The sequence below is a fragment of the Hemiscyllium ocellatum genome, chromosome 21 (genome assembly GCF_020745735.1).
Source record: "Hemiscyllium ocellatum isolate sHemOce1 chromosome 21, sHemOce1.pat.X.cur, whole genome shotgun sequence".
In the NCBI taxonomy this organism is placed as follows: domain Eukaryota; kingdom Metazoa; phylum Chordata; class Chondrichthyes; order Orectolobiformes; family Hemiscylliidae; genus Hemiscyllium; species Hemiscyllium ocellatum.
The window spans coordinates 52086635-52374992 of record NC_083421.1 but is presented as its reverse complement, the minus strand read 5'-3'; the positions used below and the strand labels follow the sequence as shown (position 1 = coordinate 52374992).

Below are 288358 nucleotides of genomic sequence, written 5' to 3'. Positions count from 1 at the left end.
ACCTGTATAAGGATTAACAGCTTCAGTTTATAGCAGACAGATTGTTCTTGGGCAATGAATAGCCTTCTGGTTTTAAGCATCATCATCGAAATCAATGGCGTTCACACCATTAATTGTAAAAAACGCAATCGAGAAACAACAGCAAAGTTTATTTCCATCCTGTTCCCACACAAATACATTACAAACGGCATTTCGAACAGAATACTGCAGTTTACCTTCCCGAAAATACACTGGAATACCAATGCAGTTGTGACTTGTGGCTCAGTTATTTTTCTTGGTTTTGTTTTTCTAGGTAAGGAATGTTTGTTGTGAGGAAATAAACACTAATCACTGATGATCTGGACAGATACAAAATAAAATTCCATCTATTCCTGGATTTAATCTTAGCCATTGTAAAATGCCCCCACTGCACTAGTATGAACGGAGTGCTTGTGGTTCCTGAACAAATGCCAATCACGTGCCAACTTGTGCCAAAATGTGGACAGCTTTTCCGATGTGGAGCCATGCCCAATAAGAACAATATTTCAGAGAACTGAGAGGAAAAAATAATTTTGATAATGCATGTCCAAACTGAACCTGAACCTAAACCTAAATAACCCAGAGGTAGAAGAATAATATGCCAACCACTTTTACCTGGTTCTTGACACTGATAAATTTAATTATTTATTTTGGAAAATTAAGGCAATTACTGCATATTTAGTTCAGTGTTCACTGTTAGAACTCAGGCAGCAAGTGGTGAAAGAATTAACTCGAGTCTAGTCTTTGCACATTCACCAGTTTATATTATTATTATTATTTAGTGAATGCCAGTCCCTTAAGTCAAGTTTCATTTGCAAAATTTTAGGTGACTAGTCTAAAACTCAGTCTGTAGTGGGACATTCCTTGGTAGATGTACAGTAGTCTTTTTCAGCCACACACTGGTGTTCTGAGAACTGTCCGAATGTATCACGAAATTTGGTAATGAAAACCAATGTAAACAAAATTTGCAACATCAACACATTTGATATTCTTTAAGCTTGATGTATGCATGCTGTTGTAAGCCTCTCTATGAACACTGCAATCACAGTAAAAGCAAATAAACATAATGTGTATGAGCAATCATTTCAGCTGAAAAAAAGCAGGTGTGCAACAGAATTGTCTGTCTCATTGAAGTGTGCCGTGTTACTGAAAAGATTGGGGACCACTGGTGTACAGCATTGTCTGTGTCTCTCCCCAGGAGCATGAAAGGTTTATAAAGAGTCCCACAGATGGTGGGTGCCCACACGCAGGCCTTGATTTAAAATTGTTTAGCAAGGACCACTGTAGCTATGGTCATTCAAAGTCTGCCATTCAACAGATATGGTTTGTCACAAGGAGCCTGTTAGTGACTTTTGTTTTATTTTACTTAGAGCCACATGCTGCCTTATGTGTAGTTCCAATCATGAACTCTTTCAGCTTCTTTCTACTTCTCCAATTTCTAAATTAATCTTAATCAAACTTTTCAGACATATTGTGACATGATTCTGTGGCAGATAGGACTTGAAACAGACCTTAAGACCAAAGGTAGGTAAACTATACTTTGCCACAATATCCTTTTGCTTCTATTTATCAGCTTGTTTAAGATTCTAATAAATACTCACCAGCTGAATACAATTAACACCCAAATAATATACATTTTATGTTTTTTAAAAAGTAGAAGCAACTTATTCGAAAATGAGTGCATAATGGACCTGTAGGGTATACTCTGGAAATTCCAATGCATGCAGAGTGCAATATTAGTACAACAGTGTAGCTAGTAGATCCATAATTGTCTGGCATAATCTTGTGCATAAACGAAGTATTTTAGCCTAAACATACCCATTTGGCTTAAGATTATTCAACAAAATAAGGTTCCTCATGGTAGACTGGTTAGCAAGGTTTGATCACATGAAATACAGGGAGAACAAGCCAGTTGGATACAGAACTGACTCAAAGGTAGAAGACAGAGGGTGGAAGGTTACCTTAGAGTACAAGGAGATCTTGATCAGGTGAGTCAATGGGCTGAGGAGTGGCAGATGGAGTTTAGTCCATCTTGTCCATGCCAACCAGATAACCAGCCCCATTTGCCAGCAGTTGGTCTATATCCCTCTGACCCCTTCCTATTCAATGCCTTTTAATTATAGTAATTGCACCAGCCTCCACCACTTCCTCTGCTAGCTCTCTAGTTTTGGACTTCCCTACCCTTGTCTATTTACCCTATCCATGCCCCTCATCATTTTATAAATCTCTATATAGTCACCCCACAGCCTCCAAAAGTCCAGGGAAAATAACTCCAGCCTATTCAGCCTCTCCCTCTAGCTCAAACTCTCCAACCTTGGCAACATCCTTGTCTGAACCCCTTCAAGTTTCACAACATCATTCCTATAGGAGGGAGACCAGAATTACACACAATATTCCAAAAGTGGCCTAAGCAATGTTCTGTACAGCCACAACACGACCTCCCAACTCCTATACTCAGTGCTCTGACCAATAAAGGAAAGCATACCAAATGCCTTCTTCACTATCCTATCTACCTGCAACTCCACTTTCAAGGAACTATGAACCTGCACTCCAAAGTCTCTTTGCTCAACAACACTCCACAGGACCTTTATTAAGTGTCTACGTCCTGCCTTGATTTGCCTTTCCAAAATGCAGCACCTCTAATGTATTTAAATTAAACTCCATCTGCCTCTCCTCAGCCCATTGGCTCACCTGATCAAGATCTCCTTGTACTAGAAGGTAACCTCCTTCGCTGTCCTCTACATCTCCAATGTTGGTGTCATCCACAAACTTACTAACTATACCTCTTAAGTTAGTTTCCAAAGCATTTATATAATGCACAAAAAGCAGCAGACCCAGCACCGATCCTTGTGGCATACCGCTGGTCACAGGCCTCTGGTCTGAAAAGTAACCTTCTACATCTCTACCTCTCTATAAGATCATGCTTGCAAGTATCAAAACACAATCCTAGAGCAGGAATTGCTTGATTATAACATGGAAAATGGTGACCAAACACCAAGTTAGCAATAGCAACTCCTGATAAATGTACGCCTAGATAAAGTCAAGTTCTTACCTCTTTACTCCTGGTCTAAAAATCTTTTTGGACTGATAGGCCATTATTGTGCTACTGAGGTTCTGTGGAGCATCTCGAAGCCCAAAACTCTTGGCAGTGTGTCCAAGGTGAAGAGTCTTCACATGGAAGAAACACTTTAGGTTTGCTGGATACGTGGCATAAGCTCGAATGAATGACTGCAATGCTAGAAAATGTTGAAAAAATGTGATTAGTATTCCATATTGCTACCATATTGTGGTAGCAATTATACATCAAAACATGGAAATGTATCACTACGTGTTTTAAATAGAGCCTGGAAGGGTTCACTACTATTATTCAACACCTCAATTTATAATAGAAAAGTGGTATGTGAATTTGGTAATGATTTAAATTCCTGCACAGTTGCACACAGTAATCCCAAGGGATCTGAAATTATATTCCAAATTGCAATGTATGAAAAATATGAAGTAAAATTATGACTGAAGAATTTTTGAAGCACTCCTTTGAGTGAGTTTCAGGTAACATGGTCTGCTACTGACGTGTCATGAATGTCGAACATAATACCTTATTAAAAACTTAGTGTTCTCAAACTGAATGAATGATATCAAGCCAAGTTAATAATTAGTAATGATATTTGATATAATCACATCACTCAATATACCAATGATATTAGATTATTCAGGGAGCAGGTCATAAACTTATTCACACTGATTTCCTACAGAGTGTAACATCAAAAATTTCTCGCAAAACACCAAGTTCCAGCTCCAAAGAAAGTCAGTGAACAACTGTGAATGCAATGAATGGTTAGTTGATTTAGTATACTACTGATCGCAAAATCTGACCATTATAATTAAAATCTGAAGATCATTGCTGGCAGGGGACTGCAATTACTTAGAGCATCAGAATTAAAAATGTGGGCACAGAAAACAAAATAGCAACATGAAGGTAGATTTTATTACTTTAAAACAAAAGGTTGAATTCTATTGGCATTCCCTGCTCTTCATGCCTGCTTTACCCAAAGTTTTTACTTGGCCTAGACTGTCAGCAACACCAAAAGAGATAAGCTATATACTGGTTAGATTGGTGAATAGTTCTACAAGATAACTTACAAAACAGAGAAATAAATATTTAAAAGCCAAAAAGAAAAACACAAACAAAATGCAGATAGGATATTTCCCTTTAACAGAAAGTAAAAAACGTTACTTCCAAATTCCACTGTCCCCTTTTGGAATCACACGCAGTAAAACATCAATAGAAAGGATTCACAAGCTACTCACATTGCACCCAACAATGCAAGTACTTTAACAGTTATCAGTGCTGAACTCCTCCCTTAGTTTTTGGCACATGGCTTTCACAAGGTAGAAATTTCTTAGATTTTAGATTAATAGATATCAGAAACAATAAGGAATAGGTTTGTGATGCAGTGGTCACATCTCAGAAGCTCCAGTTTCAAGTCTTGTACCAAATTCCCTAGGACAGGCAAATAAGTTGAATATCAACTTACAAATCTTTCCATCAATGATAGGCAGCAAGTGCAGAAAAGAATTCCTGGTCAGCCGTGGGACTGGAAAAAGCCTTTAGCTTGTATCAGTTCGGGATCACAACATGCATGTTGCTACAATAACTGGAATTTGTTACGGGGCTGTTAGCTCAGTGCTGAGTCACAAATGTGGACTGGATTGGGATGAACAGCACAGATTTTGATCCCTGTTCCAGTATGAGTAGATTCAGGGTCTGCCCTCTTGAACTGCCCCAGTGGAGGTCATAGTGCTGTGGGCTAGACTTGCCTTCAATCAGAGAACTGGTTCACAAAATAAAAACTACCTGGGCCTGGTTTAGTCACAAAGTACTCTCCCTTTAAGGGCAGGTTTAGTTTAAAGCAATTTAAGTAATACAACCAATTAAGTGCTGCAAGCTCTTGTTTCACACAGAAATCACATAAATGGCAAGGCAGCATGAAGACTGTGTGCACTTACATTACATCAAATGATAAATGTTAAATGTCAAATCACTTTCCCATGCCCATTTTCAGAATTATCTAATTCATTCCCAAATTTTTCAATTTTGGGACCTGGGATTGAACTGCAATATAGTGATTGGATCAGTCTTCTTTCCTGGATTCTGTAAAATGTTTAAAGAGATAGTCAATAACTACAGGGGATGGAAGTATAAGCCTATCCAGAATTTAATATTCTTATTCAAGTCATATGGATGCTTAATATGAACCTATACTAACACAACAAGAATGATGTCCTGATATTGGAGTATACACAACAAATGTTGTTTTCACCAGCACAGTTGATAAACAGGCAAAAATTATACATCTGAAATACCAGAAGTTTACTGTAGTATTGTGGTCTCCATCATGTCCGAGTGGTCAGTTGAGGGTGCAAGTGAGAAAAGCCTCTGCCAACAAGTTTTATTTAAGACAAAGTGGTATTATTATTTAAGTGATTTATGCCATAAATAAAGTATAACAGTGATGGGTATACTCCCTGCATTAGTTAGTGTGTTTTTTTTACATTGTTTATGTGGACCTCTTGATCAATAGGCACACTCCTAGTCCCATATGTTAATAAAATATTTGCTGTACCAATATTGGGCCAGAGTAGAAAGATGTTCTTTCTCGGCCTCTAACTTCTCCAGTACTGGATGCACAAATTATTACCTGAGATAGTGATTAGAGAGTGGTCAATTGCACAGAAAATGGCATCACTTACATTAGAAGCATAATACTATCTGTTATACAATATATTTGGGACTTAATGGCATAACTATTAAAGGGGTGGGGCTTTAAATGGTTGACAATGGGCTCCTTCTAACTGGAAGAATTCTAACAACTTCATATTACAGTTACAGAATAGCATCCCCTACAGTGTGAAAACAGGCCATTTGGCCCCACACGTCCACACCGACCCTCTGAACCCATCCAAAACCATTTCCCTACCCTAGTACTCTTCATTTCCCTTAACTAACGCACTTAACCTACACGTCCATGAACACAATGGGCAATTTAACATGGCCAATTCACCTGATTTACACATCTTTGCACTGTGGGAGGAAACCGGAGCACCCGGAGGAAACTCACACAGACACAGGGAGAATGTGCAAACTCCACAGTCACCCAAGGCTGGATTCAATCCTGGGTCCCTTGCGCTGTGAGGCAGCAGTGCTAACCATTGAGCCACTGTGCCAACCCACAGTTAAGCTGTGAATATGCTGAATAGATGCATATAAAATGGGAAATCAATTCTAATACAACAGAAGTATTAAGGCACAGGAAACAGATAATCTTCTGAAAGGAAATGAGTTGATGATAAAGCAAAAATACAGTAAGATAGAATACAAATTAATCCTGAAACAGCTAGTTTAAAATCAAGCTTATAAATATTAGATTTAGAAAAATACATTTGAAAAACTATAGTGACAATGGACTGCTGTCAAAACATTTTCTGCTGTGAAGAACTTCAAATGAAAACCTGTTTACACAAAGTTTAACTAGAATTGAGTGAGAGCTGGGGCACATCAGTGTTTATGAACAGTAATAAATTGTGTCATCTTATGGATTTGTGGCTGACAGGACCGAGGGAATATTTTAAAGCTCTGTTTACAAGGAAAAGTGCGCTTATTTCAGATCAATACCATCCGAGTTAAAGCTGCAATGCCTTCTAAGCACTTAAATAATTCATTCACTTTTTTTTATATTGCGCACATGAACTCTTTTAGATCAGGGATGGTTAGAGTGGGAAATGAAACACTTTCCCAGTCAGAATTTACACACAAGCAGAGGGCACATCAAATTTATTTTGATTTCAATACCTCCTCGCTTTGCAGCGAGGCTGCCTTTATTTCATCTTAAAATAAAGACTCCCACAATGGCAAAGTCAGTGTAAGTATTGCTTAGTGCAGAACTGAACCATTCAGACCAGGCAGGTCTTAGATCTCAGTCCTGCTCTGTGCAATTGAGGATAGCCATGGCAGAAGGAATTCTGGACAAAGTATGAAAGAAAACTGAGAAGGGAAAAATTCAACTAGCAAGGGTTACTACCAGCAAGATAATTGCTTTCTGAGAATGTTAGATGACACGAATTGTGTCTACAATATTTAAAAATAAAACAACCAGAACACTTTCTGGCCTTAACGTTTAAAGTATCGTTTAAAGTAACAAGCCCTAATTAAAGGAATACTAAACTGTTCACGACACGCTACACACATTATATAAAACTCAAATACAAATGTAACATTCCATGCTTGTATATAATTTGTAAATGTCAATTTAGCTGAACATGTATTGCATCAAATGGTACAATGTTTCTGTTCATGTGATTTCAGGATAATCGATCAGTAAACTTTCTGTGCCATCTTATTTTCTCCTCTTCTCCATTTCAGATTACCTGAAATTTATCCAGAGTTACGAGGTAACCGCAGGAAGTTATGTAAACAAGGCTTTCAAAAATTGAAGAATAAATATGTTATTTCAAAAATATTTGCCTGCTTCAATTCAGGAGATACTGCTTTGAAACTATGCTGGAGAGAGTCATATATTGTTCTGGTAGGGACAGTAAAGTAAAATAAATCTTGGCCAAAAACTTGACACTGTAGATTTTCAGTACATTTAGAAAGAGAGATAAAATTGTTTGCCTTACCAATAAATGTAGATGGGATAAATATTAACAACATGATTGCCTAATTTTGATCAGATTATAACCAACAGGATGATTGTAAATATGAGATAATTTGGCTGCATCGATGAATGCTGCCAGTTGAGTAATTGGTTCTGAACTACTTGCAATTGCAACAAATCAAACAGTTTGCTCAGTACTAATAAAACATGTCTTGCAAATATTTTGGCAAGGCATGTGCAAACAATGACTGTTATGGAATAACTTAGTTCTGTTTCAGAAACTTGACTCATTCACTTTAAATAATCAATGAATTCCTTGGGACTTGTGAACTTGTTACTGTAACCATCATTCTTTTTTCAGTTTTCTACTTTGTAAGAAGTTTGGATATTAAATTGTTCTATTCCATGTCTTTACTGCATACTGAAAATGTTAAGCACAAGCTTTTTCATTAGTTATGAACTGAAGAAATATCTCCAGCTACAACCAGCTCTAATTCACACTTGCTAATGAATAAACACCAATGGTTTCAGTGTTAGAAATTAAAGAATTGATGACAACTAACCTTTCTTGGCTTGCAGAAGGGTTTCTTCAGTTGAATGGACATAGTTCTCATACTCTTTTTGCAAGGTTGTTGCTGATTCTTTTAGTTCTTGCAAGATAGTGGCTTCCAACTGTATATATATGAAAATAAAACTGTCGTTTAACTATTCAAGTTCAATTATTTTTGAAGCTTACAGAATGCATCTGGGTTATCCTACATGCAAGGCAAAATTTGCTACAATTACAAATTCTTATTCCTAAAGTAAATGCAGATAGAGATACACCAAATTAAACAATGTTTCTTTATTCAGTGTCCTCGAGCACTTTAAAAATTAAATTAGTAATCATAGAATTCAAGTCTGACACCACCTAATTGACAAACAGCACTGTTGTTCTTGAAGGGTTAACTAAACAAGGAGTGTTTCAGGGAGAAATAATGGACGGGTTTATAGCAGATTCAATAACAAGAAAATGACAGTATAATCACAAAGGGGCACGGAGGTTAATCCTTTCAATATTACTGAAAAAGAAATAATATAATGTAGCTAAAGATCACACTGAATAAGACAGCTTGGTGTTATTTGTGGACTGCAACAACTCCTACCTAGTGTCTCTTGCAATTTCTCAGCTTTTAATATGAATGTCAAATTACTTTTTAAAGGATGATTGACCTTTCCCTGAGGACTTAGCATCATGTTATTAAAGGAATAAAAAATTTTAATAATGGAAGGTATGTGTTTTCTTCCCTTTTTACTGTTTAAAATTAATGAGAAAGTGTAACAGTTGCTGGCAAGAGATTGAACTCAGCAGCCAGTACCAAATAAGAGTGGAAATCCTTCTGAGCACTGAGCAAACACAGATTCGGCTGCTGATCCCAGAGCTGGATATTGTATACAACATGTTACACGCCTTTGAATAGATCAAGGGGGTTGACTGGCGGAAAAGTCTTAGATTTCTAATAACCACTTTTATATTGAAGGTGGCCTCCATCAAGAGCTAAGAGCTTACTGGGGATTGCAGCAGAAATTGGGTCTAATCAGAGACTTGCAAGTGATATTTGTCTGGGATATAGAATTGGATTTAAGCCCTTCACACACAGTTGAAGATTGGTTGGGAACAAAAACTGTTCTAATTTTAATGACTCTGAAGGAAACAAATCACCTTTAGCATGAGGTGCTACACAGCACTTTGATAATCGCATATACACTACGACTTACAAAACATCTATTATTGTTGAAAATGTGTTGCTGGTCAAAGCACAGCAGGTTAGGCAGCATCTCAGGAATAGAGAATTCGACGTTTCGAGCATAAGCCCTTCATCAGGAATAAAAGAGAGAGAGCCAAGCCGGCTGAGATAAAAGGTAGGGAGGAGGGACTAGGGGGAGGGGCGATGGAGGTGGGATAGGTGGAAGGAGGACAAGGTGAGGGTGATAGGCCGGAGTGGGGTGGGGGCGGAGAGGTCAGGACGAGGATTGCAGGTTAGGCGGGCGGTGCTGAGTTGAGGGAACCGACTGAGACAAGGTGGGGGGAGGGGAAATGAGGAAGCTGGAGAAATCTGAATTCATACCTTGTGGTTGGAGGGTTCCCAGGCGGAAGATGAGGCGCTCCTCCTCCAGCCGTCGTGTAGTTGTGTTCTGCCGGTGGAGGAGTCCAAGGACCTGCATGTCCTCGGTGGAGTGGGAGGGGGAGTTAAAGTGTTGAGCCACGGGGTGAGTGGGTTGGTTGGTTCGGGCGGCCCAGAGGTGTTCTCTGAAGCGTTCCGCAAGTAAGCGGCCTGTCTCACCAATATAGAGGAGGCCACATCGGGTGCAGCGGATGCAATAGATGATGTGTGTGGAGGTACAGGTGAACTTGTGGCGGATATGGAAGGATCCCTTGGGGCCTTGGAGGGAAGTGAGTGTGGAGGTGTGGGCGCAAGTTTTACATTTCCTGCGGTTGCAGGGGAAGGTGCCGGGGGTGGAGGTTGGGTTGGTGGGGGGTGTGGATCTGACAAGGGAGTCACGAAGGGAGTGGTCCTTGCGGAACGCTGATAGGGGAGGGGAGGGAAATATATCCTTTTTATATATATATCCAAAAACATCTATTATTGCCTAGTTATAACATTTTTCCCCACTTCAAAACAATCAATCAGCCAATGACATTTCACATGATCCTATTAATACTGTAATTAGAGAGAATAAATATCAGATGCATATGCTTTGCACTTTCTCTACAATCCTTCACTTAAGGAATGCCCATGGAAAGTTAATCCGTTTGCATTTTTGACATAAAACCTTAAAAAAATCAAAATGATAGGGTAACTGACCATACCAGACCACATATCAGTATAAGTTAGAAAAGATATACAACAGCTTTGATAGCTCTGTGGTTATAGGCGCCGCCTAGTGTAGTTTTAAACAAACAGTATTCAGTCCAGCAGAACAGAAAGTTGAAGGTCTGATCTTGCATCTGTGCTGTTAGCTGATTTCACTAAAGGCAATAGCAAGACTGGCACTCAATTCTATTGTAGTAGAGGAGGAGAAGAAACACTTGCTTGCTACTCGCTTGATCGAGTGAGACCTCCTGGATTGTGATTATGTATGGAAGTTAGTTAAGGTGAAAATACAACCGGCAGCCACGCACTCTACAATTGCTAATTTTGCCAAACCAAGACAAAAACCCAAAAATAATTCAAGGCTACCGAGCACCTTTCAAACTTTAAACCCTGATAAAGGAGACAAAACAGCAAGAAAAACAGTACCTGCACCATAAGCAAAATGAGGTTACATTAATGTATTATATCTGCTCCTTCATATTTCTCACCGCTTTTGTTTTTGACAAAGAAATGGGTCGCAAAGAGATTTACAGGTGATGTGAAAATTCCATTGATAATACGCTCTCTGTTATTTCGCATACCACGGGGAACAGCCTTGTCTTTTTCCAACATTGCAATAGCAATTGGAGCCAAATGCACAAGGAAGATCATAGCCACAATCCAGGACTCAATGTCATAGCAACGTTAGCAAAACAACACAACCATATTGTCCTCTATTTCAACAACTTCAGCTGTTGAAATGGAAGCATGCCTTTTAAATTAACTTTCATTGTTTAGTTCAAGCATTCAACAACAGTACGAATAGAAGTATTGCTCACTCCATTTATTGGAGCACAAACAGGAAAAAAATAGCACATACAGCGCTGTTATACTGTACAAATTGCACTCTTAAGTGTCATACACTGTAAAGAAGAAACACACAAACTTTTGAACTGCACAGTGTTAATATGGCAATTTGTATTTTCCACATGAGGAAAAATAATGTTGGACCATTTCAACCTCAGGGTGATGTAGATATAGTGCAATCAGTACAAAGCTGAATTTTGACATTGAGTTTCCAAAGGGCGAAAAAGGTAACCTTTATTTTAATTTCCAGCCAAATGAACAACATACACCAGGGACCCAGTGAATAAAGCTTTGTGTATGTGTTTAAATGTGTGCACAGAATCTTTAAGTGCCCAATTAATTATAATTCATTAAAACAAATTATTAATTACATAAATGCAATTAATTTGAACATTGGTGAGTGTTCTTTCCAGATAAAATTTCAGTAACTTGAGTATTGAAATGTTTTACTTTCAGTAGTAGGATGCTGTTTTATCATGAAGCACTTAACCAGGAAGTACAGCAGTCCACTTTTGATGGCTTAATGTATCTAAATACTCAATTTGTCATTTCATCAATCAATACAACATTCAATTACAAAGAGAATCAGTTGATACTTGCTTAATGTAGCAGGCCCAGCCCAGCTGCTCTAGCTACTGAACTCCAGCAGTGCACATTAAATTCTGGGGAGGCAAGTGACAGCAGCCCACAAATTAAAGTCTGAAGCTTAATTTCTCAGAAAAACTTGAGTAATTAAAATAGTACTGGTCTTAACTTTACAATAAAGAGGGTGTGAGCTATAATTCAACACATTTTAAGGATATGATATAAAGCACAATTTTTTGACTTCCTAAGTAAAGATGAAGTCTTACTTTTTTAAGAGACCAGAACATTACATCGGATTATCAGAATTACATCAGGTCAATAGAATGGAATAAACTAAACTACTCAACATTAACTCAGCTGATCTTCATCATGATACAAAAATTACCTTCTAATTTGGATTGTTTTTCTTGAAATAAACCAAGAATCTTCCTTTGCAATGAATAGAATATTTAATCCCAAGAGCAATACAGCACGCTGTCAGTAGAAAAAAAACCTACAAAGTGCAACTCAATATTATCTTAAAGCTATTGAGCTAGTCAGCCATAAGTGTTCCAATGAATATATATTGCTGAATATTAATTCCACTTATGCATTAAGCAGCCTGCATCCCCAACTGAGTAAACACATTGAAGACCCCAAAAAAATGGAGTTCAGAAAGACCATTAGGCCAAATTGATGCTTCTTTTATAATGCAGGGATAGACTGCCTCATTCTGGACTTGACAGACTTGAGGACAAATTCATTACTTAAGCAAAAATAGGACTGCAAAAACATTTGATAAATAGATAATAGTATTTTGATCAAATATGTGATCTGTTTCTCCTCAAAGTCTACCTGCTGGGAGTGCAACTTTGGTGAAATTTGAAATTAAATCTCAAGAACATGATGTTAAATTCACAAGCTTTATGATTTAACTGTGGGCTGTTGCTTTTCAGAACCAGTCCAGCCAAGCAGGAACAATCACTGGACAAGAAATGCTGGATCATTACTTTTTTGTAATCCTTAAAATTTTCAATCCCACATTTAACTACAACCCCATTTATTCTATTTGTCAGTTTTCTCTCTAAAATGCGAACTAAATTACAATGCAACTAATTGCTTTTGTTTGGAGTTTTCCACAAATACACCACTCTGTAGCACTGAGGGAGAGAATCCCCTAGCCTCCAACTGAAGCTTCCTAAATATCAAATGCAAGTTTTCCAGCTCCTTACTGACCATCCAAACTAATGTGACTCGTTAGATTTATATTATGAATTCTGTTCAGCATTTTGAAAATATGATTCATGTTTGTTGAAACAATCTTCTTTTATTCAACAAAAATAAATTAAGGCCGAACAGCATTTCTTCCAGAATTTAAGTCCCTAGTTCTAGAATCATCCCTTTTGCTTTTTTTCAATGCATCAATATATTTTAAAAGCAGGGAGTCCAAGACAAAATGAATATCAGAACATAAAAGGTATTCAGTAAAATGAAAATAGATAATTAGAATCAGTGAAGGAAACAAACTTGGACTCATCAACATTCCTCCCAAATGGGAAAATCTGATAACACTATTTTGCACTGACGTCAATTGTTAGGATAACAGTTTTGCTAAATCTACTTTTTAAACATTGCAAATTCTCAATACCAAATAAACTTGGAAAATTTAGGTTAAGTACCTGTGGAAACTGGTGGTTATCCTACATAAACTTAATCAGAAAGAAATTTAGATAATTAAGAAACAAACATTCCCGTGTGCTTGCAAGGTTGAGTCAATTAAACTGTCTCCATGAAAGACACATCCCAGATGACAAGGAAAGAATGATAGCAGTAACAAACAGATAGCATGTGACTGGAATAGGATTTTCTTATTGGAAAATGCAACTGCATGGGCAAGTACTTATCCCTAGATGGGTTCCTGGTACTACTATGATTTCCCTACAAATTGGTTTTTAAAATAATCGCCTTTTAATTGCACCTCTGTAGAGTCCTGAAGGTAAGCCATTTGCTGTGGGAAACAATGAAGCGGACGTAATCGAGTGATGTCAGCCAAAGGGATTCCCGCCGAGCACGCCTGTGTGTTCAGTCTGTTTCTTTCTCAATCCTGGCGATAGAGAGCATTTGCTTTTAAAAAGGAAAGAAAAATGCCAAGCAATAGGAAAAAGAGGATTTGTTCTCTCAACTTCTTGTATATGGAGATTCTTGTCACATGTGCTCCATGTGGGTGTGCTCAAGCCACAGGATAGTTACTTCCAAATAGACAAGATCAGAAACAGAGCAGTAATCAGCCCAAGCAGTGCTAACGTAGTGCAGAAGTACCAGCCTGCCTGCCCACCCATCATTTGTAGGCTAGTGGAGTACCTCTTTTCCCCATTTGTTTGTCTTTGACACACCACAGCTTATTCTCACAGAGGGTTCACTTATTTTTCTGGATGCATTGCCATGTTTAGCACAACCTTATTAACCCACAGGTGTTTATTTTAGCCATTAGATTAGGCAAAAACATTTGACGAAGACACAGGTTATTCTGAAACAAGTTCAAAATGTAACCCGCCGGGAGCTTTTCCGTTATTAGCCGCTGGACAACTAGATATAGGGAAGATGTATCCACTTGTGAGGGGACCAAAACTAGGGGTCACAATTATAAGATAGTTACCAATGAAACTGAATAGGGAATTCAGTGGGAAACTTCTTTCCCTAAAGAGGACCCTGGAGAATGTTTTTAATCAGACCTAGGGGTGCAGATACACAGTCCCTTGGAAACGGCATCAGAGGTAGACAGGATGGTGAATGCAGCATTTGACACGCTTGCCTTCATTGGTCACAGCATTGGGGTATGGGAGCTGGGACATGTTATGGTTGTAAAAGACATTTGTAAGACCACACTTAGAGTAGTGTGTACAACTTTGGTTGCCCGGCTATAGGAAGGAAGCTATTAAACTGGAAAGGTTGCAAGAAGTTTTACAAGGATGTTACCAAGACTGGAAGGTCTGAAATACAAGTAGAGGTTGGGACATTTTGTCTCAGGAGCGTAGGAGGCTGAAGGATGATGTTGTAGAGGTTTATAAGGTCATGAGAGGCTTAAGTAAGATGAATAGCCAAGGTCTTTTCCCTTGAGGGTAGAGGAGTCAAAAACTAGAGGTGAAAGGGGAAAGAATCAAAAAAGGACCTGAGGGACAGCTTTTTCCCCCACACAGAGAGTGATGTGTACAGGGAACAAAGTGAGGTGCTGGAAGACTGAAGATTGGTTAACATGGTGCCATTATTTAAGACAGGCTATAAGGAAAGCCATTGATCTCTAGACTGGTGAACCTTGTATCAGTGGTGGGTAAGTTCTTGGAGTGGATTCTGATGGACAGGATTTACATGCATTTTGAAAGGCAAGGACTGATTAGGGATAATCAACATGACTTTGGGTAACCATGTCTCACTAACTTGATTGGGTTCAGTTTTGAAGAGGCGACAAAGAAGATTAATGAAGGCAGAGCAGTAAATGTTGTCTATATGGACCAGCAAAGCGATTGACAAGGCTCTGCATGATAGACTGGTGAGTAAGGTTAGATCACACGGGATCTAGGGGGAGCTAGCCAACTGGATACAAAATTGACTTAAAAGGTAGGTGACAGAAAAAGGCTTTTCTGCCTGTGTTCAGCAGTGTCCCACAAGCATTGGTGCTGGACCCACTGCTTTCCATCATTTATTAAAATAATTTGGATGTGAATATAGGAGATCTGGTTAGTAAATTTGCATAGTGGATAATGAAGATGATTACCTCAGATGGGCCAACAAGCCGAGGAATTGCAGATGACGTTCAACTTAGATAAATGTGAGGTGTTGCATTTTGGTAAGGCACAGCAGGGCAGGACTTATATACTTGATAGTAGGGTCCTGGGTGTGTTGCCAAACCTTGGGGTGCAGGGCGTAGTTCCTTGAAAGTGGAGTTGTAAGTAGGGTAGTGAAGATGGCACTTGTAATGCTTGCCTTCATTGGTCAGACCATTCAGTACAGCACTTAGGATGTAATGTTGCAGCTAGACAGGACATTGGTGAACACTGCGAACAATACTGGTCGCCATTCTACAGGAAAACAATGTTGAGAGGGTGCAGAAAAAAAATTACCAGAATGTTGCCAGGACTGGAAGGTCTGAGCTATAGGGAGAGGCTGGGGTTATTGTCCCTGGAGCAGGAGCTGAGGGGTGACCTTATAGAGGTTTCTAAAATCAAGACGGAGATGAAAAGGGTGAATAGCCAAGGTCTTTTCCCTCAAGTCAGGGAATACAAATCTAGAAGGCACAGGTTTAAGAGAGGGAAAAGATTTAAAATGGACTGGAGGGGCAACTGGCTCATGCAGAGCATCTTGCATGTATGGAACGAGCTGCTTGAGGACGTGGTGGAGTCAGATAGAATTACATTTAAAAGGAATCTGGATGGGTACACGAATAGGAAGGGTTTAGAGGGAAAAAGGCCAGATATCTAGTCGGCATGGACAAGTTGAACCAAAATGTCCGTTTCCATGCTGTGTGCTTCAGTGGTAAAATGTGCAACTAACTATTAGTTTAGGTGAATTGCACTGATGCATTTAAAGGAAGACTAAATAAGCCATGAACTAGAGAGGTTTGCTGATGATTGTTCAGTTCCATTTGCAATTCCCATGATAATAAAGCAGTCTGTGTTTGTATGCAGCAGGATCTGCACAACATTTGTATTTGTGCTTGAAAATGTTATATTAGTCAAGGGTAAAAGCTTTGGCCTATAGTCAGTAACAAGCAAAGCGAGTAGAGAAATAAATAACAGACAAGACATTCAGAATGTTGAGGCTGGTAGTGTCGAAGCCACACAATCGGAGGCCTTGGATGAGGTACTGACAATGCCTATGAAAGGCTGTAAGTAAACAACAATAAAACGAGACAAATGGATATTGAAGTCAGAAGTGTAATAGGTATGTTGTAATCTTTTGCAAAAAGTATGAAGGTGTTCTGTAACCCAAAGCAAGCTTTAAAAGTCAATATTAAGGCTTCCTCTCCATATGTGCATATGAAATAAACTATTGTTCTATTATCTGAAATCCTCTCATTAATTTGTCAAATTGATCCTTACTACACTATTGTTATATAGCAAGCAACGCGTGTGTTATACAAGTAATGGCCATCACCAATAAGAGAGTCTAACAACCATCGTTAAAATTCAATGGTTGTGAAATCTTCCAACATCAACAGCCTGGCATCAACTTCCACCAGAAACTTTACTGGACCAGTGTTCACATGAATCCTGTGATAACAAGAATAGATCAGAGACTAGGTATTTTGCAGTAAGTGACACAGCTCCTGATTTCTCAACGCTTTCCTACTAAATCCAAGACACAAGTCAGGAATATGACAGAATACTTTCTAATTGTCTGGATTACATCATCTCTGACAAAACAAAAAAAAAATCAACATTACTGAAGACAAAGCAGCCAGCACTTTAAAAAAAATTACTCCCTTTGTTCCAAACGAGAGTCATAGAGGCCTCAAAATATTAAATTTGTTTCTCTCTCAACAGCTGCTGCTAGACTGGAATTTCTCCAGCAGCTTCTGTTTTTATTTCACTCCCTTCAGCACTGGTGTAATTATGGTTATAGAGTGCACCATGTACATTATCCATTCTAGTAACTCCCTAAGACTACTTCACAGAACCTCCAAGATTCATGATTTCCAACACAAAGACAAAATACTGTGGATGCTGGAAAGCTGAAGAAAGAACTAAAAGGGTGGAAAACCACAGGAGGCCAGGGAGCATCTGTGGAGAGAAATAGTGTTGATGTTTCAAACTGATGAACTTTCATCAGAACTGAAGAGAACAGAAATGTAGGAAGCACAAAATGAAAGTCTGTGGTAAGCTGGAAATCAGGGGAAATTAAATAATCCAAAGGTTTCATGAGGCAACAGTCATAAAGAATGATAATGAAGAAACAAAGGTTGTGTCTAAATAAGGTATGAATGCTTTGTAAAAAATATTTGAATGTAACATGAAGGGATTAAATAAAACGAAACAAAGAAAAGCAAAACAAAAGAAAAAAAACTACTCAGGACAAGATGGAGGGGTTCCGGTTGAAAGCTGTTGAAGTAAACAGGGTCCAGAAGACTGCTGAGTGACAAGTTGAAAGATTCTTAAATTTTCCTGTCACTGGTAATGACATGAGCAATGGAGAGAAAGTGGCATTGGAGTTAGATGCAGATCTCTTGTTTTCCTCTCACCTTGGCATTGATGCTCAACACTTCTAGAGTGTAGGTCCATTTGCACATCAGCAGATAATGTTTGCTGGACCTGGCTCTCCACGGCAGTTGCTAACCTGACGATGAAGACAGCCAAATGCGCAAATCTGCCTCGGGCTGAGTAAATCCCTAGACTCAGTGATCCTCTGATGCCACAGATCTGAGATGTTTCTGCTTCAACCAGCTACAGGATTGTGTCAGTGATGGGCTCACCAGATTGTGATCCCAATTCTAATCCAGATTCTCATTTCAGGTGAAAGTTTCTATGCTTGGTAGAGGGTGCAAGTGAAAGCTTTGCTAATGTGTGTCCTCTAAGGTTCCGAGGTTTCCTCTTCTCGAACAATACACAGACTAGGGCAATTAGAAATGGGCAATATAGAGTATAAAGCATCAATCACATTCAGATGCATTTTTTTTGAAATGGAGGAGAAACAAATAGATTATGCTGATAGGATTAGATGGAGAGGGTTAAATGAAGTTTCATGAGGTAAAGACAAGTCGGGTCAAGTGCCTTTTGCTGTGTTGTAAATTCTATGCAATTTTACAGACCTACAGTGTAGTCTCAGGTTCTTTATGATGACTTTGGTTTTGATACCACAGCAGAATGCAATTCAGTTTTAACATCTTTATCCTTGAAAATATTTTTATTCCGTTTGATACTTTGATACAGAATAACCTTATTAGGTAACAATGCACTGGTGGGGGCTGGAACAGGAGTTGAAACTTAACATTCTAAAAAAAATGCAGTAGAATCAATAATTCTTCTCATTCATTAAGAACCATTTCAGTCAGAAACTTCAACTTCTGAATTTATTCACACATACTGCAGGTTTACTGTTTGTAAAGATGAATGGCTAAACCAGAGTCAAGAGAACCAGGTTTCCAAAATCATTTGTAAATTAAAGAAATCACACTTACAGTTATATGAAAAGAGAAAGGCATTCAGCATTACTTACACATGTTGGTGCACATTTGCTCATTGAGAATATGAGTCACATCTATTCCATCACCTTGGGATTATACCCAAAGCAGTGAGAGATTACCAGAATGGCAAGGATGTGGAGGAGAATAGCTTCTGGAAAGGTGACTGGTTTCCCTTAACACCAAGTCACAACTTTACCAGGGGTAACTGTCAAAACTTTTCATTTTCTTATGCATGATGACTCTATGACTGTGCTGATGTAGATTTCTAGAAGTTCATGTACAGAACTTCTAAGACACACAGTCTTCAATAATTAAAAATGGGCAAATAATTTTTCCTTTTAAAGGGACCTTCTTCACAGTTCTATATAATCCAGAATGGAGCCCTTTCACAGACTACAAAATAATGAACGGCAAGCTCATTCATCTCCTGGTCACAAGACACATTTTTTACAGTTAAGATACGGTGGAATTCGGTGGAAATTTCACGTTTTTGTATAAAGCAATTATATTATGTGGTGATGCATGGCCATAATTGGGCCAGAGGTGATCCAGCGGTGAGAAAATAAGTTTAAACATGTTCTTGCCTCCACATTGTGGCAATTGGAATACTCCTCCTCTAACTTGGCAGTCAGGTCATCATGGTCTCTCAGTCAGGAAACCAGCCGCCTTCTCACATCTTTTTAAAACAAATTGTTTATGGGTACTTGGGCGTCGTTGGCTAAGCCAGCATTTATTGCCCATCCCTAATTGTTCAGCGGGCAGTTAAGCGTCAACTACATTGGGATCACATGTAGGTCAAACTAGTTAAGGGCACCAATTTCCTTCCCTAAAAGATATTAGTGAACCAGATGGGTTTTTCAAACAATGTTTTGCCTAAGTCTCTGGATTAGTAGTCTAGCAATGATACCATTAGGCCACTAGCTCCCAGGTTGGCAAGTGACAAGTTAAGGTAATTAAATAGACATTAATCACCCAGTTAAGTGCCTCAATGGCTGGCAAGTCAAGAAAGCCTCCCTTGGTCTTTGTCATCCAACACTTAATTGCAAAAAGTGGCAAGGAGGGTATGGATTTTACTCTTTTAAAAAAAAAGCTTGCCCAATTTTTTTACTTACTGGCTGCCTCCCAGGGATTAGGAAATTGCACCTACAATGTCAACACCTGAAATAACTTAGCTCCAGCCAGACCATGTAAATCATCTTTGATCCCACAGGGACAAAAGAAAGGCGTGCATTTACATACCACTGTTCCCAGCCTCAGGTCATCTAGTGAAACACTTCTGAAGTGTTGACATTGTTGTAATGTGATACCTTGCTGTCATGTTTCCGCCAAAACAACGTGATAATGATCAGACTATTTGCTTTTTTTGAACTGATGCTGGTTAGGGATACATAATGGATAAATTCCTTGAAAAAACTCATCTGCTGTTCGTTCAAGTAGATTCTAGACTAGAGTGGTGCTGGAAAAGCACAGCAGTTCAGGCAGCATCAGAGGAGCAGGAAAATCGACGTTCGGGCAAAAGCCCTTCATCAGGAATACAGGCAGAGTGCCTGCAGGGTGGAGAGATAAATGGGGGGGGGGGGGGGGGGGGGGGATCTGGGGAGAAAGTAGCATAGAGTACAATAGGTGAATGGGGGTGGGGATGGAGGTGATAGGTCAGAGAGGAGAGTGGAGTGGATAGGTGGAAAGGAAGATAGGCAGGTAGGGCAAGTCATAGGGACAGTGCTGAGCTGGAAGTTTGGAGCTGGGGTGAGGTGGGGGAAGGGGAAATGAGGAAAGTCCCCATGACTTGTCTGACCTGCCTATTTTCCTTTCCACCTATCCACTCCACCCTCCTCTCTGACCTATCACCTCCATCCCCACCCCCATTCACCTATTGTACTCTATGCTACTTTCTCCCCACCCCCATCCTCCTCTCATTTTCGGCTTTTGCCCGAAACGTCGATTTTCCTGCTCCTTGGATGCTGCCTGAACTGCTGAGCTTTTCCAGCACCACTCTAGACTAGAATCTGGTTTCCAGCATCTGCAGCCCTTGTTTTTAACCTTCTTTGAAGTAGTGCCAATGGGATATTTACTTCCATCTAAAAAGGTGACTCATCGAAAAATGCAGTCCTCAGTACAGAATTGAAACTTCAGCTAAGGTTTTATGCTCAAGTCTCAGAACATGAAACTGAACTCATACCTTTGACTTGGATGAGAGAAGACTTTGGTTGGAGCTAAGGTTAATAGCTACAAAAGAAACATGAACTATGTTCAGGTTGCATTTCTTCATTCTGTTCCAGCTCAAAAATTAGTCAAAGAATCATACCATTAAACCTTTTCTTTAAAAAGATATGCCTGATGACACTGGGACTCCCCTACTCAGTACAACTGCACCCTGTATGCAAAATTAACCATACTAGACTAGTTAGTGCCTTTCGAGACACAAGTCTTAGAATTTCCCTCCTATTTCCTACTTTTCCTCGCTGAGCGCTCCTAGACTAAACTAATAGCACTTTTTAAGGAGTTGTCTGTGATAACTAAATCAAGCAGTTTGGTTGTGTTTGATGCAATGATTGAAATTTGTGGATTTGGAAAATTACCTACTATCATTGTTGCCCAGGATAATCATCTTGATTTAATAAGATGGTAAATGCCTTTACCCGACCAGGAAAATTTCAACATGATTAATTCAAGACTTTTAAATGTTGATATTCAATTACAATATTGCAGTGTAGTAGGAAACGATAAAAAGACAAACCTTGTGTCCAGATTGTTTCCTTCTAAAGCGGTCCATTAAAAACGTTGATAGAATGTCCTCCATTTTCATTTCAGAGACACTGAAGAAACAGAAAATAAATATCATACATTTTTTCCATCAACAGCTAGCAATGATGTAGTTCTGTTAAAGAAAGATTTAATTAACCAAAAGGTATGTGTGTATGGGGATTTAAGAAGAGAGAGAAGGGATTCACTGACCATTAGGCCAGGTTGGTTTTGCACCATTATTACTGTGTATCATCATCAAAAGCAACATTGTGCTTCCAGGTTTGTTTCATAGTGGCATCAATCTTTTATTTTACATTTATTTTGCAGTAACACTGCCAAGCATCACCCTACTAGTAGATTCAAAGATCATTTTTGTGAATGTATCCCACATTTCAATAGAAATCATGCACCTTTGTATTTTGCTCCCCATTTCTTATTCATTTTGTTTCTTCACTAGGTTACCCTACACCACTCTCTGCAACAGTCATCTCCTAAACTTGACTGGATCCCAGAATACACTGGATGACCCAAAGTTCATAATTCTTGCCTTGCCTCCTTGCTGAAATACAGTTTAAATCAGTTTTCTGATCTTCCATGCAACTGCCACAGTTCTCTACTGTGGCATGACAGGAACTTGTGCGTATGCATAGAAAATCTTATCATTCTACTCTCTAAAACTCAAAATGTGAATGCCTGTGTAACAGAATAGTCAAACAACTAAACTCACTTTTGATTTGCACAAAAATTCAACATTTTAAGCCACAAATTTATATGAAAAGAACTCATCTTCCATAGCTCATTTTGCTGCTTGTCTGGACTGAATCAGTTACTTTTGCAGAGTGATCTATTATAGGTTAAGCTGTAATTAGAACTGCAGATTTGTTTTTCTCTGAAAGAGTGTTATGGGGAATTCAGGGCCCAGCCAGTTTTTAATTCTAAACTTAGATATGGGAGACCAGCAGTAGCACACTACTGTACAAATCTCACCAAAATAAGTTGAATTGGTGAGACAGCAATAGCAAAGTGCTGGATAAGTTCATTACTTCCCTTCAGGGAAGGAAATCTACCAATCTTTTCCAGACTAGAGAAACCCAGCAGGTCTGGCACCTTCTGTGGAGAGAGAGCAGAGTTAATGCTTTGCTTCTGAAATGACATGTCTTGAAAACTGTCTTCATGTGAATCTAATTTTCACATGATTTATGATTAATGTCTAAGGATAGTGTTATAAACCTGACAGAAGGGGTATGCTGGAATATAGGCTCACTACCTCAGAAGTTGTATCAAAAATATAAATGTCTTATTGAAAGTGAATCAGTATTCTGGCATGATGAACACAGCTTGAAGGAAGCAGCGAGGGTGACAAGGGTGCAAAATGTACCCCGAGTGGGGAACTTCAGTATCAATCATCAAACATGGCTCAGTAGCACTCCCTGACTTATCAAAAAGTTCAAAACTTGAGCTCCAACACATCAACTTGGAGGTGAAGTTTTTTGAACTACAGACACCTGTTGTCAATGTGGCTATTATGGATTACACAGATATTCTCCAGGTCCTGCATGTTACAGCTGTTACACATCACTTGCCCTGCCATCTTGATTTTGTTGTTTAACTAAGTAAAAAGTGAGGTCTGCAGATGCTGGAGATCAGAGCTGAAAATGTGTTGCTGGTTAAAGCACAGCAGGTTAGGCAGCATCCAAGGAACAGGAAATTCGACGTTTCGGGCCAGAGCCCTTCATCAGGAATCAGCCCTTCCTGATGAAGGGCTCTGGCCCGAAACGTCGAATTTCCTGTTCCTTGGATGCTGCCTAACCTGCTGTGCTTTAACCAGCAACACATTTTCAGCTTTGTTGTTTAACTACCAGGATTTTAAGTTTAGAATATCACTCAATGATTATTTGTAAATATCTTATGAAGTTTCCTTATGAAGTGCAATCAATTTAGTACGATACTTAAATAAAAGCAAATTACTGCGGATGTTGAAAATATGACATAAAAAAAAGGATGGTGAAACTCAGCAGGTTTGGATCGAAGGGGAGAGAAAAATAGTTAATGTGTCGAGTCTGATATGCGACTTTATTACTGAAGAAACGTGGTAAGGAAAAGCTAGAGAACTATAGACCGGTGAGCCTGACGTCAATGGTGGGTAAGTTGGAGGGGATTCGGAGGAACAGGATTTAAATGTATTTGAAAAGACAAGGACTGATTATGGATACTCAACACGGCTTTGTGCACGGGAAATTCCGTCTCACTAAACTGATTGTGTTTTTTGAAGAAGTGACGAAGAAGACCGATGCAGGCAGAGCGTTGGGCGTTATCTATACAGACTTCAGCAATGCAGTCGACAAAGTTCTGCACGATAGACTGGTTAGCAAGGTTAGATCACATGGAATACAGAGAGATCATATGGATACAAAATTGGTTTGAAGATAGGAGACAGAGGGTGGTGGTGGAGGGATGCTTTTTGGATTGGAGCCCTGTAATCAGCAGTTTGCTGCAAAGATTGTGTTGGGTCCATTGCTTTTTGTCATTTATATAAATGATTTGGATTTGAATATAGGAGGTATGGTTAGCCAGTTTGCAGATGACACCAAATTTGGTAGTGTAGTGGACAGTGAAGAAGATTATCTCAGAGTATAACGGGACTTTGATCAGATGAAGCTCAATTTAGATAAATGAGAGGTGCTGCATTTTGGTAAGGCAAATCAGATTCTTATACACTTAATGCTAGGACCCTGGGGTGTGTTGCCGAACAAAGTGACCTTGGGATGCAGGCGCATAGTTCTTTGAAAATGGAGTTGTAGGTAGATAGGATAGTGAAGGCAGCGTTTGATATGTTTGCCTTTATTGGTCAATGCATTTTGAGTATAGGAGTTGGGAGGACATGCTGTGGCTGTACAGGACGTTGGTTTGGACACTTTATATGCAATACTGGTTTGCCTGCTAATAGGAAGGATGTTGTGAAACTTGAAAGGGTTCAGACAAGATTTGCAAGGATGTTGCCCAAGTTGGATGGTTTGAGCTTGAGGGAGAGACTGAATAGGCTGGGGCTATTTTTCTAGGGAGTGTTGGAGGCTGAGGGGTGACATTATAGAGGTCTCTAAAATCATGAGGGGCATTGAGAGGGTGAATAGCCAAGGCCTTTTGCCCAGGGTGGGGGAGTCCAAAACGAGAGGGCATAGATTTAAGCCGAGATGGGAAAGATTTAAAAGGGACCTAAGGGGCAACTTTTTCCTGCAGAGGGTGGTGATTGTATGGGACAAGCTGCCAGAGGTGGTGGTAGAGGCTGGCACAATAACAACATTAAAAGGCACCTGGATGGGTACATGTATAGGTAGGGTTTAGAGGAATTGGGTGAAATGCTGGCTAATGGACGAGTTGGACTGAAGCATCTACTTGTGTGCTGTACATCTCTATGACTACGATTCTGCGTAATGGATATTCCATTTCCATGTAATGAATTATTCCATACATAATACTGCTGTCTCCCCATGTTGATTTAAATAACTGTTCCAGGTTAGAGGGAGAGATTAAAGACTTACAATGAACTACCTATACAATCATGTAACACTTCCACTCTTCCATTCTCAGGTCCTGCTGCATTGGCTCGCTCTCAGGCAACTATTTGTAGAAGGACACTAAACTTTGACTACACCAAATTCCCTCACTTAGCAAATTCCCAGATTTAAGCACTCCACTGCATAGTATTCATTCCCAGCTGCATTTTATCTGAATAAATGTATGCTCTGTTGCTTTTCTGTCATCCGTTCATATTCTTTTTTTGACCCTCATATCCTTGTTTCCCACTTGATCAGTAATTTTATTTCTTTCCCTTTGTCATTGTTTTTCTTAGTTGCAGATTGCCATTTTCTGTCCTTCACTCTAACTATCAATTACTCTGAATCCACATTTCCTCTTCAACAAAGTACGTGTCAGAGTACACTTTAGTGAAATGTACTGCATGACAATTTTTTTGTGAAAGGTTAATGAAAACATCATGGATTAAAATGGTGGGGAGGAGGGGGTAATAGTGATAGCACTGATCATTCCATTGCCATTCTCTCCTGGCAACCTGCCAGGCACCAATCTCCAAGATATTTGAACTGAATCACAGCAGGAAGCCATCATCCAAGTGCCTGTGCCAGGCTGAAGCCACACTTGTCTTATTGAATCAGTGAATGAGCAATCACAGAGCTGAGAAATTGCAAGGCTGGCTGTGGAGCTTCTGTGAGCAGTACACTAACAAACCATGATGTACGCAATACAGCAAAAAAGGTAGGGGGAGGTAGAGAAGACAGTGCAAAACAAACCTACACTACAACAATTTTCAAATTTATATTGAATATATTGAAAATTCAAATCTATCACAATTATACATTAGAATTCTTCCCAAAAAGGAACAAACAATAGTAAAAAAAGTGCACAATTTCTCAAATGCCACGCAAAAATGATTTTAGTGTAATTTTGATTAAATTGTTAATTAAAAATGTTCATAAGCTATCCTGACCAGCAATAAGTGCAGCCTGAGGCAAAAAGCCAATGGCACTGACAGAAGCAGGACAGCAGGTGGTCTATTCTATTGACCTGCTCATCCTTCTTCCTGATTGGAGGAAATATGAATGCAAGGCAGGAGTCCAGATTATTCAGTAACCGACTCTGATTTATGTGTTCCACTGCAATAAAACTCTCACCTGAGCAGGAAATGCACATATACATTTAAATCCGTGTAAAAAGTAAATTTCCACATAAAACAAATCAACTCCAGGTTATTTAATAAATCAATTCAAGGGTCTGCAAAGCCTGCAGATCCAGACTACCCCAAGAACTGCATCCCTACAACGGATGCTTGAAGTGCCCATCCGCTAATCAGCATTTCTTGATTTCTGTTGTATTTTATTCAGTATTTGTGGTGGTGCGCTTTATTGACTTTACTCTTAACCTAGTTTTTTTTTAAAATACTGAAGGAAGACACTTTACCAGTTTTCTAACATTCCCCCACATTATTTACTTATTGAAGCACACACTGGTGCACTTTTACACAAATCCATGTACAACTTTCCACATACATTGCTTCTCCAAGCTGGAGTTGTGATCTATATATGTGTATTCCTTAAGTGAACAGAACAGCAGGCAACCTTTCCGCAAGAGTGAAAGGTTTTATAACATATTATTTACAAAGTTTGGTCAGTAATTCAACGTTGTTGCTATATTAATCATTCAAATCACTAAAATTGTGCTCTTTATTCCCTCCATCTCAGTGAATCAACTTAAACAGTTCTACGTTTATGAATTCAGAGCAAGTTAACTCGAGACAACTAAACACACCATTCCCTATAAATACCAAGTTATCGTGCCCACGAGTCCGTTTTATACAATGGACTTAGTCCACAGAAATTCTATTTCAACCTTTCAACAGATTTTGGCACTTCTCATTAAAAATTTGAAAGAATAAAATGGAATTTTGCACCTAAATTGCAGATACCCAAAAATTAAAGAGGGAACAACATTTCAAAGCATAGTTTCATGTAATTTTAGATCAGCCATTTAAGCTTTACTGATAGTAGCAAAGTAATTAATGATAAACTTATAAAATAAGTTACAGAATAGTGGTTTGGATATTTTTATTCAGTTTTCAGCAGGTATTATTCACACTAAACTGAAGAAAAGGAAAAAACTGGAAGCTGCAAATAAAAGGACTTGCTGCTATATCAGAGATTTCATAGTCAGGAGATACACAGTACTAGGTCATAGTCTAACAGGCTTATTTGAAATCACAAGCTATCGGTACGCTGCTCCTTCACCTGACAAAGCTTGTGATTTCAAATAAACCTGTAGGACTATAACCTGATGTTGTGTGACTTCTGACTTTGTCCATTCCAGTCCAACACCAACACCTTCAAATCAGAGTTTTCATGACAAGAGGGTACCCCAAATTACTTGATAGCAAAAGTTAATACTTTTGAACTGTATTCATGGTGGCAATGTGGGAAATTAGCAGCCATTTTGCACATAGCAAGCTCTCCCAAATGACCATATTATCTGATTTTATGTTATTTGGTTTGGGGGGATAGATAATGACCAGAACACCAAGGATAATGCCCCAGCTCTTAGAAATCATGCCATGGGGTCTTTTGCACCCACCTGAGTGCAGTTTAGTATCATCTAAAATAGTATTTCTGGCTCCCTGGAGTGCCAGCCTTGATTCTAGTGTTCAAATCCTGGTGAGACAAGAACTCAACAATTTCTTGACTGAATCAAAAGCACTATTTAACTGAATCATAGCAGACTCTGTAAAGTGTGTAAAATGATAAAGATATAATTATAAATTAAGTGTTATTTTTAATATTTATTCTATATATGCTATGTAATTCTATGTTGTTCTTTATGAATAAAATACAATTGAAAAAATGCATGGTTATCAGTATCAAAGATATCACAAAATTTTTGTCATGTGACTCTTCACCTGGGGAAAGTAAAAGTCTATGTTCAAAACATTAGTCACCAGTTCAGACACATAACAGAAAGCACGGTGAATTACAACAGTGTGGAACAAAAGTAATTGGCCATATCTATACCCAGAGTAAGTAGCTTGTCCCAGAGTATTACTATAAGAAGTCATTGAACAGAAACCAGGAACTTTCCCTAAAGTATACAGCCAGAGGCACCTTGGGTGTTCATAAATGTCATTTCAAAATGTGAAATGTGAAAGCAGGATATCTGGCTGTTATTGGTGAAACCAAGAGGACTAATGGGGAAAAATACTTTAAAAGTAAAGAGTCTTTACTTTCAAAACACAATGATGCCTAATTAGATCAAGATATTAGACAAGTCCACAACATTTATAAGTAATGTGTACAAGATGGAATAGGAATTTTCAACAAAAAGGAAAATCTTAAGAAATCCTTCTTCCCAAGGTAAAACAGATCACTTAACTTTTCCCATTGCAAGAAGATAGATTATCCTCAGATTTGATCTTCACTTTAATAAAAGTTACAAAATGGAGCTTAAGCACTTTAGAGTACATTGTAAACATGGACAAGTTAGGCAGCAAGCCCATGACAGCTGAGCTTATGATCAGAGCTGGGAACCATACAGTACTGACTCAGTAAATGAATGAACGGACAGTGGAAGCTGATGAATTGCACCAATGATCCATAAAGGCAGTTTACAGCATGGTGCAACACACGCCGTCAAAATAAATTGCTGTCCAGTATTATAAACAGAGCATTATGGAGACAGCTCTGACAATTTAATTTAAGATTTGGGCCAAAAACCCAGTATGCAGTTTTTTTTGCCTAGCACGGAGGATGATAAGAATGTATTTAAAGGATTTGCAGTTTGCAATACAAATGCTTCAGGTTAGAGGCTGACCAATATTAATATAAGGTGCCTCAATAAGAAGGGGTTTATCAAGCCATGTAACAAAACAATTTAGGAGGATTGGTGCAATTGCCTTCCTATAAATACGTTTGTTTTGTAGCATGATTTTATTGATCTCCAAAGTACACGTTTGATACAAATTTACTGAAGCTGTGCTATTGTTGATCTAAATTTGGCAAAACTAGTAGTTTTGTTATTTATCAATCCCATTCCACAGATAAATCTTTTTAATTCTAATTTTGTCTTTCAAAATAAGACAAGCTTTGGCAAACAGTGCAAAAGTATGCAACTCAATGGAGTTCAAGGGCACAAAGCAACATACACTATTTAAGGAACAATGGACAACTAAGTCAGAATAGTCATGTGAAATAGAACTAAACCTAACCTTGACTACCCTCCTTTACTTTGGTCCCATGTCTAATCTGGTTTCCACATCCACCTCAATTCTAAAGAAGAGTTACATCAGACATGAACCACTTGTTTCTTAATCTACAGGTAATGCAAGACTTTAATATCTCCATCACTTTCTGTTTGTATTTCAGATTTCCAGCTTCCACTGTATTTTGCTTTTACTCTCACATTCTACTTTTTTTTAAGATTTGCATCAGACTCAGATACTGAATACAGGATGTATTTAAATAATTGCAATATAATTGCAGACATACTTAGCAATTCTAAGATGGTCTATTATTTAAGGCTGTTGCTGTCATTATCAAATTGGAGAAGTTTCAATTCTTTCCTAGCTTTAATTTTTTGAGTAAATAACTAAATGCTGGGTGTTATGTTATAAACTTTACCGATAACATTGGCATTCCTACACTAGAGAAACCGCACTCAAAGCTTAGGTGTCCCTAAAGTCAGTATTTGACATGGACAATAATCTCAAAGTGAAAATAAAACTATTTTCTGTCACATTTACATTAAAAATTAACCAAAACACAAAAACAATCTGTCTTGAAACTTCTTCCATTGTTGCAAATTAATATTTAAAAATAGTACATTGTTTTTACATATAAAGATTCAGAGAATAACACTGCTGCCTCTTAGCACCAGCAACCCAGGTTTGATTTCACTCTCAGGTCAGTGTCTGTGAGGAGTTTGAACATTCTTCTCATGTCTGAGCGGGTTTCCTCCAGGTTCTCCAGTTTTCTCCTACAGTCCAAAGATGTCCAAGTTAGGTTGATTGGCCATGCTAAATTGCTCAGAGTGTCCACTGATGTGCATGCTAAGTGGATTAGCCATGGGAAATGCAGGGCTACACGATTAAGGGTTGTGTTGTGGGGAGGTTGGATGCTCTTCAGAGTTTCGGTGTGGACTTGATGGGCCAAATGGCCTGCTTCCACACTGCAGGGATTCTGAAACTAACTTCATTTCAACTGCTAAATTTAATCGACAGAGTGTACTATGCTATCCCTTTAGATTGGCTTCAGTAGGCAAAGATAGCTGATTTGAATACTGATTTAATTATTCCAAGCTTCCAACTAAATCTCACTCTGCTTTAAGCTGTGATACAGCAGAATCAATCAATCAATCAATCAATCTCTTCAATACTAACCACAAGACTGCCAAAACGTCAACAATTAAACTTTGCAAAGTAACTACAACAGAAATAAAACAGCAGTACGACTTCAGAAAACAGTATTCATTTCTTATTCTTTAACATGGCTGACCTGATTTGGTGAGATGCAAGCACATTTGCATATTCTGCTTCGGATGGAGTGAGGAAAAGAAGACTGTTTCCACAGCACCCAATTCGGGCTGTCCGTCCCACTCTGTGAACGTATTCAGCAGGCAAGCTCGGAGCACTATACTGAAATGTGGAAAAAAAGGAGAAAATAGTTTCTAATATACTTGTTCTGTTCATCCCAACAAGATTACTAAATGAGGTTAAAGTTTTCTCTTTTTTTGAATAATGCAAGAAAGTTCTAACGGCCTTCTCACTCTTTCTAGGTAGAAAATTGGGTACTGCCATTATAATGACAGGGTGAGTGAAACTGGTGTGGTCACATTTCACCGTGGAAAGGAATCCAACTGAAACCAGCAGGTTCCTACAGACAGTGACAACCCCCTAAACGTGGACTCTCCATAGAATTAAGGAACTAATTCGAAGGAAAAAAACTAAAGTCAATTGTAACGATGCACCTCAAATTTTTAATTAGTCTAACAACACCACAAGCCTTCCTGAACAATGAAAAGGTTAATCTATACATCTGCAGAGCAGCATTTGTGTTTGCATGCGTGTGTGTATTGGCTCAAGAATAGAGAGGCATTATGCTGTTCTGGAGCAATAAGAGAAGATAATAGCAAGTTTTGAGAAGATTTGTAGCTCAGGTTGAGGTTCTGGATGTAGGTTTGCTCGCTGAGCTGGAAGGTTCATGAAAACGAATCTTCCAGCTCAGCGAGCAATCCTACATGTACAGAAGATGATTGTTAAAAAGGCAAGAGATAATGAGTAGGCCATTTAGCATCTCAACCCTGTTACTTTGTTCAATCAGATTATAGTTGATTTACACTTCTTCCAAGTTCATTTACTCACCTTTGCTGCACATCTCTCTAACAAGCTGATCTAACAAAGATCCTTTCTGCTCGGTCTTGAAAATATCAATTGATGCAGTGAATCCCCAAATAAGAGCAGGTTACAAACGTTTTTTACCCCAGTAAAAGGAAAAGCTGAATCCTATTAAACAGCAAAAGCCAAACCAGTAGAGAAAGAATCTAGAGTGTGCTGGGACTTGAACTATCAATTTATTAATTTTTCATCTGTTCTATGATCTGACCTTAAATATTGGACAAGTCCACAGTACTTATAAGTGACGGGTACCAAAGGAAGAAGTCATTTGGCGCGCTTGACTTTTGCCATGTCTCTGAAAGAACAATTAGTCTTACAACTCCATCTTTCCCATAATCCTGCAGTTTTCTTTTTCAAGTATATATCCAATTCAAACCCACATGCACAACTTTTCCATGCCACTAAATATGCAAGTAGTTACAATATTGCACTCAAATAGGTAATTATGCCTAAGCACCCTGTATGTCCACTGTAGTCCTATAGTTAAGGGGGAATCTGGTGGTTAACCAGATAAGCTGAAAAATCAACATCCATCTGAGCTGAAACAATTTCTGTGCCTAAAGGAAGCAAGTACTGGCCTTCATTATGAAATTGCAGAGTTTGGAGATATTACAGACGAATGGGTAACAAGGTGAAGTGATTAAGGGATCAATTGGAAAGAGGTGTAACAGGCGAACTTGTCCTCTTTATGACACTAATCCATGGTGTGCAGGATTGAATTCGTGGGCGGAAGCATGGATTGGCGGGGGGGGGGGGTTCTAATAACCTTGTGCTTGTCATCTCTTTGTGAGTAATGCTTCTTCACTTAAATCTGACACTAACAAGTTATTTAACTGAGTTTCCCAAGAACCTTAGTAACTCAAAAAGAAAAGGTCAGATTAGTCTGTATTAAAAACAAATTAAATTAGTTTGGTTTTAAGAAACTGTAAGAAACAAATTTCAATCGTGATCTGGATCAATTGTTTTAAGTATGAAGCTTACAGGACAGAACTCTTCAGGTGATTGAATGTAGTGGTCATCACAGCATATGTGCAGTAACCAACTAAATGGGAGCCATTGCCACTTTGGTGAATATATTAAGATAACCTCACATATTCTAGTATAACAAGTCTTGGTCACCTCATCAGCTGTGTCGAAAGTACTGGAATTAAACAACTAAAACACTACTTACTTCAAAGCACAATATACACTAAAACACAATACAGATATGCTGAACTAAACAAACTAAGTAGTAGCTATACTGTAGATGATGACTAGGTCCTATGTCGTATTGTTTCTAAGCAATAAACGGCTAACAATGCAACAGTCTGGAACGTACCATGTAGTTTAATAAACAGACCATGCAAAATCATTTTCTTTAAGATGTTCTTAAAGTTCTTTGAGATGGTGACCAAACAGATGAATGAGGGTAGAGCAGTTGATGTGGCCTATATGGATTTCAGTAAGGTGTTTGATAAGCTTCCCCACGTTAGGCTATTGCACAAAATACAGAGACATGGGATTAAGGGTGACTTAGTAGTTTGGATCAGATGTTGGCAAGCTGAAAGAAGACCGTGGGTGATAGGGTTGTTAAGAAGGCATAGCGTGTGCTAGCTTTTATGGGGAGAGGGATTGAGTTTTGGAGCCAAAAGATCATGCTGCAGCTGTGCAAATCTCTGGTGCGACGGCACTTGGAGAATTGTGTTCAGTTCTGGTCACCACATTATAGGAAGAATTATAGGAAGCTCTGGAGAGGGTTCAGAGGAAATTTACTAGGATGTTGTCTTGTATGGAGGGGAAGGTCTTATGAGAAAAGGGTGAGGGACTTGAGGCTGTTTTTGTTCAAGAGAAGGATGAGAGGTGACTTAATTGAGATATACAAAATAATCAGAGGGTTAGATAGGGTGGACAGTGAAAGCCTTTTTCCTCAGATGGCAATGGTTAACACGAGAGGACATAGCTTTAAATTGAGGGGTGATAGATATAGGACAGACGTCAGAGGTAGTTTCTTTACTCAGAGTAGTAGGAGCATGGAACGCACTGCCTGCAATAGTCGTAGACTCACCAACTTTAAGCCTGATTTTAACACTACTGCGAATCCTCTTGCAAGGATGCCTGCCTTGAAGAAGTTTTCCTCCTCTCTCTACAAGAATTTCAGGGAGTCCCTTTCCCACTGCAACTCTATGCTGCTTTCTCCCCACCCCCACCCTCCTCTAGCTTATCTCTCCACGCTTCAGGCTCACTGCCTTTATTCCTGAAGGGCTTTTGCCCAAAACGTCGATTTCGCTGCACTTTGGATGCTGCCTGAACTGCTGTGCTCTTCCAGCACCACAAATCCAGAATCACCAACTTTAAGGGCATTTAAATGGTCATTGGATAAACATATGGATGAAAATGGAATAGTGTAGGATAGAGGGGTGTCAGGTTGGTTCTACAGGTCGGCACAACATTGAGGGCTAAAGGGCCTGTACTACGCTATAATGTTCTATGTTAAGATGTACATGTGTAATTATGCTGCAATCTTGCAGCATAATTCTGCAGAGTCAATTATAAACTGTTTACAATGCAGAAAAGAAGTTAGAGAGAACATTGGTCCAGATTAAATCTATAACTACATTCTACTTTTGTAGTGCAGGTACAGTACTGATGAGAAGTCCACACTAAGAAAAACATAAGATTTATTATGAAATTACAAATTTGAACATCAAAGTTTGCAAGGCTGCTTATGCGACCATTAAATAAAAACATGTTTGTCACTGATGGAAAAAAATGCAGACACATGCCAAGGTTGTAGGATTGCCATTCATCTCCATGGAAACAGGAGACAGCAATGTCACAGTTACAACTGTGGCTGAAGCCAGTGAAACAGACCCAAAATAGCCCACGCATCTTACACCTCGGACAGGTTTCGACATCCTGGCCAAGTTGTCAAGCTGTTGTAGTTATAAGTGCTTATTTGTGAAAGCAAATAATTACTCCCTAAAGGTCACCTTCAGGAGATAGAAATCCTGAGCATGTAATGTTCCTGTTCCTCCACCCACGGGGGTACCCTGTAAGGAGTATTCTACTCAGTCGCCTGGATTGCAATTACAGCACAATTCCACTGTTTAATTCTTGGAAAATATTTAAACCAGCATGTACATTATGATACAATCTCACTTGGATGACAGGGAGGTGAAAGTTCTAACTTTCTTGGGAAATACAGTTCTGGAGTTCATTACCGCTCCCACTATGACACTTAATGTTGGAATCCTCACCATTCAACTCATTGGGAAGGCACAAGCTCAGTTTAACACCCAATTTGAAAAGTTAATACCTCAAGGGATGCAGTCAAATAGTACTATCGATTTGTTTAAAGAGGCAGTAAACAAATTAAATTCAAAATCTTGTTGCTTAGATTCAGTTAATCCATACAAATCTGAACTCCCTTTAGAAGGCACCATAATGGTTCTTCACTCTTAATGTGTTCAAAAGCACAGAGGTTTACAGCACAGGCTATTCAAACCTGTGTGTAACTAGCAGGTTTTTGCTGGAGCAAACCAAAACCAATCCCACGGTCCTAAACTCTCCACTGCCCTCTTATAGAGCACATAGTTTTTGTTACTTAGAATACTACTGGTAGTACACCATTCTGTATTCCAACATACATTCAAAGATTTTTTTCCTAATATCTACCTTTACACTCAATTTCTAAATATCCTCTTGTCTTTGCCAGCGGAGACTGAAAAGTTGTCTCACTATCTCAATCCTTTCCTCGAGATCTTTTGACATTCTTCATCTTGGTGAACCCACATTCTACTTCTACCTACAACTTCATTTTCTGTTCTAAAACCGGGCATCCAAAACTGCGCACAACACTCTCAAACTTTGGCCTAGAACAGCAATTTTGCAAATTTATCACAGCCTTTCGAATCATATGCCTATGCTTAACTGTAAAACGATACCTCATTACAGTTTTATCTGCAGATGCATGTATAGTCATATGCATTGGAGGTGCCCCTGCTCATGCATGTCCTTCAGTATGTTTCCATTTAACTTATAGATCTGGTAACCTCTTTAAAAGGCTTTTCCTTCCAAGATGAAAGCTGACATTTCTCCAAATTAAGCAGCATCTGTGACCTTACCGCACTTTCCACTCATCCTTACTAGTCCTTTATAACTCTCCTTGGTATTTGCCCAACCCCTAACTTCTATGTTATCAAATTTTGAATTGGTGTTAAAGTGATTCCTGGTTTATATAACTTTACACTCCTCTCCACTCCAGAAAGTCATTAATCTCTTGGTTTCTTGCCATGAACAAATTTCTCATTCACTGGAATACCCTCTTGCAGCCATTAGCTGGGGCCTCAGTGTAACATCCAAAAGACACCGCCAATGGCAATGCAGCACTCCTTCAATGTTACTCTAGATTGTCAGCACAGGTTAAAATCTGACATCTTTGACTGAGAGCTTGTATTCACCACTGAATACTATTATGCAGCTTCATTGTTCCTTATAAGTGGTGTCACAGGTAGATAGGTTAGTGAAGAAGGCGTTTGGGATGCTTGTCTTTATTGGTCAGTGCTTGAGCATAGGAGTTGGTAGGTCATGTTGCGGCTGCACAGGAGGACATAGAATACTCCAAAGTGGCCCAATCAATGTAATTCTGATCTCGCTCCTATAGAAAGGATGATGTGAAACTTGAAAGGGTTCAGAAAAGATTTAAAGCATATTGCCAGGGTTGGAGGATTTGAGCTATAGAGAGAAGCTGAAGAGGCTGAGATTATTTTCTTTGGAATGTCTGAGACTGAGAGGTGATCTTATAGATTTATAAAATCATGAGGGGCATGGATAGAGTAAGTAAGCAAGGTCTTTTCCTAGTGTGAAGGAGTCAAAAACTAGAGAGCACAGGTTTAAGGTGAGAGGGAAAAGATATAAAATGGATGAAGGTACAACTTCTTCATGCAGAGGGTGGTATGTGTATGGAATAACTGCCAGAGGAAGCAGAGGAGGGTGGTACAATTACAACAGTTAAAAGGCATCTAGATGGGTATATGGATAGGAAAGGTTTACAAGGATATGGGCCAAATGCTGGCAAATGGGACTAGATTAATTTAGGATATCTGGTCAGCATAGAGGAATTGGACCAAAGTGTCGGTTTCCGAGCTGTATATCTTTATGACTCTATAAGTGAGCCAAGCTGACACCAGCTGAAGCTATGACCAAAGTGCCACTGACATAGGCCTTTGAATGAACAGTGAAATGGTAAAGTATAAAAAGCTAGTATTCACCTCCTAGGTTTTATGTGAATGTTGAAATCATTTAACTGGAATGAAAAAAAAGAAACTTGGCAGACTGGGAAACCTCTTTACATTCAAAACACAAAGTTTTAATTGTGCTACTTAAAAAATTAAAATACAACATGTTTGTTATCGGAGAAACAAATAAATGACCATTACTGTAACTGACAGAGTAAATCAAGGATTATTTAAAAAACATTCATAGAACTTATGAATCATTTCTGGTACGTTAAGGAAGCCTGCTTGCTATTTAAGATTCTTACCTGAACAATCCACGTGACTTCTGGCAAATCCAGCCCACGTGCTGCTACGTCCTTTCAGAGAAAAAAAAGACAGACAGAATAGAAGATTACATGGTGCTGAGACAAGACCCCAGCATGCCACTTGGTGGGCTACATGATGCCTGAAAGTACAGATGGACCGCAGGGCAATCGGTGCCAGCTTGTCAGTTGGATTCAAATGACTCATTTATTTGGTGCAGAAGCTTGCAAAGTGAGCAAGCTAACAGAGATAGGGAACCTAACGATTCACTAGGTGGGGCCACCATTTTGCCACTGTCATCCCAACATCCTGCCAAAAGTCATTATTGCCTTTTGCAGAAAGTCAGCAGCAGGGTAGTGGCCCCCGTTGTCCAGGCGACAGATTGTACTATGCTATCAGTGAAGGAATAAGAGGGAGTTAAAGCTGTCAGAAGCGCCTACAACTGCTTGAAACCAGAGGAAATTGGCATCTTAAGTTAGCTCTTCAGTGCAAGGTGCACACAATTCATATGAATGACCTTTTCTAAAACTGTACCATTACCAAAAGAACAAGGTCCAAATGAACAATTAGAGAGACAATATTATATGTAATTAAAAATATGTGCAACATTTTAATGTGAGCAGGCTTGACTGAAGCAAATCAACACTGCAATTCTAGGAATAAATCCAAAATGAACTGAGCTTTTTAACCTCAAGCTGGGAAAATTTACATCAAAAGAAATTACAAAAATGGAGAATCTGCATAGAGGCTTACACAACAATTAAGGCATCATTAAATCTTATTGTAAATGTGAAGTAGATTGAAACTTAACTGCTGCAAGCTCCATTAAATTTGCGTTTTACAAAAACGATATAGCAAAGGCTGCTTAAACACAAACCAGTCACATGGGGCTGAAAATTCAAATCTTTCCAAGAGAAAGGTCCTATCCCCCCCTACAAACAACTTGGTTAATTTTATTCCTATTCTTTGTAGACTCAGGCCCATATTACAACTCTTGCTTTAAAAAATGTTTTTTTTGGCATTATTCAAACTTTTCTTGGTGACGAGAATATAGTGCAAAGGGTGAAAGAAATGCATACAGTTCAAGAAGGGACAGTACCTTCGGGTTCAAGCTCACTGACAAGGTAATGGGGCGTGGGGAAGAAAATGGAAGGGATAGGACATTTATTCCTTCATCTATATCTCACCGTAACACTAAGATGATGCTTACAAAACTAAGATTGGTCAGTGTTTTCTTTGCCACTAATTTCTGACATGGCTACCATTTAATAGGTCAAAATAACTGTTTGGTTCCAAAATAATTAACCTTCATGGTCTCTCTTTAAACAAAAGAGAAGAAAACTGAAGCATGGCTTAACATGCAACATGTTTGCACTACACTGGCAGTATTAGTCATGGTCCACCTGTAGGCTGCCAAATAAAAGCACAGGCGAGGGTTTGTAGTGCTGGTGTGATGGTGATGATAGTAGGGTCAAAGTGGTGTGGGCCGGGGGGGGGAATCAATGTGTTTAAATTGTCAGAAAATGCTCAGAACGGGTGTGAGTTCAACTGTTTTAGACAAAGATCTGCGTTGAAAGTATTCTCAGTGTGGACAAAAAAAAAGAAGTTTTGAAGACACCGACATGGACAATGAACTGCATGGCTATTCACAAGAAAATTTTCAGCATTTCAAAGTTTAGTATTTGAAACTGATTGCTGTTTTGGAAAGAAAGGGACAGTCTGGCACGAACTAGCATTGAGTGCTGTCAGGGGTTAATCGAGGTGACATGCACCAAGCTGGGTTAAGCTCATGCTGAAAGTTTACTTGGGTCATCTGTTCTGGTCACAATGTTATTCGATGGTTATAATTTAATGGTCCTTGCTGGTACAGCCCAGCTCAGAACTCACCACATGGCGAACTGTGGGCATGCACCCACATTCTAACATGCAATGGCACACCACCACAACAACTGGTTCCACGCGTAATTCAATAGCTCATTTCAAGGGCACGAAATAATACAAAAATTAATTTACAAAGAAAAGCAAAGATTGTAAAACTTCAGGTTGTGAAAGTGACCAAACATACAACTCTCAGGATTTCTGTTTTAGGTATTTCAACATTCTTCAGTATTTTTGTAGCTCAATGACAAAAGTTAACACTTTTGTAATACTCTTAAGTGTGAAGAGTCACAGAGGACCATAGGGCTGCTCTCTCATCAGAGAGGCAACCGGTGGTAGTTTAACCTGGGCGGCACGGTGGCACAGTGGTTAGCACTGCTGCCTCACAGCGCCAGAGACCTGGGTTCAATTCCCACCTCAGGTGACTGACTGTGTGGAGTTTGCACATTCTCCCAGTGTCTGCGTGGGTTTCCTCCGGGTGCTCCGGTTTCCTCCCACAGTCCAAAGATGTGCGAGTCAGGTGAATTGGCCATGCTAAATTGCCCGTAGTGTTAGGTTAGGGGTATGGGTGGGTTGCGCTTCGGCGGGTTGGTGTGGACTTGTTGGGCCGAAGGGCCTGTTTCCACACTGTAAGTAATCTAATCTAATATCATGCATCAGGCGAGGGACAAGATTGAGAAGGTGGGACCTTGATGGCGACCTCAGTTGGTACAGGAATTGAACTCCAATTGTTGGCATTATTGGATTGCAAACCAATCATCCAGCCAACTATGTACATGTGTCTGCATATACACTTATTTTAACATGATGTTGTTTTAGCTTTTATTTTTCATCTGGTGAAGGTAAACTATACGTAGCTATATACAATTAAAAACTGATGGGTTTTGTTGTATAATTTTTTGTTGTCAATTAAACAAAATTATAACTGTGACTGTATATGCAAAAGCACAGGTCAATAACGATGTAAAAGGAAAGTAATTCAAAATTGTGTATGTTTATGCAGTCTTTAAAAAACCTTAAGTTCCCTCCACATTTTATGGCTTTTTATGGAGTCTTAACAGTGCAGGGGTGATATTATATTACAGAATGCTGTGAATTCTTTTTTAAGCAATAGATTTTCGTAGTAAAGAGATTCTACATCAATAAATATGCACCTGAAAAATTATACAAACAGAAAAAGCCTTGGAGTGAAACTTGAAATACACTAATCAGATTAAGCATGAAAAAACAAAATCAAAGCCTACACACGAAAACCTGGTGCTTTTTGCTCAGTCTTGCTTCTTTAGTGACAGCTTGCCTTGAAAGAGCAATTCAGGAGTGCGTCATCACAAACAGAATGAGCTCGGAAGGGTTTATCAGCGCTAATTACTCCCGATAGCTGTAATTTACACATTTTCGGTGGGTGGAAATAGTCAAGATTCACACGTTTAGAAATCAGCATCTGCCACCTTTGGAGTGCAGAATGCCACCTTCTGCAGTCTGAGCAGCAGTAAGGAGAGCCAAAACAATCCAACACAAGGTTCCGATTAATACCTGACAGCATTAGCTGGGTCATTTTTAGCTCTAAGTGGACAAGACACACCTGCCTTTTTATTAAACAAATAGTTAGTTCAAAACGACCAGAAAGGAAGAACAGAAACAAATAAAGATACTGCTCATACAGCCTTAAATTTAGAGTGCATGACAATGCAATACTAAGTAGAAAAGACTTACAAACAAAACCCCACTAATCTACTGAGCTTCTAACATGGTTATACTGTGTCGGGACATGCCAAGCAAAGGCTTGCAATCTTCCCATAAGGGGAAGTCACCAGGTTGCCATCAGGTGTCTTTGAGTAAGCAGATGAAGAGCACAGTTCATGTAGGCTTGGGAACATATCTGGAACACTTGGCTGCAGGTGGCAATGCCCTGGTGATGCCAGTGTGAGAGTGGGGATGAAGAATGGTGTGGAAGAGAGATTGTGCGTCCATATGTTTAAAAAAAACTTTTCAATTAAATATATGTTAGCTTTTTCTCTACATTCTGGCAGCTTAGCTTTAATGAATTTTAATTATTTTGCCAGTTATGGTCTCCTAACGTTTAGAAAGAATTGCTGCACTATTATGATGTTATAGTGTGTTTTAGAGGATTCGAATTGTAAAACCTGGTAATCAGGATACTTGCTTTGTTCAAAATCAACAAAATTAATACCCATGAGAGAACCTGCACCAATTTCTAACAACTAGCATCAAATTGGTAACAATGAAATCATGACAGAAAAGCATCAATTCTAATTAGTATTTTTACTATTTAGTTAGTAAACTAGAAGTAAACTAGTTTAGATAGTAAACTACCATGTGAAACCATTCTGCCAATTCACTGTCCAAGAGACGAAAGTGACAATTCTATGCTGGCATTGCCTGTTGATGCCAGTGTGGTCAAATCACATGGCATACTACTATAGAATAAATAGCTTACCAGATTATGAAAATACTGACACTAATTTTCCAGTATATTCAACCATTGTGTTACTTATAAAATGCACTATGTTTTCTCACGTCAATTGTAATAAATATTGTTTTGGATCCATCATAACCCTTAAATTATGGAAATGAGTGAATTCCCAATTATGAATATACACTAAAACATCCTTTAAACCTTTAAGTGGTCTTTTACTACTAACAGTTCCAAACTGCAATCAACATTTATACTGTTAAAACCATTAGCTGAACTTGCATGAAAGCTAAATTCAGAAAGTTTCCAGAGAAACAAACTTAATGTTACTTTCATCATTGTTCTTGAAAATGAATCTGGTTTCTGAAGCTGTACAATTTTCAAATGATCAATTTCAGATATTGAAAAAAAAAGTTAAGGCGGCTTTCCATTTGGGAAAAAAAAATCTGCTTTTTCTCTTTTTAAATGCCGATGGATGTACGGTGTACTTTTTATTACATGTTTGCAACTTTTACTTTTTCCAATCTTTGTTAAACTGGTCAGCACAATGGCTCAGTTGTTAGCACTGCTGTCTCTCAGCACCAGGAACCCAGGTTCAATCCCAACCTCGGGTGACTGTCTGTGTGGAGCTTGCACATTTTCCCCCCCGTGTCTGTTTGGGTTTCCTCCGGGTGGTCCAGCTTCATCTAACTCCAAAGATGTGCAGGCTAGGTGGATTATCCATGGGAAATACAGGGTGAAGGGGATAAGGCGAGTTTGGGTGGGATGTTCTTCAAAGGGTCACTGTGCCCTTGATGGGCCGAATAGCCTGCTTCCACACTGTAGGGATTCTATGATAAACTGTCCCAGCCAACATATTCACCTGTGCTTGTGCAAATTTCCCTCATTTGAACAGCCTTATGGCCTCAGATAGTCAATCTTAGGGCAAGATTACAAATAATGCTTTTTAATGTATTCATACTCATTGAAATATTCAAGTTGTCTTGAGTTGCATCCTTAGTAATGTAATCAAAAGATAATTTGAATGTAATCAAAGGTCATCAAATGTCATTTTGAAAGTTGTAATGAACACTTTGGAGCTCAAAGAGTTAATTACATTTTTCAGCAAATGTGTCAGAGAAACAGAATATGTCTGGAAAGACTGCAAAAAAGAGACAGAAAAAAGGAGAATCAAGACCCATCTGGCTAAGAGAAGCACAAGGAATAGAAAAACAAACAAGAGAAAAACTGGAAGACAGAGATGAGTGATAATTGGAAATTATTATTCAGAGAACAACATGCAAATTAATTGAAAGATAAAGAAATTATTCTGTATAAGACAGCAGAAAAATGATTTTCACTTCCCTAGACAAAAAATAAAACAAGAATTTCACCATTCTTTAAGGATTATTGGAAAGGGAGGATGCCAATCAACCGACTCCTGGCCAACATTCCCTCTATCCGCGCACGCACACAGCTGCTCTGACACTCCATGTACAACAATCATCGTGCCGACACGGTTTGCAGCATTGACTTCTAGTTCCAAAAACTACTGCCTCGCGTGGACCTTAGAGGTCCATGCAGAAGACAACAACTTGTAAGGAATGCTGTTCCAATCTTGTTCTGGCATTCAGTTAGATCATGACTGATCTGTAAGTGAACTCCTTTTACCCATCTCAGTTTAATATCCCTTGGCTAGCAAACATCTATCATTCTGAGATTTAAAATTTATTAATAATCTAGCATCCATTTATTTTCGTGGGAGAGAATTCCACACTTTGTAAATTATTACCCTTTGCATGAAGATGTTTCTCAGCATCCCTGCTGAATGGCTTGGCTCTCGTTTTATTGCAACGCTCTCTTGTTTTGGACTAGCCTTTAAGATTTGTACTTACTGTGCAGAGAAGGACACCCATTTTTGACTGTGAAAATTCCAGAAAAACCTGCTTCCGTGCCTGCAAAATAAAAGTAAAGAAAGACAGTACCATCACCGGAGAGTGCAAAATCATACAGTGCATTCCTATACTTAACACTTATATTCAGATCGAACACAAATGGAAGCTTAAAGCTCAAACTTGTTTTCCAATAGAATAATACACTTTGAAATAAATCACTTTGAAAGAAGATGCATTTATTGTGAACACTAGCACCAATAGAGCAACCTGCATGTATTTGCAAGAATACAGCGTGGCAGCCAGCTAACGTCATTAATTCCGTCTGTGATTTTAGCCTCTGGACAACCAGTTGGTTTTTGGGACGGGGGAAACAGAAGGCTGGAGTAGGGGAAATAGATGCAGCAGTAGCCCCTGATGAGGGCACTATTTCCGTGAAGAACCCCTGCCCAGCTAGCACCCTGGCTGGAGAGGACTAAGTGGTAGGGTGAACATGACAAAAGAGTGGGGCTGAAGGAGAGTTGCTTCACAGATGCTGCCATAGAGGGAAAACTCTGCTTCATATGCCCCGGCCTCGACCTCGCCCCCAGTCTCAGTGGCCTCCTCTTACCCAACCTACTGACATCAGTGGTACATGCAGACATTTCCTGCAGTCTATCAGGCCAGCGCCTGCACAGGCATGGCCATTCTGGTGTTATAATCACTCCACTGGGTTCAAGCTCACTAGAATTACTAGTACAAATTATAAACAAGTTATGAGAGCATGAATTATATCTCAATTTCAATTAAGTAATGAACATTTCTATATGATTAATGGCATAAGAACATTATAAACAAGTATAAAGTGATCTAGAAAAAGAACAAGGCAAATATTTGGAAATAACATGCGCCACTTTTCTGGTAGTAGGGACAGAGTTAGAAGATTGGGCAACTTAAGTATCAGTAAGCAGCAAGTGACAACAATAACGACAGTAAGAAGAATCTTATTGTATCTGAAATGCAGCAGTGCATCCGCTCAGCAGTACCATATGGGGTATGCTATTTAGCTCCATTGACGCTCTAATTTGAAGACATAATGCACTAATTATACTCAGGGTAATAAACATTAAAATTCCTCCCCTGACGCCCATCCACTTAATCTTTGTTTTGCTAGATAACAGCTGGTCAGGGTGTGTGCGTCCTACATATCCAGCCTGCTCTGGCTCACAAAGTGTAATGGCTACAATGGGTATCAAAACTGTCAGTCTTGGTGTGTTTTCCTTAAACTAAATCTATTTTCTCCAAGTCCATACTGTATTCTCAATTAGAGGTAGAGTAAACGTATTCCAGTAATGCAGGTGTGGAACATAACCCAGCCAGTTTTTCCTTCCACCTTTACATTGATTATTTAGCAAAACTCACAGTCGATGGCTAGGATTTTAATTTGCATTTGCATTTTCTGGGTGGAAACATCAAGATTTTAAATGCAGGTTACTCAGAACATTATATTTTAAAATACAATTTCCCCAGGGCAGCCACAGTCATAATCAACCACTGGAGTTTCCCCAAATAATAATTCTTTTATGGCAGCATTTACTTCAGTCCTTAGAGCACAATTGAAACAGAAATGTCTAGGTCACACCTACAAAGTGTTGAATATCACACAGTTTAGAGCCATATTATTAACGTCCTCACGTACACTACAGCAATTATGAAAACTTAAAAATAAAACTACTTTGTCTGGTGGGAGTGGATGGTTCCAGATCCTTTTCCTCCCACAAAGACTTTCTTCACCTGCTAGAGATAGAGCTCTACAATATACTAAGATATTCTCTCTAACAGCCAAGCCAAGAATCAGTGCATTTCATTGACTAGGGAGTTTCTGCAACCATTTAAGTGAGATCCAATGACTGTCTGGCGGCCTGCTAATGCACATCACATGCTGCACCATGGTGTTTCTTCCCTGCAGTTCCCCACACAGAGAATTTCTGATCTCACCCACGCAGTCTGGGTGATAAATAGTAGAATCAACCACGGTACTCCTGCACACCTCTTAGCAGCTGTTTCAAAAGTAGCACAGGTAGATGGTGTGGAAACTGACAGGGTTACAGAGCGGTGTTGATAGTGAAAAATCAAAGGCAGCAAAAAGGAAAATCCTTTCTTAATGTCAAGTGTCAGTTCCTTCATGCTTCAATACACAAATAAAAGTAAACTCACCTCCTGCTCCATGTTCCCATGCAAGTGCAGAAACAGCATTTTACAAGCTGAGAAAGATAAATGTTTTAGCTCCTTGCTGTCAGAATATGGAGTAAGGACATTTGTGAAAAGGGTGTAGTGAAATTCCACAGACTCGCAACTAGAGAAAAATATGATCATTTTCTGAATCTTTTCCATCTGTGAAAAATAGAAAAAAAAAATCAGATGTGACTGGATCGGAAGTAAAAATAGTTCCAATTAATCAATTATTGCGTGGAAAATTGCACACGACTATGTGTCAATTGATGATTTTGGTTCTGAGAAGAAACAACAATGGAACTAAACCTTAGTTAAACAGAATAAAGTGAAGAAAAGATTTTTCTTTTCAGTGTACATCCTCCAGCTGATTCTAAATTTTCAAACTGTCCTGACGGAATATGAACTCTACATATTAGTTTTAACCTCTGACATACTACCCCAATAATAGAATTTCCCATCGCACATCAATAGGATGTAGGCTGTGTTGTTAAGGCTATTATTTGTTGACCCTGAAATGACTTCAGGGGGCAGTTAAGGGTCAATCATATTGCTGTGGTCTAATGTCACATGTAGACCAGCAGTTTAGAAAGATGGTCATCCTTCATCTGCTGGAGTGAACCGGATAGTTTTTAAACAATGATAGTTTCATCATTCATCATTACCAAGACTTGGCTTTTATTCCAGATTTAGCAACTGAGTTGAAGTTGTACTGGTGAGATTTGAACCCATGTCTCCAGGATGTTAGTTGCTCCTCTGGATTCCTGGTCCAGTGACATTACCACTATATACCACTGTATTCCCCCAACCACATCCTACATCACCATATTCAGGGCCATTTCTTACTTTGCATTTTTGGAGTATGAATGCTGAAAGTGTAACTAGTCGCAGTTTGCTGGGAACAATCACTATAAACTGTTGAAGTTGTTCAGGAATTGAAAAGCATTTCAAGTCTTCCTCTATATTCTCCTGCTTGGCCGTCGTTTGTTTTGTCGTAAATACAGGTTTGGACTGCTGTGGTTCAGTTATATATATATTGGCTGGTTCTTTCAAACTGATCCCAGCTAAATGATTCACTCCTGAAATAAAAAAATATGTTGCATTTAGCAATTATATTTCAAAGAAAAATGGGCACTTACAGTCAGAGAGTCATAGACTATTCTGATTTTAGATTACTTCAGTTACCCTGATATGCACAATTTCATTTATGCTGTTTAATATTATTTTGCAGTTGAGTTCCAAGGGGAAAGAATGACTTGGATGTTTGGCTGTACCTGAAAAAAAAAAGACCTTAAAAACCAAAGCTGGCAAAGGAGAACTTTGCTCCAATAAAATTGATTGTACTTGGGCTACAATTTCTTCTTTAAAAACATAAAACTTTTCAAACCAATGGCATAGTGCAGAGCCATATGACATTTTATTATGCTTCACATTGCTCTATTATTGGTGTGCTCCACAACAGTAATATGGGGAAAAGTATACGAGTGGAAAAGATTTTGAAGCAATCTGCCCAAACACATACTGAAATCCAGTTTTATTCATTCTGGTGATACAGGGGTCATTAACAAGGCTAGAATTTTCCTTTGAGAAAGTGGTGGCAATGGAACTTCTTCTTGATGACTGTGTGGTGAACGTATTATGTAATGCCGTTAGATCAGGATTCTCGGGATTTGATCCAATACCACAGTGGAAGCAAAACGACTACCATGCCAGATTCAGATTTCAAGCACTCCAAACAGTAAAACTAAATTGAATGATGGAATCTTAATGGCTGTATTTATGGTCTTTTCTTATTTAAAGTATTTACATTTATTCATCAGGAACCAACGTCTCACCATCTGTTAAGGTGGCAGAGAGGAGAACATTTTGTCTTTTCTCATGTGCTGCATTTAGAGCGTTCAATATCACAGTGATATCTTTCTCAAAACCCAGATCCAGCAACCTGTTCACAGACAGAAAAATAGGTCACAAAAACTGTTCTTCATAAGAATTTCAATGCTCTCTCACCAAGATATTAAATAACTTGATGTTAGATAGAGCTTAACTATACTCCTTTACACCAGAGAATAGCAAAGAGCAGAAGTAAGACCTAGAAAATCAAAGCAACATGAATAAAGTTTTCAAAGCAATGGGACTCAGTTCATCTAAGTTACTCCACACCCCACCACAAAAATGTTTTCCTGAAGTTTGTTGTGATGGACTGCAAAGTACAATAGAGACATCTGTTGGTTGGAAACCGTTACCGCAAAAGTAACAAACAAAAACTTTAATTAAAGTTTCAGTTCTACTGTACAAACACCGCTTAACATTACAATTTTCAGAAAAGGATTAAGATGCTGTTTGTGAATCCAAAACAACAGGTTGATAAATAGTCCTATAACTGGGGAAATTCATTAAAGGGGTGATATCAGGTCTCTTAACCAGCATTTTCAGAGAAAAGAAGAATAATGATGATGAGAGGGAATCTGAAACCCCAATTTTAGTGGAATGTTGGATCTGAAACTGTAGTTATAAACTAGAAAATTCTTGCCTAACTAAAAAAATAAATTTACACACTGCCTTTTATGATGTCTTTACCTCTTTATAAATAAAATACTATTGACAAAATTTACTGTCGCAACACCAGAAATGCAGCAAACTTCTATAAACAAAGCTGTACATAATGACTAGGTAATCAGCATCATTAAATATTGTCAAATATTCCACAATTGTGTCTTGGTATCTTATTCACCCACCTGAGAGAGTAAGTGGGGCATTAGGAACTTCTCAGCTGAAAGGAGGTAACACTAGCAATATTGTATTGGAATGTCAGTCAAGGTTTTGTGCTCAAAAGGTTTAAAATGGAATTTCAGCTTACTCAAAAGATGAGAGCACGCTATCCATTGAGCCACACGTATTATACAGGTAATTCCCTTTATTGCTGTAGTTGTGCTTCAGCAAAACCTCACTTAATGGAAATAATGGGGCCTATGTGAAAAGTGGGTTTGGGGGCAGGCTACTCACAAACACTCAAAAATCATCCAAAGTAAAGCACAACTTGAAAGAAGGTTGAAATTATATTCATTAACAAAAGTAAATTTAACACAGCACATTTAAAAAAAATGTAAGAAAGTTGTTCTCTGTACAGTACCTCTCAGAAAGCTGCACTGTTGGCAGCTGACATCAGCGCTTGTGCAGTATAGCAGGAAAACCGGCAGTGTCATCGCACATAAGGGTACAGAGACTGTGGCGCTGACATCACACATGCTCAGAAGGGTGCAGAGACTATGGCACAGACACTGGTGCACACGCAAAACACCAAGAACATTTGCTCATGCGAAGAATGGCATGGAGATTTCAGCACGCACATCGGCACGTGCAAAGTGAATTGTACAAACTGATCCCCGCTGGATCGTGCTATTGCCAACAGAGGTAAGCATTCTTCAAAATACTGTTCCCCAATTCTTCAGCGATGTTATAGCCAAATTGCGCTACCAAAATGAACTTTATCCCAGAACCACCTGAACTCATTTACCTGTCAGCTTCATCAATAACAAGCCACTGTACACGAGAAAAACAAGTATTTTTTGTGTTCTTTATATGATCCACTAGTCGCCCTGGAGTTGATAGAAGTATATTTATACCTTTACGTAACCTAGAACAAGAAAGTACTAATTATAGAACTTTTAATTCATATAGCCGCAAACTTCTTGAAACACTGCACACAGTGAATTAAGGTAAAAATCACAATCGTCCCAGAGGACCTTAGGGAAGCTCTCTCATTAGAGAGCGAGAGATGGCTGGTGGGGATTTCACTTTTAGGGTCACCATATCTCAGGCAAGATTGCAAAGACAGGGCCCTCATAATAACATTAGCCAGTGTAGGAATTAAACCTTGCAAGCAGTACAGTTTTGACTTCCAGCTGAAGACTTGGGTCTGCCTCTGAGGCCTGCCTCCAGGAGTGGCTTGCTGTTACCTTCCACTACTGACAAAGACTGCCAAGAAAACAGCTCAGAATGAAGCACAAACAGACAATAATGCAAGGACCTGCCTTTGGGCACAGCACTCTTGGAACAAAATTAAATATTTTAATTGCAAATCAAAGCCATGAGTAAAATGTGAAAATAGTTAACTATCAAGTTGAAACACACCAGTGCATGCTAGAATTATACTGTAATGGAGGAGGCTGTCCAACAATCCTATTAGTCATACTTTTTAAATCAATACCAATTCAATACGATAAAAACACTGGGCTTTACTCAGCAAGCTCATGTTTGTTTTGTTTTCTCTATTTTCTTCACTGAAGAGGTCAGACATACCTAGCTTTCTCAGATTTTCGTTTCTCTCCTCCCATCAGTACTCCTGGCACGATCCAGGTAAATGGCTATTAAGTTTAAAACAAGAAGCAACTGATCATTTAGAAAGCCAGATAAGAGCATGAAACATTCAATCTGCTTTTGTCTATTTCAGTGACACTGGCTTTATAAATAGTGGTGTAGGATTCAATAATAAAGAACTATTGATAAATCTGTTGTGGTTCGGTTCGCCGAGCTGGAAGTTTTTGCTGCAAACGTTTCGTTCCCTAGCTAGGGAACATCAGTGCTATTGATAAATCTGCACATACATTGGTCAAACCATGGTTTTCTTAAATAGGTGCTGGATTAAGGAAACGTAATTGACATCAGAGGGTGTACAATGTAGGATAGGACAGTTATGAAAAACCATCTCCGTTGGTCTTAGTGAGTTTCAAGAAGATTTGTAGCTCAGGTCGAAGTTCTGAATGTAGGTTGGCTCACTGAGCTGGAATGTTCATTTCCAGACATTTTGTCACCCTACTAGCTAACATCTTCAGTGGGCCTCAGGCAAAGCACTGCTGATAATTCCTGCTTTCTATTTATATGTTTGGGTTTCTTTGGGTTGGTGATGTCATTTCCTATGAAGTAAATTCCTGTTCTTTTTCTCAGGGGGTAACAGATGAAAGTCTAACCCGATGTGTTTGTTGATAGAGATCTGGTTGGAATGCCATGCTTCTAGGAAGTCTCGTGCGTGTCTTTGTTTGGCTTGTCCTAGGATGGATATGTTGTCTCAGTCGAAGTGGTCTCCTTCCACATCTGTACGTAAGGATACGAGAGAGAAAGGGTCATGTCTTTTTGTGGCTAGTTGGCGTTCATGTATCCTGGTGGCTAATTTTCTGCCTGTTTGTCCAATGTAGTGTTTGTTACGGTCCTTGTATTTTGTAAATGACATTAGTTTTGCTTGTTGTCTGTAAAGCATCTTTCAAGTTCATTAGCTGCTGCTTTAGTGTGTTGCTGGGCTTGTGGGCTACCACGATGCCAAGGGGTCCAAGTAGTCTGGCAGTCATTTCGGAAAAGAACAGGAAGTGACTTCACCACAGGAAATGACATCATCAACCCAAAGAAACTCAAAATAGGAAGCAGAAATTATCAGCAGTGCTTCACTTGAGGCTCACTGAAAATGCTACCCAGTAGGGTGATGAAATGCCTGAAAATGAACCTTCCAGCTCAGGGAGCAAACCTACATCCACCTCCATTGGTGCAAAGACTAAAGTAGGCAATTTATAGAAGCTTTTAAAATTTAAGGGTCTTGATGGAGTGATTTTAGAAAGACCATACCTCTGCTTAAGAGATGGTAGCAAAGGATTAAAATTGTCACTGAAAATATGAAGAGAAGTTCAGAGAAATTTCTTCAGTGAATGTTGTTGAGCACAGAATATTTTGTTTCAGTGAACTATTGACCATTACATTGTGTATAGGAAGACTTGATCAATATTTGAAGCAAAGAAAATTTTACAAAGAAAATGAAAACATGGAGCAGTGAGATTGGTTGTGTCTTTCTTTAGAAATGAGCTTGCAGAGAGGCATAATGAGCTGGATGGTTTCCTGTCCTCTAATTACCTATGGTGCAAAGTTTCTAATTCTGTTGCCTCTCTACGCCCCAATAATTATCTCTTCTTAAGGACACTGAGTCTTGTTGCAGAGGCTACTTGCTTGAGCCCATTCTTCACAAATGAACATAGATAGTGAGTACAACAGGTGTCACTGAGACTACAGTGAATGTCAACACCTAGAAGATTTCCATTTCAGGGTGCTGGAAGTTCTCCTGCTTAACTCAAAATGGACAGAACCAAAATGTAATGGAATTAATAAATTAAATGGTATGGGAGAGGGTGGGGACAGCAGCTTTGCAAATTCTGGAAGAGAGTTCAGAATTAGCAACTCCATAAAAAGAGAAAAGCGACCAGCATGAGAAAGGCGGCAGCAGCAAGTGGAGATAAAAATCAGAGGCAGAGAAACCAATCTGTTCCTAGCTGTCAGAGTCAAATTGCAACATCACAGGAAAACAGGTTGCTTGGTGATATTTCATCTATGTCTCTTTTAATAGGCCAAGAATTTATCTAAATCAGGAGGAGAAGTTATTACAGCTGAAGAGTACAATTAGAACATTTATTTTTAGAATAGTCCACATCTGAATTAAATAGAATAGAGATGGTGGGGCAGTCAATGTGCTGGAGCTGTAATGAATGGGAGCTGATCCAATCCACAATCACCAAATCTGCAGCAAGTGCTCACTGCTCAAGGAATTGTGGTTCAAAGTTGATGGGCTGAAGTCTGAGCTGCAAATAATACCACACATCAAGGAGAGGGTGGAGTACTTTGACACTGTTTTAGGGGACAGTCATATCTCTTAGATTAATTACAACAAATTTTGTCCACAGTCAATGACAAGAGAGTATGATTGTGAGTGAGACAAGTATGAAGATCCAGAATTTAGCTTTGGAAGAGCATCAGACTCTTGCCCAATAACAAGTTACTGCTCCGGGTGTGGATGAAGACATAGATTACAAGGAAGAGGAGTTACTGACCAAAGCACCATGGTCCAGAGTGCCTTTCAAATATGGGGAGAAAAGAGAACTGTGGATAGCATAGTTAAGCTCTCTGCAATAAAGACAGTGGGGCCCAAAGACCTAGCTGGTGCCAAAGCTCAGGGTACATTTTATGGGTTGGAGAGGAATCTGGGAGTGGGAGGGAAAGGGAAGGATCCAGTTGTGACCCATGTAGATACCAAATGATATTGGTAGGATTAGGAAAGAGGTTCTACTGAGAGTTTGCAAGCAGGTCCAGTTGAACTGAAATGCAGAACCACCAATCTCATCTCACTGAGTTATGTGCAAATTGGCATAGGGTAAATCAAGCTTGAGAGGTTAGTGCACGGCTCAAAGATTGAATGGGAAAAATGAGTTCTGATTCACAGAACACTAGCACCAGGTCTGAGGGAATGACAGTGCGGTCCTATTGGAATGGGCTTCCTTTGAACTATGATGGGACCAGTGCCCTGGTGAATGATATAACTGGGATTGTAGATAGACTTTTAAACTAAACTAAGTAGTAGACTCAGTGTTTAATTGAAGGGGAGTTTAACAAGTCAGAAAGAAACAAGACAGCAAAGTTGAACAATAATAAATACGTGACAGGAAGGGGTAGAAAATATATGCAGAAAAGTGCTGCAGAAATTAGAATCATTCTAAGTACTAATTGTAAAAAGTCAATGTTAAGGCTATTTGTCTGAATGCATGCAGCATTTGTAACATAATAGCATGATTAAGCTCTCAAGCTTGATTTACCCTATGCCAATTTGCATAATTGGACAGCACAAGTACAAATAAATGAATACAATTTGATAGCTTATAGATATGTAGTTACACAGCTGTTGAGCCTGGAACTAATTATTCATGACATTTGATGTTCAAAAAGAATAGGCAAAAAGGAAAAGGAGGTGGGGTAGCATTGTTAGTAAGGACATTATGAGTGTGGTTGTGAATAACAATACAAGTAGAGTAGATTGTGATGTGGAAATAAGTAATAACAAGGGCGAGGTAATGGGTGGACTTCTGAAGAGATGCCTTACTGTAGGACAAAACAGAAATAGGGAAATGAAAATGTGTAAAAAAGCAACAACTGTCATGGGTGATTTTAATATGCATACTAACTGGACAAAATCAAATGTGCAAGAGTAAGATAGAAGAGCAATTTATAGACTACATTAGGGATTGCTTCTTCGAGCAGTAAGAACAGGCAAATTTAGATTCAGTAATGTGTCTTGAAGTACGATTAATAAGAGATTTCACAATCAAGAAGTTAAATGCATGGCTGAATGTTTGGTGTGGAAGGAAGTGGTTTCAGTGTATGAGACACTGGCACCAGTACTGGTGAAATGAATAACTAAGACTCTAGTGAGGACTTCAAAGTTATTTGGATTTTGTTTTTGTTGGAGGTTGGAGCAGGGGTGGGGATGAGGGTTTGGGTGGCAGCTCTGGAAAGGTACTACGTAGGCTTTCAAAGCATATGGATGTGACAGCATTTCAGGATAGCTACTTAGGGGAGTGGGGGGGGCGCGGGTAGGAATGGTAAAATGGTTGAATGTGCATCGTTTTTGCAACAAAATTTGAGTTAGAATGGATGTGAAATATAGTTACAAACCTGCAAAACAAATATTCACAGTACATGACTTTTCGAAAGGAAGGGCAGGGTAGCTTTGTTAGTACAGGATAGAATAACTACAATAGCAAGAAATTATTTTGGATTAAAAGTCATAGAATCCAGGTGAGTGGAGGAACAAGGGGAAGATGACTCTAGTGGGAGTAGTTTAAGGCTCCTAACAGTAGTTACATGCAGGACAGAAAATAAATCAGAAGAGAATGAGGGTATGTCAAAAGGCAGCACATTAATCATGGGTTATTTTAATCTTTGTGGATTGGGAAAATCAAATTGGCAAGTAGTCACGAGGAAGAATTCACAGAGTGAATTCCGAACAATTTCTTAGAAATACATTGTGGGTCCAACCAGGGTTGAGCTATTTTGGACCTAGCAATGTGTAATGGGGCAGATTTAATAAATGTTTTCATGGACACTGAGAAGAGCTCATTAATCATGATATTATGCAAATAAAAGATATGATTTGGAGATGCCGGTTTTGGACTGGAGTGTATAGTTGTAGAAAAAAGTAACACTGCACAAGGACATCTTTTCTCTGACAATGATGCACAGTTGTAAAATGACTCACCTCTATCACCAACCAATGAGAAATCAGGGAGGGGACAGAATTCAACAACAGTCAGCTCACAGTATTTAATAAAAATGTAAATACAAGTAAGTATAGAGGTGGTCTTAGTATGGAGTTAGGTGGAGAAAAATGACCTACAACATGCACCTGAAAGACAAGGATCTCCCTTTTCTTAGCTCTTCCTCATCGTGTTACTTCTTAAAAGTCTTCATTGCCTCATAACCAGGTCACGGTATGTCAACTTTTTGAAGAATACATGTGAAAGGAGTAGACATGTTTAATTCTCAGTCCTGATGAGATTTGCTTACCTTGATCAGTTTCTGAATGATAGCAAAGCTTTGCAGGGCCAGCTAATAAGGAGAGTAAACAAAATATTAATGTAAAATTCTCTGAATATCCTAAATGCATCTTACTTTTTATTCACATGAATATATGCTCTTCATAAGCATTGAATTTTAAAGAATATTCCAGTTTTTGCTGAATTATAGCATCAGTCACTTTTGAATTAGCACATCATCCTTCTGGGATGAGAATGGCACAGCAGGACATGAACAACTCCTCTTCCTGCTGGTTGTGAAGTAAGTTCATGGTGGGTGCATTCTCACAGCTCAAAACTGCCCAGTATTTGACATTAATTGGCAATCTCACTCAGACAGATGCAAAAGGTGAAACAGTCAACACTAATGCATTAAGATGCTGTTTTGAGGTTAGAGTTCAAGCTTACTGCTGACTAGTGTAAAGTGAACTTTTTGATACAGTTGGTGTATTTTACCCCCTGCCTGGTAATACTCGATGTAGAGTGGAAATAACAAATTCACAAGTAAATTTAAATACAAACTATTTTTAACTTCCACACTTTCTTTTGATGCAGATAGCATACCTCTCTGGTTGGAATGATGACTACAGCATATGGTCCATCACTGCGCTATGAAACAAAAACAAAAGATTATTTAAGGGTTAAGTATTTATTTCATGGATTCGCCCACTCCCTGCACTGATAAGTCAGTTCATTCAATGTACATGTGGTGCTCAAAGTCTCACTGGCTCCACCAAGAGTAAAACAGTTCCTGAATGAATGTTCGCCTTGTCACGTTGCTACACTTTTCATCTCTACTCCACATATGCTCTGGAAACCTCGATGGCAGGAAGTTTGACGCAACATTATACAAGGGCTTTGTGTCGTTTGCATACCTAAGAAGAACCACAACATGAAAGGTTTTTCTGTGGCTACCCTTGAGCAGATGAAGTTACTTCTTAGAAAGACAGCTTGCTTTGTGGCACCTCTTACATCATCTGCCTGACCTCAAGACAGAGCAGCAAAAGCCAAGGCAACAGACAAGTTTAAATCCCATCAAGACAGCTGGGAAATTTTATATTAAATCAATAAATAATATGAAAGTTTCATAATCATTGATCCCGAAACTATCAAATTGTAAAACATCACAGCACCTCATTCAGAAACTTATTTCAAGAGAGGAAATCATCAGTCTTTAACAGTTCTGAGCTACACAAAACCCATATTCACAGCAATAAAGTTGACTTTTAATTGCCCTCTGAAATTCATAGCAATCAACTCAGTTGTACCAAACTGTTAATAGAAAAATACACTATGGGTGTACCCACACCATATAAACTACAGCAGTTCAGTAAGGTTCCACCAATAAGACTCTCCAGCACCCTCCAGCAATTGAGGATGGGTAATAAATGCTAACATTGATAGTTTTGCTCACATTTCAAAAACTAATTAAAAAAGAAAATCAGACTTTGAATGTACAGTTAATTGCCTTCTGTTTGTGGTGCACAATCAGCTCAGAAATACTCAGTACAGATTGACTGATCCATTTGCTGAACAATCTTTGTTTGCAATCACTACCCTGAACTTTTAGTCACTTGCATCCTTAATTCTCCACACTATTCCCACTACGGCCTTGACCTTCAAAGTTGCCTGAGGGACAGCACCTCATCTTCTGTCTAGTCACTGTAAAGCCTTCAAGACTCAAGGGTTGAACAATTTCAAATCATCATCACTACTTTAATTTTTCTGGTGCGAGCAATAGTTCTGTTTTTACAGCACATCTTGGTTCAGTTCTTTGTTTCTTTACTTACCCCTTCAGGCCTTTGTTCACTTAATCACTGCTGACTTCCATTGAGGAACAGGCCTTCCTTTTTGTTCTTTCCTCACCAATCTCTTTCCATGTGAAAATATTCATTTGAAATCTGAATCAGTTCCGATAGTCTTAAAGCTGAAATATTGCCTGTTTCATTCTCCATGGCTGTTGCTTATTTTACGAGTATTTCTAGCATCCATAATATTTTTCCTGTTCTTCAGTTTTAATTTGCAAAGTTTTCTATTGATTCTAATAGCTACTTTCTATCACCAATTAGAGCTGCAGCACACCTCTTACATAAAACTGAAAATGCTGCGCAACAGTTAGCAATTAAATATTTACTGATCAAGCAGGTACAACCTACCTGGATTTTTGGTTGAACAGACTGCAAAGACTGGACCAGAGGGACACCATATGCTAATGTTTTGCCTGAATATAAATAACAAAATGAGATTGGACAAGTAACAATCTGTTTTCCCTTTTGCAATAATCAGCAGCCGTTACACACTAATTAACCAAACACATACTATTGATTTAGATTTTATTTTAAGAGTAAATCATAAAGCTCAATCATTTGAGACATAAAATTTAACAAATAGTTCTTTTTAACTAGAGTTGCTCAATTGACACCTTGTTTGTAAATGTACAATTTTATAGTACCCCTCAACACCAAGCACTTAGGTTGTGGTAATCAGTTTTAAGAAGACATTGTAAAGACTCTATGACAATATCAGTTGTAATATGCGAGGGCCTTGGTTGCAATAAAATAGAATCCAATCAGCTCAGATAGAAGCCATTTAGTCCACCCAGTCGGCACTAAACCACCAAAGAAAATCCAATCCTGACCCACCCCCAATCCACATTAACCATGGCTATTAGCCCACACACCCCTAGACACTATCAGGCATGATCAACCTACCTAAACTACACATCTTTGAACTGTGGGAGGAAACTCACGCAGACACAGGAAGAACATGCAAACTCCAGACAGACAGTCACTGAAGGCTTGAAGCAAACCCAGGTCCCTGGTGTTATAAGGCACCAGTGCTAACCACTGTGCCATCGTGCTGCCCCTTATGTATGGTTCCCTTAATCAAGTGTAACATTATTCAAGGTTCTCGAATCATTGCTTCCTTAGAAGCATGCATCCACATTTTAAAGTTCCCAAGATCAACTATGAATAAGTACAAATGAGCAAATGAATAGTCTATGATGTTACACCACTTTTGACTTTCAAGAGTCCTTCAGTATTTAAACAGACACCGCAATTGACTTTTCACATGCTTTCTACTCACAATAGTCATTATTTTTGTTCTAAAAACAAAATATCCTGGTATTCAATGAAATAAATGCATACTAAAATAAGTGTAATTGCATAGAAAATATTATTTGAATTCAATGGTAGATTTGATAGACATATGAAACATTAATAACTTTACCAGAGAAACAAAACCTTGAAATCTTAATAAGTAGTAACAGCCACTGAAGGTGTAGTTCTCAGCTTTATACAGCATTTCCATAGTCTCTGTGAAGAATGAAAAATCTCCCTTCCGATTTAGTCATAGAATTTCACAGTGCAGAAGGAGGTCCTTTGTGCACACCAGTTCCTGAAACAGCTACCCAGTTACATCCTCCAGCCCTATCTTTGTAAATTCACTTTCATTGAAATCTTCTATGGAATCCACCTCCACCACAATCCTAAGCAGCACATTCCAAATCCCAACAATTTCTGAGTAAAGAAGTTTCTCCTTGCCTCACTTCTAGCTCTCTTGCTGACAAGTCTGAAATTGTGACACCTAATTACAGACTTACCAGTCAGTGGAAACAGAATATCCTTTTTAACTCTGTCAAAATTGTTTATAATTTTCAACACCATAATAAGGTCACTTCTTAATCTTCTCTGCTTCAGGAAGAATAAGCCCAAATTCTTTAATCTTTCCTCATATGTAAAATTCCTCATTCCTGGTATCATTTTAGTAAATCTCCTTTACACTCCCTCCAGGGTGTTAACATGCTTTCCTAAATAAAAAAGGTACGCAAAAATGGAACACAATATTCCAAATGGGGTCTCACCATTGATTTGTAGAAGTGTAGCATCACTATAGAGTAGCATGGCAACTAGCGCCAGGGACCCGGATTTGATTCCGGTCTCTGGCGACTGTCTGTGTGGAGTTTGCACATTCTCCCAGTGTCAGTGCTGGATTTGCCTGGGTGCTTCGGTTTCCTCCCATGGTCCAAAGATATGCAGGTTTAGTGGATTGGTCATGTTAAATTGCCCACACAGTCCAGGGACGTGAAGCTAGGTGGATTAGCCCTGGGAAATGCAGGATTACGGGGATTGGGTGGGGATTTGAGTCTAGTTGGGATGCTCTGTGGAGGATCAGTGTGGAGCTGATGGGCCAAAGGCCTTGCTTCCATGGGTGTTCTGTGATTCCTTGCTTTTATACTGTATGACTCTGTTTATAAGCCCAAGGATCCTACAAGCCTTCTTAACAAATGTTTCAGTTGCCTGACAATCTTCACACAATTATGCATCTGAACCCCAAGATCTCTCAGCTCCTGTACTCTTTTTAAAGTTGTAACATTGAAGCTGCATTATCTCTTACCCATGTTTCGTCTACTGAAATGCATTACCTGATAGGTTTCTGCGTTGAGATTCATCTATCAGGTGTCTGCCTATTTGAACAAATTGTCAAAGTCCCTCTAAAGCTGCTCAGTGTCATCCTCGCAATTCACCATTCTCCCTAAGTGTCACCTGCAAATTGAGAGAGATTTTGCCCTCAACACTACAACTTATTGACTGATTTTCTTAATTCAACTGTTTCTAAAATTCATTTTATATACGTAAAATAGTTAAACAAAAAGAAATAGGCCAAGTACCTGATCCAGTTTGTGATTGTACCAGAGCATCCTTTCCATCTAGTAAAACTGGAATTGATTGTTTCTGAACACTTTGGGAAAAGAAAACAAGCTTATTATGAAGGATTATTACTTTTAGTATCAAACCAGCAGAATGAGTACTCGCTTAGTAATTAAGGTACAACTACAGTCATAACTTCAGTTCATATCCCTAGATCACCTATGGATGTACTGACCTTTCAATTGCAATGTATGTATTTTTTTTAAAAAAGGGAAATAAAGCCAGAAGATGACTCCAAATGTAAATTCAGGAGTTGCCTGTAGAGGGATTATGGAATGTCACACCAGAACAGAGTCTGGGAAATGTCAAATGAAAAGACCTCAAAAAAAAAAGAGACAATAAGATGCTGACCAGGGAAGACCTAATGGAGGTTTCTAAAATCATGAGGAACAAAGATAAGGTGAATAGCAACGGTATTTTCCCTACGGCATGTGAATTCAAAACTAGGAGGTATATTTTTGAGTGGAGTGGAGAAATATTTAAAAGGACTGGAGAGGCAACTTTCTCACACAGAGGATGGCTCATGCGTAAAATGAACTGCCAAATAAATGCAGGTACAGTTACAGTTACAACATTTGAAAGACATTTGGACAGGTACGTGAATAGGAAAGGTTTAGAGAAATATGGGACAAATGCAGACAAGTGGGACTAGTTTAGTTTGGGAAACTTGGTCGGCATGGACAAGTTGGATTGATGGTCTGTTTCTGTGCTGCTTAAGTCTATGACTCTATCCAATCCCCTTTCAGCAGGATGTCATCACCTGTATACATGCTTGTGTTTTACCCTACTAGGGATATACAAACAAAATTGGGCTAAAAATGACTTTCAACCCTATTCTGTGTGGACTCACACTGAGAATAGCCTTTAAACAACCCTGCACAGCTGAAAAAAAAATAAAGACATTCCCTCAGAGTGCTGCCAACCAGCCATAGACGGAAGGAACCAGGACAAAAGAATCTCAATCAACCTGTAAAGTCAGGAATCGACTGTTCAACTATCACCAATGCTTCCGGTAATATCCATGATAATAGCTGCAATGATCTCCTAACCAGTCTTCCAAATGTGTTTCAATACAATTTCTTCTTGCGGTTAGCAATCTACAAGGGAAGGGATCCTTTTCAAATTAATCATGTTGCAACAAACTGAGGATTGGTGAATAAAGAAGTGGTGCCAGTTCATTCCTCATCACTTGAGAGCTCCATGAATTGAGATATCCCCATTTATTTAGTAGCATTAAAAAATTGGGGAATGTTACCTAGGTCACAACATAATGTTTGGCAAAAGATCTCAGTTTAATTTTTAAAGTAAGTAAATTTGTTTTCATGTTTCCATATAACCAAGTTTATCCAATACCAATCTCTCATTCACAAAGAAAAGATTGGACTCTTTAGAACGAGCTTCCAGAAACAAACAACAAGCTAATTCTGTTGAATTGACATAGATAATGAAATAAGTTATATCAGTTGAACACTGGTAAAGATCTCCATTGCTATAAAATCTTTAAATAATAACCATGGTTAAAAAGGAATGTTACAAACAAAACCTAAACATTCTGAGTCTTACCTGGTCATGGTGGACAGCTTGAGGACATTGTTGAGTGTAGAGACCTGAATGATAAGACAGAAAAGGACCCTTTAACCAAACATCATGATGAATTTTGCAGTTAATCTAAATTGAAATAATCCTCAATCCCTCATTCCTCAAAATGCCAAGCAAACTAATTATGGTTCATCACGAAATGCAAGGCCTCTAAGTACAGATCCAACTCTTGTAATTTGGGATCCCAACACTACTTGTTAATAATACAGAAAAATGCATGCATCAGTTTGAAAACAGTTCAGAGGCCAGAGATTATTAACATACCAGTTATTTAGCTTCCACACCAAATATACTAAAACTGATCTGGGATAAAACTGATATTGAGTTAACTTGTCCATTTTAATTCATGTTTTGCACCCTACTATTTTCTGCTATAAAAAGGTAGAAATTAAACCTAAAAATCAGAATTATAGCTGCCAGCAAAATTATTAAGTACATGTACAGAAAACAAATGTGCAACTGTAGCCCATTACGTCTCTAAATCCCAATGTTACATAGCCAAAGACAGATAAACCCTCTACTGACCAGGTGTGGATGAAGATGGAGTTCATTGAAAGAGTTTGTTGTAAAAACATTTTCTTTCACCATTTTTACCGTCTGTCTGAAAATAAAAATCAGAACAATTAAAAATTAGAAAACTATAAAAGGTACAAATATTTGCATAGTAATTGCAGAAGGCAATTAATTCCCTAGTAGCTGATTTTAAATGAGGGATAAAATTTATATATTTATAAAATATGCCTTCAGAATGCCTAACTAAACAATCAAGAATCACTTACTGAAACTAGTATTTGGAAGTAAATGAATAATTTCTTTTGAATTTCAGATTATCTTTTAAACAATATTAAAATTTATTTTGCTATGTATGTGTTTCCATTATCTTTCTGTTACCAATTTGCTCTCCCACTATCACATTTTTATTCCATTCACTGCATCACCTTCTTGGCTATGGAGAATTAACAGGGTTAGGCAGAAAATGAGAAAATGTAACAAAAACAAGTTTGCCCCTTCTCTTCTGACTGTGCTAACTCATTTTGCAGCATTTCCCCTGGGTGCCTGTTGACCTCCAGTACTGTCCAATGGCTTTTCGTTATGAGGGCTATATAAGCATCTGCTAATTCAATGATAAGCAGTTGATAAGGCAATCATATCAGGAATCAGAAGATCTTGTTTTGACAAAGTTGCCTCCCATTCCCATCATCTAATACTTTCCAAATAAAGTAATTTTGCTGATCAGAACTTGCCCAATTACCAGATCTTTGAAAAGAAATCAAGATGAATGGCTATGCCTTTTGCAAGGAAAAAATTGCATAGAAATCACTTCATTGTATGGAGAAGTCCTACCTGGGTATCTCTGGTATCTCAGGGTTGTTCTTAAACAAAGAGGAGGTTTTCACAGGAGTTTTCACCTTCATCTTTACTTTATCCACTGGATCTTCCTTAATCTTCCTCTTCTTTGGAGCCAAATTAGGTAATCGCTCACACTGAGGTAGTTTCTCAATGCTCTTGTATTTTCTCTTCATAATTTGAACTTTTTGGTTTGGACTGTTAAGAGAAGAGTGGTCATTTCTAGAGTTCTGCTGTTTCTGATATTTCCCTTCAGTGGGATGTGTCTGTCTCTGAAAATAATAATGAAGACAAGAGCAAGGGTAAAGCTTTGCATTTTCACATGATCAGCATATTTCAATACTTTCCAGCAATCCCTTGGGTTGAAAGGAAGTTAAAAAGCCAAAGTTTATGACAGCAACAACTCCTCAATGCTTCAGGTGATATTATGTGTTACAAATCCAAAGTTTATAAACCAGTACCAAAATAGACCAATCTTAATTGATGGTACAATGAAAGCTTGAATGGGGTTATGAAATCTCTTCTGAACACTACCTGATAACAAGTTTGGGTGTTTGGCTTGGCTATTAAAGATTGAAGCCAGGTTTTGGCTGTTTTACTGCAAAGAAATTGCAAGATGTTCACACCTGTAGACAATGTTAAGTCCATCCACAAGACTGTGAGCAGCATGTTAATTTCCAAGACACTGAAGGGGATGTTAGGTTGCAAAACCAATTATGCTTTAACCCATTTAGTTATTTCCAAATTTAAATGGAATTGGTACGTCAAATAGAAATGTGCGCAAATGAGTATATGGAGGGGGGGAGCAGTAGGTGGGAACATACAGTCAGATTCAAAAAACCCAAGTTCATGAGGATTTAAACAGGACTATAAACTTCAGCTAACTTTGGCTAAAAGAAAGAAAGAATTTCCAAGGTAATCTTCGTGGTGAAAGAGAATTCGTGGGTTAGAAATCATCCATCTGGAAAAGGAAGCAAGCCACTGAAGCTTTGAATCCCACACCAGGTTGGTCTCAGGGCTCTTTGCTTCTTCCTGAAACAAAGGCCTAAGCCGTCCCCATCCACCACTAGCCTCCTCCTCCTCCTCCTGGCCAAGCTCGTCCTCGCCCTGAACAACTTTTCTTTCAATTCCTCTCATTTTCTGGAGGTCAGACAGGTGGCCTTGGGTACCTGCTCGGGCCCCAGTTATGCCGGTCACTTTGTAGGGAATGGGAACATTCCTTGTTCCAGTCCTATTCCGGCCCCCACCTACACTCTTTCTCCAGTACATCGATGATCTCATCGGTGCTGCTTCCCTCCGTTGTCTGGAATTGGAAAAGTTTATTGATTTCACTTCCAATTCCTATCCCACTCTCACTTACATCTGATCCATCTTTGACTCCTCTCCTCCCTTCCTCAACATCTACTTCCATTTCTGGGAAGAGGCTGGCCACCAATATCAGACAAGGAGAAAGTGAGGACTGCAGATGCTGGAGTATCAGAGTTGAGACTGTGGTGCTATTCCATTCTCCCACTTCCTCAGTCTCATTTGTATCAATGATGCCAACTTCGACAAAGGAGCCTTCGAAACGTCCACCTTCTTCCTCAAGAAGGACTCCCCAACACTGTTGTTGACAGGGCCCTCAGTCAGGTCCGAAATATCTCCCGTATTTCGGCCCTCACCCCTCTTGATTATTATTCTTACACACCTTATGAACTGTCAATATATTTGCTCCTCTATTTCCTGCTGACTCTGAGTGCCTATATAATAGATTCTCAGTAAATTGGATGCCCCTTTCACATTCCTAAGTTCTACCAACAAAACCTTGTTTGAGGATCCTTCTAAGATATCATCTCTCCTTATTGCAGTAATTGACTCCTTAATTAATAGTGCTACACCACCACCTTTTTCGACACCCTAAAAGATCAAAAAACCAGAATATTGAGGTAATTGAACGTTTACATGCCTTAAATAATAACTACAAAACGACACCAAACTTCTCAAACAGAAATGAAGCGATTGTTCTCCACTCTCCTCTTCCAAAACAACATAACTAATAAACGAGTGATCCTTTTGCATTTTTACACAAAGCAGTACAGAATATACTCTACAGAATTGAATCAAAGGCATCCCAATGAGTGACAATATTGCAATTATTGTCTCACATAATCTAATCATAAATTTAAGCTTGGTGTTCATTGTTATATAAACGAAAACCGGCCAAAGGAGCAATCAGCTTTTTCTAATTTTTGGACAATCATTAACTTGTGCTAATGAAAAGCAAATTGTAACAGCAATAAGTTTGAAAGACAGCTGAATTAAAATAAGTAGCTGGCTGATTACTTGTGTAGAAATAAGGAAATTAACTATACGTAATGCTTATTCCCATTCAGTCAGAAAGACTGTAATAACTTAAATTCAGAAATCTATAAATGCTTTTGTAGATACCCAACTGGTTCATGCTAATTAAATAATCTTAGACTAAATGTCAAGTATTAATTCCTGAAACATAAGCAAAATTGATTATTTGGCAATTTGTCCCTTGCTGAGCGCAAATTAGTTGTCATTTCCCCTACATTATGACTGTAACTACACTTTAGGGTGACACAGTGGCTCAGTTGTTAGCACTGTAGCCTCACAGCACCAGGGGTCCCAGGTATGATACCAGCCTTGGGTGACTGTCTGTATGGAGTTTGCACATTCTCCCCATGTCTGCATGGGTTTCCTCCCACAATCCAAAGAGGTACAGGTCAGGTGAATTGGCCATGCTAAATTGACCATAGTGTTAGGTGCATTAGTCAGGGGGCGATGGGTCTGGGTGGGTTACTCTTCGGAGGGTCGGTGTGGTCTGGTTGGCCGAAGGGCCTGTTTCCACATTGTAGGGAATCTAATAAAAAGAAATTTAATTGGTCATATTGCATTTGCAATGTTCTTTGATTATGAAAAGTCGTATTTAATGCAAGTTCTTTCATTACAGCTTCTATCTTACTTCAGTGACTTGGATACTGAAACCGAATTACAGGTAAATTGAAAGTGAGGAGCCTCAGTCAACACAGCATGTTCGTACAAAGTAGAGCTACAACCGACAATCCTAAAATTTAGCCACTGAGACAAAACAATGGAATGAATACATGTGAGAGGAAGTACAGCAACACCCCAGACAAAATGCTCCAATCTGAGAGATACTTGAAAAACATAAAACAGTGCCGAATAAGCTCTACATAGTTGATTCAAATTCAAACCAATGAGTGGCAATGTTGTAATTAACATTTCGGATCAGACGATGGAACTAGCGTCGAGGACAGCCACCAGACTACTCTATTATGTTCGGCGTCTGAAAGGCCGAATTATGAGGAAAATCTGGAAAGATGTGGGCTATTCACCTAGAAAGGAGGTGCAGTCACGCAGAAAGATTTCTTAAGTAGTGTTATGGATACAGATCGGCCCATTCACTAAGTACGTCCCAAAATATAGCAGCAAATGAGACAGGAACTCAAACTAATAAATGGGCAAAGTTTAAGAACAATAATATCAGTAACATTCTTCTTCACAAAGTAGGCGTTTAACCGTCGGAAGAGACTTCCAATCCAAATAAATTAGAAGCAAAGTCAACTTAGAAACAAAAAAGTATATAGCAGCAACAGTAGTTTTGAGATGTACTTGGTGAATGGGCTGATCGTCACCCATAATAAATATGGTAAAAAGTATAAAATGCTAACATAGAGTTGTCTGTTACTAAAACAAACATCGACCGCTAACAGATCGGCTCGTTACATAAAACACCCTTCAGTCCAACTTTCCAACGTGTCTTTCACAACGGCCAACCTCACCATCACTTACAGAAACTGCTGGAAGACAATCTCTGAACAGCCGAAGAAGGGTCACTGGACCCGAAACGTTAACTCCTGTTTTTTTTCCCCCCTCTCTCCACCGATTTATTTTTGTTTTCTGATTTCCAGCGTCTGTAGTTCTTTCCTCCCCCCCCCCCCCCAAAAAAACTTACTTAGATCGATGTCGGTCCTGAACACCGACAAAATCCACGTGGAAAAGCACATTACCTGACTTTCCACATCTCTCGAACCCTGGCGCGGACGAACCTTCTTCCTTCGACTGGAAGCCGGGCCCCCGCGATTATTGGCACGATTTAACATTAAGCCATCGTCTCCGGCCATGTCCGCGATTAAATTAAGTTTAACACAACCCAAATTGAAGCTGGAATGACGACTGCTGACCAACTCCAGCAGCTCCACCTTCCACAGAGACTGCACCTGAGTTTGCCGAGCTTTACCATCAAACCACCATATGGCCGCCTAAAAACAGGCTGAAAAATGACTGGAAACCGAGAATCTTCTTAATCTTAATAATTACAGGAACGCTTTATTCTTCGAACGAGAATGACTAAAAAGCAATAAACTCCTATCTAACAAAAATGGGCAAAACAGACTCTGTCCTTGCGATTATTTTTAATAAATTCTCTAAGTGTGGTTTGCTCACACTTATACCGGCCTTTCCAGCCGAATTATTTAAAAATTCTACTTGGTTAGTGATATCAGGCAATATTCTGAGGCAACCCGGTTACTAACTGATGCGGTGTAGGGTCTTTCCATCGTCAATGGTCGCAATGTTGGAGCGCCACTTCCGGAAGCCGCGGGGTTGGGGGGGGGTGGGGCTTGGGCAAGATGGCGGCGGTGTCTGCGGCCTCCGCGAAGAGGAAGAGTGGCGGCAGCCCGGCCAGCGCGAGGGCGGTGTTGACAAGCAAGCGGGAGCCCAGTATCAAGCTGCAGTATCCGGTGAGCGGGCCCGAGCCGCTCAGTTGGTCCGAGGACAACCGGCTCTCCATCACCACCGGCAAAAACATCTACGTCCTGGAGCAGATTTGCGACATCCATAACAACGGGCTGGACATGGTGATCCACAGGACCTCGGTGCCAGCACCCAGCCAGAGCTGCTCCCTCAAGGTAAGTCCCTCCCTGGCAGACAGACAAACCAGCAACGCCCGACAAGCTCTCCGGATTCCTGTGCAGATAAGTTACTGTATCCCCTGTCAGATGCACCACTTGATTATCCTGTTCCTTTTTTTTAAAAGAAAAAGCTCCTGAAAAACATTTCTAAAAATGACTATTTTCCAAACTCACGCTGATCTGAAACGTGATAGCCCCCAGATTTTAGATCGCTAGTTGAATTCCTACGGGACAGTGAGAAGATTGAATGGTGTATGGTTGTGAATAGTCAAAATTTGCCTCAGCTTTGTTTTTCATTTGAATTTTGTTATGAAGAACTGTGGGGTTACAGTGTTGTCACAAGTTTGAATACTTTAATGACACAGTTAGCAGTGCACTGACAAAACTCGTTGTTTTCTCCCCCAGAGTTAGTGGCTAGTCCAAGCATACCTTACAGCTGCAAATGTGTTGCTGGTCAAAGCACAGCAGGCCAGGCAGCATCTCAGGAATAGAGAATTCGACGTTTCGAGCATAAGCCCTTCATCAGGAATACCTTACTTCCACTATACCTGATTTGCTGCACTAGATGCAGGAAAGGTTTTTTTTTGTTTATGTGTCTCTTTGGCTACCTGTGTGCTATAATCAGATGCCAAGGCAACATAAACTAATCTTATTAGTTTTATTTTTCATTGTTATTAGTTAGAGGAAAGGGGTCCTGATTTTGAAAGACTGCAAACAGATGTTTACCTTAAGATTTCAGATCACACTAAAGTGGGCACCACACCTCTCTAAAGGAGACATTGGACTTGAAAGGAGTGAAGTGCAGGTTCATCAGAATGTTACTAGTTCTACAAGGATTGAATTATAACATGAAGTTACATGACCAGGCTCCTGTTCTCTATAAAAGGGTAAGGGATGATTGAAGTTTTAGGATTTTGAAAAGGATTGATCACTAACAGGAGAGTCTTAATACAAAAGGGAATCATCTTAAAAATCAGAACCAGGTCATTCAAACAGCAGGTTAACATTCCTGGCAATGGGTGGTAGAAGCATGAGACTCTCCCACAAATATCAAATGCCCATTCAATTAATCACTTTAAATCTGAACTTGATTTTTGTTAACTGAGCTAAACACATGGATGGGATTAGAATGCCAATCAATGATCTCCTTGAAATGTGCTCAAGGGCTGAATGGTCAATTCCTATAATAATGTGATTGTGATATATGTTGGAGATGCCGATGTAAGATTTTACTTAGGGCTTCTCTCTTGTTGTTTGGAGTCATTCAGTAGGACTGCATTCATCTAGATAGACACTAGACTGGATTTCCTGACCAGTAAAACCTAAAACCAACACGTGTAGCATTTCCATCCCAGTCAAGTCTCACTAGATTTCAGTCTCCTATCATTTAAGGTTCACCTTAATTCTTCTAGCTTTCTGTTCCAGCCCCAAGTCTCCAAAACCGATTCAGTGCTTGCTATCTGCTCCACTATAAAAAGTTATCTTGTTTCAGACACTATCTCAATACAGTCATAGAGTCATAGGGATCTACTACATGGAAACAGACACTTCGGTCCAACTCGTTCATGCTAGAAATCCTAATATTTACCAGCACATGGTGCATATCTCTCTAAACTTTTCCTATTCATTGGTCCTGTACTTTTTGCAATTTATATAAATGATTTGGATGCAAGCTTAAGAAGTACAGTTAGTAAGTTTGCAGATGACACTGAAATTGATTGTGTAGTGGATAGTGACGAGGGTTACCTCAGATGGGCTAGTGGGCTAAGAAGTGGCAGATGGAGTTTAATTCAGATAAATGTGAGGTGCTGCATTTTGGGAAAGCAAATCTTAGCAGGACATATACACTTAATGGTAAGGTCCTAGGGAGTGTTGCTGAGCAAAGAGACCTTGGAGTGTAGGTTCATTGCTCCTTGAAAGTGGAGTCGCAGGTAGATAGGATCGTGAAGAAGGCGTTTGGTATGTTTTCCTTTATTGGTCAGAGTATTGAGTACAGGAGTTGGGAGGTCATGTTGCGGCTGTACAGGACATTTAATATTGTGTGCAGTACTGGTCTCCTTCCTATCGGAAAGATGTTGTGAAACTGGAAAGGGTTCAGAAAAAAATTACAAGAATGTTGCCAGGGTTGGAGGATTTGAGCTATAAAGAGAGGCTGGACAGACTGGGGCTGTTTTCTCTGGAGCACCGGAGACTGAGGAGGTTTACAAAATTATGAGGGGCATCGATAGGATAAATAGACAAAGTCTTTTTCCTGGGTTGTGGAGTCCAGAACTAGAGGGCTTAGGTTTAGGGTGAGAAGGGAAAGATATAAAAGAGACCTAAGGGGCAACTTTTTCACACAGGGTGGTACATGTATGGAATGAGCTGCCAGAGGAAGTGGTGGAGGCTGGTACAATTGCAACATTTAAAAGGCATTTGGATGGGTATATGAATAGGAAGGGTTTGAAGGGATTTGGGCTGGGTGCTGGCAGGTGGGATGAGATTTGGTTGGGATATCTGGTTGGCATGGAAGGATTGGACTGAAGGGTCTGTTTCCATGCTGTACATCTCTATGACTCTATGATTTACCCATCCAGACACCTTTTAAGTATTGTAATTGTACGAGCCTCCACCACTTCTCTACTTTCTTTCGAAATGTCCGAAGAACCTAACTCTTCAACAGTTTTCCAGACCCTTTCCTCACACCTTTAATTTGTCCAGCCTTCTGTTTAGTATTATTCTCTTCTCTTTGAGGGATGTAAGTTATTATACTCAATATGATAATTTCCAAACTGCAGTTTACGTAGGTTTTGCTTTAATAGGGGAAAGCATTTCCGTTTTGACATTTCAGTGAGCAAGTGCTAAAAGAAACTTGAATCTCTGATATTTTTCAACTCTTAACTATTTAATGTTAAGGTATGGCAGAAACAATAGTCTTATCAGTTATGCTTGTTTTCATGTAAATTCTATTTTAACAACAATAATAATTTTCAAGCTGAAAGCAAATGCTAATTTTTATGTTTTGTGTATTTTAAGGTTGGCTCTCAGGCAGAAGTAAGTGGCTGCAAGGACAAGTTCCTGAGCAAAAAAGATCCAACTCTAAGTCATTCATTAATGATGGACAGGGTCTTTAATCCTGAAGGGGGTGCTTTGTCGCCATTGCGAGGTTTTAAATTTACCAGCTGGTCTCCTTTGGGTTGTGACTTCAATGGAAGGTGTCTGTTAGCATCTTTGACACTGGACAATAGACTGTCCATCCAGGTGAATGTGAACAGGTTGCAGTGGACACCAGCTTTAGATATTACGGAGGTATATGGTGAGATGCTGTATGAGAACAAATATGGGAATTTGGATGCGGATCTGGGTGGGGAGTTGAAGGATTTCTCTGAATTCCAAAGGAGACATTATATGCAGGCTCCTGTTAGAATGGAATGGTCCAGTATCTGCAACACTCAACGTGTAAAAGCTAACAATGAGTGTGAAGACGTGGGCACTGTACTTTTGGCTGTCCTGCTTGAAAATGGTGATGTTGTTATATGGCAATTCCAAATCCCGTTTCATGGCAAAGATTCTATCATTGCATGCAGTACCATTGAATCAGGTATTAATGACCCAAGTGTCCTGGCTTGGTGGGAATACGAACATGGTAGTCGCAAAATGAGTGGGTTGATTGTTGGCAGTTCTAAAGGACCTGTTAAGATTCTGCCAGTGAACTTGAAAGCAGTGAAAGGTTACTTCACTCTCCGACAACCTGTGGTTCTTTGGCAAGAGATGGATCAATTACCTGTGCACAATATTAGATGTATCTCTCTCTACCATCCCTACCAGAAGTGCAGCTGCAGCTTGGTTGTGGCAGCCAGAGGAACATATGTTTTCTGGTGCTTACTATTGATATCCAAAGCTGGACTGAATGTTCACAATTCTCATGTGACAGGCCTCCACACTCTTCCCATTGTGTCTCTGACAGCCAATAAACAAACTGCGAGTTTCTACACCTGCTCTGTTGATGGAACCATTCGAAAGCTGACTCCTCTTTTCACGGATGTAGCAGTAAAGTTTGATCATACCTTAATCAAATTGCCGGAGTCAATTGGCACAGTGAGACTTCATGGAATATGTCTCAGCCCAAACAATGCATACCTCGCTCTTGTGACAGCAGAAGGTATAAACAATGGCCTCCATCCAGCCAGCCGTATGTACCAGGTGCAGTTTATCACATTAAAAACACCAGAAGAAGCAGCTTCTAAAATTTTAGAATCTTCCATTCACAATTTGTTCAAACAAGTGGACTTACTTGACCTTGTACGTTGGCGAGTGTTGACTGAAAAACGTATTCCTCCAGAGCTAGATGAAGCTCTAGACCATAAACTTCAGACCAATCCATCAAATTACTTGTGGCGTTTAAGACTTTTTCTCTTAAAGATTTTGTTTCAGACCCTACAAAAGGCACCCAATGAAGCACTTTGGAGACCAAATCATTGTGAGTCAAAGATTTTGCTTTGTGACAACTCTGCATTGTTAAGCGAGAATAAGAGACAGCCAGATGAGGCAAAGACCAGTTCAGAGAGTACTCAAACAAGCAGAGGAGTTGCAAGTCAAGCCGAGGACTCTTCAGTGGAACCTAAAGATGGCAATACTGAAGAACAGATTCATGAAATGATTGCAAAGAAATTGAATGCAATTCAGACTAACATTGAAGTAGTGGAACTCCATCTGACACGTGAACATATGAAACGAGTTCTGGGTGAAGTGTACCTTCACACCTGGATTACAGAGAACACCAGTGTTCCAACCAGAGGCATTTGTGACTTCTTGACCTCTGATCCCAGCTACGATGATCGGACAGCAAAGGTAGGTCTTTTTTAAAAGTTAATCCTCTGCTCCTCCACCTTCCCTTGTACATGAAAAGCAATGTTTTCAGTGATCACTTAGTCCATTGAAACTCTGCCACCTATGATTCCCAACCAACTGGGAAGAATGGAGATCGTAGCTTCATCCTCCAACTAGGCGGAATCACTAGGGCTAGTGAATGCCACTGGAATATATCTGTGCAAATGGACATTAATCTTCATGTCTCTGTCATGTAGCCTAAATGTATCACTTTCTATTTTTTACTGTACTTTTCATTGGAAAGATCCAAGAGTGTACGTTTATGTTTTTCTGCAAGTATTTTGAGATAAGACTAACAATAATTTTGACAGAAATCCTATGTTGTCAGGAACTCCAAAATGTTGCCTGTCATCGTATTTTGTAATTTTTATCCATCACTATGAAGTAAGACTAATTTTGAAAGGAAAAGAAAATAAAATTCTTTGCTGCTTTCCAAATATCTCAAAACATGAATACAGTTTCTGACAATAGAGTAAACAATGGCAACATATTAGTGATCACAGTGCTGGCAACCCAGGGCTTGAGAGCTCAGATCTCACTATGGTTCATTGTGATCTGTCATTGTGCTTCTACTGAGTTCCAACAAATAAGGTTCACCACCATCTCATCGCATGAAGTGATGGATAATAAGTGTAGCCTCACCAGCATCGCTGACATCCTGAGAATACAGGTGAAAACAACAAGTAAGAGTTGTGTAAAACCCATTCAGCCTACTGAAGTCTTCCTGGTAGTATCCCAATTTGCTAACAAATGTAGTGACAGACTTAATTGACCAAACAATTCAATTGAAAATGGCTCCAAATAAGCTCTGGGCCTTAACACGTATGCATGTTCATGTGCTCAATACAGCTACTATATTGAATTACATTTTTCTAATCTTGATTCAGTTGCATATGAATAATCCCTTACAGAAACAATGCTTTCCAGTTAGGAGGGCAAACAGATGGCAAATGAAATTTAAAAGTGACAAATAAGAAGTACTTTACAGTGGATGAATTAGAGTCATAAAGTCATACAGCATGGAAACAGACCCTTTGGTCCAACCAGTAAATGCCAAATATAATCCCAAACTAAACAAGACACCTGCCTGCACCTATCCCTCCAAACCTTTCCTTTTCAAGTATCTATTCAAATGCCACATCCACTACTTTCTTAGGAAGTTCATTCAACACATGAGCCATCCTCTGTTTAAAAAAAATTGCTTCTTACGTCTTTTTTAAACCTCTCTCCCCTCACCTTAAAAATGTGTCCCCTAGTCTTGAAATCCTCCATCCGAGGGAAAAGACACCTACCATTAACTCTATCTATACCTCCTAATTACATAAACGTCTATCAGATTGCCTGTCAACCTCCTAAGCTCCAGTGAAAGAAGTCCAGCCTTTCTTTATAAATAAAACTTTTCATACCCGGCATCATCCTGGTATATCTCTTCTGAACCCTGTCCAGCTTAATAATCTTTTTACAATTGGGTGACCAGAACTGGACACAGTATTCTAGAAGAAGTCTCACCAATGTCGTGTACAACGTCAACATGACTTCCCAACTCCTCTACTCAGAACTGAGCAATGAAGGCAAGCATGCCAAATGTCTTTATAGTCATTCTGTCTATTTGTGATGCAAGCTTCAAAGAATTATGTACCTGCACCCCTAGGTCTGTCTATTCTACAACATTACCCAAAGCCCTGCCATTACTTGTATAAGCCCTACTCTTGTTTGTTATATCAAAATGCAATACCATACATTATTCCCCAATTGAACTCCATCTGCCATTTTTCAGCCCATTGACCTATTTAATCAAGATCCTTTAGTAATCCTAGAGGACCGCATTCGCTGTCTCCAATGCCACCAATTTTACTGCTTTCCGTAAACTTACTAACCATGCCTTCTATATTCTCATCCAAATCATTTATGTAAATGGCAAACAAGAGGACCCGGAACTGATTCGTGTGGAACACTGCTGGTCATAGGCCTCCGGTCAGAAAAGCGAGCCTCCACTGTTACTCCATGTTTCCTGCTGTTAAGCCAATTATGTATCTAATTGGCAAGCTCACCCTGAATTCCATGTGACCTAACTTTACTCATTAGTGTACATGTGAAACCTTGTCAAAGGTTTTACCAAAATCTAAATAAACAATATCTCCTGCTCTGCCCTTATCGATGTTCTTGGTAACTTTCCCAAAAAACTCAATCAAGTTTGTGAGACTCTATTTTTCTTGCACAAAACCATGCTGACTATCTCTAATCAATTTTTGCCTCTCTAAATGTCTATAAATCCTATCTTATGTCATCACCTCCAACAATTTACCCGCAACTAAAGTCAGACTCTCCGATCTATAGTTCCCCAGTTTCTCCGTGCTTCCTTTCTTAAGCATAGGTACAACATGAGCCACCCTCCAATCATCAGATACTTCATCCGTAGTTATAGATGCAAATATTTCTGCAAGAGGTCTCATAATTTTCTCTCTCGCTTCCCACAACATTCTGGGATACATTAAATTCAGTCCTGGAGATGTATTCATTTTTATAATTGCTAAGACCTCCCGAAATTCCTCTTCTATAATGTGAACTGTTTTTAAAACATCAAAGTTTATTTCTCTGCATTCTTTAGACTTAATTTCTTTCTCCACAGTAAAAAACTTGTTCTTAATGTGTTTGTAGCATCTCTTTGGTTTATCCTTAACCTTATCTGCTAAGGCAATCTCATATTCCCTCTTGCCTTCCTGATTTCTGTCTTAAGAATGTCCCGACAATCTTCATATTGATTGAGATTCAATTGAACCAAGTTGTCTATATTTAAAGTATGGTTCTCTAATATTCTTGACCTGAACCTCAATATCTTTATTTGTCCATTATTCCTTAATCTCACCATCCTTACCCTTCACTCTAACAGGAACTCTGATCATCACATTCTTGATCGCCTCCCACTTGTCAGACTTCTTTTACCTGCAAACATCTACTCCAATCAACTTTTGTAAGTTCTTGTTTCATAGCATTAAAATTTTCCTTATTCCAGTGGAAAAGCTTTCACTTTCATGGAAGGCATATCCTTTTTAAATCATCTTGAAATGAATAGAGTTATGATCGCTAGACCCAAAGTGCTCCCCCCTCTTTTACTTCAGTCACCTGCCTGCCTTATTGCCCAAAAGGTCTAATTTTGCTCCTTTTGTAGTAGGAACATCCATATTGATAAATAAAATATTCTTGAACACATTTGACAAATTCTTCACTGTCTCAACTTTAACACTATGGTAGCCCCAATCAATGTTTGGAAAATTAAAAGTCCCCATTATCGCTAGCTTATTATGCTAACATATGTCTGAGATCTCCCTACATACTTGTTTCTCAATTTCCCTCTTACTATTGGGGACTTATAGTACAATCCCATCAAAGTGATATTTCCTTTCTTATTTGTGTTTTCTACCTATAAATTTTCACTGGATGATTTTTCAGAAATAACTGGTCTATCCTAGTTACAGCAGAATATTCCTTAATTCAAAATGCCATCCCCACCCTCCTTTCTTGCCTCTTTTTATTTCTTTCCAACTGCAATTAAAATCTGGAATATCAAGCTGCCAGTTTTGTCCGTCTCTCAGCCAAGTTTCTGTAATAGTGATGGTGTCCCAATCCCATGTTCTTAAACATGCCCTCAGTTCATCAGCCTTATCTGTAAGACCCCTTGCATTAAAATAAATGCAATTTAGTTCTTTAGAGTTCCTACATACTCTAACTCTCTTTTATCTTTTTTTTTGAATTGACCTGCCTCTCTTCACGTTCTGAACCTTCCCATTAATCTTTCTGTTCACACTGCTATTTAGAAAAGGGGAATGGAGGAATTCTATCAGTATAAAATCTCCTTTAATGGAATGAACAAATCTCTTTACTAAGATATTGGTTCCTTCCAGTTTAGATAGACCCATCCTCTTTGAACAGGTCTTTTCTATCCCAAAAGACATTCGAGTTGTCCAAAAACCTGAATCCTTGATCAATACATCAGCTCTTAACCATCGATTTATCTCCTTCCACCTTTTGTTCCTTTTCTCATTTGAGTTTAGCATTGGGAGTAAACTGGAAATTACTACTTTTAATGTTTTTTTTTTAATCTTCTACCTATCCTCTTTAATTGATTCTGCACTGCTTTTAATGTTTTCCCTGAAAATGTCATTCCCACTGTTATGAAGTTGAAGGTGTGTACTGTACTTTTAAGAGAGTGAATGTTGTTCTGCACTGACAGCTCACAACCACCAATGTATATGACTGGATAGCAGTCTGAGTATACGAGAAAATTGAAAATATGTAACATTTGGTTGTGAAATGGATGTTCGAGTTTTGGTTTCTGTTTAGACAACAATTTGGATATAACCAGTCAGTTTAAATTATGCTAGGAGAAAGTGAGGACTGCAGATGCTAGAGATCAGAGCTGAAAATGTGTTGCTGGAAAAGTGCAGCAGGTCAGGCAGCATCCTGCTCCTTGGATGCTGCTTGACCTGCTGCGCTTTTCAAGCAACACATTTTCAGTTTAAATTATACCCCAGGATACTAAAACCCAATTGAGTTTGAATTTATTGTTTTGCCAACACCAAACAAATGAGACAATCCGATGTTGGGGAAGAATAAAATGTGGGCATTTTGAAAATTGGTCAGAGAGCAGCTGCATCAAGACAGAAATACATGGAGAGCTACCATCTTGCTCTCCGAGAAGTTAGGAAACTCTATATCAAAGGTATCTTTTCATATGAAATATATTCGCAGGAAATCCTCAGCCGGAAGAAGACAGACGTCAAAACCGACAGTGGCTGTATAGTTTTGAAATTAAGTTGATGTAATTTTAATAAGTGTCTTATTGGAACAACATATTGTTATGGAGTTGGAGGCAGATAATAAACAGTTAAGAGAAAAGGGGGCTTAGAATTGTGAATAATTGTTGAATGTTCACTTTTAGAGTTAAAAAATAAAGTGATGTTATTTTCTTTAAATAGTGGAATTTGAGAGTTCTCTGTCACTCATATTTTAATGGATTACAAGACGAGGTGAGCTTTTCTGGATGTTTGGTTAATTAATAGAAGGGTTCACCACCGTGTTGTAACACTACCAACATGTACAATAATTTCTGGCTTCTCAATCTCACCTTTAACAATATACTTGAAACTTTTAGACCATCTTTAATCGTAGCATCAGGAAAGCAACAAACCATCCTAAATTTATGCTCACTGCCACAGAATCTCCTGTCTATGCCTCTGATAGAGTCCCTGATAATTCTTTTAAATCCTGTCAAATATTGCCTAACATAATCGCTTCAAGTATCCGAAAACTGACGACCCCCTCCATTTTCCTAGAGAGAACTATCTCCTTCAACAGTTCCAAAATCTGAATATCTGTTTGATAGAGGAATAGCCACTGGAGACGTTTGAACTACCTTCTTACCTTTCCTGCAGTCACCCACCTATCTGACTGATCCTGCAGTGCTATAACCTTTCTAAGTCTACTAGCCATCTCATTCTGTATTTCATATATGCCCTTAATAATGTTAAGCCTGAAAAAAACATGTTTCAAGAGCACATTATGTATAAAATATGCCACCTTTCATTACGTACAGAAGACATTAAAATGGAAAAAATTAAAAATATATATCAACTACTTAACATGCAATGTAAGAACAAGCTAGGCCTAATGGCAATAAAGGGAGAAATCAATTAAATTCACTTAATTTGTCTTGGATCATGCTTGCATGTGTTAATCCTGAACTATTTTATCACTTTATAATTATGTTTAATCTCAAGTATTTGCATGAAACACCTATGTTACTCCAGCATGCTCAACACTGAAGGACATTTATTACCTTTTCCATATAAGGTCATTACAGATGAATCCAGGATTTGTTTAAAGCTTTCTTCTGGAATACAACATGTTTATCGACCCTCAGTCACAGTACCTTTTAATAATGATAGCCTTCATGTCAAGTTAAAGAATTAGGAAGCAGGATCATCTGGGGCAAACAGTGAGGTATCATCATCTTGTAGCTGAGAATGGAGGTATAGAGATGAGATACTGTTTGATAGCAGGCATTAAACATTTGAGAACAAAAACGTTTCATTAAAATCAAATTGCCAGTCACTCATTTAAATCAGAAAAGTTCCTCATCCATTTTACAGCTGGTTTGCCGGTGTTGGTATGGTTTCAGCTTTAGTGAGCCTGCTACAAATCCTAATAATGTCACAATGAGAGAGAAAAAATTCCTTTATTTGCCTTTTTTGAGCAAACATGAATTTCTAAATTGAACTTTTTTTTGCATGTAAAATTGAGGCAAGAATTTCTGCAGATGTGACATTTCAAATTGAAGTATTCTAACACATTTGGAAGCTTTGTATATAAAAAAAAGCTTGCCAGTTTTAGAAAAGGTAATTATAGATGAGCAACTTTTGAGTAAACTCTTAACAGCATTGTTTCTGGTTATGGCTGCATTTATAGTCAGTGGCAGCGTAGAGGGGAAGCTGTGTTTGTGCGCGCTCAACATTGGAGCATTTGCCTAACTCTGATCTCCATTAAGAGACTGTCCTTTTATTTCCTGCATATACCCAATCTCAGAGCTTTTTTAGTTTTGTGGCAGATGGCTATTTAAGGCACAGATGATGTCCATAAAATAGAACAAAAACAACTTGTGGTTTGCAACTATTTAAAACATGAAAGTGAATCAAGAGTTACACAGCCTTTACTTAAGGTAAAAACAATGACTGCAGATGCTGGAAACCAGATTCTGGATTAGTGGTGCTGGAAGAGCACAGCAGTTCAGGCGCCTGATGTCACCAATGCAACTACTTGTGCAGATGGATCACGTTGAGCCTATTTAATGGGGACACTTTATTTCTCGAGTCAGGAAGAAGCACTTCATTCTGTGGTCGTACTTAATATTTGAATGATTCCAGAATTTGAGTTTCTAACGCTCTATCAGAAAATCCATAATTTCCATTCTCTTGAGTTTGGGAAAAGTCCTGATGTTATTCCTAATCTTTTATTAGTTTGAACCTGAGCCCTTCTGTTGCACTCATAATCAAAGTGAAATTCCAAAATTATTTGAGCTATATGCAATTCACTTTCAAAGTTTGGAGATTCTTGGATGACAAGTATATGTAAAATTAACTGTTTGCAAACACCAGAACTCTGTAGATGTGCACACTTGCTGTTCATTACACTTAGAGGTTGTACACAGTTTAATCAAGGTTTCTGTATCATCTTGGTAATGAGCTATAAAACCATAGCAGTCATTTAACATGTAAAGCACATTAGGATTGATCTGGCCCCCTACTTTTGTCTAGAAATAGAGATGTTAATGTCACTATGCCTGATGTCACTATGCCTGATGTCACTATGCCTGATGTCACTATGCCTGATGTCACTATGCCTGATGTCACTATGCCTGATGTCACTATGCCTGATGTCACTATGCCTGATGCTTGGCAACTTCCCACTGCGTGAAACCCCAACATTTACTTAACAGCAGTTTGATTTATTTAGGTTCAGCGACATGGTCTTACTTTAGTAGTTGGTCATTTAAATCCTATAATTAATGCTTTTTGTTCTTTGGGAGAATAAAAGTTGTGCTAGTGTCATTGCACTAGTAACCAGAGGTTCAAAACTCTGTGGCAGCTGATGAAATTTTAAATTCCGTTAAAATCTGCGATGGTCAACATTAAACTCTCATTATTTGCATGTAAACCCATCTAGTTGACTGTCCTTTTAAGAAAGGCAATCTGCCTTTCTCAATCTGGCCTACATGTGATTGCAAAGTGATTGACTCTAAGATGCCCTTTGGTTTGGCAAGGCCACAGTTCAAATGCAATTAGGGGCTGATGACAAATGCTGGTCTTGTTATTGATGCCTGTATCCGTGAAAGAATAAACAAAACATCATAACTGATTCACATGTGAGCAATACTGTAGAAGATCCACAAACTGGCAGAATATTTTGTGTTCAAAGCCATGATTAACAAACATCTCAAGAAATGTCAAGAAATATACATAAATTTGTATATTTTCATAATCATCAGCTTGTGATATTTAAGTCTATTCAGTTTTGGCTTTTTGGCTAATGATGGTATGAAAATTTTGATTTGAGAATGTTTTGCCCCATTTTATTTATCTTTTACTCCCTCTTAACTGTTGCAAGATATTTTCGGTTGTGGATATTTACAATTGAATCACACAGGCAAAGTTAACTTGCCTAACTTTCCAGCCACAATTGGGCTGAATCTGGCCATATGCAAACCTGAGCTCCTAATGGATGCTCATTTGAAGTCTAAACTCAATATCTTGTCCAGTTGATTATTGCAGAAGTCGAGCGTTTTTCTTTAAATTGAATGCTTTGTGGCATAGGGTGTTTGTGTAGGTAAGCAAATGTGTACTTCCTTTACTTAAAACCATTCATCCATTAAAGGGCCCGGGTATTAAAATCTGATTATGGGAATCAAGATTTAATTGCCTATTTTTATCTTAACATTACACTGTGCTTCATAAAATAGAAAAAGCATCCTGTCTGTTTTCATGGGTTGTTTTGCCAGCACTTTGTTAATTGCAGAATCTGAAGTCCTCTGTCTCAACTTCAAGCTCACAAGCATTTCTATTTCCGTGTCCTGATTAGACTTAAACATGTATTTTCTCATCAAGTTCTTTGTGTCCCTTTGACTTTGTCCCTTATAATTCGCTGCTAGATAATGAGGTATCACTTCCTGTAGCTATGAATCTTGAGCCGTTTCCTGAATAAGGATCATGCTGGCATGGTCTAGTAGACGAGATTCATTACATTCCATAAGTTTATTAACGACTGTCATTTTAAACCTGTACAAAATCACCTTGATTTAAATCACATTGCCTGCAACTTGTTTGAAGAAGGAAGATCATACATTCCAAACCTGGCATTCTCCACTTTTATTTCAGATATTGTTCAGGTAATCCCACCCAGGCACACCATGGATTAGATACACTGTCCCTACTATGGCTCAGCAATGTGCCTTGTCTTACACAGAAAATCTGCTGCTTTGGTTCCACTTTGCATCTCAAATGTCTAAGTTAACAGTGGAGAGGTTAACCATGTTTGAAATATATTCAGATATATATGTTTATAGATTAAATTTCTAAAGTCCTCATTTTCTTTGTGAATGTCTCTGATGTGGATCAAGGTGTGTACCTTCCTTATATTCCTTTTAACTGTACATTAACTTACAAAATTATTAACAGTGAAATTGTAATGTACATCCATCGTCATTAACTAATCTATTAATTAAGCCATTAGTGAGCTTGGTAATTCTTTATTTTGCCAAAGATGGTACATAGTTTTATCGATACGACAGAGATAGTAGTTATGTGTCACAACTAATATTACTTGGATTATTCTGTTGCACCTGTGTCTAATATGTGTTTTCCCATGATAGATTTACAAGATTCTTCTACTAAATTTAAAAAAAAGGGCAGTCAATCAGTTGGAAAATGTTAAATATGAGCTTTTTATAATTACTGTCATTATTGCTGTTCTTTAAACACTGTGGCCTGAATTTCTCAATGGGATTGTTTGCCTTCTCAGCACAGTAATTTTCAGCCGATAATCAGCCAAACAGGTACAAAACAACAAGGGAACGTGAGCACTGATTATGTGATCCTTTATGTTACTTTAAAAACAAATACATGAGAATCATCCATGGTGTTTAGATTGAATTAATCCTCAAAGTGAACTTCCAGTGATTGTATCCATTTTCTCTAAAGTAGAGGTTTTTGGCACAGGAGTGGTAACAAGCATGTTTTTAATATATGCCAACGTGGCTTTGTGGTGCTTTTTTTCCCTGAAGTTCGTTCTCATAAGTTTAAAATTGGCAGATAATTCACTAGTTAAAATATTACTTTTTTATAATAACCCCATTTTCAGTTATATTTATAGAACTACACCAGATAGCCACTTTTGGAAAGATCTCAATATGTTCTAAAATGTTGCTGAATCAATCATGGAATCATAGAGATGTACAGCACGGAAACAGACCCTTCAGTCCAACTCGTCCGTGCTGACCAGATATCCCAACCCCGTTCTAGTCCCATCTGCCAGCACCTGGCCCACATCCCTCCAAACCCTTCCTGTTCATGGACCCATCCAGATGCCTTTTAATTGTTGCAATTGTACTAGCCTCCACCACTTCCTCTGGCAGCCCATTCCACACACGCACCACCCTCTGAGTGAAAACGTTGCCCCTTAAGTCTCTTTTATATCTTTCCCCTCTCACCCTAAAATTCTGCCCTCTAGTTCTGGACTCCCCACCCCAGGGAAAAGACCTTGTCTATTTACCCTATAAATGCTCCTTATCATTTTATAAACCTCTATAAGATCACCCCTTGCCTCCAACGCTCCAAGGAAAACAGCTCCACCCTATTCAACCTCTCCCTATAACTCAAATCCTCCAACCCTGGCAACATCCTTGTAAATCTTTTCTGAGCCATTTTAAGTTTCATAACATCCTTCCGATTGGAAGGAGACCAGAATTGCATGCAATATTCCAAAAGTGGCCAAACCAATGTCCTATACAACCGCAACACAATCTCCCAACTCCTATACTCAATAGTCTGACCAATAAAGGGAAGCATAACAAATGCCTTCTTCACTATCCTATCTACCTGCGACTCCACTTTCAAGGTGCTATGAACCTGCACTCCAAGGTCTCTTTGTTCAGCAACACTCCCGAGGACCTTACCATTAAGTACATACGTCCTGCCCTGATTTGCCTTCCCAAAATGCAGCATCTCGCATTTATCTAAATCAAACTCCATCTGCTACTTCTCAGTCCATTGGCCCATTTGATTAGGATCCCATTGTAATCTGAGGTAACCCTCTTCGCTGTCCACTGCACCTCCAATTTGATATCATCTGCAAACTTACTAAGTGTACCTCCTATCTTCATATCCAACTCATTTATATCAATGGTGAAAAGCAGTGGACCCAGCATCGATCCTTGTGGCACTCCACTGGTCACAGGTCTGCAGTCTGAAAACAACCCTCCACCACCACCCTCTGTCTTCTACATTTGAGCCAGCTCTGTATCCCAATGGCTAATTATCCCTGTATTCTATGAGATCTAACCTTGCTAACCGGTCTCCCATGGGGAACCTTGTCAAATGCCTCACTGAAGTCCATATAGGTCCTGTCTAATGCTCTGCCCTCCTCATCCTCTTTATTGCTTTTTCAAAAAAACTCAGTCAATTTTGTGAGTCACGATTTCCCATGCACAAAGCCATGTTGTCTATCTCTAATCAATTCTTGCCTTTCCAAATACATGTACGTCCTGTTCCTCAGGATTCCCTCCAACAACTTGCCCACCACCGATGTCAGGCTCATTGGTCTCTAGTTCCCTGGCTTGTCCTTACCACCTTTCTTAAACAGTGGCACCACGCTAGCCAACCTTCAGTCTTCCTGCACCTCTATTGATGACATAAATATCTCAGCAAGGGGCCCAGCAGTCACTTCCCTAACTTCCCACAGAGTTCTCGGGTACACCTGATCAGGTCCTGGGAATTTATGCATTTCAAGGCATCCAGCACTTCCTCCTCTGTAATATGGACGTTTTTCAAGATACCACCATCTACTTCCCTACATTCTATACCTTCCATGTCCTTTTCCACAGTAAACATCGATGCAAAATACTTGTTTAGTATCTCCCCCATCTCCTGCGGCTCCACACAAAGGCCACCTTACTGATTTTTGAGGGGCCCTGTTCTCTCCCTAGTTCCCTTTTGTCTGTAATATGTTTGTAAAAACCTTTTGGATTCTCCTTAATCCTTTTTGCCAAAGCTATCTCATGTCCCCTTTTTGCCCTCCTGATTTCCATGTGAAATATACTCCTACTGCCTCTATACTCTTCTAAGGATTCACCCAATCTATCCTGTCTATACCTGACTAGGAGAAAGTGAGGACTGCAGATGCTGGGGATCAGAGCTTAAAAATGTGTTGCTGGAAAAGCGCAGGAGGTCAGGCAGCATCAAAGGAGAAGCATAAGCCTTTCTTCAGGAATGAGAAGGGTGTGCCAAGCAGGCTAAGATAAAAGGTAGGGAGGTGGGACTTGGGGAAGGAGGTTAAGGTGAGGGTGATAGGCCGGAGTAGGGGTGGGGGCGGAGAGGTCGGGAAGAAGATTGCAGGTCAAGAAGGTGGAGCTGTGTCTGAGGGTTGGGACTGAGAAAAGGTGGGGAGAGGGGAAATGAGGAAGCTGGAGAAATCTGCATTCATCCCTTGTGGTTGGAGGGTTCCTAGGTGGAGATGAGGCGCTCTTCCTCCAGGCGTCGTGTTGCTATGGTCTGGTGATGGAGGAGGCTAAGGGCCTGCATGTCCTTGGCGGAGTGGGAGGGGGAGTTAAAGTGTTGAGCCACGGGGCGGTTGGGTTGGTTGGTGCGGGTGTCCCAGAGGTGTTCTCTGAAACGTTCCACAAGTAGGCGGCCTGTCTCCCCAATGTATAGGAGGCCACATCGGGTGCAGTGAATACAGTAAAGGATCCCCATGGGGCCTTGGAGGGAAGTGGGGGGGAGGTGTAGGAGCAAGTTTTGCGTTTTTTGCGGTTGCAGGGGAAGGTGCCGGGAGTGGAGATTGGGTTGTGGATCTGACAAGGGAGTCGCGGATGGAGTGGTCTTTCTGGAACGCTGATAGGGGTGGAGAGGGAAATATACCCTTGGTGGTGGGGTCTGTTTGGAGGTGGCGGAAAAGACGAAGGATGATCCGATGTATCTGGAGGTTGGTGGGGTGGTAGGTGAGGACTAGTGGGGTTCTGTCCTGGTGGCGATTAGAGGGGCGGGGTTCAAGGGCGGAGGAGCCCCTCCCCCCACCTTTTCTCAGTCCCAACCCTCAGACTCAGCACCGCCTTCTTGACCTGCAATCTTCTTCCCGACCTCTCTGCCCCCACCTCCTCTCCGGCCTATCACCCTCACCTTAACCTCCTTCCACCTATCGTATTCCCAGTGCCCCTCCCCCAAGTCCCTCCTCCCTGCCTTTTATCTTAGCCTGCTTGGCACACCCTCCTCATTCCTGAAGAAAGGCTTATGCCCGAAATGTTGATTCTCCTGCTCGTTGGATGCTGCCTGACCTGCAGGGCTTCTCCAGCAACACATTCTTAAGCTCTGATCCCCAGCATCTGCAGTCCTCACTCTCTCCTAGTTGATTTTAACCTACTGCCAATTCTCTTGCAAGGATGCCTTCCTTGAAGAAGCTCTCCTCCTCCCTCTACAAGAATATCAGTGAGCCCCTCTCTCACTGCACCCCCCAGGTCATCTCATCTGCCCTTGAAGCTCTTCAGCCACGTCCTCAAACACTCCACTGCATCTCCTCCACTCCCTGCTCCTCCGCCCTTGAACCCCTCCCCTCCAATCGCCAACAGGACAGAATCCCACTTGTCCTCACCTACCACCCCACCAACCTCCAGATATATCGGATCATCCTTCGTCATTTCTGCCACCTCCAAACGAACCCCACCACCAAGGATATATTTCCCTCCCCACCCCTATCAGCGTTCCGGAAAGACCACTCCCTCTGTGACTCCCTTGTCAGATCCACACCCCCCACCAACCCAACCTCCACTCCCGGCACCTTCCCCTGCAACTGCAAAAAATGCAAAACTTGCGCCCGCACCTCACCCTTCACTTCCCTCCAAGGCCCCAAGAAATCCTTCAATATCCATCAGAAATTCACCTGCACCTCCACACACATCATTTACTGCATCCGCTGCACCCGATGTGGCCTCCTATACATTGGGGAGACAGGCCGCTTACTGCGCAACGTTTCAGAGAACTCCTCTGGGACACCTGCACCAACCAACCCAACCACCTGTGGCTGAACACTTTAACTCCCCCTCCCACTCCGCCAAGGACATGCAGGTCCTTGGCTGCCTCCATCGCCAGACCATGGCAACACAACTCCTGGAGGAAGTGTGCCTCATCTTCCGCCTAGGAACCCCCCCAACCACAAGGTATGAATGCAGATTTCCCCAGTTTCATCATTCCGCCCCCCCCCCCCCCCCCGCTCCCCCCTTTTCTCAGTCCCAACCCTCAGACTCAGCACCGCCTTCTTGACCTATAATCTTCTTCCTGACCTCTCCGCCCCCCACTCCTTCTCCGGCCTACCACCCTCACCTTAACCTCCTTCCACCTATCGTATTCCCAGTGCCCCTCCCCCCTACCTTTTATCTTAGCCTGCTTGGCACACCCTCCTCATTCCTGAAGAAGGGCTTATGCGCGAAACGTCGATTCTCCTGCTCCTTGGATGCTGCCTGACCTGCTGCGCTCGTCTATACCTGGCATATGCTTCCTTCTTTTTCTTAACCAAACCCTAAATTTCTTTCGTCATCGAGCATTTCCTATACCTACCAGCCTTTCCTTTCACCCTGACAGGAATATACTTTCTCTGGACTCTCATTATCTCATTTCTGAAGGCTTCCCATTTTCCCGCAGTCCCTTTACCCCGCTCCCCCACTCAGTTTTTGAAAGTTCTTGCCTAATACCATCAAAATTAGCCTTACTTCAATTTAGAACTTCAGCTTTTAGATCTGGTCTATCCATTTTCATTACTATTTTAAAACTAAGAGAATTATGGTCGCTGGCCCCAAACTACTCCCCCACTGCCACCTCAGTCACCTGCCCTGCCTTATTTTCCAAGAGTAGGTCAAGTTTTGCACCTTCTCTAGTAGGTACGTTCTCATACTGAATCAGAAAATTTTCTTGTACACAATTCCTCCCCATCTAAACCTTTAACTCGGTGGTAGTCCCAGTCCATGTTTGGAAAGTTAAAATCCCCTACTATAACCACCCTTTTTTCTTACAGATAACAGATCTCCTTACAAATTTGTTTCTCAATTTCCCACTGACTATTAGGAGGTCTGTAATACAATCCCAATAAGGTGATCATCCCTTTCTTATTTCTCAGTTCCACTGAAATAGCTTCCCTGGATGCATTTCCGGGAATATCCTCCCTCAGTACAGCTGTAATGCTGTCCCTTATCAAAAATGCCACTCCCCCTCCTCCTCTCTTGCCTCCCTTTCTATCCTTCCTGTACCATATGTATCCTGGAACATTAAGCTGCCAGTCCTGTCCATCCCTGAGCCACATTTCAGTAATTGCTATGATATCCCAGTCCCATGTTCTTAACCACGCCCTGAGTTCATCTGCCTTCCCTGTTAGGCCTCTTGCATTGAAATAAATGTAGCTTAATTTATTAGTCCTATCTTGTTCTCTGCTTTGTCACAGCCTGCTCTGACTGTTTGACTCTTTTCTCAATTGTACCAGTCTCAGATTGATCTCTTTCCTCACTATCTCCCTGGATCCAACCTCCCCACCTTACTAGTTTAAATCCTCCTGAGCAGCTCTAGCAAATCTCACTGCCAGTGTATTAGTCCCCTTCCAATTCATGTGCAATCCGTCCTTCTTGTACAGATCACTTCTACCCCAGAAGAGATTCCAGTGATCCAAAAATGTGAATCCTTCTCCCATACGCCAGCTCCTCAGCCATGCATTCATCTGCTCTATCCTCCTATTCCTGCCCTCACTAGCTCATAGCACCGAGAGTAATCCAGATAGAACTACTCCCAAGGACCTCCTTTTTAAAATTCCTGCGTTTTTCTCCATATTGTCCCTTCAGAATCTCATCCTTTACCCCTTCCTATGTCGTTGGTTCCAATGTGGGTCATTATTGTGTTGATTTGTGGCAGATTTTACATTTGGCAGTTATATGAATGAGGCTTAATAGACATCTGAGCATGACACGGGTAATCTTTATTGTAGTTTGCACCTGGATCACTGATGCATCTCAAAGTGGAAACTCTTGGACAGCATTGGGAAAGGGATTGTTTTATTGGTTGAAGTAATGTGAAGTGTGAAATGTTAAAGTTGTGTTTTATAAGGGTTTCTGTTTATTTTTGTCAAGTACTTAATCTTTCTTTCTCTACTCACCATCTCCCCTCCATCTCCCAACCCTCTGCTCTCCCACTGTCTTGCTGTGTCACTTTCTGTCTTTTCTCTCCTGTGTCTCCATGTGTGGCTCGGTCTTGTACTTATTCTTGCTCTCTCTTGCGTGCTGTCTTGCTCATGTGCTCATTTTCGCATTGTCACGTGTTTGTGTTTGTGAATGCTCGTGTTTGCTCTCTTATGTGCTGCTTGCATGTACTCTCTTCCATACTCTCTCTCTTTTTTTCCCTATCCCTACACTTTTTGGGTTTAGGTTCTGATTTCTCACAATTTGAAGAAATTGACCAAACAGACATTTCCTGAACACTGTTCCCTGTGTAAAGAGGTTCTACCGTTTACGGATCGACGCAAAGCTATCTGCTCCAACGGGCACATTTGGCACAGGTAGGCACAGCCAGCTGCTAGAGACACAGGATCTATCCCATAAGGGTGATCCAATAACCCCTGCACCATGTGCTTTTGTTACTCATGTATTTTCTGGAGTTGAAATGTGCAGTTTCATTGTAACACTGTCAGCCAGATTTGCAGTTCTGCCTTATGATAACTCCATTCTCTCGTATGTGCTGATTGGACTACACTTGTAAAGGAGAAAGTGAGGACTGCAGATGCTGGAGATCAGAGCTGAAAATGTGTTGCTGGAAAAGCGCAGCAGGTCAGGCAGCATCCAAGGAGCAGGAGATTCGATGTTTCAGACATGAGCCCTTCCTGACCTGCTGTGCTTTTCCAGCAACACATTTTCTACACTTATAAAGGACTAGTGATTTCTTGATATTTTTTGTTCCCCCTCCACTGGAGAGTTAATGTTTAATTGTCCCTTGTTACTAGCATTGCAACTTAAAAACTAGACTTATTAACATCATGAAATTTTTTAAGAAAACCCACTTAGAGAATTTGGTGAGCTGCTGCACTATTGCAGCATTGCTTCAGACAAGTTACTGACTTACTGCACTGCCCTCTGCGATCCCACGAGATGCTTCTTGACCCTATTTGACCTGAACTACCCACAATCCAAATTATCTGACCGAAATATCCATAATTCAGTACTGGAATGTGGAAAATAGTGTTTAGGTCGCTGAAGCTAGAATTTCTGAGCTAGTTATAACACTTAAGTGAACTTAAACCAAGCATAAGATTTTCCTGATCATTTATACTATTATTATACTTAGGATATTTCCTCCTTCAGACCAACAATAACTTCTGAAAGATAATTAATCAATTTTAATCAGTTTTACAATATGATGATAGAACAGATTACCATTTTTTTGATAAATATTTTCATAGAAATTGAGCTCTATTCCTACAATTTCTTAGCATCCAACTGAATGTTCTCAGCATTTGAATATATCTCATGAGTTAACCCAACACTATTGCAGCTGAGGTTTTGGAATTGCACACTTCTGCCTCTAAATTAGAATTTTAAACCAATGCATTTGGACAAGGCTATGTAGATTGTTTCAGTCGTTGGCTTAAGAAGGTGGTGGTGATCTTCCTGAGGTGCAGCACTTGAACTGATGGTGCTCCCAAGATGGATTCTAGGAATTTGACCCAATGAGATTAATTGTATAAGTTCTGTCCTGATTTACCTTTCTAAGATGCAGCACTATATTTATCTACATTAGACTCCATCTACCACTCCTCAGCCCATTGGCCAATCTAATCAAGATCCTGTTGTAATCTGAATTTTGATCAGATGCGTCAATGGGCTGAGGAGTGACAGATGGAGTTTAATTTTGCTAAATGTGAAGTGCTGCATTTTGGAAAGGCAAATGAGGACAGGACTTATACACTTAACGGTGAGGTCCTGGGGAGTGTTGCTCTCAAAGAGACCTTGGAGTGCAGGTTCACAGTTCCTTGAAAGTGGAGTCCCAGGTAGATAGTGAAGATTTGGAGATGCCGGTGTTGGCTTGGGGTGTACAAAGTTAAAAATCATACAACAGCAGGGTATAATCCAACAGGTTTAATTGGAAGCACACTAGCTTTCGGAGTGACGGTCCTTCATCAGGTGATAGTGGAAGACTCGATCATAACACAGAATTTATAGCAAAAATTTACAGTGTGATGTAACTGAAATTATACATTGAAAAATTGATTGTCTTTCAAGCCTTTCATCTGTTAGAATACAGTGATAGTTTCACTTCTTTCATATGTAAATCACAAAACCTTTTTTTTAAAAGTTGCATTCTCAGGTTAGCTGTTAACAATGGTGATAGCTAGACAATATGTTGAAGGTGTTAGCCCCCTGTGTTCTGTCTATGCCATGATGTTTAGATTGATTCTAATCTAAAAAGTGAGATAACAGAGTCTTACATAAATTTATGCAGTTTTTGAGCTCCGAGTTCTACATGAATGCATGCAGCTTTTGAGCAAAATACAATGTAACGCTGCAAGTACAAATTCACCCCACAAAATATATGTGTGCATGTGGGTCTTTGTGTGTGTGCCGGTTGTGAGTGTGAGAAAATGTGTGTGTGTGTTTGTGCACATGCACGCAGTGAATGCAGAGTATCTTAAGTCTGTGAGGGGGTGCATGTATGAGTGTGTCTCTCTATAAGGGTGTGTGTGTGTGTGTGTGTGTGTGTGTGTGTGTGTGTGTGTATATAGTGAAATGGTGATCACTTGTAATGTGACATGAACCCAAGGTCCCGGTTGAGGCCCTCCCTGTGGGTACCGAACTTAGCTATCAGCCTCTGCTCGGCCACTTTTCTCTGCTGCCTGTCCCGAAGTCCACCTTGGAAGATGGTCACCCGAAGGTCCGAGGCTGAATGTCCTGGACCACTAAAGTGTTCCCCAACTGGGAGGGAACCTTCCTGCCTGTTGATTGTTGTGCGGTGCCCATTCATCCGTTGTCGTAGCCTTTGCTCGGTTTCCCCAATGTACCATGCCTCCGGGCATCCTTGCCTGCAACGTATAAGATAGACAACGTTGGCTGAGTCACATGAGTACCTGCCATGTACAAGGTGGGAGGTGTCCCCATGTGTAATGGTGGCATCTATGTCCACAATCTGACACGTCTTGCAGCGCCTACCGTGACAGGGTTGTATGGAGTTGTCCTGAGAGCCGGGCAGTTTGATCTGTTTGAGGTTTGGCGGTTGTTTAAAGGCAAGTAGTGGAGGTGTGGGGAAGGTCTTGGTGAGGTGCTCATCCCCATTGATAATGTGTTGCAGGTCACGAAGAACATGGCGTAATTTTTCAGCTCCTGGGAAGTACTGAACAACGAAGGGTACCCTGTCAGTTGCAGCACGTGTCTGTCTCCTGAGGAGGTCATTACAGTTCCTTGCTGTGGCACATCGGAACTGGCGGTCGATGAGTTGAGCATCGTATCCCGTTCTTGTGAGGGCATCCTTGAGTACTTCCAGGTGTCCATCACGTTCCTCCTCATCTGAGCAGATCCGGTGTATGCGTAGGGCTTGTCCATAGGGGATGGCTGTTTTAATATGTTTTGGGTGGAAGCTGGAGAAGTGTAACATTGTGAGGTTGTCTGTGGGTTTGCGGTAGAGTGTGGTGTTGAAGTGCCCATCCTTGGTGGAGACGCATATGTCCAAGAATGAGACAGATAGTCGAGAGTAGTCCATGGTGAGTTTGATGGTGGGATGAAACTTGTTGATGTCACTGTGTAGTTTTATCAGTGACTCCTCGCCATGGGTCCAGAGGAAGAAAATGTTGTCAATGTACCTGGTGTCTAATGCTGGTTGGAGATCCTGCATAGAGAAGAAGTCTTGTTTGAACCTGTGCATAAAAATGTTGGCACATTAGGGTGCAAATTTGGTCCCCATGGCTGTTCCATGTGTCTGGATGAAGAACTGGTTGTCAAAGGTGAAGACGTTGTGATCGAGGATAAAGCAGATGAGCTGTAGGATGGTGTTTGGAGACTGGCACTTGTTGGTGTTGAGTACTGAGGCTGTTGCCACGATGCCATCCTTGTGGGAGATGCTGGTGTAGAGTGCAGAAACGTCCACTGTGACGAGGAATGTTCCCGGTTCGACTGGTCCGTGGGTGCTGAGTTTCTGTAAGAAATCCGTAGTGTTGTGACAGGTTTTATGATTTACACATGAAAGCAGTGAAACTATCACTGTATTCTAACAGATGAAAGGCTTAACAGACGATCAATTTTTCAATGTATAATTTCAGTTACATCACACTGTAAATTTTTGCTATAAATTCTGTGTTACGATCGAGCCCTCCACTATCACCTGATGAAGGAACGTTGCTCTGAAAGCTAGTGTGCTTCCAATTAAACCTGTTGGACTATAACCTGGTGTTTTGTGATTTTTAACTTTGTAGATAGTGAAGAAGGTGTTTGGTATGCTTTCCTTTTTTGGTCAGTGCATTGAGTATAGGAGTTGGGATGTTGTGTTGTGGCTGTAGTTAGGCCACTTTTGGAATACTGCTTGCAATTCTGGTCTCCCTGCTGTAGGAAAGATGTTGTGAAACTTGAAAAGTTTGAGAAAAGATTTGCAAGGATTTTGCCACGGTTTTGAAGGTTTGAGCACTGAGGGAGAGGCTGAAATGGCTGAGGCTATTTTCCCTGGAATGTCAGAGGCTGAGGGGTGACCTTACAGGGCTTTATAAAATCATGAGGGGACTTGCACAAGGTACATAGACAAGGTCTTTTCCCTGGGGTGGGGGAGTCCAGAACTAAAGGGCATAGTTTAGGGTGATAGGGGAAAGATTTAAGAGGCCTCAGGGGCAACGTTCTCATACAGAGATGGTGCGTATGTGGAATGAGCTGCCAGAGGGAAGTGGTGGAGGCTGGTATAATTGCAACATTTAAAAGGCAACTGGGTGTGTATATGAATAGGAAGGGTTTACAGGGATAAGGGCCAAGTGCTGGTAAATGGAACTAGATTAATTTAGGATATCTGGTCGGCATGGATGAGTTTGAGTGCAGGGTCTGTTTCCGTGCTGTACAGCTCTATGACTTCGATAGTGAAGTGAAATGTTCCGGTCAGGGTGACATTACTTGATGAGGGATTAGGAGCTGGTTTTAAAGTAATTTTGAGTTGCTAAAGTCTGGAGTTTGTATAATGCACTCAGATTGGTGACGTAAAATGGATATTGAGTCCAGTGGTTACGTCTCCCATAAACTATTAAGTCCATGATGCTGCTGAACATCTTGCGTTGCCACTGCAGCCATCTGTGTAAAAGGTCCTGCTCCTGAGACATGAATATGCAATTTATAGCTGGTGCTTTAGTGCAACACTGAAGGCACTTTTTCTTTTCAGATGAGATGTTAAACTGAGATCTTGTTTGCTTTCCGAGTAGCTGGAACAGAGTTAAAGGTATAATCAGTGTAATTGTCATACTTGTCAAGGACAATCTTGATGATATAACTTCTGATTTACAGATGTGTTCTGACGTATCATGCGTGTCAGAGTCTGACCTATCGCAGATGTCTGCTACAAGACAGCATCGCTCGACAGCACTTACCCTCAGGTGAGCTACTTGTAAAGAAAATTTCAAAACCTTCAACAGACCTGAACATTTTTTTGAATGTTACAATGTAGATCCATGAGTTTGAACTTTGTTTCTGGATGTCCGTTCACAGTTGACCAGAGAAATCTTGTGACGTAAATGAATTTTAAGATAAAGAAGTGGTAATGCTATTCTTGTTGCATGAAAACCGATGCATTGCAGTTAGAAATAGAATTTCTGTCATGTATTTCAGTCTCCAATGTATGAATGAACTACAGCCAGAAAGAAAAAGCATACATTAATTTAACAGCTTTCACTATATTCTAAGATGGGGCGGCACGGTGGCACAGTGGTTAGCACTGCAACCTCACAGCGCCTGAGACCCGGGTTCAATTCCCGCCTCAGGCGACTGACTGTGTGGAGTTTGCACGTTCTCCCCGTGTCTGCGTGGGTTTCCTCCGGGTGCTCCGGTTTCCTCCCACAGTCCAAAGATGTGCGGGTCAGGTGAATTGGCCATGCTAAATTACACCGTAGTGTTAGGTAAGAGGTAAATGTAGGGGTATGGGTGGGTTGCGCTTCGGCGGGTTGGTGTGGACTTGTTGGGCCGAAGGGCCTGTTTCCACACTGTAAGTAATCTAATCTAAAAAAAAGATGCATTGCACATAATGAATTACAGTGACTGTTGACAGCTCCTGACAACTTTGCCTGTAAGCCCTTCCTATTGTTCTATTTAATTACCTTTACAACCATTAATCTACTATTGGCAGTCTTGTTTAGGAAGAAAGAATAAAAGGATTTGCCTTTATATAGTGCCTTTCAAGACCTCAGCACATCCCAAAGCAATTTATAGCCAGTTCAGGGCGTTTTGAAGCACAGTCGCTGTTGCAGTGTGTGAAATTAAACAATCAGTCCGCAAACAGCAATGTAATAATGATAAAAAATTCTTCTCTAGTAAGAAATGAAACAATTTGAAGCAAACTGGGTCTTCAATTGGTAACTAATATATAATTTTAATGCTGCAATTCCCCACGTGGCAAGCCGTAAGATGTTCTTTTCACTCCTGGGTTCCAGAGGGAAAATGATGCATCTCAATAATGTAGTACTTTGGTAGCACAAGTTCAAAGGTACCACCCACAACTTGCAAACTGTATCCCTGCTACTTGGGGAATGCTATGGACTTCTGACAAAAGAACAGAATGGGGAAAAGAATTTGTACATTTTTAACTTCAATTTCACAGAAGTTATAAAAATCTGGAGTTTTTTTTGTTAAAAGCTTAACTCTTTAGACAAAACAAATAAAAAAGCAAGAAAACGAGGATAAATTATATACCCAATACTTCAGCTAGAAAATCTTGAATTTTAATATGATACAAAGAAACTTCAGGTCCTGGAATCCAGAGTAGACAAACAGGGTGGCACGGTGGTACAGTGGTTAGCACTGCTGCCTCACAGCACCAGGGACCTGGGTTCAATTCCCACCTCAGGCGACTGACTGTGTGGAGTTTGCACGTTCTCCCCATGTCTGCGTGGGTTTCCTCCGGGTGCTCCAGTTTCCTCCCACAGTCCAAAGATGTGCGGGTCAGGTGAATTGGCCATGCTAAATTGCCCGTAGTGTTAGGTAAGGGGTATATGTAGGGGTATGGGTGGGTTGCGCTTTGGCGGGTTGGTGTGGACTTGTTGGGCCGAAGGGTCTGTTTCCACACTGTAAGTAATCTAATCTAATCTAATCTAAAAAAGGAGGCTGGAAGAGCACAGCAAGCCAGGCAGGATCGGAGTTAGAGACGTTGATGTTTTGGGTTTAACCCTTCTTCAGCACTAGATGTGGGGGTAGGTGGAGCTATGGATGAAGGGGCGGATGGGGAGAATAGCAGAATGGTGAACACGGGTAGTGGGTACGATCTGGTTGGTCGATGGGAGGGATGAGTCTGGTTGGAAACTGGAAGTCAGAAGGTGGAATGGAAAGGAGGAGGTGGAGCTGGAAAGACCACCACATCCAGTTGTGAAGAAGGATTATACTTGAAATGTTGAATTTTAAGATGGCCATATTCACAATTTGGATTCTTATATAAGTGCAATTTCATGCTGAACAATTAAATTACAACGATCTGTTTAGTCATTGACTGCCCAGCCTAGAGAGTAAATTTGGGAGATTTTTACTTACTGGCTGTTATCTTTGAAAGTAAAAATCACAATGTTATAAACAGGCCTACTGTGAGTTGCTAGTCTGCCGAAGATAGAAATGTGCAGCTAAACATTCTTTAGCTAAACATATGGCTATCGGGTGGCATGGTGTCTCAGTGGTTAGCACTGCTGCTTCACAGTGCCTGGGACCCAGGTTTGATTCCATTCTTGGGCGACTGTCTGTGTGGAGTTTGCACATTCTCCCTGTGTCTGTGTGGGTTTTCTGAGTGTTCCGGTTTCCTATCATAGTCCAAAGATGTGCAGGTTAGATGAACTGGCCAGGCTGCGTTGGCCAGGCTAAATTGCCCATAATATTAGGTGCATTTGTCAGAGGGAAATGGGTCTGGGTGGGTTACTCTTCGGAGGGTCATTGTGGACTTGTTGGGCCAAATGGCCTGTTTCCACACTGTAGGGAATATATCTATCTAAATGGGATTGACCTTTCTTATTCAGGTCAACTTTTGATGCAGTTGTATTTTTTAATGTATGAAGAAGTGAGTGTGACTGTACTCAGCTCCAAGAGTGCATTCTAATTTTGGCAATGTTATTTGATGGTACATCCACATGTTTGTATTCTGAATAGCAAGAACATCCAGTTGCAAATAAATCTTGAATTGTCTGACAGATGAGATTCTGCAAATTTCCACATTATTGTTAAAAAGCAAATGGAAAAATGTTAATGCAGTGCATTTAATAAATAAACCAGTGATTCACAACATTTGTGCATTCCCACTGCATGTGAGCTCTTTTATATCAAGATTTTTTTTACTGAAGACCTGAATTAATGCATGTACTGTCCAATATTCCTTGTCCATACACTACACCAATCAATTTTGTTAATTGTACTGCTTGAATGAGAAATATTCTGACTGTGGTAATTTCAGGTAGGTAAACATGTTATAACCTAGATTCAATATTCATCAGTCTTTGAATACCAAAACCAGATTTCACTCGACTTTAACATTTATTTAGTGGTTTGATGCTTCATTTTAAATTACCTTTTATTGAACATGTGTTTCTCACATTCCAGACCCTGACTGGATAAAGCGCCTGCTGCAGAGTCCATGTACGTACTGTGACTCTCCTCTCTTCTGACAAGCATTCAAGCCATTGGACAAAGAACAGGATATATCTGTATCTTAAGTTTAGCATTGGGAAGATGAGGCTTAAGATATTTACTCCTCTGTTAGGGGGGTATTGTGTTTATTGAATGGTGGCATTGTCTTATAATTGGAGACATTCAAAGATGCAGCTTTGTGTTCTGTGAAACACTAAAGGAAAACCTGGAGGATTCTTAGCACCTTCTCACCAACATCATGATCATGACTTGCAAGGGCAAGAGGAAATGAATGTAAATTATTATTTCAGTCTGAGAATAAGAGTGCAGAAGATGGTCAACATGAAAGTGCAGGAAAAATGGGGAAACTCTCTTCAAAATGGAGTTAGGTTTGAACAGATGATGTTCATGCCCGCCTAGATCAAGTTTTCATTTGATGAATTCAAGTAACTGTCTAAAAATTAACCCATGTCACAATCTTCTGATAAACACTTGCTTACTTTTGCATTTGCAAAGCCAGTTAAACAAGACTAAGGTTGCCTGTGGGAACAATGTGAAAATGAAATTTTATATTACTTTGCCTTTAGAGGTTTTGAGTAACGTGTGATTTGTGTCATATATCCAGAGTGGCTAGGGTACTTTAGACCTTTTTCAATGTAATGTCTCCTGATCCCAGATGAATGCCAAAAATATCAGGCCTGCAATGAAATTAAAGTCCAAAAATGTGGGGTGCAGAATGGAGTGGGAAGCATGGAGTTTGTACTAGAGTTCAGCAAGTAGCAGCCATAATGTAAAATGTCCCTGTATTTAAAATTTAGGCTGGGAAAAATGAAATGCGCTAACATGCTACTGGCCTTCAGTCAATTGATATCAGTCATCGAGGTTGGTTGGTAACTAGTTTTGGACTGTCACTTAGACTTTCTCTATTTTTTTTTGTTTTAATGTATGTTTTCAATTTTTAAAGCTTTGTTTAAATTTTGTTTAACGACTACAACTATTGCGTACATTTGTGAACGCAACTTAAAACGTGATAAACTACTTTTTTGTACAATAAGAATTGTTTTCTCAATAAATCTGTTACTGTTTGGATAAAATATACCATCTTGTGAAATATAAGTGAAAATGTCTTTGGCACTTTTTTTAAGTATGGCACAGGCTATTAAGTTGCAGTTTCATTAATTTACATCAGTTTAGTGGCAGCTTGCTTGGATCTTATGTCATCTCATTTCAAACAGTAAAACACAATTCATATAGCCATTCCTTTCAGAAGGTCAAAGATTTGAGCATTTTTTTTGTCACTATCATATGCCTGTAGCAACCATGGGCTTCTAAAGCCAATATCATGCAATTGGATAACTTCACCTTTCTCACCTGGTTGGTCCTGCAACTCTGATCATAGCCAACAGCTAAATACTGTTAATTGAGGAAAAACCTTTAGTCACTTAACCAAAAGAATGTAAGCTTTTCTTTTTAAAGAGAAAACGTTTGGGCAGACTCTATTGTTGGAAAGCACGTTTCTCCATAAGGCAAAATTAGTCCAATTAAGCTTCCAGACAAAAGCTTCAACCAATCATTCTTAATCATTCATGGAACATTAAAGATACTGGATATATTTATTGCCCATCCCTAATTTCCCTTGAAGGTAGCAGTCATCTGCTGCCTTGAAGTGCTGCGGTCTTTGGTTTGTGGAAAGTTCCCAAATTTTGACCCAGCAACAGTGGTAAAGCTCTAAGGCAGAACCTGCATCCGCTCTAATTTCTCCAGCTGCTGGAGATCTGGAGTCACTGGTAGGCCAAACCAATGTGTGGATGGCATCCATTTTATTTGGAATTTGAAACTGGAAAATTGGAGTTTGGATTATTAGTTTTATTTGCAATTTAAAGAAACAATGGAACTCTGTGGTCACTAATTGTTTATACACGTAATTAGTTTAAAAAGTTGAATCCTATGAGACACACTGGTACCCAGGGACTCTATTGGTGGGGGTGGGGATAAAAAGTAACTGCCCAACAGCAACGCACGAATAAGTTGTAAGTGGCAGATTGTCACAGAACAGAGACGTTGGAGAATTGTCGCGATGCAGACCTCCAAAGCCTGCAAGCAAGATAGATTACAAAAGGCACTGCTAACTCCAGTCCAACCTGAGCAATGCTGCAGCTGACAACACCGTATCATTGCGAAAAAAAAACAAACTGAGAAAATCACTTCAATCAATCCCTTTTGTGGTTTGAAATCTGATCCACGGATTTTGTTCCTTTATTGCTATATTTTTCACCCACAATATTTCTGGGGAAAAATGTTTGTTTCATTTGCCCTGTCTGTCCTTTGTGTGAATGAATGTGTTTGGATTTAAAGGACGTATAATATAAGTTTGCATTTTAGTAATTAATCTTTATTGCCACCATATAAATGTTTTGCATTCTTTTTCATTGATGAAAGCTGATGTGAGTTTCTTTTGTCGTAGGTAGTGGTTACAGTCCGGTTTTAACCAAGCTAGAGATTGTTTGGTCATATTGCACACTTGTGATGACTTATGGAGTAATGGAGCTTAATTTTCAGCACAGTATTCCCACCAGGGTCAATGCACCAGATGGCAGATTTCCTTCTCCAAAGAACATTAATGGACCAATTTTTTAAAATGACAATCGACAATGATTTCATGATTGCCATTAGACTAACTTTCAATTCCAGATTTTACTGAATTCGAATGTTGCTATCAATATAGTAGAACTTGAACCCTTGACTCCAAACATTATTGAGTCGCTGGATTACTGTGACGTCGCCACCACACAACTACCTTCCCTTATCATATTAATCTGTATAAAATAGAAAACTGAATTTATTACTTTTTTAGATCAACAAAATGAAACAAAATTCACTTTGTGTAAACTTTAGTGTAAATTGTGTAGAACTGCATGTACTTGATTCCCATAGAGAGAATCTCAAACAGTCAATAACAGTTGACCCTGAAACGGCAGAAGGAGCTCTTTACAAGATTTCAATTCTCAATGAATGGTCAAAGGAGCCTTCTTCCTCTGGGCTGAATTGGTTTGGTTACAGGATATGAAAAAGAATTGACTTCAGATGGTCATGTTTTGGATGTAGGTTTGCTCAGTGAGCTGGAAGGTTCACTTCCAGACGTTTCGTCATCCTACAAGGTAACCTCTTCAGTGGGCCTCCAGGCGAAGCACTGCTGTTGATTTATGCTTTCTATTTATATGTTTGGGTTTCTTTGGGTTGGTGATATCATTTCCTGTTCTTTTTCTTAGGGGTTGGTAGATGGGGTGGTCGATGTGTTGTTGATAGAGTTCTGGTTGGAATGCCATGCTTCTAGGAATTCTCGTGCATATCTCTGTCTTGTCCTAAGATGGATGTGTTGTCCCAGTCGAAATGATGTCCTTCCTTATCTGTATGTAAGGATAGTAGTGAGAGAGGGTCATGTCGTTTTGTGGCTAGTTTTTTTTTAGATTAGATTAGACTTACAGTGTGGAAACAGGCCCTTCGGCCCAACAAGTCCACACCGACCCGCCGAAGCGCAACCCACCCATACCCCTACATTTACCCCTTACCTAACACTACGGGCAATTTAGCTTGGCCAATTCACCTGACCCGCACATCTTTGGACTGTGGGAGGAAACCGGAGCACCCGGAGGAAACCCACGCAGACACGGGGAGAACGTGCAAACTCCACACAGTCAGTCGCCTGAGTCGGGAATTGAACCCGGGTCTCAGGCGCTGTGAGGCAGCAGTGCTAACCACTGTGCCACCGTGCCGCCCATTCTGCCTGTTTGTCCAATATAGTGTTTGTTATAGTCCTTGCATTTTTGTAAATTACATTTCTCTATGTAAACAACAAGCAAAACTAATGTCATTTATAAAATACTGTGCAAGGACTGTAACAAATGCTAAATTGGACAAACAGGCAGAAAACTAGCCACCAAGATACATGAACATCAACTAGCCACAAAACGATAGGTCCCCCTCTCACTAGTATCCTTACATTCAGATAAAGAAGGGCACCACGTTGACTGGGATAACACATCCAACCTAGGACAAGCCAAACAGACACGCACGAGAATTCCTAGAAGCATAGAGTTCCGGTTGGAATGCTATCAACAAACAGATCAAGTTAGACCCCATCTACCACCCCGAGAAAAGGAAATAACAACATCACCAACCCAAAGAAACCCAAATATATAAATAGAAAGCAGGAATCAGCAGCAGTGCTTTGCCCAGAGGCCCACTGGAGATGTTACCTAGTAGGGTGACGGAATGTCGAAATGAACCTTCCAGCTCAGTGAGCAAACCTACATCCAGAACCTCAACCTGAGCTACAAATCTTCTCAAAACTCGCTATGGTCATGTTTCAAACTGATTAAACCAATGGGACGTGTGGCTACAGGAAAACTCTGCAAGTTCCTTGTGGGTGTTCTAGAGTCCTGGACCTGGCTGAGAAATCTTTGACCCTTTGCAACTCCAGCAAAAAGCTGAGATTTATAATGCCATTGTTCTGGGCATTTTGCATTTGGGGTTAATTCTAACCTGTGCTAACGCTTTGCTTCAGTACTTCCTAAAGGTTTTAGAAAGAGTAATTTATAAGTAAAAGTTCTCACCTTGCACTTCCAACTGAGCACAATAATAGTATAGCATTGGTGCAAATTATTCATATTTTCTTTCAAAGAATCACAACATACTCAAAACCAAATACTCTAATGTTAGTCTGCCCTGTAGTAAGCTCTAATAAAGACCATGATTGTGATTGTTCACCCAATGCCTTTCCACCTTTTATCAATGTTTTAAAACAACATCTGGTATGAATCTGTACTGAAGACAATAAATGCTGGAGATCACAGCAGGTCAGACAGGATCCATGAAGGCAGAACAAGCTAACATTTTGAGTTCCTACATCTGGTATGAATCTGTTTTCAGGGTTTAAAAAAATTGGAAAATCAGAGGATTCTCTGCAAAGTTTTTCACTGACAATCCAGAAAGATTTTCTTCATCCTGTTCTTTATTTGCAATTTCCCAACCCCTATTGTGATTTGGTGGTTCAAATACATAAAATTAACAATTACGTTCATTATAGTTTATTAGAAAAATCTTTAATTGCATTTTTTATCTAATGTCAATGTAATTCATTTTTGGTAGTAGGATAACTTTTAATCCTTTTATTCTAGTCACAATGATGTCTCAAATTAGAATTTGTTTAATTGACCCCTAAATTAGATCATTTTAGAAATTACAAAAAAAGTCTGCACAAACCACAGTGTCTCCTCATTGCCAGTTTTATAAAATAAAATTCTCCGTAGAAAGGTATGGATACAGGTAGCAAATGTTCCAGGCTTGATTTTTCAATCTGAGAGATTCAAGCCAGGGCAGTGGTAAACTACAGCTGGCCTCCGATAGGATTATCAACTAGATTTTTATCTTCAGCTCACTATCGTTTCACCTGTGTTGGAAGCAATAGTGTGAAGTTACTACTGCCATGCCAATTTTACTTGGATAGCCAACTGACACTCATTATTAAAGTTCACACATCAACAGTAGTCACTTGGGTGAGAGTGGAGTGTGTTCTAATGATTGTACAACTTTTCCCAAACCAGGAGGTGAAGCCAGCAACAAGGGAGAACACTCACCAGAAATATTAATTCAGCAATATAATTTTATTTGGCTGGAGGGGAAAATAAATAATAGTTATTTGGCCATGCAATAAATGTGTTGGCATCTCCAGCTACACCATATTTTAACCAAGAAAACTCCTTGATACTAGAAGAGTGCTATAATCTTTCATCAGTAACGTGGTAAATTTCACAAGTTGAATTGCATCAGCAAATCACATATGCAAGGTGAGTTCAGTACACAGTACCAAAAGAAATCTGATGGTTTCACAATGTTAGAAACATCATTACTCAAAAAAACTATTGCATTTGACCGTTGCAGGTTGTACTTGTCTGATCAGAGATGACGACATCAACATTTAAAATGTAAATGCTTTTTTAGATCTTAACACTGCTTTCATGTTTGATTGCATCATTTACTCTTAATGAATTGGTTGCTTAAGAGGGATGATTAAGTTGGCAGTTCCATTGGAAAAAAATCCACTTTGTTCTGAAGCCTCATTGATACTTTATTTTCACACATTTGCATATAAAACCATCGAAAGAATATTTTGAATCCTATTGGAGGATTTTTTTATTCAGTGCATTATACCTGCTGACTTTATGATAGTGTGATAGAATAGAATACAATTACAAATGACAGAAAAAGAGACCATTTTTGTCTTTGTAGGCAATGGCACAGTAGTTGAGACTACATATTTAAATGAGTGCATAATAACATATCAATAGGAGCAAGTCATTTGGCCCATTGAGGCTGCTCCACCATTCTTGAGTCATGGTTGATCTATCTCACTATCATAAGTCTTAATTCCTTTCATATCCAATATGCATTGGTTTTCCTTTTGACTATATCCAACACTGAGCTTCTTCAGACATTTGGGGTAGAAAATTCCAAAGATTCAAAACTCTCTCTTTGAATAATATTCTGTTAATTTCAATTCAAAATGGCTGACTCCTTATTTTAAGATTGTGACCTTCAGATCTAGATCCCCAGCCAGAGGAAGCACTCTCCTAATTAACCTAGCAACTAACCGTTAATAATTTGTATGTTTAAGTGAGATCAAATTTTGTTCTGCTAGATTCCAGACAATATAGTCTAGTCATTTTTTCCTTATAATCCCAATCTTTAATTGGAATTACTCTATTGAACGTAGTGCTTCATCCAATGCCAACATGTCTAGTGTGTGGTATTTGGTTACTTTTCTTAAAGATGTACTGTACTATTTCTGATTAACAAACAAAACAAGTAAATTACTAAATTTGTTTTCAGTCTTGAAAAAGAGTTATATCAGACTGGAAACACTAACTCTTCGCCCTACAGACCTGCTGAGTTTCTCTAGCACTTTGTTTTTTTGTACAGCGTTTGTAATACCGAGTCAAATGCTATGAATGACAGTTTTACTGTTTTTTATGGCAACCATATTTTATCAAAGTATTAGTAAAGATTTTCTATCATTCTACTTTCAGAACTGCAAAAACATAGATATTGTAAATATCATGGAGAACCTCCATGTATTGGTAATTATTTTGAACTAGCTGTGTCTACACAAGAAGTTCTGCTGTTGAATTTCAACAACAATGCACTGTTAAATTGAAGAAATGAATCATTCATTTCTTAGCAATCTGTCCTTCAGTCCTCTCTCCCTTAACAAGCTTCCATACACTGGTAGGCCATGTACAGTGTCTCACCTACAGAGAATATATATCGGGCTGTAAAAAGTAAATAGAATAGAAATACAGATTGTTTTCTATAGAAAATTGGATTTACTGTGTTTTTTCTTTTTCTGGAGCGAGCAGGTTATGGAATCCTCCCAGGGAGAGCTCTCTGCTCAGGCACACAACAAGCCTGCTTGGTGAAGGCAGGTGGCGACATCCTCTTGAGGTCCATGAAAATGTAGCTTTAAATTATCATTTCTTGTTCTATCATTTCTGATTTAGGTTTTAATTTTCAAATATATATTTATATCAAAACGGCATTTTTAATAATCTAAAAATATCCTGCTGTTCTATCATTTATTACACTTCTGCACAGAGTAAAAAAAAACTGCTTTGTAAATTAAGCATTTGCCATAGATTGTCTGCCTTTTTAATACCCAGAGCAGTAATTAGGCTGACTTGGTACAGTTATAACGAAGAGCAATCTCTGTTGTTCTCCATTTCTGAGGGATCGTTAAACAAGAGTATTAACATGTTCTGCTGCCCCCCAGCTCAGCACTTGTTCTCAGTGCTTGTTCCCAGTGGATCCCAGAGGTCACTAACTGACCTGAGTCTGCATGTTCAACATGGAAAGAAGCAGTCACAGAGAGCACAGTTCCTTGTTTGCATTCATCTGTGCACTCACCAAAGTGGGGGGAAAAACCAGAGACACTGCATAAAGCAGGTTTACTACAAACGTGCTGTCATTAAGAGAATAGCATAATGCATAATTGGTATACTTAATGTATTTTATCATCAGCTGGCATAGCAGTGTCAGTAAGAGAGGAAGCTCCATCGATAAAAGCAGCATACATTTAAATAAATATATGCTGTATATTTTCTGTTTCTTTGATACTTTCTACTCTTATGTTGCGCTGTTACTTCAACCTTAGTGAAATTAATGAAAACAAATACCAACAATGGAAAGCAAAACCACATAGGTGTAAGGTTCTGCAGCCAGCGAAAATACATATTTCCTGATTCAAGTATTAAAACTGCCAATCTCTTGAATGCACCCAGATATTGCATGCAAAATATCCGAGGATCTGAGACAGCCATATGATAGACTCAATAAAAATTCTGACAGGTGGATTACAAGGGAAAATGGGGTGTAAATTTTGATGCTCCATTTTTGAAACATTGTCAGACTGAAAACACTGTCTAAACATTTCTCACCTCTTTTACTTCTTTATTAAAAGATCTTGTTTATAAAGTGCACTTTAATAACCAGAGGCTGTCTCAAGAACTTTACACTCATCAAAGTACTTTAGAAGCGTAGTTGCTGTTGTAATTTGTGTCGACCAAAATCTCACAAACAACGATGCAATAATGGCCAGATAACCTATTATTGTGATGTAGGCTGAGACAAGGATTAGGAGAAAGTGAGGTCTGCAGATGCTGGAGATCAGAGCTGAAAATGTGTTGCTGAAAAAGCACAGCAGGTCAGGCAGCATCCAAGGAACAGGAGATTCGACGTTTCGGGCATAAGCCCTTCTTCAGGAATGAGGAAAGTGTGTCCAGCAGGCTAAGATAAAAGATAGGGAGGAGGGACTTGGGGGAGGGGCGTTGGAGATGCGATAGGTGGAAGGAGGTCAAGGTGAGGGTGATAGGCCGGAGTGGGGTGGGGGCGGAGAGGTCAGGAAGAAGATTGCAGGTTAGGAAGGCGGTGCTGAATTCGGGTCAGGAAGAAGATTGCAGGTTAGGAAGGCGGTGCCTCCTCCCTACCTTTTATCTTAGCCTGCTGGACACACGTTCCTCATTCCTGAAGAAGGGCTTATGCCCGAAACGTCGAATTTCCTGTTCCTTGGATGCTGCCTGACCTGCTGCGCTTTTCCAGCAACACATTTTCAGCTGAGACAAGGATTAGCCAGGACAAAGGTGGCAACTTTGCTGATTTTCTAAACAGTATTGTGGGGTTTTTATGTGTGCCTGAGACAACAGAGATTCAGTTTAATTTCCCATCTGAAATTGACACCTCTGACAGTGCAACACTCCCTCAGTTCTCAGCTTCTTCAAGGTAGGCTTCCTTGCAAGAGGATTCACAATAGGTTAAGATCAACTAGGAGAAAGTGAGGACTGCAGATGCTGGAGACCAGAGTTGAAAAATGTGGTGCTGGGAAAACACAGCAGGCCAGGCAGCATCCGAGGAGCAGGAGAATCGACGTTTCGGGCATAAGCCTTTCTTCAGGAATGAGGCTGGTGTGCCAAGTGGGCTGAGAAAAAAGGTAGGGGGGAGGGGCGCTGGGGATACGATAGGTGGAAGGAGGTGAGGGGGTGGGGGCGGAGAGGTTGGGATGAAGATTGCAGGTCAAGAGGGCGGTGCTGAATCCAGGAGTTAGGACTGAGATAACGTGGGGGAAGGGGAAATGAGGAAGCTGAAGAAATCTACATTCATCCCGTGTGGTTGGAGGGTTCCTAGGTGGAAGATGAGGCGCTCTTCCTCCAGGCATCGTGTGGTCAGGGTCTGGCGATGGACGAGGCCAAGGACCTGCGTGTCCTTGGTGGAGTGGGAGGGGGAGTTAAAGTGTTCAGCCATGGGGTGGTTGGTTGGGTTGGTTGGTGCGGATGTCCCAGAGGTATTCCTGTCACCCCAATGTAGGGGAGACACATCGGCTGCTACATCATCTGCTACCTGTTCCCTTTAGTCCAAGAACTCTCCACCTACGTTCGGGACACCACCCATGCCCTCCACCTCCTCCATGATTTTCGCTTCCCCGGCCCCCAACGTCTTATCTTCACGATGGACATCCAGTCCCACACACTTCCATCCCCCATCACGAAGGCCTCCAAGCCCTCTGCTTCTTCCTCACCTGCCGACCCAACCAGTACTCTTCCACTGACATTCTCCTTCGACTGACTGAACTGGTCCTCACTCTTAACCACTTCTACTTCCAATCCTCCCACTTCCTCCAAACCAAAGGAGTAGCCATGGGCACCCACATGAGCCCCAACTATGTCTGCCTCTTTGTCAGATATGTGGAACAGTTCATCTTCCGCAGCTACACTGGCACCACCCCCCACGTTTTCCTCCACTACATCGATGATTGTATTGACGCTACCTCGTGCTCCCATGAGGAGATTGAACAGTTCATCTCCTTTACTAACACCTTCCACCCCGACCTCAAATTTACCTGGACCATCTCAGACTCCTCTCTCCCCTTACTAGACTTCTCCATTTCTATCTCAGGCGACCGACTCAACACAGGCATGTACTACAAACCGACTGACTCCCACAGCTACCTAGATTACACCTCCTCTCACCCTGCGCCCTGTAAAAACACCATCCCATATTCCCAATTCCTTCACCTCTGCCGCACCTGCTCCTAGGAGGACCAATTCCACTACCGAACAACTCAAATGGCCTCCTTCTTCAAAGACCACAATTTCTCCTCCAACGTGTCGATGATGCTCTCCACCGCATCTCCTCCACTTCCTGCACCTCCGCCCTTGCCCTGCTCCTCCAATCGCCACCAGGACAGAACCTCACTGGTCCTCACCTTCCACCCTACTAACCTCCGGATACATCATTTCTGCCTCCGTTATTTGCGCCTCCTCCAAACCCCACCATCAGGGATATATTTCCCGCCCAACCCATATCAGCGTTCCGGAAAGACCACTCCCTCTGCGATTCCCTAGTCAGGTCCACACCCCCCACCAATCCCAAACTCCACTCTCGACACCTTCCCCTGAAACCGCAAGAAGTGCAAAACTTGCGCCCACACCACCCCCCTCACCTCCCTCCAAGGCCCCAATGAATCCTTCCATATCCGTCGCAAATTCACCTGCATCTCCACACACTTCATTTACTGTATTCGCTGCATCCAATGTGGTCTTCTCTACATTGGGGAGACAGGCCGCCTACTTGCGGAACGTTTCAGGGAACACCTCTGGGACACTCACACCAACCAACCCAACCACCCCGTGGCTGAACACTTTAACTCCCCCTCTCACTCCACCAAGGACATGCAGGTCCCTTGGCCTCTTCCATCGCCAGACCCTGACCACACGATGCCTGGAGGAAGAGCGCCTCATCTTCCGCCTAGGAACCATCCAACCACACGGGATGAATGTAGATTTCTCCAGCTTCTTCATTTCCCCTTCCCCCACTTTAGCTCAGTCCCAACTCCCGGATTCAGCACCGCCCTCTTGACCTGCAATCTTCTTCCCAACCTCTCCGCCCCCACCCCCTCTCCGGCCTATCACCCTCACCTCCTTCCACCTTTCGTATTCCCAGCACCCCTCCCCCAAATTCCCTCCCCCCTACCTTTTATCTCAGTCCCCTTGGCACACCAGCCTCATTCCTGAAGAAGGGCTTATGCCCAAAACGTCAATTCTCCTGCTCCTCGGATGCTGCCTGGCCTGCTGTGTTTTTCCAGCACCACAGTTTTCAACTCAGTTCTCAGCTGCCAATTGAATACTTCATCTACAAGGAACCCATATTCAGACCGAAGAATCAGGTCTTCATTACATCAAAAGCTTTGACCTACTATGCTACTGTCCTCATGGCTATGCCACATGTCTGATGTGGAATGGCTGATACAGCTGCCCTATCATCAAGCACATTCTGCAACCAAATCTGAAGTGCCAGGTTCTATCTTGTAAATATGTACAACCACCACACAGGAGCATCAGCTTTGGGTTTTTTTGTATTCAAGCCACAGAGCTGAATTTTCAGTGTTCCCAAAGTTTGAAATAGAAACTTGGTTTCAGTTTAAAGAAGCCATTCTTGTTCATCATCAGGGCTCTCCTGCCAACTAACAATATCTTAAGAGCTTGTCAAGGGTTTAGGTTAAAAATTTTAAAAGTAGTCTGAATAGGTTGCCACATGTTCAGAAATTGCCTAGCTGCAGGATAGTGGGGAGCTCTCCATATTTAGCTATACTATATATTATTGGCTATATATACTTCTCTAACCCAAATCATCACCTCAACCTTGTGAAAGGATAAGTGGTGAGAAGAGAGACTTAGTAAGTTGGTTCCCTCTCCCTTCTTCAGGTGGCAAGGAGAGGCACTTGTCTATAAAGAAGGGTCCAGGTAACAATAGGGTCATGATTGCAAGAATTTGGGTCTAATGTTAATGAAAGGCAACATTCTCAATAGAAGGGGAAGAACACCAGGAATCAGAAAGGAGGAGAAGGGAAGGAGTGTCTGGAAGTCCACAATCCCCCAACAGAGAAAAACATTCCTTTCCAGATTTGATGAAAGGCCATCAACTTCAACTGTTAACTATTTACAACGTTTTCTGTTTTTATCCCAGTATCCTGAGCTACTTACACACAAGCTTAAATTTCAACTTGTAGGAAATGCATGTTTGCTTTCTTGAATGATTCATTTATTTATTATCACTTGTACCAAAGTACAGTGAAAAGCTTTGTTTACAAGCAGTACAAGCAGATCATAATAAGCATGGATGTTCAGAACAAAAGATTTAGAGGCATGCAGGTAACATTGCTCAGGGCATACAAGAGAGATCAACATTAGCAAGGTCAGCATTATTTGAGGCTAGAGAGTCCATTCATCAGTCTAATAAAGGCCAAGAAGAAACTGTTCCTGAACCAACTGGTGTGTGTGTGTGTGTGTGTGTTCAGGCTTCTATATCTTCTGCCTGACGGAAGAGGTTGTAGGAGACCATTACCAGGGTGCAAAGGGCCTTTGGTGATGTTGGCAGCTAGCCGTGTAAATGGAGTCCATGGATGGAAGGTTGGCTTGATAATAGCATGGCCTGTACACATCACCCTCTGTAGGTTCATATAATCATGGGCAGAGTAGTTGCCATACCAGACTGTTATGCAATTGGACAGTATGCTCTCAACTGTGCATCTGCAGAAGTTTGAGGGTCCTTATGGACATGGAAAATTTTCTGAGCCGCCTGAGGAAGAAGAGGTATTGTTGTGCATTTTGACCATGGCAACTATATGGGAAGACCATGACAGGTTGTCAGTTACTGTTAGTCTGAGGAATTGATGCTCTCCAACCTTTCGATCTCAGTTCTGTTGACTTAGATGGGACTGTGTTCTCTTCCTTTCTTGCTAAAGTTAATAATCAGTTCTTCAGTTTTACTAATGTTGAGAGAGAGGTTCTTTGCATTGCACTACGTCACCAAACTCTCTAACTCCCTTCTGTACTTTTTCTCGTCATTGTTAGATATCCGTCCTATGGTGGTTTTGTCAGTGAACTTTTAGATGGCATTCATTCAGTCATGGGTGTATGGAGAGTACAGTAGGGGGTGCAGGGCACAACCTTGGGGGCTCAGGGGTTGAGTGTTAGCATGGAGGATGTGCAGTTGTCTGTCTATCTTCACTGATTGTGATCTGTGGGTCAGAAAGCTGAAAATCAGTTGTAGAGGGTGGAGCAGAGACCAAGGTTACAGAATTTTGAGAGTAGTCTGGAGGGGATAATGGTGTTGGAGGCCAAGCTGTAGTCAATGAGCAGGAGTCTGACTTAGCTGTCCTTATTGTCCACATGTTTCAGGGATGAGTGCAGGGCAAGGGATATGGCATCTGCTGTGGACCTCTTATGCCAGCAGGCAAATTATAGGGGGTCAAGGCAGGTTGGGAGATTGCAGATGATGACCAGCCTCTCGAAGCACTTCATTATTCTTAAGGTCAGAGCCACTGGGCAGTAGTGACTAAGACACATTGCATGTGCTTTCTTAGGTCCTGGGATGATGGTGGTCTTCTTCAAGCAGGTGTGCACTATGGCTTGTAGGAGGGAGAGATTGAAGATGGTAGCCCACAAACCTACCAATAAACTAAAACAGCAGCTAATGAACTTAAAAGACCCTATCCAGACAACAAGCAAAACAAACGTCACTTACAAAACACCTTGCAAGGACCATAACAAACACTACATTGGACAAACAGGCAGAAAACTAACCACCAGGATACATGAACATAAACAGCCACAAAAAGACATGACCTTCTATCACTAGTATCCTTACATTCTGATGAGGAAGGACACCACTTCAACTGGGACAACACATCCATCCTAGGACAAGCCAAAGAGAGACATGTACTGGAATTCCTGGAAGCATGATATTCCAAGCGGAACTCTATCAACAAACACATTGAGAAAAGAGTGGGAAATGACATCACCAACATAGGAAATGACATCACCAACCCAAGGAAACCTAAACACACATAGAAAGCGGGACATAATACCAACTGGAGGCTCACTGATGATGTTACCTAGTATGGTGACAAAACGTCCAAAAACGAACCTTTCAGCTCAGCGAGCAAAATTATATCCAGAATCTCAACCTGAGCTACAAATCTCAAAACCTGCTAGATTGAAGATGTAAGTGTTCAGTATGAATTAAAAGTATCTGAAGATTAAAACAAATGTATATGAAGAGAACTGACAATAGAAAATTTGGAAATCAAGATTGTAAGCTGGTCTATTGTACAGAAAATAAGCTTCAATTTGATAAAATAATTATCAACAGTAAAGGGTTCTTCCGTAAAGGGAGGGGGCTTGAGTATTCTCACCACAGGTAAACATCTACCATTTTATTTGTTGTACATCATACCTTGCATATGTAGTTTGTCATTAGCTGTTCTCACTATATCCGCCACAATTTAGTTAGCAATTGTATGAATTAGTCTCTCCCCTGATCTTAGAACAATAGTGCTTATACTGTACATTTCATATGCACATGACGCAAGAAGGTTACAATAAACAAGGTAAGTAATGACAACTGAAACAAGTAATTATTGGCAATTTTATTTACTCTTAGTGTCATCCATAAATTGGAAGCTGTTTAATCTTGAGTGTGAAAACCACAGACTTTCTGGCACAGGATCAGCTTTGACTGTGCCTAGTTTAATAATAAGCTTTATTGCCTACCTGATAAAGAGCTAACTGATTACATATATGGACCTGGAAGACCTTGCATCATCAAAGAATGTTTTCTCAAAGATTCATTTAGTTGGGTCCAACACTCAGAATGATTAGAAGACCATTACAATCATAGGATAAGGTATATCAGCTCCATAGTCTTGTAGATAATATCGTTGTTCTGTCTACAACCTCAGATCAAGAAGATGCATAAGCTATTTTTTCTACCCAAGTTGTTTGACAGAGATTTGTATAAAAATCAACCTCTTTCTCTAATATAATTTCCACTGGTTAGCACACATATGGAGATGTTATAAGGCAAGATCTGACAGAATATTGGAAACCGTATGTATTTAGGAGAAATTAAGAAGTAAATTTACTGTTAAATAAATGACTATTAATAGGATTTAAGTATTCAGAATCTAAACTGTAGGAAAGACATCATAGTTTCTTAGCTACAATATCACTCAAACAAAGGCATTTGGGTTTTTTGACAGTGGCTTGACAACACAGCTCTCGATGTATTCAAACACAGTGTAAGGATCCTGGTCTGCATTGACATGGATTGCAGGGCTGTAGAATTGCTCCAACTCACTCACATTGGCATGATAAACTTCAAGTGCTTTTTCCACATTTTCTTCAGCATCCTTGGGATTTATTTTGCAGCGACTGTAAACCTCACTAGTTGGTGCTGGTTTGTATATGGAATGATATCTAGAAAGCAAAATAGAAAATAATAATTGTATCACAAAGGAATGAATATCATGAGAAATTAATTACATAAGCTGTGCTGAAGCGAGCCCTACTGATGTTATGAGGATATTTCTGATCATCAAGATTATTACAACGTTACTTTTTAAAATCTGTTTCCAATGGAACAGCCTAAGATAACACTTCATTTAGTAATAAACTTATATTCTTATGATTGCACAATCTCAGAATTTTAAAACATATTACTTGCATAATTAATTTATCCTAATATAGAAACAATACCTGAATCATGAAAATATAGCAATCACAGACAGGAGGCAAGAGGAAATTACAAGTTAATACATTAATATTAAGAAAAAGTGCTGAAAACATTGCATGGTCCACAGTACAGGGCCATCGATGGAATAAACCTCACAAAATTGCCACAGAATATTCAAAACAACTTTGAGAAACATTAAAATTATTCATAACACATTAGAGATAATGATCAAATCTATAGCAAATAGTTATGCTCAATCACATGACAATAATTTAAATTGAGATAATACTTGCAAGAACTAATTAAATATACAATGTAATAAAGATCATAAATTCTAGAGCATCGTGCTGAGCTGTGCTGTAGTAAATAGCTAATGACTGATTAGCTAATGTATCTTACTGTTTTGTTAATTATATTTGACAAAAAATTAGAACTAGTGTAAATAATTCATCACATAGCAATTGAAGTTGTCTCGATTAAACATAAAGACAAATCAAACCTAAAAGAAAAATAATAAATGTCACAGACAGCACATTATAAATAGATATTGAAATTAGCATTACCACATAAATTGGTGTTTTTGAAGTAAACTTGCATTTGACATTTATCCAATTTAAAATACAGTTGTTTTTTTCTGAAAACTTTAAAATATGACTGAGAAAAGTCAAGGCAGTCACTGGCAAGAGCTAGCAATGCACTTGTCTGGAGCCAGATGAAGACTCATAAAGAGAAACATCACACTATGATGCAAAAATTGAAGTCGTTTATGACATTGGGCTTTTGAATAGATGCAGCCCACAGCCAGAGGCAGTTAGCAAAAGAAAATAATGCGATGTACTCACTTTATTTCAGTCTGCATCAGTTTCACACATATGTTTAAAAACCAAACTTTGTAATCTAAACACTTTATGGGAACACTACTAATCTCAAACATAGCAACTGCTAAAAGTGTAATGGGAAACACACCATGTAGGTTAAGATCAGAGGCAGGAAATATAACAGAATCCTTATTCAAACGCATAACAGAAAAACATTTAGGAAATGAGAATATAAGTCAGCACGAAAAAGGAAGCAAAATACTGCATTTTTTTGAAATCTGAAATAAAAACCATCGTGGAGAAAATCAACAAGTCTGGCAGCATCTGTGGTGGAAGGAAACTGAGTTAACACTTCAAGTCCAACATGACTTTTTCAGAACTGAAAAGGGCTGAAAAATGGTGTTTTTTATGCTGTTGACAGATGGGGAGGAGGAGCAAATGGAATGGATCATAATGAGCCTATAACAAAATACAAGGGGGTGCTAATGGTGGTAAAGGGAATTTTGCAATTTAAAACTGTGTAATATGAGGTGTGAAAGTAGAAAATTGGTCTGCTTTGCTGACAGCCGTCTGTGTGTCTGTGTCTGTGTGTTGTGTGTGTGAGACTGTGTGTATGTGTAAGTGTGTATGACTGTGTCTGTGTGTGACTGTGTGTGTGTGTGTGTGTGTGTGTGTGAGAGAGAGATGGTGTGTGACTGCGTGTATGTGGGTGTGTATGTGTGTTTTTGTTTGTGTGTGTTGGGCTTGAGGGGAGGATGAAGGAGGAAGACAGACTTGTAAGGAAAATCAAAATGGAGGAAGAAGGTCATGCTATGAAGTTGTTGAGTCCTGAATGCTGAAAAGTGCCTAAGCAGTACATGTGTTGTTCCTTTTGGGCTTCATTGGAGCAATGCAGCATATCTAGAATAGAACTATTAGCATGGGAGCAATATGGTCTATTGAAATGCCAAGAAATTCTCAAAGATCATTCTTACAGACAGAGTGGAGATATTCCACAAAGCAGTCACCCAGTCTGCACTTGGCTTTGCCAAAGTAATGGGGACCACATTATGAGCATCCAATACAGCAGACTACATTGAAAGAAGTATAAGCAAACTGCTGTGTCTGCTGCAACAGTGTTTAGGGCCATGGGACAGTGAGGAGGGAGGAGGTAAAAGGGCAAGTGTTTTGCCTTCTGTGCGTTGAACACTTGCCTTCTGTGATTGTTTGGGAAGATGTCATGGGACAAGTAATAGAGGAATGGGCAGGTGTCATGGACAGAATGATCCCTGAGGAATGCTGACAGTGGAGTGGAAGATAAGAGTGCTGATGGAGGTGACAGAAATGGCAGAGGATGATCCCTTGAATTACCTTGTGGGTGGGAGGAAAGGGTGAAGGTGAAGGGAAGGCAATGGATCAGACATGCTCAGTGACCTGTCAAGTAGCTTGTGGGAATCTTCGGTTGAGGAAAGAGAAGAACATGTCAGAGGCAGCCCTATGGAAAGTGGCAGCATTGGAACAGATGAGATGGAGATAGATAAACCAGGAAAATGGAAGTTTTTGCAAGAAGCAGGGTGTAAGGAAGTGCCGGTAAAGTAACTGTGGGAGTCGGTGGGTTTATAGTGGATATTGGTGGACGGCTTATCTCCAGACTCAGAAACAGTGAAGACAAGGAATAGAAAGGAAAAGTCAGGGTTGGACCATGTAAATGTGAGAGGAGGATGAAAATTGGAAGCAAAGCTGATGATTTTTTCTAATTCGATGTACTGGAGAAACAGTTGTGGAAGGGAGCCCAAGTAGGACTCGAACAAAGATAGGCTGTCCAACAATACCCTCTCCTGCCCTGTGTCTTGTGCAGAAACTTTTGCCAAAGTTGAAATGCAGTCATGGTGGGAACAAGTTTGAAATGCACTAGAATAGGGGGTCACATGGCCATTAATCAAACTGGAAAATTTTAGGCCTTAGTGTTTCATTAAAAATTGGTGCTGGGACCACTGTTGTTCAACATTTATGCAAACAATTTGGACTGAGGAATTGAGAACACAATTTCAAAATTTGGCATTTGAAACTAATTTAAGGGGTGTAGTTAATAGAGAGAATACCTTCAACAAAACACAGGAAATTATTATTAAATAACATCTGTACAACTTCATAAAACACTCCTAGGTGCTTCAAATGAACACAATGAAACAAAACTTTACACTTACTGCATAAAGTGTAATGAGCTAAATGACCAAAATGAGGTTTAATTTTTAAAGAGGTTCTTAAGAAGACAAGTGAGGGAGAGTGGAGGAGGATCCTGCAAAATGATAACTATAAATGACAAATGAGCTTAAAAAAAATAAGTGTGAGTGAAATAACTGCACAGAGGCCAGCATCATACCACATAGTTACCTTTTATTTACACATAGAAAGTCCTTGACATTGATCCAGCTTCATCAGAGCCAGCTCTCAATGTCAGGATGTCTGACCCTCCTGTTTTTATCTGTCAGCCAGGGCTCCCTGACTTGACCAGATTAACAGCCCCAATCAGGGAACTCATATTCTATGAGTTCCACCTGGCTGACCTTGTTACACCCCATTTTTCTCTCTCTCTCTCTCTGTGTGTCTGAGGCCAAAGGCCTTTTCTTTTTCTTGTAGCTCCATCTGGGACAGGTTCCTGCGACTTTGCCTCAGATACTGGCGGCGTATAATGTACAGTAGCTTGCTTCCTGTGCCTGGAGTGTCTCGGGAGAAATGAATTCTCTTTTTCAGGTGGCAAAGGCATTGAGGTATCTCAGACCCTGATGTTTATTCAAAGCTTGGTGGAGAGGGAGAACCCATGGGTTCAGCTTGCCTTTCCGACTGTTTTGAGGAGCCAGGCATGTTTTGCTCCTGCCTCGTTCGCTGTTTTCATATGGTCCACATGCTTGTTCAAGTCCTTTAAACTTTATACGTCACTGGACCTGATCTCACTTCAACCATGCCTCTTACCCCTATAGGGCCATTCCTGTGGTTCCTCCACCAAAGTTTATCCCCTGAAGTAAACTGTCTCTCTCGTTTTGCAGAGTCTTTTACCTGAAATTGGCGTTCCTGATGCTGTTTCACCCTCCCATCCCAGATCGGGAGAATCAGATTTAACCTGGTGTGGAATTTTATCCCCATTACCAACTCTGCTGGAGCTGTCTCTGTAGTTGAATGAATGGTGGTCCTATAATCAAACAGGAACTGCCACAGTTTGGTATCTAATGAAGCTGTAGACTTTTCCTAAAATCCTGCCTTCAATGTTTGGACTGCTCTTTCTGCCACCCCATTCGATGATGGATGGTATGGAGCTGTCTTTATATAGGTAAAAACAATGACTGCAGATGCTGGAAACCAGATTCTGGATCAGTGGTGCTGGAAGAGCACAGTAGGTCAGGCAGCATCAGTAAAATCGACGTTTCGGGCTAAAGCCCTTCATTAGGAATAAAGGCAGAGAGCTTGAAGGTGACGAGATAAGCTAGAGGAGGGTGGGGGTGGGGAGAAAGTAGCACAGAGTACAATAGGTGAGTGGGGGAGGGGATGAAGGTGATAGGTCAGGGAGAAGGGTGGAGTGGATCGGTGGAAAAGAAGATAGGCAGGTAGGACACGTCATGGGGACAGTGCTGAGCTGGAAGTTTGGAACTAGGGTGAGGTGGGGGAAGGGGAAATGAGGAAACTGTTGAAGTCCACATTGATACCCTGGTGTTGAAGTGTTCCGAGGTGGAAGATGAGGCGTTCTTCCTCCAGGCGTCTGGTGGTGAGGGAGCGGCGGTGAAGGAGGCCCAGGACCTCCACGTCCTCGGCAGAGTGGAAGGGGGGAGTTGAAATGTTGGGCCACAGGGCGGTGTGGTTGATTCACCACCGCTCCCTCACCACCAGACGCCTGGAAGAAGAACACCTTGGAACACTTCAACCCCAGGGCATCAATGTGGACTTCAACAGTTTCCTAATTTCCCCTTTCCCCAACTCGCCCTAGTTCCAAACTTCCAGCTCAGCACTGTCCCCATGACTTGTCCTACCTGCCTATCTTCTTTTCCACCTATCCACTCCACCCTCCTCCCTGACCTATCACCTTCATCCCCTCCCCCACTCACCTATTGTACTCTATGCTACATTCTCCTCCCCCCTCCCCTCCCCCCCCTCCCACCCTCCTCTACCTTATCTCTCCACCTTTCAGGCTCTCTGCCTTTATTCATGACGAAGGGCTTTTGCCCGAAACGTTGATTTTACTGCTCCTCGGATGCTGCCTGAACTGCTCTTCCAGCACCACTAATCCAGAAGCTGTCTTTATATGTTGAATGCCATCCAATTCTAGGATATAATCAAATTCCCAGCTGGTAAATGATGGCCCATTGTCAGTGACCAACACTTCCGGGAGTCTGTATTGCAAAAGATGTGCACGGTGTTTCTATCGTTGTACCTGTGTTTGAAGAATGAACTGTATGATGTCCAAACATGTTGAGTGGGCTGCCACAATGACTAAGGACATCAAGCTCATGCAAGGACCTGCAGAGTCGACATGTAACTAAGTCCAAGATGTACCTGGCCATTCCCATGAATGTGGGGGGGGAGCTGGTGGTGGTAATTTTTGTCCTTGCTGCACTGTGGGCACTGCCCCACCAATGCAGCTATGTCTGCATCCAATCCTGACCACCAGACATCATGTCTTGCCAACATCTTCATTTTGCAAAACTCCTAGTGGAGTTCAGCCAGTACGTGGCAGTATCCTTTGCGAGAGACTCTTGCTCCCCATTGTCCACTGAAAAATAGCACAGGCTGATGATATCCCAAATGGTAGTCTTGTATATTGGTACAAACCCTTATGGGTATTAACTGCAGCATATTTCTGGGAATCCTCATCTAATCGCAATTGCAAGTTCGAATGGCTCATGTCCAGCTCCATTAGGGACAATCCCTCTGCCAGCTTTGTGTATATGTCCTCTATGCGAGGGACTAGGTATTTATCCTGCTGTGAAAACCAATATATCATCTGTTAAAACCACATTGGGCTTTATAATCAGTACAACCGGTACTGCCCATTCTGCAAACTGGACTGGTTTGATGATTCCTACTCTTTCTGGCCTTCTGATTTCTGCCTCTACTTTTGCCCATAAGGCAAATGGCACTGGGCAGGCCTTTCAGAATTATGGAATTGCTTCCTGGTCAACATGTAAGGTGGCCTTGGCTCCTTTGATAGTCCCAAAACCTCCCTGAAAGATTTCTGGGCTTTTAATTAGGACTTCACTCAGGCAGCCATTTTCTAATTGAGAATTGTTAAGCCAATCTAGGTGAATCTTTCTTAACCAATTTTGCCCCATCAAGCTTGGGTTCAAGCCTTTTATACAATCAGTGGTAACTGGAACAGCTGCTCCTCGTAAGAGACTGAAACCAAAGTTGTGCCATAATGTGGAAAGATTCCCCAGTATAGGTTCTCAGCCTAACCAAGGTCTTGCGCAAACTTAAGGTTTGGAATCCAGAGTGATCACTGAAAAGGCTGTACCAATATCAACCCCATGAGAACTGGGTGACCATGTAACCAGAGATTTATTTTGATTTGGATGCTGCTTAGCAATTTAATGACACAAATAAAACCAGATGTAGGTGGACTTTCCAGGGAGTGCACTCTCCTGGATAACAGCCTATGAGTTCCCTTATTATATTTAGGTCCCGTGGGACTCTTTTGCCATCTCAAGTCTGCATACTGGCAACAGACTACAATGCCAGGTCTGGATCCTGAAGAAAATGTTAACAGTTTGGCCAAGGCTTGGTTTTGTTTTGGGGTTTTGCTGTGGACTGACCTAAAATCCCTCTGTTCAGGATATGTCCTGAGTGAGGTAATGGAACTTCCTTCATTCAAGTGGTTCACTAAAGCTCAGTTGGACTGTCCATAGTGTCCATTTCCATTAGAATATCCTGCAATTCACATGCTTCACTTACCATATTTTTCAACGATAAAACCTGTTGCAGTGGCTGTTTGAAGTCCAGTTGGGCTTTAGGTAGTAGGTGCTTTTGCATGGTTACATCATAAATCCCACATACCAAATAATCTCTCAGCATCTCACGAAGGGTTAAACCAAAGTCACATGCCTCTGCCATTTATCTTAGCCTAGTCAAAAATTCTGATATGGATTTCATTGGTTTTCAAATTGCCAAGTGAAAACGATAGTGATTCAGATTTAGAGGAGGCGCGTGGTCGTAATAAATCTGTCAACTCTTGAATAGTGCCTCAGGGCAAGTTAGGTTCTTAATATGAAAAAGGCTGCGAGTCCACAAGCTGTTACGAGAATTGTTTGTTGCTTTTCATAGAACATAGAACATAGAAAGATACAGCGCAGTACAGGCCCTTCGGCCCTCGATGTTGCGCCGACCGAATCCTACCTAACCTACACTAGCCCAATAACTTCCAAATGCCTATCCAATGCCCGCTTAAATGACCATAAAGAAGGAGAGTTCACCACTGCTACTGGCAGGGCATTCCATGAACTCACAACCCGCTGTGTAAAGAATCTACCCCTAACATCTGTCCTATACCTACCACCCCTTAATTTAAAGCTGTGTCCCCTAGTAACACCTGACTCCATTAGCGGTAAAAGGTTCTCAGTGTCGACCCTATCTAAATCCCTAATCATCTTATACACCTCTATCAAATCTCCCCTAAACCTTCTCTTCTCCAATGAGAACAGCCCCAAGTGCCTCAGCCTTTCCTCATAAGATTTTCCTACCATTCCAGGCAACATCCTGGTAAACCTCCTCTGCACTCGTTCCAATGCCTCCACATCCTTCCTATAGTATGGCGACCAAAACTGCACACAATACTCCAGATGAGGCCGCACCAGAGTCTTATACAGTTGCAACATGACCTCAGGACTCCAGAACTCAATTCCTCTACCAATAAAGCCCAGTACACCATATGCCTTCCTCACAGCACTATTTACCTGGGTGGCAACTTTCAGAGATCTGTGTACATGGACACCAAGATCCCTCTGCTCATCCACACTACCAAGTAGCCTACCATTAGCCCAGTAATCCATCATCTTGTTACTCCTACCAAAGTGAATGACTTCACACTTAGCTACATTGAATTCCATTTGCCACCTTTCTGCCCAGCTCTGCAACTTATCTATATCCCGCTGTAACCTACCACTTCCTTCCTTACTATCCACAACTCCACCGACTTTTGTGTCATCCGCAAACTTGCTTACCCAGCTTTCAAGCCCTTCCTCTAGATCATTTATAAAGATAACAAAAAGCAATGGTCCCAAAACAGATCCTTGTGGTACACCGCTAGTAACTGCACTCCAAGATGAACTTAGTCCATCAACTACTACCCTCTGTCTCCTTCCAGCCAGCCAATTCCTAATCCAAACCTCTAATGTATCCTCAATGCCATACCTCCGTAGTTTTAGCATTAGCCTACCATGGGGAACCTTATCGAACGCCTTACTAAAATCCATATACACAACATCTACTGCTTTACCCTCGTCCACTTCCTTAGTCACCTTCTCAAAGAACTCAATAAGGTTTGTGAGGCACGACCTGCCCTTCACAAAACCATGCTGGCTATCCTTGATCACGTTATTCCTATCCAGATGTTCATAAATCTTATCCCTTACCATTCTCTCTAAGACTTTGCCCACCACTGAAGTCAGACTCACTGGCCTATAGTTACTAGGGCTATCCCTACTCCCTTTCTTGAACAAGGGGACCACATTCGCTATCCTCCAGTCCTCTGGTACTATTCCCGTTGACAATGACGACATAAAAATCCAGGCCAATGGCTCTGCTATCTCCTCCCTAGCTTCCCATAGGATCCTAGGGTAAATGCCATCAGGCCCAGGAGACTTATCTATTTTCATCCTCTCCAATATTCCCAGAACCTCTTCCCTGCATATTTCCAGGCCATCCATTCTAATCATTGGTGACTCCATATTCACGTCAGCAACAGTGTCCTGTTCCTGAGTGAATACTGATGAAAAGTATTGATTTAGTGTCTCTCCAATCTCCTCCGCCTCCACACACAACTTCCCACTACTATCCTTGACTGGACCGATACCTACCCTAGTCATCCTTTTATTCCTGACATACCTATAGAAAGCCTTTGGGTTTTCCCTAATCCTACCAGCTAAAGACTTTTCATGTCCCCTTCTCGCTTCTCTTAGCTCTCTCTTTAGATTCTTCCTGGCTACCTTATAACTCTCTATCGCCCCAACTGAACCTTCACGCCTCATCTTTACATATGCCGCCTTCTTCCCTTTCACAAGGGATTCCAATTCTTTACTAAACCACGGCTGCCTCACAAGGCCCTTTACACCATGCCTGACTGGTACATACTTATCGAGGACACGTAGTAGCTGCTCCTTGAACAATCCCCACATCTCATTAGTGTTCTTCTCTTGAAGCCTGTTTTTCCAATCCACACATCCTAAGTCATGCCTCACTGCATCATAATTTCCCTGCCCCCAGCTATAACTCTTGCCCTGCGGCGCACACTTATCCCTCTCCATCACTAAAGTAAAAGTCACCGAGTTGTGGTCACTGTCCCCGAAGTGCTCACCTACCTCCAAGTCTAACACCTGGCCTGGTTCATTACCTAGAACCAAATCCAGTATAGCCTCACCTCTTGTTGGCCTGTCTACATATTGTGTCAGGAAACCCTCCTGCACACATTGGACAAACACCGACCCATCTAATGAACTCGAGCTATAGCTCTCCCAGTCAATATCTGGGAAGTTAAAGTCCCCCATAACAACCACCCTGCTACCTTCACTCTTTTCCTGAATCATCCTCGCAATATTATCCTCTACTTCTCTAGGACTATTAGGAGGCCTGTAGAAAACACCTAACAGGGTGACCTCACCTTTCCTATTTATAACCTCAGCCCAAACTACCTCAGATGGCAAGTCCTCTTCCATCGTCCATTCCACTGCTGTAATACTGTAATAATTCATCTGACCCAATGTCATTTGCCCTGAAAAAATAACACATTCTTCATACATTCTGGGCCCAGTCTTCATCAGCTTCAACAAGTCAAGCTTCCCAAATAATGACATGACATCAGAAATGCTTATTGCAACTCAGAGGGTACTGTTGTGAGTGAATAACTTCAGGAGCATGCTTTGCTCTTGAAATAACGCCACAGAGGCCAGTATCCCATCACAAAGTCATCATTTATTTACACGTGAAAACTCTTTGACATTGATCCAGCTCCCAAAGTGTCAAGGTTGTCTGACACTCCTGGGTTTTTTTTCTTTTTTTTTCTTTTTTCACAGTGAGAGACACAAGGTGTACGAATCTATTTTCAATTTCCACCACCAGGAAAAATAGGAAAACATCCGAATGGCCAGTGACAAGCAGTGCCCTTATCCCCTATTTGTTTGTTTTTTTTCAAGTGACAAGCAGTGCCCCTCACAAGGGGCAATGCTGTGTGATCAAACAGTGAAGGGGAGGGCAGGGACTAAACCAAAATAGAGTTGGAGGGGGAAATGATGCACTCCACTCCCTGCGGCGCCCACCTCTCCCTGAAGAACTCCAGTGTGTTGGTGGACACCGCGTGCTCCTTCTCCAAGGACACCCGGGCACTAACGTAACCGCGGAAGAGGGGCAGGCAGTCGGCCCTAACGACCCCCTCCACGGCCCGCTGCCTGGACCTGTTTATGGCCAGTGACACTCGTTTTTTTTTTGATTTCCACCACCAGGAAGAAAGGAAACACCCGGGTGGCCTGTGACAAGCACTGCCCTTCACATCAAAGGGCAATGCTATGTGATCAAAACAGTGAAGAGACACCGGTTTATTTTTTTTCCTTTTTTTTTGCTGTGTGATCAACCTCCTGGTTAAATTCTTTTTTTAAGACGCAAAGTGCACAAATCTTTATTCAATATCCACCACCAGGAAAAGTAGGAAAACACCCGAGTGGCCTGTGACAAGCAGTGCCCTTCACATCAAAGGGCAATGCTGTGTGAACAAACAGTGAAGGGGAGGGCAGGGACTAAATCAAAATAGAGTTGGAGGGGGAAATGATGCACTCCACTCCCTGCGGCGCCCACCTCTCCCTGAACAACTCCAGGGTGTTGGTGGACACCGCGTACTCCTTCCCCAAGGACACCCGGGCCCTAACGTAACCGCGGAAGAGGGGCAGGCAGTCGGCCCTAACGACCCCCTCCACGGCCCGCTGCCTGGACCTGTTTATGGCCAGTGACACTCCTATTTTTTTTTTCTTTTTTTTCCCTTCTGTTTGTTTATTTTTTTTTATTAACCCCACACTACCGCCTAACTGCGGTAGTGCTTATTTTCCCCAGCACCCATGGTGTGTGTGTGTGTGTGTGTGTAGTTGTGAGACATAGTGAGAGACGCAAAGTGCACAAATCTTTATTCAATATCCACCACCAGGAAAAGTAGGAAAACACCCAAGTGGTCTGTGACAAGCAGTGCCCTTCACGTCAAAGGGCAATGCTGTGTGATCAAAACAGTGAAGGGGAGGGCAGGGACTAAATCAAAATAGAGTTGGAGGGGGAAATGATGCACTCCACTCCCTGCGGCGCCCACCTCTCCCTGAACAACTCCAGGGTGTTGGTGGACACCGCGTACTCCTTCCCCAAGGACACCCGGGCCCTAACGTAACCGCGGAAGAGGGGCAGGCAGTTGGCCCTAACGACCCCCTCCACGGCCCGCTGCCTGGACCTGTTTATGGCCAGTGACACTCCTATTTTTAACTGTCAGTCTGGGTTCCCTGATTGGACAAAATTAACAGCCCCAATCAGGGAACTCATATTCTATGATGTCCACATGGCTGACCTTATTACAATCACCAGTGAAGTAGTACGTTTTGGTAGGAAGAATAAGGATAAAGACTTGGTATAGTAATACAGATATCATTTCTTGGATGCTTGGTGTCATTACCCTTTAAATATAGCTGAAATTCAGGATTTAGCGCAACAGCAGAAACCTTGATGTTACATTTTGTCATTCAGTGCTTTGCAACAGGCTACCATGTGGATTTATGCTCAATTCCTGTCCCTCCTGAATATTAGTTATAGCATTGAAACTTTTATCTTTACCCCATGAGCTTGTCCCAATGTGTATTTTGTTTTCCATAAATTACTTGAAAAGTGACTGGATTTTAGTGCGTTCCATTTCCTGTTTGACGGTCCATGAGAATTCTTAAATTGTGGTTGCCTGGATGGCTTGGTAACATCACTAAGCTGGGAAACTGCATTAAAGAATGCTACAATCAATTGCATGGAAGTAGAATCAGATTTTTTTTTATCTTGGAAAGCATCGGATCTCCCTGCCCAACTTCCTCAAAACCAAGAGGAAATTATCATTTGTTCAGCAAAACGGCAAAATTGGCCTGATGAGAGCAGCAACAACAGATTAATAAAGTCATAAAACAAAACAAAGCAGAGAAATAAGATCTGCATTTCCTAACATAAGCCTTACACGAAAAAAAACAGGAGTGGCTGAAAGACATTCTGAAATCTTCTGCTGGTTTCTTTATATCTTCCAGTGTGTCACAACTCAGTAGAAACACTTCTATTTTAAAAAGTCTTTTAGTTTACATTTGTTAGCTTGCCTGCAAGTAACTTGCATCATTAAAGAGTACAACATGACACAATTCCTGAGATCAACACGATGTCAATTACCAACCAAATGCAATTGTCTTGTGATGCTACAGGAGACATCCCGATTAGTCACTGCTACTAGAATCAGCCTACGCTGCTCCAGTCTGTTCTAATAGTGACATAAATACCGCAGTAAAGCATGCAGGATGACACTGTACATTGAAGCTTTAATGGTTTGTACTGTCATGGACTTCAACACTTTATTAACTTGTTGTCTGGACCTTTTTGAAGTAGAATGTGTGCCCTGTCTGCAAGGCAACATTATAAATTAAGAACAGGATGCCTAATTTTATTATGTCTCTGAAGCGAGAAGCAAATCTTTCCTTATGTAATGAATTATTTAGTTTTATTCGTAGTGTCTGTTATTCACCGGGTATTACTATACCTGTGAGCTGTGGTACTTCCCTTTAACTTAATTTAGGAGCTAACTGAGTGATCCTGCATGACCAGTGACATACAGAATATGCTTTACCCTCAAGTTTATGGTCTTTCCCAAAATCCCAGTAATACCCAAAGGGCAGATCTAAATGGCAAGAAGACTTATAACCCCTAAGTTTAATAGACTCTGTAGTATCAAAGCTAACATTTTCTCAGAAAATAGGAGCATAAATACAGATGTTTATTTACTGCTATTGTTTGTGAGGGCTAGTAAGGGACAATGGCAACTGAAATACTGGAATACTGGAAGTGATGGTAAGAGACATTAGATGTAGCACTGGCCTTGGCCACACAATCACCTTGGATGAGGCAAGATTGACTGCCCTTGACATCAAGACATCAATCAACCCAGTGTGGCATTAAAGCGCCCTAGCAAAACTGCAGTCAATAGAAATCAGGGGAAGTCTTTTCACAAGTTGGAGTCATACCTAACACAAAAGGTTGATAGTTGTGTTTGCTGGTGGTCAATCACCTCAGCAGCAGGACACCTCTTCAGGAATTCCTCAGGGCTGTTTTCTAGGCCCAACTGTCTTCAACTTTATCATCAATGACTTTCCCTCTGACACAGAGTCATTGAGTCATAGAGCATGGAAACAGACCCTTTGGCCCAACCAGTCCATGCCGAACATCATCCTAAAGTAAACTAGTCTCACCTGCCTGCTCCTGCTCCGTATCCCTCCAAACCTATCCTATTCATGTACTTAAGGTCAGAAGTGGGGAGATACACTGATAATTGCACAATATTCACCATTTGTGACTCCTCAGATGCTGAAGAAGTCCACATCTATATGCAGCAAGACCTGGATGTTTAGGCTGACACACAAGTTCAGGCAATGGCCATCCCAAGGAGAGAATCTAACCATTATCCTGAGATATTCAATGGAATTGGCATTACTGACTTCCCATTAGCAATATCCTAGGGTTATCATCAATCAGAACAGGCCATAAAGTGGCTATAAGAACAAGTTGGAGACTCAGAATTCCACTGTAACTCATCTCCTTTCTCTGCAGTGTTGGGCTACCATCTGCAAGCCACGAGTCAAGAGTGTGATGGAATATTCCCCTCTTGGCTAAATGAGTTCAACTCCAACAAAACTCAAAAAGCTTGACACCATCCAGCTTGCTGCACTTGCACTCCATCCACCACCTTCAACATTCACTACCCACACCACTAACATAGTGCAGCAGTGTGTACCATCTACAAGATGCACTGTCAGACCAACATTCTTTCCAAAGCAACTTTCAAACCCACAAACTCCATTACATACAAGGTCAAAGGCAGCAGATCCAAGAGAACCACAACCTGCGATTTCCCTTTCAGGACACATCCCATTCTGACTTGGAATGACATTACCATTTCTTCAATGTTAAATGAAGATAAAAATCACGGAAGTCCCTTTCTAACTTACTGTGGGTGTGCTTACACCTCAAGGATTGATCTGTTTCAAGAAGGCAGCTCATTATTACCTTCTTGAGGGCAAATTAGGGATGAGCAATAAATGTTCGATGCCTACATCACATAGAGTCATAGAGATGTACAAGGAAACAGACCCTTCAGTCCAACTTGTCCATGCCAATTAGATATCCCAACCCAATCTAGTCCCACCTGCTAGCACCCGGACCATATCCCTCCAAACCCTTCCTATTCATATACCCATCCAGGTGCCTTTTAAATGTTGCAATTGTACTAGCCTCCACCACTTCCTCTGGCAGCTCATTCAATACACACACCACCCTCTGCATGAAAAGGATACCCCTTAGGCCTCTTTTATATCTTTCCCCTCTCACCTTTGTCCTCTAGTTCTGGACTCCCCCATCCCAGGGAAAAGACTTTGTCTATTTACCATATCCATGCCCCTCATGATTTTATAAACCTCTACAAGGTCACCCCTCAACCTCTGATGCTCCAGGGAAAACTGCCCCAGCCTATTCAACCTCTCCCTATAGATCAAATCCTCCAACCCTGGCAACATCCTTGGAAATTTTTTCTGAACCCTTTCAAGTTTCACAACATCCTTCCGATAGGAAGGAGACCAGAATTGCATGCAATGTTCCAAAAGTGGCTTAACCAATGCTTTGTACAGCCACAACATGACCTCCCAGCTCCTGTACTCAGTACTATGATCAATAATGGAAAGCCTTCCAAATGCCTTCTTCACTATCCTATCTACCTGCGACTCTACTTCCAAGGTGCTATGAACTTGCACTCCAAGGTCTTTTTTGTTCAGCAACACTCACTGGACCATTAAGGGTATAAGTCCTGCTAAGATTTGCTTTTCCTAAATGTAGCATCTCGCATTTATCTAAATTAAACTCCATCTGCCACTCCTTAGCCAATTGGCCCATCTGATCAAGATCCCATTGTAATCTGAAGTAACGTTCTTCGCTGTTCAATACACCTCAGGTTTTGGTGTCATCTGCAAACTTACTAATTATATCTCCTATGTTCACATCCAAATCACTTATATAAGTGATGAAAAGTAGTGGACCCAGCACCGATCCTTATGGCACTCCACTGGTCACAGACCTCCAGGCAGAAAAACTACCCTCCACCACCACCCTCTGTCTTCTACCTTTGAGCCAGCTCTGTATCCAAATGACTGGTTCTCCCTATATTCCATGAGATCTAACCTTGATGACAGTCTGCCATGGGGAACCTTGTTGAACGCCTCACTGAAGTCCATATAGATCACATCTAACACTCTGCCCTCATCACTCCTCTTTGTTACTTCTTCAAAAATCTCAATCAAGTTTGTGAGACATGATTTCCCACGCACAAAGCCATGTTGACTATCCCTAATCGGTCCTTGCCTTTCCAAATACATGTACATCCTGTCCCTTAGGTTTCCCTTCAACAACTTGCCCACCACCAACATCAGGCTCACCGGTCTATAGTTCCCTGGTTGTCCTTACCATCTTTCTTAAATAATGGCACTAGCCAACCTCCAATCTTCTGGCACCTCACCTGTGACTATCGATGATACAAATATCTCAGCAAGGGGCCCAGCAATCACTTCCCTAGCTTCCCACAGAGCTCTAGGGTACACCTGATCAGGTCCTCGGGATTTATCCACTTTTATGCATTTCAAGAAATCCAGCACTTCCTCCTTGAAAAATGGACATTTTTCAAGATGCCACCATCTAATTTCCTACATTCTATATCTTCCATGTTCTTTTCCACAGTAAACACTGATGCAAAATATTCGTTTAGTATCTCCCCCATCTCCTGTGGCTCCACACAAAGGCTGATTTTTGAGGGGCCCTATTCTCTCCCTAGTTAACCTTATGTCCTTAATGTATTTGTAAAAACCCTGTTTGCCTCAGCTATCTCATGTCCCCTTTTTGCCTTCCTGATTTCCCTCTTAAGTATACTCATATCACCTTATACTCTAAGGATTCACTCCTTCTTTCCTGTCTATACCTGACTTCTTTATCTTAACCAAACCCTCAATTTCTTTACTCATCTCATTCTCTACACACACCAGCCTTTCCTTTCACCCTGACATGTCTCTGGACTCTCATTATCTCATTTCTGAAGGCTTCCCATTTTCCCACAGTCCCTTTACCCACCCCCAGTCAGCTTTTGAGAGTTCTTGCCTAATACCGTCAAAATTAGCCTTACTTCAATTTAGAAATTCAACTTCTAGATTTGGTCTATCCTTTTTCATTGCTATTTTACAACTATGGTCGCTAGCCCCAAAGTGCTCCCCCACTGACATCTCAGTCACCTGCCCTGCCTTATTTTCCAAGAGTAGGTCAAGTTTTGCACCTTCTCTAGAAGGTACGTCTACATACTGAATCAGAAAGTTTTCTTGTACACAATTCCTCTCCATCTAAACCCTTTACACTATGGCAGTTCCAGTCCATGCTTGGAAAGTTAAAATTCTCTGTCATAACCACCGTATTATTCTTACATATAACTGAGATCTCCTTACAAATTTGTTTCTCAATTTCCCACTGACTATTAGGAGGTCTGTAATACAATCCCAATAAGGTGATCATCCCTTTCTTATTTCTCAGTTCCACTGAAATAGCTTCCCTGGACGCATTTCCGGGAATATCCTCCCTCAGTACAGGTGTAAATGCTATTCCTTACCAAAAATGCCACTCCCCCTCCTCTCTTGCCTCCCTTTCTGTCCTTCCTGTACCATTTGTATCCTGGAATATTAAGCTGCCAGTCTTGTCTATCCCTGAGCCGCATTTCAGTAATTGCTATGATATCCCAGTCCCATGTTCTTAACCATGCCCTGAGTTCATCTGCCTTCCCTGTTAGGCCCCTTGCATTGAAATAAATGCAGTTTAATTTATAAGTCCTATCTTGTTTTCTGCTTTGTCCCTGCCTGCCCTGACTGTTTGACTCTCTTCTTTTCTCAACTGTACCAGTCTCAGATTGATCTCTTTCCTCACTATCTCCCTGGGTCCCACCCCCCACTTTACCAGTTTAAATCCTCCCGAGCAGTTCTAGCAAATCTTATTGCCAGTATATTAGTCCCCTTCCAATTTAGGTGCAATCCATCCTCCTCGTACGGGTCACTTCTACCCCAGAAGAGATTCCAATGATTCAAAAATGTGAATCCTTCTCACATACACCAGCTCCTCAGCATTCATTCATCTGCTCTAACCTCCTATTCCTGCCCTCACTAGCTCATAGCACCAGGGAGTAATCCAGATAGTACTACTCTCGAAGACATCCTTTTTAAATTCCTGCCTAACTCTCTATAATCTCCCTTCAGAATTTCATCCTTTTATCTTCCTATGTTGTTGGTTCCAATGTGTGCTATGACCTTGTGTTGGGTCCTCTCTCCTTGGGAACATTCTGCACCCTCTCTGAGACATCCTTGATCCTGGCACCAGGGAGGCAACACACCATTCTGATTTTTCGCAGCTGGCCACAGAAACGTCTGTCTGTACCTCTGACTACAGAATCCCCTAACACAATTGATCTCTTGGAACCAGCCGTACCCCTCGTTGCATTAGAACCAGTCTCGATACCAGAAACTTGTTTATTCATGTTACATTGCCCTGAGAATCCATCATCTCCTACATTTTCCAAAACAACATACTTGTTTGAAATGGGGATATCTACAGACGACTCCTGCACTACCTGCCTACCTCTCTTACCATTCCCCGAGTTAACCCATCTATTTGACTTTTCTCCCTTACTATAACTGCCATCCATCACACCTCCTTGCTCTTGTAAATTCCTCATTGCCTCTAACTGTCTCTCCAACTGATCCACTCGATCTGATAGGGTTTGCAACCAACAGCATTTATTTCAGATATAATCCTCAGCAACACGTAAACTCTCCCTAAACTCCCATATCTGACAAGAGCAGCATATCACTCAACTAAAGGCCATTTTTGCTTTTTTTGAATCTACAGACCCAGAAAATAGCACGGCTTATTCCTCTACAAAATACTGTTCCAGGCTAACTTTATATTTACGGCTTATATTTTTAAGTTTAATCAAGAGACATATCTCAATAAAATGTATAATCAAGAAAGTACCTACTCTACTCAGTACTGCAGACTTAGAATAAGGCCACACTTAAAACTATTCACTTGTCTGTTTCTGTGCTGTGACCTCTCCCAAACAGGTCTTCCAAGATCAGTTGGCAATTTCAGTGTTTGTTAATTTTCCTAGATGTTCTCCGATGTCCAGTGATACATGAATTCAAATAGCAAAGGCAGTAACTGCACAGGTTCACTGCTCTGTCAGTTAGCAATGTGGGTTTATTTCTCTCTCTCTCTCTTCCCCTGCACTGACCTCACCACGTGCTGCCTTTGTCTGGAGTAATGTGTGCAGTTTGGTTTCCATATCTAAGGAAAGTTATTTTGGTTGTAGAGGGAGGGAAATGGAGGTTCATCAAACTAATCCCAGGAATAGCAGGATTGTCTTATGGGATGAGATTGAAGAAACTGGCACATGTTCTTCAGGATTTTGAGGAATGAGAGATGATCTCATTGAAAATTACAAACTCTTACAAGTCATGACGAATTTGAAGTAAGTAGGATGTTTACCCTGTTGGTGAGTCTAGAAACAGGGGACATACTCTCAGAACAAGGAGTAGGTCATTTAAGACTGAGATAAGGAAGAATTCCTTCACCCAGAGAATGGTGAATCTTTGGAATTCTCTACCCTGGAGAGTTGTGGAAGCTCAATCATTCAGCATATTCAAGATAAAAACCAAATTCTGGATACTAATGACATTAAGGTACATTTGGACAGATACATGGATGGGAAAGGTGTACAGGGAGATAGGCCAAATGCAGGCAAGTAGGGACAGTTCAGTTAAGGAAACCTGGTCAGCATGGATGAGTTGGACTGAAGGGTCTGTTTCCATACTGTATAACTCTATACTCCCCAAGTGGGAATGCATAGTATATTAAGAATAGTAGATTTTATGCATTCGCTCTGTTAGTATGGAGCTTTTCTCAGAAGTACATGTCAGGGTTTCAAGTATAATAATTTTCTGAATAAGCACATGAGGGAGAAAGAAATAACAGAATATATTGATGGGGTTAGATAAAGAAGAAGTCTCATGTAGAGCTTAAATACCTAAATGGACATAGTTGAGCCAATAGCCTGTTTCTGTCCTATAATTGCTCATAACTTTGCAACGTGTTCAAAAATCAGATTGAGCCTCAAGTCCAGATTTACATTAAAACTGATGTCAAAGATGGAATTCCGTCATATTGACACTCCATTGGTCAGCTGCAATTCACTTGTTGACAATTAATAACCTATAAAGCTTTTCCCCTCATTCCCCAGTCTTTTTCCATCTAAGAATCTGCATTAAAAGTTTTCAGCAGCAAATGTATTTCACGATGAGGGCAACTAAAAGGTGACAGCAGGTGTACTTTACCATTTTCTTCAGTATCTGACTTCAATCTAGAAAATGGTATGGCTTGACTGGCAGTTCAATTTACAAATTACACACAAGAATCAGTCTGCATTTCACCCTCTGATTTGACAGTCTCTGAATAAAGCTGCCATTCAACTTGAAGGAAATTAGACACTAAATAAAATTAAAGGTTCATGAAGGGAGCTGCCTGTCATCCTTTGTCATGGTTGCCATGAGCAGGTTTTGTGCATCAAATTCATATGAATAGCAAACAAATACAGCAAGAATTTAAGCTGCAGTTTTGGCCACTTTCTGCCAGCCCTTCTGCAGAAATCTGAAGAAATGGTGAGATGAGTTGTTTTGGCAGCATTTCCGCTGAAGTTATGGTGGATTTGGTACAACTCCACAGAAGTTCTACTTCATAATTAGCACTGAGCCAGTCAGCACTAGAGATAAAAGAAGCTACAAAATAGTTTCAGCCCTCAACCAACTGAACTCCATCCAACTGGAATAAAAACAAAATCCTATGGATGGAGTAAAATTAAATTTGAAAAAACACTTCGTTCTGATGACGCATTGAACTCAAAGTGAATGTTCTGAAGAAGGTTCACTAGACCCGAAACATTAACTCTACATTCTCTCCATAGATGCTGCCAGACATGCTGAATTTCTCCAGCAATTTCTGTTTTTGTTTTGGATTTCCAGCATCCACAATTAGTTGATTTATTTGTTGAAGTTAGGTCTGTTGCCTTCTCCAAGGACGTGGATCTGCTGACTTTCTCCAGCATTTTCTGAATTCCATCCAACTATCTGCAATATTTGTGATGTCTACCCGAATATGTTCAAACCCCCTAGCCTTACGATAGGCAAGAGTCCAAATGGAGAGAACAAATGAAGTAACCATTTCTTGAAATATCATGGATGCCTCAAATTGACAATATATAGTTTAAAAATCAAGTGACTAATGAATATTTCCTGTATTCATTACTTTTATAAAATATTTATTGCTTGTTGAAGTTTACAACTTAACAGTAGTAACTATTCTGCAGCATAGTTACAAGGGCCGATTTGCCTGTTCATGCAATGTTCTAGAGCAGTGGCTGGGGTAGAAGAGGTGCATCTGAAATTCCTGGAGGTATAATTAGCAAGCGAGGTCTGACTTTTAGGATACACGGAAGTGCACAATTGATGGAGAGAACCAGTGGCAAGAATTTTAGATACAACTCAAATCTTAAAGAAATAAAAAGCAACAGACTTAGTCAAATTACTGCAGAATCCTTGTTTACAGGCTTCGAGGTTTCTGGATAACAGCCATATCAGGAGTTTGGCTCCTCCTCATATTCTTTAAAACCAAAATACACATAGTATCACAATTAATAGTTGATGCATTCTTTTCACTGAAGACCTCCTTAGCATGTATGCCATTTCTTGTTCCAAAATAAGTCTGACCAAAAGAAGGAATGAAATCTGAAAAGTGACATCCATCAATAGTGCAAATGTTACAATGCAGAAACTCAGTTCCATTCCAACTACACAATGACAAACTATTTTTGTCTTTGTACTGAATAACCAATTAACTTATACAAGCAATTACTTTCACTGGCACAATGGTTATATTGCTGAATTACTGCAGTTTTCCACTTAGTTTTGATAGGGTCCTTTTCTCCTGTCTAACTTCAATCCTCCAAATAATTTTCCCCAATATCCCACTAAATTGTTTCTACAATTTTAAGAATAATGTTATTTCAACAGGATCTGTTATTACCTCTTTTTATTCTTTCCCTTTTTAATCTTTTATTTTCTGCAAGTCTTCAACAACCTCCATTACAGCTGTCACACATTTTCAGTCTGATATGTAGGACTCTCCATTAGCAAAGAGGATATTAAGACGACTTCTGGGACAGCAACATTGAACACAATATTCCTATCCCTGGAAGATGTGAGAAAGGTGGCAAGAAGGGCAAAATATTGGGTGTTGGCACTGGAGAGCTTCTCTCCCACTTCCCACCACCTTTGCAATTAAGTATTGGGACAGAAGGTCCTTTTGGAAGCTTCTTAACTCTCCAGCAATTAAGACTCTTAAGAGGTTAATTAATGGCACTTAAGTGGGCTCAACCAACCACTGGCCCAATTACCTGCTTTCCTGGCAAATGAAAAAGAGGCTGCCTCCTGTGTTGTAGGAGACTGTCTCCATTTACCCCAATTAAGGAAGGAATTGAGCAGGTAGGGGCAAGGAGGTGGCTCTTGAAAGCTACTTCCAAGCCTTTGCCTACAATCCTTCTCTGATTGGCAGGCAGCCTTTGGCTACAGTATTGAGGTATGTGTTCGCTCAGAAGATCACCGGTCAGTTTTAACAAGTTGACCGGAGCATTTTTATTGATGGGAGTGGAGAGTCAATCGCCACTATACATGCCCATCCTTACAGTTAGCCATTAAGTGGGAACAACAATAAAATGACCAAGGAAAAGAACATATCAACAAGCCTATTTGTATGAATTTGGGCAGAAAGCAGGCAAAGAAAGAATATAGTAGTGCTGGTAAATGGGGAAATGATTTAGCTGCTCATTAAACAATGTTCGAGACTATGCAATAGCAAATATTAGATACCTTATTTGTAATTTTTCTACTCTTATTCCTATTAGTTCTTGTTAGCAATATCCTATGGCCTCCAGAAGCTCCAATACTACAGGCAGGAAGCACCTCCTCATTATGAGTTGGAGTTGTACTATCTACATATTTTGCATACGTAGAAAGAGACAGGCATTAGGTCCTCTATATATGTAAGTAATGAGCTATCACCTTTTTGTGACTCCCTATATCTAGTTGTCCTGAGCAGTCAGCCGCAACCCTTTGATCATTTGAGTCACCCTCTCTCCCAAACCTGAATACTGAAGCCCCTCTCTCAATGCTCCACTTCTGTTTTCTTCCATTATTGGTTACTTCAAACAACTTGTACCACTGGTGTCTTCTTTGGCACAGTACTAAGGTGTCCACAGCTCACCAGTTAATTGATAATAAGCCCTGAGGCCAAAATATTACACAGCCCTCAGGCCTAACCACAAGATGCAGGAATTGCCTCCATTTTTTAGTGTATCCATAGTTCTAGTCTATTATGTAATATTTCCTTCCCAGGTGTGTCAGAAGGAATATCTGCTGTCCTCTGTAGGCTGTTCACAATATATCAGCTACATTGATAAGCATATCCACAAACTGGCATTGTACCTTACTGTCCTCCGCTTAGTTACTCCTCCTGTGATGAAGGGTACAATACACTTCTGTATTTTGTGGCAGTCCCATGTACTTTACCTAAAAATCCTTGTTTCCTGGTCTAAATGTGAGTAGATATCTGACTATAGGAAATATCATAATAGTATGAAAACTGGAGGAACAAAAAAAGCAAACTTATAAGCTAAGACATAGGACACAACACCAAATTGAGTAACAAGTCTGAGAAAGGATCTAATGCATCGAATCAGATCGACTAAAGTCGAGGTGGAAAGAACTGAAATCCTGGACTGGATTTATGGGGTGCCAAGGTCCCCAGCACCACCGCTAAAAGATCAGTAGGGAAGGCTGTTCACGGGAAGAACAGCAGCTCCACTTCCACTTGACTGAAGGCAGGATTTCTGCCTCCATGAGCTGCTGGGGAATTTGGTAGGCAGGAGTTCTGTCAATCCAGCTAGTGCTGTGACTACAGTCAGTCCCCAAGGAAAATCATCACTGGAAGGAGACAATGTAAGTTGGGGGTGTGGGGATTTCAATGGGGTCAGGTTGGCAGATTCCAGAAAGTGGGGTGAGGGGTTTGGTTTGAAAGGCTGGGGGAAAGGTAAAGGGGTTGGTGAGGAGGCACAGAAGATCCATAAGAGAAGGAAGGAACTACTTCCTTGCCCAATACCAATTCATGCAGCAAAATCTACTGGGCTTCCTACTTGAGATGGGTCTCCCCTTGGCTGAGTACTGGTAGGATTGGGATAAAGCTTTTAATTGACCATTATTGGTCACTCAAGAGCCTCAAAATGCTGAAAGATGGGCAGATCACTGACACCTCATCCAGCTGTCATAAAATTTATTTTAGATTTGGGGCTGGTGGTTCGGTCACAGAAGGCCACATATTTGATGTTTTGAGCTCCCTGTCTTCAAACCCACTGGTGAGGGAGTATGAAATGCAGTCTCAATTTTCACAGGAGGCTAGCCCAAGTCCTCAAGACACTTCCTGAGAAGTGAATGGAAGTAGGTGATTAGACAGGTCATTTCTCAGAATCTGGCTGAAGATGAGAACAAGCTTAATTATCTCAAACAAATGGTCAGGATCAGTCAGTGCAAGTTGAAGGGACATATCTTACCCACTACACTACGAAGATAATACCTGGTATATAATGAGGGAATCAGATTCTGCGAAGACCCTCTGATAGTTTACCGGAAGAAAAGGAGAACTGGATGTGTCACTTCCTCTTCCAAGATGATCTTTGAAAGCCTGGTGGGTAGGATTGCATCCCCTGATAACAGTGTTATGGAGGACACAGTACTCCACCGTAAGTTTGGAGACACACTTCAATGAGTATTAGAGAATTCTTCCAGACTGGTCCGGCAGCAGAATCATTGTTTCAGGACACCAGTGGTTTTGAGCGTAATGTTCCAGATAGCTGCATGACTCTCACTGTATACGTACTGTTCTCACATGCCTGACTGGCAGAGAGGAGTCATAAGTAAGGTATGGAGCAGCTGTCTCTTGTCACTCAGCAGCCAGCCTCTGGACCTTCACACTGGGCCAAAGATGATTAGAGTAGGATGAATGCTGCTGCCAGGAAAGTGGGCATTCATCAATAGGATCTTTTCAGCATGGTTGTATATGCTCATGGAGTGGTAGCTCTTATGGTTCTGTTACATCTCCCCAATAACATGTGGGTCTTGCAGAGCCATCTGTGCGCAATGATTATTGTCCTATGTCATTGGAAATTGTACAAGCATGGCAAAGCCATCTGCCAATTCCTGCTTCACTGTGGAAAAAGATACAATGATTGAGGCCTTTCTCCTTAAGTATGGGACTTTTGTCACCTCCCTGATGCAGTGATTGACAACCGGGAACTTGATGTTGCCTGCTCCTGCAGATGGATCCACTGTTGTAGAGATTTAGAGTGATGATGAGTTTAATGTTGGTGCCAATCTTATTCTGGAGATCAGTTTCTGCCTTCTTTATGAAATGGAGGCATCTCACACTCCTGGTGGAGGTGGGAGATAGGACAAGTGTCCTCAAATGCCTCATCCTTATGCACACAGCTTCCCCTCTTTGCTGACCATGCTTCATTTCCATGTAAGGCTGTAGCCCAAAGAACTATTGACCCCATTCCTAAAGGAGGTTTTCTGTCAGGTCTTTAATCTCCTTTTACCTCCTTTGCAAATCCAAAAAGATTTCAAAACCCATCCAATAATACTCATATAGGACTTCCACTAACTTCACATTTGAAAAGTACAAAGCACCTCATCTAAAGTTTGCATAAAGGGTCCCTTGTGCAGTCAAATACATGCCGAGTTAAAAATGTACAAATGCAACTATTGCCGCAAGTCAACATTAGAGGCTGTATAATGTCATAATCCGCCCACTCTGTATGCTTCAAGTGTGCTTATGGCTAAACTAGCACCTTACACTTAAGCAACGTGAGGGCCAAGCCTGGAGTGCCTAGGAATGTCACAGCTATCATTTATGTAACTTAGGGCTTTAGCAACACTACAGCACTATAGAAGCAAAACATGTAGCCCAAATGTTATAAGATTCCAGTTCAATATGACGAAAGGTAACGCCAATGCTGCCTGCAGGAGTCCTCTGTAGGCTAAAGAAGCTTCTCCTCAGAGCCTGCTGAGAGGCCACCTAGTTTCACTGGTGGTAACCCCAAGTGGCAGCCAACCCTCTCAATGCAGGAGGTGGAAAATGAACATTAATTGAATTCCTAAGTGGATCAATTGAGATCCCAGCAGGCAGCCAATCTTGCCCATGACTGGTAAGATAGCATGGTGGGAGGATGTGGCCCTTCCATACCACTTTGTCAGACTTCCCATATTGCAACATGTTCCCATAGGCATTAGAGAACAAAATCACAGATGGTATTTCAATGATAGCACTGATGAGATAGCGAGGAATATTACTGAAAAGCTGAAAAGAAACAGGTAATGAAAATTACATTGGTTTGTGTAGGGTCTGAGACTGTAGGAGGTTAGTTTTGACTTGACTTGCTATGCAAGGAAAAAGAAGGAGCCTGAAGTTGTTGTTGCATAGTTTATTGAGACAAAACAAGCTCCTTCAACTCCTCACCCTGAACATCTTCATGCAGATCATGTATCATAATTCATGGACCACAGTTGGAACCTTATGTTATTTTGAACATCCATTAGAGAAAGGAATTGGAGCTACCAAAGTGGAATGCATTAATTTTACAGGATAATACTAGAAATGCAAGGATAAAGCTATGGCAACATTACTGTAAATTTAAGGTTGTATCATGGTAGAAGGGAAGTTTCAGAGCTGAGCTAATACATGTTTCAACATTACAAAATTGTAAATGTAAAGAATAAAGGATTATTCTCAATGATTTGTAGGTTGGGAACAAGGGAATATAAATTTGGTGCCTGGGGAGGCTAAGACTTCAAACCAAACAGCTATTATAACTTTATATAAACAGCAAATGTAATCAGTAAATTTTAAGCTAGCTAAGAAGAAAATCAATGAAGTTCATAATTCATCTTTTGCCACTTTGGTTATGTAATAAAATGTACAACATGGGCCTTTAGGATAAACCTACGGTGTAAAATGGCTTACACAATTGATCATTTGAAAGAGAAACACTGACCTTTCACCTGTAATTGGATCAGTCATCCTCATTGTGAGACGCTCAATGACAGCATCATCAGGAACATCCAGGAAAAACACCCTTTGAGAAAGCAGAAAATAAGCAGTCTGGTTTGTGTAGAAGATTGATATATCTGAACCAGAATGAAAGCAGTCAAACTATGCACTGATAAGACTTAGTCAATAACCCATTGCACTGAACAGGTATCCCAGACTAAACTCTGATTACAAATATGTATGCATCAGTCCTTTGTATATCTTATCTAAACCAACTGAAAAGTAGCATTACAACTGCAAGACAAATTAATTTAACTTTTGTCTTGATTTTCCATTTGGCAATGCTGTAGTTGTGGATAGCAGCAAAGGAAATGTGAATATCAGTAACGTAGTAGAAGCTTTTACAGATATTGGAAAACTTTGAATATTTCAGGAGAAATGGTCTAAAAAAGAATCAAGCTTAAATGTTTATGGGAGGTACAATGCATTTGATGACAATATGAAAGAAGGCTCATCACCTGATGACGGCTGTGATGTATCACAGGAAAGGGAAAGGGAAAGCCACCCATGTCTACTGCAAAACTGTCTTAAATACAAATATCTTACCATGTCTCCTTGGTGATCTCCTCAAAATATACTAATGAATAAATATATTCATGTCAGACTGTACTAATGTTTATCTATTTCCAAAGGTGTTTAAGACATAATGTCCCAAAAACACCTTGATTAAAACTTATTTACAAGAAAGATACAAAGCATAAAGGATGTATACAATTTTTAATCATGTTCATAATGTACGTAAAAGTACTGTAACTGGCACTATAATAATTTGTGTACCCTGCAGCCATTTTGAAAACACCCGAATAAATCATATTTGGTGTTGTTTGGTTCCTTCTTTTATGCAGGTGGTGCATCGAAAAATGCTCAGATACCAGCTGTACTGGCCCTGTCTCAGAGATCGACTTCCTCCAGCACAGCCCCCGCTGGCCATTTCTTGTTTAAGTCATAATTGATTGTGACAAATCTACCTCAGTTGTGAATAAAATCTCTCCAGGGGCAGAAGAGACACTGTATTTGGCTGCCATTAACTGCTAAATTAGCAAGTACTTCAAGCAAATTACAACATCAGATAAAAAACTCATGAATCCAATTAAAAATAAAAGAAAGGAAAAAAAGGCAACCTGTTGAGATAATCTAGCAATAACCCCAATGTATATTTTGGTGAATCACTGCACAAAATTGATTACAGTTTTAACCATTCATTATAAATTAATTTAGAAAAAAACATCAAGAGCACCCCAATATGTTCAAACTTCCCTGGACGCTGGCAATCTCACATTCAACTGTGTAAATGTTCTAAAAGGTCCTGAATATTTTATGAATATTTGTCATAAAACAGAAATAATAACTACTGAGCAAAGCTATTAGTATTAATATTTATGCTGCCTGTGCTGAAATATTCATGTAACAGAGAAAGGGTTGTAAGATGAGAATTAATTTACATTGTGCTCTGTTTACCAACCAGCCTGATGTTTAGGCAGTTGACAAGTGCTGATATGAATCTGTCACTCAATTTCAGTGTCAGAGAGAAAGGCGGCTGTCAGCTTGAAGATTGGGTTTCTGACAACTGAAATCCTGAAAGATTTCCCCCTTCCTTTATTTTATATTTTATTTGTCCACATTTTCTTTCTGCCTCAGGCAATGTATGCCACCCGTTCATCCGATCACCCTTCCATCTGCTTAAATTAACGAATTAATGAGAGATACACTCTACACCGGCCCAAAATGTTTATTGGTGATTAAATTATAATGGGAGCTGTATAATTCATGAACCAATTAGTGGAAGTGTTAGCTGATTTGATGGGATGAGGAGGTACAAACTACATTAACTAATAGAGAGCTTGGGGCTGCTGCTGCCTACCACTTGGATTACTTGCCTAATTGCTTTACTTTATCTGCCTGTCACAGATAGCCATGCATATTTCATCATTCTCAAAGACTTCAATTGTTTACTTTCTTGTTGATCCTGTAACATGTAGAAGCTAAGCCAAGCTTTTGTGTAGTTAAAACCATCCGGAATTGAATCAGTTTTTGGCTGTTTGCGTAGAAGGCTGAAAGAGTAACCCACTTATCTCTTTAGATCTACTTTGGAGCTCATTTTTCTTTAATTTCCTCTCCCATCATGCCTACTCCTCTTTCTGCTGGTAATGCATGGTAGTGTCCTCCAATCTTATTTTCTTTTGTATACTTGTCAAATGAAGAGTGACCATAAATAGAAAATAGAACCTGTCGTCTTTGCATCCAGTGACAATATCAATCTTTTCCAGGTCTGGCATATGGCATTAGATGTAATAAAGAGCACTCTGCCTTAGAAAAGCAAATCTACCCCTCAGTAGCTCATTTCCATAGTCCAAACTACCTAACCTTTTGGCCTCTTTGAATAAGATTGCCCAATTAGAACTCATGTTTGGACAGTTTTATGTCATCGATTTGCACACAACGGGAACTGATTGCTTGCTAAAATTCATTTCTGTCAGAACCCTGAACACTTACCAGAAAGGGAGGAAACTTTCATCTCATCTGTCTGGACTGACCAATATTCCTTCCTCCACTGACGTGAGGCACACTTGCTGTGGGGCAGAATTTATTTAATTCTTTTTTTCTCTGTGTTAAGACATTCTGCTTCTACATTTCCCTTAGGATTCTGGCTGAGAGCTGACAGGATCCACTGTACATATGTGGATGAAGGATTCAAGCACTGACCACATAAATTACTATTAATCCCTGACAATAGCCTGGTAAAATGAATATCATAGTTACTGCATCACTTCTGAATTTACCTAACCAGTTCAGTTCTAGAAGGTGTCACCAAAATTGGCTTTCATATTGTCAAGTATGCAACATATGATCTTTCATTAAAATCCTTAAAAGCTCACTGTCATTTCTGATAATGTTGTAGAACATATTTTGATCATTTGACAAATATTCTTGAACAGTGTCCATTGCAAAAGTCACCTCTACAGTTGAGGTTAAATCTATTGTTAATAGTGTCAAGTCTGAGTTGTGATCTGTTTGTTTCAGTACAGTTTTTTTTTACTGATAGAGAGGTCTTCGGGTGAAATTTTCCCCTGCCTGGTGTGGTATGAGTAATACCAAAAAAAGTGATAAAATTAATTGAGAATGACAATGAAAAATATCATACTTGTGACATCCTAAAAATATTTTCGATTTTCTCCCTAAGCCATAAGTAGCAACTTCAGAATCTTGTCATTGAGTATGGCTTAGGGAGAAAATCGAAAATATTTTTAGGATGTCACAAGTATGATATTTTTCATTGTCATTCTCAATTGTCATATGGCTTCATTAAAGTCCCAACTTATCTTATTTTTATGTGACTTCTAATTCTACTCTCCTCCACCAAGAAACTAGATGGCATAAACTCCAGATATGTAGGTCAGAGCCGCAGCTCACCAAATGCTTGTCTCAGTCATTGTGCAAATGTTTCTTCACCATACTATTCCTGTATGCTTCACAATCACCAACCTCCTTGACCCTTCATCCACTTAAGCTGGGGTTGGTAATCACCAGCCTCACCACATCACATCATCATGGTTGCTCTCAAACCCAGTCTCACAACCTCAGCCCTTCAATACCTTACTTTAGAATCCAGGGACACCCACAATTTGCACGCTTCTGCCAAGTCGCTTTATACACAAGGGTAGACACACATGCATCTACAGACAATGCACCCTGTGGGTATTTGCTTGAACCCTTAGCACTCACTCACCTTGCATTAACTTGGAGCTTATCAGTCTCTTTCTTAATGTATACTCACTTACTTCAGCACTTCAATACTCAGTTACAGGCTGGCAGCCACCTAAATAGTTTCAATTTTTACTTCATCAGCAGGTTATTCATTGTCCAAGGATGCACATTAAACATTATGGCCTTAGGCAATCATGATCATTACATGGTAAGCAACTGTAATTAGAAAAAGGTACTTCAAAGCAGAACTTAAAGTTCCCATTTCACAAACACATTCACAGCTAGCACTGAAAGACAAAGCTTCACTGCTGCCAGATTCATACACTGAACTGTAAGAATGCAAGGATGTGTATGTGATGTGGAAGGGAGCTTTCACTTCTGGAGGGCATGGGAAATGGGCAGTAAGATTGTGGTTTTTAGGCAAAATTCTATTCCCAATTAAAAATTTTGTTGTGCAACCTACACTTGGATACAGTCACATACCTCAGAGCTGCTTACGGAAGCATGTCAATGACCTGATTGGGAAGCCTCCCTGCCACAGAGTGAGGGTGTGCCACAAGGCGTCATTGTGATAGATATGACGGTTCACAAATTCATTCAATTAAATTGTGTTATCTTTCTGACAGTTCCCACAGGTTATCTCACATTTGACAAATATTCACATATTGACAAGAATCTCACATGGAATTTACCAAGGCTGGAGTCCTTATGGCCTTGGTGCTACTATAAAGATAACATGGAAGAAGACAGTGATTACTATCCATCAAAGGCCCAGCAAGAACAGCAACATCCTGCATCCGCAACATAGCCGCCACAGACTGTGTGAAGTTTCTGGGAGGCCTGTATGTGGCTGCATCTCTCTGCGTGAGTGTTCTGGCACCACCCTTTCTCCCTGACAGGAAGATGCACCCAGAGTGCGGTCAAAGTCCCTCGACCCTTCTCACCTTGTCATTGATACCGAGCATTGGTTAGTGAGGGAATGCAAGTTTGTACTTTATCAGGTAGACACTGTAGGCAGGATTTGGCTCTCCACTGCAATTGGCAATCTATCCATGGGGACAACCAAACGTATGTGAAGACAGCATGTGACTGATAATGTTGGTTAGTTTCTTCATTTATCGACCCAGTTTACTTAGTGCCGTTGACAACCTTGCCTGATGTTCCTGTGCCTGTCTGTGCACTTCAGCAAAATCATTTAATGGCTGAGATCACAGGATTGCCTTCTGCAAGGAACTGAGTAGTATCTAGTCTGCGGCAGTTCTCTGAGTGCCAGCGACCGAAGGCATTTCTTCCTCAATCAGCTGGACAGACGTATTACTGGTGTACCACCAGACTGTCCCCAAGTCTAACTTAGAAAGAGAATCACCGAGGTGAATGTTTCTGAGCTGGTGGAGGATGTAGATGAACACCATTCTAGCGCATCCTCGGATGTGGGGGTGGATCTTGTTGAGCTGCATTTACAGTGGAATAGTTAGAGTGAGGGGGCCCTGTGAATGTGAGGTACCAGAGAGAAAATGGTAGTAATTGTCCTTGCATAGTGCAGATCATTGACCTTCTTCCTGCACCAGTAGGCATCCCATTTCACCTGAGACATAGCACAAATCTGGGCTACAATCTACCATAAGGCTGGCTGGGCTTGGTGAGGTGGTCCCCTGTCACAGTCAGCTGGAAAAAGCGCTACACTCCTTTACACCACCCCATTCACCAAGCCCTCCATGTCCCTGCCCAACAAGTGGAGATTGAGCTTTCCTTTCCTCTAGACCATTTATTCAAAGGGACATCACGGTATGAAAGATTGTGTCCGGCTTGCAGCACCTGAACTTTTGTGCAGCTGAGCTTTAAAGGTAGCACCTGAACTATGCGTATCATTAGGTCCCAGCAGTGACTCTGCTTCCACCCCTCTGCTGCATGATTCCAGGAGAAAGGTGGATATGAGTCCAATTACATCATTATTAAGGTGAACAGTGGAAGATTTTGTGAGGAACATCTCTGAGTCATGATGGATGAGGCTCCATGAATTTCATTTAATGAAACTCTTTAACTGAAAATTTGCCCTTAATTTCCTCAGACCATTGAATCACAGTCAATAATAAATTTGGAATTGATCACTGATTGTTGTTAAGACTCATCTAGTTCATTATTGTCATTTAGGGAAGGACATCTGCCATTCCTTACCTGCTCTAGTCTACATGTGCCTCCAGATTAAGCATAATATGGTTTACTCTTAACTAACATCTGTAATAGCCTAGCAATTCAATGGCAATTAGGGATGGACAATAAAAATCAGCTTTGCCAGTGAAGCCTACATTCCATGAAAGAATAAAGAAAACACACATCTCTAACAAGTCCAATTTTATTGTAGTCAGTTTTATAAAAACAAAACACTTCTAGGGACTTCCTTCGCTAGCACCAACTCAGTGTATCAATCTCAGTACTTTAGTGATGAAATGGAGACTTGGTGTTGAGACCCTTTTAGTATGAAGTAATTAGTGGGCGGCACAGTGGCACAGTGGTTAGCACTGCTGCCTCACAGTGCCTGAGACCCGGGTTCAATTCCCGACTCAGGCGACTGACTGTGTGGAGTTTGCACGTTCTCCCCGTGTCTGCATGGGTTTCCTCCGAGTGCTCCGGTTTCCTCCCTCAGCCCAAAGATGTGCGGGTCAGGTGAATTGGCCATGCTAAATTGCCCCTAGTGTTAGGTAAGGGGTAAATGTAGGGGTATGGGTGGGTTGCGCTTCGGCGGGTCGGTGTGGACTTGTTGGGCCGAAGGGCCTGTTTCCACACTGTAAGTAATCTAATCTAATTAAACATCTAGAGATGGACAACAAATGCTGGGCTAGCTAGACCTGATGAATGAATAACAGGAAAAGAAAACCTATTGTCTATTTTCAGCACTTGACTTGAAACTTCTCAGTTGTATGGATATTGTTTCAATCCCACCAGATTTCCCTTCTTCACTATCAGCTTTTGCTTCTTACCTGTTAAATCTATGTCATGTGACCATGTAAAACACCACAGAATTGTAAATTATAAAAAGACTTCCATCAAAAAAGTATTATTAAATATCAAAACAACAATGGTATAGTTATAAGGTTTATCTGAATTTGCTTTCCTTGGTTCAAGTAGAACAAATCATGTTGATATTATCAGCTTAATTAACAATTATTTTGGTTTTCAACTAATGTTAGCAAAGCTGACATATGGTGGAATGTTTATTGATTATGCACTAATTTAGCACAGAAGTGATACAAAAATACAGGCTAGGAATAGAAACAAATGGAATCTGTACAAGGAATTAACCACCGCTTTTACTGGTGGTAACTGTGGAAATCATTATGGTAAATAATAAGTATTTTGAAGGGTGCTTTCAATATCATTTTGGTCATTTTAATGTTGTTTACATATTATTATGAGTAAAGGCAATAGATTCTAGGCACTTCACAGGGGAGTACACAACAATAATCCAATTAGTAGTCGCAATCGAAATGCTGCTCCATTGATTTCCCAACACTGCCTGTAGTCAAGGAAGCAGTACATTGTCCAGCATACAACATACAGGATTTATTTAGTTACAGTCCACAACAAGCATATTACTGCTTTTCAAATTATGCTTGGCATATATTCTCTCAGTGATTAATTCAAGACCATGGCATCTTGTCTTTATTACTTTGTAATATTTTTATATCTACAAAGAAGACAGAGAATAACATTACACTTCACATCAAACAAAATGTTTAAATCCACAGGAAAAGAATCATACAATCATGTAGTGCTGAAGAGGCCCTTTAGCCCATCTAGTCTGCACTGACACGTGAGAAACACCTGATCTTCCACCTAATCCCATTTTCTAGCACTTGGCCCATAGCCTTAATGTTATGACATGCCAAGTGCTGATCCAGGTACTTCTTAAAGGATGTGAGGCAACTCACTCTTCGAAGCAGCGCACTCCAGACAGTCACTGCTCTCTGGGTAAAAAAAACTTTTCTTCACATTCCACTAAACTTTATCTTGAATCCATATCACGAGCAATGTGGCTGTCCTTTCATTTCTAAGCTCTACCCATAAAGCTTCATTTGATGCCCCCTCCAAGATGCCACTCTCCTTACTCCTAACTGACTTCTTAACTAATACTGCTATGCCTTTTCCTCTCTTATCCCCTCCTTAACTAATACTACAATGCCTTCTCCTCTATGTCATCTGAAGATTCTATATCTTGGAATGTTGAGATGCCAATCTTGCCCCTTCCTCAACTACGTCTCTGTGATGGCTCCTATTGACACTTGCATGTGCCAATCATCATCCTTAACTCATCCATTTTACCCATGATACTCCTGGAATTAAAGTAAAGACTATCTAGCCTTGCCTTACTCCCTTCTGACTTGATTGTTTTCTTGTCAGATTCTGTGCCCTTATTCTGTTAACAGCCTGTGTCCCCTCCTCCTATTGAATTATTTGAAAATCTTTCTAACTGCACTAGCAAACTGTCCCGCAAGAATTTCAGTCCCATTCTGGTTCAGATGTAGACCATCCCACTTGTACCGGTTCCATCTTCTCCAGAAATGGTCTCAGCGATCCAGGAATCTAAAACCCTCCTTCCTGCACCAACTCTTGATCCATGCAAACATCTGCCCTATTCTCTTATTTGTGTACTCGCTAGCATGTGGGACTGGGAGTAATCCAGAAATTACAACCCAAGAGACCCTGCTTTTTAGTCTACTGTCTAGATCCTTGAATTCTTAATGCAAGACCTCATCCCTCTTTCTACCGTTGTCATTGGTACCAACATCTGACCTTGAAGTGCAGGTTCATAGCTCCTTGAAAGTAGAGTCGCTGGTAGATAGGATAGTGAAGAAGGCATTTGGTATGTTTTGCTTTATTGGTCAGAGTATTGAATACAGGAGTTGGGAGGTCATGTTGTGGCTGTACATGATATTGGTTAGGCCACTTTTGCGTGCAATTCTGGTCTCCTTCCTGTTGGAAGGATGTTGTGAAACTTGAGGGCTCAGAAAAGATTTACAATCATGTTACCAGGGTTGAAGGATTTGAGCTATAGGGAGAGGGGACTGTTTTTCCTGGAGCATCGGAGGTTGAGTTTTATAAAATCATGATATAACTCAACCTTATCGAGTTTTATAAAGTCATGAGGGTCATGGATATGCTAAATAGACAAAGTATTTTCCAGAACTGGAGGGTACAGGTTTATGGTGAGAGAGGAAAGATGTAAAAGAAACCTAAGGGGCAACATTTTCATGAAGAGGGTGGTACGTGTATGCAATGAACTGCCAGAGGAAGTGGTGGAGGCTAGTACAGTTGCAACATTTGAAAGGCATTTGGATGGGTATATGAATAGGAAGGGTCTGGAGGGATATGGGCCGGGTGCTGGCAGGTGGGACTAGATTTGGGTGGAATATCTGGTCGGCATGGATGAGTTGGACCGAAGGGTCTGTTTCTGTGCTGTACATCTCTATGACTCTATGTACTATGATTTGGCCTTATCATACTTCCTTTCCAGAATTGCCTGCAGCTGCTCAGTGGCTTCTTGGCCCTAGCACCAGGGAGGCAACACACCATCCTGAACACACAGTGACAGCCACAATAACACCTGTCTGATCCCTTGGTTATGAAATCCCCTAATACTATGACTCTTCCTCCCTTCCTGCCCTCCCTACAGACAGGCTGCTTGTAGTGCCAGAAGCTTGGCTCTGTCTGCACTTGCTAGAGGAACAATTCCCTCACCAACCTCCAAGATGGAATACCAATTTGCGAGCACGACCCGAAGGACTCCTGGACTACCTGCCTGTTTCTTTGTGGACTTTTTGGTCACCCATTCCCTTCCTTCTTCAGGTCCTTTCATATGCAGCGTAACTACCTCTCTAAACATCCACTGCATAAGTGTCTGGATTACTAGCACAATTACATTACCACTACACCATTATGTCTCCCCGATGTAGATTTTAAAGAAATTACCAATCCTAAAATTTTAACTCTGGTCCATCTGTAACAGGCCCACTAAACACCAGTCTTTAGTGGGCATTAGAAGCCCAAAGGATAGTAGAGCTCTTTCACTCCATTAAGGAAGACTCTCCAAAAGGATCACAGGATTGCTCAATAGATTAGGTTAGTTTGACTCTATCTTATGTATGAGTATCATTAACCGGATTATTGTTTGTCAATGATATTTTGTAGGTGTCATAGATACCTATGGCCCACCTATGCTTTTAATTACTGATATCAAAAGATTGACTGATCAAATTCTAAAATATGATCAGCAAGAAATCTCTTTGAAAGCCTCAAAAGTAGTTGCACTCAAAATACTACTCCACTGATTTCCCAATTTTACGTGTAGTCAAGGGAAGCAGTATATTGTCCAGTATACAACAGACAGGATTTATTTAATTATAGTTTACACAAGCACATTACTGCTTTTCAAATCATGTTCACAATCATACATTCCCTGATTTATTTGATTAGTCTGAAATATTATCAAAGGACTGGTTTAATTAACAACCCTCAACATAACTGATTCTTTTTACTCTCTATCAAAGAAGTGCAATAAAGCAAGTCTTAAGACTCAGCCTTAGGACTGATGTATGCTTATTGTTTAAAATATGCACGGTACCAGTTTAATCAAATTGACAAAGAGTAGTCTGGTTCAAAACACATCAGGGTTATTGTCCTAGATTAATACAACTGACAGGCACCAAGATTTAGCTGAGTACTTCCAAATATATCAGCTTATAATAATTACTTTGGAACTATTTTCTGTGCAATTATATTGTTTTAATCTTCCCATTCTCCTGAGTTTTGTTTCTAATGAAAGCTCATGAGAAGCTTCACATAGTGAAAGCTTTTAAATAAGCAATACCTGCCAAACCAGAAACAGTTTATTAGCTGAAACAGTATCAAGGATTCGTACCTCAACTTTAAAATTATTGGAAATCATTTTATATTCTATAAAATTCTAGAAGTGAAGGCAGACAATGATGAAAGGCTACTTTTACTCTGCTCAGAAATGTGTGACAAGCTCATACACAACAGCCAAGACAGCAATTGGCAGAGGAACTCAAATGATTATTACTCTACCCATTGATGGGGTTAACAGTCTTGAGACATACTAGCCAGGTTCAGCAAATTCTAATAACTGCTGACTCTCTTCTTGTTACTTTTCATTCTAATTAAATTTATCTAATAAATATCAGTTTTTAAATTAGCTTTTATTTACAGATTTATAAAATTCCTGGCTTTCAATATCTACAAACATATTTCCATGCATACCCTTCAGATGTTAATATCTCTAATGGAATACAGTAAAATCAAAATATCTGACAATTATAATAATATTTAAACCAAACAGTGTTTAATTTCCTGTTTAGTAGTTTTATTGGAAACAGCTAAACAAGATTTCTCTCAGGAAAAGTGCTCCACATTCTAGTCAAATCTTGTTCCTGTCAATTCATGTTAACAGTCACAGTTTTGCTGACAAACTGAATGCAGAAAGAGTATTTATAATACATATATTAAACCTAACCATTGTGACCAAAGTTCCCTTTAAACCAAAAATCCCCATACAAGCCAATCGTAACTTAGCTCCTTGTGTATACTGAAATGCAAAAAAATGTAAAGGAACTGCACACTTAACACACCACCCATGTATTCCAAAACAACACTAAAGGATATGTTGATTGTGACCATCCTGAAGGCTAATGGTTTATCACTGCATTTCTCTAGAATACTAGTATATTTCTAAAATGAATATTTACATTTATAAAGACTCAGCAATGATCTCAGGACATCTCAAAATGCCATATAGCCATTTAAGTGCATTTAACACGTAGTTTTTCTTATAATTTAGCATTGGCTCAGTAGGAGAAGCTACCATACTTTTAATTATTGAACGTTATATGCAACTGTATTGTATTCACATATGCATGGTCTCCTTTTATGAATAATGGAACTCACTGTTCAGGAGGAGAAAGATATGATCTGGTGCCAGGCATGTTTACACAAGGCTAATGTCCAAACTTTATTTTTGAATGAGCAATGGAAACTGAAGAAGGAGAAGGGGCAAAGTTAATGCTTATGGAATATAAATGCAGGGAATATTTTAGACATAGCCTGAAAGTACAGCATATTCAGTGGTAAAATGTTATGAGTCTGTGCCCATTAACAAGACATGTCACAATGGAATTTTGTAATAGATGGGACCTATGTACATATAACTGAAGAGATGCCATGGAATCACAGGGTGATATAGTGCAGAAAAAGGCCATTAAATCTTTCTACCTGTCTGCCCTTTGGTAGAGTTATGTAGTTAATCCTACTCCCCTGCTCTAATGTCATAGCCTTGCAAACATCTTCATTTCAAGTTTTAACCAATTCTTGTTTGAACCTTACTTATGAATCTCTTTTAGAATCTACATTCTAGATACAATTCAAATGAGTACAGTAGCATTGTGGTCATGCTACCAGACCAGTTCAAAGTGCAACTCAGGCAACTAGAAAATTTAGATCATGCAATAAATCTAGAATATAAAAGCTAGCATCAGTAACAGTGACTATAAAAACCCATCTGGTTCACTGATGACTTTTAAAGTCTGCAATCTGGGCAGCACGGTGTCTCAGTAGTCAGCATTGCTGCCTCACAGTGGCATGGACCCTGGTTCGATTCCAATCTTGGGCCACTGTCTCTGTGGAGATTACATGGGTAACCTCTCGATGATCTGATTTCCTCCCACAGTCCAAAGATGTGCAGGTTAGGTGAATTGGCCATGCTAAATTGCCCATAGTATCTAGGGATGTGCAGGCTAAGTGGATTAGCCATGGGAAATGTGGAGTTACAGGATAGGGTAATGGATGGGTCCGGGTGGGATGCTCTTAAGAAGGTTGGTGTGGACCTGAATGGCCTGCTTCCACACTGTAGGGATTCTGTCATTCTATGAATCTGCTACCATTGCTTGGTTTGACCTGTATGGCATTGAGCTGTTCTGAATTTAGTAATGCATAATGAGTAAGAGCTAATTAATGACTTTGCTGTAAAAGAATCTTTGGAAAATAGTAACCATAATATGATGGAATTCTGCATTAAGTCTGAATGCCATATATTTCAGTCTGAAACCAGGGATTTAAATCTGAGGAAAGAAAATTATGACACTATTGGTGTGTGCAGGTGCGAAAGGCAAGTGGTTATCATGGTGGGGATGCTGGGGGTCAATTGTGGAGACTGAAGGCAGCATGCTGAGATGCAGAGGGATAATAACTGCAAAGGGAGAATCTCAGCATACAGTGGGAAATGAGAGCATGGAATGGCAAGGGTACATTAGGAGTTGGGGGGGGGAGGTGCGGGTGGAAGGATCACTGATGATCATCACCAACCTGATTTGCATGGGGGAGCACACTTCTTCCGCCGCCTCTACCTCCAAGCTTACTTTTACAATCAGGACTCCCGCCCACCTTCCAAGGACCCCTTCATTCGCCTCCAACACACTCCACCCATCTGGACACCCCGCACTGGCCTATTACCCACCTTCAACCTCTTCATTTCCAACTGCCACCAAGACATTGACCGCCTCAAACTGTCTACCCCTCTCCCACTTCAACCTCTCACCCTCACAATGCGCAGCCCTCCACTCCATCTGCTCCAATCCCAACCTCACCATCAAACCAGCAGATAAAGGGGGTGCAGTGTTAGTTTGGTGCACTGACCTCTACACCGCTGAAACCAGACGTCAAATTGAAGACACCTCCTCCTATTGCCCCCTCAACCATGACCCCACACCCCATCACCAAATCATCATCTCCCAGACCATACAGAACCTCATCACCTCAGGAGATCTCCCACACACAGCTTCCAACCTCATAGTCCAGGAACCCGCACTGCTCGGTTCTACCTCCTTCCCAAGATCCACAAGCCTGACCACCCCGGCCGACCCATTGTCTCAGCCTGTTCCTGCCCCACCGAACTCATCTCCACCTACCTCAATACTGTCCTATTCCGCCCCCCCAGTCCAGGAACTCCCCACATACGTTCAAGATACCACCCATGCCCTCCACTTCCTCCAAGACTTCCGTTTCCTCAGCCCCCAACGCCTCATCTTCACCATGGACAGCCAATCCCTCTACACCTCCATCCGTAATGGCCAGGGCCTCCAAGCCCTCCGATTCTTCCTTTCCCAACGTTCCCCAACAGTACCATTCGACTGACACTCTCAATCGTTTGGCTAAACTGGTCCTCACCCATAACAATTTCTCCTTCGAATCCTCCCACTTCCTCCAGACCAAAGGGGTAGCCATAGGCACTCATATGGGCCCCAGCTATGCCTGCCTCTTTGTCGGCTACGTAGAACAGTCCATCTTCCGTAGTTACACTGGCACCACTCCCACCTCATCCTCCACTACACTGATGACCGCATCGGCGCCATCTCGAGCTCCCGCGAGGAGGTTGAGCAGTTCATCAACTTCACCAACACACTCCACCCGGACCTTAAATTCCCCTGGACCATCTCTGACACGTCCCTCCCATACCTGGACTTCTCCATCTCCATTAATGATGACCGACTTGACACTGATATTTTTTACAAACCCACCGACTCCCACAGCTACCTGGATTACACCTCTTCCCACCCTACCTCCTGCAAAAATGCCATCCTCCGCCTCCGACGTATCTGCTCCAAGGAGAACCAGTTCCACCACAGAACACACCAGATGGCCTCCTTCTTTAGAGATCGCAATTTCCCTTCCCAAGTGGTTGAAGATGCCCTCCAACGCATCTCATCCACATCCCGCACCTCTGCCCTCAGACCACACCCCTCCAACCATAACAAGAACAGAAACCCCTGGTCCTCACTTTCCACCCTACCACCTTCACATGAACCACATCATCTGCCAATATTTCCGCCACCTCCAAATGGACACCACCACCAGAGATATATTTCCCTCCCCACCCCTTTCCACTTTCCGCAAAGACCATTCCCTTCGTGACTACCTGGTCAGGTCTACGCCCGGCAACAAACCACCCTCCCACCCTCCCCCGCCACCGCAGAAATTGCAAAACCTGCGCCCACACTTCCTCCCTCACCTCCATCTAAGGCCCCAGAGGAGCCTTCCACATCCATCAAAGTTTTACCTGCACATCCACCAATGTCACTTATTGTATCTGTTGCTCCCGATGTGGTCTCCTCTACAGTGGGAAGACTGGATGCCTCCTCGCAGAGCGCTTCAGGGAAAATCTCCGGGACACCCGCACCAATCAACCCCACCACCCCGTGGCCCAACATTTCAACTCCCCCTCCCACTCCGCTGAGGACATGCAGGTCCTGGGCCTCCTCCACCGCCGCTCCCTCACCATCTGACGCCTGGAAGAACGCCTCATCTTCCGCCTCGGAACACTTCAACTCCAGGGCATCAACGTGGACTTCACCAGTTTCCTCATTTCCCTTCCTCCCACTTTACCCCAGTTCCATCCTTCCAGCTCAGTACTGTCCTCATGACCGGTCCTACCTGACAATCTCCCTTCACACCTTTCCACTCCACCCTTCCCTCTGACCTATCACCTCCATCCCCACCTCCATTCAGCTATTGTACTCGTTGCTACCTTTTCTCCAGCTCTCCCCCACCCCCCCCGCCTCCATTTATCTCTCCAACTTGGAGGCTCTCTTGCCTCTATTCCTGATGAAGGGCTTTTGCCTGAATTTCCTGCTCCTCAGATACTGCCTGACCTGCTGTGCTTTTCCAACACACTCTAATCTAAACTCTGGTTTCCAGCATCTGCAGTCCTCACTTTTGCCTATGTATAAGATCTATGTCTTGGACTTGAGGGCTAAGTGGGGAGATAAGCAGTTAAATAAATGAATTGGCTGGGGACATGGAAAATCAAATACAATGGGATGGACAGACAAAGTAATGCAAAAGGTTTTGGGGTCAGTGGAACTGAGTTGCATGAAATCACCTTTCACTGACTCTAAATGCTCTGACGCTGTGTGATCCTGTTTGGTTGGCAAAAGCAAACAAAGAGTAGGAATAAGTTTCTGTGAGTGGCAGCCAGTGACTAGTAGGGCATCGCTTGGTTGTTGCAGTGTGATTTGGTTAAACCGAGTGAGTAGTAAAACGCTCGCCGGATGAAAATAAATGTCAGGTTATCCACTTTGGTAGCAAAACTAGGAAGATAGATTATTGTCTGAATGATGATAGATTGGGAAAGTGGGAGGTACAATGAGACTTGGGTGTTTTTGCACACCAGTTGCAGAGAGTAAGGATGCAGGTGCAGTAAGCGATCAGGAAGATAAATGGTATGTTGGCCTTCACAGCCAGAGGATTTGTGTACAGAAGCAGGGATGTCTTGCTGCAACGGTATAGTGCCTTGGTTAGACCACACCTTGAGCAGTTTTTGGTCTCCTTGTCTGAGGAAGGATGTTCTGGCTATGGAGAGAGGGCAATGAAGATGCACCAAATTGCTTCCTGGGATGAGAGGATTGAAGTATGAAAAGAAACTGGATCAGTTAGGACTATATTCACTGCAATGTAGAAGAGTGAGCTTATACAATAAGGGATCTCATAGAAACAGTCTGTTTCATTCTGATGGAGTAGGAATACGGAGTTGCAGCAAGTTTCCAGCATTTGTGCCATGAACTAAAGTGCCTTCAGTCATACCAATGTTCAGCTAGAGGAGATAACAGCATACCAAAGACTGGATGCCAGGCAGAGTCTGATAGTGTAGGCAAAATGAATTACTTGAAGAATGGTGGCAGGGGACAGCTGAGTATCATCAGTGTATTTGTAGAAGTTGGTTTTAAATTTGTGGAAGGAACATTTTGATGACGCAAAACAAGAAAGTGAAGAATGGATTCTTAAACGATTCAATAACCATAAAAGGTGGAAGTTATCAATGTCTGAAACACCTTGTGGACAGACAGTGAACTGTTTTAGTCAGATGTGCAAACATACCTTCACTAAAAAAGTTATTTTTAAAATACCTTTTTGTCAGAGACCTCAAAAATAACAATCTCTCCACTTTTACATTACCAACCAACTATATTTTTTCACTGAGATTAAACAATCAAAACTTGATCACAAGTTTATAGTACAATATAATTTTGTTCATTTTTGATTTTACATTTAAACACTCAGGCAAAAATTATGTTCACTTTAAAAGGAGCTCCTATGCAATGACTTCATTTCTAAACGGCCTGTAGTTATTCAGACTTCCACTGTGCATTGTGCTACTTCAGGTAATCAGATAGTTGTTAATTAATGAAAATGTCAGGTGAATTCCTCATCTTGGGTCATCATTATCCATTCAGAAACTGTATCCCAATATCATTAACAGTATCCAGTGCTACTTCCAGCTCAATTAACTTAATGTTATGCAAATGAATGCTCTCATCATCAGCTTAACCCACAATGTTAATAGCATAATTGAGCCCTCAAATGGGGCAATTAGACAAGGCTCCTTCCATTAGTCTTACAAGGCTAATTATTGTTAATAGAACACAGGGACTACATCCCAAAGCTACAATAGAGAAGGGCAGCTGTCTGAAGAATACATACTAAACACACATAATGTGTGCTTATTAATTCTCCGGTACAGTGTGGGACTTTTAAAAAAAGCATAACTTTAAATGCAGTATATAGTAATAAAACATGGCAGATTTTGTTTATGTTTAGCTCAGGGACATTATAGCTTTCATTAGGGTTATTTTCAATTCCAAAATTCTTCTCATGTTCCAAAAATAAATATTCCCACAACTTTGAATGTTTTAATCCATACATAAACATATGCACAATTACCATACACCCTGGCTCCTCTTCGACAGCTTATACTTATGAACATCATCCATTCCCAGAAGTTTTCTGGAGAATCCAAATTTATTTGTGTGTTCCAAACTTCCTGCACTGACATGTGTCCTTCATATTATCAGAGCTCAGGTCAACAAGTCACAATACAATTAAATATGCATCTGATATTGTTGTGTATTTTAGGGATGAGATTCCAAATTCAACAAGACCAGATGTTGCAAGGTTTAATCAAAACCTAATAGTCCTAATTTATCATTGTGATATTTGAAATAACTCCATGAAGGCCGGTATCCCATCACCAAGTCACCCTTCATTTACATGTGCATAGTACATGACACTAACTCAGCTGGAACAATGCCAGCTCCCTCAGAACACACAGAAACCCTGACACTCCTTATTTTTTTCTTTTTTTTGTTTTTTCCTTTTTAAAATTTGTTTCCCACATTACCACCTAATTGCGGTAGTGCTTATATTTTCCCCAGCACCCATGCTGTGTGTGTGCAGGCATGAGACACAGCGAGAGACACAAAATGTATAATTCTTTATTCAGTTTCCACCACCAGGAAGAAAGGAAATACCCAAGTTGCCAGTGATAAACAGTGCCCTTCTTAGAGGGCAATGCTGACACTTCTGCTTATATCTGTCAACCAAGGTTCCCTGACTGGATGAGATTAACAGCCCCAATCAGAGAACTCATATTCTATGAGATTCACCTGGCTAACATTGTTCCAACCACTACATTCCATCCCCTCCATGTCCCGGGACGTAGACCCATTCCTTCTCCTGTAGCTTCTCTTGGAGTGTTTTTGCAACAGATCTGGTTCCTCTGATTTTTCCTCAGATACTGTTGGCATGTCTCAGACTGTGGAGGATCTCAGCTGAAACTCATCATCTTCTTCAGGCAGTAACAGCATCAAGGCTGAGACATTTCCCAATTCATCTCATCTCAGAGTTTTTTTAGATTAGACTTACAGTGTGGAAACAGGCCCTTCGGCCCAACAAGTCCACACCGACCCGCCGAAGCGCAACCCACCCATACCCCTACATTTACCCCTTACCTAACACTATGGGCAATTTAGTTTGGCCAATTCACCTGACCCGCACATCTTTGTGACTGTGGGAGGAAACCGGAGCACCCGGAGGAAACCCACACAGACACGGGGAGAACGTGCAAACTCCACACAGTCAGTCGCCTGAGTCGGGAATTGAACCCGGGTCTACAGGCGCTATGAGGCAGCAGTGCTAACCACTGTGCCACCGTGCCGCCCACGGTTTTCTTCAGAGCTCGACAGAAGGGGACAACTGCGGGTTCTGACAGGCTTACCAGATATTCTGAGGGGCTGGGTACGTTTTGCTCCTGACCAATTACAGCTTACGTGTGATCCACGTGCTTGTTTAGGATTGTCTTACTTACTCAAACTTATATATGTCATAGGACCTGACCTCAATGAAGGCCGGTATCCCATCACCAAGTCACCCTTCATTTACATGTGCATAGTACATGACACTAACTCAGCTGGAACAATGCCAGCTCCCTCAGAACACACGGAAACCCTGACACTCCTCCTTATTTTTTTCTTTTTTTTGTTTTTTCCTTTTTAAAATTTGTTTCAATCATGCACTTTACCCACGCAGAGCCAATCTGGTGGTTTCGACACCAAACTTTGTCCATTGAAGCAAACTGCATCTCTTGCTTAGAGGAGTCTTGTATCCGGCATTGGCATTCCTGATGCCTTTCCATCCTCTCCTTCAGATCTGGAAACATCATATTTAACCGGGTGCAGGCTCTTCTCCCAGTTAACAACTCTGCCGGAGGTGACCCAGTTTGGTATCAAGTGAAGCTGTCAACTGCTTCTTTAGCAAAAACAGTTCTGAAGAAGGGTCACTGGACCCAAAATGTTAACCCTGATTATCTTCATGGATGCTACCAAAACTGCTTAGCTTATCCAGCAACGTCTGTTTTTATTTCTGATTTACAGCATCTGCAGTTCTTTCAGTTTTTATTCGACAGTTTCTTTAAGCCTGCCTTCAAAGCTTGGACTGCTCTTTCCATCAAACCACTGGACGATGGACAGTATGGAGCTGTCCTTACATGCTGAATGCCATTCGACTTTAGGAAATACTCAAATTCCTTGCTGGTAAATGATGGTCCTTTGGCTGTGATTAACACCTCTGGGAGTTTGTGTTTCGCAAAAAATACTCAACTTTTCAATTGTCATCCCCATGTTTGACATATGAACTCTATGTATGTCCAACCACCTTGAATGGGCATCCACAACAGCTGAAAACATACAACTTTTTAAAAGGACTGGCTTAGTCAAAGTGTAACTGAGTTCAGGGATTACCCAGTGATAGCCACGAATGTGGGGGATCTGCTGGCTGTAATTTCTGTTCACTCTCCGCACTGTCCCATCAACATGGCGATGTTCACATCCGATCCTGGCCGCCAGACATAATATCTTCATTTTGAAAAACCTGGTGGAGTTCAGCCAGTATCTGGTGACCTTTGCTTGGAGAATCACTCTTGCTCCCCATGATAATATACTATCCTCAATGCTGATCTGATCTCATCAGGTCCAGAAAGATTTCAATTCTGGCTGTGATGGCCATTCTGTTTCCTCCATCACCACTAACTGTTTTAGTTTAGCCAGCACAGAATCTTTTGGTGTCCACTGTCTGATATTGTCAGCAGTGACCGAGAGGGTATCCAGGAAGTTTAAAATCAGACAGACTCTTCCAGAGTCACCTAGCTTGGCACCTATCTGTGGGCAGGAGATTGTCATTTGGCAAGGAAAAATAATTTAAAAGGCAGAAGCCAGCTACTGCTGGGCTTGCTGTTGCCTTTGGAAATGAATGGGCTGAAAGAGCAGAGGTACCAGTGGTGATTTGTGCAGTTGTCCATTGCAGCAACATGTTTTTTGATGCTTTCCTTTAGGTCCCTCCAGTGAGCAGAAGGGTTTCAGTGAATCAGATCAAGTTAACATGGTCAGAGGTGGCCTCTCAAACATTTTTCGTCCAAATATCAACCTCCAATCTCTAGCGATCAAAACTCTGAACCACAGAATGAGCAACTGAGCACATTTATATAACTTTTTCAGACTGCAGTGATGAACACTAATGAGTCCCTGTTGCACTCACCACAGCTATGTTCAAATATGTCCCAGAAGCACCTTGTTCTGTGTGCTGGCCATTTGAAAACTAACTTGCTCCCATATGCCTAATGATCTTTAAAATGAGGTCATCAAGCAATTAACTGGAAACATGTGAGTTACCAGCACTCCGGTTGGCATTTTCTTTGAAAATTTAATCAATCACTTAGACATTAGGAACCAGTGATATCTCACAAGTGTGCAATTTTCCAAGTCCATCTCCAATCACAGGCAAATGAAAATTCAGCCCGTGAAAGGGTTTGAGTGGGCAAATGAGGAGAAAATATTTCCATTTGTGAAGAATCCAAAACTAGCTGTCACAAATACATTACTCAGAAAGAATTTCTTTACCTTTCAAGTGATTATAAATTTTAAGTTCTTTCACAGGAGAATTCTGAGATGCCAAGAGATCTAGGTGTTCTAGTGCATGAGTCATAAAAGTTATACAGGTACAAGCATGAAATCAAGAAGCTAATGGGATGCCATCTTTAATTACGAGAGGAATTGAACACAAAAGTAAGGATACTGTGGTTTAGTTATGCAGTGCATTTGTGAGAACACATCTCAAATACTGTGGGCAAGTTTCATTTCCTTATTCAAGGAAGAATATAAATATGTTGGAGACGGTTCAGAAAAGGTTTACTGGAGCGGCACCTGGACTGAGTGAGTTACCTCATAAGGATCAGTTAACTCAGTTGGCTGGATTGTTGATTTGTGATGCAGCGTGTTACTAGCAGCATGGGTTCAATTCCCACACAGGCTGGAATTACCATGCAGGAGTCTCCTCAACCTCTCCTATTGCTTGAGGTGCGGTGACCTTCAGTATAAACCACTACTAATTGGTTTTTCTCTACTGAGACAGCAGTCATATGGTTTGCTCAACTATGGAGACATGATGTTATATGGTTTGCTTGACTATGGAAACATGATATTATAAGAGTGAATGAGCCTGATTTCACTGTAGTTCTGGAGAGTAAGGGGAGACTATTTGAAGTACATAAAATCCTGAATGGTCTTGAGAAAGTGGACATGGAAATGATATTTCCTCTTGTGGGTGAGTCAGAAATTAGGAGAAATTATTTTGCTCAAAGTGTTTTTCCTCAGCAGACTGTGGAGGTGGGTTAATTGATTTTTTTTTTAGGCAGTGGTAAATGGATTTTAGTTCAGCAAGGAAAGCAAAGTTTATCAGGCTTGGATGAGAATGTGAAATTTGAAACACACAGATAAGCCTTGATCCTTTTTAAATGGTGGCGCAGGGACAAGGGGCCATGGAGTCTCCTTCTGCTCCTAAGTTATTTGCTCGTATGAGTGCACTCCTGGCTGTGCCAGCATTTGTTGCCCATACCCAATTACCTTTGAGAAGGTATTGGCAAGCTACCTTCTTGAACACCTGCAATCCATTTGGTGTAGGTACTCCACAGTAGGAAGGGAGCTCCAGAATTTTGACACTTCAACAGCGAAGGAACAACAATACAGTCTCAAGTCGCGATGGTCTGTAGCTTGGAAAACCATCTAAAAATGCTGATGCTGCCATGCATCTATAATGATCATCCTCCTATGTAGTGGGGGTCATTGATTTGGAAGGTATTATCCACGGAGCATTGGTGAGTTGCTCCAGTGCAAATTGTAGATGATACACTCTGCTTCCACCATGAATCAGTAGTGGAAGGGATGATATTGAATGAATAGAGTGCTAGTCAAATGGGTTGCTTTGTCCTGGATGCTGTAAAGGCTCATAGGTGTTGCTGGAGCTGCACCCATGCAGGCATGTGAATAGTATTCCATTATCACTTTGTATTTGTGCCTTGTAGATGACTGACATCTTTGGGAAGTCAGGAGGAGAATTCCCAGTCTCTGACTTGTTCTTGTACCGACCGGATATATAAGGCTGGTTCAGTCCAGTTTCTGGTTAATGGTAATACCCAGGAGTTGATGGTGGGGGATTCAGCAATAGCAAAGCCATTTAATGTCAAGATGAGGTGGTGACTTAAGGATCATTAAAGGAAAGGAAATTACTTTTAGCAAATAAAAGGGATATAATGACTTTAATGTCTGTAAATTTTATGAATCACCTTTAATCTCATAATGGACAGATGGCAGTAGATAGATTGAGGGGAAACTACTCCACAACACAAAGGAAGGGAAGTGATGAAAATGCTAATAAGTCTCAAAACACTTGCCGAGGAATGAAGGAAATGCTACAGGTAGGTGGAAATCTACTTTTGAACACAAAGACATCAGTGCCTTGGAATTGGTACTGTTGGGGTCGTGAATTGTCACAAGAATGATACAGGTGATATTGAATGCATTCTGGGGAAGAACTGATTAACTGTATAAAGGATACATTCTTTGTCGAAGTGCCAACTGGAAACATGTTGGCACACAAGGAGCTGTGAATCCTGTAATGATTTGGTATTTTCTATAATCATGTGATAATTGGAATCTGAGTAACTGATATGATTGAAGCTTGTATAAATTTGTAAACTATAAGACCATAAGAAATAGGAACAGGAGTAAGCCATTCAGCCCCTTGAGCCTGCTCCACCATTCAATACGATCATGGCTGATCCGACATTCTTCATGTCCACTTTCTTGCCTTTTCCCCAAAACTCTTGGTTCTATACTGATCAAGAATCTACCTCAATTTGAAATATATACAAGGACTCGACTCCCACAGCTCTCTATGGTGAGAAGTTGCAAAGACTCATAACCTTCTGAGAGAAGAAATTCCTCCTCATGTCAGTCTTAAATTGGTGTCCCTTTATTCTAGTATTATGCCCTCTGGTCCAAGACTCTCCCATGGGGAGGGGGGGAGGGGGTGTACATCGTCTCAGCATTTAGCCTGTCAAGCCCCTGAAGAATCCTGTTTGTTTCAATAGGATCAATAATACTTCTAAAGACAATGAGTACAGTCCAAACCTGTTCAATCTTTGCTCATATGACAATCCCTCCATTCCAGGAAATCTTCTCTGAACTGCCTCCAGTGAATAGCTTTCCTTAATTAAGGAGACCAAAACTGCTTATAGTACTCCAGACTTGGTCTCATCACCGCCTTGTACAAATGTAGTTAAGACTTCCCTACTTTTATCGGAGAAAGTGAGTCTCCCATCCACAGCCTCCACCCTCATAGTCCGAGAACCCTGCAACGCCCGATTCCACCTCCTATCCAAAATTCACAACTCTGACTGCCCCGGTCAACCCAGTGTCTCAACCTGCTCCTGCTCCACTGAACTTATCTCCGCATACCTTGACACTGTCCTTAGTCCAGGAACTCCTCACCTATGTTTGGGACACCACCCACACCCTCCACTTCGATAACCTTTGTTTCCCCTGCCTCCAATGCCTTATCTTCATCATGGTCATCCAGTTCCTGTACACATCTATCCGCCATGACGGCGGTCTCCAAACCCTCCATTTCTTCTTTTCATGCCGACCCAACCAGTAACCTTCCACTGACACTCTCATTCGACTGGCTGAACTGGTCCCCACCCTTAATAATATCTCCTTCCAATCCTCCCACTTCCTCTAGACCAAAGGGGTAGCCATGGGCACCCACATAAGTCCCAACTATGCCTGTCTCTTCATTGGGTCTGTGGAACAGTCCATCTCCTGCAGCTACACCGGCGCCATTCCCCTTTTCCTTCTCTACATCGATGACTGTATCGGCACTATCTCGTGCTCCCATGAGGAACTTGAACAGTTCATCAACTTTACATACCCCTTCCAGCCCGACCTCAAGTTTACCTGCACCATCTCAGACACCTCCCTCCTCTTCCAGGACCTCTCCATCTCCACGTCCGGTGACTGACTCAACCCAGGCATCCACTTCAAATTCACCAACTCCCACAGCTACCCGGATTACACCTTCTCCCACCCTGCTTCCTGTAAAAACACCAACCCTAATTCCCAATTCCTCTGCCTCCACTGCATCTGTTCCCAAGAGGACCAATTCCACCATAGAATGTCCCAGATAGCCTCCTTCAAAGACTGCAATTTCCCCTCTCTCATGGTCGACGATGCCCTCCAGTGCATCTCCTCCACTGCCTGCACCTCCACCCTTGAACCACACTCTTCCAATTACAACAAGGACAGAGCCCTCTGGGTCTTCACCTTCCATCCCCCCAACCATCCGCCATTTCCTCCACCCACAAACAGACCCCACCACCAGAGATATATTTCCCTCCCCACCCCATTTGCATTTCAGAGAGACTATTTCCTCTACAACTCCCTTGTTAGGTCCATGTTGCCTCCCTCCCCCACCCCCAACCAACCCAACCTCCCCGCCACAAAAAGAAGTGCAAAACCTGTGCCCACATTTCCGCCCAAGGTCCCAAAGGATCCTTTACACCCGATGTGGTCTCCTCTACATTGGGGAAATAGCGTGCCAACTTGAGGATTGTTTCAGAGAACATCTCTGGGACACGTGCACTAACCAACCCCACCGGCCTGTGACTGAACACTTTAACTCCCCCTCCCACTCCACCAAGGACATGAAGGTCCTGGGCCTCCTCCATCGCCAAACCCTAACCACTTGACGCCAGGGAAGATGAGGGAAGAATGCCTGATTTTCCGACTTGTGACCCTCCAACTGCACGGGAACAATGTGGATTTCACCAGTTTCTCCGTTTCCTCTCCCCCCACTTTATCCCAGTCCTAACTTGACACCGCCAACTTGAACTGTCCTACCTTTCCATCTTCCTTCCCACCTATCTGGTCCAACCTTCCTCTCACTCATCACTTTCACCCCCACCTTTATCTACCTATCGCATGCCCAGCTACCTTCCTTCCAGCCCCAGCTCCCTCCCAGTTATCTCCCAGCCCCCTTGGCCCAGAGGCCTTATTCCTGATGAAGGGCTCATGCTCAAAACATCAATTCTCCTGCTCCTCAGATACTGCCTGGCAGGCTGTGCTTTTCCAGCACCACACTCTTCTTCCCTATATTTATACTCAAATTCATTTGAAATAAGAGCCAATATTCCTGAATTCCTGTTCCTTGGATGCTGCCTGACCTGCTGTGCTTTGACCAGCAACACATTTTCAGCTCCAATATTCCATTAGCCTTCCTTATTACCTCCTATACCTGCGTGCAAGCTTTTGGTGTCCCTTTGTGCTGCACATTTCTGCACTGTCTGTCTATTTAAATAATATTCTGTTCTTTTTGTTCTCCCTTCCAAAATAAGCAACTTTGCACTTTTCCACATTATATTTTATTTGCTAACTTTTTGCCCATTTACTTAACCTGTCAATTCTCTCTATGACACAAAGGTTGGTGCTGATGACACAAAGGTCAGTGGTGTTGTATATAGCATTGAGGGCTGTTGCAGGCTACAACATGACATTGACAGAATGCAGAGCTGGGCTGAGAAGTGGCAGATGGAGTTCAACTTGGATATTTATTTTGAAAGTGATTTATTTTGGAAGGTCGAGTTTGAATGCTAAATACAGGATTAAAGACAGCATTCTTGGCAGTGTGGAGGATCAGCGGGATCTTGGGGTCCATGTACATAGATCCCTCAAAGTTGCCACCCAAGTTGATAGGGTTGTTAAGAAGGTGTATGGTGTTTTGGCTTTCATTAACAGGGGGATTGAGTTTAAGAGCTGTGAAGTTTTGCTCACCCTGGTGAGACCACACTTGAAATATTGTGTCCAGTTCTGGTCGCCTCATTATAGGAAGGCTGTGGATGCTTTAGAGAGGGTGCAGAGGAGATTTACCAAAATGCTGCTTGGATTGGAGGACTTGTCTTCTGAAGAGAGATTGAGTGAGCTTGGGCTTTTTGTATCGAAGAAAAGAAGGAAGAGAGATGATTTGATAGAGATGTACAAGGTAATTTGTGGTATAGATAGATAGCTAGAGACTTTCCCCAGGGCAGAAATGGCTGTCATGAGCGGTCATAATTTTAAGGTGAGTGGAGGAAGGTATAGGGTGATGTCAGAGGTAGGTTCTTCATGCAGAGACTGGTGAGTGCATGGAAATACAGCGGTGATAGTAGAGTCGGAGACATTTGGGACTTTTAAGCAACTGTTGGACAAGCACGTGGATGGCAGTAAATTGAGGAGTGTGTGAGTTAGGTTGATTTTAGATTAAGATAAATGCTTGGCACAACATCATAGGCCGAAGGGCCTGTATTGTGCTGTACTGTTCTATGTTCTATCAACTATTTGTACCCTTGTCACAATGACAGGTTTCAAAAAGAGGAAATGCATGTCTCCTCCAAGTGTTTGATTACATTTCTTTTTCTGACCATGAGGGTAGTCAATTGCCAAGGTGAGCTGGTTACAAGGCCTCCCTCATCCCCTGGGATTTAAACATAATTGTTTGCTTATGTTTAAAGCCATTCGGCCCTCACCCCACATTTGGTCTATTCCCCACATTCCCCACTTCCGCAAACTCATGCTAACCCATGTTCCCAATGACTCATTATAGACTTCATGTCAATTCATGCCAACCCATGACCACCATCCATCACATTTTGGCCTTTTATACTCTCCATACCAACTCTCACATTTCTATATGCAGATCTCATGTTGAGAGTAATATCTTTTAAGGCCTTCACTATATAAAAAAGCAATTCTTTTCATGAAAACCCTGTCAGTACACTTAAATCCTTCAATCATATAATTCCTTATCAAAACAAGTAGTTAAGTTCATAAACCATAGCAAAGACAGCTAATTATTCAGTAATCTCCTTAAACTGTCAACCTGTGAATTAACAATCACCTATTGTGACAGGTTGTGCAAAGCAGTTAAGAACTAAAACTGCTATAAGTATAGGATTATGCTAATAAAGACCCAGTGGCTTTCTTTTTTATATATAATAGTATGAATTTTTCAACTCTTGGACAGAGAGAGACTTTGTTTTCTCCTTTTGTAAAAGGCTGGCAAATGACAACTTCAAACTTTTACATCATTATTCACTCTTTGGAAACATTTATGATTAGGCTGAAGATTCATAACTCTCACACTGCAGGATAAGAGCCTTGCTGCAGCATTTGAAGGTAGGAAACAGGGTGGTGGTGGAGGTTTGTTTTTCAAACTGGAAGCCTATGACCAGCAGTTGCCACAAGCATCAGTGTTGAGTCCACCACTGTTTGTCATTTATATCAATGATTTTGATATGAGTATAGGTGGTATGGTAATTGCTGATGACATTAAAATTGATGGTGTAGCGGACATTGAAGAAGATTATCTCTGATTACAACAGGATCTTGATCAGATGGGCCGACGAGTGACAGATAGAGTTTAATTTATGTGAGGTATTGTACTTTGGTATGAAAAATTAGGGTAGGACTTATATTCTTAATAGTAGGGTCCTGGGGAGTGTCGTCAAACAAAAAAACCTTGGGGTGCAGGTGCAAAGTCCCTTGAAAGAGGAGTTGCAGGGTTGACAGGGTAGTGAAAAAGGAATTTCATACGCTTGCCTTTATTGGTCAGTGCATTGAGTATAAGTGTTGGGATGTCATGTTGCAACTGTACAAGACATTGATTAGGCAACATTTGGAATACTGTGTTCAATTCTGATCTCCCTGCTATAGGAAGGATGTTGTTAAACTTGATAGGGTTCAGAAAAGATTCACCATGATGTTTCTGGGGTTGGAGGGTCTGAGCTATAGGGAGAGGCTGAATAGGCTGGGGCTACTCTGGAGTATGGGAGGCTGAGGGATGATTTTATAAAAGTTTATAAAATCATGAGCGGCATGGATAGGGTGAACAGCCAAAGTCTTTTTTCCAAGGGTAGGGGAGTCCAAAACTAGAAGGTATAGGTTGAAGGTGAGAAGGAAAAGATGTAAAAGAGACCTAAGGGGCAAAGTTTTCACACAGAGGGTGGTGCATGTATGGAATAAGCTGCCAGAGGAAGTGGCGGAAGCATCTGGATGGGTACAGGAATAGGAAGGTTTAGAGGGTTATGGGTCAAATGCTGGCAAAAGGAGTCCAGATTAATTTAGGATATCTGGTTGGCATGGATGAGTTGGACTGAAGGGTCGGCTTCCATATGATTCTGACTCTCTGTGATGACCCACTGTATCATTAACATCTGGGCAGATATTGAGAAATTCATTTTGATTGCATTTGCTAGTTGATGTACAGTTGAGGTTTAATCATAGAATATTTTCCATGTTTACTTCATGTAAAGAAGTAAGTGGACAAGTAGATTGTATTACTGTTCTAACTTGTATAATAATTTTCCTGGTACATTCCCTGGATCTAAATTTTTGTCTACATTATAAAAGGGCAACAATCACTAACCAGAATAGAGCATAATTTTGTGGTCTCATCCAGTACCATACAAAATTGGCAATCTGGTCTGGGATCTTTAATCCCATTCCTCTCTCATCGCCAGCCCCTGCCCGAGCAAAAAATGATTCTTTCAAATATAGGGCAGGGCTTTTGGGTCTAGAGTCCATCCACCAGTTTGGAGTCTCCATGATTGTGTGAAAATCCAGGCAATAAAGGAATTTTGTAAATATAAAATTGCATGTAACCTGCTTACAGTGAATGGGTTTCATATTTTAACTCCTCGCCTACCTGTTGTGGAAGGGTGATGATCTAGGCTTCTGTGATCAGAAGAAAAAAAACATTTATCATGCCTATTTGAATGGTAGCAACTTCACCCTATCAACTGTATTCAAGACTTTTTTTGAACCAATTGGATGTAATTTTATAATTCTGATTTACAAGATTCTTTTGAGTCACAATACTTTGTTTCATCTGCAATGCCTTCTGGATGATTTGAGGGTTTTATTTTACAAAATGGAACAGTTTTAATAAGTTACCTGTACATTCTTTAGCAAAAAACAACTGCTAGAAAAAGTTATTCAGAAATATAGATACAGCTATATGTTTAAACACCTCCGTTCAGATTTCTGTGGAGTCAGAGGAACTTTACAAATGAACCTGTTGCAGAAGTCCTACCCCTATTTTCAAATCGATTTTTTCTCTCTATTAAGGGAAAGGTGAGAGAAAAATGAGACTTACAGTAAGAGAATCCCTAACTCTGTAAGGCCATTTAAACTTGGTGCTGAATTCAAATAAACCCAATTTTGGCTATTCAAGCATCTTAATTTGCAATATGGGAGTCACAAATTCATGGTGCAGATTTTGTGCTCCTGAAAGGTGGATAATATCTGTTCTATGAAATATTTTAAATCTCCTATGCCTTACATTGGAGTTGAAATGTCCTGCCATGGAGAAGCGGGATACTATAGACATATTTAAGATTGAACTCTCAAATTGAAATTGGGAGTCCAATTTCACAAGAGCTGGTGCCACATGGTGGTCTTGATGGCAGCTCTCCTACCTCAGACTTTCTAAAAGTTGAACTCCATTGCTCAGCTCTGCTGCCTGTCAGACAGATTGTCCATTTGATTGGCTGTTGACAGAAGGGGGACATCCAGGATGCACATAAGGTCTTGCTTTTAAGATAAGCAATGCTCCATACTCTTGATCTTGCAAATTTATTCAGGTATCTTTGGCATAATTTGCATTCTGTTCTAAATATTAAAGCTATAGATTCAAGTCTTCAATGGATTCCAGTTACAGCTGCTAAGAGTCAGTAATGTTGGGCAAATTTAATTTGAGTATCATAGTATTAGAACAGAAGTTCTAAATCTAGTGAATGACTTTTTAAAAAAGGTATTCGCAGGATGAGTGTCAATGGCTAGGCCAGCATTTATTGCCCTTCCCAATTGCCCAGAGGGCAGTTACAAATCAATCATATCACTCTGTGTCTGGAGTCACATGTAGGCCAGACCAGGTAAGGATGGCAATTTCCTTTCCTAAATTACATTAGTGCACCAGGTGGCTTTTCCTGACAATCGTGGTCATCATTAGACCCTTAATTCCAAATTTTAATTTAATTCAAATTCCATCATCTGCCATGGCAGGATTTGAACCAGGTCCCCAGAACATTACCTGGATGTTTGGGTTAACTGTCTAGTAATAATACATAGATCATTGGCTACCCGACATTGAAATGATAATTATTAAAATGAGCATTCTTTTCAATTTTAATGAATGAATAATTACAAGACCACAGACTTCAGGATAATCATGATTAATATTGCTTTATAACTGGAAAATTAATTTTAGCTAATGAAGGGGCACAGTGGAATTTGCAGCATTAGTTTGTTACTTTGTATAACTGATTAAGTGCCATTTTCAAAATATGTTGTTGCTGGTTTGTCTGTGTTGGAAAAGAAAGAATTGTCATCATCACACACTCAGTATATCCCAAACATCTTTCAATTGTGAAGTGAAGTATTGTTTTGCATAGGCAAATGCAACAGCATATTTGTGTTCAAGGTCCCACAAACATAAGTGAATGAATAAGTGAATGTGGGCGGCACGTTGGCACAGTGGATAGCACTGCTGTCTCACAGTGCCTGAGACCCGGGTTCAATTCCCGACTCAGGCGACTGACTGTGTGGAGTTTGCACATTCTCCCCGTGTCTGCGTGGGTTTCCTCCGGGTGCTCCGGTTTCCTCCCACAATCCAAAGATGTGTGGGTCAGGTGAATTGGCCATGCTAAATTGCCCATAGTGTTAGGTAAGGGGTAAATGTAGGGGTATAAATGTAGGGGTATGGGTGTGTTGCGCTTCGGCGGGTCGGTGTGGACTTGTTGGGCCGAAGGGCCTGTTTCCACACTGTAATTAATCTAATCTAATAAATATATAGAGTATTTGTTTTTTGAAGTGTTGGTTGAAAGGAAAACATTGCTCAAGACTCAGGAAGAAGGTCTTGTTTTTTCTTGGTTTGGCTACAGGATCTTGTGCACCAGGGTGGGGGAGGGAGCGCAGGCAGGCATGCAAACCTTCTGGTTAACATCTCAACAGATAGACAGTACCTTTTGACAATATAACACTTGCTCAGTACTAGACAACAATTCGTCTGATTCAGTAACAGTGTTACCAATTGCATGTAGCTATTGTTTCACCTTACAGAACCTTGAGTGAACATTGAGCTTGCAAATATCTGTTTTAAATGATGCTTAAATTTCATTTTCTTCTTAAAGTAACTTAATTAAACTAATGCATACCAGTTACTCAAATGTTCTAAAATATGAAGCTTCAACCCCAAGAGACAAAGCCCAGAAACAAGCCCAGAATAGTATTGCATATTTGTTGAAATCTTGCTTTGTACAAAGTCAGCAATATTTGGACAGTGAATATAACTGGAAAACACATGAAAAGGTTGTGAATTTACAAGAAATGCGTATTTGAAATTCCAGATTACTTTGCCTCTAATGGACACAATTTCACAACCAAGTTCCTGGCTTTTTCAGTTTTCTATTTTACTGTGGAAGCAGAACTATAATCCTCTAAAATCACACCTTATGAAAATGCTTTCTCTGCACACACAACTAAAGAATGATGAATATTCCACTGCACGCCCAACAAACTTTTTGTAAATGGCAAGGATAGAGGACAGGTACAGCTGTATTAGTACAATTAATGAGGAGTAAGATAGGGCTGCAGCATGTAGAGTGACATCTACCACTTGAAATGGCTAAAGACTGCGTAGCTGATAATATAGTTATTAACCTTGCTGGCCCCAAGATTGTGCTGGAGATTTCAACTCCATTTTCCCATTGAACTTTCTATTAATCTGCTGTGTGTTCTCGTAATCCATGTGGGGATCAGTACTGGAGAATACTGAAGTCTGTGCAAACACAACACATTGATGAATTCACTTACCTGTGTTCAAGCAGTCAAAAGTCTATTGCTGAATTTCCTTGGACAGAGCTCAAATTTAGTTCAAGTTGATTGGTAAAATGGAAGTCATATATTATCCAGTTTTACTAAACCGCATTCTACCAATTAACAGTATCAATTAATTTTGTCATTTTAACTTTGCTTCAATGCAAACACAAGCATTCTTTATAGTTATGACGTTATGCAGTTAAGAAAAAAAGAATCAACCTTGTCCTGCTTGAATTTCAACTGCCTGTCATGAGGGCGGAATTCTTTGCCTTCCCCATGGCAAGTTTAGTGGCTGGGGAGAACCCTACCATCTTCCCAACCCCCCCAAATTAAGCCTGTAACAGGAAGGTTCATCAATGGCCTTCCCGCATGTTGCCAATTGAGACCTTGAATTGAGCAATTAATGCCCATTTAAGTGCATCAGCCCCCATGTGGTTTTACAAATCTGCAAGTCTAACCCCTGCTATATGTGTTCAAAGCAGAAATAAGCCAAAGACAGCAAGAAAGAGAAATTGGTGAAAGAGAACTGAAATCATAGAGCAAGAGGAGAAAAACCTTTGTGTTAGCTCACGCTGTGCTGGTTGATGACAATCACCATGGAGCAGATTCCCAGCTTGCTTTTAAATTTTTAAAATGTCATGAGTTTGATTTGTCCCCTTTCTAACTTTTGTTCCCTCATGTCTTTTAATTCTGAATCTACTTCTCGATGTATGTTCACATAAAGATAATTCTTGCAGATACCACAAGGCAAAATTGCTTATATTGTAGTAGAGACATTTTCCTCAACACAGAAAAACTAGGAGAGGCCAGTATTGGTTTAAAACAAAAAGCGTCCTCAAATCTACCAAATGTAAATGGATCACTTTTTTTGAAATTTGGCAGTATCTTGAAAATACTCTGCAAACTATCTAATAATGTCTTAAATGATGATGGTATATGGTCATGTGGGGTAGATTTTTGTTGTCAGGATCAGGCGGAATATCTTGGCAGGATAAGCTGCAATGCTGGTTCCAGCAATGAGTCTTTTTGAAAACCAATTGCCTCATTTTAAAACTTTAGCCCACCAATCTCCTTCATGCTGGTGATAAGCGAGGGAAATTGCCTCTTTATGTGTAAGGTCATAATGTATGTTTGTGGCAGAGGTTGATCACATATTTGTGAAATAAGGCCTGAATTTTGTAATAAAAAGTATTGGTAAAGCCACGAGTGCTCAACTGCATTAAAAAGTAAACTGGATGGCAAATTCTGACATCTGCATATGAAGATTAACTGTAGAAACAAGGAGTAGCCATGACCCTCTGAACGTTTTGCTACACAATACCTTACCCAGAGATGTAGCATTCTCACACAAACAACAGAGTGCATTTGTGATTGTTATCCACTAGATACTAGCACAAAAGAAAAATTTAGGATTTGTCCATTCAAATATAAGCAAAATAGTAGTGGCGCAATGAATCTTTAATTATTGTCAGAAAGTTGAATACTCCCATCGGGCTGTTCTCATTAGAGAGACAACTAGTGGTGTTTTAACCTGAGGTTTAACCTCACACTAGGGGAGATATTGAGAAGCTGTCACCTTTATGATGACCTCAGCCAGTAAGGAAATGAAACCTTACTGTTGGTATTACTCTGTATTGTAAACCAGCTGTCCAGCTAACTGAGCTAACCAACCACCAAACAATTTCTCAAGTGGGCAAAATTCACTTTTTCAAGTATGTCCATTTCTTTCAGTTTGTAGTTATTATTGGAAATATAAAAAGTATTTTTTAAAAAAATTTTTTAAATCTCTTGATCTCAATTTTCCTTATTCATGATAATCATCTAGTACCAGTTCTTTCCCATTGACCATAAAATCCAAACCATTGTATTATTACTAGTGACTTTATATAGATTTCATGATTGGGAACATAACTAGATTCTAATTATATCATGTGGGTATATTGAAGTCAAACGTATCCCTATTAAACTCCATTTCACCCTTGATATAATGTGCTAGTTCAATATTACTAATACAAAGGTTTAAACTCTTATAAAGACTTACCTGTTTGGAATAAATCCTGCATCATTTAGCATTTCAGCCTGTCCCAGATCTTGAGGGAATCCATGCATTACCCAGCCCCGAGTGGGACAGTCCAGTTTACTCAGACGTTGCGTCATACATTTTAAGACGATAACATCTGGAACTATATCCAAAATAAACAGAATTGTACAATCATTATGTAAGGTAGCCCTGGTCACATTTCTGAATTGTAATGAGACAAAAACAAGAATTTTGATAACTTTCCACTCTATCACTGTGGATTTGCTCAAAGTATCTTCCCTAGCTGGCAGTCATACTTTACAGAGTAGCTAAATGAATCAAAGATTTTTTGCAGCCTGTGCCGATTCAATACTCAGTATTGAGGTGATAGTTGACATGTAAACATGAATACTACATTCTTCTTAACCAATTTATAATCCTAGATTCTCTCATTTAGGACTGATGGCAAACGCTCTATTAATAGCTAAAAGATTCAAATATCATGAGGAATAATTTTCAGTATAGCGTAACCTTTTGATTTCTTCCCATTGCTAATTCATGCCAACTGTGCAATTACTGTGAAAGTAGTTTATTTCATTTAATGTTACATTGCTTGTACATACTTCTTTTTTGCCACTCTTTGCAATTCATGGATTTTAAAATATATTATCTTAAACATTTACCACATGATAGAAATTCACCATTTATTTATCAAAAGAATACAAAAGGAGTTTGGAACTACCTTTGCAATTTAAAGGTAAAAGAGTCTGAAAGATTTTTTTGTAATTCATTCACTGAGTGTGGGTGTCACTAGCCAGGCATGCATTTATTACACATCCCTTATTGCCCACAGGGCTATTAAAAGTCATTGCTGTGGGTATGAAGTCATATGTAGGCCAGAGAAGGTAAGGAAGGCAAATTTCATCCCCTGAAAGATATTACTGAACCGGATGGGGTTTCCCTTATAATCAGCACAGGTTTTATGGTCATCAGTAGACTCTAAATTCCAGATTTTTAATTGAATCCAAATTCAAACATCTGCCATGGCAGGATTCATACCCAGGTCTCCAGATCACTGTAATAATACAACTAGACTATTTCTTCCCCATTACAGACATGGGGATTAGATGAGTGGTATCTCAATGTGTTATGATTAGTTAGGTACCAACTCTGTCCTTGGAATTATTTGTTTTTTTTGTTTTATTGTTTTATTTTGATTATTGTTTTTTGATGGGAAATTAGAGGGAGCAAATCTAAGTCCGTATGAGTGTTTCCTTTCAAGTTTATCATCAACCTTTATGATTACATCCTATTCAAGTGTGACTCACTATGATAAATAACTCATACCGATATATCATACTTTATTTAAAGCCTAATTTATTTTCATTTGAACAAGGACCTAGAAATTAGATTTTTTGCATGTGCAAAATGTGTTCTTAAGGGGTCATATGGACATCTTTTCTTGCCACAAATATAACTCCATCATATTTTATTAGACACTTCCATTAGTATTGTATACAGATTTGTGACTATATATGCATGCTATATAACTTCCAAGCCCTTATCAACACCTGAGCAGCAAGAGGTACTGGAGGATGAATAACAGCATAAGCAACAAGAGTAGGGGAACAGTGTGTAGCTTTGTTCTCCACATTTATGAAAGGATATACTTGCATTGGACATGGTACCACAAAGATTCACTAGGTTATTCCCGTTGATGAAGGGGTCAATTTAGAACGAAAATGAGGAGACATTTCTTCAGCCAGAGAATGGTTGGCCTGTGGAATTCATTGCCACAGAGCGTAGTGGAGGCCAGGACTTTAAATGTCTTCAAGACACAGATTGATAAATTCTTAATCTCGCAAGGAATTAAGGGATACGGGGAGAGTGCGGGTAAGTGGTGTTGAAATGCCCATCAACCATGATTGAATGGTGGAGTGGACTTGATGGGCTGAATGGCCTTACTTCCACTCCTATTTCTCATGGTCTTATGAGGGTGTGTCCTTTGATAACAGGCTGAATAAATTAGACCAATATTCTCTGGAGCTCTGAAGAATGAGAGGCACCCCCATTGAGACATATACAATTCTAAAGGGGCTTGATAGGGGAGACTTTGAGAGACTGTTCCTATTAGTGGGGAATCTAAAACACAGACCTAAAATTGGGGACCAATTATTTAGGACTGAAATGAGAAGAAATTACTTCATTCAAAGGGTTGTGAATCTATGGAATACTCTACCCTGAAGAAGTGCAGATCCTTCATTCTTGAAATTTTAAGACTGGAAAAGCCTTTGGTTTCTATAACAATGTGGTAAGGTGAAGCTGATATCCAAGATGAATTATGGTTGTATTAAAAGGGGACTCTGGCTTAACAGGCCATATGGTCTACTCTTGCTCCTTTTTTTTTGTGTTTTTGTGAGGAAATGAGCAGCATTGGCCATCAGAGCTCCTGTTGTCAGATTTCTTAGAAAACAATTTCTCAACATGTGCTTCACATAAAATATTTTGTTTCCAATTTCAATAACCTATCAATCTTTATCATCATCACTCCCAACTACCACTATCCAAATTCCTTCGTTCAGTCCAACCTTGTAGGTCTTGTCCTCACTTCTCTAAAAATAGTAATGGTCAACACCTCAATTCTTTGCATAATATTGAACCGTGAAAAGTACAAATTATCCTTGAACAATCATGTAGTGTCTGTCTTATGCACACTTTTATATATTGTAGTGCTCCTTCAAAGTGTAAATCCAGTGGTTACAGCCTTCATGATAAGTAATCTCAAATACCTGTGGGCCTTGTGAGCCCAGCTGCTAATAGCAACATCTTAATGTGGACCAGGAGCAGTGTGATGTAGTTGACTAGATGACAGTTAGAGGTGGCAGGGAAATAGGCAACCTGTTGTCCTGAGAGAAGACAGCTAGTATCTCTTCCATGGAACAAATACCAGCCTTCAATAACAGTCTCAGAAATTCTACAGCTCTGCAGGAAAACATCCTCACTGCTGGCTCTTGTGGGCATTGTCTGAGCCTCGTGGGCTTCAATATGTGCTGGCATACAAGCAGTTAACTCAGTTCTATGGTCTGCACTCTATCATTCCACTTTTGGCAGATTTGGTCTCCAAGACATACATCAAGGATATAAAAAGCAACATTGAAATCAGCAATATATTCATAGTAAATTCAAAAAGAGGTTGCCTTGATGTGCATTAATACATGTTTGCATTTATAAGAACTTGTAGTATATGGGGCCTTTGACAACAGAAGGATGACAAGTGCTTCACAAAGTGTTTCACAAAGGTTTGTTTTCAAATTGTAGTCTCTGTAACTCCATCCCACAAAAGCTTTCCCTGTGAGACCAACCTCTGGCCTGGACTGCTCCATGATCTTAGCAGTCTGGAGCTTACCATTTCTGCTGCAGCTATTGTCACCCAAGAATTCCAAATCCCTGCATCCTGATCCAATGGGGGGCACAGTGGTGAATTCTCCACTGCTTGATTGATGTGTGACTTTAGATACCTTCCCCAAAGGAAGCAATGGAGGTCTCTCACTGCCACATCACCTGGCAGGTTAGACCGTTCCCACCTTCACAAGAGTTTAGCTCCTCTCTTCACAGATGCTGCCAAATTTGCTGTGCCTTTCCAATATTTTTATTTTAGATGCTGGGAATACTGCCCTGCCATGGGATCTTTTATCTCCATCTGAACAGGCAGACTGAGCTTCAATTTAACATTTAAACTGAAAGTCAGCCACAACAATAAAGCACTTCCTCAATTTTGCACCAAAGTGTCAGCCAAGATATGTGCTGAAATCCCGTGGAAGACTTGAATCCATAACAAGAGTGCTACCTCCGAGCCAAGCTGACATTGGCCCTTGTCGAAAAGCAGCTGGTGTGAAGGCTGCCAATAAAAACACATTTAAAGGTTAAAATAAATTCTAGCTTCCCAGTATCACTTGCATTTTAATTATAAAAATATCCACACGTACCATCAGCTATGTGAAAAAAAAATCACAAGCAATTAGATTGGTAAGTAGTGTTCCATATATACACTGGAGTACCATGGAATATGATTGTTCCATGTCAACTTAATGGTGACTCAACAGGAAACTGTGCTCATTCACGTTAAAAATAATCAACAAAAAGGGCCCTCAGGTTATTGCCAAAAAATGCTTAAACCAGAATTTTTGGTACTGCCTGCCATCTACTGGTGAGTGCTTTTAATAACGATATAATTACACATCAGCAGTTAGAGCAAAAAATTATTAAAGTAGTTTTATTATAATTAGTAGAAAGTTTGATAATAATGTGATTTATTATACTTCAAATGAGCAGGTTATATTTTAGATGCAAAATAGACCAACTGGAAAGGTAAATGTTTCCATCTGTGTGTTGTGATTTATGAACTATATACTATCATACTGAACAAAGGAGAGATTTAATTTTGAGTTTTTTGACATACTGTGTTTGTCAGTACTTTATCTCACAAAGGATAAATCTTGCATTGCGAAAGGAGAAGAGTAGTATTGAGAGAAAGACCAAGAGCAATCACACACACAAGACAGCATGGAAGATCAAATATAGTCAAGGAAAATAATTACATTAGCAATCAACCTGATCAACATTAATTTTAACCATTTTTCAATTTTACTTCATTAAATAAAATGCTATTTGAGTCTTTTTAAAAAGCCCTTAAATCTTTTGAATGTCTTTGTTGCCTTAAGACACCCCACGCAATCATTTCATACATAACAGAATTTTATAGCAATCATAGTGATGTACATCATTTGACTTCAATGCACGTCATTTCAACATATGGCGGGGGGAGCAGAAACTGAGTCCTGAGTTTTTTACTGGTCTTGTTGTACATGGGTATTGGCTGCTTCAATATTTGATACATATGGAGCAGGACACTGTTTTAAAATTCACTCATGGAATGTAGGGTGTTGCCCACCCTAGTTGCCCTTGAGAAGATGGTTTTAACCTTTTAAATGTGTTTTTATTGGCAGCATTCAAACCAGCTGCTTTTTGACATGGGCCAATGTCAGCTTGGCTCGGTGATAGCACTCTTGTTATGGATTCAAGTCTCCCACAGGATTTCAGCACTTATCTTCACTGACACTTTGGTTCAGAATTGAGTTGCTCTTGAGAAGATGAACTGCTGCAGTCTATTTCACCTAGGTACATCCATAATGCCATTAGTAAGGGAATTCCAGGATGTTAATCCAGTGACACCGAAGGAACAGTGGTATTTTCAAAGTCCAGATGGCGAGTGGCTTGGCAGGCACTTGCAAATAGTGGTGTTCCCATATCTCTGTTGCCCTTCTCCTTCTCGATGGTAGCGGTTGTGCATTTGGAAGGTGCTATTGAAGGACCCTTGATAAATTTCTGTAGTGCATCTCATAGGGAGTACACACTAATGCAACTGAGCTTCAGTGGCGGAGGAAGTGAATGTTTTTGAATGTTGCACCAATCAAGTCAGCTGCCTTGACCTGGATCAAGCCAAGATTCTTGAGATTTATTGGAGCTGCATTTATCCAAGCAGGTTGACAGTGTTCCACTGCACTCCTGAATTATATCATGTAGGTGGTAGACAGGCTTTGGGGAGTCATCAGGTGAGTTATCCTAGAGAGCATTTCTCAAAATGTTATATTTGTTGGCCTCTGCTGACTGCTTGAGTAGATAAAAAGACCCCATTGAGTATCTGACAGTTCAGTCTTACTTGCTTTTATTTGCTGCATTCGTAATGGTGCTGCTTTTGGTGAGACACCAACTGAGTTGATGTCTGAATTTCCGTTTCATGTCAGCCATCACATTTAGCTGGTTCCTCTTTGTTATCAGTTTCACAACCAACCAAAATCCAACCTCATGATTGTCTGTTGGGATTGGATTCGATTTCTGTAAGGCCTTTAACAAGGTGCTGCATAGGACACTGCTAAGTAAGATAAGTGTTAAAGGTAAGGTACTGACATGGACAGAGGATTGCCTTGTGCGCATAAGACACAGTGTAGGGATAAAGGGGCCTTTATCAGGTTGGCAGCCGGTGACTAGTGGAGTTCTACAAGGGTCAGCATTGGGATCACAAGTATTTGTGTTTTACATTAATGATCTGGACGAAAGAATTTAGGACCTTGTTGCTAAGTTTGCAGATGACACAAAATATGTGGAGCGATTAATAGTGTTGAGGAGACAGGGAGGCTGCAGAAGGATTTGGACAGGCTAACAGACAGGGCAAAGAAGTGGCAGATGGAATATGATGTGGGAAATTGTGAGGTTGTGCACTTTCATAGGAATAACAGAGGCATTGACATTTTTTTTAAATGGCAAAAAGCTTCGGAAATCTGAAGTACAAAGGACATTAGGAGTCCTAGTGCAGGATTCTCTTAAGGCTAATGTGCAGGTTCTGTTTTATATACTCCCTCAAAATATATTAAGAAGATAGTCTAGACCCTCAGTTTTCTTTATTTTTAAAAGGTAAGTGAAAGGCGTTGCATTCCAGATGCAATTTGATTGGTCAAACTATTGACTTCAAGCAAAACTCATTTTATTTTTACATAACAGTTAAAATATGAACAAAATGAGAAGAATTAACTTAACTGTAACTCAATTGAAATGCTTAACAGACTAATGTAAATTAGTTACTAATAATTAGCTGTTCCAATATTGTTCGATCCCATAAATTAACATTTGGCAAAGGCAAATTGAGTAAAATAGATTATCATATGCAATTTTAGCAGCAGGAAGAGAACCTTAACTTTTAGTTGTAACAGAGAAAACAATAAGGCCTTCCACATCCAGCTTTAAGACCACAGCAACTGCAGAAAGCTAAAACTAAAAATTCTGTGGGAGCTTGACCCCACCCATTCATGCTGCTTCTATTGTTCCAACTTTAAAAAAAAGCTCAAGGCCTCACAAGCTGTTTATTGGTTTTGAGCAGACTAATCATCACCTCTGTCTCAACCTTTCTTCATAAAAGAAACTAGGACAAAATACACCACTTAAAGCCATTGTATCTCACAGCTGGCAATTAGAAAGTCAAATGTAATGTTAGCATTCATTCTGAGATGGTTAGAATACAAGAGCAAAGATGTATTGCTGAGGCTGTATAAGACTCTAGCCAGACTGCATTTGGAATATTGTGCGCAGTTCCGGGCCTTGCATCTAAGGAAGGATGTGCTGGTCTTGGAGGGGTTCCAGAGGACATTCATAGGAATGATTCTGGCAATGAAGGGCTCTGGGTCAGTACTTCATGAAGTTTAGGAGGATTGTCGGGCGGGGGATATCACATTGAAACTTACAGAATACTGAGAAGCCTGAATAGAGTGAGTGTGGAGAAGATATTTTCACTAGTAGGAGAGACTAGTACCTGAGGACACAACCTCAGAGTGAACTCTTCAGAACTGAGATGAGGATTAATTTCTTCAGTCAGAGAGCAGTGAATCTATGGAAATCATTGTTGTTAAAGGTTGTAGAGGCCCAGTCATTGCATGTCTTTAAAACAGAGGTAGATAGGTTTTTATTAGTAAGGACATCAAAGGTCATGGGGAGAAGACATATCAGCCATCACCAAAAGGTGGAGTAAACTCGATGGGCTGAATTCCCATCCTATATCTTCTGGTCTTACAATTGCAATGGGTGAGCCAAAGGTGTCTCAAACTTTTCTTGCCTAATACAGGGCGACCCCCCCGTATCCGCGAATCCAGTTTCCGTGGTGTCAGTTACCCATGGTTTACTGCAGCCCGAACATATTACAGCAACATTCCTGAACAAGGGATCAGGAGGCTGCCAAGAAGGTATGTTTCCCATTTAAATGAATGGGTTCGCACCTATCCATGGTTTCAGGCTTCCGCAGTAGGTCTTGGAATATATCTCGAGGGTATGGTGGGACTGCTGTACTTCAATTCAATGATTTGCATTTTGAACTAGCCCAAGGATAACCTGGACCTCACTTTATGAATCATTGCCCTGAAGGATGCAAGGGATATTCCCTCTGTAAATCGTGACAACTTAAGGAAGATTAAGTCAGCATAAATGTGATAGCATCCGAGATGGGTCAAACAGAAAATCAGTATAGGTTACTTATTATTCATGATTGCGAAGAGAGGCACAGGATTATATTTGTGACACATTAGCCATCGATGCAATTTTGTCAAAGAACATTGAGGAGATTATAGTGCATCTGATGCCTGTAGTCAAAAAGGGCAACTGTGTAATCATCAGGGAACAATCAACTTCTGACCTTACAGTGGAGAGAAGGGCATTGGTGAAACTATGGTATGTGGTTGTACTTTAGATGACACTCTAATGAACTTTTATATCAATGTCTTGGAGATGAAATTATGGGCCTATAACAACCATAATCTATTCATTTTGGTAGGTATGCTATAGGATTAGAGAATTTTCTCTGATACTCATTTTTTACTGTGCCACAGACAGTCCAATGCTGCTGAGATGTCAAGGGCAGTGATGCTCACCTCATCCCAGAAGTCAATTTATGTCCATGTTTTTATAAAGGCTATAATTAGGGCTGGAGGTGAATTCTCCTGGGAAGACAAAGCTGTCTGGGTTGTTTATAAGTATTGCTTGATATCACTGCTGACAACTCCTGTGTTGATAATGAAAAGTAGGTTGATAGACCATTATTGACTAGGTTGGACTTATCCAGCGTGGCTGCACAACCTGTGAAGAAAGCTGCAAGTGTCATGGCAGTATTACACCATAATGCTTTCTACCCTGAAGGACTCTATGTAGGCCTCTGCACATGCAAATAAATTCTCTCCCAGGGAATTTAGGTGGTCAAAGAACTACACAATCCTTGAATTTTATGCAAAAAAATTACCAAATGGAAATTAAAACAGTGGGCTGAATTTTAACTTGCTTCAAGAGTGATTTGGCAGCCTGTTACATCTTTTGCAAATCATTGAAGTCAGAAGAATTGAAAATTGGGAGAAGTGTAAAATGAGCTGCTGACAAGCTGACACATATATTACAATATCACCCCAAGTCAAAATCTATCCCATTGACTAATGATGACAAAGTAGCTTACATCTTATTGATTACTGGCATTAATTATGCTGTTAAATCACTCTGACGTGTAAAATTATAATGAGTTCAAATGAAAGGGAAAGGTTGGATTCTTAGAGGAAATTTGAATAAGCATACTTAGCATCTTTCCACCAGTTTTAAATGAAAACAAAAAAAAGTTGAGTAATGTTCATCTGATTTATTTAAAAACTGAAGTAAAAATTGATATAAAATATATGAATGATCAAAAGTTGGTTTTTGTATCTTTGGTCCCTATGACAACTCTTATCAAGTAAGAAAAAGGAATGTTAGTGTTTGAATGGGATATAAATATTTTGTTGGGTTGGGGTAATGTCTTCACCCTAAATATTGTTTTTACTTTCCTTTCCTTCATAGTTTCCCATTCAGTATTCTGATTGTGTTTTTCTTCTATTTGTCTTCCTCACCACCATTCAACAATACAATAAAAGAAAATCAAAAAGGTAGATGTTAACAGTGTGCTCATATACATAGTATCAGCATAAGGAGTCTTTGGGTGAATTGAAATGCCCTTTATAGACAGGTGCATTTCTAACCTAGGTTCAAATCTGACTGATTTATCATTTGGCATTGAACTATGTTGGCATTGACAATCAGTAGGATATGCCTGTGTGCGGGAGAATTGTATTCATTGGTTATGACAGCGGTGAGCTTTGTGATTGTTTTTCAGTGCTGTATATAATGACTAAGGTTTTCATCATTCTCTTTTTAATGCTCTGTAAGACCTAAGGCAACTCATGTATAACCTTTGTATTAGCATCATGTTTAGGGTATCATAGTGTATTGGCTGTAGAAATATCTGAGCAATGCATAAGTTATAAGATTTAAGTGACACCAAAGAAATGACATTATATTTCCAAATCAGGATGGTGAGGGGGCTTGGCGGAAAACTTGTGGATAGTGATAATAACTTAACTGCTGCCCTGATCCTTCTAGATGGTAGGAGCTATAAGTTTGGAAGTGTTGTCTAAGCAGTGTTGGTGAATTTCTGCAGTGCATCTAGTAAACGGCACTGAGTGCTTCTGCTGTGTATACATATTGGAGGGATTGTATGTTTGGGATGTCATATCTGCTTTGTCATGAAAATTATCAAGCTCCTTGGGTGTTTTTGGAGCTGCAATCATCCAGGGAAATACTATTTCATCACACTACTTGATCAGTGCATGGATTATAGGAGTTGGGAGGTCATATTGCAGCTGTATAGGACATTGGTTAGGTCACATTTGGAATACCATGTGCAATTCATTCCTTTCAGAAGGATGTTGTGAAACTTGAAAAGGTTCAGAAAAGATTCATAAGGACGTTGCCAAAATTGGAGGATTTGAGCTATAGGGAGTGGCTGAATAGGCTGGCGCTGTTTTCCCTGGAGCATCGGAGGCTGAGGAGCGACCTTATAGAGGTTTATAAGATCACTAGGGGCATGGATAGGGTATATAAACAAGGTATTTTCCCTGGGGTGGGAGTCCAGAACTAGAGAGCATGTGTTTACGGTGAGAGGAGAAAAATTTAAAAGGGACCTAAGGGACAACTGTTTCATGCACAGGATGGTGTGCCTCTAGAATGAGCTGCCAGAGGAAGTGGGGAGGCTGCTATAATTACAACATTTAAAAGGCATCTGGATGGGTATGTGAATAGGAAGGACTTAGAGGGATATGGACCAAGTACTGGCAAATGGGACTAGATTAATTTAGGATATCTGGTCGGCATGAACGAGTTGGACCAAAGGGTCTGTTTCCATGCTGTACATCTCTATGATTCTATACTTCCTGATATGCCTAGACGGCGGATAGATTTGAGGTATTCACGAGGTGAGATCCTTGCTGTAAGATTCCTCATATCTGCTTTCGAAGCCTCAGTATTTGTATGGGTAGCCTACTTCAGCTTCTGTTCAAAGGTAGAATATTTATTGAAATGGAGTGGGGGGTGGTATTCAGTGATGCCATTGAATGTCAAAGGGCAACAATTAGATTCTTTCTTGTTGAACTTGGTCACTGCTTGGTACTTCTGTGGTATGAATATCACTTGCCACTGGTCAACTAATTCTAGGTATTGTCCAGGTTGCTTAATATATGAGGAGGTGCAAATGTTACTGAGCATAGTGCAGTCATCAGTGAACATCCCCACTTCTTTCCTAATAATAGAGGGAAGGTCAATAATGAAGCATTTTGGGCTTAGGAGGAACTCTTGTAGAGGTGTCCTGGAGCTCTGATAACAGACATCCTACAGCCATAACCATCTTCCTTTGTGCTAGCTATGACTCTCAGAAATTTCTCCAATTTTCACTGATCCTAGTTTTGTTAGGACTCCTTAATCCCCCAATTGATCAAATTCTGTCTTGATGTCAAGATTAGTCACTCTAACTTCCCTTTAGATTTCAGCCCTTTAATCCATGCTTGAACCAAAGCTGTAATGAAATGAGAAGCAGTGTGTTTCTGGCAGAAGCAAAACTGGGCGACAATGAGCAGGGCATTGCTGAGCAAGTGCTGCTTGAATTCACTTTTCTGATGATTGAAAGTATAGCAAACGGCAAGTTGAAGTTGTCCTGCTTTTTGTGTACAGGAAATACCTGGGCAATTTTCCACATGGATAGATGACTGTGTGTAATAGCTGTACTGGACCTCCTTGGTGAGGAGTGTATCAAATTCTAGAGTATAGGCCTTCAGTACTGTTGCTGGAATGTTGCAAGAGTCCATAGCCCTTACAGTATTTAGTGCCTTCACCTGTTTGTGATATCACGTGGAGTGAATTGAAAAGCATGGCTGTAGCTGATTGTCATAAAAACTCATATGGCTCACCAATGTCTTCAGGGAAGAAAGCCATTCCATGCTACCCAGTCTGGCCTACAAAAGACTCTAGTGCACACTAGGTTTGACTCTTAATGCTTTCAGAAGTGACCAGGCAAGTGATTGAGTTTTACAAAAGATGAACAATAAATTTCACATTACTGTTGGTGCCTGCATCCTCAGGATAAATAAAGCAGAATAATAGGGTGACATCTTCTCATTTGCAGTTAATGTTTTGATGAGTAACTCACATGGTTCCTGGTTCATAATGGTTCGAAGTGACATTTTTCATGCAATCTGTCATTCTTCACATTATTACTATTCACATTATTACTATTCAATTTGGCACTCTTGCCGTTGAATCACACAGCAGGACAAGAGGAAGTGCTCACAACTGCCAAGACTGCCTCATCTTCATGCCACTGCATTATCATTAAAGCCCAGTTGCACATTACCTTAGACACTGGAAGGGCTCTGGCCCGAAACATTGAATTTCCTGTTCCTTGGATGCTGCCTAACCTGCTGTGCTTTAACCAGCAACACATTTTCAGCTCTGATCTCCAGCATCTGCAGACCTCACTTTTTACTGGAAGCCAAGAATTTCCCTTCACGTTGTGATGCTGGACAAATATGGCACAGAAGGGAAATCTCAGACCTCATTTCATGAACCTTGTAAAGCTGGTGAACAGGACTAAGGAAAAGGGGGCAGTTCATTTTCCATCTAGCCACTGTAGGGGGCCATGCCACCAAGCCTGGATCCAAATAGCTGTTTACAACAATGCCCCAGGTAAAGCAGAATGCCCAGCCTGGAGGAAGAAAGTCAATAATCTTTTGCACTACACTCAGGTGAGTGCAGCCATCTTCTCTTTGCTACCTCAAAGTCACTGGGCCACCACTCATTCTAATTCTGCTATTGCACACACGTCACCAAAGCGCACAGACTACACTTCTTATTATTTTATGCATCATGTAAACTCAATAGCTCTCATCCACCTCATCCTCCCAAGCTATTAATCCATCCTACCCTCCACGCTTCCTATTCATGTACTGGGCCTACTCACCACCTCTCCCATTTTTGAATCATCACGAAATGCTCAATCGCCCACTTCCATCATACTTAATTCCTCTCATTATATCACTACAGGAAAAAATGGGCATGACCCTGATTGATGTTTGCGCTGTGACTGACCTAACTGCAATCCCTAGACTGGTTGTACTCGACCTGCAGGGTAGATTGTAGATCAATCCCCAGACTCTGGTGGGACCAAGCGTCTGACTATGATGAGCCCCCTGTAGTATATTTGACTGACTGTGGTGATATCCCTGACTGACTACAGTCCATTTCATTGGACTAACGAATGATCCTCTTTGACTTTCAGACATGCCATTTGCTTCAAGCACATGAAGTGAGTATTCCATGTAGACTGCTGACACAAATTGCTGGTGTGGGATTGACGTAGCCTGGTGCCATATAGTAACACGTCCAGTCAGAAAATATCAGATCTTCTCACCCTGACCAGATGCTTGCTTCTCCCTGTGCCCTAAAAAGCAATGTGAGCTACATAGAGGCTAACAGCCTCCAAGTAAGTGCAAGGAAGGCAAGCAAAGAGCTATTAGATGTATTCTGTGCAGATACGTAAGCTAAATGTGGCTCTGTGTACAAAGTGACCTGGTCAAATCATGCAACTGAGGATGTCTTGGAGTTCGTACTGAAGGAATGAAATGGTGTGTGAGTTGGTCAAAGAGCAGATATGATGATGCGGTGAGACTGGTGCAGTGCTGCCTCATGCAGACAAAGGGTTGAAAAACATGATATCCATGGACCATGCAGGGACATTGCGCTGAAGACATAGTTGGATGATGCCCAGGGCAAGTAATCCACAAGCTGCAGCCACCAGTTATCTGTTTTGATTCACATGTCAGAAATGTGCACCATTTAGTTTCTCAAGGAAGGAGAGGAGAATTAGGAATCATGTATAAATAAAGTGAGTTGGGGTATTAATGAGAAGCAAATACATGACAATAAGGGAGAAAGCACTCAACAGTGAGATTCTGATGCTGCTATTTAATGTGAAACATCATTTAACATAAGAGGAAAATCATGATTTTCTTTTCTCGACATCAAAGTTAAGGACTTATTAATGACAGGCGGCATGGCTTTGTGTAGGGGAGGTCATGTCTCACAAACTTGATTTGAATGTTTTGAGGAAGTGACAAGAACGATTAATGAGGGCAGAGGGGCGGATGTTGTTTACATGGACTTTAGCAAGGTTTGCGACAAGTTTTTTACACTGTTAGTGTTAAGTGCCTGGAATGCACTGCCAGAGGAGTTGGTAGAGGCAGATACAATAACAATGTTTAAGAAGCTTCTTGTCAGATACATGAATAGGCAGAATTTGGAGGTGTCAATGTTAAAAAGTTAAAAATCACACAATACCAGGTTATAATCCAAAAGGTTTATTTGGAAGCACTACCTTTCGAGGCACTGCCTCTTCATTGTGAATAGGCAGGGAATAGAGGGATAGGCAAAAGATTTCAGTTTGGAAAGTGTTTGTGCAGGCTTGGTGGGCCGAAGGGACAGTTCCTGTGCTGTACTGTTCTTTGATTCTGAAGTTTTCATACTCTCCATATTTTTCAAACTTTCTTGCCTTGCTCCCACCACACCAGGAAGTGAACTACTCTGCCCATGGTGTGGAGCTTGAAAGTCAACAAATGACCGAAAAGAAAAGGAGCCAAGATGGATTACAGAAGTTGCAATCTCTACTCTAAAGAGCTCCACTGGGCCTGTTCAGGGCATCTTTCCACTCTGCACGAGTTCGCACTGATCCAGTTATCTCGTGCCCAGAATAATATCTGAAGAAGTCGATAGTGGAATCTGAGCCTCCTAATTGTAATAGCTGTGCAGTCACTTCTGAGTCATTTGATCAATAAATTGACAAGTGGTTTGATTATAAGGCTTAACTTCCAAGTCTCCCTGGTATCACTCTTGGCCCTTCACTCGGCTGTATTACCAACCCACAAATAAAAACCAACGAAATTGAAAAGTCTTCCTTCTCTGATTAGAACTAAGCCTCCCAAATTGAAACAAATTGTGTCTGTCTGAACCAAGTTTACAGTGACTAAGAATCATCAGGAAGCAATATGTCTCAAATTCAGAATGCATATCAAACCCACAAGAATTTAAAAGACTCGATAATAATGCCAAGGAACATATCTGCTGATGTTTCTTAGTGTTGATGGATGGAATCGATAGTGTTATCAAAACCAGTTTATAAAATTTTATGAAAATCAACTTACCTGTTCCATTCCTCAACTTACATAACCTTCTTACCATGATAAGTACATACAGAACACAAAACACATCACAGCTGCCTCCAAGAACATCAGAGTAATGAATAATAATTAGTTACAGAGTATAAACTGACACTTTGGGTATTGCTGGGTTAATAGTTCTCTAATCTACTAATTGAAAGTTAACAGTATTTGTTTTAGCAGTGTGTGTCATTGCTTTTGAGGTGGCTCAAGGGTAATTTAACAATCTACAACTGGAGAAGGGTGTTTTACTTGTAATGTATATAGAGACAATTGATCAATGCCTGGAAAGTAAGGATTTCAGAAATGCTTTAATGCGTGATTTAATCTATTGCAAATGTTTAAGCTCAACAATAAATTTTATTTGAATACTGAATGATCTATCTCACCAAATATGTATATATTGTTTTTGTATGAAAATATATGAATTCAATTCCAGCAATTAAATTAAATTTGATGGCAAAATTAATTTAAATTATTCAATTAAATTTTAAGCTGTAAGCATTTCAAGTTTCAAAAGTGTGAATTCTCACACTATTGAAAATGGTTTACTGTAAAGACTGTATAATGTGAGCTGCTCATTTCATTTCACTTTAATATGAACTTTAAAGTTAGCTTATAGACCACCCTATAAGATCTGCTGGAGGAAGATAAATTACCAGCAAGAGGTGATATAGAATTAGTAATGGAAGGGAATAACACATTAATATAATTTTATACTGTTGGCCACTGATGAATTTTATTTTTAAAATGTTTTATATATTTAAAGAATAAATTTTACCTATGGAAAGTAAAATAACTTTTATTGTCAAAAAAAGGAAAATAAGTTGCACCACAGGGTCCATCGCACCTCTGAAAAATTAAACTCGACAGATTCAAACTGTCCTATTTCCACTTCAAAAGAGCAAGGGCTCTGCTCTCCTCCTGACTCATCTTCAAACAGCAGCGCCCCAGAAACTTTCTTTCAGGCGAAGCTAAAGCAGCCTCTAGCTCCCTTAAGCACTGTACTGGTTACTGTAGCTGCTGCCTATGCCTGTCCTAATTATACCCATGTGAGTCTATTAATCAGTTAGTAAATTATTCAGAAACCCTTCTTTGCCTTCAGCTAGTACAAACATGCTCTAAGCAAGGGCTAGAGGGAAGTGCAGGGGATGTCCCTGTGGACCTCACTCTGAGATATTCAGTTGTTCAACGTCTCCTGAACTCCCTGTTAATAACGAGTGAGAAAAGCTCTGGTGGTGTCTGAATCTTGCCCTTTGTTCAATATCAGAACACTATCAGTAGGGGGGTCAGGAACCTTACCTGGCTGCCTACTTTCAACATAGGGTTTAATGGCTTCACCGAATCTTGTCTCAGCAGCGACAGGCTCCTTCAGTAACTGTCCACAGGAAACTGGAAAAACAAGTGTTCATCTCAGCAATGTCATTCAAAGAAGTAATTTTCCTGGTCACGAGTAAAACTACAACAGTCTATGCTACCCTCAAATTCCTTGTGAATAGTGTTATAGTTTGCCTGAAGGTATAATTATTTACATGACACATGCTACCCATTCATAAAAAATTTGAAAAATTCAAATGTTTCATAGACCATTCACCTACAGCTGTGAAGAATAACTGTTTCTTAAACACTATTGACAAGCAGCTTTACTGTTTCATTGTTCCCAGTTATAATTTACATCAATGATTTGGACTTTGTAATCAATGAAAAAAAAATTAAATTCACAGATGATACCAAATTGTGAAGTTGGTGAGTAATCAATATTGAGTAAGGACTATAACAAATTTTGGGAGGACATTAATAAGCTTGCAGAATGGATAAATGATTTGCAAATGAAGTTCAACATAGATAAATAGGAGGTCTACAGTTTGATAGGTAGAACAGTAAAGTCACTTACTACGTGGAATATGCAAGTCCAGTTGGGGTAATGAAAGAAAGAGCTCTCAGAGTACAAATACACCAATACATAAGACCAAACCTTGTCTGAGAAAAATCATGAAATTTAGAAACTGTAGAAATATGTAAATTTGTCATTTTTGGTGAGGCTTACTAAAAAAAAATGAAGACGGAAAGCAAATAAACAATTTAATACTTTACAGTTGCACGCAATTTTAAAAGTTACTAGTTGCTACTAATCTCCATTGTTTTATTCTGAACTACTCATGAGAATCAGGATTATTTATTTATTTTGTGTATTATACAAAACAGAAAAAAATTCTTGTTGCATTTCAACATATAATTGGGCTAAAGATTGCTATTCCGTTGGTGTCAAAAAGAACTTCATGAATTTCAATAACAGTTGAACAAAGAAAAGTTGTCAACTAATCTGATAGTAAATGAGAACTCTTGATCACATAGACACTAAGACAGTGCAGTCAGTTTAAGTTAGTTTAATTTAATCTAATTGAATTATGCATAAAAAAGCAACACTATTAAATCAACAGATTAACAACATATCCTCAAACTAGAACTGAACTCAAAATAAATATTTTATTTACGTACAGGTTTATCACATCTCTCAGAAATATCTGAAAGTACTTCATATCAAATTAACATTTTTAATTGTGACAACCCATGCTGCATGACAACAGTAAGCAATCCTATGAACACTGCACACCACAAAGTGGCCCAGAATTTACTGGGAAAATTACAGTGAGTTAGATATGCATGTTATTTCTTCTATGTAAAAGAAAACCTCAGGAACTTGTGACAACACAGACATGGAAAGTGAATTGCGAACAGTTCCATTTTACTGCACGGATCATGCTATTCCACTGTTCACCTTAGAAAAATCAAAGTTTGCTGACAACCTCACCATAATTGACCTTCTGTTTTAAAATAGTGCCATGGGATTATTAGTATCCACCTAAACCAACAAAGAGAATTCTTGTTCTGTTTTTTCAAACTGATAGTGAGACCAATGGCAGGCATGTTAAGCATGTTATGTTAAGTAACTGCATTTTAGTTAATTTTGCTATGGGCAATTCAAAATTATGACCCCAAAAATGTTTGATGAAAACAGCAGTTACTTGCAAATATAAGCTGTTTCCAATTATTTTCATATTTGAGCAATGAAGAAAAATTAAGTTTCTTTCACACTGGAACACATTGACTACTAGCTCCAACCCTGTACATCTAGCTAGAGAATCAGTGTTGTAGTCTGCTGAAAATAGTTGCAATGCAAGATGCATAAAAGTAAAAATGCTCAGCCTCCAAGATCTTTTTACCCCTGGGCATATCACCTGATAACTCAACAAAAGGTGGCTTTGACTACACTCAGGTTATCTGAGGCAGGTTATCAGGCAGACCATCTGCCCTCCTAGTGAAAGAAGACACTTAGGAAAAGACAAACAATGAAACCACCAGAATATATAGATCAGCCGTGTGAAATAGACAAGGATAATCATTTGACAGTAAAAAGAGCAAATGCTGACAACATGAAGCAGAGCAGCCAGCATCCAAAAACAGAGAAGGTTTGCCATTTTGGTTGCAGCATCACATAGACTATGTGAGTCTGATTCAGCTCTGAAGTTTGATTTCCATACCAGTAGACAGAAATATAGAAGATATATTTATGACAAGTCACTGAAGTATCAAACATAGAAGTACTGACCTTGCAGCAACGTTTATGTATTGTATGTTTAGATGCCTCCAGAGGCAAAACTGTAATAGAAACAAGTCACAACAGGCCATGGACTTACCACATATTTACTGCCAGATTGTAAAGTTTCAAATGTACTGCTGTTGTACAGCAGAATCTACAAGACAAAGACAGAAGTTCAATAAAGACAAAAAGTCCAACTGAGTTAGTGCTCACCGTTAACAATCCTGTATTTTTCAGCAATCAGTGCTGCCTGCAGGCTCCTACCACTGCCAGGGGGACCAAGAAGAATAATTCTTGGTGTGTAGGGGGCATTGGATCGATGTCGGCTTTGGACATGGCTTAAAGCTGTGTACAATGGAAAGGTTTTTTAAAAAAAATTAGCGGAGACTCTGAGCACTAATAACACTTAGAGGCAAACAAACTCATACAGTATGAATGTTGTTAAGCCCCATTTATACGTGATTTCCCCCCCCTCCCACACCTTCCCCATTTGTATTAATTAACTGTGGAGTAATTAGATGTAATTATTCCCTCCTGATTTTCTTTCACAGTTGCAAAAATGTATAAAGATTGCAATGCATGAATAGCCTGTTCCAAGCTTTAAATAAATGAGATTCAAGTGGAATTTTAATCTTTTATAAAATTTTTCAATTAATGTAATTGTACAAAATACAAACAATTATGGATACACATCAACAGAAAATTGTGCAATTTTAGTTTTTAAAAAAAATACACACTTAAGTCAAAGTGTATTGCTGCACAGATTTCAAAAGTTATAATTTACATTAATTTTTATTAAAAATCAAATAGCCTCACTATATATTGTTTGTTTTCTGATCTCTTCTGCATGAGACAAACACAGCTTTCTTGCAAACCCAAGGGAACAATGAGTTCAACAAATCAGAGTATAAGGCAAACTTCGGATTCTGACTTGATAATGCAACATGTGAAATTATCCTGCAAAAATGAATCAGCCTATGCACATTTCTCCTCTTCCACTAATTGCTGCAAATTATGAAAATTATTTATGCTGAAATACAAGATTGAAATTAATGAAATGCAACATAAAATTTTCATGACTTTAGTCAGCAGAATGTTTTTGCCTAGTGAATAAAGACCTTGGCACTGCAGTAATATGATGTCTATGAACAATAAGAAAGTGGTAAGACACTCATAAAGGAACAATGAATTGCCTTTACATACTGCTTCAGTGCAGGCAGTTTGTTTTTGATTAATTCAAAAGAATGTAGGTGTTATTGATTAAGCCAGCCCAAATCACACATGCCTAATTCCCCTGGAGAAGACAGTGGTGAGTTGCCTTCTTTAATTTGAGCATTCTTAGGGTGTAGGGCTGCTCAGAGCACTGTTAGGCAGAAAGTTCCAGGTTGTTGTTCCAGTGACAGTTCAGGAATGGTGACATAGTCCCAATTCCTTAACTGCATGGCTTGGATGAGTTTGCATGTAGTGGTACTCCTATGTATTTGTTGGTCTCATCCTATATGGCAAAGGCCATGGGTTTGGAAGGTGCTGTCAGACGAGCCTTGGTAAGCTACTGGAATGCATCGTGCAGACAGTACACACTGCCACTGTGTCAGTGGTGATGAGAGTGAATGTTCAAGGTTATGGATGGGGTGCAAATCATCAGGCTGCTTTGTTCAGGGTGGTGTCAAACCTCTCCAGTGTTGTTGGAATGGCACACATCCAGGAAAGTTGTGAATATTCCATCATAATCCTGACTTGTTCCTTGTAGATGGTGAACAGACATCATAGAATTCCTAACTTCTAACCCACTCTTACAGCTACAGTATCTATATGGCTGGTCCAATGATAATATCCAGTCTGTTGATAGTGGGGGATTCTGAATGTCAAAGGGTGAGTTCTCTGGTCATTGCCTGGGACATGTGTGACACCAATGCTGTATATAGACTTGGCTGCTTTAGTATCTGTGGAAACATGAATGCTGCTGAACATCTTGCAATTATCAGCAAACATCTCCATTTCTTACCTTACGATGGAGGGACACTAGTCCAAGAAATGTCTTCAATGATGCTCTAGGGCTGAGGCGATTGACCTTTAAAAAATTAGAACCATCTTCTTTTGTGCTAAGTATGACTCTTACCAGCTGAGATTTCCCCAATTCTCATTGAGTCCAGCTTTGCTAGGGATCCTTGACATATACTTGGCTGAATGCTGCCTTGAAGTTAAAGGAAATCAACCATCTCACCTCTGGAGTTTATCTCTTTTGTCCATGACTGAAGTTGCAATGAAGTCAGGAGCCAAATAGACATGATAGAACTCAAACTGAGCAGTACTAAACAGTTTGCAAGTGCTGCTTCATAGCCCTCTCGATTACCCCTTCAATCACATTGCTGATGATTGACAGTAGAATGATAGGGCAGTAATAGGACAGCCTTTTGTGCACAGGACATGCTTGGTAAATTTACCACATTGTCCAGTGAATGCTCATGTTGTAACTGTACTGGTATAGATTCCCTAGGAATGCAATCCCTGGGGCATAACTGTACAGTATTATGTTGGAATATTGCCAGGCTTCATAGCCTTTGCAGAATTAAGTGTCTTCAGTTGTTCCTTGATATTAAATGGAATGAATCAAATTGGTTGAAGACTGATATTTGTGATGCTGGGGATCTCAGAAGGATAGAGATGGATCATCCCATGGCATTTCTGGCCAAAGATCAATGCAAAAAACTTCAGCCTTGTCTTTTGCACTGAAGTGTTGGACTCCCCCCTCATTGAGGATGGAGATATTTGTGGAACTACCACTACGGTTAGTTGTTTGAATGTCCACTAACGTTCACAGCTGGATCTGATAGGACTGCAGAACCCAACCCTGATACCTGATAGTTTAACCCTGTCTATTGATTTCCTTCTTCTTAATAACTGAGTAGGTGAATAAAAGTAACCAAAATAGAGCAGCTGCAGTTATTAATATATAAAATCACATGTTTAATTTTCACTTTTGGAGCTTCTTTCACCACTATTACTTTTTTTAAGGACTTTGTCCAACACAATAACTGGTGTGAAAGAATAGTAGGTTGCAATAGCAAAGTGCACTGCCAAAGTGAATCGACTCTTCTTCTCTTTCTCACTTTCTGCCCACTGTATTATGTATGAGTTTTGATCAGTTGTACTGTTGCAGAATAAACCAAAAGGGAGTAAGTGTCCCTTTGCTTTCTGAAAGCATTTATAACTTCTGTAGTTTATTTTAGAAAAAGTGGTTGAGTGGTCCAACTCGTACATCATTGCAGTAAACAGTGCACACATAAAACAAATCATCTGGACACCCAAATGATTGTTGGAGGTGAATAGCTGGTCATAAACTTATGTTTATTAGGAACTTTATATTGAATATAATGCCTACCCCAATATTATTTTAATTTGAGAATTTTTCATGAAACATATATTGGTGAGTTCTGTCTCCTTTAGTTTGAATTGGATTTCAAATCAATAAAATGATAGTCAACTCACCGTTTCACTCATAATTTCAACCACTACCAAACAGAAGCTTTCAGCAATACAAATATTACCTTTACTAGATCCTCCTATAAAAGGTTGTTGATAGAATATTACTTACTCTGGGAAAAGACATCAACACTGGGCTGATCCGCATTAATAATATGGTATTTTTTACTGTAGCTATTCAGTATCCCATGAATCACTCTGCGGTATTCCAATAATCTCTTTGCAGTTTCTTCCTCTGAAGTTCCATCAGGTTTCACTAGGCGCTTTTGTATTTTGCTGGAGGATGGCCAATTGAAGGTTGTATGATATATTTCTAGAGTATACAGGTAAAGGTTAAAGTAAAGAATAGAATGGTAAAGCACAATATGAATTATAAACTACTCTCTTTGAAGGAACAATACTCTAGGCAATATAAAGAATATAAATCCACTTCAGTGGTTACATTTACTTACAGACTAATCAAGATGCATCAGTCTCTATTCTTATTCAGTAATCAACAACACTGAGAATTATTTAGCTAAAATTTGAACATCTTAATTGTTTATAGAGAAAATATATTTAGACCAGCCGATAATGGTAATTATGCAGGTTGATTTAAAATGAATAATATTAGAAAAGCGCTACAAAATATTAGAAGATTACTGCCGAACAAAACTTTATTTTGTTACCTGGGAAACTGTAATTAAAAATGTTGTGATATCCAGAACTGTGCATTTGTAATACAAGTTTCAAACATAATTATTTGAGAACACTTTATTTTAATTTTACTATGGATCTGTTGTAAAAAAAATTAACTTTTATAATTTCAATACTGCAAAACTCCAAGAAAGGCATTAAAAAATTGTGTCACAAAATAAATTATAGTTGTTATAAATACATTGGAAAAGAATGGATAACATGCTCATTTAAAAATAGGATGGTAAGTATGCAACTATTTATGGAGTGGCAGGACACAGCGTGAGTAGGAACAGGAGAAAACAATAGTTAAAACCTCACTTTAGTTTTAGGATAATATTGCAGGAATGGAAAAACCACTTGTCGCAGATGAAGTATTATCTATTTTAGGACTGATAGGATTGCAACTGAGCAGCAGTGGTATTTCACTACTACACCATAAAGGTGAGACAGTGAATCAAGTTGGAAGAATGATCCATACTAAACCCAGGAAAGCATAACAGTTGTGCCACAAAGAATATGTTTACTTAATAGACTAATACAATGGGCAGAAATGAAATTGGGCTGATGGATTTAAAGGTGAAATCAAAATTAATCTGATCCCTTTAGCACATTGTGGCTTTGGTATCTTGTGTGACAACTGACTGCTTACATTACACCACTTCTAAAGGATATGGTTAATACTGTAAAGCATGTGGATGATACCATATAAATACAATATAAATTTTTTTAAACATTCTTCTGTTGCGTACCACATTTCAGCATTTTTAAGTCTCCTCCTTCCCAAAGCACAAACAAATGAGTTGAGTGTATTGTTCAGGATGGAGAAAGTGAGGTCTGCAGATGCTGGGGATCAGAGCTGAAAATGTGTTGCTGGAAAAGCACAGCAGGTCAGGCAGCATCCAAGGAACAGGAAATTCAACGTTTCGGGCACAAGCCCTTCATCAGGAATGAGGAAAGTGTGTCCAGCAGGCTAAGATAAAAGGTAGGGAGGAGGGACTTGGGGGACGGGCAATGGAGATGTGATAGATGGAAGGAGGTCAAGGTGAGGGTGATAGGCCGGAGTGGGGTGGGGACGGAGAGGTCAGGAAGAAGATTGCAGGTTAGGAGGGCGGTGCTGAGTTCGAGGGATTCGACTGAGACAAGGTGGGGGGAGGGGAAATGAGGAAACTGGAGAAATCTGAGTTCATCCCTTGTGGTTGGAGGATTCCCAGGCGGAAGATGAGGCGCTCTTCCTCCAACCGTCGTGTTGTTATGGTCTGGCGATGGAGGGTCCAAGGACCTGCATGTCCTTGGTGGAGTGGGAGGGAGAGTTAAAGTGTTGAGCCACGGGGTGGTTGGGTTGGTTGGTCCGGGTGTCCCAGAGGCGTTCTCTGAAATCCGGGTGTCCCAGAGGACCAACCAACCCAACCACCCCGTGGCTCAACACTTTAACTACCCCTCCCACTCCACCAAGGACATGCAGGTCCTTGGACTCCTCCATCACCAGACCATAACAACCACGACGGTTGGAGGAAGAGCACCTCATCTTCCGCCTGGGAATCCTCCAACCACAAGGGATGAACTCAGATTTCTCCAGTTTCCTCATTTCCCCTCCCCCCACCTTGTCTCAGTCGAATCCCTCAAACTCAGCACCGCCTTCCTAACCTGCAATCTTCTTCCTGACCTCTCCGCCCCCACCCCACTCCGGCCTATCACCCTCACCTTGACCTCCTTCCACCTATCGCATCTCCAACGCCCCTCCCCCAAGTCCCTCCTCCCTACCTTTTATCTTAGCCTGCTGGACACACTTTCCTCATTCCTGATGAAGGGCTTATGCCCGAAACGTTGAATTTCCTGTTCCTTGGATGCTGCCTGACCTGCTGCGCTTTTCCAGCAACACATTTTCAGCTCTGTATTGTTCAGGATGTAAAGCAGCCTAGTCTTTGCTTCCCCTAGAAGATGCATGCAGTTTACATTCCTCAAAATGTTTCTACAAGGATATCACTGGATATTCTATTAACCACAATACACAAGAACCACAATAAAGAAAAAGCATAGTGAAACAACTTGCTTCTGCTTTGGAAAATTACTATTTTAATCATCAAGATACTTAAGATAAAAAAAAGTGTAGAATGTAAGAGAAGAAATGGAGCTGGTTATAAACTACTTTAAGGTGTAATTCTGACAATGAGTTAGTTTACAAATAAATGTATTATACCTCCTGTAGTCATGTCAATCCTTTTCTCAAGATTTCTCTCAATTAACACGGTATCAGGGGCATCAAGTATAACTGTGGATGGAAAAGCTGCAGTTAATGTATAATTGTATAGTTAAAATGGGATCATTAATTGGTGGAAACCATACTGAACTTAGCTTGGACATATCAGAAGTATAGCACCTTTCAAGGTGAACTGATCTCTTAAATACTATCATATAAGTCATTATACCATGTTCCCAGGACTATCCATTGCAGCTTTCAAGCATTTTACCAGTACAAGATAAACATAGGAGGTATGTTTTGTGAACAAATTATACAAATTATTTTTTAAAACACTGGGGCAATTTTAATTTCAGCCCCCTAGCAAAATCAAGATGCTTGCCAGTTAAAATCAGCTAAATGCCTTTCCCACCAATGTACTGCCTGAATTACATTGTAACCATCTCCATAACTATTCTATACTGATGATTAGTGCACCCAGCTTCTTTACATATGAGCAATACGTTCAATTTCAGGAAAGAAACATAAAAATGTTGTTAGAGACAGATGAGTGCCACAGGGGATACAATGCTTTATTTCCCCTCCAATTCCATTTTGATTTAGTTGACTCTTTCTCTCCCTACCCTCCCCCCACAGTTTTTGAGGTTAGCATTGCCCTCAATAGGCTTTACTTGCAAGTATTCAATGAGCCACATGGATGTTTTCCTAGTGGTGGAAAAAAAGAAAAAAAAATTAATAATAAACTCTATTCACAAAGGTACCTTAGTTTTCTGTCTCACTCCAAAAGACAAAATTAACTACAGTGATTTGGGAAAAAGATATATGGGTTCTGGGCCAGGCCTGAATCCAAAAGAAAAAGCAAAAAAGAAATAGAAAATAATAAAAAGTTGGTAGGATTTCTGTTCTCACATTCAAATATCTGTCCGTCCCACATGAGTCCTGGAGATTTATAACGGAGCTTTGACCTATGTTGTGTATGGGGCACTTCAGCTGATGTCTACATATATGTTACTGGCAAGTCAAGCATATATTTAATACCTGTCAAACAAATTTGTCAATTTTAATGTCTAGGAGATCCAATAGATCCATTGTACTGTTGCATTCTACACAAGTTATAAATGATCTGTTACGACATGACAGCATACATCAATTTATATCAATATACTTTGGAAATTCTGTGCTGTTAGTGGTCGCTAACTAATGTTTTATCCGTACACAGAGGGTGAACACCTTCATCACCATGCTGATTTTTAAAAAAATTTATTGATGGGATGCGAGTATCACTGCTAGGTCAGTATTCATTCTTCATCCCTGATCGCTCAGACTCAAAATGTATTGCTGTGAGTCTGGAGGCACATGTAGGCCAGAACAAGTAAAGATGGCAGATTGTCATTAGTGAACAAAATAAGGATTTACCATAATCAACATCTAACATGTTCACATAAGCTCGGTTTTAGTTCCAGATTTTGTTTTTTCTCCATATTGCGTTCAAATTTCACGATCAGCTGTGGTGGGATTCAAACCCATGTCTCCAGAATATTAAGGTGGTGCTTTGGATTACTAGTCCGGTAATATTAGCACTACAGCACCACCTCTCCAGTATATGCAGGATTGCTTTTATTGTACATTGAAAAAGGGAAGAAAGTATGACAGTAGTTTCTCATCTAAATCAGTGACCAATGAAAATAAATCTTAATTAAACTGATATTAATCTATCAGTAATACTTTCTGAACAAACAAGGCATAAAGTTAATTAAATGCTTCAAAAAAACTTTAAGAATGAAAGCAAGTTGCATAAGCTCGCCAAGTCAGCAGCTTTGTTTTAGAAATAATATGAAATGAAGACAAAGTCCTCCATCACAGCTGACAATGCAAGAATAATAATTTGAACCTGGTAGCTTTTTTGTCCATTAAAAATGCTAACTATTTTTAGGACGTAGCAAATCAAATTGTTTCAATTCCTGCCAGAAAATAATTACATTAAGTGGAATCTTCCCAGTCACTGAATGACATAGACATTGGTGAGTCAGTCACTTGGCAAAAATGTGGTGTGTTAATATAAATAAGATTCTTGTCATTGAGAAAATGAATGGTCCGATTCTTCAATCAAAATTTTAAAAGTGAAATGAGACTCATAAGTAGGCGTCAAGAGGTCTATTTGCATACAGTTGAGAGTATTAGCATTACGACTTAATGTCATTTCATGGATATGCAGTTTCCTATTCTCTCATCCAATGTCTAGAAACTAGATGACAACAATTCCTAGGTGAAGGTCAGAGCAAGCATCAGCAACTTCAGCTCACTGCTTGCTCTCCTGTGTCTCTATCTTGGATAGCTGTCACCAGAGTTGAAGGGCATGCCACATGGGCTGCGAATACCTGCAATCCCATCCAGGTGGAGGGCACTGGACATGTACCAGGTAAAAACAATGACTGCAGATGCTGGAAACCAGATTCTGGATTAGTGATGCTGGAAGAGCACAGCAGTTCAGGCAGCATCCAATGTGCAGCGAAATTGACATTTCGGGCAAAAGCCCTTCATCAGGGATAAAGGCAGTGAGCCTGAAGCGTGGAGAGATAAGCTGGGGGGGGGGGGGGGGGGAGGTGGGAAGAAAGTAACATACAGTACAATGAGTGAGTGAGGGGATGAAGGTGATAGGTCAGGGAGGAGAGGGTGGAGTGGATAGGTGGAAAAGGAGATAGGCAGGTAGGACAAGTCATGGGGACAGTGCCAGGGCATCAATGTGGGCTTCAACAGTTTCCTCATTTCCCCTTCCCCCACCTCACCCTAGTTCCAAACTTCCAGCTCAGCACTGTCCCCATGACTTGTCCAGACTTGTCCTAACTGCCTATCTCCTTTTCCACCTATCCACTCCACCCTCCCTTCCCTGACCTATCACCTTCATCCCCTCCTCCACTCACCCATTGTACTCTATGCTACTTTCTCCCCACCCCCACCCTCCTCTAGCTTATCTCTCCACGCTTCAGGCTCACTGCCTTTATTCCTGATGAAGGGCTTTTGCCCGAAACGTCAATTTCACTGCACCTTGGATGCTGCCTGAACTGCTGTGCTCTTCCAGCACCACTAATCCAGAATCTGGACATGTACCAGCCTCATCACACCCTCATGTCACATCTCCAATCCAATTAAAATATAGTTTTACACTCCAGTGCTACACTTTAGAGCTCGCAGGCTCCTTCTATTGCAATGCTAGTGACAGTACACTTTGTGCGCAAGAACAAGCCATGAATTGGACCAGGGAATGGGGCCTATGTCGATTCTCCTGCTCCTCAGATGCTGCTTGACCTGCTGTGCTTATTTAGCACCACATTCGACTCTGATCTCCAGCATCTACAGTCCTCACTTTCTCCTAACTTTGAGAGTTCCTTGCTTGTACTCTGAGTGCTCTTTTTCTATGCCTACTTGGATACTCACAACCTCTCTACCTTGCCTTTTCATTTTGAGCTTTGCTTCCTCACTCAGAGCTCAATGCATCACAGTACCACTGTCTTGCCTTGTTATTTAGTGCAGGTATGAAGCCAGGCAGCTTGTCATGGTTGTCAGCAATCATCAGTCAATGTGGTGAACATGTTGCTGTATGGTACCATTAGATGTCAATATCATACTTGCACCACATGCCAGAAGCATTCATGGCAAACACTTCAACCAAGACTGGTTAGCAAGGTTAGATCTCGCGGAATACAAGGAGAACTAGCCATATGGATACAGAACTGGCTCAAAGGTAGAAGACAGAGGGTGGTGGTGGAGGGTTGTTTTTCAGACTGGAGGCCTCTGACCAGTGGAGTGCCTCAAGGATCGGTGCTGGGTCCTTGACGTTTTGTCATTTACATAAATGATTTGGATGCGAGCATAAGAGGTACAGTTAGTAAGTTTGCAAATGACACCAAAATTGGAGGTGTAGTGGACAGCGAAGAGGGTTACCTCAGATTACAACAGGATCTTGACCAGATGGGTCAATGGGCTGAGAAGTGGCAGATGGAGTTTAATTCAGATAAATGCGAGGGAAAGCAAATCTTAGCAGGACTTATACACTTAATGGTAAGGTCCTAGGGAGTGTTGCTGAACAAAGAGACCTTGGAGTGCAGGTTCATAGTCCCTTGAAAGTGGAGTCGCAAGTAGATAGGATAGTGAAGAAGGCGTTTGGTATGCTTTCCTTTATTGGTCAGAGTATTGAGTACAGGAGTTGGGAAGTCGTGTTGCGGCTGTACAGGACATTGGTTAGGGCACTGTTGGAATATTGTGTGCAATTCTGGTCTCCTTCCTATTGGAAAGATGTTGTGAAACTTGAAACTTGGTTCAGAAAAGATTTCCAAGGATGTTGCCAGGGTTGGAAGATTTGAGCTATAGGGAGAGGCTGAACAGGCTGGGGCTGTTTTCCCTGGAGCGTCAGTGATTTTATAGAGGTTTACAAAATTATGAGGGGGCATGGATTGGGTAAATAGGCAAAGTCTTTTCCCTGAAGTCAGGGTATCCAGAACTAGAGGGCATAGGTTTAGGGTGAGAGGTGAAAGATATAAAAGAGACTTAAGGGGCAAATTTTTCACAGAGAGGGCGGTACATGTATGGAATGAGCTGCCAGAGGAAATGGTGGAGGCTACTACAATTGCAACATTTAAGAGGTATTTGGATGGGTTTATGAATAGCTAGGGTTTGGAGGGATATGGGCCAGTTGCTGGCAGGTGGGACTAGATTGGATTGGGATATCTGGTCAGCATGAATGGGTTGGACTGAAGGGTTTGTTTCCATGCTATACGTCTCTATGACTCTGAGGCCTGGCTATTTAGGGTCATAAAGTCTAAGGGCAATAGTCCACAGTCAGGCCAAGGCAGACAGCCTGTAGTCATGATGTCCTGGCATAGTAATTCAAGGCAGCATCTGATATCAGTCTAGGGGTTTGGACAGTCAGTCGGCCACTTGGGCAGTCAGAGGGAGGGGGTCCATGTTACTATTTACTGGAGGATGATCCGTTGCCAGTCCTGCAGATCCAGTTTAATTAATCCAGGAAGTCAATGCAAACAAGTCAGGTAACAGCAGAGACATCAATCAGGGGTCAGGTCCATCATCAGTCTGGCTGTCCATCAAATTTGGGTATTTAAAGAGGGTCAGTGATGTGGTAGGGAAGTTGGGGAAGGCAATTCTGAGGAGTGAAAGCAGCATATAGGGAATTGTTGGGGTCAATATCAGTAAAGGAGAAAACTGAATGTATGTGATGGAGACAATAGTGCATTGCAACATATAGATTACAGTGGGATGGGGGTGGGGTTGTCGATGGTCACAACCACCTTGACTTCAATGGGGGGACAGTGCAGTATGATTGTTGGCATTACTAAGCTGTGGGGCCATGGCTCAGGGAGATGATATATTTTGTTTCTCTCTGGGCACCTGATCTCTACTTGTAAGCAATGTGAGACCCTTTAAGAGGCAACTACACTAAATGGCCACTTTCACAGTACAGGTTGAAGTAGTTTGTATTTAATGTGCACTGCATTTGAAATGCATGAAGTATGAAACTGTGCGAGATACAAATCTTCATCATAAGCAATCCTGACTATGCCATTGATCAGATGACAGCCATCCCTGTGAAGTAGAAGTAATCACAGCTACCATTAAAAGTGACATCTATGCTCCACAATTCACAAAGACAATTCAATATCTCTCAGGCTGCACAATGGCATGGTACTGATTTTCTCACATCAAGAACTGCAAGTATTTTTATGTGTGATGCTGCCTTTCTTGGGTAATGTGGGAGATAGGTGAACAAAAAAATCAGCAATCATACAGCAATCCTACAATCCCCTACTGTGTGTGCAACATGGCTTCTGTTACATTCATTGGAATAAAGTTTCTTTGTCAAAGCTCGATGTAAAGGCATTCCATGATTATCTTTGTTGGAGTCTTCCATGTCCTATTGTATGGAAGTGTATGTAAACCATCAAGGGCTGGATGCCTTACATTTTTATGACTGGCATTGTTACTGGGAGACTATAAGAGCATAAGACTTAGGAGTGGAAGTAAGTCCATTTGGCCCATCGAGTCCACTCCGCCATTCAATCATGGCTGATGGGCATTTCAATTCCACTTACGTGCACTCTCCCCATAGCCCTTAATTCCTTGTGAGATCAAGAATTTATGAATCTTTGCCTTGAAGACATTCAACGATCCGGCCTCTACTGCGCTCCATGGCAGTGAGTTCCAAAGGCCCACCACTCTCTGGCTGAAGAATTGTCTCATTTCAGTTTTAAATTGACCCCCTCTAATTCCAAGGCTGTGCCCACAGGTCCTAGTATCCCCGCCTGATGGAAACAAATTCCCAGCATCCACCCTTTCTAAGCCATGCATTATCTTGTAAGTTTCTATTAGATTTCCCCTCAACCTTCTAAACTCTAATGAATATAATCCCAGGATCCTCAGCTGTTCATCGTATGTTAAGCCTCCCTTTCCATCTGTGTAATCTCGGCTGGACACACTCCAGTGCCAGTGTGTCCTTCCTGAGGTGTGGGGCCCAAAACTGGACACAGCGTTCCAAATAGAGCTTTATAAAGTCCCAGCAGCACATTGCTGCTTTTACATACTAACCCTCTTGAGATAAATGATAAGACACAGGCTACCCTCTGCAACCATGGTTGATGACTCTATTACACAACTCCTGATTGAGGCCAATGCAGACACAATCTTGTCCATTCTTTGACCAGGCCCATTGTGGAGCAGATGATACATTTACTGAAGATGAGGTTCCTATGTTTTGATTGGTTGGTAGTGATGATAGTGGTGTGCATATGTGCACATTGTATTTGCAATACAGTTCAGACAATGAATGTTGTCATTCTTAAATGCACTGTACCACTAGAGCAGGACAACGGAGGATGTGATGGGCTCTAGAAAACTGAGAAAGTGGCAGCAGTCTTCTGATGAGGAAGATAAGGGCTTTGAGCAAGAAGAATACCTTCAGATGATAAAGGTCTGCAGCACTGGCTCGTGAAGTTAGACATAGCACATGAAGACAATGATACATAAATACATCCAAGAGGTGTGAACTGGATGCAATGATCACTCTGACTGTAAATCTGTTGCTACCCAAAAGGCAAGCAGAACCTATTTGTTCCCAGAAGATTGTGATTGGCTTTTTTCTTTACTTTTGATGTTCTGAATAAAAGTAAGTATTTTCAACTATTTGATGGCTTTCCATTATGTGATGGTTCCACTGGGCACTGGGGAAATAGTAGCATGCTCATTGACAGGGGTCTAAAATAGGATGATGCTAACGACAGTTAACTTGAGTAGCTTTATTTTTAAATAGCAATATATTAATGTACACTTATATAAACAATGAAGCTGTACCACTTATGTGCTCTGAGAAGCATTCTTTTTGGTTCCCCTCCCATTTTGCACAGTGAAGGGCAACTCCTTGCTGGCACTACTTGACTAGATGTATGACTTGACTTTAAAAATACAGCCAGCACCAGGAGTCCTGGCAGGTCCATAAGACCATACGACATAGGATTGGAGGTAAGGCCATTCAGCCCATCAAGTCCACTCCACCATAATCATGGCTGATGAGCATTTCAACGCCACTTCCCCATACTCTCCCCGTAACCCTTAATTCCTTGCGAGATCAAGAATTTATCAATCTCTGCCTCGGATTCATTTAACGTTCCGGCCTCCACTGTGCTCCATGGCAATGAATTCCACAGGCCCACCACTCTCTGACTGAAGAAGTATCTCCCCATTTCTGTTTTAATTGACTCCCTCTAATTCTAAGGCTGTGCCCACGGGTCCTAGTATCCCTGCCTGATGGAAACAAGTTCCCAGCATCCACCCTTTCTAAGCCATGCATTATCTTAAAAGTTTCTACTAGATCTCCCCTCAACCTTCTAAACTCTAATAAATACAATCCCATGATCCTTAGCTGTTAGGCCTACCATTCCATGGATCATCCGTGTGAATCTCCACTGGACATGCTCCAGTGCCAGTGTGTCCTTCCTGAGGTGTAGGGCCCAAAATTGGACAGTTTTCCAAATGGGGCCTAACTGGAGCTTTATAAAGTCTCAGAAGCACATTGCTGCTTTTATATTCCAATCCTCTTGAGATAACTGACAACATTACATTTGCTTTCTTAATCATGGACTCAACCTGCAGTTAACCTTTAGAGAATCCTGGACTCGCACAACAAGATCCCTTTGCACTTCAGTTTTATGAATCATTTCACCATTTAGAAAATAGTCCCACCCGTGTTCTTTTTTCCAAAGTGACAACCTCACATTTGCTTACGTTGAATTTCATCAGCCATTTCCTGGACCACTCTCCTAAACTGTCTAAATTAGTGCTAGTAGTAGTGAGTACCTCTGCCTTTGGCAAGAAGTAAGGTAACATTAGCAAAGTGCCATTGAGGCATAGTGCATAGATAATGAGGCATGTTACAGATAATAGTGTGTGAAAATGCATTTGGGATCACAGCAAGAAATGCTCCATGAACCTTTTACTCTGAACCATTGTCTTTAGCCTGCACTCAGACATTCATAATATTTCCAAATTTCAATTTGCAGAGGATTATAACATGCATTCTACTTTATGAATTGTATGGTACCTGCAGGTTTATTAACGATGTATTATATGCTTCTGTGTAATTGAATGCTATCATTGTTGAGAGGACTGAAGTCCAAACCAGAAGGAAATCTGGAATTGGTGATGGCATAATGGTAATGTCATAAGACTAGTAATCCAGAATACCAGATTATTGTCCTGAGAACATATGGTCAAATTAGACCACAAAAGTTGAATTCAACAGAAATCTGGAATAAAACATTCATCTAATGGCATGTTGATTGGTGTGAAAGTTGGTCTGATTTATTAATGTCCTTTAGGGAAGGAAAACTGCTGTTCTTACCCAGTCTGGCCTACATGTGATTCCAGACCGAGACCAATGTGGTCGACTCTTAACTGCCCTCTTGGCAATAAATACTAGCCATATGAATGACACCACATCCTTGAAAAATTTTTTTTTTTAAATGGATGCACTGGGTCAAAGCCCTGACTGACATTGGTTTTGGCATCACTTATTTCCTAGGGCTTAAAGGTGCTGGTGTTTAGAACCTTACACTATAGGGATAATAAGTGAAGTACTATACTGTGTATCACAGAGAAAAGGTAATGGCATTACACAAAATTTGAAAACACAGGATATATTTTCTCCATTTTGAAGGGGTAGGGCAGGTTGTCGGAAGGGCAAATAATCAGGGGTTGGCATTAGAAAGATATCCATCTCCTCCTTGCCACCCTAGTAATGAATTCCTGGGTGAGAGAGTCCATGGATGACTTTCCTGACCCACCACTAATTAAGGTCCTGGAGCCTCAAATTCCTAACACCTCAATTATCTGCAGAGCTCGCAGGCAAGGAAAGTGTTTGCCTGATTTTTTTTTGGCCGTGGTTGGTTACAGGAGGCTCCATTTGCTCCCTGCTTAGAGGGAAAAGGGTGGCTGCTAAACAGATCTCTGACCTCGCCTCCTATCTGCTAGAGCACCATCTTCCAACCACTCCCATCTAAAAAAAACCTGCCTCTTCCCTATTCTTGAGTTTCATGGTTGAGCAGCCTAGGCCTCCAATGACTCTGTGCAGCTACTAGTTAGAGGGCGACAGTCACAGGCAGGGCAGATCTCATGGCTGGAACACCTGACAGATTGGAAGACTGCCATTCAACACTTAAAGTATCTGATTAGCACATAATCCAGGTAGGTTTCCTTGTAGCCAGGATGTTATTAATGCTCCAATATTTAGTGCAAAAAGAATAAAATTCTGACCTATATTTTTCCCATGGATATTTCTGAAAGATAATAACTCCAATATATTTGCTTTACCAAACAACATTATCGACTAAATCAGCAGAATATATGGGTAATTTTACAAAATTCAATTGCACTGCAAAATTTTGCAGTATGTGCTCACATTCCCATGGTTAAACATCACACAACACCAGGTTATAGTCCAACAGGTTTATTTGGAAGCAGTAGTTTTTGGAGAGTTGCTCCTTCATCAGGTGGTTGCCATGGTTTTGCAGTGTAATTGAATTTTGTAAAATTACTCTTACCAAGTGCATAATTGAGTACTGTCTTATATCTGTGCAAGATGAATGAATGATTTTATTGTCACACGTATCTTAAGTGAGAAAAACAGTAAAATACAGTGAAAAGCTTTTCCACTGTCCCCACGATCTGGCACTATTTTGAATAATTTAAGAATAAGAAAAAAATGTAGACATTGCTTAAATAGTCTTAAGCCAGCTCATCATCAATGGTGCCTGAGTTGCCATCCCTCCTCCACTGCCCCACCACTGTCCACACCAGACCCTACAAACATTGAAGTCACCACTCTTCAAGAGCCATTTTTCACCACTGAGTTGATTCACCTCTGCTACTGCTACTGTTTCGCTGCCACCTGCACCGGACCCATCAACATCACGTTGCATCTCATCGCTGGGCCCACCTTAATGCCCTGCGGCCTCTGCTTCAGCAACACCAGTACTCGTCCCAAACAATGATGAAGTCACTGATCCTCAGGCACCATCTTTCGCAACTAGGACCACCTCACCAATGCCATCTCAGTCAATGTAGCAGCCACCAATTTTGATGCCAGGTCCCATAAGTAGGGGCTCACATAAGTCCATGCTGGGCCCACTCGCCGCAGTCACGAAATCTGTACTGGACCAATCCAAGACCACACTAGGATCCCACACCGCTGCTGATGTCATCAGAGCTCAGGACAAGAGGTAAGTAAAGGAAAGAGGAAGAAACAAAAAGAAAAGACAGAAAAAGAATAACAGTCAGAGCGTATGATCCCCAGCTCAGAACCTATGGAAAGACCCTCTCTTTTCTTTAAATTCATGACTAAAAATATTCAAAACTGCAGTCATCTGTTATTCTGGTTATTAAATCTGGGATAAAGCTTTTGAGTTCATTTGAAAGTTGACATTCAATACAGTCTTTATATTGTTTTCATTCAACAATAGAGCCTTCAAAGATGCTTATTAAATCCTTGGAAACTTTCAAACTCTGATGATTATTAGATTTAGATTACTTACAGTGTGGGAACAGGCCCTTCGGCCCAACAAGTCCACACCGACCCGCTGAAGCGCAACCCACCCAGACCCATTCCCCTACATTTACCCCTGCCCCTAAGACTACGGGCAATTTAGCATGGCCAATTCACCTAACCTGCACATTTTTGGACTGTGGGAGGAAACCGGAGCACCCGGAGGAAACCCACGCAGACACGGAGAGAATGTGGCGGGAATTGAACCCAGATTTCTAGTGCTGTGAGGCAGTGGTGCTAACCACTGTGCCGAATAGTTACTGCAAATGAAAAATTCAGTACTTTTTACTAGTTAGGAAATTACAAAACCACATTGACTTGCAACTATAAAATAACTAGCTTATCTTTATTCTTAACTCTTGCTTCTGCTATGTAGCTTTCTTGATAATTATATTTTTATTTCTTCTGGCAAATATCCCCAATAATTATACTCTACCAGCAAACATCCAGATTTCATTGCTAGGCAATTAAAGAAAATCAATTTTATAAGTTTGGTTAAGACTCCAGGAGGCATGGTTGGCAAGTTTGCAGATGACCCCAAAATTGGTATAGTGAACCTTGAAGAAGGTCATCTAAGATTTAAGAAGGTTATCTGAAAGCAATCCTTGGTCAATTGAATCAACGGCTGAGGAGTGGCCGGTGGAATTCAATATGGATAAATGTAAGGTATCGCATTTTAGTAATACAGACAAGGACAGGACTTATACAGTTAATCGTAGGGACCTGGATAGTGTTGTAGAACAGATTCAGGGACACATTTATTTGAATTTTGCATCACAGGTAGGCAGGGTGGTTAAGGAGGCATTTAGCATGCTTGCCTTCATTGCTCAGACCTTTGAGTATAGGAGCTGGACCGTCATGTTGATGGTGTACAGGAATACTGTGTGCAGTTCTGGTCATATTGTTATGGAAAGGATATTATTAAACTGGAGAGGGTTCAGAAAAGATTTACCAAAATGTTGCTGGGAATGGAGAGTTTGAGATATAAAAATAGATTTGAAAGGCTGGGATTTTTTTTGAAAGATTGAGGATATCGAAGTTTATAAAATCATGAGGGGTGTATATAAGGTAAATGGCAAGGGTTTTATCCCGAGGGTGAATTGAATTGAATTTATTGTCACGTGTACTGAGGTACAGAGAAAAACTTTGCCTTGTGAGTAATACAGGCAGATCACAGAGTTAAATAGCATAAATAAGTAAATAATCGATAAACAGCGGCAAAACAGAAACACAGATACAGACGAATGCTAAGAGTTTGTGAGTTTATTCAGTATTCTAACGACAGTATGATAGAAACTGTTTCAAAACAGGCTGGTGTGTGTGTTCAGGCTTCTGTACCTTCATCCTGATGGTAGAGTTGTAGAAAAGCATTGCCAGGGTGGGATGGATCTTTGAGAATGCTGGCGGCCTTTCCATGACAGTGGGTCTGATAGATGGATTCTGTAGATGGGAGGTTGGTCTTTGTGATCGTCCGGGCCAAGTTCACCACATTCTGTAACCGTCTCCGATCTTGAACAGTACAGTTGTCATACCAGGTACTGATACATCCAGATAGAATGCTCTCAATGGTGCACCTATAAAAGTTGGCAAGGGTATTCTTGGCTGCCTGAGGAAGAAGAGAAGTTATTGGGCCTTTGTAATCGGTGCGTCCACATGAAGAGTCCAAGAAAGCTTGCTGTGGATAACCACTCCAAGGAGCTTGACACTCTCACTTGTTCTACCTCTGTGCTGTTAATGTGTAGTGGGGCATGAGTAACATCTCGCTGAAAGTCAATAATAAGTTCTTTGGTTTTGCTGGCATTGAGAGCTAGGTTGTGCTGAGTGCACCATTTTTCCAGGTCTTCTACCTCCCGTCTGTAGCCTGTTTCGTCACCATCTGAGATTTGACCAACTATAGTGGTATTATCAGCTAACTTGTAAATGTCATTAGTCTGGATTTGGCCATGCAGTCATGGGTAAACAGAGCGTACAGTAGGGGCCTGAGTACACACCCCTGGGGAGGGGGCTCCAGTGTTGAGTGTTAATGAGGATGAAATATTGTCTGCAATCTTCACTGATTGCGGCCTGTGGGTCAGGAAACTGAGGATCCAGTTGCAGAGAGTGGGACTTAATCCGAGATCACTAAGTTTAATAATCAGTCTCAAGGGGATAATAGTGTTGAAGGCTGAACTGTAGTCAATGAGTAGGATTCTTACTTAGCTGTTCTTGGTGTCAAGATGTTCTAGGGAGGAGTGAAAGGCAAGTGATACGGCATCTGACATGGATCTGTTGTTCTGATTGACAAATTGGAGTGGGTCAAGAGTATTGGGAAGGCTGGAGTTGATTAATGCCATGACCAGCCTTTCAAAGTACTTCATGACTACCGAAGTTAGAGCTACTGGGCGGTCGTCATTGAAACATTCTGTATCACCCTTCTTAGGCACAGAGATGATATTGGCCCTCTTGAAACAGGCAGGGACAGTGGCCTGCTGCAGGGAGAGGTTGAAGATGTCTGAGAAGACCTCTGCTAGTTGATCAGTGCAAAGCCTGGTACTCCTTCTGGTCCCATCGCCTTCCTTGGATTCACATGAAGGAAAACTGATCTGACCTCTGATACAGTGACTGTTAGGATAGGTTTATCAGGACCTGTCAGAATATGTATTACCTCTCTGCTGAAATTCTGCTCAAAGCAAGCGTAGAAGGCGTTGAGACGATCTGAGAGGGATGTGTCATCGTCTGCTATCTTGCACTGTCTCTTTTTAGAACCTGTGATGTCATTCAGTCCTTGCCATAGTCACCAGGTGTCTGTCTGGGTCTCTAGTTTGGATTGGTATTGGTCCTTGGCTATCTTAATGGCTCTGCGAAGGTCATTACTCGGATTCCTTATATTTGTATGGGTCTCCTGATCTGAAGCCTCACGCCTGGTTTTTACCAGGTTCTGTATGCCCTGATTCATTCAAGGTTTCCTGTTGGGGAACATCCGGATTGACTTCCTCGGTATGTAGTCCACCACACATTTGCTAATAAAGCCTGTGACGGTGGTGGCATACTCATCCAAGGTACCAGCAGACTGTTTTGAACATAGCCCAATCAGCCGATTCCAGACAGCACTGGAGTTGATCCTCTGATCAGCACTGGACCTGTATCTGTGATGGGGTCTCCTGGTTGAGCTTTTGCCTGTAAGTAGGGAGAAGAAACACAATATTGTGGTTGGAGTTCCTGAAATGATGGCAAGGGATGGAGCAGTAGGCATCCTTCACAGTGGTGTAGCAGTGGTCTAAAATGTTCGGGTCCCTAGTTTTTTTTAAATGGTTAAACTCACCTTCCCAGAATTCCTTCGCTCCTCCTTCGCACCTCTTGGCAAATGGAGCCCCCAACACCTGAGGTAAGTCTTTTAAATGGTTAGATTCATCTTCCCACAATTCCTAGTAATGTTCTGGTGGTACTTGAGCAACACCTTCCTTAGATTGGCTTGATTGAAGTCACCAGTTACAATAAACAGGTCCTTGGGGTGTTCCATCTCCAGGGTGTTAGTGGTAGAGTACAGCATATCGAGAGCTTCCTCATCCTTTGTGGCGGTATGTGTACAGCAGTTAATATAACTGCAGTAAATTCCCATAGTAGATAAAGGGGCAGCATCTGATGGTGAAGAATTCACGGTTTATGGAGCAATATCTGTGCACCACAAGTTGTTGATTAAAAAGCAAACCCCTCCACCCTTTGTCTTACCCAAGGACACTGTATAAAATCATCAGCCTGAAGTGTGCAGTTGGGAATGGATGGGTTGAGCCTGGTTTCTGTGAAGCAGAGTGCACAGCAGTCTTGCTGGAAGCTGAGCCATGATCTGAGTTCATCCATCTTGTTCTCCAGAGATTGTACATTTGTGGGGTAGTTCAAAACTAGGGGGCTTGTTTTTAAATTGAGAGGAGAAAGATTTAAAAAGAGGCAACTTTTTTACATATAGAGTGCTTTTTGTGTGGAATGAATTGTCAGAGAAATTGATGGATGCAGGAACAGTGCAATGTTTGGGAGAAGATTTGTAGCTCGGGTGCTTGTTGTTGTGGTTCTGTTTGCCGAGCTGGGAGTCTTTGTTGCAAATGTTTCGTCCCCTTTCTAGGTGACATCCTCAGTGCTTGGGAGCCTCCTGTGAAGCGCTTCTGTGATGTTTCCTGCGGCATTTATAGTGGCTTGTCTCTGCCGCTTCCGGTTGTCAGTTGCTGTTCGCTGCAGTGGCCGGGATATTGGGTCCAGGTCGATGTCTTTGTTGATAGAATCTGTGGATGAGTGCCATGCCTCTAGGAATTCCCTGGCTGTTCTCTGTTTGGCTTGCCCTATAATAGTAGTGTTGTCCCAGTCGAATTCATGTTGTTTGTCATCTGCGTGTGTGACTATTAAGGATAGCTGGTCGTGTCATCCCGTGGCTAGTTGGTGTTCATGGATGCGGGTTGTTAGCTGTCTTCCTGTTTGTTCTATCTAGTATTTTGTGCAGTCCTTGCATGGGATTTTGTACACTACGTTGGTTTTGCTCATGCTGGGTATCGGGTCCTTTGTCCTGGTGAGTTGTTGTTGTCTGAGAGTGGCTGTTGGTTTGTGTGCTGTTATGAGTCCTAGTGGTCGCAGCAGTCTGGCTGTCAATTCAAAAATGCTCCTGATGTATGGTAGTGTGGCTAGTCCTTTTGGGTTGCGGCATGTCCTCGTTCATTGTCTTTCCCTTAGGCATCTGTTGATGAAATTGCACGGGTATCCGCTTTTGGTGAATACCTTGTATAAGTGTTCTTCTTCCTCTTTTTGCAGTTCTGGTGCGCTGCAGTGTGTTGTGGCCCTTTTAAATAGTGTCCTGACGCAACTTCGTTTGTGTGTGTTGGGGTGGTTGCTTTCATAGTTCAGGACTTGGTCTGTGTGTGTGGCTTTCCAGTATACCTTTGTGCTGAACTCTCCGTTAGGTGTTCTCTGTACCATCACGTCTAGGAATGGGAGCTCGTGAATCGGATTCCTGTGAGTGTGGCGTTGATGATCCGGTGTGTGTTCTCTATTTCTGTGCTTTTAATGATTACAAAGGTGTCTTCCATGTATCTGACCCATAGTTTGGGTTGAATTTGCGGTAAGACTGTTTGTTCTAACCTTTGCATTACTGCTTCTGCTATGAGTCCAGAGATCGGTGAGCCCATGGGTGTTCCGTTGATTTGTTCATATATCTGGTTGTTGAATGTGAAGTGTGTTGTGAGGCACAGGTCCAGTAGTTTAAGTATGCCGTCTTTGTTAATAGGTTCAATGTCCTGTTGTCTGTTCTGTTCTGGAAAGGGGACGAAACGTTTGCAACAAAAACTCCCAGCTCGGCGAACAGAACCACAATAACGGTACAGTGCAATGTTTAAAAGACATTTGGATAAGTTCATGAAAGTATAGGTTTAGAGAAATATGGGCCAAGCACAGGCAGATGGGACTAGTTTACTTTGGGAACATGGTCAGGGTGGACTGGTTGGACACTCTGATTTATTTTGACAAGGAAGGCAGGAAATTATTATTAAAACGTCCTTCCGGGGATCCAAGATGGCGGTGATCTAGAAAGATCACGTTGCAGAGCTCCGCACCACAGTGCAAGCGGGATGAAGTTCTAACACGCCCTACTCCGATCACTGTGATATCCTGGGACTCTTGAAAGGTTGTGAAGTCCCAGGAAATTGTTAAAGAATAATTTATCTTGGCTTTCACCGTCCAGCCTGCCAAAGCAGGGAGCTTGTAAGTCCATGGCCCAGCCTGCAGGATCCTTGGGCTCGATTTCCTACTAGGTCCCAGTAAAGGAGTTTGCAAAATCTTGCAAGATGTTGGGTAAGCAGATAAAGGAGGAGCTGGCTCCAATCTGTCATGTTGCAGAAGCATGAACAGCAGCTGGGAGACCTCGAGAAAAGGATGGATGAGATAGAATACAAGTGACAGTGGTGGAAGCTGATACTGATTCCTCCAAGGATAGGATCCAGGTGCTGGAGAAGCAGATCTGTAATTTGCTTGACCAGGTGATTATCTCGAGGACAGGGGCAGAAGAAAATATATGCAGATTGTCGGTCTGCTGGAGGGAAGGAAGATGAGCGACCAGTGGAATTTACTGAGGACTGGTTGTCGAAATTCTTTAACTTGGAAGCTGGAATGGGAAGCTTGAAGATTGAGAGGGCTCACTAGGTCATGGCGCAGAGGTCAGGTCTGGATCAACATCCTTGTCCTACCCTGGTGTGGTTTCATCACTGTAGAGATAAGGAGAGAATCGTGGAAGCATCCAGAATCCAGGGGAAGGATCTGAAGACTCCAGATTACAAGGGCTCTAAGATCATGTTCTTCCAGGACTTCTCATCGGTGATGAAGTGGAAAAGAAAATCCTATGGATGGCATCAAGAGAAGACTGAGGGAGCTCGGGATCCAGTACTCTGAGGTATTCGGCAGTGCTTCAAATCACCTTAGATGGAACTGCACTTCCCTTTGGCACGCTGGAGAAGGCAAGAGACTTTGTTGACAAATTAACTTAATCTGAATAATTTAGTATGTACAAATAATAGTGTTGTTTGGATATGTCTCTACTTTTTTTTAAAAAAAAGAGCAAGTCCAGTCGGGGCTTTCTTTGTCTTTTCATTTTTTTATTGGTAATAATCTGGTCTAAATTAAGCATGTGGGGCAGCTGGAATGTTTATTTTCAATTTCTAAGTTAAGTTATACCAAAGGATGGGTGGTGTACTAACTTTTTTTCAAAATTTCTTTGTTCACATTGTTATTCCATCGTGTATTTTCTTTCCTTGCTGCTTGTGTTTGTGGTGCAGCTCTAGCTAGGAGGAGAGAAAATGGTTGGGATGGCTAGATGCCTACTTGTGGGCAGTTTATGCCTGGTTCAGCTATTTAACTGCCCTGGCTGCTGTATTAGCAGTAGGATGAGACGTTGGGTTTTGGGTTGTGTAGATGCCCCCTTTGGGGAGGGGGTGAGTTCCCCTATTTAATGTCATTGGCAATTTATACGTTGGTTTGTTTTTTTTGGTTTTTGTTGTATGTAGTCTTTAATAGCTTTGTAGGTTTGCCAACGATAGTGGTTTTAGTTTATGTAGTTTTTATGTTCAATGGATCTTGTGACACTAAGGTTTGGCGATTTTTTTTTTTTTTTTAATTTGAGTTCCTCCTCTCTGGAATTAAAATGTGACTGCAGAAGGTTATGGCTAATGACTTGATTAAATGGTGCACCTGGAACATCCAGGGGAGTCACTAATCAATTAAAAGGAAAAAGATACTTTCGAATCTTAGAAAGGAAAAGGTGAATCTTGCTTTATTACAGGAGACACACTTGGATGATAGGGAGCATTTGAAACTACAGCAGAATGGTTTTGATCGGGTTTACTTTTAATACCAGAAGTAGGGGAGTGGCTATATTAGTTAGGAGGAATCTCCCATTTAAGTTACTAGAGTGTGTTAAAGACACTCAGGGAGGTTTGTAATCCTCAAAGCCCTGATCAATGGGGAAGAAGTTTTAAATGTTTACTGCCCTCCAGCTCTTCCCCTCCAGTTTCTGGTAGATGTGTTCTCTAAACTGATCAGTCTCATGTCTCGGCATACCATTATAGGGGGAGATTTTAACTGACTAACAAATCCCTGGTAGACAGGTTGCCCAAAGGCACCCTGATACCCTCTGTACAAACTAAACAATTAATGGATCTGTGGGTGAAGTTAGGTTTGGTGGACGTCTGGAGGTATCTCCACCTTACAGACAGGGATTTTATGTTTTTTTCCAATCCACACAGATATCACACCACGATTGATTTTTTTTTTTCTCTGAGCTCCATGGCAGCCCTGGACTTATTGACATCTTGTACGATTGGTAATATTACCATCTCAAATCATGCTCCAGTGTACCTGTTAGTTAAGATTAAGGATGCTATATTGGGCCTGAGGCACTGGCAAATGGATCCCTTTACCCTTAAGGATAAAAGGTTTGCGGAGTACTTCTCTAAGGAACTCAGGGTGTTGCTAGACATTAATTCAGGCTCGGTATGTACTCCGTCAGTACTTTGGGTAACTGTCAAAGCCTAACCGGGGGTTATTTATCTCCTACTCTGCTGGTAGGAAGCAGCAGAAGGGTGAGCACCAACATTTCCTCAAGGCACGGTTGAAAGCAGCCGAGAAGGCTTACTTTGATAGGCCTTTGTTGGCCAAGCTACAGAGGATTATAGCACTGCAGTCTGCAATGAATTCCGTGCTCATGCAGCCAGCAAAGAAGGAGCGTACATTCACAAAACTAAGGTTGTTTGAGCACAATGACAAACCGGGCAAGTACGTGGCGTATCTCACCAGGAAAAAGAGTGCCCCTCAAACTATTACGTCTGTCACAAAGCTGGTCCATTTTTTTGTAAAAGTTGTTCCTTTTCTCAAGAATACGGTTTCCTTGGGTTTTTTCAGACGGATAATAAAACACTCCCAACTCCAATTAGACTGGTTTGGTACAGAGGTTAAAGGTTATTCAGAGGCCTTCTTGTTTACAGAGGAACCTTGATTATCCGAATACCAATTATCCGAAAATCGGATTATCCAAAGGAGATCTCGAAGTCCTGATAGAAACACTACATCAAAGACGTGTTTCCAACAGTGATCGAGTCTTTTGTTCACAGTGATTAAACAGGCGTCATCTCCAAATGACTGACTGCCCACCCTCTCACTCACCCCACACTTTCCCTGGAGTTCTACAGAGGGGTGTACCCTAAACCCCCTTTCCCACCATAATTGTCCTGTACAGGGCAAAGGTGGAACCTGTCAAAAAGTTGCAGTAAGAAGTCATGTGTGTGACTGTGGCTATGTGTGTGCACACTATGTGGAGACTTACCCCACAAAGGCAGCAGCAGCAATCTTGTTGTTGGTGTACAGTCTGGCTGCCCGGGAGAGGGGTAGGGTGGACAGGATTGGGGGCGGTGTTGGACTGGGTTGGGGGCAGTGATGGACGGAACTGGATGGGGTTGGGGACGGGGGCATTGTGCATGGGGTTGGGGCAGTGTTGGATGGGTTTGGGGGATGCGGGCGGTGTTGGACGGGGTTGGGGGACAGGGGACTGGTTTGGGAGGTAGGGGCGGGGTTGGATGGGTTTGCGGGCGGGGACAGTGTTGCATGGGGTTGGGGGAGGTGTTGGACAGGGTTGGGGTGGTGTTGGACAGGTTTGCAGGGCAGGGCGGTGTTGCATGAGGTTGGGGGGTGGTGGTCGACGGGGTTGGGGGTGCTGTTGGACAGGGTTGGGGAGTGAGAGGTGGAGTTGGATGAGGCGATGGACGATGCAGGAGCGAGGGCTCGCATACTGTGTGCTGCTGCGATGCCCTGAATGGGGAGCAGACTTTAAAACTCCGAGCCCGAGAGAAAAGGCATTTAATCAATTAACCGAATAATCGATTATCCAAACAAAATATTGCTCATCCATCACGTTCGGATAATCGAAGTTCCCCTGTATATGTTAACAGATGAGACTTCAGGCTTTGGAAGTGACCTGCATAATTAAAGGGGAGTGGTCAGCTCTCTAGCTAAGCAGTTCAGCCCAGAACTAGGTAGAAATTCAGCAGTGGACTACATGAACAGGCTCTCTCTCTTTCTGCTGTTCTAACTTTAACCTATAAGCATCTGTTCCCTTTCTTTTACCGTTTTTTGAGGGGGTTTGCTTATTGGGAACTGTTGTGTATATTCAGAACAGCATAATTAAGTCTAGTTTGAATAAACTGTGTTCTATAGGGGTTCTTTATTCTGTTCTTTGTTTCATTGTGTAATTTTGTGAATAAATTTCTGTCTCTTTTAAAACCTGGTAGTCAACCGAGCTAACTTACACCCGGTAATTTTCTCTGTACACATGCTGAAACAAATTGTAAAGTTATGGTCTGGGTTGCCAGCTCAAAAATGTTTGAGTGGTCTAGCCTTGTCCATAACACGTTGATTAGGAAAGGTGCTGGGAACCTAACATGTGATTCTAAAAAGATTAATGCAGCATTTCAGAGATTTTACTCTGAATTATACCAGTCTGAGGGTTGTGAGGAGGGACCGGCCAAGATGGAGTACTTTTTCAAGGATCTGGAGCTTCAGGGTGTGACCCACGAGCAAGAATCTTTTCTCAATGCCCCCTTCTCAGAGCAAGTGCTGCAGGAGGCTGTGAAGCAGCTTCAGACTGGAAAGGCCCCTGGTCCTGATGGATTTCCCAGTGAATTTTATAAGGAATTTATAAGCATATTGTCAGGCCCAATATTCAACATGTTCAATGACTTGTACAGTCATGATAATCTCCTGCCATCTCTAAGAGACCAATATTTTGTTTATTCTTAAAAAAAGGGAGGGTCCTGGAGGACTGTGCTTCTTACAGGCCCATTTCATGCTCAAATGTTGACTTTAAAATCCTGTATAAGACTATTGCATTAAGGCTGGAAACTGTTACCTTCTATTGTTAAAGAGGATCAGATGGACTTCATAAAGGGCCATCGATCCTCCAATAATGTTAGGAGGCTGCTTAATGTAATTCAAGAGTGTCAACAACTGTCAATACAGGGATTGGTGATTTCTCTAGATGCAGAGGAGGCATTTGATTGAGTTGAGTAGCCGTACCTTTTTTATACTCTAGAGCAGTTTGTCTTGGGTGAAGCCTTTATAAGATGGGTAAAGGTTCTCTACAGCGACCCTCTCACTGCAGTCATCATCAATAGGGTATAATCAAGCAATTTTAGTATTTTTAGGGGCAGTCAACAGTGTTGTCATTGCTTTTTACATTGGTGATTGAACCGTTGGCGGAGGCCATGCATAGGGATCCTAATATATTGGCTCCAGAAGCGGGGTCAAAATTACACAAGATTTTATCGTATGTGGACAATATCCTAATTTCTTTTGTCAAATCCAACAGTTTCGTGCCTCGCTTGGTACACCTTTTCAGGGTACAAGATTTATTTTGCAAAATCAGAGACTATGCCTATGGGTGGTCTTACGAAGGTACAAGGTATTGAGGGTGAATCTCGATTCCCATTTAAGTAGTCACGGGGATTTTTATGTATTTGGGCATGTTCATCACTCCAGTGTTTGATCGGTTGTTTAAAGCTAATTTTGTTCAATTATTTGACAAAATCAAAGAAGATCATCAAAGATGGGAGGTACTTCCGCTCTTATTAAGTTGAATATTCTCCCCTGTTTGTTGTACCCTATATGAATGCTCCCCCTGATTTTCGATAAGCAAACGTTCAGGAGACTGAATGGTTGGTTCAGCTCTCTTATTTGGTATCATAAGTGGTCCCTTATTAAATTAGCTAAATTGCAGTTGCCTCACAGATTGGGGGGCGTGGATCTCCTGGACATTAAAACCTATCAACTGAGCTCACTTTTATCTTACGTGAGTGACTGGACTTGTGGGGACCCTCTTTCAATATGGTTAGATATTGAAACCTCGCAGGCAAAGTGCCCCCTTACGAGCTTGCTGTTTTTGGACAAAATGAGGACTGTTAAGGAATATTGCCATAACCCAATAGTTATCAATATTGTTAAAGCATGGAGGGCAATTCGGCAGAGAGCAAGCAATATTGGCAAAACATCTTTTCTTACACCTATAATGGGTATGCCAGGTTTTTAACTGGGGATGATGGATTCAGTATTCAAGTTCTGGGCAGCTAGGGGTGTGTCTTGTATGGGTGATTTATTTGAGGGAGTCTTTTGATCAGTTAGTGCAGAAATACAAGCTATCTAGCCAGGACCTCTTTTGTTTTTTTTTTCAAGTTTGGGATTTTATTCAAAAAAAGACTCCACTTTTGACTGATCCCTACAAATCCGACATAGAGAAGAGGCTGCTCAGTGCTAACAGTGCACTTTCTGTCAGCAATATCATCAACTGGGGGTGGCCCCTCATATGAGTTTGATCAGCTTTGCAGGCTGTGAGAGAGAGAGAGAGCTAGGCATTGAGGTCTCCTCAGAGGCTTGGGAAGATATTTAGGAAAACGCAAGAAAGATATCAATTTGCAATAGGATCCATGCTTTACAGTTGCAGATTCTCCACAGGGTCTGCTTGGCTCCAGATTTAAACCAGGAGTACCTTCAACATGCCCTAAGTGTAAAGTTAGTATGGGCACCCATTGTCTCTGGTCCTGTGGCAGGCTTCAAATATACTGGAGCGCTGTGGCAAGTACAATGGAGGGGATTTTGAGTGTAAGGATGGAGAAGGATCCAATCTCTCTTCTTCTTGACCTGCCCAGTGTATTCCCTGTAGATGCGCATAAGAAAAATCTTATCAACATCCTTTTTGCGCAAGAAAGAATACCTTTGTTGGGTGTCCGGAAATCCCCCAGGCCTGTTGAGTTGGTGTAAGGTTTTTATGGAACATATCCCCTTGCATCTACTTACAAGTACGGTACACCACAAAACTGAGAATTTCTATAAGACATGGCGGCCCTTTTTGGAATACCTGGACACAGATTTGTCTGCCACACTAATGAGGGCTTTTATATAGCTGTAACGATTGTGTTTACAGATCTGATATCCAGATGGGTGAGCTGCGAACGTATGAATTATGGAAATTAAGGCTCTCGATATTTTGAGAGTTAGTGTTTTGGTTTGCTAAGCTGTATTATTATTTATTTAGTTAATTAGTTAGTTGAGATTTTTATTTTTATATATATATATATTTATACATTTGTGCATGAGGGTGGTTTGGGTTTTTAAAACTTTTTTGTGTTTTTTCTTTGTATTGTTTTGTATTTGTTGTAATATTAAAATATCTATTTTTCAATAAAAATATATTTTTAAAAAGTCCTTCCAAACTAGGATAATTTACATTATCACTGTTTTGAAACAATTAAATTGAGCTGAAAAGATATTTTGCTCAAGATTAGAAAAAAAAATTCTTTTTATTATGGTTTTACACATCAAGATTACTTCTTGCTCTCATTGCTGTGTAACAGATTTTATCATTGTTATCTAATACGTATAAGAATTATTCAATTTAGAACTTAGTTATAAGATGATTAAGGTTACACTTTTGTAAAATCTCAAGGCATGGCACTATATTTTCCAGCTGTTTTTATTGTATATTTTCTTGGACACAAAAGTGCAAATTGTCTGAGAATAAAGAAGTATCCTTACCCTTTACCAAAAAAAAAGGTTGCTCTTACTGGTATGCAGGCAAGGAATCAAGATGATCCAACCTTACTATGTAATATTTATAACTTTGGTGTTCCCTGATCATGCTGAGACAGCTTGGAGATCATTAATTTTTTCAAGTTCTTCCCGTAGCAAATGATTTCAATAGAAGCATCTGTGAGGTAATCCATTTTGGATCTGAAAAGGTTTAATTATTTTTTATTCATCCATGGGAAGGACATTGCTGGTTAGGACAGCATTTAGTGCTGATTTCCTTCCCTATAGGACATTAGTGAACCAAGCGGGGGTTGGGGGGGTGCTGGATTCCTGACTATTAGCAATGGTTTCATGATCATTGTTAGACTCCTAATTTCAGATATTTTTAATGGTGTTCAAATTCCACCATCTGCCATGGCAGTATTTGAACCCAGGTCCCTAGAACATGACCTGGGTCTCTGAATTAATAGGTCTAGTGATAAAACCTGATTGCTTTTTAACCGCAGCTTGCTCTGCCAAATAAGAGAGTGATGTGGGGATGCCAGTGTTGGACTAGGATGGACAAAATTAGTAGTCACATAACACCAGGTTATAGTCCAACAGGTTTACTTGAAATCACAACATCAGCTGAAGTGGCCCACTTGATTTCAAAATGTTGAACTATAACCTGGTAGTGTGTGACTCCTGAATGTAAGAAATTAGTTAAAAGTCAACTGCATTGCTATGTAAGTGATTATATAGGCCAGACCAGTAAGGATGGCACATTTTCTTCCATAAAGCCCATTATAAAAGAATCACAATCAATGACAGTTTAATGACAATTATTACTAAGACTAACTTTATATTCTGGATGAATTAATTAAATTTAAAGTCCAGTTGCCGTGGTGGGACTTGAACCCATGCCTCTACAGTATTAACTCTAGGTTAATGTCCAATGATATTACCACAATACCACTAGCTCCCCTTGAAGTAAATAAACTTACAGAGCTATGGGATAGAGTGGAGGAAAAAAGAACTGATTAGATTGGTTCACAAAGAGATTCAGTGGGCCAAATGGCTTTCTTCTGAGCTGTAAATGACAATACCTCTCTAACAAGTTTAAGTGGCTAAATGGCCTACTCCTGTTCTTATTTACTTCCTATAGATTTAAAGCTTTCATCTGGTTATTTCTTTCTTTCTTTATTGGAATTCCTTTAGATTTTGGCACATGAAGCAACAGTGTCAAATAAGTTCACCAAATGTCAAATAAGTCAGCACAATGCTAACATATAACTAAAACAAAGACTTTTTTATAGAAAGAGTTTGAAAGGCTCCAAATAAACTAATTGTCCAGCAGACTGACTTATGTTGAGTATTAATGCTGGCCTGGTTTTAAATCCAGCCCCAGACAGATGGGATGAAAGTCTCTGACAGCTGTCAAGGGTCCTAAATGAAATCAGTTTGGGTAGTGTCAAGCCAATTCCCGACAGTCTCAAGTTCTACAAAATTGGCTTCAGATTCAGTGCAACTGGCAGTAAATGGTCGATCATAATCAGACAAGCCATAAGGGTAGTTAAAGTGGGAGATGGCAATGCTGCACTGATTTAATAAGGAATTCTTTGAAGCTCCAATGTGGTATATTAATAACTGTTATTTACAATATACCTGAGCACAATACTCTTGCTGATTACAAAGAAAACAAATATTTCATATTCCAGCAACTTAAGTAATATAAAACTCTGCAAGAAAATGAAAAGGTTTATTCTTTATAATCATAAAGGAAGAGAGTGATTGAATTTGATTCCCTTAATTTCTACCACTGACTAGTTTTTATCACATATTCATTAGAAGGTTGTGGGCATGATGGCTAGGCCAGCATTTACTGACTATCATTAATTGCCCTTCAAAAGATGGCGGTGAGCCTTCTTGACCTGCTGCAGTCCATGAAGTATAAGTACTCCCATAGTCCTGTAAAGGAGGGAGTTTCAGGATTATGACTCAGTGATGATGAGGGAATGGAAACATGGAACCTGGTTTTCCACTATACCATCCAAAAGATAGCAGAGCATGCATGCCTTCCAATCATAATAGCTGCAGTTATTTAACATTCTGAAGAGTATTAACTGGCTGGAGAGAGGGATTCCACATTTCACTAAGGTGGAAGTCCTTCCTCAGATTACCCACCACAGATCTTTAGGCCCTAGAGTACCAGTGACAGGAGGTGAGACCAGAGGTTTGGGGTTAATAGGGGTTTGAAGATCTTGATGGAAAGGTCAGACAAGCAGGAGAGAAGAATCACATGGATGGGTGAAAATGTAAAAAGGGGAACGTTAAGGGAGATATGCTCGAGTGGGAAGACGAGTGGGTAAATTGAATAAGAGGCAGTGTAAGGCACTACTGCTCTCAAGATCAGTGGCACTTAACCTTCCAGCCGGTGACTCCTTTCAAACTTTAAATGAGGACACATATTGCATCTCTCAATCAGCAGCCCATAAGCACATTTGTGAATTCACTGATTACATTGATAAGAAATCAGCACAGTTTGTCCAGTTCACCATAGACCGAAGGACCCAAGGTGCCTGAGATGTCGGGTTTGCAACCATTGTTGGGTTCCCATAGATACAAGGGGTCAACTGCACACATGACAATCAGAGCTTCATCACATTAATCAACCAGATTCCTAAACAGAAAGAGATTTCACTCTCTCAATATCCAGCTCCTTTGTGATTACAGGCAACAATTTCTGTAGCTCTGTGCCCGCTATCCAGACAGCTGTCATACTGGTTACAATTTGCACAGTTCCCAGGTTGCTCAAATGTTTGCTCCAGGGTTAGCTTGTGGGTGAGAAGCAGACATAGCTAATGATCTCAGTGCACATACTTCAGACTGATGCTGAAAAATGCTACAATTCTGCTCATATCTTTACGAGGGCCATCACTGAATAGAAAAGTAGCCTTCAGAAGTTGTGCTTCTGTTGCCTGGACCACTCAGGAGGGATACTCTAGTGCTTAATAGACAGGGTCTTAAGGACTGTGACTGTCACTGTGCCCTGCACAGCAAAGCTTAACGACTAGGTAAGAACTGAGAAGAGGGAGAGATGGGCAGTCACCTGTTTCTTCAAATCTTGGTGATGAAGGAGCCAATGCTAATGATAAGGACGCTGAAGAAGACAAGGCAATAGTGAGTCATGGCAGACAGACCATAAGATGTAGGAACAGAAGTAGGCTATTCCACCATTTGATCACTGCTTATATGTTTCTCAACCCCATTCTCCTGCCTTCTTCCTGTAACCTTTGATTCCCTCCTAATCAAAAATCTATCTCTGCCTCAAATATACTCAATGACTTGGCCTCCACAGCCTTCCAAGACAATGCATTCCACAGATTAACTATCCTCTGGGTGAAGGAAAATCCTCATTTTAGTTCCCTTCACTCTGAGGCTGTGCATCAGGTCCCGGTCTCTCCATCTAGTGGAAATATCTTTTCCATGTCCACAGTGTCCAGGCCTCTCTGTATTCTATAAGTTTCAATGAGATCTCATCTCATCCTTCTAAACTCCACTGAGTACAGATCCAAGAGACCTCAACTGCTCTTCATATGACAAGCCCTTCGTTCCTGAATCCTTCATGGAAATCTCAGCTGGACTCTCTCCAAGGCCAGCACATCCTTCCTTAGACACGAAGCCCAAAACTGCTCACAATATTCCAAAAATGGTCTGAGTTTTATACAGCTTCAGAGGTACATTTCTGCTCTTGTACTCTAGTCCTCTCAAAATGAATGGTAACAATGAATTTGCCTTCCTAACTGCTAACTGAACCTGCATGTTAACCTAAAGAAAATCCTGAACTAGGACCATAAGCATGTATAAATGTGCATAGTAAGTACAATCATTCTCAGACCTGGACGGGGATTAATCTGACATAAGGACCCTGACCTCCTTTGGAGGAGTGAGGTGTTGAGCTGGCAGGAGAGGAATGGGAACTAGGGTGTGCTGGAGAGGAGGTTGAATATTTACAGCCACCTAGTGATAAAGCCTCAATCAATGCAAATCAAACACACAATACTTTAATAAAACTTTAGTATGTGTGGCAGTACATGACATCAACAAATCTTCATGTCGAGGACTACATGCTGAAGGCACTGAAGTTGAGGCAGCTACCACCAAGGCTCAATAGGGAAAGACCACTGTCTGAGGTCTTTCTGCCAAAGTATAACAGGGGTCCATTCAGTCATCACACCCTCTCCCAAAATGAACATAAATAGTTTACTGATATGTATAAAATATCTTGATTTTGCAACTGTAGAGAAGCTGAAAAATGTCAAAAATTCCAATGTGCTGTTTATCTTTTGTCTCCGCAAAGACTGTACAGAACTGATTTAGAACTTCACAGATTTTTTTTAAGAATAAAGTATACTTTCAAAATAAAAATATCTCCGATCATATTTTGTTACTGTATCCTTATCCCATGAAAACTTCTGGTGAAAAGCCATTAGATGTGTGCATTTTCCTAGTTGTGAACAAAGTGGAGGGATCTGATGGTGTGACAGTATGTCAGCTGCTGAATATTGTAGCGTGACAGGCAATATGTCTGTGGTGAAAGTAGTACTACCCTGGTAGTTGCAATAAGTGACAGATGTTGTCTGTATATTAGACATCTAATTGATATACCTAGCAGCCAATCTATGTGGGACAGTCCATTTCTGTGGCACGTTTACAGTACTCATGCTCACTCATAGGGGAAAGAAATATTGAATAGACAGTGCATTGCTAGCTGAGCATAACAGATGATTTGTTCTCTTATGGTACTCAACTTAGGTTCTCATCTACTATCCACAGGTCCTGACCTCCACAGCCATCTCTGTTCAGTCTGTATTCATCAGTCAGAAAGGCCACTTGCTGCTATCCCAAGGGAAAAGAATTTCCCCTCTCTCCTGAATGAGCTTCAGGAGGACCTTGAGGGAGGTGTTTCTGAAATGTCGCCTTGTGTCAGATATCTCCAGGGTGAATTGGAAGATGATGAGGGGTTAAGTGATGCTCCTAGATTGCAAGAAGTGCATTGCTTTGTCAATATGGTGCCTTAGGAAGTGGGCCCAGAAGGTCCCTGGCACAGAACGTCATGCCTGCCTGCATATAAAATTTAGTGCTTGACCCATGCATGCTCATGTAATGAGCTGAGAAGAATGTAATTGCGCAAGAAAATCCAAATAGAAATACCTTCCGTTTTTAGGTTTACCTTCACACTTTATCTCAGATAAAACAGAATCCCACATTCAAAGAGGCCAGTATGATGTCACCACGTCACCCTTTATTTACATGTGCACAGTACTTAACACTGATCCAGCTAGCACAGAAACAGCTCTCAAAGTGAACTGAACCTCTGACACTCCTGTTTATATCTGTCAAACAGGGCTCCCTGACTGGACCAGGTTAACAGCCCCAATTATTGAACTCATATTCTATAAAGTCCACCTGACTGACCTCTTTACAATCACTACACATCCAATGAGTAGAGATCACTTTAATTCAATTCAGCAGTGTTTTACTTGCACTTTCTTCAATTTAGGTTGCTTTATTCTCCATTCAGAATGTAGTTTCCTTTATAGTGGCAAAACCAAATGCAAACTGGATGACCACTTTGCAGAACATCTCCGCTCAGTCTGTAAGAAGGACCTCGACCTTTCAGTTGCTTCCAATTTCAACAAACCATCTTGCTCTGATGCTAACATTTCTGTCCTGGGCCTGCTACAATGTTCCAATGAAGAACAAAGCAAGTTTGAGGGACAACACGTCATTTTCAGTTTAGGCACTTTGCATTCTCCAGGAATCAATATCGAATTCCATAAATTTAGATCCTGACCATATCTGTTCTACACTTTTCTTACATTCTTGCATTTGTTACATTCCCTCCACCACCCCACACCCTACCTTGTCATGTGTGTGCCCTGCTTACTTTGCCCTCAGTAGAAAGGCCCCATTCTCTCCCTTTCACAACTTAATTTACACTCATTTTACATCTCTTTTTTTCTCTTTCACCACCATTAACAACTACTTTGTCTTTTGCACTGGGCCTGTATACCATTTCACCCTACCACCACTTCTGTCAAAAGTATAGAAGGACTCATTTTCCCACTCCATTCAATTCTGAAGAAGAGTTATGCTGTACTCAAAATGTTAGCTTATTTCCGTCTCCATAGATGCTGTCAGATCTGAGGAGTTTCTCCAACGTTTTTTGCATTTGTTTTGCAGTTCCAGCATCAGCAGTAATTTGCTTCTATTTTTATGTGGAATCCAGTTGATGGCTATGAATAGTTTTATTATAACAACAATTTAAGGGAAAAATGTGGAATTAAATTTCTTTTTCTGGGGTGCAATAATCTGATGACTTCATCCTATTTTTAAGATTAATTTTTAAGACTTTGCTTTTAGTTAATATTCTTATCCATGATAACTTACCAACATGTTCTGGCGCAATTCCCATTTCTTGTAATGCAAGTGCCTGTTCTCTAGTTTTTGGGAAACCCACTAGGATCCAACCCTGAGACAACAAACAACCAAAGGGCACTTTGTTACAATTAGCGATATGAAAGGGAAGTATGTTTTAGAATTTACTACATAGGATGATATAAAACATACCATACAACTTTGTTAAGATCACAAAGTTAGTTTCATAATTCAGAAATTGGTAACTTTCTGACTCAACACATTGCATCCACATCAAGTTCTCCCATACATAAGACTTGGCTTTCAACTCTATGACTGAATAGGTTTTGAGTAAGTTTAAACTTCACTCAAAATTACATCTTAACCTCAACTTCAGAAAAATATTTTGCTTCTACATTACCCACCAATCATCAAGGAGTAAACAACCATTAAAATAAACTCTATGAAATTTCTCTAATCCCACATGTATTCAAGTAAACCCCAGAATATTTAGTTCAAAAACACACAACACCAGGTGTGTTTAACAGGTTTATTTGAAAGTACTAACATTTGGAGTGCTGCTCCTTCATCAGGTGATTGTGGAGCAGAATCATATGCACAGAATTTATAGCAACAGGATTATACAAATTAAACAATATTAAACAAATTTAGTTTGAGTCTTTCATCTTTTAGAATGATCATGTTGGTTTTGGTTCCTTCACATGTAAATCCAAGAACTTTTTTAAAGTTACATTCTCGGAATAGCTTTTAACAATGATGCCATCTCAGCTTAGATATTGCATTGAAGGTGTGAAGTTAAAGTCTGTCTGTGTTCTAATGTTAGGTCAGACTGATTCTATTTCTAAAGTGGGATTTACAGAAATTTACATGGATTTATACAGTTTTTGAGCAAAATAAAATGTAATTCTGCAATTACAAATTCACCCCACAAACTTGTATGTATGTGTGTATATGCAGGGGAAACTGAGTGAGTATGCATATGGGGGTGTGCGTGTCGGTGAGAGAAAGTGTATGTGTGTGTGAATGTAATAGGGTATAAGTCTGTGAGAGGGTGCGTGTATGGGTTTCAATGTGGGGGTATATGTGCGAGCGTTTGAGGGAGAGTTTGTGTATGAGAGAGGGTGTGTGTGTGTGTGTGTGTGTGTGTGTGTGTGCGTGCATGCACATGCTTGTGTTTGTGTGTATAGTGCAATGGAGTCACCTGTAGTGCGCCAAGAACCCAAGGTCCCAGTTGAGGCCATCATCCTCTGCTCAGCCACTTTGCGTTGTTGCCTGTCCTGAGGTCTGCCTTGGAGAATGGTACACACACTCTCTCAGACATTCACACCCCCACAGACACATCCACATGTACACACTCACTCGGTCTCCCCTGCACTCACACACATATAAGTTTGTGGGGTGAATTTATAATTGCAGAATTACATTTTATTTTACTCAAAAACTGCATAAATCCATGAAAAAGTCTGTAAATCCCAGTTCAGAATTAGAATCAGTCTGACTTAATATTAGGACACAGACAGACTCTAACCTCACACCTTCAATGCGTTATCTGAGCTGAGATGGCACCTATTGTTAAAAGCTATCTCAAGAATGTAACTTTAAAAAGGTTCTGGGATTTACATATGAAGGAACTGAAACTAACATGATCATTCTAAAAGGTGAAAGACTCAAGCTAAATTTCTTTAATATTACATTCTATGACACTGTAATCCTGTTGCTATAAATTCTGTGTCATATGATTCTGCTCCACAACCACCTGATGAAGAAGCAGCGCTCCAAAAGCTAGTGCCTCCAAATAAACCTGTTAGACTATAACTTGGTGTGGTGTGATTTCTAACTTTGTCCACCCCAGTCCGGCACTTCCAAACCTGAATATTTATACCTCTATGAACCAAATTTAACTTCTATTCAGTATTGATCTACAAGCCCTCGTTCACTTTTCCAAGATTGAATGAACTGTTATGTTTCAGAAATTTTTCAAGCACCTGAGTTTTGCTACAAAGAACCTTTACTCAATATTTTCTGAATGGGAGAAAGTAGAATAGCATTTAGTATTTTTGGTTAGACTATTTTTCATGTATTCACCACTTCATTAAAATGTTTTTAAATCTTCAGTCTCACTTGATTATCACCATTTTCCCACATCATTATAGAGTCATTGAACATTTCAGTAGGTATCCTATCTAGAAGCACTGTTTAAATCTATATCTCATGTATCTACTCTCTTCTAATTTCTGATCTCTGTAAAGGTCATATATATTTCATAGAGTCATTCAGCATGGAAATAGATCCTTTGGTGTCCCCAATCCTATCTCACTTGCCTGCATTTGGACCATAATCTCTCTGAACCTTTCCTATTCATGTCTAGATTAGAGTGGTGCTGGAAAAGCACAGCAGGTCAGGCAGCATCCGAGGAGCAGTACCTATCCAAACGTCATTTAAATGTTGTAACTGCATTTGCTCATACCACTTCCTCTGGCAGTTTATTCTCTATACGCACCACCTTCTGTGTGAAAAGGTTACCTCTCAGGTCCCTTTTAAAACTTTCCCTCTCTCACCTTAAACCTAAGCCTCCGGTTTTGAACTCCCCACCCTGGGGAAAAGAAATCTTTGTTATTAACCTTATTTATGCCCTTCATGATTTTGTAAACCTCTGTAAGATCACCCCTCAACCTCTACACTCCAGAGAGAAAGGTTCCAGCTTAACAAGCCTCTCTTGCCTCCCAATTCCCTGGATAACTCCCTATTTGATTTTTTTTCCTTCTCCTTTGCCCATCTCAAAGCACTGAGATTGCACTGGCTAAAGTGATGAACAGTGTTGGAGGACTGTACCTATCTTGCTCTCTCTGCAATTATATAGACTGTACAATCTTTAACTATCTCCTTTCTCTTGTATGAATTTATTTCTACCTGAGTAAATGCAGGTAACACACCTAAAGGAGTGGTTTTTCATCCCAACACTGCATGATACCTCTAAAAGTCTTGGCACCTTCCTTTTCCTCATCTCCACAGGGTCACATCTGAAATGTATGTCAATGACATCTATTGGTATCTCGATCACTTCCATTGATTGGTCCATGGTGTTAGACTCCATGTCCAATATTCAGCCTTTGCTCAATGACTACCAAGCTACTGGTTTCAATCCTCATCATTGTCTGTAGCAAGAATACAGACTATCCCCCATTCACAGGGAGAGCCACATGTTGCGAAACGTCGACATCCCTATTCAACCCCAAACTAAGCTTTAAAGCTTGCTCATTGGCAGGAGCTTTTATCTCCACCTCTACAAATAACTGCCTCCATCTACAGCTCAATACCTTCGACATTGAAACTTCAATGTCTGTCTCTAGACCTTTTTCTCAATGCCTTTTTCACTTTAAATTCTTAATTCTTAAACTATTAATTACTGCATTATGTGGATGAAATAAAATAGAATTACCAGTGACAACACAGGATTGTGTGATTGTACTGGAACATATTCCTGTTCATCTTTCTTTCAAATGTGTATTTTAAAATGATCCTCCACAATAAACCCACTAGTTTTAGAAAACAAAACTTTACTTCTGACTGAATTTGGAAATTCTTTAAATTACTTTGCACAATATTCAAATTTAACTGCTCATTTTTAAACATTTTTATTTCCATATTATGTGAGGATATACTATGATTACATTACAAATATAATTGTGTTGGGTGTCAGTCAGCTCAGTTGACTTGATGGCTGGTTTGTGCTGCAGAGTGATGGACCCTCCTTCCCAAACCCTTACCTGAGGCATGGTGACCGTCAGGTTAAACTACCATCAATTATTCCTCTCTCTCTCTCTTTTTTTCTCTCTCTCTCTCTCTGTCTGAGGAGAAAGAAGTCTAATGATCCAGTAGGACTTTACCTTTTATGACTGTATTTTTGTGTTTCCACACTCAAACTCATAGAGTAATTATATTTGTGATTAAGCATTGATAATATGTTAGGAAAATGAAACAATAAGATCTGCAAAGCAACTTCAATTCATTGAAATTAAATCTATAAATTTTCAGATAGGATCCAGCAAATATTTTTCAAGCTCCAGAAATACCATTTTGCAAATAAATTAGAGTTCTCTATCACTTTTGCTTTAGTCTTTTGCTTGCAGACATAGTGTAAGATAGCAGAATGAGAAGAAATTTACTAAACTGAATCAATCAGTCTAATAATGTAAAAATATAAAAAGCAACTACAGTGTTAATAAAATAAAGCAAAGGAATAAGAATTAACACAACAATAAAAATCAGCAAAAAGCACAGGCTCGTTAGTTACAAATGAGAGCATCTTGCTAATAGAATACTCACTCTTAGGACTGCATGCTATAGCACAGCTGAAAATAGTCATTTCCCAAATGCCCTTGTTAAAGTAAATGTAAATGTATTACCAGACCTCACTCTGTGAAAATCCACATTTATAGATATAAATATTATCTCAAGAGCACTCTTTATTAAAATTGCAATGTGTTTTGAATTGTAGAGTAGTGACAGGCTAATTCACAATATTGAAGACAAGTATTGATGAAATAAGAATTTAAAGGAACTTACAGATTCCAATTAACTAACACGGTTCTCTATGAAAATAAATGATGAATGCTCCAAATGCATTTCATACAAAATAAACTTTTTACTCAAGATATACTTCACCTTGTAAAACTTAACACTCCTGTCTTCGAATACTATAAACAAACTCTCAAGGCAAAAAATTTAAAGAAGCAAATGTATTTACTCATGAACATAGATTTAGGGTGAGACAGGAAAGATATAAAAGAGACCTAAGGGGCAAGCGTGGGTTTCCTCCGGGTGCTCCGGTTTCCTCCCACAGTCCAAAGATGTGCGGGTCAGGTGAATTGGCCATGCTAAATTGCCCGTAGTGTTAGGTAAGGGGTAAATGTAGGGGTATGGGTGGGTTTCGCTTCGGCGGGTCGGTGTGGACTTGTTGGGCCGAAGGGCCTGTTTCCACACTGTAAGTCTAATCTAATCACTAAAAAACAATAAAAGGTTGTTCTGTATTTATCCTGAGTGTCTTCTGTATAGATCTAGACTTCAACAAATGCCAAATATATCCAAAAGGATAAAAAAAAAATTTATGAATGGGTAGGTGAGCCAGAATTAGAATTTTTCATCCAAGTATTTTGAAACTTTGCAATAATATGGAGCTTCTAAAGTTACATTCCAAATATGATTATGCACATAATAGTCTTGTGTTTTAGAACTTATTCAGAGTCATAGAGATGTACAGCATGGAAACAGACCCTTCGGTCCAATCTGTCCATGCCAACCAGATATCCCAACCCATATCCTGGCCCATATCCCTCCAAACCCTCCCTATTCATATATCCATCCAAATGCCTCTTAAATGTTGCAATTGTACCAGCCTCCACCATATCCTCTGGCAACTTATTCCATACACGTACCACCCTCTGCATGAAAAAGTTGCCCCTTAGGTCTCTTTTATATCTTTCCCGTCTCACCCTAAATCTATGCCCTGTAATTCCGGATTCCCCAACCCCAGGGAAACGACTTTGTCTATTAATCTTATCCATGCCCCGCATAATTTTGTAAACCTCTATAAGGTCACCCCTCAGCCTCCGACGTTCCAGGGAAAACAGCCCCAGCCTGTTCAGCCTCTCCCTGTAGCTCAAATCCTCCAACCCTGGCAACATCCTTGTATAACTTTTCCGAACCCTTTCAGGTTTCACAACATCTTTCCGATAGGAAGGAGACCAGAATTGCACGCAATATTCCAACAGTGGTCTAATCAATGTCCTGTACATCCGCAACATGACCTCCCAACTCCTGTACTCAATACTCTGACCAATGAAGGAAAGCATACCAAATGCCTTCTTCACTATCCTACCTACCTGCGACTCCACTTTCAAGGGACTATGAACCTGCACTCCAAGGTCTCGTTGTTCAGCAACACTCCCTAGGACCTCACCGTTAAGTGTATAAGTCCTGCTAAGATTTGCTTTCCCAAAATGCAGCACCTCGCATTTATCTGAATTGAACTCCATCTGCCGCTTCTCAGCCCATTGGCCCATCTGGTCATGATCATGTTGTAATCTGAGGTAACCCTCTTCACTGTCCACTACACCTCCAATTTTGGTGTCATCTGCAAACCTACTAACTGTACCTCTTATGCTCACATCCAAATCATTTATGCAAATGACAAAAGGTAAAGGACCCAGCACCGATCCTTGTGGCACTCCACTGCTCACAGGCTTCCAGTCTGAAAAACAACCCTTCACCACCACCCTCTGTCTTTACCTTTGAGCCAGTTCTGTATCCAAATGGCTAGTTCTCCCTGTATTCCATGAGATCTAACCTTGCTAATCAGTCTTCCATGGGGAGCCTTGTCGAACGCCTTACTGAAGTCCATATAGATCACATCTATTGCTCTGCCCTCATCAATCTTCTTTGTTATTTCTTCAAAAAACTCAATCAAGTTTGTGAGACATGATTTCCCATGCACAAAGCCATGTTGACTATCCCTAATGAGTCCTTGCCTTTCCAAATACATGTACATCCTGTCCCTCAGGATTCTCTCCAACTTAAACTTTCTAGAAAGGGTTTTAAAATTGCTTTGGAAAATGTTCTGTCACAATAAAATAGAAGAACTTGAAAGCCTCTCAAATAGCACATAAAACCCAAAAGAATTACAACTGCTGTAAATCAGAAACAAAACCAGAAGTTGCTGGAAAAGGTCAGTAGGTCTGGCGGCATCTGTGAAGAGAAATCAGAGTTAATGTTTTGGGGCTGGTGACCCTTCCTCAGAACCCAGTTCTGACTTCTGAGGCAAGGTTACCAGACCTGAAATGTTTACTCTGACTTCTCTTCATAGATGCTGCCAGACATGTTGAGCATTTCCAGCAACTACTGTTTTTGTCTTCAGATAGCACAACCTGGCTAAAAACAAAGTGGAAAAGAGATAATAACCAAATTGCAGGATAAGCTTTCAAATCAGATTCCCATGACCTCCTGGGATCTTGAGATTTTTTGATAGCATTGATTTCCTGTATTTACAATGTTCTTGTTGCTGGAGATAAATTATGCTTTTTTTAATTGTAGTTATGGGAAGAATTTCACAGTTCCAGTGGTAGATTTATAAGTGGTGACATTTATAAAATCTAGCAAACGGCCTGCCCTTTACCTCTATGCTTGTCCCCAACCTGTGTGCCATACCATGGGGTTCAATGAAAGCACTAGGCCAATTAATGGCTACCCTCACATCAGTTGCTCTTTTGTTGTGGCATGTATGCCATGCAGCTGTCGATGCATGGGCTGGTGACAGGCAGGTGGGGGTGGAGATAATTCTTTTGGGGGCCCCTGTACCCAGTAGGGGCACCCCCTTTCCCCAGGTCATTCTTATACTAATGCTGTCCCCAGCTTCTCAAATCTTGCTCCAGCTAGCCTGCCTAGTCCCACTAATAGCCCAGTCTTACCTTCACTCTGATCTCCAGTATGTCCTCTACTTTAGTTTTCCTGCAATCCCAGCCTTGGCTACTGTTCAAACTTGGGACTACAAAACTTCCCTCCCTAAGGAGGGTCTTCATCCTAGATGGGGGAGGAAGTCTCAGCCTTAGCCAATCAACATCCTGCAGTATATCTGATGGCTGTGGGACAGCTGGTAATGGCAGGAGTGTGTTATCTGCTGACACTTGGGTTGATGGGTGAAAAAAAAACAAATCATCCAAAAAATCCTGCTCTGCATTATATTTTCCTTTGGATAACTGACAATGCCTAGATAACCAGGCTAGGTGTTCCCTGAGATTTTATGCGTGTTTGTCAAATAGAAAAATTAGATACCTACCTAGGAGTATAAATTCACTTCTGTACTGATTTACCAGTTTACAAATTAAACAAGATTAATACATTTATATGCAGTTCCCCAATCTCACATAAACCAGGTAAAAATCAGATGCTTATAATTCTCAACATGAAAGTCAGTGGTTACCTGGTGTCTCCAGCTTGCTGCTTGCTCCTTTGGCCCTCCATCTTGGACATCAGTGACCATCAGAGCATGTTACATGGGTAGTGACAGCAGGCACCTACCATTCCTGAATATTGGCATCTGACATGTATTAGCCTCACTTGCAGCATATCTTTCAAGACAATTGCAAGACAGTTCTACACTTCTGTGGTGCATTTTGGAGCACACCGGCACACATCTTTTACAGCAAGTTTATGACGTAATCCTCCTTTAACGTTGCTTACTTTCACCTTGATCGTCTTTGCTAAATGTCTGGTCTAAGTGCAAGTAACTTTGGTGGAAAGGGTGTGCAGAATGCAGCAATCAGTAATGATGCAGGAGAATCTTTGCGAAGAAATGTCATTGGAAACCTATAGGCCAGACATCTGAACCACTCTTCGAGTAATCCTGTGGTCCACTCAATGATTATCCTTGTGGTCTTGTGATATTGATTATGTCAATATTGTTCAGAAATAATGGTGTTTTGGAGAATATCATAAGCCAAGTGTGCATGATAGTGAATGATCAAACACTGAGGTTATGGTTCAATGTTGCAAAATAAAAACAATATGATGGCTGCCTGGATAACCTGTATAAAGGCATTTTTGTTTTGAGAAAAGCTAGAGTGTCACAACTTCCTTATGACAAATTCTGCAGGCTGGTGTTCCACTTCCATGATATCAATCTGCTGGTGGCCAATACTCCATGCAGGTAGAATGCTGTTTATTTCAAGGGCAAGGGAATATAGAAAGTAGTATTTTGTTATAACTTTGTATTGTATTGGTGAGGCCTCATTAGGAGTAACATGTACAATTTTGGCTTCATTTAAGAAAACATATAATTTTAAAATTAATTCATAGGACTTGAGTGTTGCTGGTTGGTCACTATTTTTTGCCCATCCCTAGTTGCCCTTGTGAAGGTGGAAGTGAGCTGCCTTCTCGAACTGCTGCAGTCCATGTATCTTGGGTTGACCCAGTGACAGTGAAGGAACAGTGATATATTTCCAATTCAGGATGGTGAGTGACTTGGAGGTGAACTTGCAGATGGTGATATTCCCATGTATCCGATGCCCTTGTCCTCCTAGATAGAAGTGGTCATGAATTTCAAAGATGCTGTCGAAGGATATTTAGTGCATTTCTGCAGTGCTAATTGTAGATCAGACAGACTGCTGCTTCTGAGCATCAGTGATAGAAGGACAAGGTCAAAAATCAAATAATACCAGGTTATAGTCCAACAGGTTTATTTGAAATTGCAAGCTTTCAGACCTCAGCTCCTTCCTTGGGTGTGGTATGATTAAGAGGTATAAGATACAGTATTTATAAGGAAAAAGTTAACAACTTTAAAATTAGCTGCCCTTGTTGAATCCTTAATCAGTTAGGAGGTAGACTGCTGATTGAAATGCAAAATCCAGATTTCTTTCAAGTCTTTTGCCCTGGAAAATCAAAGGTTTTATCAATGTACAAGAGGTGACACGTCAGGTTAGACAATGCGCATTAGGTGTGAGGGTCCGCTTTGAATTGGTCTGTTTTAAGCTGAGGTCAGGCGTTTTTTTGACAGAAAAGAATCTTGAATGAAATAATGTGTGTGTGTGTCTGTCTGTCTGTCTGTGTGTTTATAAGTGTGCCAGTGAGAGTATGTGAGTCTCTTTGCGGGAGTTTATAGTGTGGTGGGGTTACCTATAGTGTGACATGAACCCAAGATCACGGTTGAGGCTGTCTTCATGGGTACAGAACTTGGCTATCAGCCTCTGCTCAGCCATTTTGTGTTGTTACATATATTGAAGCCCACCTTGGAGAATGCTCACCTGAAGATCGGAGGTTGAATGTCTTTGACTGCCAGAGCATCCCAGTGGATATTTACAGATGTCGTGCCAATCAAACAGGCTGCTTTTTCCTGAATGGTATCAAGCTTATTGATTGTTGTTGGTACTGTACCCATCCAGGCAAGCAGGCAGTATTCCATTACACTCCTGACTTGTGCCTTATAGATGGTGAACAGGCTCTGTGGAGTCAGGTGTGTTATTTGCTGAAATATACCTAGCTTTTGATCTGCTCTTGTAGCCACTGTATTTATATGGTGAGTCCAGCTGAATTCCTTGTCAATTATATTACCAAAGATGTTGACAGTGAGGGATTCAGTGATGGTAAGACCACTGAGTGTTAAGGGGCGATGGTTAGTTGTCTATTATTAGACATCATTGTTGCCTGGCATTTGTGTGGTGTGAATGTTACTTGCCACTTCTCAGCCCAAGCCAGGATATTGTCCAGAGCTTGTTGCACTTGAACATGGGCTGCTTCAGTACTCCAGGTGTCATGAATGGTGCTGAACATTGTGCAATCTTTGGAGAACATCCCCACTTCTGACCTAATGATGGAGGCAAGGTCATTATATCCTAAGACACTCCTGCAGAGATATCCTGCAGTTGTGAAGACTAACCTGCAACGTGTCAGATATGACTCCAACCAACAGAGTGTATGCATGATTCCAGATTTGCTAGGGATCCCTTGATGCCACACATGATCAAATGCAGCCTTGATGACAAGGGCTGTCACTCCCATCTCACCTCTGGGATTCAGCTTGTTTGTCCATGTTTGAACCAAAGTTGTAATGTGGTCAGGAGCTGAGTGGCATCGGTGGATCCCAACTTGATCATTACTGAGCACGTTATTGCTGAGTAGGTATTGCTGATGACACCTTCCATCTCATTACTGATGATTGAGTGTAGACTGATGGGGTGGTAATTGGCTGGGTTGGATTTGTCCTGCATTTTGTGTACAGGACATACCTGGGCAATATTCCAATTGTTAGATAGATGCCAGTGTTGAAACCATACTGGAGCTTGGCTAGGGGACCGGCAAGTTCTGGAGCACAAGTCTTCAGTCCTATTGCTGGAATATTGTTAGGGGCCTTTGCAGTATCCAATGCCTCCAATCAGTTGGGTTATCACACGGAGTCAATCAAATTGGCTGATGATTGGTATTGTTGATACTGGGGACCACTGGAGGAGGTCAAGATGGACCATCTATTTGACACTTCGCCGAAGATTACAGTGAATGCGTCAGCTTTATACTTTGCATTTATGTGTTGGACTGTTCCATCACTGAGGATGCGAATATTTGTGGAGACTTGTCCTTCAGTGAGTTATTTAATTGTCCATGATTCATGACTAGATGTAGCAAGACCTTAGATCAGAGCTTAGATCTGATCTTTTAGTTGTGGGATTGCTGAGCTCTGTCTGTTACTTGATGCCTATGCTGTTTGGCATGCTATCCTGTTTGGTAGCTTCTCCAGGTTGATAATTTGTCTTTGATTATTCCTGTTGTTGTTCCTAGCATGCCCCCTTGCACTCTCAATTGATCCCCTGCCTTGAGTGTAATGGTTGAGTGGAGCACATGCCAAGCCATATTGCTACAGATTGTACTGGAAGAGCTATGCTATAAGAGTTCAGAAACAGTTCACTCAATGAGATGGGTGGCACTTACCTTATGAGGAAAGATTGGACAGGTGGGGCCTTTATCCATTGGAGTTTAGAAGAATGAGAGGTAATATTATTGAACCTTGTAAGATTCTGAGGTAATTTGCCATGGCAACTGCTTACTAGATGTTTCCTCTTGTGGAAGAGACTTGAACCAGGGTACATCATTTAAAATTAGGAGGCATTTTCTTTCTCAGAGGTCATCAGTCTTTGATAATCTCTTCCACAGAGAGCTGTGGAGACTGTGTTATTGAATGCTTTCAAGGCAGATGCAGATCAAGGAAGCAAGGGTGGGAATGTGGAGTTGAGGCAACAATCAAATCAGTTATGATCTTATTGAATGATAGAGCAGGCAAGAGAGGCTCAAATGATACACTTCTGCTCCAATTTCAAATATTCCCAAATCTCAACACATGGAAAATCAACCACTGCTGCAAACCATCCATCTTCAACTGTTAATACTAGTGAATAAGGTAATGTGCTGGTTACCCCTGGTAACAGGACATCATTAATCTGCTTAATTCAACCATATATTGTAGAATATACATGCAAGACATGTACTTATTTGCTTTATCAATGTTTTGTGCACTGGGCAGATTCCTGTGATTTTGTGTTAAAATGGCACTGCGATCTTGCATCATAGGACTCAATTTGCAATTATTCCTGAACTCTCTGCCTCTGGTAGACACCTCAGCCAAATGAAAAAAAATTGCAGTTAAATTAGTGGCTAGCAGTAAATACTCCCCAGCAATTTCAAGCCATCTACTCAATACCTGACAGGCAATTGGCGTAAGAATCACATCCAATACATTAAAGTAAATGTCTCTGCAGCGATTGTTCTATAGTCACTTCATTACATTCAGTGACATGAATAGAGAATATTTTTTTTTATTTCATTGTCAGCCGATATCGCTATTATGCATTGCAGATAAAGTAAAAAGAAAAATCTTTACACAATAACACATGGTTTATAGTTCTGCAATATTGTCAACTATATTTGATAATAAACTGAACAATACTGGAGAGAATCTCCAGCTTGTTTAGCCAAGGTTAATTGGCATTCAGATCATCCTTTCCTTACCTCCAGCGAGTTGGTTCTTTTTATCAGACATCAAAAGCCTGTGTACTCTGAGCTCCTTAAGCACAGCACTGATCTATGGACAGAACATCTGCATGTGCACAGGAACTGAGGAGGGACAGACAACTGAGCAGATGTCACAGGGAAAAGAGCTATCCTGGGAGTCAAATGGACGAGCATAAAACACACAGACTTGACCTAGCTCAATGTTAGACAACAATGTACAAAAGTTCATCCTAACTGGATTTCACACCTGATTGCACAAACACAAATTTAGTTATTAGGGGTTAATTGCATACCAGATATAAAAAGCAAACCAGACAGACTCTATTAAAAAGGAATTATAATTACAAGCCATTTACACATGGTCAGTGTCTGTGGCCAGCTCTATAACACTCTTGGCAAAAACTACATATTTATTTGGAAGATATTCACGAGCAAAAGTAAAACTAAAAATGACATCAGTCATATATATGCATGTATCTCAAATATATATATAATATATATCAGAAAAGCACAGTCAAGGAGTCTAAAATTGAAACATCTAAGATGTAGATCAATACTATTATGAATTTATATAATTAATTCAGAACAGTTATAATGCATTAGAGTCATATTCCTCATGTCACAGAGTGAGATGATTATTGGTCCAATTCCCACTCTGCTCAGTCTTCAATGTGAATTACACCAGCAGGGACATACCAAGTGCAGCCTGTTAATTTTCCTGCCAGGAAAAGAAAGATCAGAAGATAGTTTGGTTGGTTACATGGGGACACTTGTGGTTGTGTGGCAGTAAGTTATTTGTCCTTTCTGTCAGAAATATAGGCATAAAGGCCAGACAAAGAAGGAAACAGGTACTAATTTTCTATGAAATGTTAGATTTAAAAAGATCAACAGTATATGAAAATGTAACTTAATGTTAACATTTTCTTGGATATAATTGTATTATATATTGTAAATATTTTCTGAATACTTCTTTCAAACACATTCAGTAATATATATATGAAGCTTTATCTGCATTAGATTAGTTACAACATAAACCCATATGCTACTGAAGGTTAAATTCATCTAATCACTTTTTGCATTGAACTGAAAGTACCAGATGTGTGCTATTTATTTTTAATCTTCACAATATTGGAAATTTATTAAGTAACTCTCAAAATACATTTTATTAAAACATTTCAATACTCACATGCAGAAATCTATTATATTAAGGGTGTGATGACGTACAGAAATCAGAATACTACTTCATCCTCTTTTTCAAGTAAACTTTTGTAACAGAAAATTGGTTAATACATAATATAATGGAGGCTTTCAACAGAAAAAAAACTTGCATTGATATAAGTGCATTTAATCTAAGCTGCCAAGGTGCTTCACCAAAATGTTATCAGAACAAATGTGATATCTAACCTCAGCAGGAAATATTAAAACAGGGTGATTAAAAGCTTGCCCAAAGAGAAGTTTGAAGGAGTTTCTTAAAGGAAAAGGGAAAGGCTTAGGGAGAGAATTATAGTGCTTGCTTCAGCTACTGATAGTGGAACAAATGAAATACGAGATGCAATACAGTGGGGGAATAGTGGGGGTAAATAAACATTTCTGGAGCTCTTCAGCTTCAAAATCATAAAATCAAAACTCATCAGAACATAAGAAATAGAAGCACTATTAGGCCATACAACCTTTTGAGCCTATTCTGCCATTTTGTACAGTTTTGCATGACCCTAACTACATCTGTTTTTAATCTTTTCATGAGCTGTACCTGCCCATTGGCAAGGCCAGCAATTATTAACACTCTTAAATGTCTTTGGGAAAGTGGTGGTGAAAGTCGCCTTCTTGAGCCACTGCAGTCCATTTAGTATAGTTACAAACACTATGCCATTAGAAAGGAAGCTCCACATTTTTGAGCCAGCACTGTCATCATAACTCTTGGGATATCCAAAAATCTAAGTTAATCTATCAATCCACCTTGAATTTATTCAACAATTGAGCATCTGCAGCCCTTGGTATGCCGATTCCAACAATCTATAATCCTCCGAATGGAAAACGTTTCTCCTCATCAACTGTAAATTGTCAATCCCTTATGCTGAGTGTTATGGATCAGACCAGACTCTCTCAAAATATATTAAGAAGGTAGGCTAGCCCCTAACTTTGACATTTGAACGTGGCACTTTTTCTTATTTTAAAGGCAAATGTAAACTATTTGACCTTAATGAAAACGCAATTTATTTAAACATTTTAGTTAAAACACAACCAAGGAAAAAAGAATTTAGAATAACGTAATTCGATTGAAAAACTTAATGAAATAACAGATACAGTAACTATTACTAATTAACTGTTACAATATAGTAACATCCCACAAACACACACCTTGGCGAAAAGGCAAATTCAGAAAAATATATTTGTCTCGCAGGTAACCCAACAACAGACAGAATTCTCAGTTTCTAGCTAATACCAAGAGAGGGTACCACAGCTTCTACCTCTTCAAGCCCACAACAGCAACTGCTTAAAGCTGAACCTAAAAACTGGCTACACTCAGCCAGGCTGTTTCTTTTGTTCCAAACTTCAAACAAAAAAACCCTTTCTATTCCAGTGACCTCAGTAGACTGTTCGCTACCCCTTCCTTACAACCTCTCTTCAAAGAAAACCAGGACATGAGACTGTTCTAGACTCCCCAAGGGAAAACACCCTTCCAGCATCTAGTTTCAAAAGCTCCTTTACAATATTTAAAGCTTCGATTAGATCACCTTTCATTCTTCTAAACTCATACAAGTAGTTGATTACGTACAAGTGTTTTTATCAACATTTCGATGTTTGCAATACAATGGCATTCATTCAAGGTAGAATTGAAACAAATGTTTAAGTTATTTTGAAATTAAAAGTGCCTCAGGGTACTTTGTATACAGATTATTATAGCTAATGCTTCAAAATGAGAATATTTAAATATCAGAGCTGTTCTGTGGATATTTAGAACTTAATTTGATTTACTACTGTCACATACACCAAGGTATAGTGAAGTGTTGTCTTAAGTGCTTTACAGACAGATCCCACCAGGGTAACAGAACAGAGTGCAGGATATGATGTTACAGCTGCTGAGAAAGTGCAGAGAGAGATCAAATTAACATTGAAGTGGTCCATTCAAATGTCTGATAACAGCAGGGAAGAAGATGTTCTTGAATTTGTTCACACATGTACACAAACTTTTATATTGTCTATCCAGTAGAAGATGGTGGAAGACAGTATAATGGGAATGGGAGGGGTCTTTTATTATGTTGAAAATGTGCTGCTGGAAAAGCGCAGCAGGTCAGGCAGCATCCAAGGAGCAAGAGAATCGACATTTCGGGCATGAGCCCTTCTTCAGGAATCTTTTATTATGTTGGCTACTTTTCTGATGCAACATAAAATATAGGTGGTCAATGGATGGGAGGCTGGATTGTGTAATGGATTGGGCTGTGTTCACAACTCCCTGTAGTTTATTTTTGCCTTGGGAAGAGCAGTTGCCATACCATGCTGTGATGCATCCAGGGCACTTGTATTTAGATTATTATAGTTAATGCTATAAAATGAGAGTATTTAAATATCAGAACGGTACTTTGGATATTTAGAACAAGATAGGATAAAGAAAGAGAAACAAATCAATTGAAACTGCAAAATCAACAACAAGGATTTGTGTTTATATGATCCCATTCACTCTGAGGATGTTCTAAATAGAACTACAGTCAATGAATTGCTGTAGACATGATGGTAGATAACCAAATTGCAAGGTCCATAAAAAGCAATATAGCTAAGTGATTAGTTGTTTGTTTTGGTTCAGGGGAAACAAGTTGCCTATTAACACAAGGTTAACATTTCCCAAAAGAATTGTGTGCAACCAGCCTCATGCTCAAGTCAACAGGTTGGGGCCAAATTCATGAGGCATTTACATTTTCTTTGTTTTCAAACATTCACCTGCTCCCAAACCCACTTGGGCTCCTCCAGGTTAGAATTCCCTATGCCTCAAAGTCACTAATGATGCAAATCCAAATTATTCTGGAGAGTTTTAAAGTAACTCTATTAATTGTATTACCATAATAAAGTGTGGCATTTCATGAATATTAATTAAAAGATTTTCTTACAAAAGTCTTGTGCAATCCACTTAATCTCATAGGGTTCAAACTATTTTGATCTTTTATACAGCGTCTAAATTACAGCACAATGCTTTAAATTTTATTTTTTAAATGGCTGTAAATTTGAATCTCATTGTCTTCTTGGAGAAGTTATTTGATTCTACTAATACATGAAAGCACAGAAATATCTATTAAACCCTTACAAAATGTTATCACCAGATAACACTTTGATATCTCACTTAAAAGAAGATTCTAGCATTTTATGTTGGGAATTCACAATATGAAGTTCACATTCCAGCTTTTATAGTGGTATTGTGAATTACTGTATCACAAGAACTAGTAGACAGCCAAGTAAGTGTGAGTGTTGAACTGAAAGTGAACATTGGTTAAAACAAGCTGAAAATGTGTTGCTGGTCAAAGCACAGCAGGCCAGGCAGCATCTCAGGAATAGGGAATTCGATGTTTCGAGCATAAGCCCTTCATCAGGACAAACAAAACAATTAACACCTCAAAAACACCAAGAAACATACATATTTTAATAACTGCTTGGTTTTTAGAACTTTTGTTTGTTAAAAAGAGGTACAAAATCAAAGCTCTTAGTCTTGTAGATATCAGGACTGAAATGCATGAAAACCAAATTTTTGAGAGGAAAGATCAACTTTCAGATCATGGCTAAAAAAGGATCCTGATTAGTTTGACTCTGGTTAGCATGAAGTTGCAGCAGGAACTGTAAACTCTCTTAGTTAACTGATGAAATTCAAACCAGGCAAGTCAACTCTGATCAACCAGGATATTGTCATGAGAATAAAGCTGGAACTGACTGTCTCCATTGATCTTTCAAGTGCCATATGTGGATATATTTATACTGCCTACAAAGAACAGGCCCTATGTGTAACTAACCCGTGGCTTCTAGAAAGCGCAAATGAATTACACCATGAGACCAAATTATAATCTTAAATTGTTTTTTGATATAATTCTTAGCATAGCCAGAGTTATTTAGGAAATTCCTCCCACAGCAGAATCATATTTAAAGTTAGATACTGTGTTCAGGGCTGTGCAGGTACATTTGGTTTAGCATGATCAGCAAGTTTCCCAATGCAGACAGTCAAAGCATGTGTTGTTTGACACAGTCCACCAGTCATTGGAATATACAATATGCACACCTGGCAACACATTGGCAATACTCATTCATGTTGTAGGCAGAACATCTTCTTGGATTGACAATGGCATCCTATTAGTAGAGTGCAGCACTCATATGATTACTGCAAAATAGCAGTGTGAGATGGTTAGCTTCCCCCGTTGTTCAAACCTTTATAATGTTTTTCCTACCAGAGTATCCAGAGAGTACAATTTGTAATTATAATTTTTGATAACTATGCAAATAGGCCTCTGATATCACTGTGACCTCAGTGGTCATGTATGAGAAGGTCCAGTAAGAGGTTAGACCCAGCTTAGCTTGGAGGCTCCTACTCTGTCGCCTTAACAACATACACAGTATAACACTTAATATATATTTATTGCTGGGAAAAGATCTGGCCTCGGCTTGTAGCAATACTCAGAAAACCCACACAGGAAAATGATCAAACACGGTAAAGTGATTGACACACCAGTCTAATGAAGACAGTGTTTTATTCTAAGAATCTGAAGAATCATGAGTCAAAATTAAGTAAACACAAGGCAAAGCTGAACAAAAAGGGAAGAGGAGCTTAGAAGAGGTCAATTGTTTATCCAAAGTAATGTGAAATACTTGAAGACACATCCAGTGCAGCTCAGTAGTCACTGCCCTTTCCAAGTCCTTTTGATATGGGAAAAGAACTACTGCTCTATTATTAAATTCAAATCTACAAATGCTTCAGTCAAAGTCCAAATATATTAAAACTAATGCAAAACAAAATATGAACCATCAGGCCAGACTTCATTCTGGGATCTGAACTGTCCAGCTGAGAGTGAATGTTGTTGATTTGAAGTTTGGGAGTCTTGGTAAACTTCTTTGAAAACCATATCAGATTAGATTAGATTCCCTACAGTGTGGAAACAGGCCCTTTGGCCCAACAAGTTCACACCAACCCTTAGAGGAGTAACCCACCCAGACCCATATCCCTCTGACTAATGCACCTAACACTATGGGCAGTTTAGCATGACCAATTCACCTGACCTGCACATCTTATAGTGTGAATTAATTCATGTGAAGGTACAGCATTGAGATATAAAATGTATAGAACCTGCCATGGCATATATCTTGATTTATAGCAGTTAGAGCTAGGACTAATCTTTCATCAGTTGAGCCAGTGTATGAGGCAGCTTGTGCACACGGTACAAGTTTGGAGTGGGGAGCAATTGAACACAAGAACAAGCCACAGTGCAAGCCCATCAGTGAGTCGTGCCCAAAGGAAGGTGTCTCACCTCGTAATAAAACCACTAGAAACAAAGAAAAGGAAGGAAACACCATTTTGAAGTACTGGCATTGCAGTGCAATAAAGCAGCACCTGTAAAAGAAGTGTCAGCAAAGGGTGTTTTGTGCTTCGATTAAGGCACATTTGCCCTTTCAGCAATTTTGCAACTTGAACAAAAAGTTTACAAATTATCTTCATTTCAAAGGAGAGTTCTGCAAAATGAATAAGAAAATGTAGATAATATGTTTCCTTGGTCAAGTGAGTGTTATTGCCCTTACAACAGAAGTTGACAAATGTACCAGGATTTAAAATCAAGAATTTTAATACTAAATATTTTTGAGGCAGGAGCAGCCATTTCTGTGGTTCCTGACACTTTAGAGTTTCTTAACACTGTGTGTTTGATCATCAAAGTTGAACAGTCAGAGTGGGTGGGGGAGGGGGGTCCTCGCCCTTCCAGTAAAATGCTGTTTAAAGCAACACTTAGATATAATAGTGAAGTTATTAAACAGCCTATTTATGTCTTGCAGAACCAGAACAGATCATTGTTGGGCATATGTTCTACTACGCTTTCTACGGCAATTACCAGATGTTCTAAGCCAAATTTGAAGGCATTCCAAGTCAAGACGCCGTCTATATTCCACTCAGTGAGGAAGTTCCATGCTTAGATGATGATTACATTTAAGTTTGTGAATTCTTCCTCAGTATTTCCAAGAACATGAGTCTTCATCTGTTTAGAAGACTAAATTACATTTTGTAACAATTTCCCACACATTTCAGGCCAAGGAGGTTGAATGATATAATGTAAGGAACTTAGTTTTTCTAAGAATTTGAGCAGTATTATAAACCCTCTTCAGTTGGTTTCAGGTATGACAAATCTCTTCTTTCTTCAAAAACTTCCTTGCCAGCAGAATATCCTGCAAGGTGAACGTGTTGAAATTCATTACTATATCTGGTTACATTATTTCCAAACGTAGATTTGTGGTACCTGACTCTTTAGTTCTTGATGCAGCATGTCAAGATTCTTCTGACACTCCTCTAAATCAGACAAAGCTGAATCCTTCTCCTTAGTCTTGAGGCAAGGCCAGTTTTTATGGCCTGCAATACTAATGCTATCCTGCTGCTGCAATCAAATGGTGATATTCCTCAGCTCATCTTCAATGGTGTAGATTTTCTCTTCAACAGAAGAAATCTTGAAAGACATAAAATAAGACCCACCTATTTTCATCCTGTTGTAGCAGCTAGTGGGCATCATCCTTTTCAGTGCTGTGCCCTATGGGCTATTGTTACTTACTTAGCTTCTGAAAACAGTTCTGGGCAAGCTTTCCTACCATTTCCTCCTATTCACTGGCTCACAGAGAATTATAACATCTCCTCAAAATTTGATTGCCTGTAAAATGGACTTTGGTGGAGGGATATAGTGGAAGCATATCCAGTCTTAATTAAAATATCTATTGTTAAGTGTTTTAACTAATAATGTTAAGAAAGATATTTAGTTGAAAGTTGGAAAAGTTACTTTGGTTAAGATGTAGTCAGGTTTCACAATTAGGTAAATGGACCTCTGGGGCGAGCAGTGGTATCAATGTGATCTCAGTGTGAAAGTTATAATAAGATGTTAAACACTACATAGCTCAGAACCTTGTCCTCAACAGTCTTAACATCATGCATATTACAACAAAAAGTATACAATAACAAATACAAAGAATTTGGCATGGCTTGTATCAGCACCCAAAATAGATACCTGTGGCCAAAGTGGTAGTATTAGGGTCTTCCATGCATTTGTGTGACATACAGCAGCAATAATTTCATCAGAGTAGCGATTATTATGCACAAAAAGTTTGAAATGCTCTATTGTGGCATCAAGCTTTCAAAGTGTGCAGGTGGCTAGGACCCTATTATCAAGGGTGATGATAGGCCGAAATTCTAGATTGTGGAACTGTAGGAATCCCAAAATAAAACTTGACCTGTGAGTATAAGCTTGCAATTGTTAGTACTAGGAAATGTCTCAACTGGCACATAACAGTAAGGAATTCCTTGTTCGACTATTCCATTTCAAAGATAAATAAAAGAAATGAATAATCTATGTAGGTTTCTTTCTGAATATACAAGCATATGAACAAGCGTGGATCACTCAGCCCTTGTCTGACATTCATGAAAGCCAGTTCAATACATTTAAATTGCTCAAATATTTAATTTCCCTATATAGAAAACATCTGTATTCATAACCCCACATAAAAGATACAAATCTTTCATTAACCTTTTTGAAGTGACAAGCAAACTGTGAATTTACCACTGCTTAATGTGAGAACCGTAGAAAGCAATCAAGCAATAATAATGCTATAATAAAAATATTTGGGTATTGTCACCAAACAGCTATTGAAACTGCTAGACTGTTTTCAATATAGAGGGACAAAACAAGCAACTTTTTTTCAATTCTTAAAAGACAGGCTATTTAATTAACTTCAAAGACTGAAGTTTTGAAGACCTTTTATGCCCTGCACAATCATTTATTTCTCCACAAAAAATATAACTCAGACACTGTGGAATAATGCCAGATTTGAACTCTGCACTGTTCTGTCTCCTTTCCCTTACTCGCAAGGTTAGAAATGGAAGAGGGGACCTCTAGGTCCTCATTCCACTATGGATTATTAACAATTGGGTAGTGCGTAGTCTCTCAAGCTCTTTCATTTTGAGAGACATCACCTCCCTTTCTTCCAAACCGCAGAGTGAAGAAGACTCAATTTACTCAGCAAAAGAACAAAAAAGACATATTTTCCAGTAATCATTTGTTCTTCAAAAAAGGCAAAATATAGAAAACATATTTTGCTTCAGTGAATTGATGCAAATAATCTTAGTTTGATTCATATATGACTTGAAGAATCAATAATATGGCAAGATAGTCAAAATAATTCTGAAATGTTGCTATCTCTTTAAGTTAACCAGATTCCCTCTACATGAACCAAATGCAATAGCTCCGAAACTATTGTTCTATTATTGTGAAACCTTCTACTTTTTAAAGAAGCTGTGCTTCAATTTCCAAATGCATAAAATCCCTTGAAACATTGCTAGTGGTCACATTGATTTTTGTAAGTATCTATTAAAAATGTAAGAATTTTAATTATTATACTACTTGTGCGGATCTATTCTCTGTATCAACATATTATTTCCTTTTGACTATACTTGATTACCTAGTTTTTAACTTAGAGGTGCAAAATGTACTTTTTAATAAGTCACTAGAAGTTGGAAAAATATTCAAGCAGGTTTGGTGCCATTCAGCAATAGCAAATGCCAGCTCTCACCCGAGCACTAATTACTGATAATAGCTACAAAGGTTTTGTGGTATCACAAGAGCTGATAAATTATACTTATAGTACACAGGTAGCATTATTTAATTATCAAACAACCTCATGCTGCAATTACTGTACATAGTCATGTAAGAACTGAGCTTCTAAGACTCAATTTTAGTGAAACAACACAGGGGTTAACTTCACAAATAAGATTTTGGCAAGGCTGAAATCCAACCTCTTCCATCGTCTCCTTATTGAAAAATTGCCAGGTTGAAGGCCGCTCTCACGAACCTGTTCCCAAAAGTAGTGTAAAAGCAGTTAAACCTCTATGAAGACAGACATTAATTTCTGTGCACTAAATTCATCAAAATTTATCACATCTGTCAAAAAACAAAAGTCATATATTCAAGGGCTTAACATCACATGGTGTAGTCCACAGACATGGGACCTTTAAAGTTGTACTATTCTATGATTCTAACAAGGAGGTCTGAACAGGTGAATTTGAGTTCAGTGGTACGTACAAAGGATTTGGATTATTTTGGCTAAAATTTGGAGGTCAACTTATACAGTACATATATAACAAAGTAATGTTCTTTAGTCAAAAGACAGAAATCTATTTTTACACAAGATTGACTACTATAAAGTACATTTGATATCAGCAAGCATACCTCCTGTGTTATCTTGCACTATGTCCTTGTAGTTTTCTTTCTTTTTTGTTAAAGAACTTCATTCCCAAAATAATGGTTACTGAGTTTTTTTGTGGTATCAGAAAAACTAATAAATTATGCTCACGGTACAAGCATTATTTAATAATAAAAATTAATAATAAAAGACAATAACCAATAAAGCTATAATGTCTTTATTTCTTCAAACTATCCTCTTTTCTTGGTCTTGGAAAAACCCTCCAATTTTTCCATTTTCTGTTCCCTCAGTTTTCACCCTCATATTGCTGTCAGTACTATCAAACAGCCGAGCAATTATCATATTACTATGTTCTTTGATAAGCTGATTCTGATCAGATATGGTATCTAATCCCATTGTTGATTCAGCCTTTAACAATCTCAAAGCCACGGGAGGAGGCCACTACACCAGGAAGTCACCGTGCCACGATGGTAGGTCAGCACGCAAATGCCAGGACACCGCTGAGGGAGGCTTGGAGGTTGCTATGCTATGCTGGGAGATTGTTCTGGAAGGGTGGGAGGTTGCATCTCATGCCTGGAGGCTGCTGTGGGAGGCTGGGAAGTCACTACACCATGTCGGGAGACCACGGTACCAGACTGCTACACCAGGCAGGGAGGCTGCTACGGGAGGCCACCATGCCAGGCCAGGAGACATGGTCAGAGGATGGGAATCATCGCTTTCCAAAGACAGGGATCATTGATCCTTGCCAAAGGACATTGTCAAAGCCTGGGAGTCAAAGGGGAAAAAAAAGAAGGAAAAGAAGAATACTAGGCAGAAGAAAAAGAGAGAGAAAAAAGATGAACAGTGGACGAGTTCTGGCTGGAGCATCTTCCTCCACTGCCATCTTGCCTGTTTGCTTCCATTTGTATACTATGAAGTGCCAGGAAGGAAGGAACATAGAAATTTGGGGATACCCCTTGATTACCAGTTAGAGACTGTGATTTCATTAAGCCAAACTTGAACTGCATTACCTTCCATACTCATACGACATGCCAATTGCACACTGAAAATGGAAAATGGCTGTGATCGCATCTGGAGTGAGTGGAGTTATTCTTTCTTTTCCATGTGAGCATGCAGACTCTATTTATGAGAAATATGAGGTCATTCAAGGGGCAATTATATTAATCAGGTCCCTTCATATTACAAATTGAAGTCATCTGTATGCATGGGAAACCCGCATATGAAATGCGTGTAGTGCTCAATTGTGTGGGATACACAACCTGGTCACAAGCAATCTGAACCATGTCATTAGACATTGCAGACTGAATATAGTTATTCCTATGAAGCTGAAGCCATCACAGGTGACTTCAAAACTGGGACATGTGGCCATAAATAGCAAAGACAATCCAAGATCACATAGGGCACAGAACTGACTTCCTTTCATCTTGAACTTGTTCAGTATTCATCAAAGTTAAAAATCATACAACACCAAACCTATTGGATTATAACTTGGTGTTGTATGATTTGCAACTTTGTCCACCCCAGTCCAACACCAGCACCTCCAAGTCAGTATTCATCAACGTACTCTTGTATGCAATGTTGCCTCTCCTGAACATATGGGGTGGGAGGACAGGGTACCAGTAATCATACAGCATTTATGTCCTCCTACCATACTTGCATGACATGGCTTGTGCCATATTCATAGGAATAAGGTCTCTACATCAAAGGCCCATGTAGAGTTATTTCACAGCCCTTCTTGTTGGAGTCTTCCATGTCCCTCTGTATACAGGAGTATGCTAAACCATCTTTATATATGTATGAAAAATTTTTTACTCTTTTACAAAAGGAAAGAAAAAAATTAGAAAAATACAAAAATGCAGAAAAATAGAAATAATGTCACATTATTATACGACAGTAATGTTAACAATAAACTACCTACTACTCTATGGGATACAATTGTCTCATATTTACTTAACTCAAATTAAAGTAAACTTGAATTAAATAAAATAGAATTAAATTAAATTACAACTGAATTAAATCGAATTACATTACATTACTCCACATGCCGCACCTCCACCGAAGCTCCCATCCACAGGAGCAACAATTATTATATCTGTATTTACTAGGCCATAGCCCACCCTCCCCACCCCCCCAATCCCACTCCTCATATCCACCCATCCCCACATCCACCCCCCACTTTCTTAAGACCCTTTCTTAAACTTTGCTAACCTCTCTAGTGCCACATGGGCACTGTGAAGGATCTTCAATTGCACAGCTTGTGCTTTATTGCATATTGAGATTTTCTTTACATTCTCCCATATCTCTCCTCATGTTTCCAACAAACATTCTTCCCATAGCTCCTGATTCCAGATCCCGTGGAGTTTCTCTAGATCCCCCCAGGTGCTCCCTCTCTGCAAACGGTGTATGGTACTAACCGAGAGAGCGCCCCCACATCGGAGCACTCTTCTCTCTACATTCTACTTGTAAGACTGTGCCAAGAACGTGATCGTCTTCTGTATATAATCCCTTACCTGGAAGTATCCAAAAAGGTCCCTATTAGGAATCCTGTATTTCTGACTAAGTTGGTTGAAAGACATCAAGACCTCTCCCTCAAATAAACCCAATCAGGAGATTCCCTTACCCTTCCATGGTTTGAAGCTGGAGCCCACTGACCCCTGCCTAAATCCGAGGGCTCCCACTAATGGGATGAACAGGGAGGTCTGAAGCAAATTTCTCTCACCCTGTCGCATTATCCTCCATGCTTTCACCGTATTTAAGATAATTGGACTTTCACAATGTTCAGCCATGGATCTCATCTTGTCCATAAACAGTAAACTGAAGAGGGGACACCTTGCCTGCAAGCCCTCAACATCAAGCCATATCAGTCTCTAGTCCTCATGCATCCGGTCATTCACATATGAGAGCAAGGTGCCTATTTGGTATCTCTTCAGATCTGGGACATCCACCCCCAACACCAGCCCTGCCACCTCCTCCACCCTCCCCCCCCCACCCCCCAACCCCACCCCCATATCCTGTAGACGTTGCAGCTTGGCGAATTTAATTAGGGGGTGCTTATGGCACCAAATAAAAGAACATTCATTTTAATCAGGGCTATACGGTCTAGCCACGGTATGGGTAGCTCCTTCCACCACTGCAAGTCCTGCTTTATCCTCTCAAACAATTGTACAAAGTAGCTCTGTACAGCTGATGGAAGGTAGGGGTAATAAACATTCCCAGGTAGAGAAAATCTTTCTGCAATCACCAAAAAGGAAATTGTGTTCTACCCTCCATCTCTGGCACTTCCACCAATTCTCCCATGACTTCCGACTTTGTAAAATTTAACCTGTATCCAGAAAACTGCCAAATAATATAATTTTTTTATATTAGCCGGGGTACAGACTTTTCCGGGTCAGCCAGAAATAGAAGGACATCATCCACATAAAGAGTAATTTTGAGCTCCCCAATTCCCACCTTTGGTGCCACTATTTTAGGGCCCTTCCGGATGGCAGCCGCCAACAGCTCATTTACCAAGATAAACAGCAGCGGCGAGAGAGAACATCCCTGTCGGCTGCTTCTCCCACATTAAAATTATTCAATTTGATGATAACCGCCTCTATATAATATTGCCAACCACCTAGCGAAGGCCGCCCCCCTCCAAGACCAAAGCGGTCTAGAACACCAAAGAGATATGGTCACTCCACCCAAATGCCTTTTCTGCATCCAAGGTGACCACCAAAGCTGGAATCAATCTCTGCTGACATACTTGCACTATATTCAATATCCTCCTGATATTATTGGAAGAGCTGTGACCCTAGGATACAAACCATCTGGTCTTCTTTGATAATAGCAGGCAGCACCTTTTCCAACCTCAGAGTCAGCAGCTTGGATAAAAGTTTGAAGTCTACATTCAACAATGAGATAGGTCTGTACGACACACTGTCCTCAGGGTCCTTCCCTTTCTTTCAAACTGAGGAGATATTGGCATCCATTAGGGAGGGCGTAAGGTAGTCCTGGCTATACAAATTACTATACATCCCCAGAAGCCGTTCAGCTTACATGTGTGTCCTTGTAAAACACACTAGTGTGTTTTACAAGGTGGGCAGCATGGTGGCACAGTGGTTAGCACTGCTGCCTCACAGCGCCTGAGACCTGGGTTCAATTCCCGCCTCAGGCGACTGACTGTGTGGAGTTTGCACGTTCTCCCCGTGTCTGCGTGGGTTTCCTCCGGGTGCTCCGGTTTCCTCCCACAGTCCAAAGATGTGCAGGTCAGGTGAATTGGCCATGCTAAATTGCCCATAGTGTTAGGTAAGGGGTAAATGTAGAGGTATGGGTGGGTTGCGCTTCGGCGGGTCGGTGTGGACTTGTTGGGTCGAAGGGCCTGTTTCCACACTGTAAGTAATCTAATCTAATCTAATCTAGGGTACCCATCTGGACCGGGTGCCTTGCCACCTTGGAACTGCCTTATCGCCTCTTGCACCTCTTGTGTCGTCAGAGGTGCATTCAAAAGGGGGGCCTGCTCTGCGTTATACCGGGAAGGTCCAGGTTGACAAAAAAGAATTCCATTCTCGCTACTCGATCCTCACCGCCTTCTGATTCTGCATAGAATTCCCAAACTCTGGCATTAATCTTTTTCAGCTCGCTAGTCATGTTACCAGTTCTCTCCCTAAAAGCCAGGTATCTGCCTGGCTGATCTTCATATTCAAACAGCCTTTGCTTTGCAAAGGAGACCCTCTCTTCGCCACTTGTATGAGCACTGAGTCCAGAGCAGCCTGAAGATCCATGACCCGCTGTAACTTTAATACAGATAGTTATAATATGCTGACTTGGCTGCTTTCAGCCAGGCCTCAAGCATCCGCTGCTGTTCCCCTACCTCTTTCTAGTTGTTGAATATGAAATAATCAAATACCTTAAATATGCCTTGGCGGTCTCCCACAGCACCGATGAATTACTGGCTGTACTCCCATTGATGTTCCAGAAAGCCCTGAACTCCCTTGAAATGTACTGGACAAAGTTGCCGTCCCTCAACAGAAACAGATCCATGCGCCAGTGTTATGTGTTTATTCCACTACCCTTGGTCTTAACACCCAAGTACACTGCTGCATGGTCCGAAATAGTTACGTTTCCAATCCTGCAGGCCAACACCAAGTCCAATAAAACCGACAGATAAAGAACATAGCAATTCTTGTGTGGCATTCATGTGGATTGGAGTAAAACGCAAGATCCCTCCCATTAGGGCGAAGATACCTCTCACATACACTAGCCCAAACTCCTTACACAGTCCACTTGCTTCCTGGACAGCAGAGGTGTACCCTACAGACCCGCTGGCATCCTGTCTACCCCAGGGTCCATGAGGTGATTAAAGTCTCCTACAATTGTGCTGCGCACCCCAAGCGTTATTAATTTAGAGACTGCGCCAATTAAAAATTTGAGAGGATGCGCTGGGGAATATTCAGGATGCCATACTCTTCTTCATGCACCAGAGCTTGAGAATGATGACCCGTCCATACTCATCCTTGATTTGATCCATCACCTGAAATGGGAGCTTCCTTCATACTAGTATGGCCACTCCTCTGCTTTTGGAATTGAAGGAGGAGTAGAATACCATATTGTATTCCCCCGCTGTAACTTCTGATGTTCCCTATCAATTAGGGAACATTGCAGCACAGCAATGTCAACCCTTTCCTTCTTAAGGTTTGAGAGCACCTTTTCATTTTAATGGGGGAATGGCTTCCTTTTGTGGTCCAGGTGCACCATCTGAACAGATTGCTAGCCAAGATCACACATTATAGCCTGCAGTCCCTGGAGAGGAGAGGCCCATTCAATGTGCAGTGAGTGGAAAAAACATAGACTTTACAAAATCTAAAAACTATTTCTATGAATACTACTAAAACTAAACAACTAACCAGTATGCCTGACTTAAACAAATACACACTTAAACGACAAAGCTCCCCCTTCGCCCATTGGTGACATTTACTCCCAACCTTCCAGCCACCCTGGAACTTTCCAGTTAAGGCTGCGCCCCAAACCTAGGCAACTGGAAAAAACCATATTACTTAGACTCATGAAAGTTAACAATGGAAGCCCCCCCCCCCGGACATATCTCAACCCCATACATCTGTATAGCAAAGCAGTAGCCACCCTTCACCCAGAAAAAAAAGCACAGTAAAACAACAAATAATTACCATATGGATACAATATTAAACAAACCAAATTTAGAACAAAGAAAGAGAAGATAAAAAAATTATGCTATTGTCTGCAAACATCTTTTCCTCTTTTCCCCTCGGCCCAAGGCAATTATTTCAGAGTTCACAAATTCTTTTGCTTTTTCCGGCGAGTCAAAGTTATGGACAGATCCCCCATAATTAAAACGCAGTATTACTGGGTACCTCAGAGAATAATGAATATTCAAGTCTCTTCATTTTTTTTCTTAACATCATGAAAAGACTTTCTCTTGTTAATTATGGCCCCAGAAAAATCCTCGGAAAACATTATTTTCAAACCCTTATATAGCAGGGTCTACAGAGCTCTTCCCAGTTTTCTGGCTGTTTCTATTATTAACTGTTTCTTTTTATAGTGCTGGAGTCGCACTAGGACCGAACAGGGGCGTTGACCCGACCCAGACCTGCGCATTGCGATCCGGTGAGCCAGCTCCACATTCACCCGGCCCGACTCAATTTCCTGCCCCAGCAACTCTGGGAGCCACTTCTCAAGGAACTCAGCCAGGTTCTTGTCTTCCTCACGCTCTGGAAGACGCACTATACATAAGTTTTTCTCTAACCTCGATTTTCGAGGTTGTCGACCTGTTCTAGCAAAGCCCGGACCTGGCCTTCCATGGTTCGGATCCACCCCTCGGAGTTCTCCGTCACAGTCTCCGACGCTGCAGTCCTTTGCTCGACCACTGCCACGTGTCGACCCAATGCCCCATCTCCTGCTCATGCTTTGTCAGCATGGCAGTCATCGGTTCCAGCACTGTTTTGAATTTTTCAGAGTTTTGCAAACTCCTGCTGCTCCACCGAGCTCAGAGGCGCCGCCACAGGAATCGAAGCAGCAGCTGGAGGTGTACCCAACAGAGTCGGGGAGTGCCCTGTCTGCAGCTCTCCCCTAACTCCTTTTCCTTTATTCTTCTTCATCTCAACTCCAAAGCCTCCAAATCCAAATTCAGAAGGTTCTGGGTGTTCTGCCTACTTTATACTGAATTTTTTTCTCAGGGGTGGCTAATGGCAGGGGGAGTAGGAGCCCACCTTGCTTGGGGTATGGCACAGAGCCCAACACAGCAGACTGTTTCGAGTGCCGCCCAGCTTAAATCTCCCTGCTAAACCATCTTTTGTGAGTGATGTGAATCCTGACTGCTCACATTACGAACAACTTATTCTGTTTTTGATAATTCCCACACAGGTTCATTGGGAGCAAGACCAAAGGATCCAGCCACAGCAGGGGTTATCATCATTGCTGCTGCAGTGCAACAGAGGTGCAGAGAAATTGAGAATCAACAGATGCCCCAGCAAGTGAAATACTACAGCAACCTCTAGTAGATGCCAAGCAGTCTCACATGAAAGTATCAAAACTGAAGGTCCCTTCAGAATTTACAATATGTACAGTTGACACAGCAGCTAAGTAGTGAGGATAACAGAAATAGCTGCAGAGGGATATCGACAAATTAAACAAGTGGGCAAATATTTAACAGGTGCACTTTGGAAGTATGATTAAAGGAACTGAATATTGTTTAAAATGGAGGAAGACAACAGAAAACATACAGCAAAGGTATTTGGGAGTTATCGCCCATGAATTACGTAAAGCTAGCATCCAAATTCAACAGATAATGGGGAATGCAAAAGGAATATTGGACTTTATTTCAAAGGGAATGTATGAATGTTTTACTCTAACTATACAAGGAACTAGTTATACCACAACTAGAATACAGTGAACAGTGTGGATCCCCTATCAAAGGAAACTTATACTGACATTGGGACAGTTCAAAGAAGGTTCACTAGACTGATGCTAGGTTTAGAGGGACTGTCTTAGGAGGAGAATAGGTCGGGCCTGTACTTATTAGAACCTGGAAGAAAGGTGCTCCTGTGGTGCAGTGATTGGCCAGGAGTTCCAGATTCATGTGCCACCTGCTCCTGAAGTGTATATTAATGTCTCTGAACAGGTTGCTTAGGAAAATATCTAGAATTTATAAGAATGAGAGGAAATCTCACTGAAACATATAAGATCCTGAGGGGACTTGACAGGGTAGATGTGGAAAAGTTGTTACTGCTGCTGGGAGAGTCTAGAACCAGAAGATGTAAAAGGGGTCACACATTTAAGGTAGAGATGAGAAGGAATTTCTACTTTCACAGAGTAGTGAATCTGTGAAATTCTTTACAGTACAGGGCTTTTGATGCTGGGTCATTAAGCATATTCAAGACTGAGAGAGACAGATTTTTAATCATTAAGAGTATCAAGCGTCACTGGGAAAACTTGGGAATGTGGATTTGAGAATTATCAGATCAGATATGATTTAATAGAATGACAGAACAGACTCAATGGACTGATGGCCAATTTAAATTCCTACTCCTTATGGTATCATTATGGTCTTATGGTCAACTGTACTCAATTCTTCCAGATGAGTAAGGTGTTGTGTCACTGCAGACTGAGGATATCCTGTCACAGAACTATGTAAACTGTTGCAGTGGGATCTACATTATGAAGGAGTGTGTGATCATCCGATCCCTGTAGCTGTTAAAGTGACTGTTGAACTTGCATGTAACTGGCTATGTCCAAGGAGCCACTGGGGACATGTGACATTTCTTAATCCCTGACCTACAAATGTACTCAGGCTGTGAGACCAATGCAACCTGTGCCAGATCATACTATTTTATCTCATTTTCCTATGACTAGGGGTCAATGTTGCAGCCTGTGCAATACACTTTGTCAACAATAAGGTGCATAGTTAATGAGATGAATTTTGGGGAATAGTTTCAGAGAAATTTTACAAGGGCTTACTGAGAAAACCCCTCCATGAAATTTGCCAACATTGACACTCTACTAATTTCTGGTAAAACTCAGCCCATTATGTTTCAGATGATCATTAGAATCTATAGTGTTCTCTGTTTCTGTCAAATTCTATGTAACACTTCCTTCTACAGGTGGGAGCTTTTATCAATAGAGACCATTTCCAGTTCAGAATGTGCAGGAACATACCACATTCTACATTGTTTCCTAGATGCTGGTTGGGTAAATGTTTACAGTGGCTATTTTATGATTATTATGTAGATAAATAGAATGAGTAATAATATAATCTGATAGCCATTGCATAGCACAGAATCTGAGTCTTGCTAAAAAGATATTCTGTCAAAGTTTCTCATCTTGCATTCATAGAAACAATTTGAAAGAAATACCAGTGAATTGAGAAATAACAATATTTTATACTGTACAAGAAAAACTTGTTGGTTGATTAGCAAATGGACTCACCAGGTAGGTGATAACTGACAGTTTACTTCCAAGCTTTATTTAAATCTCAACCAGACAGGTTAAATCTAATTGGTCGTTGCATTGCCCTGAGAAATGAACCAGTGAGTGGCTGTCACCAGCTTTGTTACTTATGAAACAGGCACAATGTGTACACATTCTTTCTGTCTTCAATGAACAGTGGGTTAATAGCGTATGGCATACAAAGATGTAAAACCACAAACCTGTCCAATAATCTTAAAATTATTTATCAGCATAACTTTTAGTACACGCAGTATTATTTAGCAAGTTGGGTATGTTAAGTACCTTGCTGGTTGAAACAACTGAAGGAATATGCTGTTCGAATCAATCTGCCAGTCACTGTAATTTACAGTCTACAACACTGTCACTGAAATTCATACAACATATAACTCAGTTGCTTTACAGGCTTGCTGACCACACCTTTTTAATGGCAAAGATTATTACTGCTTCAACTGAATACAAGCAATATAAAAGAGTTAGCTTCACCTGTTAGTCAAAGCTTTGAGATACTGTTCACTGGAGATGGACTGGAGTGTTTTCAGACAAAATGTGACTGCCTTAGAGTAGTCATTATTCAACAGGATGGCTTGGATATGCACTTTTACATAATCCAAGTCTGCATGGTGAACAAATAGCCACCACCCTATTTATGAAGTTGCCAATAAGACCAAGCTTATACCATGTGGTACTATAGGAATCCCAAGGTGCATATCGACCATTGAAAATAGACTTGCAGTAGGCAGTTGTACAGAACTGCAAGGCTGCTTTCTCAACTGGGATGATCATTGAAATGGCGCACAGTTGATTGCTCCATTTCAAAGGTGAATTTAATGATAGGGTGAAGTCCATTCAGACATGTAAGGAAATTCTTATATGCTGCTATGGATACAATTATCACCTACACATCGGAAAAGTGCAAGTGGTAGGAGGTTATGTATTATTATAGGAACATAGGAACAGAAGTAGGCTATTCAGCCCCTCAAGCCTGTTCCACCATTCAATGAGATCATGGTTATCTGGGGCCTAACTCTATACATCTGTCATTGGCCTGTATCACTTTGTATCTTTGCTTAACAAAAAATTGTCTATATCAGATTTAAAATCAATAACTGATCCAACATTCCACTAGTGTTTGTGGAAGAGAGTTCCTAACAGCAACCACATTTTGTGCGCTGAAGCATTTCCTAACATCTCTCCTGAATGTTCTGGCCCTAATTCTCAGACTATGCCCCTTACTTCCAGAATCCTCAATCTTCTTTTCTTTTTGTGTTAATATCTTGAAGATTTCTATCAGATAACCTCAGAAGCCTCTAAAGTTCTAGACAAAATAGTCCTATTTTTTATAATCACTCCTCAAACTAACCATTAAAGTTGTAAACCTGCATTGTACTTCCTAGAGGCTAATATATCCTACCTAAGATGTGATGCCCAGATCTGCTAACAGGACTCCAAGTGGGGTCTAAATAGGGTTTTGTATAACTGCAGTATAAATTCTGCAATGTTGTACTCCAGTCCTCTAGATATAATATCATTCCATCTAGGACATGTTTTTCATGAAACCCAAAAATGTTTGTGAGAGCTGGACCAAGCAGGGCATCCTATGGCAACACCAACTATTTGGGCATACACATTGTTGATAAAACTGAACTTAACTGTGTGAGTTGTTGAGTTCTACACATTCAATGAATACTGACTGGCAGGTCTATATTGCCATGATAAAATGCTGCAGTGCAAATATCTATGGCTTCCTTGAGCGATACATTGGTGAACAGGCTAGAAATGTCAAATAATCAATGAACACAACAATGTTATCGATATGCAAATCCTGTACGCTCTTTGCAAACATGCAGGAATCCTTCACCATTTTTGTGGGAAACTTGCTCAGAACTAGTTGTAACAATTCATCCAACTATTCAGCCAGTTCATTTTGTGCAGAAAAAAAATCATAGATGAGATAGGGAACAAAAAGACATCACTTTTATGTGTCTTAGGTACACATAGATACACAGGCACAGTGATAGATGAAGAGAAAACCTGTTGTATAAATAATGCTGAAATCCACACATTTTGGCCAACTCAAATGCCATTCCGTTTTAGACTTTCAGTAAAATAACAAGTCGGAATTAAGAAAATTGTTTTTAAAATAACTGCAAGTTAGCTCTATAATTGTTTTCACAACTGTTAAAATGTGTGTGATGGTGCATATTTTATTGAAAATGTCAAACAAATTCTAAAAATTACTCTATGCTAAATAAAAATTTGAAGCAGCTGCCTTACTAACCAACTAGCTGTATGTTTTCATTTGACTATTCTGTCTGGTTTCTGGGTGACATAGCCCATCCCAGCCCTGAATACTGCTCCAGGCAATCAGTTGGATTCTGTGTTTAGTCTTTGATCAACGCTCAACTATCAGATTAGCATATGCACACACTCATCCTGCACTTTATCCTCTTAATAAACTTTCAAACTCCCCCACTGCTGTTCGACAGAGCAATCATCCACTGCCTGAACCAATCCCCCACTCATTCCACTGCTGAATGCCAAGTATGTGTGCATGCTGTGTAATTGCTCTTTGACTATTCCTACAGGAGCGATTCCTACCCGTTTGATGCAGTCCATTTTTGACAGCCGTTCTAGGATCAGCTTTGCCCATAGTGTATTGGGAATTTCCTGCAAAGCAAAAGAGAATTGCAAAGAGATGAGAGGGTGAATATTCAGAGCGGAGTTCAAAAGGAATTCCAAAGCCCCTACATGATTAGGCTGAAGGAGAAAAGTGAAGAGAATCGGCAGGCACTTTTTTTTTGACAGTTACTGGGTCCCATGGGGCTGTTGGCTCGAGACCCATGGTCCAGCGCAGTGGGAGTGTGGACGCACTGCCTGCTTGTGGTGGATCATGCTGCTTGCTTCCACAGCCAGTCTCTGCTTCATCCCTTTGAAGTGTCACACTGACAGAGGTTATGAAAGTTACAAACTCATTTTGTGTAGTCCTGCTATACAAGGCAATCTTTTAAAGTTGTTTTAGGCTTTTTAGAAAATCTGGATGAAAAAAATTAGTAAGTATGTCCAAATTGGTTAAGATTTATGTCTACCATCTGGAGCTAAAGTATGGCAACTTTTACAACACAGAAGATTCACAAAGAACATCCGACAGATGCAAAGAACAAACAAACTAACAAATGTAATGGTCAGTCCTATGATTGGGTTATAAAGTTATATTTCCTGACCTTCATTGTGTTTCCAATTTATACACATAACATAAAATATGTAAAATCTGACTGATAAACATTGTAACAGAAATCATTTTAATTATAATCTATACTGATGAAGTGCAGTTTGATTCCTGGATCATTACCTTGAATGCCCCTCCCCACACCACCCCGACAATGTTATTTGTTCTCAACTGTAATGACCTTTCCATGAATTTAAATATTTCAATGAAATTACTTGATCATAGAAAAGATAAAATAACGTTGTTGCTTGAGTAGAACTTGTGTTCAACTAGTTACATTGTTTTCTCTAATTTAAATGTGAAGCAATTTTAATTCCTAACTTTAAATGTCACTACATTGTGTTAATATTGTAATGCAGATCCTTTATGACGAGAACAAAAAGAAAGTGCTAATGCATTCATTCATTTAAAAGAGTTTAAGAGAATTTTATCTTAAGAAATGTTAGGGCAGATTCAGGGTCTTGACAATATTGATTATGGTGAGAAATCTGGGACAATCTGGGAGAAGTTTAGCATTGCTATCTCAATATCGCAAGCAACTAGCTTCACATTTAAACAGAGTTCTGACCATTCAGGTGACATTCTTTTTAGGCAGTTAAGAGATGCCTATTGAGGGGAATTATTGCTTGATGTCAGTCTAATTAATTGTTCTTCTCACTTCATTAATATGCAGTTTCCTATCCTACCACTCAATGTACGGAAACTAAATGCACAGAATTTTCAAGTTGGAAATCTGTGTGGTATCTGGTGGCTGCAGCTCACTTCATGCTCCTAGGAACCTCTATTCTGGGCAGCCTGTACCAGCACTTCAGGGCACACTACATGGGCAGCAACCACATGGACCCAACATCCATGGACCTTGGCACTTAACACTTGCTAGCCTTTCGCATGATGATAGCACATTTCCAATCCACTTACAGTACATTTCTGCACTTAAAGTTGCACTGTAGGATGCACTAGCAACTATCATTGGAATGCTCCTGCAAGGACACTTCGAGCACTTCTGGCTGTGAGCTGACCTGGATGCTAATGGCATTTTGCCTGTGACCCCCCCCCAAGAAGAGCTATCAGACTCACAATATAGCTGCAGGAGATGGGGCACAGATCTCATGCGGATAACATAAAACTGCAGAAGAATGGAAATTCCCTATCCATCCTGACAGACCTAGAAGTTCTGCATGATCCATCAGGAGCTGACAACAGGGTTAAAAAAGGAATCACGTCTGAGGCTGGCCTCACGAGTACATGGAACCATGAATAGTGGATCCACATATAATGAAGATTAAGTATACTTGTGTACTGCCTTGCTATTTAGCGCAGACACAAAGCCAGGAAGTTGGCATGTTTGTCAGCAGTCCTCAGTTAAGTCAGAGGAGATCAGTTAAGTCAGTGCATCCTGGCACAGTAAGTGAAAAGTAGTCTCTGATCACAGTCCTGGGACTTGGACACAATCAGTCAATTTGAGGTGGTCAGATTCAGGATCCTTATGTGGCAAAAGGTGAGAAACCGAATATCAGGCAGCCTAAATGGCTTGGATTTCCCTACTCTATCTTGGAATGACAGAATGAGGGATGATCATGGGTGGCACAACTATTAGTGCTGCTACAGATGGGGTAATAATGGTGTGTTATCCCAAACAGGTGAATAGGCAGCACAGAGTTAGAGAGAGGCTTGAGTTGATTCAGGAGCGAGGAAAGATATTGCATTCAATAGTAAGTGTGGTAGAACATAAACCTTGGTGGGAGGTGTGTACAGTCATAGAAATAAAATGAATGTGAAGAACAGAGTGAAGATGGTGGCACTTATCTTGGTGGAGCAAAGAAGGTCACTTACCTCTTTCCCATACTTTGGGTATTTCTCCAGACAACTGAGACAGAATGGCAATGGGGTGACAAGATTGGACCAGGCTCACAGGATCAGATGTCATGGCTTCACCTGCTGCTCACACAAAAAGAGGAGAATCCTCCTCTATATAATCCTCTCCACAAACTGTGCAGGGCAGTTCAGACTGACATTGTTTACCCTGGTGTATACCAGCCTTTTAAAATGGCACCAGTATGAGGGTACTGATCCATTGCACATATCACAGTAGTGACAAATTCTGGGTAAAGTAAGTGGTAAAGTCAGGCTGGCAACAGACAAGAACGCCACCACAGTGATGGAATAGCTAGTTAATGAGGCAAGTTTGGGATACTAACGTGAGAAAATTCATTAGGTCTCAGACAGAGATAACCTCCATGAAACTTGACAGAGTCAACAGAAACAAAAAAGTGGAATTCAGCCCTTAGGAACAGAAAAGATCAAATTATATTGATCCCACTGAAAATAGATCATTTGTCTTTCATAGATCAAGATTGATGGTATTTTTAGTGCATTCAGTGACACTAACCATTGCAGCCTATCAACTTACAGAAATGTGTAGAAAAACCAAAAGCATATAAAAAACAAAATTTTCTCAAAACTCGCTAAAGTCACTGACAGTCTAAACATGTCTGGGAAGAATACAAGGCTCATTTCCTGCAGAATCTGCTGTTCACCTACAATCTTCCCAAACTTATGCACACAATTCGTTCAAAAGGGTTTAATAAAATGCCATGGCCATACAGAACAATATTCTGGTTGTACATGTACCTTGTTGATTTTAACCCTACTGCGAATCCTCTTGCAAGGATGCCTGCCCTGAAGAAGGTTTCCTCCTCTCTCTACAAGAGAATCTCAGGGAGTCTATGCTACTTTTTCCTTACCCCCACCCTCCTCTAGCTTATCTCTCCACGCTTCAGGCTCACTGCCTTTATTCCTGATGAATGGCTTTTGACCGAAACGTCGATTTCGCTGCACTTAGGATGCTGCCTGAACTGCTGTGCTCTTCCAGCACCACTAATCCAGAATCTGGTTTCCAGCATCTGCAGTCATTGTTTTTACCTCGTACATGTATGTCTGTCTGGAAAGATATGCATAAAAAGGGCAACTCTGCAGATCACTTTCACAATACCATATTGTGAATATTATGTTTTATTTTTTAAATAAATTATTAATGCAATATATATCTCAAATTATAAAATAGTTAAATTTAAATCTGAAGTGTTAGTTAGCCAAAGGAATGTCCATCAAGACAATGCATGAATGCACCCAGAAACAGTATAATTATCTGCCCAGTATATTAACATGTTAATATTTTTGTTTATGTCTTTGTGAAGCATTTTCCCTTAAGACATTTTCTTTGTAATGTAATGCAAGTTCTTGTTGAAGTAATCAACTTTGAAGGACTTGGAAATTAGCTCTTCCTCTTTTAAATCATTATTTCTGAAAAGATTCTTTCTCTACATCAAGCCTGACTTAACTCCCGTACTGAATGGTCCCTTTTCTCTCCATAGTCAAAATTAATGTTAGAAAAGTATTGGACATCCAAAACTTTAAAGCCCAGGAAAGGGTATCATTACAGCCTGACTCACAATTACATTTTTTCAAATCAAGAGTAGAGTACTAAGAATATAATTAATGCCCCTGTTGCTCTTTAAGGAGCTGCATTATAATCATTTTTCCAGAGCTATTATCTCCCTTGTGCAGAGTTTTACTCCTTTAATTAGCATTGAGTAACCCTACTCATTTTTATCCACTTCCACACTAGAGTAATTCTTAAAATGAATTTAAATAGGCAATATTTATTTAAAAAATGAAATAAGACTAAACTCCCTCAATTGAACCAGGACTCGGTATAATGTATGTTAAAAACAGCAATGTCAATATCACAACATATCCACAAACTACAGGGGGAGCAATCAGTTTAGCCAAGAGAATAATCTAAGTGACTGCTTCCATATCTCTGTAAACATTACATGTTGCCAAATGCAAGTTGACTCATAACCCATGAACTGGTCAGAGTGTTGCAATTGTAATCAGCATTCCTGCGGAAAGCAAGGAGAAGCTGAAGGATACAAGGCAGAATTTGCAACTAACACCTAAACAGAACAAATGCATCTGTGGCCCATCAAGTCAGGATTCTTGTTCACTTGTGACAATCCTGAAGGTCAAACAGCTCACATGTATCAAACAGCTGACTATGTATTAAAAACAGCCACAGATGGTATGTCAGAAATTACGAGTGCTAATAAAACCATGTGTCTCCTTCAAGAAAAATTGAGCAAAAATATCGAAGAGAATTTATTTCCCATTAGTCATTTAAATTTGAAAATCCACTTTACTTTAAATTAGTCTAGCATGTGCAAGAAAACATGTAGTCAGCTTCTCCGTTGCAGTCACCAATTTCTAACATCTACTATTTGAAAACATGAGCCAGCCTTCATTGCTCAGATATTTGAGTACAGGAGTTGGGAGATGGTATGTTGAGGTTTTACAGGATGTTGGTGAGGCCTCTTCTGAAGTACTGTGTCTAGTTTTGATTGCCCTGTTATAGGATGGATGTTATTAAGCTGGAGAGGGTTTCATAAGAGATTTACCAGGACGTTGCCAGGAATGAATGGTTTGAATTATAAGGAGAGGCTGGATAGGCTGGAACATTTTTCACTAAAGTGTAGGAGGTTGAGAGGTGACCTTATAGAAGTTTATAAAATCATGAGGGGTACAGTTAAGGTGAATGGCATATTGTTTACCCTACAGTTGGGGATTTCAAGTCTGGGAGTATATTTTCAAGCTGAGAGGAGAAAGATTTAAATAAAACACGAGGGGCAATTTTCTTTACAGCGTAGTTCACGTATGGCATGAACATCCAGAGGAAGTGGTGGATGTGGGTACAGTTACAACATTTAAATGACATTTGGATAATGTACATGAAGAAGAAATGCTTGGAGGGATATGGGCCAAGTGCAGGCAGGTGGAACTAATTTTAGTTTGAGATTATGGTCAGCATGGACTAGTTGGACCAAAGGGTCTGTTTCTATGCTGTATGACTCTATGACTCTATATACATACTTAAAATGGCTACAGGCAATTTATCACAAAACAACATCTTAAGTAGTGTTACTGTACCTTATTTCTGTTGTTTAATCTGTGAATTATGTTAGCGACTTCAGATTTTCCATTTGCTAACATGTTGTCCAAAGTAAGAACATTTGTATTGATCTTGTCACATAGCAATTTGGCCTAGAGAAAGGAAAATGCAAAGTCTTATACATGGGGAATATTACCAGAGATCTTTCAGGCTTTTGGAATAACTGTATATACTTGCGTATAGGTCAAATTTTGAAGATAGTTTTTTTTTTAAGCTGAAATTTAAAAAGAGCTCGACTAATACACGAGGTATTGTTTTCAAAGAGATGAAATTCATGCTTGGTTTGAGTCAAAAATGGACAATCAAGAGCCAGATCACTACATAAAATAATAAGCAACAGAAGGAAAAAGAATTATGATCATTATTGAATATTTATCTACAAAATAGATAAAATGGGAAATTTACCTTCCTGGCAGCCCCTGGTCTCTGGTTCTGGAACATTCCCTGTTCAGGTCGTGATAAACCACCTGGTAAACCGACTCTGCAGGTACAGCGGTCACCCTGTACTGTCGTACCATTACAGTAATTCTGAAAACCTGGAGCACAGCGTGACAGCTGACAGACTGGAAGACCCGGAACGGAATAGTTTGGCCAACAGGCAGGAAAACCGAGCGAAGTACAACAGGTAGGCACACTGACTCATAAATGTTGATTTGTGATTGTGAAGAACTATGGTCAACTAATACATGAGTTATATGGAAAATACAAGATTATTTGAGCCCAAAAATATGGGGGCAACTTATATATGAGATCGACCTATACATGAGTATATACGGTACTATACGACAGAGATACTCTAAAATAGGAGTAATGTTTCTGACAATCAACAATGGATTTATGGTCATCATTAGGCTCTTAATTCTAGATTTTTATTGAATTTAAATTCCACCATCTGCCAAAGCAGGATCCGGACCCTTTTCCAAAATAGGAATAATATAAAACACCAATTATATAGGAAATGTCCAAAATTTGTTTTAATAAAAATCACCCTTGGATGTAAAATAAAAGCAAAATTCCAGCTCTATTTTTCTTGGCCTTTAAACCCTGTACTGAGGCAGAAAGAAAACTGTTATATAAACCTATTACCATTAGGGAGGCAATGGCCTCGTGATATTATCAGTAAATTATTAATTCAGAAACTCAGCTAATGTCTTAGGGACCATGGTTTGAATACAGCAGATGGTGGAATTTGAATTCAATATAAAATAAAGATCTGGACATAAGAAGCTACTGCTGACCATGAAACCATTGTCAGAAAAACCCAACTGGCCTACTAATGTGCTTCAGGGAAAGAAATCTGCTATCCTCACCTGGTATGGCCTACATGTGAATCTGAAGACATAGTACTATGGTTGACTCTGAAATCAAGAAACAGCTAGAAGCACTGGATACCACAAAGGCTGTGGGCCCTGATAACATTCCGGCAATTGTACTAAAGACTTGTCCTCTAGAACTTACTACTCCCCTGGCCAAGCTCTCTTAATACAGTTAAACATTGGCATCTACCTGACAATATAGAAAAATTGCCCAAGTGTGACCTGTACACAAAATGCAGAACACATCCAACCTGGCTAATTATTGCCCCATCATCTACTCATGATCATCAGTAAAGCTAATAGTTAATCAATGAACCAGCTATTAGAAAAGTATTTTTCATTGTTTTTGAAAAGGTAAACAATCATAATTTTAAAAAATGTATTAGATTCTGCTTAATTTTCTTTATTCCAGCAAAAAAGCTACCCTTTTTACTTTTCTCTTCCGTTCCAAGCTGTAAAAGAAAGCCTGTTAAAAAATTGTCTTTCAATGTTCTTTTCCCCACAAAATTAACTACTTTACATTTTTCTCTTCTGAACTGTATCTACCATATACCTATCCATTAACAAGCCTGTCACTGAACCACCATGGAGAAAGTGAGGACTGCAGATGCTGGGGATCAGAGCTTAAAAATGTGGTGCTGGAATTCCTGAAGCATTCCTGAAGAAGGGCTTATGCCCGAAACGCCGATTCTCCTTCTCCTTTGATGCTGCTTGACCTGCTGCGCTTTTCCAGCAACACATTTTTAAGCACTGAACCACCATGCAAGTCATACTCTAGATTTGTCCAAATTTACAACTTATTACTGAAGTCTCCACATACCAAATGGAATAATGTGTGTGTAAGACTGACCGAGTTCTAATGAGGGTGTGGAGGTGAATGTGGAGATAAGAAAGCTAAGATGTAGATTAGCAACAGCAGTAATATCTAACTAACTGGAGAGCCTAAAGAAGTTTTAAAATGTGCTGATAGGGAAATTTGGCATTAGTAAGTGGAGCAGCTTTTGGCCCAGTTGAAAGGTGCTCGTGGGTGGGAAGGGAATCGATTTGATGATAGATGTGAGTTGGACAAGATATTCTTTGGTAATTGGGAGAAGAAACTTTAGAGGTGCCTGAAGTCACCGAGAATCTGGAGTTGTTTGGTGCAGAGATAGGACTGCTCAGATGAGATGTGAATTATGAGAGAAAAGAACATAGATTTCATAAGTAGAAACAATAGTGTTTAAGGATTCTAAAGTGGGAATTGGCAAGGGTAATCAAGTACAGAACATGGAATAGATGAATAGGAGATAAAGGCCGAATGGAATTCAGGGAAGACAACCACCTCACCACCACATGAGTAAGAGGTGGGAAAAGACATTGGAGAATTATAACTCAGGCAGACACCTCAGCAACAGGGAAAAGATTGCCATTAAAAAAACCTCTAAGGTTGATAATAAGACCATAAGACAAAGGAACAGAAATAGGTCATTCAGCTCCTATCAAGTCTGTTCCATCATTCAATGAGATCATAGTTAATGTGGTAACCCTCAATTCCACTTTCCTGCCTACTGCCCCCCAACCTTAGATTCCCTTCCTGATTAAAATAAAATCTGTCCACTTCAGCCTCAAACATACTTAATAACCCAGCTTCAACAGCCTTCTATGAAAAAGAATTCCACACTACTTTTTCAGAAGTAATTCTTCCTCATCTCTGTCCTAAATGTCTGACCCTTTATTCTGAGATTATGACCTTTGGACACTCCCACAAAGGAGACAATCTTTCTGCATTTACCCTGTGAAGTCCCCTAAGAATCTTATATAGTTGAATAAGGTCGTCTCTCGTTCTTCTAAATTCTAATGAATATAGGCCCAACCTACTCAACATCTCTTCATAAGGCATCTACCTCAATACCTGGTATTAGCCTAATGAGCCTTCTTTGGATTGCCTCCGATGTCATTACATATCTTTCCTTAGCTGAGGGGCCCAAAACTGTTCACAGTATTCCAGCTATGGTCTGATTAGTGCCTTGTATAGTTTAAGTAAAACCTCCCTATTTTTATATTCCATTGCCTTTGAAATAAAGACCAACATTCTATTAGCCTTCCCAATTACCTGATATTTAACGCTAGTTTCTTACAATTCATGGAGGAGGTATTCACAAATTTCTTCGTTCTTCAGCTTTCTGCACTTAAGAGTCATAGAGATGTGCAGCATGGAAACAGACCCTTCGGTCCAACTTGACCATGTATCCTAAATTAATTTACTCCCATTTGACAGTTTTGGCCCAGATCCCTCTAAACCTTTCTTAATCATGTACCCATCTAGATGTCTTTTAAATGATGTAACTGTACCAGTCTCCAGCATTTCCTCTGTCAGCTTATTCCATACACTCATCATCCTCTACATGAAAAAGTTGCTCCTTAGGTCCCTTTTAAATTTTTACCCTCTTACCTTAAACCTATGCCCCCTAGTTTTGAACTTCCTCACCCCAGGGAAAAGACCTTGGCTATTCACTCTAACCATGCCGCTCATGAGTTTATAAATCTCTATAAGATCATCCCTCAGCCTCTGACGGTCCAGGTAAAATAGCCCCAGCTATTCAACCTGTCTCTGTAGCTCAAACCTCCAACCCTGGCAAGATCCTTGTAAATCTTTTCTGAACCCTTTCAAGTTTCACAACCATCCTTTCTATAGCAGGGAGACCACAACTGCATATAGTGTTCCAAAAGTGGCCTAACCAATGTCCTGTACAGCCATAACATGACATTCTAACTCGCATACTCAATGCACTGACCAATTAAGGCAAGCATACCAAACGCCTTCTTCACTATCCTGTCTACTTTCAAGGAACTATAAATCTGCACTCCAAGATCTCTTTGTTCAGCAACACTCCCCAGGACTTACTATTATGTGTATAAGTCTTGCCCTGATTTGCTTTTCCAAAATGCAGCACTTCACATTTATCTTCGCTGTCCACAATGCCTCCAATTTTGGTGTCATCTGCAAACTTACTAAATAATATTCAGCTCCTCAATTCTTCTGGCAAAGTGCATAACCTCACATTTCCCCCGCATTACATTTTATCTGCCAAGTTTCTGACCACTCATTTAACTTGTCTATAACTTAGAGTCGAAAAGTATGGCACTGGAAAAACACAGCACATCAGGCAGCATCCAAGGTGTGGGAGAGTCAACATTTTGGGCATAAGCCCTTCATCAGGAATGTAGGGGTAGGAGGGAGGTAGTTGGGAAGGCGATAGGTGGATGCGGGTGGGGGGTGATTGTGATGGTCAGTGGAGACAATGGCGCAGATAGATGGGAAAGAAGATGGACAGGTGGAATAGGTCAAGAGGACTGTGCCAAGTTAGAAGGTTGGATCTGGGATGAAGTGGGGGGGAGGGGAGATTTGGAAACTAGTGAAGTTGTCGTTGATGCCATGCGGTTGAAAGGTCCCAAGGCAGAAGATGAAGCATTCATCTTCCTACCAAGTCAAGGAGCATTTCAGGGAACATCTCTGGGACACACGCACCCAACAACACCACCGCCCTGTAGTTGACCACTTTAACTCCCCTCTCGCTCCACGAAGAACATGCAAGACCTGGCGGTCCTCCACTGCCAAATCCAAGCCTGGGACCTTTCAACCACACGGAATCAGCATCAACCTCACTAGTTTCCAAATCTCTCCTCCCCCAACTCATCCCAGTTCCAACCCTCCAACTCAGCAATGCCCTCTTGACCTGTCCCACCTGGCCATCTTTCTTCCCACCTATCTGGTCTACTGCCCCCACTGACCTATGACAATCACACCCCCACCTGCATTCACCTAACGCCTTCCCAGCTACCTTCCCCCCAGCCCCACCCTCCTATTTTTCTGTCAGCCCCCTTCCTCCTCCAGCATTCCTAATGAATGACTTATGCCCAAAACGTCGACTCTCCTGCTCCTCAGATGCTGCCTTACCTGCTGTGCTTTTCCAGCGCCACACATTTTGACTCTGTCTCTCCAGCCTCTGCAGTCCTCACTTTCGCTTTGTCTATAACTTATACCACTGCAGACTCTTTACATAATCCTCATCACTTGCCTTCCTATCCATTTTGTATGATTCACAAACTTGGCTCGAGTAGATTCACTTTCCTCACCAAAGTATGCACATTGTATTGTAAGTAATTGTAAACCTAGCACTGACTCCTGTGATATATCACTAGTTACATCTTGCCATCCTGAAAATGCAGCCCCTCTATTAGTCAATCCTCTTCCCATATTAGTACACTACCTGCAGCACCATGGGCTTTTACCTTACTAAGTAGCCGAATGTGTGGCATCTTATCAAATGCATTCTGAAAATCTAAATATATTTCATCTATTTCTTCCCCTTTACTTATCATGCTATTACCTCATCAAATAATTATAGATTTCCTCTTCATGAAGTCACGCTGACTCTGCTTGATGTATTAATTACTTCTAAATGTTATGCTATCATATCCTTTATAATGGACTCTTAACATTTTCCCAATAACAGACATTAAACTAATTAGCCAACAGTTACCTGTTTTTTTGTTTCCTTCCCTTTTTAAACAAATGTGCTAGATTGGCAGTTTTCTAATTCTTTGGAAATCTAAAGATTCTTGGCAGATTATCACCAGTACAATCACTGTCTCTGTAGCTACTTCCTTTACTATAAGAGGATGTAACCCAACTGTTCCAGGGGATTTATTGATCATTAGCCCCATTAGTTTCCCTAAATTTTTTTCTAGTGCTGGTTATTGTATTTCTTTCTTCTCTTCCTTTACCTCTTGAATCTCATGTTAATACATGCTTTGGCTGAGAGATAACTATAACTATGATAATCAGATTGGCTGAGAGATAGACAAGATGGGAGGCTATATGTGTCATTAGAAAAGGAACAGATATGAGAAGAAGAATGAGGTTGGAGATAGCGATCCTAAGGAAAAGGTGGGTAATGATCTACTGTAGTGAACAATGACCAAAATAATTTCTAGGAGCATCAATTAACTAATTAATTGACTGATTATTTGACACCCATTAACTAAAATACTATTTAAATAATCTTACAATGCTGATAAAATGAGAACACCAATGAAAATCTGTTAGACCAATCAAACTCAAGTTGTGGCAGCATAGTAGCGTCCCTCCCTCTGGCCTAAAAAGGCCCAGAGTTATGCACTAACAAGCCAGAACAGGAAGATGTAAGAGAAACTGGTTATTTGACTGATCATCATAGTTATCGTGATGGATTTAAAGTTCATTAGAGGTCTCCCCTCGCAAATTTGAATCCTCTTGTCTGTGCCTATGCCTTTAATCATATGCCCGTCAAGTCAATAATCGGCTACAACAAACAAAAAATAATCTTGGAGATTTGTGATGCAGTAAAAGCATCCCTATCTGAGTTAGAAGGCCTGGGTTCAAGATTTGTTCTGGAGGTGTGTTGTAACTCATCTGAACAGGCTGATTAAACATTTCTGTAAAATTCCACTTGACAAATTTCATAAGAACAAACAAAGAAAAGCACTTCTATCCCAAATCATTTTCGGTAGTGAAGCTAAAATCTTGGAATAGAAATGCTTATATGGACATATTAAGAAATATGGATATTAATTGCTAACATTGCTCCACCAGTTAATTTTTATTTTAAAAATGCATTCACCCTTAATTACAAAATTTGTTTTATAATAAATAAAGTTAGAATGCACTTACAATAGTATGCTTCCCTGAAGCAGGTGGACCCAGCAGAAAAATCCGGGCAACTATGATATATATTGAAGAAAATATGTTAGTTGAGATCGATCAATATTTTTTAAAAAGCAAACAGACTCAAATTCAAGCAAAAGAAAATTCACTTCCAATGATTGTTTTGTGTAAAATTATTCCAAGCTAGAGTGGATTACAAAGGTTTTAACTGTAAACAAGCACTGGCTTCTACTCATTTTTATATATTTTAGTTCGAGTTATGAAAATAATAATATTTATTTTGTGTCATACAAACCACACCATGATTGGAATTTTCTGGTCCCAGAGGAAGTGGAGAGAATGGCAGGCAGGGGAACCTAATTAGGCAACAGTCAAAAATACAGAATCTCAATGGTGGGATAAACTCTTGCAATTAAGTTCCTCAACCTTAAAAAGCAGGTCAACCCATCTGCAGGTGTTGAGAAATCTATCTGTACACATTTGAATCTAATTAAAAGCACAAGTCATCAGAATTAAGTGCTCAGATCCAATTAAGTCCTACTCCGCGGAGGAATACGTGCCTTCAGATACATGACTGTATCTAAGAGGGATGTACTTGGCAAGCTTTACTCCTTTCTGGACCTCAGGGCAAATATTTGTTGCTTTGTCTTTGTAGCAATAAGGCTTTGAATCAAGGTTAATGAGTGAAGTGCAGCATAATTTCTCTAAGTGATAAGAATGCAGCACATGGGAGGATGCGTTTAACAGAGTAGAACAAAAGTGACATCGGGAATGGAGAGACAGTGGGAAAAAGAGTAACGGCTGGGCAAAGGTGGGGAACTGTTCATCCAACAGTAAAAGAGTACACATTGCAGCATATTTCTGTCCAGTCCTGGGTTGTTATGGTGAATTTGTGCATCCCAGAGAGCTGGTGTCCAGACCATGACTGATGCTGTTGATGTGTCGTACAAGGTAACAGTTGGAAACGGTGTTACGTTCTGCCCAATCTGATGATACCACATATCAAGTGGAGAATCGAGGAGTCTAGTTTGAAATTCCATTTGGGTCAGATGCATCATCTTAGTCTTAGTGATTATGTGCAATTAGTTTATGCAACTTTTAGCTATTGTGATCATGCAATAATCTACAATATGATGTTATGACAAGTACGTTTTCTTGGTTAAGACTTACTATTACTTCATCCACTACTAGTGTTAACAAAAAAGATCCTTAAGTTCAATATACAAAAGAGGACTGGTGGCCGCACTGTATTCCAACCACAAGTTGCCAGTGATTGGTTCTGCAAATATATGAAATAGTGGTCAGGGTTGGATCATTGCTTAAATACTCCACAGTAACAGCAGAAAAATAAAATAAACCTTTGACTCAAAACAAGTGAGTTTAGCGAATGCTGTGACACAGGAATCAGGGCTGGAATTTCAAATTATTATATGTATGTATAAATAACTTAGAAGAGGGACCAAAGAAACAGTTACTAAATTTGTTGATGACACACTAGTATTAGTGGAAATGTAAGATTGTCCATTTTAGGAGGAAAAATAAAAAAAGAACACCTTCTCTAAATGTGGAGAGATTGCAGAGCTCTGAACTACAGACATCTGGGTGTCCTCATAGAAAATGCACAAAGGTAGAGCAAGTATTTAGTAAAGCTAATAGAATATTATTGTTTATTACAGGGGAATTAAATACAGAGGTAAGGAGGTAATGCTGCACATCAACGTAAAAGACAAGACTGAAGTGTTTGAAGCCACACTCAGAATTGCCAAATGGATGGCCTATCTTAACTTTCTCTTGAGATTCTCAACATCACAGATGTCAGTCTTCCAGTCCATATCTGGAATACTGTGTATAGCATTGCTCTCTCTATTTAAAGAAGGATGTAAATGCATTGGAAGCAGTTCAATGAAGATATAATTAATGCATATCTAGAATGCAAGTTTGAGCAGATTAGGCTTGTATTTGCTGAACTTTAGAAGAATAAGAAGGGAGTTGATTAAAACATACAGAGTCATGAGAGGTTCTGACAGGATAGATGCAGAAAGGATGCTTCCTCTTGTGTGAAAAACTAGAACTAGGATCACTGCTTCAAGATAAGGGGCTATCCATTTAAGACAGAGATAAGGCAAATGCTTTTCTAACAAATGGACACAAATTTTTGGAACACTTGCCTCGAAAGGTGATAGAAACAAAATTATTGAATATTGTTAAGACAAAAGCAGATATATTTCTGTAGCGATAGTGATGTCTTTAAAACAACAATCTAAGAGAGATGATTTTGGATGCTAATGGGAATTTGTCTGCATTGGGAGAGTTTACAGTTGAAAAGTGTGATGCTGAAAAAGCACAGCTGGTCAGGCAGCACGCGAGAAGCATGAGAGTCGAAGTTTCAAGCATGAGCTCTTCATCAAGAATGAGGAGGTGGCCCAAGGGGGCCAAGAGATAAAAGGGGGTGGGCTGCTGGAGGGAAGGTAGCTGGGAATGCAATAGGTAGAGGTGATAGGTCAGAGAGGACAGTGGAACGAGTCAGTGGGAAGGAAGATAGATAGGTATGACAGTTAAGCAGAGACCATTGCCTCTGTGACTCCCATGTTAGGTCCATGCCCCCCACCAACCCACCCACTATTCCCGGCACGTTCCCTTGCCACCGCAAGAAGTGCAAAATCTGCACCCACACCTCCCCCCTCACCTCTATCCAAGGCCCCAAAGGATTCTTCTTAAGGAGAATTACCTATACTTCCGCACATATCATTTACTGTGTCCATTGATCCTCTACACTGGGGAGACAGGATGCCAACCTGCGGATCATTTCAGAGAACATCTCTGGGGGAATACATACTAAACAACCGCACCGCCCTGAGTCAAACACTTTAACTCCCCGTTCCATTCTGCCAAGGACATGCAAGCCCTGGGTCTCCTCCAACACCAAACTCTAGCCACCCGACACCTGGAGGTAAAATGCCTCATATTGCGTCTTGGGACCCTCCAATCACAAAGGATCAATGTCCATTTCACCAGTTTCCTCATTTGCCCTCCCCTCACCTTTTCCCAGATCCAAACTTCCAACTCAGCACCGCCCTCCTAAATTGTCATCCATCTTCCTTCCCAGCTATCCCCTCCACCTTCCTCTCTGACCCATTACCTCTACGTATCACATTCCCAGCTACTTTCCCTCCAGCCCTATCCCTCCCCCACCCCTATTTATCTCTCAGCTGCCTTGGGACACCCCCTCATTCCTGATGAAGAGCTCATGCTTGAAACGTCAACTTTCCTGCTCCTCCGATACTGCCTTTTCCAGCACCACGCTTTTCAATTCTGCTCTCCAGCAGCTGCTGTCTTCACCTTCTCCTGGGAGAGTTTACAGGTGAACAAAGTAAGCAGTGGAAACAAACAGACTTTTAGATAGAAAATTTGGTATTTCTTTTCTTTTTATTATGGGAAATACTCATAACTTGCAAGCTTTTTTTTGGTTTAGATTTGGTTTGGGCAGTTCTGCAGGTTTCTTAGCTGAAGTTTGATGTATGAAGCAGTTGCTTCTAAGAAAGGGAGAAGCTAGTTTAAAATTGTTAAAAATACGTGACCTCAGTTGAAGGAGTTAAATTTAAAACTCCAGACCAAATGTTTTGACTAAAACCAAGAGAGGTTATTTGAAGCTGAAAAAATTTAAGTTCAATTATATAAGGAATCAAGGAAGAAGCTATCAGATTCTCACCAATTGAAGCCACAGCTATCAAACCCTCTCTCTGATATTTGAGTACTCTAATGGAATATTGTGGGGATTAATGGTGTTTTCACTGTCTGGTTCAAAAGTTTTAAACATGGGTTATAAGTAAATAGTTTGGCTTGTTCTTCAATTCTTTTGCAAAATTAATATATGTTTTATTCTTAAAATCAAATCTGCATCATTGCACACTTATCATTGAGTAAATCTACCTTGTAGAAAGCCAAAAAAACCCAACATATGATCTATCAAGCCAGATTTCAGGTTTGTCCATTGATAACATCAGCTGGAATAATTATATAAGTAATGGTTGAAAGTCGTGGATATTGCGAAGGCTATGTATCTTGACAACATTTCAGTAATGCTACCGATATATATTCCAAATAACTATGCCCTGAGCCAATCTATTCCAATAATAGCTACAATATTAGCATCTACTCAACAATGTGAAAAATTCCCCAGCTATGTATTTTATATTAGAAGCACACAACATTTGGTAAATTATTACATTCTCAGGGATCATCTATTAAGCAATACTTGCAAAGGAGTAGCCTGCTCACTGACACTCAGTACAGGATCTGCCAGGGTTACTCAGCTCCTGGTTTCATTACGGGTTTGGTCCAAACATGGACAAAAATGCTAAACTACTGAGATGAGGTGAGTGAGAGTGCCTTTCCATGACAAGAAGTCAGAATTTTACTGAGTCAAGGAGCGTCAACAGAACTGGATTTGAGGCAGGGGCGGGGGTGGTGGCAGCAGCAGCATTGGGGGCAGGGGGTCCTCTCTGCATGTTGGACTCATACCTAGCACAAAGATGACTGGGATTGTGGGAGGACAATCATCTCAGCCTCAAGATATCACTGCATGAGTTCCTCAGTTATAGTTTCCCAGGCCAATCACCCTCAGCTGTTTTATCAAATGAATTTCCTTCCACCAGAAGTTCAGAAGTGAGGATGATCATATATAACTGCACAACATTTAGTGCTACACTGTGACTAAACTCTCTGCCATGCAGTACTACCAAACAGACCCCAGACATGAGCTTTCTGTCATACATTGCTAGTTTGGGTTTGTTCCAGAGTGCTACCTTCAGTTCTATTTTGTATATGAATAAGGGAGTGTTCAGGTGAGTGATAGAGAATGAATCATTAGTGAGTCTTAATAAGAGAAGGCACTTGTACTAACAACAAGATGTAGTCTAATGCATAATAGTTAAAAGTTACACTGGCTACTTTAACATAAATACTATAACTATCAGAAACTAGAGATGACACATCTGACCCCATCAGGATCTAGATCATGGAATATGGCTGTTCTGTTGCAACAAGTACTTTCCTCCTTGCAGTATCCAGATTTTTACACCAAGATGATCAGTGAGGTTCAGTGGGTTGTCTTGTTCATTCCCACTCTCAGCACCCACCTTTCCATTGTTTTCTTTCATCATAGAATCCCTGTAGTGTGGAAACAGGCCATTTGGTCCATCGGTCTTCGCTGACCCTCCAAAGAATACCCATTCCCCCCACCCCCCAATCCCATCTCTGTAACCCTGTATTTTGCAGGCTAATTCACTTAGCCTGCACAGTCCTGGATACTATGGGCAATTTAGTATAGCCAATCCACCCAAATGCACACCTTTGAATTGAGGAGGAAACCAGAAAACCTGGAGGAAACCCACGCAGACACAGAGAGAATGTGCAAACACAGACAGTCACCCGATGGTGGAATTGAACCCAGGTCCCTGGTGCTGTGAGGCAGTAGTGCTAACCACTGAGCCATTATGCTATCCCAGTCATCTGATGACTTTGATCTTTGGTGATAATAGGGATAGAAAACATTTCTACATTTCCTGTAAAGTCTTCCCATTGGCAGTATGAACTAATTCTCTTATGCCTTTCTTCCTTTTGTGTTTGACCATGACTCGAGGTACCCAATTAAATCTTCTACTGGTTGTTATTCAAGCTGGGGCATGTCATCTCATCACTGTTTTTTTCAGTCATGGTATTTAATCTTATACGAGACTGAAACTTATTCTCTGTGAACACAAGATGCTCCTTTTTATCTCTATTCTTCCAAGTGCTATTAATTTAAAGTTTATTTACCATTGCCTTCAGGGCTCTTTAATTTTCTTTCTGGAGCTCCACTGCTCCCCAGCAAAGCCTCAGATCAGGACAGCCCTTACAGTTACTTTTTCCTTTTGGACTGCATTTCTACCAAATGTGATGATTTGCTCTGTTCTTAGCCGGCACTGTCTGGCATAAACCTTTCACCAGCTCTGAGGTGAAGGTTTAAACCCAGAACCCTGACAGCTTTTTACCTTGCTATTCTTTGCCTGAGTTCTGCAGACTGCTTCTCTGCTCAACCACTTGCAGCTCTGACTGAGAATTCTTAAAATGGTGAACATGCAAATCTAGGAATTAGGAGCAGGAGCATACTACTCAACCCCTCAAGCCTGCTCTACCATTCAGTAAGATCGTAGTTGATCTTATATAAGTCAGTCAACAAACCAGAAACAACATCAACAAAGGAATACTCCATTATTACAACTTCTTGAAATAATCATTTATTTTCAGATAAATATAAGGCCTGAAGTACTGAAGCCAAACTGTTTTCTGGGAAGGAAACAAAACAGTAACTCTCTTCCGAACTGCTTGAAGATCATTTACATTTTTTTTTAAAACAAGGAAACTAATACTGTAAATGTACTCCAGCTATGGTCTCACAAATGCCAGCTACATTTGAAGCATAGCCTCCCTGCATTTGTATTCAATTCCCCTCACAATAACGATCACATTCTATTAGTTTTCCTAATTATTTGCTGTACCTGCATACTAGCCTTTTGTGATTCATGCACTAGGCCAGTCAGATTGCTCTGCATCTCAAGGTTCTGCAATCTCTTATCATTTAGATAATGTTTCTTTTTCATTCCTCCTGCTAAGATGGACAATTTCACTATTTCCCACATCATATTTCTTTTGTCAGATCTTTGCCTATTCATTTAATACATTTACTTCCCTTTATAGTTTTCTTATGTCTTTCCTGACAACTTGCTAAATTATTTTCATAGCAAATTTAGCAATCGCACCTTTAGCCCCTTCATCCAAGTTACTTGCATCATTTGGAAAAAGTTGACACCCCAGCACTTATCCCTGTTGCTCACCACTCATTACAGTAAATGACCTACTTATGCCTATTTTCTGTTTCTTGTTAATTAGCCAATCTTCTCTCCATTCTGATATGTTACTATCTAGATCAGGAGCTTCTTTTTCCACAAACTTATGGATCACTTTATCAAATGCCTCTGGAAATCCAGTATAATACCTAGACTGGTTCCCCTTCATTCACAGGACATATTATTTCTTCAAAGAACTCTAATAGATTGGATAAACATGATTTACCTTTTACAAAATCATGTTGCCTCTGAATGATTACCTTGAACTTTTCTAAATGCTCTGCTAAAATTATTTTGATAAAGCTTCAAACATTCTCTCGATTACAGATGTTAAGCTAATTGGCCAGCAGTTTCTGCTATTCATCTTGTTCCCTTCTAAATAGCTGAGAGGACACAAGACATATCAGACTTGAGTAAAAGGAACATCAATTTATGCATCAGGAAACAAGAATACTGATTGTTTGGGCCATTGTTAGCACAGAGATGAAGCAGGAATAGTGAACTGTCCCAGTTCTTCCTTCCCTTTCATTTCTTGATTTATAGCAATTTCTGAATGTTATTTGTATCCTCTAGTGAACATGAATGAAAAAAAAGTTCAATCATCTGCTGCTTCCTTATTTTCCATTATTAATTTCTCACTTTCCATAGGACTAATGCTCACTTTGTCAACAATTCTTTTCAAAACATCTACAGAAATTCTTATTATTTTTGAATTTCTAGCTAATTTTCTCTTGTACTAACTTTCCCTCTTTATTAATGTTTCAGTCAACTTAAATTTTGAATTTCATTTTCGAATGTTAATTCTTTTATATCATCAGGTTTCCCAAATTCTCACTTTTTATATATATGCCTCTCCAACATATTAAAGAAAACTTCAAAAGTAGTGTTTCTGGAGGAATTATTTATACAACAGAAAAATCATGTAGAAGATAAAATAAAGTTGAATTAAAAAGCATGTTTTGTGGGAGTGAAAGCAAAAGAACTTGTCTCAATAAAATACAACAAAAATAGATTGCAGACTAATTGGTGATTTGCATGATGTGATTTTATAATTTGGGTTGATTAAGATTAAATTCCACACTTAATGGGAAACTGTTGAAGGTCACAACAAGTCTAAATGTCAGATCTAGCCAATAATTTTACCAAAGTCACAGAATTTAGCTCTGTTTGAATAGAGCTCTATCCAAATTTGATTATCTCTACTTGGACATATATGTAACTATTTTTCAAAAAGACGATACCCTATACAATCATGCACAACTGAAGACTTAACTGTGATAGTATTCACCACAGTGACACTCTCCAAATGTATCAAAAGCAATAGAGAACTTTGAAGCATAAGTTCTAATGGCTCCGCAAAATCTTGAAATCTATTTTACAATCAACACAGGTGCCACAGGAATAATACAACTAAATCCAATATGTAAATATGTTCCTCTCTGTTCAAAGTAAATGCAGAAAACAATGAATTATTTAAACTCAGTACAATTAGCACAAAACAAGCTCTAGCGCCATCATCAGTAAATTTCTTTCAAAGTACTTCAAAGCAAATTTTTCTTTGGCAGACATGGCTCTTCTGAGGATTGTCTAATCTCATCTATAAGAATAAATTCTCAGGTGAATCAAGCCTTTATACTCAAGATTCTTCAGTTAAGGGATCAGTGAAAAGCAGAATTATTCTATTATTAACACAAGGTCAAACCCTTGTTTGGGAGAAGCACTGCCTTGGGCTATTGTAATTGTTTATTCCGTACAAAAAAAAAGCTATAGTTGCCCTAGGTCATATTTTTTCAATAAAAGGGAACGAAATCATTCTATAATTGGATTACTTCCCTTGTAGATTTCTAACTGACAAGACTGCAACCACAGTTCTCAGACAGTCACTAATTTTGTACACAGCTGTTCCACTCAGTCACATAGCATGGAAACAGACCTTTCGGTCCAACTTATCCATACCGACCAGATATCCTCAATTAATCTAGTCCCATTTGCTAGCAGTTGGCCCTCTAAACTCTTCCTATTCAAGTATCCAGTCAGATGCCTTTTAAATGTTGTAATTGTACCAGCCTTCACCACTTCCTCCAGCAGCTCATAGCATACACGCACCTCTTGCTGCATGAAAAAGATGCCACTTAGGTCCCTTTTAAATCTATCCCCTCTCAACTTAAACCTATGCCCTCTAGTTTTGGACTCCCCTACCCAAGGAAAAAGACCTCGGCTATTCAATTATTCATTGCCCCCATGATTTCATGAACCTCTACAAGGTCACCCCTCAGCTTCTGATGCTCTAGGGAAAAAATAGTTCCAGCACATTGAGCCCCTCCCTGTAGCTCAAACGTTCAACCCTGCAACATTCTTGCAAATCTTTTCTGAACCTTTTCAAGTTTAACAACATTTGCCCTATAGCAGAGAGACCAGAAGTGAATGCAGTATTCCAAAAGTGGTCTAACCAACGTCCTGGTCAGCCGCAACATGACGTCCCAACTTCTATACTCAATGCATTGACCAATAAAGGCAATTGTTCCAAATGCCTTCTTCATTACCCTGTCTATCTGTGACTCCACTTTCAAGGAACTATGCACCTGTACCCCTAGGTCTCTTCATTCAACAGCACTCTCCAGGCCCCTACCTTTAACTCTGTAGGTTCTGCCCTGATTTGCCATACCAAAATGCAACACCTCACATTTATCTAAATTAAACTCCATCTGCCATTCCTCAGCCCATCTGCCATTCCTCAGCCCAAATACACCACCTATTTTGGTGTCATCTGCAACTTATTAACCATACCTCCTGTATTCACATCCAAATCATTTATATTAATGACAAAAAGCAGCAAACCTAGCACTAATCGTTATGGCACACCACTGGTCACAGCCATCCAGTCCGAAAGGCAACCCTCCACCACCACCCTCTGTCTCCTACTTTCAAGCCAATTTTGTATCAAATGGTGAGCTCCCCCTGGATTCCATGTGATCTAACCTTCTAACCAGTCTACCATGCAGAACCTTGTCAACCACATTGCTGAATCCATATAGATAACATCCACCACTCTGCCTTCATCAGTCTTCTTTGTCACCTCTTTAAAAGTCTCAATCAAGTTAATGAGACACTATTTCCCTTGCACAAAGTTTTGCTGACTATCCATAATCAGTCCTTGCCTTTCCAAATACATATAAATCCCATCCCTCAGAATCCCTCCAACTACTTACCCACCACTGATGTCAGACTCACCCGTCTACAGCTTCCTGGATTTACCTTCCCACCTTTCTCAAACAATAGCACCGCGTCAGCCAACCTGCAGTTTTCTGGAAACTCATAGGTGGCTGTCGATGATCCAAGTATCTCAGCACTTGTGCATAGGTACCCAAGTAGGGCGGCACGGTGGCACAGTGGTTAGCACTGCTGCCTCACAGTGCCTGTTGACCCGGGTTCAATTCCCGACTCAGGCGACTGACTGTGTGGAGTTTGCACGTTCTCCCCGTGTCTGCGTGGGTTTCCTCCGGGTGCTCCGGTTTCCTCCCACAGTCCAAAGATGTGCGGGTTAGGTGAATTGGCCATGCTAAATTGCCCGTAGTGTTAGGTAAGGGGTAAATGTAGGGGTAGGGGTATGGGTGGGTTGCGCTTCGGCGGGTCGGTGTGGACTTGTTGGGCCGAAGGGCCTGTTTCCACACTGTAAGTCTAATCTAATCTAGTACCATCATCGGTTTTAAAATAAAACTCTGAAACATAATCTGAAGCAAATACATAAACTACAGAGACCCAGTTCTAACAAAATTTTCAAAAGTGTTGAAATTATTATTTTAGATCACCAAAACAAGACCCCCAATTGAGGTATATTCCCT

General features: G+C 40.4%; 3 protein-coding genes across 5 annotated transcripts in view; 1 reads left to right on the top strand and 2 right to left on the bottom strand.

Moving 5' to 3' along the window:
* Positions 1–67165, bottom strand: part of ddx31 (DEAD (Asp-Glu-Ala-Asp) box polypeptide 31) — an 86081-nt gene extending 18916 nt beyond the window's left edge. Inside the window, exons 1-19 of the mRNA XM_060841103.1 lie at positions 66792–67165; positions 62752–63026; positions 61933–62008; positions 61372–61415; positions 59769–59839; positions 57253–57317; positions 55661–55705; positions 55089–55130; positions 50019–50083; positions 49234–49353; positions 47555–47661; positions 46566–46798; positions 45705–45881; positions 43512–43571; positions 37328–37378; positions 30908–31047; positions 21853–21931; positions 8237–8345; positions 3071–3254 (exon numbers count right to left, since the gene is read on the bottom strand). Of these exons, the coding sequence (XP_060697086.1) occupies positions 3071–3254; positions 8237–8345; positions 21853–21931; positions 30908–31047; positions 37328–37378; positions 43512–43571; positions 45705–45881; positions 46566–46798; positions 47555–47661; positions 49234–49353; positions 50019–50083; positions 55089–55130; positions 55661–55705; positions 57253–57317; positions 59769–59839; positions 61372–61415; positions 61933–62008; positions 62752–63026; positions 66792–66905 (2057 nt within the window). The 5' untranslated portion in view covers positions 66906–67165. The remainder of the gene's footprint in view (positions 1–3070; positions 3255–8236; positions 8346–21852; positions 21932–30907; positions 31048–37327; positions 37379–43511; positions 43572–45704; positions 45882–46565; positions 46799–47554; positions 47662–49233; positions 49354–50018; positions 50084–55088; positions 55131–55660; positions 55706–57252; positions 57318–59768; positions 59840–61371; positions 61416–61932; positions 62009–62751; positions 63027–66791) is intronic.
* Positions 67166–67404: 239 nt separating this feature from the next.
* On the top strand, positions 67405–98253 carry gtf3c4 (general transcription factor IIIC, polypeptide 4). 2 transcript variants are annotated; one of them, XM_060841101.1, is made up of 5 exons: positions 67405–67691; positions 70710–72524; positions 88783–88913; positions 93874–93962; positions 97153–98253. In XM_060841101.1, the coding sequence occupies exons 1-5, from the start codon at positions 67413–67415 to the stop codon at positions 97215–97217; spliced, it is 2379 nt and encodes a 792-aa protein (XP_060697084.1). In that variant the 5' UTR covers positions 67405–67412; the 3' UTR covers positions 97218–98253. The 2 variants fall into 2 exon arrangements, with proteins under 2 accessions (XP_060697084.1, XP_060697085.1); XM_060841102.1 differs by lacking the exon at positions 67405–67691 and adding an exon at positions 68414–68581.
* Positions 98254–111945: 13692 nt separating this feature from the next.
* On the bottom strand, positions 111946–271094 carry ak8 (adenylate kinase 8). Of its 2 annotated transcripts, XM_060841099.1 has the most exons (11): positions 271033–271094; positions 270606–270719; positions 264992–265060; positions 229988–230069; positions 199375–199446; positions 196612–196812; positions 193230–193361; positions 190718–190807; positions 174282–174423; positions 139843–139923; positions 111946–113042 (listed from the first exon to the last, which is right to left on the bottom strand). In XM_060841099.1, the coding sequence occupies exons 1-11, from the start codon at positions 271066–271068 to the stop codon at positions 112796–112798; spliced, it is 1266 nt and encodes a 421-aa protein (XP_060697082.1). In that variant the 5' UTR covers positions 271069–271094; the 3' UTR covers positions 111946–112795. The 2 variants fall into 2 exon arrangements, with proteins under 2 accessions (XP_060697082.1, XP_060697083.1); XM_060841100.1 differs by lacking the exons at positions 229988–230069; positions 271033–271094 and having other exon boundaries at positions 270606–270693.
* Positions 271095–288358: the final 17264 nt, after the last annotated feature.

What these genes read in the sequence shown, in the direction of transcription:
- gtf3c4 (XM_060841101.1), top strand. Translation starts at nt 67,413, where the DNA reads ATGGCGGCGGTGTCTGCGGCCTCCGCGAAGAGGAAGAGTGGCGGCAGC. An exon ending in GCCAGAGCTGCTCCCTCAAG is followed by an intron (nt 67,692 to 70,709) that starts GTAAGTCCCTCC and finishes GTGTATTTTAAG; the next exon opens with GTTGGCTCTCAGGCAGAAGT. An exon ending in AACGGGCACATTTGGCACAG is followed by an intron (nt 88,914 to 93,873) that starts GTAGGCACAGCC and finishes TCTGATTTACAG; the next exon opens with ATGTGTTCTGACGTATCATG.
- ak8 (XM_060841099.1), bottom strand. Translation starts at nt 271,068, where the DNA reads ATGTTCCAGAACCAGAGACCAGGGGCTGCCAGGAAG. An exon ending in GATTAAACAACAGAAATAAG is followed by an intron (nt 265,061 to 270,605) that starts GTACAGTAACAC and finishes TTTGCTTTGCAG; the next exon opens with GAAATTCCCAATACACTATG. An exon ending in AATTGCGCCAGAACATGTTG is followed by an intron (nt 199,447 to 229,987) that starts GTAAGTTATCAT and finishes TTCCATCCACAG; the next exon opens with TTATACTTGATGCCCCTGAT.